This window comes from Lissotriton helveticus, chromosome 12, assembly GCF_964261635.1.
Source record: "Lissotriton helveticus chromosome 12, aLisHel1.1, whole genome shotgun sequence".
Lineage (NCBI taxonomy): Eukaryota > Metazoa > Chordata > Amphibia > Caudata > Salamandridae > Lissotriton > Lissotriton helveticus.
This window is the reverse complement of record NC_136073.1, coordinates 779,057,855-779,346,212: the sequence shown is the minus strand read 5'-3', so window position 1 is coordinate 779,346,212 and position 288,358 is coordinate 779,057,855. Positions and strand designations below refer to the sequence as shown.

Below are 288,358 nucleotides of genomic sequence, written 5' to 3'. Positions count from 1 at the left end.
AGCCATTTAGGAGTAAGATCTTTGGAAGAGAAGCAGCCCAGCCTTAGAAGGCTTAGTTTCCTTTTGTAGTGGTCCCTGAAGCATCCTTCCAAATATTTCTGAGGTTTTAAGTAGGTATATGATGGCAAAACGATCCAGGCATGGTTTTTGCCAGCCACTGCTGCTTTATCCATGAGTAATGATGCTTGTTTGACTGCTTTCTTGGTTATCAGCTTGAAAGCGGAATAAGTCATGGGCAGGAGCCAGGATTCTTCCAGTTTTAATGCCTCAAGAGCTTGCCTCAAGGTCTTGTATGTTGAGTCTGGTAGCCCAGCCTGTTTTTCAACTTCTGACCAGCAAAGGTGGGCCAGGGATTCGTCTGCTGCGTCCCTCATGCGCCAATAATATTTGGCGAGTGCTCCTTGTCTTGCCGGGAGCTGGTTAGTAAGACCGAACTCAAAACGAATTTGGGCTTGAGAGATGTGGCGCGGAATTGAGAAAAGGTTTTTAAACAGCCTGGATTGGGCGAGGTTTAACACTGCAGAGTCCCGGGTTGCCAGTAATTCAGAGCCGTATGTTAGTGATGGCAGAAATTTAGCGGCTGCAATCTTGAGAATGTGGCCGGTGGAATGTCCGTTTAGTTGCTTTTGAACAGTTTTAAAAGCAAATTGAAGCTGCTTAGCTTTGGATTTCCCCTGTTCCAGGTGCTGTTTAAACTTTAATCGATGGTCCAATAAGATTCCTAGGTATTTGTATTGGTCTATCTGGTTTAGAGAAGTAGAATTTATATTCCAGATGAAATTTTGTTTTTTCTTTCTAGAGCCGCAGAAGCATAGGATGTTTTTTTGTTTTTGATTTATAGTCAGTTGTGCATTCAAGAGGTACTGCGACAGTTTGGAGATCAAGCGTTGTAGACCGCTGGGGGTTTTTGACAGGAGCACAATGTCGTCTGCATATTGAAGACTTATTATAGGGGAGTTGGCCAATTTTGGTGGATCTCTCTGAATGGTACGTAGGTCGCTTTCTAGGTCTGCGGTGTAGATATTGAAGAGGCTGGGGGCCAGTACGCAGCCTTGTTTTAGGCCGTTGGTTGTATGGAATTTCCTTGTCAGGCGTAGACCATCTCCTTTTTTCACTTGGACTCAAGTGTCTGAATAAAGCTCGATGATTGCTCCCAACAACTTTTGCGGCACGCCCCAGGCTTTCATTTTGGCCCAAAGGATGGATCTGGGCACTTTGTCAAAGGCCGCTTTTAGGTCCAGGAAACAGGTGTACAGTGGGGTTGAGTTGTTGATTGCTTTATTAACAAGGAGGGTTAACGCGGATAGGTTGGTCAAGGTGCCCAGTCCTGGCCGAAAGCCTGTTTGTGTCCAGGGAATTATCCCTGTACTGCTCACCCAAGATTCCAATTCTACCAACAAGTTGGAAGCGTAGATCTTAGCCTCCACATGTATTAAGGCTATTAGCCTATAGTTGTTAGGGTCTGAGCGGGACCCAGATTTATGGATTGGATGAAGAATGCTGCCTCTCCATGATTCAGGAATATTCCCGGTTTTTAGACTGTGACCAAATAAGGGTGTAAGTTGGCTGGCCCAAAACGTTGGATCTTTCCTAAATAAGGCATTGGGAAGCCCGTTTGGTCCGGGCGCTCCATCTGTTCTCAATGATTTTATGGTGTTTGAGACCTGCTTTAATGAGAACAATTCCATGTCTCCTGTTTTCTTTGGTGTCAGTAAATTCCCAATGATATTTGGAACTGGCTTTGTACTCAGGCTGGACCGGAGAAGCTCCTCTGGACGCTCGTCGTTATTATCCGTGAGTGAGTTGTGCGAGGAGTTATATAATAAGTCGATGTGACTACACCAGAGCTGTTCGGCCCTAAGGAATGCGTTTATTTGCCTTTTAGTAGGCGCAATTTCGGTGTATACCATTCCCCACCTCCTTTTCTTATGGGTTTGCGTCCTCTGTTGTTGGATTGGTGTTTCTTGTTGATCTCCATTACGAAGTTTTCCCAAGTTTTAACTATGTCTCTTGATGTTTCAGATGGTTGGAGCAATGCGTGGCATGACGCCATTAGGATAGAGAGGTTTCCTTCGTTCCAGTTTAGCCGTTTTAGATTAAATATTTTTGTGTTCAAGGACAGAGGCACAGCCTTTTCCGACTTAGTGGGTTGGATAGTCAGGATGAGGGTCTGTGGGAAATGATCGCTTTCTCCGCGTTCCTGAATCTGGAAGTCACTGATTTGATGGAATAGGTCGGGGTCAGCCAGGGTATAATCTAAGGTAGAGCCTGAGTTCTTGGAGACCCTCGGTAGGGCGGCTGGTCTGTCCAAATGGCCTCTCCCATTTAAGGTGTACAGATGAAGGGCTTCCAGTTCTGAGGCACATTTCCTTCCCAATGCACTTTGTCTGCATTGATTGCCCTGCCGTGGTTCGATGTGGATGGGAAGGATTCCCTCCTGTCCACGAATTAGGTTCAGGTTAAAATCTCCCGTTATAATCATGTTTTCACTTGGGTAGATTGATTTCAGTGACTTGATTGTGGTGACTAGTTGTTTTATCCTTTTCCCTTTATGTTTTCCTCCGGGGTGCATATAGAGATTCACAACAGGAAAACAGGAGAAAGTAATGACCACTATTACAAACAAAATTACCATTTTTCACAACTCTAAGCAGAAAGCAAATCCTAAAATTATCTAGTAACATTTTGTATGGCTCCTATGCATTTCAGTAACTTATTATATGTTCAGGTGAAACAGTGGTGATCCTCATCAATGCTCTGAGGTGAAAAAAGGGGGTACTCTTCCACAGAGAATGGATTTTATTCTGCTTTTACTAAACAGAATACTACTTTAAAACAATGCCAGCAAAACAGCAAAAATCAGTCTCCTAACACCCATTTTATGCAATTGCACGGGAAATACCCAGAGTCCGTCCAAGCCTCTCCGGCAGGCTTCTATTGTTCATCAAATCCTCTTCTGTTGTTTTCTTCCGCATGGGCCTCTTCATTCAGGCCTTTCATGAAAATGGTCCTTCTCAGTTTCCGTTGGAGTGCCCTCCTGGCAAACAGTCGCAGCTTATTTATAAGTCTCAATGTCTCAAGGCAGTGCACCAATATCTCTCCTCTGCGGCAGGCACTACAGATAGTGTGCTCTTCATTGATCAAGGGCACAGATCATCTTATGCAGATCCGGGTCCACATTCTCAGGCTCCAACACTCATTACTCAGTGTCAGAGAACGCTCAGGCTGCTCTTTCATGGGCACCACAATGTAGTGCCTTTTGCCACTCTTGGATCCTCCGGTGCACTGCACTTCCGTTGGAGCAAAGGAAAAGGGGTGTGTGGCCAAAACTCAGGCCAAGGTGCTCAATGGACTGCCTACTGTCAGAGGTTACCAGCACATGACAGGTGAGAAAACTGAAACAACAAGAAATCCTTCTCTTTTGCTCTTTTGCACTGAAACTTGCTCTGTGATGTCCAATGCCGTCTGATGGAGCAAGTACGATTCTTTGGAGATACCATGGATGGTGCTCTGGCGATCACTGTCCAGCCTTGCTGCTTTTCTGGGTGCTGAGACTGTCACTGATGGGAATTAGCTTTTCATCAAAGGTCCGCAGGTTATTATGACTTAATCCCGCAGAACCTAGTGACGTAGGAAATGGGACACATTTGCTATTTTCCTTCAATTTAGTACAAAAACAGTTTGTTTTTTACAAGAGGATTGCAAGCATGTGGCCTGCAATCTGCGAGGGAGTGGCCATACGCCATGAGACAATTCTGGTCTAGAGCACACTGTCATTCTCGTAGAATACAAAAACAAAGGCAATAAGCAAAACAGTGCCTCTAATTTCTTCAATTGGGTTTCCATGTGAGAGCATATCCTCTACCATCTAAGGGTAGATAACTATATGAGAATTTTATCTAAATGGATGTCCTCACACATAGTGACATTGTCTAATGGGGTAAACAAATTTTTTCTCTCAATGATTAAGTCTAGGTGTTCCTAAATTCCTTATCTAGAACATCTCAAAAGAGAAATCGCATAATACAGATTATCAGGGACATAAGGTAGGCCTAAAGAAAATTCTTAAAAACCAGTCTGGTCATACAAAAGGCAATTATACATAATATAGGGGTTTCTGGTACATTACTGCAATCTGGAAGTGTGAACCTAATACAATAATAATAATAAAAGAAGGCTAACTGGTGAAAGGAATATGGAAAAGGGAAAATGGGACTAGGACACAGCTAAAATCCCCAATTACTAGGCACGATGTAACATCAATCAGGGGAGAAGTGACGAAAGAAAAATCTATAGGAGGAACTAGACATTTCTTGGGTGATAGTCAAGCATGTGACAAAACACCAAAAGTGGGGGGGTGATACACAAAAAATAAAAATAGTTCACGAATTTAACTCTACCGCTGGCCTCTACACCATATACGGTAATCTCAGCTAATGTTCCAGTTCCTTTTTCAGGGAAAAAAAAATTAAACCTTGTTTCCTTTATGGTACAAGGCCACACACTATTCAGGAAGCAGAACAAAACTGACTAATGTAATATAAAAATTAGGTCACCATGCACAAAAGTCACAGATCTATAATTTATCCTTACGTCCAATTCAGGATACATAAATTTAGGGCTGCCTGTTCCTTACAGGAAAGGGGGCAGTAACGTGACTGTATGTGAAACCTTGTTTCCTGTATATCTCTTTTATTTTACTTCAAAACTATATAGCCAAAATAGACATGCACTGGTGAAGTGTTGTCGGTCTTGCTCACAGGATGAAAAAATATCATATCTGTGAAATTTAGCGCAAATTCACCCAGCTGTTGTACAGGATACACATCGTCATGTATATCCCTTCACAACACAGGTAAACTTGTAATAGTATCATAAGCAGCAACATAAAACAAAAAACATGCCAAAAAAATGCACAAAACGGACATGTCAAGCCATCAGATATACTTGCTGTATATCAAGCACAAAAAAGCATAGACAAAACAATAGCATATATAAATGAGCGGTGATGCATAACACCGTGTCAGGTTTAAAATCCTTACCCTCCTTTTTGACAGTAGATCACCAATTAGTGGATATCTGCTGTCAAATACAACTTTCAGACACACAGAACCAGCAAGAACAATTCATGATAGAACCAAATACACAAACATGAAAAACGCATGGACATTTCATTCCAAAGGAGTTACGCAAAAACACATCTCATTTCAACCAACCCAACTCACGTGTCTTGTCAGCCTTAAAATCACCCAGAGCAATCCATGGATGATCTGTGAGCAGAAGCAAAAAAAATAAAAAATACACAACACACAAAAGAGAAAACATTTCTCATAACAAACAAATATTCTGTATAACTTGTAATCAGAAGACCAAACATGATACAAATTAACAGACACAAAAATAAATTTCCATTACTTAACTGTTACCATCTTGCCAGTCACCTTGCAACATTAAACTAAAACTAAAATTCTTTCGCTGACACTCCATGTTAGCTTTGTGCCACAATTTCCACTTTGAAAAATAATTCTTAATTGGCAAATCGTTCTCACTTAGGCATGTAGCCTTCAAGATTTGAATAAAGAGCTTCCTCTTATTTTCTGTGTAAAACTTAATGCAATACCTCGTTTTCTGTCAAATAAAAGCAACCGTTCTTATGGAGAAACCAGAAAACCCTCCCTTTTTAGAGGCCTGTTTAGCAAGGTCTTTCTGCATTTCACAGAGACAAGGCCCTAATTTAAAAGGTCACAAATGTCAATATGACAGCCTCCTTCCATTGTTTACAGGGAAACTAAAGATAACACCTCAGCGCGACTTGAGCAAGCATCTGCAGCTCTACTAGCCCCCACCCTCTGCTCATTCTGAGGCTGACAAAGGCAAAAGGCCTTCCTATTCCCCCTAACCTGCAATAATTCACTCTATTTTGAAAAATAATGTCTCCTTTTTAGCCGCTAAAAAATTACCTCTGTTTCCAGATTATTAAACAACATTTACTGTGAATAATTCACAGAACCTAATAACACACATACCAGTTTTAGAACAAGTGCTTGTTGCAATGGTACTTATTTCATCAACCTTAAATGAATCTCACTGGGCCATTTAAAAGCAAACCCCAAATGAGGACAGCCTGCAAATTTGTATTATACCTAAATGTATGCATTCACTGAAGCCTAAAAGCACTTTAAAGCTATTATAAATGGCAAAAATACCCAAATTCGACTTTGATATTTGAGGCACTTAAAAATAAATATCTTATAAGTATGTTACATATTAATCATCCTCAGAATGTTCTTTACACATTATAGATATTAGACATTAGACATATCTCATGCAAATCCTTAGAAAAATGAGTTTTTTACGCCTGCGCTAAGTGAGATGTCATATGCTAATGTCCTCATTATGCAGTGCAACACAACTCAAATTAAATTATAATGCTAGGAGGTCACAGTATGAGCATAAAGCTTCATGAATAGTAAAAAACGAATTTTGTAGCACTTATTTTTAATAATTATTTTTCATAATTTAATAATTATTTTAATAAACCCAATCATTTTTGATAATACCACATATAAAAGCAAGCTGCATCCCTTGCCTATCATTTTTAGACGCATTCATTTATAAGCCTAAGCACAGAAGCCTAACTTAAAACATAACAAAATTTGGCGCCACATTTTTCTTTCTAAAAAGGACAATTTTTATTTAGCAACAGAGCCCAGAACATGCGTACAAAAATGCTTAAAGAGAGGAAACCCTTAATTGAAATATCTTCCTGTAATACAAAATAATTAAGAAATACTATAAGTTGGTTTTTCTACAAAAACACACCATTCGTTTTTGGGGGCCTTTTTATTCCCAGTGAATGTGAATTTTAATTTTATTTTTTTAAGCATTTAGACATTTTGCTTAATAGACTGAAAACATACAAAAGCACAAACACACATTTGAGCTCATTTCAGACATAAACAGAAAGGGGTGAAACACTCAGGACACACAATACGGCGCGCTTTAGCCATGCATTTCATAAATAGCGCCATCGCTATGTACTTACCGAAGTTGCACTAATGGGAAAACCACATAGACATTTAAACACACATTTAACCCACAAATCAATATTCAGAACAAAAATAAAGGACAGCCCACAGACTGTACTTAAACCAAACTATTTGCAAATACTAGTTGTAAGTCATATTTACAAGAAACGCTTCTCAATAGTGTTCCAAAAGACTGCAAAAACAGACTGCTGCATATCCAAGAAGCCAAAACACACTTAATTCACTAGCTTTGGCTGGCAGAACACCAAAGAATCGCTCTGCATATCTTCATTTATAAAATTGCGCAGAACAAAGGATCCTTGTTTTGTATTATGTCATATTTTAATTCCCTGGGGATACAAAATCACCAAGGAAGAAATATGTTTGTATACTTAAACCTAATTAAGTATTCCTTCTAGGAGAGCCAGCTAATTAATTTCACATCACACTATAGTACCTTTCAAATAAAGCCACACAATCTTCTATGTGAGCTTTTAAACAGGCATGCCAAAAATATTGCAAAATATACAATATTATAATCAATGTAGTGCTTAATGTACTTTTCGTACGTGCACCGTTCAACTAAACCAAATAGAAAAAATTCTCCTCATTACCTGTTCTACACAAACTGCAATTCGCATATACAAACCTATACAAATCCAAAGTTGGCCAACACAAATTCCAAAGTTCCAAAGTTACAGTCCAAAATTTGCTAAGACCAGGCATCTAATAGCTCACTAATCTAGCTTCAAACTTCAAGGGGTTATCAAAAACGATATACTCGCAAATATATGAGACCTCGGCTTTGGTAATTGCAATAACCAAATCAAAACCAAGAAACCAACCCCTCGGCTTTGGTAATTGCAATAACCAAATCAAAACCAAGAAACCAAACAAAGTTGTGGGAGCGACCCACTTGTACTTCTTATTCTTACTAATCAAAAGGTTATCCAAATTCTAACTGTCAAGTTCTACATGACCTAACGGTCTTTTTTTAGAATACTCACGCCAAAAAGGTTCTCAGTCAGGAGTGACATCATGTGGAGGATCAAAATCAGGAAGATCAGAAATATACTGGGCTGCAGAAACAAAGAATCTCCAGAATCCCTGTGCACAGAGTACCTCCTTAGTAGAATCCTGTTCTGTCCTCCTCAGTAGATTTCAGTCCTCTGACAAGATCACTCCCACAGATAGTCACTTCTCTGATGAAGCCCACATTGGCCGCGCCATTTGAAGAAACTGTAGTCTTCAATCTCAGGGAATACTTACTAATAGAAAAAAGAACTTGGCACAGAAGCTGAAAATATGAAAAGACATCTTTATTAAATTTAATAAGTGAGGCCACGTCACACAGAAGCCGTAGCAACTGAATGAGGTAGTCTGGGGAGTACAGAGGACAGAGGCCTTATATATGCTCAGGGATACAAAACTCAGCATAAAAGTAAGGGGCAGTCCTTGCTTTTGCAAGCATGCAAAAATGCCTAACATGGACATGCAAGTTGAACAAACCCAACATTCTTCTTTAGACAAGCCGGACAAACCCATAATAAAAAGGACCACAACCCATATCATAAATAGACCATAAAAGTAGAAACCGAAACAGATAGAAGTAGGATAAGGCATGTTTGTGTGCAGTAAAACTTTATGATGTCCTGTGCTCTGATCCTTAATCTTGATCAGCTAAAGGCAGGAACTGGTTTAACAAGGTCAGCTTCAGGCAACAGGGTCAGTTCACTCAGGTCAAACAGGAGTCAGCATGAACTCGAGCTAAGGTGTACATGTCCTTAAAAGACTAGTTCAGCCACAATCATGGCCTATGTGAGGGCAACCACAAAATGGCTGCCATACACAAAATGGAACCCACGGGTTCAGAATTCACAGAACCTCACCACAGGTCTGCATTTTCAGCCTGGGTAAGGTGGTGTAAGCACCCCTTACTTAGATATAGTGTACCTATAACTACCCTTACATATAGACACATATTAACCTATCAGTCACTCCTATGGCAGGCCTTGACAATCCTGAAGGCAGAGTGCTTGGTTTTGTGTGAGAGGGTGCCCTAGCATGAGTTGAGCCCCTCTGCAGCTTTTGGAAATACCTCCTTATAGCTGTTCTATGATATATTATATTAAATTTCTATATTCGGTATTTCATAATAGAAATCCATAAAAGTAGTGTTATCCATATTATTACAGTAATAAGCAAAAGATCATTTATACAGTAAAACTAAAGAGAAATAGTTAAAAAGAATATCACTTCACATTTCATTAAATTCATTGTTCTTTGTTTTGGGCGTATTCCTTACAAATTTTTTCTATGCTTAAAAATACATTTCAAAAAGTTAACAACATGATAACAAATGGTTTCAGACTCTAAAAGCTGAAGGCGCAACATGGCAGGACGGCACTGTCTGAAACCCCACGATTTTAACAATGGTAGCAGCCACAATTTGCGATGATCTTGATAAAACTTGCAAGACAGTACAGTATGTATGGTGGTCTGCACTGATTTATCGTCACAAGGACAAAGACCTAGAATTGGCTCCCAAGTATTCATCATTGGAAAAGCTACTAGCCGATGGAAAAGGTTTAATCTGAATCTGGTTAGTAGTAGTCGATCGACGATACCAATTTCGAGCGTTAGGTAGGGCTGGATAGTGATGGTAGTCTGAACCATAATTGCGTGGTGGACAGAGGCTTTCCCTATTTCGCTGGCGAGCCTTAGTCCATCTAAGTGGCTCAGGGCCTTTGCTTTCAGATCTTTCTTAGGTATCTCACTGATCTTTGCTGGTGTGGTGTAAAATGTCTCTAGGTCTAGGTCTGTGAGGAAATTTCTAATATAGACGAGCCGTCTTATTTTTACCGAATGATCTAGTGCCATTGAGTCTGCCACAATCCCTTTGGTTAACGTGTTTTTATCAGAGGTCCATATACGCCGCCATAATAGCAACGGTTGGATTTTTGCCAGGTCCTCTATATGTGGTATGCCTAGTTCAATGTGGCACGCATATGTAGAAGTTCGTCTTGGTGCTGCAAGGAGAAATCTTAGGAATGAGTTTTCTGCAACCTGTAGAGCACTAACATCCACATGCCCCCAGACGCCAGCCCCGTACAGTGCTGTTGTCTGGCATTTAGCATTGTAGATTTTCAGTAGTTCCACAGGCGACCGTTTGCCCAATTTTTGTGAGAAGGACATCAAGGCTGCTATTGCTCTCTTAAAACAATGCTTCCTAGCCTCGACTGCCGCTTTCCAGGTCAATTTTTCGTCTATTGTAATGCCTAAATAGGGATACTGGGCCGTGACTTCAAGTTTTTGATTATTAAGGAGTATGTCCTTGGGCCGTTTTCTCCCTTTGCCTGCCACCATTACGAAAGTCTTCTTAATATTAATGTGGAGGTCAAGACTGCCCATGAAGTCCGAGTACCTGGAGAGTGCCTTCTGTAATTCGCGCGGGGTACGTGCCAGTACGACGGCATCGTCTGCATAGAGCAGAGCGGGAATCAGGCGTTGTTTTACTTGTGTGAGGTCCTGGGCCCCCCTCAGAAGCTCCACCTCCAAGCTGTTTGTATAGAGGGAGAATAAGAAGGGGGCCAGGACACATCCTTGCCTGACTCCACGCTCTACTCCAAATGGTGCCGACAGCTCGCCCTTCGTACCGAAGCGGACTCTCGCGGAAGCCTTGGAATATAATTCCCTCAGAAAGTCTAAAAGTGGGGGGTCCACTCCCATTTGTGACAGTACAGACCAAAGCTTTGTGTGGGACACGCAGTCAAAAGCTGCGGACAAGTCCACATACACCATGTAGAGTTAGTCCTGTTTTGCGTGAATGTATTTTCCCTAAATCATGGATAGATTTAGGGCCTGTTCTACTGTCCCGAAACCTTCCCGGAATCCAAATTGTAGGTCGGACAGGACACCCCTTTCCTCCGCCCACTGCTGGAGTCACTCAAGGACGACCCTGCCAGCTACCTTGCCCAACGAGTCCAGCAGTGAAATAGGGCGGTAGCAAGTAGGCTCCTGGCGGTCTCCCTTTTTAAAAATAGGGACCATGACGGACTTGGTCCAAGACTCCAAGAGCCCCTTTTTTGCGGCTGCCGTACATACCCTGGTGAGAATGGGGGCCCAGAGGTCCACATTATATTTAAAAATGTCCACCGGGACTCCGTCGGGCCCCGGAGCTTTTCCATTTTTACTTAATTTTAGGGCCAGAAGGACCTCAGAGATGTCAAATTCTATGGAAATGGGGTATACGGCAGCTGAATTGGTTACATCATCACTTTCTATATGTGTTTTCCTTTTCAGGAAGATTTTTGAAAAATGGAATACCCAAACTCCTTCTTCTATAGCCACTTCGATTTTAGGAAGATTATCGTCAACCAGGAATGGTGACCTTACTACTCTCCAAAAGGCCTCGCTATTTTTATCTAGGGCACTTTAGTGTAGTTCGTCCCACAAAGACTGTTTTAGTTCGGCCTTTCTCTGATTGCGGACGAGCAGATATTCTTTTCTGAAAGTGGCGATTAACTGGGGATCTCTAGCATCGTTGTTCAGGGCCACTTTTAATTTAGAGTGTGCCAATGTGCAGCCGTGGTTAAACCAACCTTTCCTATTTGTTGTTTCTGCTTTTGGCTTTGCTGTGAGAAGGCTCTTAATAGTGTCTAGAATTGTGGAAAAATTACTTAGAACTTCCTCCTCTGTCACCGTTAGATCTAGGCATTTTATGATATGGGGATGGACTGATTTAATCAGCTCTTCAGTAATTTGCCTAGGATTTATCTTCCCCCATTTTAAGGTGTACCCATTTAGCTGACCCATGTGTAGTTTATTCTGGCTCAGAGCTTTTGCTATCGTTAAAGTAAGGGATTATTGATGGATTAAATTCAGTTCTAACCTAAGGGCCAAATGGTCACTTAGTGTGTTTGATAGAACCTCGAAGTGCTTGGCCCTATTTAACAATCCATCCGATAGGAGGATATAGTCGACTGTTGAGTGATGATCCCTCCCCACGTATGTTGGCTCTAACTGCTTGTTGTTACGGTTCGAGCTATTGACTATTTGGAGATCCAAGTCTGATAATAGGTCGTTCATCGCAGTACCCAGTTTGGTATGGCAGAAGTGGGTAAGGAGGTTATCCTGCTCAGTTGCCATCCCACCACAATTTTTTTCAAAATGTGGGCAAGGATGTAAATTAAAATCCCCCCCCCCCCCCCCATAGAAAAAAAACAGCACCTATACCTCCTTTGGCCTGTCTAAAATTAGAGAGTTTCTCATTAAGACTTAATACCACCCTCAGAAATTCTCCTTCCTCCAAGTTATAGAAATTAATAAGCAGAACTGTCTCATTTTTGGGTAAGGAAAGGGAGAGAAGCTGAAAATTAACATCCAGTTCAACAGTAGTTATTTTTAATTGCTGGATAGTGTTTGCTATATAAATATTGAATCCCCCCTTAGGCCTGCCCATGCTCCCTATCAATGCTGGAGACAAATACGTCCTGAATCCCAGGAGGTGAAGTTCCGTCAATGACCATGTCTCCTGGAGGCAGATAATTTGTTGTTTACCTAGGAAGCTCATGGCACTCCCATCTTCTATCTTGGAGCGAAGACCGGCGATGTTCCAAGAAACAACGCCTAAGGCTTGGATGTCCTTGTTGGGAACGTCACCTATATGTGGTTCAGAGGTAAGCTCCGGCTCCACTGACTTGTGCCTAAGATGGTCTTCTGCCAGTGATGGTCAATCGACTGACTCAAGACCACTATATCTATTCATCGTTGGGATTCCATTCCAGCCCTCCCAACACGGTGGCTCTCTGTAGGAATCCCTCTGATGTTGTCCTCCCCACTCTTCCCTCTCTCTGCCCCGATATCGAGGGCCCACTGTGTGCCAGGATCCATCGTAATGGTAACCATTACGGTGTCTCGGGGGGTAAAAGAAGGAAAGGCGCTTTGTTCCTATACCGCCAGTTAAGCTCGGATGTTCCCATGAACAGATATGGTCAACCAATCTAGGATCTTCAAAGGTAATGAGGACGCAGACTCCCTGTATTGTTTTCCTGCCATGCCCTACCCAGGGAGCTCTTCAAACCATCAGAATCTTAGTTGAGCAATAGGGCGGAAGTGGCCGGTTCGTACTGAGCCAATGTTGGGTCTTGTTCTTTAATGACCAATTTGGTTCAGAGTTTGATCCACCAGTTCTGGGACGCCAGTCATTACGACAACGAAGGGACTCGCTTCTGGCGGCAAGTTGACGGAAAATCTTCCGTCAGAAGGTCCACTGTCCCACCCTCTGTTCAGTTGTGTTGCTGGTGTTTTTGGACCTGTGTTATTTTGTTCCAGGTTAGTATTAGTGATGATATTTGGAGTATTAGTTAATGACTTCTCTATTATCTTACTTTTGGCCGCTATGGTTTGAATTGGTTTGGCTACTGCTCCTGGTAGAATAGATTTTTTGTTTTGGACAGTGGGAGTAGAGGAGGGAAGCTTGCCTCCCCCGGCTTTTTGTACCCCCTGATTTGGCTTGGCTTTTATAGAGGTTGAGAGTTCGGCTAGTACTTTTTCTATCTTAGACAGCCTAACTTCTAATGGTGTAAATATTTGCTTTAGTAAATCTCCAATTTTTAATAGCATTTGGGTGTTGGAATTATCATCTGCCTCCTTTCTCATTGGTAAATCGGTTACGATTTCTACACTGATAGGGGCCGGGGAATCATGAGGTGTATGATGTATAATCACGGTGTGAGTGTCCTGATCTCCTGTCAAAGGGGTACGGGGGCCCTTCTCTGCTGTCTTAATTGGAGCTTTATTGTTTTTTTTAGTTTTTTGATTAGTTGGGCCTACGTTTTTTTTTTTCCTTATTGCTCCCTCTCTCCTCCCTCTTGACTGCCTTATCTCTTCAGGGGTAGTTTGGATCGCTAAATCTGGGGTCTTTTCTAGATCCAAAGTTAATTGTGTTTCAGAAAGCTGTGAGACCGATAGATCAACTGTGTTTGGTAAGCTATGCCTTTGACCACAGCCTTCACTTCTTCTTAAATCCCTACGGTGATCCGGCGTTCTTGCATCAGCCAGATGACCCATGGAGAATCTTTTTGCGAAAGCTAAATCTTGGGACACTCTACGTTCCATGAGCGAAATACTCTGATCTATAAACGAGTTAGCCCTGGTGATGAAGCTATGTAGCTATCTATAGGACCTATAAGTTGCCCTTCCTTAGCAGCGGTCTTGCTTCTACTTCCTCGTGTAGAAATAATAAAAATTTAAGAAATGCTAGAGTTAAGATAAAAACAATGAGTGATAATTATAAGTATCCCTGATATTGATTTAAGACAAAAGAAAAAGTACATACAATTCGGAAGGTAGTCCTGGGTGATGGTAGTTTTTAGAGGGGGGGCCCGGCCCGGTCTTTAACGGTCTCTAACGGGCTACAACGGGCCCACCCTTGTCCCGGGCTTCTCCCGGGATGCTCCAGCGTAGCGGCTAGTTGTGTTGGATATAAGGATGCGGAAGTGGGGGGGGGGCAAGCAGGGAGAGCAGGTTCCGTTGGCTAGATCGTGCAGGGACTCCTGGGAAATGGAGTCCCTGCGGCACTGCTCGCAGCCCTGCGAAAATCCTGCCCTCGCCTCTAATGCCCTCAGAGATCAGCCCGGTTGGTGTGCAGGTTCCTTGTAACTGCGAAGCCGGACCCGCGCAGCGGGTCCGGCGAGCAGCAGGTAGGTCCCGAGTAGGGAAGAAGAAGGTCAGCGACTCCTCCCGGTAAGGTCGATTCTCAACATAGTGTTCTATGATATAGCCATACCATATGCTCTTGGGTGCTTATGAACCTCGCGGTTAAATGCTAACATTAGTTTGGATTAATCAAAACATGTCGTGTAAGGTGTCAAACGATTTGGAATACTACCTCCCACCAGTTCTGGTGGTGGGGGTAGCATGCCACCCTTCTAGAGGGAAAAGACATGTACACACTGGTATACCCGGTTAAAGTTAAACAGAGCCCCAGCATTACAAAATGGATGCTGCTGCCACAGACGCGAGTATGACATCCTGCTGCTGGATGAAACTCCGGCAGGGGAGGCCTGGACAATAGGTTTCCTGTCCAGGGAGGTGCCAGCACCTCCCCAGACAGGCTTTAGTGTATTGGGGTAGGGTGGGTTGCATTCAGTGAATGCTTTTCAGACACTGCCTGGGGCACACAAGGTGCTACATGCATTTCCCAGTTCAAACCGGTTGCTGGGGCACTCAGCCCAGCTCTGGGGCAAAACTGGACAACCCATAGGTGGGACCTTAGAATTAGCCCAACCCCTAAACTTACTTTAAGTATAGGAACCCAGTCCGTAGGACTTTAGATTACCCTGGACGAAACTCTGAAGAAGAAATCCTGGACCTTTGACATTTCATTTCGACTGAAAGACTGAAGAATCTCCCTTGGGGTCAAGGAGTGACCCCCCCTGTCCAAATAGGTACCAAAAAAGCATCTTTGCCAGTCTGCATTTTCGAGGCTCCCGCCGGATCCTGAAGAATCTGTGACACAGGACATGAACTTCCAGACACCTCTGAAGTTGACACGAGTGCCCAGCAGAGCTGAGACCTGTAGCTGACACGAGAGATGTGGGACCCGAACTCCTGGATATTCCGCATTTTTTGCCACTGCACCTACTTCCCGAAGTTTCCCGAAGTGGTGCATTAGGGTATTTGAAGCCCCTGTACGGAGGCCAGCACTCCACAAGTGACCCGTGAGTCCCCTTTCTTCACCGCAGCTCGAGGCTCCTTCGTGGTTCCTAGTCCATTGGCTAGTGGGCCCCCACAAAGGACAATCCTTTGTTTCTTGAACTTTCCTGGTTTCTCCAGGTGTGCTCTGACTCCCCTCCAAAGGGTGAGTCCCTCAGACCCTGCTGTTCTGCACTGACACCAATCTTGTCATCTTACGTGGGTTGCTGTTGCCAAGGCTTGTTGGTTCCAATCCGGATTCTGACACTGCAGCACTCGACATCCTTTGTGGGACAGCTTGAATCCAGCTCCTGGTCATCGACAACGCCTTCTGGTCCTCGTGGCGGAAGAGTCAAGCTTCACCTACTTTACCGACATCGGCTGGCATCTTCCTATCTCCATCCTGGTCCTTGGCTAGTGACCCAGACTCTGTCCCCTCTGCTTTCAGGTTCTTCACATCTCCGATCCACCCGGACACTTTTCCTCTGGTCACCTGCAGCACTTCTTCGTAGCTCTCAGTTGGAATCGACGACGAAACCCGACATCAAAAGACACCTATGCACCCGGCTTCCGTGGGTTAGGTAACACAAGCACTCCAGTGCTCCAGTGGGTCTTGACTCTCGAAGTGTCTAAGTCTAAAAGGGTACAATCAAGAATCCAAATTGTTGGGTTCATAGACCTAGCTCATGTTGTGGTAACTGACCTAATTGGTCAGTAATACCTGCCAAGAAAGACAAATGTCTTTCTAGTGTCCCCTCACTCACCGTGGTTGCCCCACGGTGACATGCTTCATCATTGGGGCCATCCCAGTTCTCTACGAAAAGGGGCGTGCTGCGACTCACGAACTACACAGGAGCACTTTAATGCGAGAGACTATGTGTAGTGCAAAGTGGTGGAGTGGGTGTGGGTGAGTTAAAAATACCGTGCTTAGTGGGCCTCAATATATTTATTTTGCTCCTAGTCAGGCATGTTAAAAATGGGGTGATTATCACTAATAACCAACCTATAATGGGGATTGGTTCAGTGAAAGGTCGACATGTTTCATGCTACCCCTAGCATTTCTTCAGGACCATGTAGGGACCAGCCCTACATATGCCACTCCAATGTCCCTAATCAGACAGTGATACTAAAAACATTTAGTGTATGAAGCATGCGTTCGTAATAGAATACATACGATTTTTGGATTTCCAAAACTGTAAATAGAAAGCACACAATTAGTAGCATTTTATACCTCCCCAGTGAGGAGGGTCACATAGTGTCTTCTCATGACGCACGCATCATGGACTATGGTGGAAGGTTGCACCACATTGGCGCGTGCAGGCTCTCATGCCAAGCAATAAACAGTTGTTTTTATAAAAATAAGTGGTTGTGAATACACACATAGAAACAAGACAGGACTTGATGTGACCAGGACGATAGACACACAAAACACATATTAAGTGCATAGACAGAATATGAGGAAAAAACTGTTTCACGATATTTACTTGATGCTGTGCTCATTGGCACCTCATGGTCTCTCTAGGGGTTCGTTTTCACCTTCTGAACTTAATGCTGAATGTCCTTTATAGGGTTAAAAAGGCAGAAGGAGAGAGAGATTGATAAGTGTCTACTGCCTCGATCGTTATCTAGATTTCCGTTGCCAAAGAGTCGGGTCATCTGTACAAAAGGTATTACTTACTTCCTTGCTCGGGAAAACGTGAGGAAATACCTAGGATCAGCTCCCCCGGGACCGCATCATACTGAACAACCGCGCTCGTTCTGTTAAGTATCAACAGAACTTCCGGGTTTCCTCTACGGGCCACTAGACCGCGAGAGGTAGGCGGCCATCTGGAGAGGATGCTAAACCGTTGTACAATAAACGGTGTTGAAAGAAGGGGACAGCTGGTTCGCGACTGCTATGTTGCGGTTGCGAAAGCGTCCGTGATAGTTTTAAAAAACGATAACTATATTACAAGGACAGAAAAATAATAATAGAAACATTACCAAGGCATTTTGACAATTAGTTAAAGGTTGTTAATAAAATTATTGAAAAAGTGGTAAGTAACAATTCAAGGTCCTCATAGGGAATCCAGCTGTATTTATAGTAAGGTTAATCAGAATTACTTGTGGCTAAGACTGGTGAATATTTCTTGTCAAAACCTGTTTTGTCTATTTTGAGGCAGGGGAGGTTTTAGGTTGGATTAGAGTACTTGAGGGAAGGTCACCTCGCAGTACTGCCTGACAGGGTGCAGAATAGAACTTAGGTGCTTATAGACATATAGCCTGTTTAATAACCACCTTATTAGATCGATAAATGGAAGGAACAACATACAGGCAATATGTCCTTGCTTCCTAATGTGTAGACAGATTTGACTGTAATATTAGCCTAAATTCTCCTTTGATCCTAGCAGTAGTATATAACTGCTAACGGTGGGGTTGTGTTGTTAAAACCTTACGCCCATCGATCATTACTGTGGCTGAGTACCTGCAAGGAAAGAGTTATTGAAAGGTTCAGTTTGTGAAGGCACCCCACGAATTGTCATCATTTAATCCACAGGTGTCTGTATGTAATTTGAACACCCATCGTTGGTCACGTTCGTGGAGTATTCTTTCTTGGTTTTCCCTAGTTTTTACAATCTCAAGAACGACCCATGTCAGATCGTTGGGTGTATGGTTCTTCTCTATGAAACGATTAGTCATGCGTGTAGTTGCCCGCTTGCACCGGATGTTGCTCCTGTGTTCAACAATACGTGTGCTGATCTTCCGGGTGGTCATACCAATGTAGTGTAAATTACATACACATGTTATCAAGTACACTGCACCACTTATGTTGCAATTAGACATTTGTCTCAAATGCCAAGTAGTATTGTCATTGAAAGTGATCATCTTCGTGGTAGATGTTATATGACACACACTGCAATTGTTGCAAGGGTAGTGCCCCGCCGGTAGTGGTTGGAGTCTGTTGGTGGTTGTTTTTGGTTTGGGACGGGTGTGGACCAAGTGGTCTCTCAGATTTTTCCCTCGGCGGCGGCTGAACATTGGTGTGGGTATAGTCAAGTTCCCACTATTGACAATTGGCCAGTGTTTTTTCACAATTTTAGTAATTTGGTCTGATACTTTATTGAACGTTGTGATGCAAATAGGCCTTCTGTTGTCGACCACATCTCTTTCTCCTTTGAGTTCCAGAAGTGCATCCCTGTGGTTGTTACCAGCTCTCTTCTTGGCATTTTTTATTAGTTTCGTTGGATAATGCCTTTCTTTGAGTTTTATGCTTAGATCTTCAGCTTGCTTAAAATAGTCCTTCTTCTCCGAACAGTTCCTCCTGAGCCTAAGGAACTGTCCAAATGGGAGATTCTGTTTGAGATGTCTCGGGTGGAAACTTTCATAGGTTAATAGACAGTTTCTCGCTGTGGGCTTAAAATGCGTGGTTGTTGTCAGTTTTCCATTGTCTGCCAATATGTTACGGTCCAAGAAAACCAGGGTGGACCTGCTCATGGTGTTGGTAAACTTTAAAAACCTATCCTGTTGGTTCAGCCACTCAAAAAACAGTGTTGCCTCATTTTCATTTCCATTCCTTATGACCAAATCTACAGTCCGCTCGTCGTCGCCTCTGGTGGTCCCTTGCTGCGTGTGTGACGTGTCTCTGTTACCAGAGGTTGAGCCCATTGTAGCTGCTGCCCTGTTTTGTTTTTTGCCCGCTGGTTTGGTTTGCCCCCTCCTAAAAAAGGAAGGTTGTGATTGCCTTGATTACTTCCCCAATTTTGGTAAGGTTGTTGTGGGTACATAGGTGGACCATAGTAAAAAGGAGTTTTAGGTGGAGGGCCAAACGGGGGACCATACAGATGTGGACCTTGATAAGGTGGCCATGGGGGAGTTTGGTTTCCACGATAGCCTCTTGCGTTGCCTCTTCCTCTTCTGGGTCTTCTGTTCATTGATTGAGTGTAGGTGAAAGAGGAGGGACCCGAGCTATCTGAACCTGAGTCAGAGCCATCAGTGTCTGTATTATACCCCGGGTTCCTGTTGCTTACTCTATAGTCATCTCTTATGTAGGGGTAAACTTTGTCGTGTGAGAATGCTTTCTGGTCCTTTAAGAGTTTCGTATACTTAGTATCCTTCAGACTAACCTCAAATTCCGTCATGTTTTTATTCAATTCGTCCAGTCTCTTCTTTAGTTCACTGGGAGTCTGGAATGATTTTAGGCGTACCTCTAAAGTGTGTATCTCCTCTAATAGTGTCTCTGAGAGGCGAGCTGCTGTTTTAACTATGAGCACTAACCAGTCCCTGGTACAGTACCACGAAATGAGCGACCAGTCCTTTTTAAATTGTTTATCATGCTGAAAAATAAAAGGCTCATTTCTGACAATCAGTCCTCTCGGGCAGTACTTATTTTAAGGTACTCTGCCATCATTACACCGTGAATCAATGTTTTAATTTGTGTTCTCTTCAATTCCGTCAGTTCATCCCATGCTTGGGTCGCATCGCTGTTTTCTCTATTAGGGGCCCCTGTGTGTGGTAGAATTGAGGCAATAATTCTATCTACCTCATCATCGGAATAGGACAGACCAGTAATCTCTGCCATTATTCTGTCTGTGTGAAACAGTTCTCGTGTTTAATGTGTGATGAAGAGTCTAAGGGTTGGTCTAACAAAAAGGTGTGTCAAGAGATATACTCCCGCAGCTAAGAAGCTGCTTCGAACATATACAATACTGGGGGAGAAGGAGGAATAAGAGACTAGGTCGCCCTCCAGAAATGTAATGTACAATCAAGAATCCAAATTGTTGGGTTCATAGACCTAGCTCATGTTGTGGTAACTGACCTGATTGGTCAGTAATACCTGCCAAGAAAGAAACATTTCTTTCTAGTGTCCCCTCACTCACCGGGGTTGCCCCACGGTGACATGCTTCATCATTGGGGCCATCTCAGTTCTCTACGAAAAGGGGCGTGCTGCGACTCACGAACTACGCAGAGCACTTTAATGTGAGAGACTATGTGTAGTGCAAAGTGGTGGAGTGGGTGTGGGTGAGTTAAAAATACCGTGCTTAGTGGGCCTCAATATATTTATTTTGCTCCTAGTCAGGTATGTTAAAAATGGGGTGATTATCACTAATAACCAACCTGTAATGGGGATTGGTTCAGTGAAAGGTCGACATGTTTCATGCTACCCCTAGCATTTCTTCAGGACCATGTAGGGACCAGCCCTACATATGCCACTCCAATGTCCCCTAATCAGACAGTGATACTAAAAACATTTAGTGTATGAAGCATGCGTTCGTAATAGAATACATACGATTTTTGGATTTCCATATTTTTATACAATTCCTAAGATTCATAAGCAAATGGTAAAACCACCGGGCAGACCCATAGTCTCTGGTATAGGTTCTATTCTTGAACCTCTTTCAAAATACGCTGATGCCTACCTGAGACCTTTGGTACAAAAAACTGACACCTATCTACGAGATACGAAGGATGTCCTGTGTCTACTTAAAGAACTCAACTTTGACCCCTCATCTAGCATTCTTATCAGTTAAGATGTGGAAAGCCTTTATACGAGTCTGCCACACAAAGACACGCTTGAAATACTGGAGGAGGTCCTTTTTGATTCCCAATGGAATTTCAAAACTCCCAGACATGTGGTGTTAGAATGTTGCCGTTTGGCCCTCACCGAGAATTTCTTTAGGTTTGAGGAGACCCTGTACCGCCAACAACACGGGACCAGTATGGGTAGTACATTCGCGCCGAGCATAGCGGGTTTGTACGTACACCATCTAGAAAAAACTAAGATCTTGAATGACAACAATCCCTACAGACACCAGATCACTCGATGGAAACATTATATTGATAACGTTCTGGTCATATGGAATGGAAATGAAAAGGAGGCAACACTGTTTTTTGAGTGGCTGAACCAACAGGATAGGTTTTTAGGTTTCGGCTACCGTCCCACTGCGTGAGCAGTGGGTGGGCGGAGCCAAAATCTTATGTCTCTACATATGGGCTTTGGTCCCGCCTTGTCTTCCATTGGCTAGCTCCATAAATGGAGGCTAGCCATTGGAAGACACGGTTGTCCATCACTCTTTCCCGGTCAGAACGCGAATCGTGGGCGTTTCTGACTCTTTTTTTAAGTTCCGCCCTCTCCTCTTCCCATTGGCTGGAATTTTACCTTCCAGCCAATGGGAAGGGGAGAGCACGAAAAACACGCCCCCCAGCTCTTCTACCGCCGCCTCGGGTGAGTGCTTGTTTAATCGCTCATCACCTGGGTGGGTTAGCAAAACTCTCCATGTTTATAATTATCCCGAGTTTCTGAGTTAGGATGATAGATGTGCATTCCTTGCCTCGAGGCTGTGGCAATAGAGTGGCTCAAACTCAGATGAGTGATCGAGCTGCGCGTTGCTTGAGTAGCCGAGGGCGCTCCGTAGTGCTGGTGGCCAGAGTACGCCTCGCATTGCCCAAAAAGCGTTAAATCAACTGAGCGCTTTTAGAATTGTACTCCACGTACTGGGCGTTCTGTTTCCTCCCACCTGCAGATTAATTGTAAGGTCCGCTGCGTACTCACCTGAACTGTACACTTCACATTGGGTGGACTGTGCGCCTTGCAAGATACGCTGCGTACCCCTCTGAACAGTACGCTTCGTTCCTTCAGTACGTCGCGTACCCGTACTCACGCGTGATGCGTGGGAGTTGGTAGGGCCGTAGGTACGCGACTCACGCGAGATGCGTGAGATTTGGTAGGGTGCCGCGATTTCTCCCGTTTAGAGCGCACAGAAGCGCTATGAAGCACCCAGAAGGCCTAAGACTGGCCTGAAGTCCTAGAAACCGCCCCAGAAGTATTTTTAGTGGACTTCCAACCTTGCCAACAAAGAACTGGGGCATTATCCTGTCTTTTTAATCCTTGTATTTATTAGGTCCTGGCATACGCTTGCTTTTTAAAGAAAACTATAGCTATAAACTAGCTCCAGATTTTGCATGGCAAAGTTTAAAGCAGCCCTGCACACACTGCCTGACAAATTAATCCTGTTATAAACCGTTTCCGCCAGGGGTGGAAGCGCGTGCGCTGTGCCACCAGCTGCCAAGCGCTCCGCTCCCTGATTCCCAAAGTTCGCCACAACGCTGAGAAAGAGTGAGGTGGGGACGGGGGAGGGGGGCGGAGGGCTGTCTGAAAGGGGTGCCTAATGGTCGCCACTTGCTCACAGTAACAATAAGCAAGGACTTGATCTAAAGTAGGGCACCAATACTGCAAAGTTAGAAGGGCCTGTCGAATGAACACAAAGGTCACCGTTCGTCACTCAGGTGGGCGAGTGTACGGTTGGAGTTCACCAATCTCTGGGTCAGAATCACCCTCTGCCAAAGGCGCGTGGTCGGTCCCACTAAGGCAGGGCAGCACAGTGGACACCCTATGCTGACCTCCGTGACTGCGAGAGACAGAGGGGGCGGAGAGTACCCCAGTGCCTAATCTGTAGGAGGGGTGACGTCCCTTGTGGAACACTGAGCAAAACCCAAGCGACGCCAAGAAAGAGTCCGGACACTAACGCGCACTAACCAGGAAAGGAGCCTCCGAGCCATGGCCAGAGTCGGACCAGTATCTATCTACATGTCACGAAGTGCCACACCGTTCCCCAACAGCAGCTGGCACCAACGCCCACTGCACACCAGGCGCTTCTCTCCCTAATGGCCCGCCTATCTGACACGCATATTGACTCTTGCGCCAAGGCCGGGTTATCAGCGCGCAGGCAGGGTGGGAGCCGAAGGGAAGCAGGCGGAGCCCGTTTAAGAAATAGAGTGAACTCTCCAGCCACCTCAGCTCGAGGAACCGAAGCCGCGGCGGCTGCTCTGCGCCTGGAAGACGCGGGCACCGTCCAACGCCTGCATCAGAGGCAGCTGTGAGGCAACGTCCAATCCTCGCGGTGAGTACCACCGGATTTTCAAACTAGAAATTATATAATATTTGTGCTCAGCTCGTACTGCAGATGAACACCACAGATTTGGGGCATGAATGTCGCGTGTGAAAAAGTCCTTTCACATGGCTTTAGGTGGGCCGGGTCTCACCGGTGCTGAGCACCGGCAGTTTTTTTTAAGGGGGCCTTGAAACGGGTCCTTATCAGGCTCAGTTTTGTGCCCTGGCACAGGCAGTCCGGTTTTTTGCCAGACTGTAGTGGCATCAGGCACATCATATCGCTGCTCACACTGCTCACTTGTGTGTGTGTGTGACTGCTCCTGGGTGTGTGTGTGTGTGTGTATGTGACTGCTCCAGTGTGTGTGTGTGTGTGTGTGTGTGTGTGTGACTGCTCCTGGGTGTGTGTGTGTGTGACTGCTCCAGGGTGTGTTTGTATGTGACTGCTCCAGTGTGTGTGTGACTGCTCCAGTGTGTGTGTGTGACTGCTCCTGGGTGTGTGTGTGTGTGTGTGTGTGACTGCTCCAGTGTGTGTGTGTGTGTGTGTGTGTGACTGCTCCAGAGTGTGTGTGTGTGTGTGTATGTGACTGCTCCAGTGTGTGTGTGTGTGTGACTGCTCCAGTGTGTGTGTGTGTGTGTGTGTGACTGCTCCAGTGTGTGTGTGTGTGTGTGTGTGTGTGTGACTGCTCTGGTTGTGTGTGTGGCTGGCTCTGGGTGTGTGTGGCTGGCTCTGGGTGTGTGTGGCTGGCTCTGGGTGTGTGTGTGGGTGGTAGTAATTGCTGTCTGCTGAGCTCGTCCGTAGGGTACAATAGTTCTCACATTTGCGAGAGATTAAGCTATTGGCAATGTAAAAGACAATGCCATTTATTTATCTGTTTTCAAAACCAACACATACATACAAATTTTGTCATTTACAATGCCAATAGCTCTAACTTCTCCAAAGGCGAAACCGTTGCATTGTAAATGCTTGTTAAAGTTTACCAACACCATGAGCAGGTCCACCCTGGTTTTCTTGGACCTTAACATATTGGCAGACGATGGAAAACTGACAACAAGCACGCATTTTAAGCCCACAGCGAGAAACTGTCTATTAACCTATGAAAGTTTCCACCCGAGACATCTCAAACAGAATCTCCCATTTGGACAGTTCCTTAGGCTCAGGAGGAACTGTTCGGAGAAGAAGGACTATTTTAAGCAAGCTGAAGATCTAAACATAAAACTCAAAGAAAGGCATTATCCAACGAAACTAATAAAAAATGCCAAGAAGAGAGCTGGTAACAACCACAAGGATGCACTTCTGGAACCCAAAAGAGAAAGAGATGTGGTCGACAACAGAAGGCCTATTTGCATCACAACGTTCAATAAAGTATCAGACCAAATTACTAAAATTGTGAAAAAACACTGTCCAATTGTCAATAGTGGGAACTTGACTATACCCACACCAATGTTCAGCCACCGCCGAGGGAAAAATCTGAGAGACCACTTGGTCCACACCCGTCCCAAACCGACAACAATCACCAACAGACTCCAACCACTACCGGCGGGGCACTACCCTTGCAACAATTGCAGTGTGTGTCATATAACATCTACCACGAAGATGATCCCTTTCAATGACAATACTACTTGGCATTTGAGACAAATGTCTAATTGCAACACAAGTGGTGTAGTGTACTTGATAACATGTGTATGTAATTTACACTACATTGGTATGACCACCCGGAAGATCAGCACACGTATTGTTGAACACAGGAGCAACATCCGGTGCAAGCGGGCAACTACACGCATGACTAATCATTTCATAGAGAAGAACCATACACCCAACGATCTGACATGGGTCGTTCTGGAGATTGTAAAAACTAGGGAAAACCAAGAAAGAATACTCCACGAACGTGAACAACGATGGGTGTTCAAATTACATACAGACACCTGTGGATTAAATGATGACATCCCGTGGGGTGCCTTCACAAACTGAACCTTTCAATAACTCTTTCCTTGCAGGTACTCAGCCACAGTAATGATCGATGGGCGTAAGGTTTTAACAACACAACCCCACCGTTAGCAGTTATATACTACTGCTAGGATCAAAGGAGAATTTACGCTAATATTACAGTCAAATCTGTCTACACATTAGGAAGCAAGGACATATTGCCTGTATGTTGTTCCTTCCATTTATCGATCTAATAAGGTGGTTATTCAACAGGCTATATGTCTATAAGCACCTAAGTTCTATTCTGCACCCTGTCAGGCAGTACTGCGAGGTGACCTTCCCTCAAGAACTCCAATCCAACCTAAAACCTCCCCTGCCTCAAAATAGACAAAACAGGTTTTGACAAGAAATATTCACCAGTCTTAGCCACAAGTAATTCTGATTAACCTTACTATAAATACAGCTGGATTCCCTATGAGAACCTTGAATTGTTACTTACCACTTTTTCAATAATTTTATTAACAACCTTTAACTAATTGTCAAAATGCCTTGGTAATGTTTTTATTATTATTTTTATGTCCTTGTAATATAGTTATCGTTTTTTAAAACTATCACGAACGCTTTCGCAACCGCAACATAGCAGTCGCGAACCAGCTGTCCCCTTCTTTCAACACCGTTTATTGTACAACGGTTTAGCATCCTCTCAAGATGGCCGCCTACCTCTCGCGGTCTAGTGGCCCGTAGAGGAAACCCGGAAGTTCTGTTGATACTTAACAGAGCGAGCGCGGTTGTTCAGTAAGATGCGGTCCCGGGGGAGCTGATCCTAGGTATTTCCTCACGTTTTCCCGAGCAAGCAAGTAAGTAATACCTTTTGTACAGATGACCCGACTCTTTGGCAACGGAAATCTAGATAACGATCGAGGCAGTAGACACCTATCGATCTCTCTCTCTTTCTGCCTTTTTAACCCTATAACGGACATTCAGCATTAAGTTCAGAAGGTGAAAACGAACCCCTAGAGAGACCATGAGGTGCCAATGAGCACAGCATCAAGTAAATATCGTGAAACAGTTTTTTCCTCATATTCTGTCTATGCACTTAATATGTGTTTTGTGTGTCTATTGTCCTGGTCACATCAAGTCCTGTCTTGTTTCTATGTGTGAATTCAAAACCACTTATTTTTATAAACACGACTGTTTATTGCTTGGCATGAGAGCCTGCACGCGCCAATATGGTGCAACCTTCCACCATAGATCATGATGCGTGCGTCATGAGAAGACACTATGTGACCCTCCTCACAGGGGAGGTATAAAATGCTACTAATGGTGTGCTTTCTATTTACAGTTTTGGAAATCCAAAAATCGTATGTATTCTATTACGAACGCATGCTTCATACACTAAATGTTTTTAGTATCACTGTCTGACTAGGGACATTGGAGTGGCATATGTAGGGCTGGTCCCTACATGGTCCTGAAGAAATGCTAGGGGTAGCATGAAACATGTCGACCTTTCACTGAACCAATCCCCATTATAGGTTGGTTATTAGTGATAATCACCCCATTTATAACATACCTGACTAGGAGCAAAATAAATATATTGAGGCCCACTAAGCACGGTATTTTTAACTCACCCACACCCACTCCACCACTTTGCACTACACATAGTCTCTCACATTAATGTGCTCCTGCGTAGTTCGTGAGTCACAGCACACCCCTTTTCATAGAGAACTGGGATGGCCCCAATGATGAAGCATGTCACCGTGGGGCAACCCCGGTGAGTGAGGGGACACTAAAAAGAAATTTTTCTTTCTTGGCAGGTATTACCGACCAATCAGGTCAGTTACCACAACATGAGCTAGGTCTATGAACCCAACAATTTGGATTCTTGATTGTACATTAAATTTCTGGAGGGCGACCTAGTCTCTTATTCCTCTTTCTCCCCCAGTATTGTATAAGTCTAAAAGGGTTCCATCGTAGTTCACCCAGAAGTGTCCTTAATCTTTAAAATTGTAACTTGTTCGTTCTCCATGGAAAGTCAATGGGGATTCGCGGCTGTGTTTAGACACTGCACGCGTCCCCCGTGGCTCTCCATTGTCCTTACCTTGGGTGGTTCCTGGGTGCCCCAGTGGATCTAGAGGCCCTAGGCCTGACATCTATCCCTCGCCTGGTTCCAATACCACTATTTTAGTATATGGTTTGTGAAGCCCCTAGGGCATAACGTATACGGTGCAACTTATCGTATGCTAATTAAGTTCCTTGTATTGTACTTTTACTTCTGACCTCATAAAGAGTCCGGAGGGATTGTGTTTAGAATAAATGCATATATATTTGATATCAAACCTTGTGTGGTGTACTTTCATATGATCATTCAAGAGATTATAAACTGGTAAAACAACTTGCTTAACTCACCTCTAAGTCTTAGCCTGAAGGATGATCTCCACAGCTACCACTAGGATAGCTTTCTATAAGGTTGACTTCAAACCTACTGTCAATACGGGTCATTTGGACTGGTGCAAGGTGCCCACTAGAATAGTGGACATCATATGCCAGGCCAACTTCTCACAAATGCTACATGCAAAGGCAGGAGCTATGACATAATATCGACAGACAGAATATAGACATACAAAAATATCGAAGCAAAAATATCGACATCAAAAATATCGAAGTTCTATCTACATAAAGGTAAGTACAAAAATATAGAGAAAAAAATAATCGTAGTACAAAAATATCGAAGTTAAAATATCGTTTTTTTAAAATGTATTAATAATAATGTAAAAATAATTTAAAAATACACAAATTATAGATATAAAAATTAAAATATATTTAACAAATAATAACTAATACATATACATTTAAAATAAATTTAAAACTCTACATGTAAATTAATATATATACTTACTCCACATATTGCATCAGTAGGGAAAGCGTTGGATAGCGTAAGGGTAAAAATTACTATTCGCACTCCAGAGGGTGCAACAGTAGGGAAAGCGTTGGATAGCGTAGGGGGAAAAATTACTATTCCCACTCCAGAGGGTGCAACAGTAGGGAAAGCGCTGGATAGCGTAGGGGTAAAAATTACTATTCGCACTCCAGAGGGTGCAACAGTAGGGAAAGCGTTGGATAGCGTAGGGGGAAAAATTACTATTCCCACTCCAAAGGGTGCAACAGTAGGGAAAGTGTTGGATAGCGTAGGGGTAAACATTACTATTCCCACTCCAAAGGGTGCAACAGTAGGGAAAGCGCTGGATAGCGTAAGGGTAAACATTACTATTCCCACTCCAGAGGGTGCAACAGTAGGGAAAGCGCTGGATAGCGTAGGGGTAAAAATTACTATTCGCACTCCAGAGGGTGCAACAGTAGGGAAAGCGTTGGATGGCGTAGGGGAAAAAATTACTATTCCCACTCCAAAGTGTGCAACAGTAGGGAAAGCGTTGGATAGCGTAGGGGTAAAAATTACTATTCCCACTCCAGAGGGTGCAACAGTAGGGAAAGCGTTGGATAGCGTAGGGGTAATAATTACTATTCCCACTCCAGAGGGTGCAGCATTAGGGAAAGGGCAGGATAGCGTAGGGGTAAAAATTACTATTCCCACTCCAAAGGGTGCAACAGTAGGGAAAGCGTTGGATAGCATGGGGTAAAAATTACTATTCCCACTCCAGAGGGTGCAATAGTAGCAAAAGCGCAGGATAGCGTAGGCGTTATATTAACATATTTATCAATTACATATTTTTTTAAACAAAAAAAGATGTAATATTTTATTTACAAAAATATATTACTAAATACCAAATATTTATAATTAATATTTACTTAAATAACAAAAAATTACTTCCCACACTACTCCCCCTTTAACACACAACACACTACACATACAAAAAAACACAATTAATATAAATATCAATTAGTTAATTAATAACAATTAATATTATTAAATTGATTTAATTATAAATTAACTAATTGACAAATATAAATTACCAATTAATAATTAATGACCAATTAATAATTAATTACAAGAGATTTACAAGAATGAACAATATTTATTAATAAATTATTTATAATTATTATTATAAAATAATTTTAAAAAACGAATTACTAATTAATTAATTAACAATTAATTAATAATAAATACCAATAAATAAATGTAATTATTTCACACCCTATTCCCCTATAAACACACAACCCACTCCACATAAATAAATCACATACAAAATGTAATTATCATTTAATCACTTAATAACAATTATTTACCAATTCAATATTAATTAACAATAACAACAAATAAAAATATTACTACATTAACTCCAATTAATTTAATTAAATAATTAATAATAATTAATTACCAATTAATTATTCATTAACAATTAATTATTAATCAAAAATATTAAAAAACATAATAATGAATTAATTATAATTAAATTACTTCCCACCCTATTCCCCTATAAACCCACAACCCGCTCTGATACTAAAACGCAAAATGTAAACAAAATTACTAATTCTAAACATACATTAAAAAACATGTGTAATATTCATGTAAAATACAAAATAAAATACATAAAACTAAACAAAATTTCGATATTAGTAACATAGATACCTTAAAATCGATATTCTGTCAATCGATATTATTGCACATCGATATTCTATACCATCGAAATTAAAACATTGATAATATTGTATATCGATATTTTAACTTCGATATTTTGGCTACCTACCGCAAAGGCAGCGGTGCAGCATTACCTCAAAACTTTCCACTCAAATACTCATATATAATAGATCCAAACAGCATTCCTTTTGCTCGAATCCCTGGAGTGGGGGACAGAGTAATTCCAAACAGGAAACGCAGGGTAGCTTTGATTCACGAAGCACATCTGGGACAGTATCTGATACATCAGGGGATCTCTAAGACTATATTAGAATTAAAAGAGATGTACTGGTGGCCAAGAATGAATGCACACATTCACACATGTGTAATAAACTACAATACCTGCAATAGAGATCGCAGCACAGAACGCCGCCAGATTCCTGACTATAGCATAGCCAGTCCAGTGCAGACACCATTGTTAGACATCATTGGACTGTCTACAAGCAGACGTCCCTGTGGACAAATGCGGTCACACAAATGTTAAGACAAGGTTCATTTGGATGTGGCCTCAGCTCTCGGCTGACGTTCGAACTGTTATAAAAGATTTGCGAGTCTTTATGGGCACATACGCAGTCGGCACGCTACATTTTTACCAGGGTCCTGCATTTAGCTCTCGAGCTTACAAGGAGGCCATGGCCAAATTGGGCGTTGCATTGCGGTACTCTAGTCTATTCCATCCTGAGGGAAATTCCGCTGTGGAGATAAAAAACTGGGACATAAAGCAATCTATACCAGCTGGGGTATTAAGCTCGGGTGACGGTGGGTCAAACATCTAATAAGTGTCCAAAGTAGTATTACCAATCTGCCAAGAAGTTCTCTAGGGGGAATCACTCCATATGAAGTCCTTTTTGGGACCAGAATGTTAGAAGCAGACCTCGATTGTCAGACTTCAGTGGTAGACCAAAAACCATTTAATATCAAAGACATTTTGGCCGTTTTACATGACTTAAATGAATTAAGAACGAAACAAAGCAACTTGTTCATGAAGCCAACCACCAGTGAAGAAAAAACAACCATCCCAGCAAGGCCTGTCTGGAGTCCTAAGCTTGGGGATCTAGTCAGAGAGAAGATCGCGGACAAGAAGGAATTTGGGCCTTTTTACAGACAACCTGTACCTGTTCTAGCAATCCACGGATCAAGAACAGTATTACTGCCGCACCCTTGCTGGTAAAAAGGAAAACAGGTTTGTGTCAATCAACCTGGTCAAACCACATAATGTGGCTGATACTAAGCAGTAGGCCAAGTGGGCTCCGACCAAGTATCAGAAGCCCTATTCTAGCTACTATCCAAGAGGTTCAAATCGACTCATCACCTTTGAGGAATTTGCAGTGCGAAATGAAGGACTATCCAACAAAGCTATGGAACTTGTACCTCTTGAAACCCAAATAACAGTTCGTCAAGAATCACCTGTCTACAATGAAGTAACAAGTGATCAAGTGGTTCCAGCGATTTTGACAAATCCCGATGCAATCCCCACCATTGACAGAACTGCCTCTGGCTATTTCATTAACTTTGATACGCTTTCTGAGGATCCAAGTGAACCTGAAACAACGCCAGTAAAAAGAACTTTTAAAGAACAAGCAACAGACGTTTTTCATCACCTGGAAAAGACTCATCTGGTTTCAGAATGGATTGAACTTTGGATTGTGTTGGGTGTGCCTTTTCTTCTACTTTATTTGACTCTGTTAATAACACTGGGAATGCTGATAAATGGAAGGTATGTCAAAATGGACACAGCAAGTAAGAACATCAACTTACTACTCAAGCCACACAAATCATCTCATTGTGAACAAAGAGACTTGTCATCAGTGAACATCACAGCCGTCCCTATACCTGGTGGTATAGCTTGGGACAGAACTGATTATGACATTTTTGGCCCATCTGAGCTGATGGAGATTCCACACTTATTCAAGATTTCATTAAGTGACTTCATTTCATCTAGTACCTGTTCAGATGATTGGGACTTCAAGACTGTTAATAATATGATGTCAGACTTAGAAATGTCTGCAGTATTCACAAATCATGAATATTTAGAAGGTTCATCAGACTATGAACAGATATATTGTTATAACCATTATGGTCACCATTTCTTGCACAAATCCACAATGCCTAGAAATGTATTAATGTATAACCAATGGGAACATTGTCCTATGACAACAAAGGGTAGCTCAAAAACATTTGCAAGAACATTTCCATACTTTTCAGGGTCCAATATATCCAATGCTGAATCATTTTACATTAGAAATGGAAACAAAACAGGCATGAAAAGTATGTTGACAAATACCAAACATATTTATTCTGCAGCCTTTTATGCTAAAATGTCTAAACTAGGTTTCGAATTTTGGAAAGACAACATAGAGACAAAAACTATCTGGGGCACAAACGATTGGCAGGTACAGGGGATAGAAACTATGTTTAGAGCCTGTATCATCCCTAAGGAAATTATGTTTTTGAATGACACCGTCCAACAGACTTCTTGTCTAGGGTTAGCCAAGATAAAAGACCTGAACAATCCGTTCATACCTACACCTACACCTGATAGCAGTAACACTTCAGAGGGGGAGGTCGACGTACATACTATTTTGCATCACAACAGAACAAATCCAGATTGGAAAAAATGGTTGATCTGGCCCAAAGACACAAACTGTAACAGGGATTCTGTGCAAACACAGAACTGTGCACAGAGACTTAGGACCTCAGTGAATTAGGGTTTTCCAAAACACACCTTAGTGCCCAAAATCCCCTACCAGGCTAGCAATTAGTGTCACATTAGCTCTTCGTCCTATAGCAAAGAAACCAATGATTAGACAACATAGAACATGCGACTTAGGACCATCTCAGGAATGGTGGGAAGTGAGAACACTCTTTTGTTATACGTTCATAACAGTCCACAACAAAAGTAAAATAGAGACACGGTAAGGTTAAAATGTTTGTTTTAACGATGTGATCTCAAGCGCAGTATTTTAATCAACATAAGCATACATATTATTAAGAATAATACGGTCAGCATGGTTACAATTCCATAAAATACAAAAGGATGAATCATATTGCAATGATAGTGCAAATAGGTGATAAAAGCGCCTATTTAAAGCACCCTCCCTATCTAGGAACTATGTATTATAAAACTATAGAAGGTCTCTTGAGCTTTCTTAGGGGGACCCCATTTATCTGTCCGCTCAGTAAGTGTAAATTACATCATGACCTGTTAGTCTCTCTGCATGCCTGGAATCTTAAAAGTGTGTTCAATTCTGGCGAGTGTGCTATGATAAAGGCGCCAGAATCCTATTCGGCTTGCAGCTGCCAAATTGTTGTGTCTAGAATGTGTTACACGAACACACCGATAAACAGGCTTGCACGTTAAGATAACCTTGTCGGCTCAGCACTCACTGTACAGACTGGGGACACGATGTATGTCTAGAGATGTCGAAAAACAAACCTTTTCTCATGTATAGACGTTCGTGAAAGCGAACTCAGCAAAAACAACCAAGCAGTGTCGTGTGCAAAAAGCAACAAAAAGTAAAAATGGCGTTTAAACTTCTAATAAGCCATGCTAACTTAACATGCATGTAGAAAGAGGCCCATAAACCACACTACACACCCCCCCCCCCCCCACCCCCCCCCCCATGTTCGGGGAACACACAGCACTCAGGGCAAACATTATAGAACGCATAGTTCAAGTTCGAGGGAGACAGAACCAAGGTCAGAAAGTTTGCCAAACTTGAAATTTAGGATTGAAAATTCAAAAAAATCCAAATCAGGAAATACAAACACACGTGGATATGGTGTGTAAAAATACCTCAGACATTTAAAAAAAAGGCAAGACAAAAATTTGAAATATTCACGAGTCCAGCACATGTCTATGAAGCAAAAAATAATTAATACTTCAGTCCAACAACGTGTAAGCACCAAATGTTACAACAGCTTCCAACAAGAAGTCGTTGTTTTCATCCATGAACATTTCAGCCATCCAATTAAGCAAAGGGAAAGAACATACATGTTCCTTGATTGCCGGAGCCTCTAGCATCATCATAGGACAACTTGGGCTTACTTCAAGATAACTGCGATCCAGAAAGTAATTGGCCGCAGTCCAAATGTTCTAATTGCCTGGAACCCCATGTGCCGCTGCGCAGGCCATAATCCCGGGACTAGAACAGTCTACTTCATGAGCAACTAAGGGACTCATTAGTAGATCAAACTCCAGATCAGGAGACACCGTATTGCAGAGACACAAATCCAGGGCCCATTCAAATGGATGTATGACAGTACAACGCGTACCGTTACAACGCGTACCGTTACGACGCAGGTTTTACAACGCAAGTCGTTACAACGCAGTGCCCCCCAAAGCAAGTCGTTACAATGACTTGCGTTGGGGGGCGCTGGATAGTGAATAGTTTAATTTACTATTCCAACTCCAGTCCCCGTGGATAGTAGGGAAGGTGTTGGATAGTACATTTAAATATTCCCTATCCTAGAGTGCCCTCCAGCGAAAGTCGTTGTACCGACTTTCGTTGTAAATCCTGCGTTGTAACGGTACCGCGTTGTAACGGTTCCGTTGTAAAGGATGTTCCCCATTCAAATTCACAATCCAGGCAATGAAAAACAGGCTGCACGCAAGTGAAGAAAGAGAACCGGAAGGATAAACCATACGCCACACTTTGAGTCGCCAAAGGCAGCGCTCCATAGTATTCTAGCATCCAGTCACGCAGGTGGAGCAGCCGGGACTATACGTTGAGGGGCACATACTGTGCATCCATTTTGCAATAAACAAAATAAAAGCAGAATGTCGGGGCCCAAAGCCAGGAGCAAGGGGAAACATCCAAAGACACTCGAAAAATTTTAATGAAAAAATGCAGGGATCACACCGAATATAGTCTAAAACGAGGAAACAAGGCCAGAGCATACTACTTTAAAAAAATGTGCCACGCCAGTAGTCGATGAGGCATTTAAGATTGTGTGGATCAAAGCACCGAAGTGCAAGGGCAGGTCCGTGTTTAATAAGGCATTTACTTCAGGACGAGTATTTGCAATGTGAAGGACGAATGTCTCACGCGCAGATGTAAGGGGACCTTCCTTCTGGGACAAAAGAGCTCTTATTCTTCTCATCTTATTGAACTCTGCTTTCAGGGTTGGAATCGAGGGCTAGATGGAAGCATCAAGCCTGCCATGCAGAGGACGGAACAACACATTCTTGCAACAAGTAATACGCTGGAAAACTGTAACAATGTAAGCAATACCGGTGTGCATCCCACACCACTCTTCATTATTTAATAATAAATAACTACCATTAGCAAGCAGTGTGAATGTAGGTGTAATTGTCGGGACTGGGGTGCCTTTCAAAACACACGCTAAATTTGGTGCAAGCACATTACATGAGCCGTGCAACTGAAGATTTCTTCATGTTAATGAATGATCTTATGTAGATACGCAATCTTCGCCATTCAAAAACACTTCTTTACTATCCCTCAAACATCTGTAAGTGAATGGGAGGTTCCAAACTTCATGAAGATTTGCTCCACCCAGGGGCTCAAATCTGCCTATAGCATAGTGTTTCATGCAATTCTCGAATTTGAAAAGAGGGAACTGTAAGGTTATTAACCCGTGCAAAAGCCAAACAGCCGAATTTGCCTCTGCTACAGAAAAAGGCAATGGTTCTAATTTTTCAACATGCAAAAAGGAAAACATGGCATCTTTTATTGACATAAATTGCTGTTTCAAAGTCAAATTAAAAAGCAGAAATAACAAGCTTGTGTTCATTTAATCCCATGGAACGTGACCATTCTTTAACGTTTGCAAAGTCCAGGCAAACTGCATAACAGAACGCAATTGATTTTGCCCATGATATAACACTGCAACATCTTCTTGTACAATATCAACCACAGACGACACAATATTATCTAAAGCGTAAATCCGGGAAGAAAGGGTGTTAATGCTATTATCTACAACAGCAAGCACTTTTTCTGAATTGGCTTGATCTATACCCCTAAGCCTAGAAGCAGCTTCAATTTTAGATAGTTTCCAAACTTCATTGTAAACAGCATATATCCACCTTTTCGATCTGCCACCCGCAGGACCTTTCACAAAATCATTTTAATTGACAGTTTCAGTGAGTTTGGACAAATACGACTTGACAGACGCTAAGGATGAATGGCTGAGCCAACTCTGGCACAACTTGCCTACAGAATAGGTTGTGACTGAATGGTGAGTCTGAAAACGAGGATCAACTCTAACCGTCGTAAAGCCAGGGGTCAGACCCAGAAAGCGGTGCTGGCAGGAATCTGCACTTTTTTGCCGTAGCAGCCAGCCTTCGGGATTAATGCTGGAAACATTAAAAGAAGAATTACTAAACAGTGCCTGTATTTCACTCAGGGGTGTACTGGTAAAATATTTCCAATGGGGGAATTCACCCAAATCAGGAAATGAAGGAGCAATTGATTTTTTAGAAGTAGCCAATCCAAAGCATGTGGTTTGTGAAATAGTATCATTCAGAAACAACATATGGTTTGGGATGAGACATTCACGATGCAAAGCCTCAGTGCCTTGCACTTGCCAACTTTTAGAACCCCAAACATATTTAAGATCAATAGTATCTCTCAACAGTTCATAGCCCCCAACAGCCAACTGGTCAATAAAGGACTTTGAATAAAGTCATTTGGTGTGGGTAAGTCTAACCTTGGAAAATGACTCTCCAGTCAATTTAAAATAAAAAGCCTTAGGGTTGGATTGATCAAAATCAGTAAAATAGGAAAACTTTTTCAGAAATGTTCTGGAGCTGCCTTCCACTGGTGCGGGACAATGTTCCCACTGTGTGAAATTAACCATGCTTCTAAATGAGATAGTCTTATGCAGAAAATTATTGCCAAATGTTGGTAACAGTACAAATCGCCATAATTTGCAGACTCTAAATATAAATCTTCAGCATCGAAGGCAGCATAATATTTCAAATCAGTAAATAAAGCTTCAACCGCTTTTACATCCCAATCATCAGAGTGAATATTTTGTTTAACCACATCCCCCATAGAAACACAGTGTATATTGGGAACATTAATAACCTCTGTGGGACCATGAATCTGGAACCTTACAGCATCCCATACCATCCCATCTAAAACAGGCCAAGCAGTTATATTGACAAATGTCTGGTCCCTCTTCATGATGTGCGAAGAGGATTGGGGAGCCAAAATTCCATCAATCACTCGTATGGACGTTCTTTCTTAAACATAGTGTCCATTGATAAAACAAAAAAAATATACCACAAATCCTATGGGCTTGAACAAAAAAATTGCAATCAGCACCAGCCAAATGTAAATCCAAGGTGGGATTAAAAAATGTTTTTTAAACCAGGTAACAAAAATTGAAACTTTGGAAGGGGCCTTTGATGTGAATGAGGAAGTGTCAAATGAAAAAAGGGATTGATTAGCCACACGGGTCTCCAAATCAGGCATAGATAAATCAGTTGGGTAAGTATATTCAGTGTCATTAAGAGGATCACCAGCAGGTAGATTCAATATAGGATTCGTAAGTGGACTAATTTCAATAGCAACATCAGGCTCAATGATAAGATCCGGGGCCAAAACAGAGTGTCGGACCATTGCTGGACACGAAACCACAGGCGTCATACTACACAGTATCAGCCACCCTGTGTGGTTTGACATGGTTAATTGAAATGTACCTGTTCCCCTTTCACCCAGGAAGAGGAGGTAAATGACTGTTCTTGTACCCTGCACACCAAGCCGGCAAATGGAGCTCGATAGGAAGGACCAAATTCTTTCTTGTTGTGGATATTCTCTCGGACCACTTCTCCAACCAGGGGTAGCCAGCCGACTACCGGAACCTGCAACGCAGCTTCAGAGTTGGAGGACAAGTGTTCCTTTGCAAGACTGTCTCTGGTCTTTTGTAGATTCGGCAAAACATTAGAATGTTCGTCTAAGTCAAAATATGCGGCTCCTACCACCATGTCTAGACCGTCAAGGTCCGGAACAAACATCTTGATGCCAAAAAGCATTTCGTATGGGGTCCGCCCACCCAGAGACCTTCTAGGGAGATTATTAAGTGCACGTTGTACGTTATTCAAGTGTGTGAGCCATTCTCTGCCAGCACCAAACACCTTCGCTGTCAATGATTGCTTAAAATCATGGTTCATCCGCTCCACAACACTATTGCCCTCAGGCCTGTATGGAGACAAAAATTTAACTTGGACCGCCAATGAACCCATGGCATCCTTGTACGCCTTAGAGGCGAACGCTGGACCCTGGTCTGAATGGAAGGTGCCACATACAAAACTTCCCACAAAGACACACAAATCTCTTATGACAGTTCTGGCATCAGCGTTCCTTTGAGGCCACACCAACACAAAGCGCGTGCAAGAGTCAACTGCTACTAAGATGTACTTATATGCAGTATCAGAGGAGAAAGGACCGCAGTGATCTAAATAAATACACGCAAGTGGCTTATTAGATATGTACAACTGAGTTTGGGGCGGGCATGCAGCAGAAGAAGGCTTAATTTGCTGACAAATGCCACATTGAAGGACAAAATCACGTGTCTGTTTATACAAACCCCGCCACCAGTATCGTTGTTGAAGGAGAGATACAGTAGCTGACACGCCGGCATGCGCCGAAGCCATCCCGGTGTGGGCTGCTGTAATCAGAGCCTGTCTGCGGTCCGCGTTAGGAATCAGCCTGTCACCAACGTCGTTAATTCTCGCATAAGGAACTTTATCGGGTGTTAAGTGATAAGTGTACTTTGAAGGGAAACCCTTAGGATAATTACCTCCTTTCTCAGTCGCGGCAATAGCTGCCAAGATGTCATCATCAATCTTACTTTTGGAACGTGTAACCGCTGCCACTGCAAATGTTGTTATTGCTGTCTTCGCAGCCTCGTCTGCGAGACAGTTGCCAACAGTGTGAACTCCCACGCGCTGATGACCCAGAGTATGAATTACAAAAACGAGCGGGAGACATCGTTTAAGCTCCGCCACTCGAACCCAGATCATTTTATGTTCTATTGTGCAACCTTTGGAGTCACGATAATCATTCTGAGTCCAAAAGGGTAGATTGTCATTGAAAGACTGTACACAGTAGTAAGAATCACTCACAATAAGAGTAGTCACACTGGGGTCTGCGTACTCCAATGCAAGCATCAGAGCACGTAGTTCTGCTAACTGGGTGGTACAGTCACCTAGTGTCTGTGTATGCACGACATCGGACTTGAATTCACCATCCACCATCGTACCAACCACAATTGCACAGGCCGCAGAATACGAGTGTCTAGAAACCGTAGCTGCTTGCGCACTTGCATCAGTGTAAATGATACAATGAAAATCCTCAAGTGGGCGCATAGTCAGAGAAGCAGCATGAACAAACTCATACTACAAAATCTCTTGAGTCTGCAAAGAGGAATCGAAAATGAACGTTACATCCGGGGATGTCAAGGATGTAGCCCATTGTATCCACCGAGGGTGCAAAGCCTTGGAATTTGGTACACTGGCCTTCGTCACTGCCTCCAAGGCAGGATACGGAGTAACAACCACAATGCATTTTCCCTGCGACAGTTCACCTTCCTTAAGAATCGCCATTTGCACTGCTGTCAAAACTTTCTCCACAGTGGAAAACCGCAACTCGGCCGAAGTGAACAGGTGTGACTTGTAAGCAATAGGAACTGTGTCCCCCTCATTAATAGTGAGGTACGTGAAACCAACCACCCCTGGTACGATTCTTATCACAAGGTTTGTGTGGTTATCACGAGTCGACAAGAACTTAGATTCAAGTAGGTCAGCCTGAAAAGATTGCAAGACGGCTGAATATTCTGGCAGCCAGCACGATTTGGAAAAAGTAGGTTGTATCAATGCAGAGAGCGGCTTGATACGCTGGGCATAATCTGGAATGTATGTTTGTCCGAAATTCAAAAAACCCAGTAAGGATTGTAGCTTTTTCAGCGTTGTGGGAGCGCGCAAAAGGGCTCATTTCTCCAAGAGGTGAGGAGCGAAGCCTCTACCTTCATTGTTGAGCTCTTAGCCCAGGAATAACACTGCATTCTGCAATGTCTGATTATGCAAAGTTGAATTTAAGGCCAAAGTCCGCAAAACGGCAAATTATGAGGTCAACATGGCACAGATGCAGCCATAATTCGTCGTCTGTGGGATAAATGTCATCCACATACGAACATGCATCAGCGTCGAGCCTCTCAAGCAGAGAGACTACTCTGGCCAAACGAAGAAATTTGCGTTGTTTGCCGCCACAGGTAAAACTTGTCCACTGACTAAGGGGGGACAAGTTATGAGCAAAAAAGCCATTGGAAATGTCAAGCGAGGTTTTGAACCTTTTACTCACAAGACTATCCATAAGAGCAGAGCTGTGAGTTTTCTGCACCACACACGTACGACAATGTGAGTTTAAGTGGTGGTAATCCAATACCAAACAGTACGAGCCATCTGGCTTGGTCACAGTAAAAAGTGGGTTATTCATCGGAGGTACAGATGTTTCAATTACACCTTGATATTCCAATTGTTCAAGGATTTCGGCCACAGAGTCTTTCGCCTCACGCCGTATGGGGTATTGGGATTGTGGCTGTGGCATTGACCGCAAAGGGATCTCATGTCGAGGGGAAAATTTGTCCCATCCACAGTGAGTACCGTACAACGCCGGCGCAAGCGCCTTAGCCCAATCTTCTGCAAACTGCAGTGCCTGCTCCTTCAGCACAGTGTGCGCGAACGCGGGGAGGATCACCTTCTTCCCTTGTGGAGCGGCCAAGACAAACGGTGGGGGCCAGTCGACCTCCGCCAACAAAATATCATAAGTAGTTGTTAGATTTTCCCCAAAAAAACCTTTTATGGTACGTTCTATGTCACCTTCAATTACAAGGACTATTTCATGAAGTCTTTCAGGGGGAGCCACTCTAGTGTCTGCTGTTTCAACTACAACGAAGGTGTCAGTCGCTGTCACCTTCAGTAGTGGACTCAGCGCCTCTCGAATGATGGTAATCTCCGCCGCGCTGTTCAGCAGGGTCAGAGCCCATGTCAGATTCAGAAGCTGCGTTCTCACTATCTGTGGCATATCTGGCTGTTAAAGCAGCAACTTTCTTCTTCTGAAACTGGGGTCTTTGACATGGCGACTCGTCCTGCTTGCCATTTCTGTAGGCCTTACGAGGCTGCTCACGGCTCTGTTGGGCACCTTGACCTCTGCCGCCGCCTCCTCCACCGGTGGTTGTTACTCATGTTTACTGCAAAGAGCGAGGAGAACTGTTTCTGCTGTTGCTGCTTCCCCTGTTTTTTGTTCTTACTCCAATTTTGTTTCTGAACTTTCGGGCGGTCATCTTTATCAGATGACCCTGGCTGAGTTTGCTATTGCTTTTCTTTCTTCGCGAAAGGCTTAACACCTAAAATCTTACGGCCCACGGTCTTATAAGCTTCCGTAATAATTTTCAGCAACTGACGGGGTTTATCAGCGTCAGGAACCTCGTGAAGAGCATTAGCGACCTGGAAACTTACAGCATCCCCCTTGACATTAGCATGGACGAGATCACGTACCATATCAAACGCTCCCACGAGGCGCATACCCAACTCCACTGCTGCCATTGGTCCCTGTTCATCCGGAACACGCTTGATCACAGTGGGCAAAACAGTCATTGACGGGGTGCCAAAGCACCTAGTATAGACTGCAGCACAAATCACCCCCCAAGTTGTACACTCAGTTACATCAGGCACTAAGTCTTTCTGCAAACTCACGCTGAGAATCCTGTGTTTCTCAACAGGATTAGTATTTGGGAACACTGCTTCCAGTTAGTCAAACTTTTCGACAAGCCAAAAAGGCATTTCTTCCTTATCTAGGCGACGCTTGCCCATGACCGCATTAACCATGACGGGACTAAGTTTGAGTCCGCCACCGCCAACTGGATGCGCTGCACCACCCGGGAGGTTGCGAGTAATGTAGCGAACCAGACCCCTAATAACTGCTATCGAAGAGGCATAGAGGGGTCCCAGTTGTTGTGCTGTCATAGCACCCGCCTGGGGATGCGGGGTGTAAGCAGCCAACACAGGCCAAGTGGCGCCTGGAATAGACAATGGTCCTTGTCTGACCGCTGTAAAAACATGTGGGAGGGCGCCATTAAACCAAACGGCATTCTGCCAAACAGAAATCGGAATTTCTACTGTCCGATATGGAGCGTACACTGCAGGAGCATCAGCGGGGGTTTACGAGTGAAAAATACCAGAATTAGCATCCACCGAGGGGAACGGACCCATGAGTAATACAACTCAAACAGGTATGCCACGTCAGCAGAGAACACAAAAACCACCGCCTGTCCCTCCAGAGAAACGAGTTATTCCTGCAAATGATTACGCACAGCTACACAACTGTGAGCCAGGATATCAACCGCAGCCATTTCGAAACAGTAATAGAGAAGTACAATACTATAACGCACAACTGGGTAGTAATTCAAAGAAGAAACCTTTGAGAATGATCAAGCTTGAAACAACCTATGCAAATATAGGTAGGTTTTTTATCCGTCACTACCGTCAACCGGAAACGATAGTGAGGGGGTCGTAGACTGATATAAGCACTACTCAAGTGTCCCACACTAGTTGGCGGTGCCATGTAACAGGGATAAAGTGCAAACATAGAACTGCGCACAGAGACTTAGGACCTCAGTGAATTAGGGTGTGCCAAAACTCACCTTAGTACCCAAAATCCCCTACCAGACTGGCAATCAGTGTCACATTAGCTCTTCATCCTATAGCAAAGAAACCAATGATTAGACAACCTAGAACATGCGACTTAGGACCATCTCAGGAGAGGTGGGAAGTGAGAACACTCTTTTGTTATATGTTCATACCAGTCAACAACAGGAGTAAAATAGAGGCACGGTAAGGTTAAAATATTTATTTTAACGACGTGATCTCAAGCGCAGTATTTTAATCAACATAAGCATACATATTATTAAGAATAATACGGTCAGCATGGTTACAATACCATGAAATACAAAATGAGGAATCATATTACAATGATAGTGCAAACAGGTGATAAAAGCACCTATTTAAAGCACCCTCCCTATCTAGGAACTATGTATTATAAAACTATAGAAGGTCTCTTGAGCTTTCTTAGGGGGACCCCATTTACCTGTCCGCTCAGTAAGTGTAAATTGCATCAGGACCGGTTAGTCTCCCTGCATGCCTGGAATCTTCCAAGTGTGTTCAATTCTGGCGAGTGTGCTATGATAAAGGCGCCAGAATCCTATTGGGCTTGCAGCTGCCAAATTGTTGTGTCTAAAATGTGTTACACGGACACGCCGATAAACAGGCTCGCACGTTATGATAACCTTGTCAGCTCAGCACTCACTGTACAGACTGGGGACACGATGTATGTCTAGAGATGGCAAAAAACAAACCTTTTCTCATGTATAGACCTTCGTGAAAACTAACTCAGCAAAAGTGCCAAGCAGTGTTGTGTGCAAAAAGCAGCAAAAAGGAAAAATGGCATTTAAACTTCTAATAAGCCATGCTAACTTAACATGCACACAGAAAGAGGCCCATAAACCACACTACAAAACAACTGACAAGATAAATTCCTGAACAAAACACAGGGTTTTACATTCATTAGGCCAGACCCAAGATATGTTCAAAGACAGCATACAGGAATTGTAACAAAATAAAGTGTAGGGAAACTGTGCCTTGAATGGTTACATAGATCTACACTTAAGGATATAAAGCAACACTTATCTTTACTTAAAGATGGCGCTGATCTTAGGGAGTTCTTGCTAGGACCAAGAACACCGCTTCATAAACGTTTTATATATGCCGATATCTATGCTGCTTATAATGAAGCATGGATGATTACGCAAGCAGAGACTGCAGAAAGAATACGAGAAATTGATTGTATTAATTTAGAGAAAACTCTCTCTGTAGTTGACAAAGGGTTAACGACTCTGTCATCCAGGATATATTCATTGGACAGCATAGTATCTTCTGCCATAGACATCATGGAACAGGACTTGGTCATGTTGCAACATGGTCAGTCACAACTACGTTCTATCATGCTATTGGGCTGGACGTTACAAAACCTTCATTCAGGCCATGTGCCTTGGCGTTTAATCAATACTACGTCACTGTTTTCAGAATTCAATATCACTGATAAACAGATCAAACTGGCACAGAGGGGAGCAGACTATACGGTGCAGAGCATTGAAAAACTGGAAAGATTGCCATTTACAGGCGCTGAAAAGCCAGCTACTGAATGGATTATACATGGAACAATCACTCTGCCTGTTACAATTTTCCAATTTTCAGTGTTGCCTAAAACATATACCAGCAGGCACATATGAAAGGTTGGGTAAAGATTCAAGAATACATCAAGACATACTGGAAATAACCGTACATACACAGATGTTGGAGTGGGAGAAGAGAAGTGTTTCATAGTGGTAAAAATTGTGAAAACGCACTAAGCAGTTCTCTCCTTTGTCAGGGTATTAATTTACACGGGGCATGCGATGGTTCCTCTACCAACTTATCCTGCCACCTGCAAGGTTCCCCAGCTGCGGTGATTGATCCAATTTTTTGACAACTTTCTAATGGAAGTTACCTCATGTTGAACGATCACAGCTGCTGTGGCATGTTGCCAGGTATACCATATCTAGTAACTGTGTCAGCCAGGGTCACTTGCTGTATGCAAGTATTGTTTCCTAAAACCAAATCAGACAGGGAGTCGCCTTTATGGCCTTCACTGAACATCTCTTCTATACGAATTGATACTTTAAGCAGAATGAAAGCTATTCTTTTGTAAAAAACTGTGCCACTGACCTCGGCCAAAGAAACCTATGATCTGCAAGTCGCAAGGACTTCTGCCGAGATACATGCCCTCCTACAAACTGCCCTGTACATTTCTCGGAAATGTTAAGTCGTATATTAAACATGTCGGATACGAGCGGTATTGTACATGTACTTAAGGCCGTATTTTCTGGACAGTTAGCACCTTTTGAAGCAGTCCTAGGAATATTTCCAAACTTCGTGTACTCAGTGTTTGGCGGACTGCCTCTAATTTTGGGACTCTATTTTTGCTCCTCCTGCTACCATATGGCAAGCCAATTCACCAGCGACACCCAGTTCTCCATGGAGATAACTCTACTGGCGATGAAGTGTCGTGAGCGCATTGTCCACATTTTGAGACTACCTCATCTCAGAGAATTAAGTACCACATAGTTTCTGTCATTCAGACCAATCTGGCAAGATTGCATCTAACCTGTTCTACGCTGCCTGCTATGCGGAGAAGAATGCATGCTAGACATATGTCTAACACTCCCATCAGTCATGCCAACGGATGTTGATACTTTGCTGGACCCGGTAACAGCCCATGCACAGTGTTGTCGCCATTGGCTACCAATTCTGATGACAGCATTCATTGAGATCTCAAAGAGGCAAAATGCTGATGGTGAGGTACAAGAGGAAACTTCAGGCGCACTGGTACCATCCAATTTGAACATTGCTGATGTGACCAATGCTGCCGGCGATGCTTGACAACTATGTGCGGTTATTCTTCTAAATGAGGTAATCCAACTTTAACCTACAAAGGTAGACTACTTTTTTACAGACTTAGAAGATTTGATGTTATCTTCAAACACTATTTCATAAATGTTTATTTTCATGCTTCATTCATTTAGCATTCGAATGTAATTATATGCTTACAATGAAACATTGCTTTAATGCGTACAGCACCAATGCTCTTTTGTGTACAACCAGTACCATTGCATTTTCATGTGTTTTGGGTGGGTTGACACTTGCGTCCTTGCCTGAAGCAGCACCTGAACTGGGAAATACTGTGTTACCATTCACAGCTCTTAATATGATTCTAAAACTATCACCAAGCCGTCGGATGGGAGAAGTTGTAATTTAAACTTAGAAACGGAAAGCAAAATGGCACCACAAGACTAACAGTTTGTGCCTTATTGCAGTTCTTTACTTAGATGCTGAAAGGTGCAGGTGGAGGCGGTGAGAGAGAGGCGGCGTGCAATGGGGAAAATGGGCCGACAGTGGGAGTGTAAACCACGATTATTCTGACACTGCCTGTTTCATTTCCTGTAAGGAAATCCTGGAGAGGCGGAGTCTCACAAGAAAGGGGAAAGGGTTTCCTTGCTGTCTAGAACTTCAGCATGGTTCAGCTATGTGGGCATCAGATGTGGTTTCTTCTGAAACACTTGACAAGCCTAGAGTACGGCGATGGAGTTTTAATAAAGTTCAGCTTGAGCGGCGAGATGCAGGCAGACACAGAACACCACGTACATGCAAGAGGAGCGGAGGCGCAGGCCAGGGTTGTTCCAGTGGCATAACACAGGCTCCACATTTTTAGACTAGATCTGAGATTGCTTACACAGTGACCTATATAAGTTAGCATTTGCTGCACTATTTTCTATTCAGACGCCATTTTGAATGATGATTGAAACTTATCCTTTGCTGTTTCTGAGAATAAGCCTCTGTTATGTTTTTTCTGAAATGTTGAAGTTTTGCCTCACTAATGAATAGACTGCTTATATTAATGCATACCTTTTATTCACTAGATCGGGGCCCTCTCCCACCTGTCTGGTGGTGGGTGCAGGGTGAAACGACCTTGGACTGTGCTAGGTTCTGTGAGATACGAGAACCGAAACCTATTTTTTCTGTATTTCATTGCCCAGCTTCATCTGTGTGGAAAATTCCACTGTGGGTGTGCTTTTGCCCTACTATGAAACATACATAATGTATCTATCGCTATGCTTGTTGATTTCAATTCCCTCTGTACCACTCTTTGAGACTGTGCAAACGGGGCTCCACTCTGAGTGCATCTGAATAAAACAAGTATTGGTATATTCTCCACTGTTCTTCTGACTCTTCATTTGGTATTGAAGTCTGAGAGGTGGTCTGAGGTGACCCAAGTGGGTCACTTCCTTCAGTTGGTGCCCGAACAGTGGTTCCTTTGGGTGAATGATCCAACCCCTTGCAGCAGATATGGGGGAGGACGAGGACATTGTTGAGTCAGACTGATGGCTCAGGGATCCCTGCATGAAAAGTTTTTGTTACTTGCAGCTGCTCCTTCTGTCCCGCTGGACGGTGCCTCGCCCAGTGGTCATCCCGATTGGAGTCCTGAATGGCAAACCCCTTCATCTGACTGTTTGGTCTGAGAAGTCGGCAGTGGAAAACTGGTTCGTTTGTACTACTGATATCAGGCGAGTTTGTTTTTGTTCTCTGTGGATATGCTACCATTGGGGTTTGAGTTTCTTACGATCTAAGGACTGCCTTGATAAACAGTGTTTGCAAATGCTTTGCCAGGTAAATATAACAATTTAGTTTTTCCGTTTGCAATGCCCGGCTTCAGTAAACTTTGGAGTTTGTGTTGTTGTTGTTCTGCAGGTGCTCGGTTGGAAGATGCTCAATCCTGCGCCTCCTCAAGGCAGACCTAATTTTGATTTGTATGTGAAACATGGTCTTGGCCCTATTATGTATTGTACATTATGGCACAAATATATGAGGGACAATGCCGATATGCAGAGGCCTTTGACAGGCTCTTTTGATGAACAGAACATTGGATTTTTACAGGAACAGCTGTTTGAAAGACGAAGTAGGTAGTCGATGTTTGACTCTCTTCGAACTTGGCAGAAGGAGGCTAAGCAAAATCTATTAAAATGTAGAAAGATAAACGGAAACGGAGGATGCAGACTCTTATACAGAAAGCTGTGGCATATGATTGGAAAAAGCATGAAGAAGGAATAGAATGTGAGGATAGGAGATTTTGGTTGCATAATGACAAGTCTTATGTGGTCAAAGAGGATAATGATGCCTTTGTAGAGGAGTTGTCAGATACTAGACCCACTCTTCCTTATGCCTCTCAGAGAATATACCCTTCTGTTCCTTTGCAGATGCTGCAGCCTGTCTCGTCCTCTGAAACTGCCCCTATATCTATGACTGTTATACCTACAGCGCCTGTTAGTGCGCCTCCTATTCTTTCTCTACCTCCGTCCTCCTTGACGACTGTGGCCTCTATTACATCCACTGCCCCTACTCTTCTGGCCTCTGTTCTTTCTCCTCTGGTGCAATCATTGACTACAATTTTACTGACTATTCCTATCACCCCTCCTCCTGCGATTATTCATCCCCTAAAGTTTTTGGATGCTGATACCCCTGTACGTGGGTTTGAATACAGGGATTTGGCAAGATTTAGGGAACATACAGGTCAGTTTATGTGATCCGAAGTAGGGGAGAAAGAGAAGAGGACAATAGCGAGTCAGGCCATGCGGTGGGCTCGTAATGCAGTTTATAGCGTGGAAGAAATTTGGCAAGTTGTATGTGATTTTGAGCCCTTTTTACAACAGCATGCTCTTCAACATATGTCTGCTACATTGATTGAGCTTTGGCATACACACATTGGCTCGGAGGCTCCCCAAATATTATTTGATATCAGAGACCATGTTTATGTTACTGATTTAGACTCAGGACAGGTGCTTGGTAATGTTTCTACCATAGTTTCTTATAGAGGTGGGTTGAACGATAAGGGCCCTACTCAAATAACTCAGTTCCCTATGCGTGAAGTCCACCCAATTTATCATCCAGAAATACCTGCATTGACGGATCAGCATGGTGTGACCACCAGGCCAGCTGTGGTAGCCTGTTTCTAGGAGCAATAGGTGTATACTCCATGGAACAGAAGGGAGCTTTTAGCACTTATGGCTGCCTCTTCTACTGTAATGACTCTTGCGCATATTGAAATGTTCTTTGGTCTCCTCGTCCTGGTTGATATTTGGCGGCAGGTACATACTCAAGATTATGTTGCTGAGTTGGGTGGTACATGGGATGTGATTACGGGATGGGATCAAGAAAGGATGCCAGGAGATAAGCCATGTGCGGAGATATTCACTTTGCCTGGTCATATTATTACATATATCTATTCCATCTAAGAAAGTAAGTTGGGACAGATTGATGGCCTGTTGACAGAAGAAGGATGAGAGTGTATCTGATTTCTTTACTAGGTTTTAGATTACAGTGGGCAGGATATGTTCACGGAGGGAGGAGTTTGTTTGTTGACAGGTTTGTTATTAATCTTCTTCCTGAAATAATTACTCATTTGCAGGCATCTGAAAGTAATTGGGCTACGTCTTCTCCCTCTGTTATTTTGAATATGCCTCAATATTATGAGCACCGTGACGAGGATGAAAACACAAGGCTTTAAAGACGAAAGTGTTGTTGCAGCAGGCATTTCAGGAAAATAACATGGGTCAGGGGGTACTTTTTGACACCTCCCTTGTACTAGGCAGCCTTTGATGACACCATTGGGACAGAATCAGTGTGGGTATCTAAGGAGGAAGGACATTGGCATAGCCAGTGCCCTGTGCTGTTACAGAAGGTTTCGTACCTTAGAGGATGCGGTTCTGGGTGGTACAGGCTGCGGGACCGACAGAAATCAGAATGTTGCGGCACCTATGGGCCGCTCTGACAATATTTATTTTGATGACCCTAGAGATAGACAGTATTACCATGATGACTATGATATTGATGATGTGACAGGTATATCTTATAGCTAGGGAAGCCAGGGACAGGGTGAGGGACCAGTTCAGACACCTGTAGAACAGCGTGGTCCTTTATGTCACAGCAGATTTGCAAGATTCGATTAAAGAATTTTTGGTGGATACAGGTGGGCCAAAAAGTTCTGTTTCTCGACATATGGTCCCTGGGGCTGTCCTGTCTGAAGTAATGTTTCAGTAGGTTTTTCCGGTGTATCGGTCGTCAGTCCCATTTCATGCCCCCTTGCACTTACTGTTGACCTTTTTACTGTGGAGTCTCCATTTTTGTTAACATCAAATTGTGGTGAAAATGTGATGGGTTTGGACTTTTTAAAGAAGTCGCATGCTACTATCTAGCACAAGACAGTGTTTGTCCCAGGATGTGCCCCTTCCAGATGAATTTGCGCAGGTACCCCCCACACTATGGGCCACAGGTGATACAGATGGGGGTCTATTGAATATCCCACCAGTTTCTATACAAGTTAAAGATAATGCTACTTTCCCTGTATTCCTCAATATAAAATACCGCAGGCAGGGGTACTGGCCCTTCTTCAAATTATTCAGGATTTGATACAAAAGGGAGGAGTTGAAGAAACGTCCACCAACATTTGTAATAGTCCTATTCTTCCTGTCCTTAAGAGGACACCTTTGTGTTCCTCTGATGCTATTGATGATGTCTATCGCTTTGTGATTGATTTGCGAGAGGTTAATAAAATTATAGTTCCGCCTATTTCCATTGGTTCCTGACATCACTACGCTTTTGATGATGATCCCACCTACTGCTAAGTTTTTTTCTGTTAATGATTTGAAAAATGCATTCTTCAGTATTCCTATAAACCAGGACAGTAAGTATTTGTTTGGATTTACACTGGCCGGCAGAAGCTTTAGATTTTGCTGTGCTCCTCACGGCTATACAGAAAGTTCTAGTATTTATAGTCAAGCATTAAAAGGTCAGTTGGATTCGCTATCGTTTTCCCCAGGTAATGTATTGGTGCAGGATGTTGTTGATTTGTTAGGTGCTTCTGATACAGAACAAGGTTGTAAGGACAGTCCAGTGAAAGTGTTGCTGCATTTTGCACATCATGGGCATAAGGCCTCTCTTTCGAAATTTGTATATTGTCTTTAGGAGGTCACCTATTTAGGTCACCTACTTTCGAAGGAGGGTAGGAGGTTGACCCCTGAGCACATCAGTGCCATTAATAAAATGCCCATTCTGCAAACTCCAAAAGATGTACGCGCTTTTATAGGTATTACTTCTTACTTTTGACAGTGGATCCTAAATTACTTTTTACTAATCAAACCTTTGCTTGCATTAACAACAAAAGCATGAGTCTTTGTTTTGGACGCCAGAATGTCATGAGTCTTTTGAGCAATTAAAAACTGTGCTTTATTTGGCTCTGGTGCTTGGCACACCTAACTATAGAAAGCTGTTTGTGCTTTATGTTCATGAGATGGCTGTTTGCGCACTTTCTGTCTAAACACAGAAATTCAGGGATAAATGGAGGACTTGTGCTTATTTCTCTGCTGTGCTTGACCCTGTCACTAGGGCCCTTCCGAGCTGTCTGAGAGCGGTCGCTGCTGTGGCCACTTCAATCAGGCAATTGGCTGTACTCGTACTTCATAGACCTCGCAGTTATGGTACCCCATGCTATGTAAACACTTTTGAATAAGACAAAGACACAGCACCTCACCAGTGCGCGTCTTACTGGTTATGAATTGACATTGTTTGCTAAACAGATTACAATAAAAAGATGTGCCACTCTGAATCCAGCCACGCTACTACCCCTCCCTTCTGGGAATGATGCAGTTGAGAAACATGACTACATTTTCCCTATGGAAGAAGAGACAAAAGGACGAGTAGACCTGACTGATGTTCCCTTATCTGACCCCAAGGAGAACTATATGTTGATGGCTCCTGTTTTAAATTACCAGATGGTGCTATCACTGCAGCTTATGCTATCATTACGTTGTGGACAGTGGTAGAGACATTACAATTTCCCTATCAGTTAGCTCAAGCCCCTGAGCTTGCTGCCCTTATCTGAGCTTGTGAATTGAGTTAAGGGCTGGTTGTCAATATTTACACTGACAGCCAGTACGCATTCAGGGTTGTGCATAATTTTGAGCGTCTGTGGGTGGAGAGAGGTTCTCTTACCTCTCATGGTACCAAAATCCAACATGGGCACCTTATTTTACGGCTTTTCTCTGCTTTAACGCTCCCCAAGAAATAACCAATCATTAAGTGCAGCACTCATATGAAGGTCACTGGTGACATGGGTATAGGAAATGCATTTGCAGATCAGGTAGCAAAAGAGACAGGCCGAAATAAAATGAAAGGCATGTTTGTTGCAGGTCCAGCTCAGTGGGTTCCTGAGGTTGCTATGTTTGAAAATACAGTTGGAAGTGTAAAGGAGATACACAGTGAAGCCCGAATAGATGAATTAGCGAAATGGCAGGAGAGTACAACACAGTTAAATGAGGAAGGTTGTTGGATTGATAAATCTGTTGAACATAAATGGATGTTGCCTGATGTATATGTACTTCCTGTGGTTACAATGGCCTATGGTCTAGCCCATATTAGTGTTAAAGGCGTTTGTGAAATTTTAGCTCCTGTCTTACATAATGACACCATCCCTTAAACATTTGTGCATTTGGTGAAACATTTCATGACCTGTATGAGGCATAACCCAGGGAATGGTACCCCTACACCCATCGGTAATTTTGCACCACCCACATTCCCATTTTAAGTCCTCCAAATTTATTTTTTTCTTGAGCTAGAAAGATGAAATAATCTTAAGTATGTTTTAGTAGTTATATGTGCGTTTACCAAATGGGTTGAGGCTTACCCCACTAAGAACAATACGGCCATCACACCTGTGAAAGTACTCCTTAAAGAGTATTTTCCTCAATTCGGTTTGCCCCAAATTATCTGGAGTGACAACAGGTCTCATTTTAATGGGACATTGATTAAATTGATTTGTGAAGGTTTACACATTAAGGAGAAATGTCATGCTGCCAATCATCCGCAGTCGGCGGGATTGGTTGAGAAGTACAATGGTACTCTCAAATTGAAATTGGCAAAAATCCAAGAGACAACAGGGTTAAAATGGCCAGATGCTCTGCCGCTAGCTTTTTTGTTAACCAGAACTACACCTCTTTTTAGGACAGGCTTGTCACCTTACGTGTTCATGTTTGGTCCCCCGGCAAATGTCTGTGGAGTCCCACATCCTCGTAAATACTCTGATATTGAATATACTGTGCAGCTTGATTAACATGGACAATTGACAGAAAGTTTTTGTTCTATTCACCAACAGGTACGGGAATCCCCCCTCCTAAACCAGAGGGGTTCAGCCACGGTATTCAGCCTGGGGATTATGTTCTGGTCCAAATTTTATGGGGAAGAAAAGTCTGAAGCACCGCTGTCAAGGCCCTGAGGCACGTTCTGCTAGTGACACGAATGCCTGTAAAGGTTGCTGGTCGAAAGAACTGGGTGCACACCATCCACTGCCAGAGGATTCCTTTACCGTTGCCATACAACCAGTGGGTAAAGGATGGTATCAGTGACACTGAATGTGAGCAAGTGCCCAGGTTTTTCTCCTTTAGTGGTGCCAAATTGACCTGGACGCAGACAGATAAGAAGAACAATGATGTTTTGAACAAGGCTGTCAAACCAGAAATACGAGCTATCCAGGAGCCTTTTTCATTGATCATACAGTGCCTGGGGTTGCCAGGTACAATTTGCACCCTCGGCTGGGGGTTTCTGGGTCTAAAGAGAAAAAATATTAGGGATGGACTGTTTAAGATAAGTAGTGCTGTGTAACAGTACCCACGAATAATTTAAATAAGTGAGAATTCTGTACTTGCTTTGCCTTTATTGTTTGAATATTAATTAGTGAAGAAAGTATACTTAAAATTATACCACCTTTATCAACGTGGGATAGATTAGGAGAAGAGCTTGGGACAGAGCAAGCTCTACTACCAGTGCTCAAGAGTGCCAACTTATTGATGCACAATAGGAGCCCGTGCCAGTGAGGCTCTACCGGACACTGGGAACTTTATATTTTCTAGCATTTTCCTTCTTTTGAATTCACTATGCACCCTTTTGGCAGAAAGGTTATAGGAGAAGCAGCCAACGGTTACTGTTGCATAGCATAATATGATGTGGTCAAGAAAAAGCAAAAATAAATGTGTTGTTCTTTTGATTTTGATGATCATAATATTGTGTGGGGTATCATGGGTTTTGGAAGGTGCTCAAAGTGTGCCTTACCCCGAGACTAAATAAAAGAACAGCTCAGAGTAATTAATTTTTGGAAACACATAAGAGGTTTTTTGGTGAAGGGACCGCTTGTTACCCCACCCAATCTGTCACCAGTCTGTGGACTGCGTATGCATTGTCACTAGTAAATTACGCATATACTCGACCACCTCAATGTACAGAAGTGAAAACAGTGTTTGGTTTTGGTTATCTGGGGCCATGTCTATACCATAGAAAGCCATTGGGGGTGGGTTATCTGGGTTGTGATAAAAACACATATTGTGATAATCTTTATACTGAAAAACAGAACGTAACATTAGTGGGATGGCATTACAAGAAATTGACAGTCCCTCGCGAGGCAGGTTTTTACCCTGCTGATGTCCTATTGTGAACATTAGGGATACTTGATTGAATATAAATTGTTCGGGAATAGTGTTGTACAAACATGCGGTCCCCTTAGTGAATAAAGAGGATCCAAGTACGTTTGGAGGAACTCCAGGTATGCTGAGGTAGATTACGAGGGAGCAATCTATGCACACCCAGGGTTTTTCTTCTTGTCTAATGGGACTTATTCCGATGTCTATAATGGTACAAACGATGTAGCTCTTGGAATGGTGCTGCCTTTCGGTGTGCCCTGTAAACATGCCAAGCCTAACATAAGATGGGTTAAGTTGACAATAACAAAAGAATTATGTGAAAGAGTGGCCGATATAGAGGTCAATAATTACAGTAATGGTTTCACCTTTGAATACATCCTGTCTTCTATTTTCACATTGGGTGGTACCTCTGTGGCCAGGGGTGAGAAGGCTAGAGAATACTTTGGATGCAAGCTGCAAATTTTATCTAATACTACAGTGGCAGCTTTGCGCAACATCACCCCTCAGTTGGAGAGTATGCAGATATATTTGGAACAGACTAGATATGCAGTGGATTTTATTCTAGCTAGAGTGGTGGTATATGCGCGGTAGTTGGCAATCGGTGTATAGTCATGGTTAAGAATATGGAAAAGAATATTAGCAAACACATTTTTGATATTCTTGAAAATGAAAAGGGAATGGAGAGTGGGAACTGGAGTTGGTCCCTTTTTGGCGGCTGGGGCTGGATCCTTGGAAAAGTGATTTATCTTATCGTGCTATTGATGCTCTGCTGTATCCTTGTTCAGTGTCTCCCTTTGTGTTGCTCCTATTGAACCACTGTTTTCACACCCAAACAGAAAATATCAATTCACTACACCATGCCGCTATAATTCTTCAGAAATATGTTGATGATTTGATGAACATCGATGAACGAATATTTGAGAATGTATCCCTCCTTGCTGTTTCACTGTCCAATGTTGATGGTATGAAGTGCTCATAATTGAGCCCCAATTTGATATTTTGCTATTGTTTATAATCCTGTTCTTTTTCACTATAGTTGAAAATGTTTAAGCTCATGCTAAAGTGGAGGGTCTGTTAGACTAGATCTGAGATTGCTTACGCAGTGCCCTATATAAGGTAACATTTGCGGCACCATTTTCTGTTCAGACGCCATTTTGAATGATGATTGAAACTAATCATTTGCCATTTCCGAGAAGACGCCTCTGTTAAGCTTTATTTCTGAAATGTTGAAGTTTTGCCTCAGTAATTAATAGCCTGCTTATATGAATGCAAACCTTTCTCACTAGATAGAGGCCCTCTCCCACTTGTCTGTTGGCAGGTGCAGGGTGAAACGACCTTGGACTGTGCTAGGTTATGTGAGATACGAGAACCGAAACCTATTTTTTCTGTATTTCATTGTCCAGCTGCATCTGCCTGGAAAATTCCATTGTGGGCGTGCCTTTGCCCTACTATGAAACGTACATAATTTATCTCTATGCTTGTTGATTTCAGTTCCCTCTGTCCCACTTTTCGAGACGGTGTAGATGGGGCTCCACTCTGAGTGCATCTGAATAAAACAATTATTGGTATTTTCTCCACTTTTCTTCTGACTCTTCATTTGGTATGGAAGGCTGAGAGGTGATCCAAGGTTACCTGGGTGACCCCAAGTGGCTCACTTCCTTCAGCAGCCCCCGTGGTGCGGGTTGGGCCCCTAACCTCCAGAGGGCCCCCTCGGCACAGTACTCTGGCGGGAGAGCTCCTAATTGATTCCAGAGGTGCCCCTCCATGTACCTTGCAGAGGGGCCCCCTCAAGTTTTGTTACGCCAGTGGGCTGTACCCGGCTAATGAATACCCCTCTGAACTCCCCGCATTATACACATGCACACATATCTTCATAGCGCGAGGGTGGCAGTGTATTTTTTTTTTTCCGCTGCGCTGTGGCTGGCAGTGGAGTGTTAAAGGCTTAGCATGCCAGAAGCATGTTGGTGGAAAGAGAGTGGCGCAGGAACTGGAAGGTGAGCTGGCATGCACACATGGGCAATGCATAGCGGGCATGAATTCATATCACACCAACCGGTACATCAAACTTTCCCATCTTGCCCCTTTATCAGCCAAAGCCTGCATGTGCTCGCTCCCTAGTAAAACCCTACAAATTTAGCAGAACACTAAACTCAGCTGGATAAGTGAAAGAACAAACAACTGCTCAGCAAGCAAGTATCATGGGAGTTGAGAGGATGTGGCAAAATGGCCAAAGCTGTTGACTCACAAGCTAGGGACACCAGTTTGGATCTCGACAGAGCAACATCCTGTGATTCTGGGCAAACCATGTAATTTATCCTGATGAGACATTGCTATATAAAGCTGAAGCAAGACGAAAAAGAACTAAGAGGCAAAACTTTATGGAAAAATTGTTTCTCCTGCGCAAATGTTAACGGTATTTCGGCGACGGTAAACTGATAGGAGAAGCAGATGAGGAACAAGCATTTGTAAATGCAAAAAAAATGCTATAACCAATAGAAATGGAGTAAAAGAAAGTGGCAAGCACAGGGAACTAATGAAAAGCCAGGAAAGCGAGGTGGCGGGATGTGTATTTATATTAAAAACAATAGATTTCTCAAGCGCAGTGCAAACCTTAAAAGGGGTGAATACAACATTAGACAAATATGACTACTTACCTTGTTCTTGTATGTTCTACCGATGAGCAAAATCAGTCCTGAAGGTCGGTGGAAACCATTGAACAACATCCAGCCTTAGTTACCACAGGAACTACCAAACGAAAAAACAGACTTTTGAGAACTGAGAGAGAATTTTGGAAAGCTTTTTTGTACTGAAAACAAGAGAAGGATAAACCTGACCATAAAAGTAACTTATAAGACAGTTTCTAACCTCAAGGTATATTCTAAAACCTCACAGATAAACTCTGGCTGATTGAACTTGTGATTCACAGATTACTCATTTCTATTTTTCTCAATAAACCCATTAAGACTCCTGCTGACGTCTAAGATTAGAATTTTACACTGGCATTTAAAGAAAAGTCTGGCTGCTACAAGAGATGATGGCTTCCTTGGTCATCCAGAGGCATCGCCCTGATTATCAGCTAATGCCTCAAATGGGCTTCATGCTTGGACAGTGGGGCCTCTTTTTGGCAACTGACAGCTCATCTGACACCTGACGTGCCACCATCTCGGACCTCTGACAAAACAATTGATTCAAAACTTCCACCCCTGCAGCCATCTCAGCGGAGAGGTCAAATACTGAATGGGCATGGAAGGCTGGACTCCAGCACTTCTGCAGACCTCGGTGGTCTGTGTTGGGCAGAGTGAGAAGGTCTTTATTTCAAGGACTTCCGGATCCGGTGCTGCCTTTACACAGAATCCAAATATACAAACACACAATGTTCTCTCAAGTGCCTGGAAGCGTTTAAGTCCAGAGTATGTGCTTCATAAAATGTATCCGTACTTGCATTACAGAGGGTTTAGTTACTCCCACAGCGAAATAAGGTAATGCATTTCTTTAGCAAGCATCCATGAGATGTATTTGGTAGAAAAACAATAGAACGCCCCCAAGGACAACCAATTCTCTAATTTGCATTTTAAGGCATGGGCAAAAAATGCCGGAGCTCCCGAGTTTCCAGGTCCATAGTTTGTGACTCATCCAGTCCAGGACTATTCTCTGAACTCTGAGATTTGTAGTCTCTCTATTCTAATGGGATAAAACGGGACTACAAATCCCACAATGCACAGTACCAACAGGAACTAGGCCTCCAAGGCTGTAGTTTCTGTATATGTCTCAATATCTAGAGGGAAAAATATTATTAATTATGGACTTTAGTGAACTAAAAGGCCTTTCCCGGAAAAAAAACTAAATCTGAGAGTCTGGAGTTTGCTCTGAGTAGCCCTCAACCAGGCCTTGGGAGGCCGAAGAATCAGCTTCGTGTTTTTTTTATATATTTTTTTAATGGGTCGTTTCAAACCAGTTCAAGTGAAACTGGATCTGACTGAGATATAAAATTGGCCCGGGCACCAAAATAAAACTGCCCTCATTTACGAATTAAGTAGATAAAAAAAGTGGCCCATATTATTTGCAAACTTGGGCAGTTTTCAGGGTATAAAAAGACACGCTGTGTTGGCATTTTGCAATGTAGGGCGGCTGCATGGATTTGATGTGGCTGCAGACAATGCGAGTTTTAAAATTAGAGCCAATAGATCATTCTATAGGGCGGCCCATAACCCGCCCTTTAAGTGAGGCCGACCCTGTGTGAAGCAGCCTGATGGCGGCCTCACCTGGAGTAAAGGGGCGGGGCCGGGGCCGGGGCCTTTAAAGAGGCCGGTGAGAGGGGCGTCTGCTCGCTTCTCTCGTCCAGGATCCTGTGTTCACCGCCTGAGGCTCGCGGTAAGGGGCTCGGAGACGGGGCTGTGGCTTGGTCTGGGTAATGACAGCGGGATTCACTGCGGTCTGTTGATTAGCTGCGCGGTGTGTGGCGTGTTGTAAGTGACACACCTGAGGGTTGTGTGGTCTGATCGGGGTTACACAGGCGTGATTCTCCGCGGTATGCGTGGTTTGTGGCTTGTTCTGGGTGACACCCCTGAGGTGTGTGTGTGGTCTGATCGAGGTGACACAGGCGTGATTCTCCGCGGTATGCGTGGTTTGTGGTCTGTTCTGCGGAACTACAAGGCTCTGCTCCGAGGCTCAACGAGTGTTTTAAGGATCACGTTTCAGACGGCACCCCTCATTGTCAGCCGCTTAGATTCCAAGGCCCAGGGGTGATCAGCTGCTCCGGTCCAGGCCTCGTCTCTCTGCCCTTTTGGGGTTGGGCCCTGGTTGTATTATGGGGTACACGTGGCTGTCGCCCTCCAGCCTGGAGTGGGAGACCCTGTCCTCCCCTGGATAATAATAATATAACAATCCACATTTGTAAAGCGCATTTAGGGTCTCTAGGCGCCGTCGGGAAGATTAAGCGAGCTATTGCCCAGAGTCACATGGTGCTGGGCTAACCTGCCGCCGGAGCCAGGGATCGAACCCAGATTCCAGCGTCAGTCGCCCTGGCCGCGGCGCCACACCTCTCCCCATATTATACTGCCAGCTGGCAACTTTCATTGATGGGCCTAGGGCGGTCTCAAGATGGGCAGGTCAAAGTTTGTCTTCAAATTAAATGACCAGCAACAAGTCAATTCCATAAGTAAAGCCCGAGCACTTGATTGCCTCCTGTGAGGGTGGGGCCATTCTTGGCAAGTTCCACCTTGTGCCCAGTGCATCAGCCCGTTGTGGTGTTGTGTAGAGCATTCTGGGTCTTGTAGTTTTTACTTAATATGCCGGAGTATAACTAATCATGGACCGAATGGAGAGCATTTTAATTTCCTACGTCCAAGCTGTATCGTATGCTGTCCCGTCCACATACTTATAAGACATTTTGATACTTTGGGTTACATATTTTATGGGCTGTGACACACTTAACAAGTCCCAGAATACAATTCTCCAGATTTGGGACAGGTGATTATGCGTCCATCAGAAGCCTGGCCGCTATGAAATGACTGAGTGTAGCTTACAATATAATTAAAATTGACCACTTGGCAACTTTGCATGGGTGCAATGTACGGCCTCATCGGTCCAGAACTTGATAGAATTAATATATTCATCCGTCCGATTTAGCATATAATTGCTATATTCCAGAGGTGTCTGCATGACTGGCTGCTCCAGTGCAGGAGTCTTTTAAAAAAAAAAAAAAATTGTTTTGCGTTTTTGTACTGTAAGCAGGTTTTAATGACTGAATCAACGAGGACTAGTCTCACAATGAAAATAAAAAACCTGGACTGTTGCATGGACCACTTGGAAGGTCACTTGGTGTAACTCGCTCCGGTGGTATTTGGAACGGAACAGCAGAACGTCTTCAACCCACATGTTCTCCTGTGGTATCTGCATCTCGGAGAGCTTGAGGGTGACGCTGCTCCACTCTGAAAAGAATAAGACCTGAGGCAAAAAGCTTCTCTCAGAACCTCCCTGTCTAATGGAAGGGTTGCTAAATACCAAGGCTGTCTTGATTCCCCCTCGTGCCTCTTGTATCCACAATCATGCACTGCTTGCCTCTTAAGCTCTCTTGATTGATCTTTTTAAACCCTTCTTTCTCACTTTCAGTTTTTACCCCTATTTTTACCGTCCTTTTCTCCTTTTTAGGGTCGCGCATGCATCTCACTTGACAGACACTATAGCTTATATTATAATAAGGCTTGGAGCCCGCCCAGTACTTATCATTTGTTGTCTTCAGTGTCACTACTTGTTTGCTGCCTCCTAATTGGACAGGCAAGCACCGCTTCCTGTGTTCTTCTATTGAGAAGTGTGTGCTTAGTCTCGCTCTACTGCTCAAGCTGTGATTCAGGTCCTCTCCTTTTTATTGTGTTCTTTCTTCCCCTCCCACTCAGCACTTCTGTGAACATCTTCTCCTCTTCTCTCTCTCTCCCCCCCCCCCCCCCCCCCCCCACATAGTCTGTGCTGGCTTGAGGTATTCGCCTCTCGTTGGTTATCGTATCCCGTCTTTTTGATGGCTTCCCATAGAGGCAAGATCTATTTACAAAACGGCTTGCATCCCCCACAGAGCCTTGCACACTTCCTCCCCTCGTTACCTGGCGAATAAACTGAATGTCTGGAGGCTCGAGTCCTTCTCAGAATGTGGAAAAGGTTCTGCTTGAGCCCACCCCTCCTTCAAAAGGGAAAGATCGATGGCTCAATCGTTCTCAGGTAATGCAGTGAGAATCTGGAACTCGCTTCCTCCATTGCTCTGTGCCACCACCTCTATCCGGATCTTCAAAGCTGACCTCAAATCTCTTCTCTTCCAAAGACACTTTCAGAACTAATATCTTCATTCTCAGACCCCTCTAGGAAGTTTCTTCATTGTCCATTTTTAATATTTCCCTGTACATTCCTCACCCTTGCTTGATGTGTTTGATATTGTGTTCATGCCTTCTATGGTTTTACCCTACCTCTTCTAGTCTCCTGTTTATTTTTGTAACGTTCTATTGTACAGCGCTCTGACACCTTCGGATAAAGTCAGCGCTATATAAATGCAATAAATAAATAAAATAAAACACGTTTTCAGAGTTCACAACGTCCATCTCTGTGGCAGGGAGACAAAAGCAAGTCCCTTCTGTGAAACCATGCATAGCAAGTAAGCCTGACCACTACCACGTGAGATTGGGGAGGTGGGGCTGTACTTTTAAACCATTTTCCTCCGTTGTGCCGCTTTTATTCCCTTCCCCGACTCTTTATGATCCTTTGGAACCTGCTATTTCTAATCACACTCCAGGCGGAGGTCTCCTCCCATCTAAAGTTAAACAATCTGTCGCGTATGTAGATGTGAGCTCATTTCTGTCACGAAGAACGATTTCTGCTGTTGAGTAAATGAGATTTTAGCTATTCGTTTGTGTGTTCCATGATACTGCAGACATCCTGTCTTCTCAAAATGTGGCTTGTGAGTAGTCTCAGATTTACACATTTCTCCAAATAGATCTGTAGCGTGCTTAAAACCACTGACCAAGCCCAGAGGCGAGACATTTGCTTTGGCAATGCTTTTTTCTCTCTTGCTCTGGGTCATAGTCTGATAGTAAACATAAGTCCAATTCTTCTCCCCCCCCCCCCCCCCAAATAAAAGGTGCTGGTGGGTAGGGTCGGACTGGAAACCTAGAGCAGACCTGGCCCATTTTGTCGGACCAGTCCAAATCAGTGGCGTAACTTAGGCACCCTTGGTGGGGATGTGGGGGGGGCAAGCTTCATGGGGTCCCCTCAGCAAAAGAGGAGGGACAGGTGGGAGGGGCCCATCTGTGCTCTTTGCAGGGGCCCCCCATACGTTTCGTTACACACTGGCCCAAACCATGCATAGAGTAAGCCTGACCACTACCAGGTGAGATTGGGGGGGGTTCCCCCAAGAAAATGTGTGAAAATGGTGCATTTACAACACTTTTCATAATAGTCTCTTGCATTGGCTTTTAAAGCACAATAAATGATGACCTTGCAGTGCACCAGGATACCCAGTCGTACCCACAGACCTTCTTATTGTGAACACAAAAAATAAAATGTCTTCCATGAAACATGAATTTAAATGCAACTTAAGTGCACACACTCTTAAGCACAGCCAAGAAGCTAGAGTGAGCGGCTGTCATTTTAAAGCTGGTAATGTTTTGGAACAAGACTGAGGGTTTGTGTACTTGCTTTACAGATCGAAACTGTCAAGATGCATCTGGAAGAGCTGTGTGGGGCTATGATCCAGACATTCAAGAAATACTCTGGAGTTGATGGTAAGGATGGAGAGCTGAACCAGGAGGAGCTGTCCACGCTTCTGAAGGAAGAGTTCCCAAGTCTATCTGTGAGTACAACCTAAAACCTATATAGATCTTTAAATATATACCTAATGAATGTTTGCCAGTTTCAAAGAGTGTAATTTACAGAAAATGTCTTGCTGAGAATTACTTAACATGCTTCAGTGCTGAATTCATTTGCAGGATATTTAACTTCACAAAACAAATGTTAAATGCAGTTATCATGCTTTCACAGTCTTAGTGCTATTTTTAGAACAATCATTACCGTACCGGACAGGCCTCCACATGCAGGCCCATCCCCGATGAAAACATTTACCAATTGTAGGAGAGTAGGGTCTGCTTTCCTATGGTCCACTCAATTTTTGCATTTTGCTTCACTGGTTTTTGACTTAATGTGGCTGTGGGCCTGCTAATCAGACCCACAGCCTGCTGTTCTCTCTCTAACTTATTATCCATGTACTTTAGGTACATCACCAATTTGGTACTGGACACCTTATCAGCCCCTGTACAGTGCACTATAGGTGCATCCAAGGCCTACCAGGGGCTGCAGCATATCTTTTGCCACCCCTGGCTGGCCATTTAAATCGACACAACTGGCTGATCACTCAGCTGGGGCAAGGTGGTGTAATCACCCCCTTGCTTAGATATCTTATACCTATGTCTAAACCTATATCTGGACACATATGCACCTATAAGTCACTCCTATGGCAGGCCTTAACAATCCTGGAGGCAGAATGCTTGGTTTTATGTGAGATGGTGCTCTAGCATGAGCTGAGCCTGTCTGCAGAGTTCAGAACGATTTCCTTACTGCTGTTCCAGGGTATTGCCATACCATATACTCTTAAGTGCATTATAATCCTCGCGGTTATTGCTAACTTTGGTTTGGCTTTATCAAAACTTATCGTGTAAAGTGTCATACACTTTGGAATACTACCCCCTCGCCAGTTCTGGCGACGGGGGTAGCATTCCACCCTTCTAGAGGGAAAACACATGTTACTTTACTTAAAACGCGGTTAATCCTAACCTGAGCATCCGCATCACAAAATGGATGCTGCTGCCCCGACACAAATCTGGCCTCCTGCTGCTGACCGAAACCTGGCAGGGGAGGCTTGGACAAAGTTTCCTGTCACAGGGAGGTGTTACACCACCCCAGACAGGATGTATGACGTTACAACGCATACCTTTACAACGCGGTTTTTACCACGCATAGCGCTTAGAGGTGCTGGATAGTGGTAAGTATAATTTTCTATTCGAACTCCAGTCCCCGTGGACACTAGGGAAGGTGTTGGATGGAAAATTAAACTTATTCCCTATCCTAGAGCGCCCCCAGCGCAATGCGTTGTAATGGTTTGCGTTGTAATGCCAGCGTTGTAATGGTATTGCGTGGTAAAAAATGCGAGGTAAAGGTTGTATACCCCCCAGACAGGAGATAGTGGATTGGAGCAGGGAGGGTTGAAAGAAACTAGACACTGCCGGGGGCACACAAGGTGTCCCATGCAAAATCCAGTCAAACTGGTTCTGGGGCACTCCAGCCCCAACTCTGGTGCGAACTCGAGCGACAGCGATCAACAAGACCAGCTTCCCTTGACTTCTAACAGCCCGATCCACAGTCCCAGCGAATCTGAGACCCGTGGAGGCATCGTGAAGCGTGGAGCCGGCCATCTTGGAAAAACTACAAAGTGCTGACCATGCAGCTCCAGAGGCTCCTTTGAAGCTGTGCATTTGGGTTTGAGAAGCCCCAGCCCCGAGCAGCTTTTGCACCAAAGATCTCCCCTCCACACTCACCAAGTGCTGCGTGGGGCCCTTTTGCATTTTTCTGCTTGACGCATTGGTCTGGTCACTTGCCTGTTGGCTAGTGGCCCCAGTACCGACGAAACCTTGAATTTACACTGTTAGTCTGGTTGCTCCAGACTGGTCCTCGCTCCCCTAAAAAGGAGCAATCTATCTGACCTTGCTGGTACGAACGAGAAGCAATCTTCCAATCCTGCGTGGGTTGCACTTGCCAAGGCTTAACTACGATCTGAAAGCCGACACCGCTGACAGCGAGAGCCTTTGTGGGACAGCTTGTGATTTACTCCAGGTCATCCTCGGTGCCCCAGAGTCCACGTGGCAGCGGAGACTAACTTCGCAACAAGCACCTAATTGCGCCCAACATTGCCTGGTTCCTTCCTGGTCACTGGCTAGTGACCCAGACTCTGTCCCCTCTGCTTTCAGGTACTCTACATCTTCGATCCACCCTTGGATCCAACCGGACTCTTCTCTCCTGGCCGCCTGCAGCATCTTCATCTCCAGGCTCCATAGAACTCCACGACGAAACCCGACACGCTTTGGCACCTATGCACCCGCTTCCTGTGGGTGAGGTAACTCGTGAACGCCGGTGCTCCTGTAGTGGTTTACACCTCTAGTGTCTAAGTTTTAAGTGGCTAGGTTCTAGTCTAGTCGAAAGACTTCTAAAACAGTAACTTTGTAACTTTTACGCACCATTGACTTTGCATTGGTGCATGCGTGTGCTTTTAGCGCTGCACCCGATTCACGCGGGCTACTCCCGTTCTAACTGCTGTTAGTCCAGTGTAGTCCCAGCGATTCCCAAGTCCCCAGGCCTTACCACTGTTCGTAAAGTGATACTTGTACCACTTTTTTGATATATGGTTTGAGTGGCCACCGGCCTCATCCATAATTGTGCAAATTTCATGTTAAACTGTGCTTTTGTTTAAACGCTTGTGCTTCTATACTCATAAAGAGTACAGAGGAATATTCTAGTAATAAATACATATATTTTTATAATATATAACTTGTGTGGTGTCCTTTCCTTTGATATTACAGGATTGCATATGGTAAAACAGCTGGCTTCACATGCCCTCTTGAGTTTAGCCTAAGACTGTGGATAGCTTGTCTTTTAAGGTTGACTTACAACCACCTCCATAAGGGATTGTTTGGACTGATACAAGGTGCCCCCAGAATTGGGAGACATCATACATCAGGTCAACTTCTCACATTGGTGTGCAGCGGTTGGGATTTGAGCTTGCTGTTTTACCAGTGCAATCTTTTTATCAAATTGAAAGATCCCATTAAGTACCATAGGTACATATAAACAAAGCTTACATATTTAAGTTCTACTGAACTTAGTAGTTGTAGATAGAAGGGCTTAGCACACCCTGACTACAACTCACTAGCAAGGTTCCAGTAGGAAAACACTTAGTGTAGGTAAGTGCTTCAGGAATTCAAACGCTGAGGAGACACCGGTGGAAGCGGTAGACGCCAAGTCGCACGACCCCTGCAAGAAGGACAATTGATGGAAGTCTATTTCGGAGCAGAAGAAACACGGGTTTTTCACATTAAGACATTAAACCAGACAACAAAGAATTGGAATCAGCAAAGTCAGTAAATAAAAACAGCAAACTGAGAGGAACATAAGAATAAGTAGAAAAAATAAAGGCACTATGACAACGATACCAAAGAGTACACCGGTGAAAATATCGGTTTACCTGAATTAAGGCAGAATTGAACATAACTGCTAGAAATGAGAACTGAATAACTACTACGAGCAAAATTATGGATCTTGCCTAAAAAACAACAGAGCGAGACTTCAATAAGCCGCCATAGAAGGTTCACTTCAGTTAGATGTCCTGAATAGAAAGGGATATTTTTATGAGATACTTGTGTACATCAGAATTGTCCTGAGGAAGGTGGGGCTGATTGCCACAACCACCGAAACGCGTCGACTACCCCGTTGGGGGATGTATTAATTGTGTATATTTTATAAATACTGTTCATTTGTAATTTGATGCTTTGCAAAGTGTGTTAATGTGTATATCTTGGGCTTATGTATTCGATCATAACACACAAAAAACCGAGGCATTTTTTAATTGATTGGATTGTTTTTATTATCTGTGGTGAATTCATGTTTTATAATGTACTGAATATATTTTTTTAAAACATTTTTTTAAAAAGATTCTGAAGTTTTTGTACACACATTCTATGTTTTTGTGGTTCTACTATAGCACAAGGTGTATGAACAAATAGAGTGATAATATAAGGAGATGTATGAATGATTGGGTTCCCCATTTGAATCAACAACCCAGGGAACACTAAAGTTTTTTTTCCGCATTATTACCCTGTTCCTGTGGGTGTTATTATAAGGGTACTCTCTTTCTTTTTAATCATCGGTAAGTGCATCACTTACACCTCACTAGAGTCTGGCACAGGTGAGCAACCCATTGCTCTGCCTGTGGTAGGTGACCTTACCAAGGCACCTTCCAGCTATGACAAACTCAGCTTCAAGGACTTGAGTGCCTTGTGTACTACAAGGAAGCTCAAAAAGGGTCCCAACCCTACCATTCCTGTCCTGATAGCCAGCCTAGAGAAGGATGATCTTGAGAAAGCTAGTGCAGTTCCCTCAGGTAATTCCGCAGAAGGAGTGAACGCCCCAGATACGGAGAACACCACCCCAGAAGCAGAAGATGAGGAGTTAAACCCAGAACAAAATGATTCAGATGAGGGTCAAGGGGATATCCAGGTACCAATTGGGAGGCTTAACCAAACCAACTTGGACCTACATGGAAATGGAGAGGGCCAGCACCTCCTCAGATTCTATAGAAGAATACTCCCAGGCAATAGAAGAGATCTCCTTCCAGGGAATCTCACCTTTCTAGTGCCTCAAGGGAATCTCAAAGGGGAATGACTCTTTCTCCCCCCCCCCCCCCCCCCCCTAGAAAAGAGCATAAGGCCAGGATGAGATCTGTCAAGCTCCAGATAGAGAGGGAAGAGATCGCCCTGGCCCAAAAGCTAAACTTGCTTTAGCAGGGGGAAAAAGACTGTGTGGGGAGATACCCACTGGTGGCAGCATTATTCCTAAAGAGACAGGACCTATGAACCTAGAAACCTGACCAAGATTGTGCCCCCCTACAAGGAAGGGGATGACCTCCACAAATGGATGACTGCTCTGGAGAGAGCCTGCATGGTACAGCAGGTTCCTCAAGAACAGTGGGCAGCAATCTTATGGTACTCCTTTTCTGAGAAAGGGAGAGACCAGCTCCTCACTGTTAGACCCGAGGATGCTAAAACTACTCTGTCCTGAAGAGTGTCTTATTGATGGGTTTGGCCTAACCACTGAGCAATACAGGTTGTTCAGAGATACCCAAAAAGCTCACTCAGGACTGGACTGATTTTGTTGATTGTGCCACTAAGGCTCTGGAGGGTAGGTTGCAGGGAAGTAAAGTCTCAGACTATACAGGATTGTACAATCTAATAATGAGAACCGATCCTAAATAACTGTCAGAACCAGCTATTACATCAACACCTTTGTTAGAAAGGCGGTCCTTGGGGAGGCAGAAGATGTCTGACTGACCACCCCGAGACCCACCTCTCCTTATGGAATTGGCCGAGCGCCGTCGAGGCCTCCTGGATGGGGGTCCTCTCCTAGAATCGTCACAGCAGATCAATCACACCACTACAAAGGGACACCACACAAGAGGGTAACTTCTTAGAATCTTTATCAGCAATAACGATTGGTCCTTTCGGCAATATGTACAAACGGATCGAGGGATCCTTAGGGTCTCGGTAACTGGGGGAAAAGGGTAGCGGGACAGTCTTGGTACCAGTCTGGCACAGGGATACCCTACGCTCAGCATCCTTGAGCTGGGGGGGGGGGGGGGGGGTCCGCGAGGTCAGGCCGCGGCAGCAGGCTCCGAAGATGGTTTCAGCGAGGTGGGGCCGCGGCAGCGCCAGCAGGCTTCAGAGGTTCAGGGTTCAAAGTAGCGAGTTCTTCTCAGGGTCAGCCGCGCCAGCGTCAGCAGGGCTCTCGACTCCAGGATACAACTGCCGACCCAGTCCAGAGCTGCCCCAGATATAGGTCTGGAGTCCTTTGATGTCCGGACCCTCGTGCCTGGGGGTCAGAGGGGCTGGGATGAGAGCGCCCAGACACCCAGCAGGGGGGTGGAGCCAGCGCCCCGGGAGGCCCGAGGGCGATCGAAACCATGCGTCCGGGGACAGCTGGGGGCCCAGTGAAACCCCCCCTCCTTGATCCGTCAAGTGGCCGCTTTACCACCTGGTTGGATCTTGGTGCCTCTGTCGGGGCTTCGCGGGGGCTGTGGTCGGGGGCTTGGAGCACGGGGTCGGTACACAGCTGTTTTCAGAGTCTCAAAGGCGGCCTGACACTCGGGGGTCCAGTGCACCTTCTGGGGCTGCCTCTTGGAAGTGAGTTCGGTGAGGGGGCCAACAATGCTCCCATAGTCCTTCAAGAAGCGCCGGTAATACCCAGTGAGCCCCAGGAAGGCTCTGACTGCTGTCTGGGTGACCGGGGGCTCCCAGGCCCTGATGGCGTCGATCTTGGGTTGGAGGGGAGCCACATGGCCGCTCCCCACTTGGTGTCCCAGATAGGTCACGGAAACTTGGCATATCTGGCATTTGCTTGCTTTGATTGTCAGTCCGGCCCGTCGGAGGGCCGTCAGGACCTCCCAGAGGTGCTTGAGGTGCTCGGCCCAGTGGAGGCTGTATACCGCAATATAGTCCAGCTATGCGGCGCTGAACCCTTCTAGCCCTGCCAATACCTTATTCACCAGCCTCTGGAAGGTTGCGGGGGCGTTCTTCATCCCGAAGGGCATCACCCTGAAGTGGTAGTGGCCATCTGGGGTCGAGAAAGCGGAGCGCTCTTGGGCGCCCGGAGAGAGTCCGATCTGCCAGTAGCCGGAGGTTAGGTCAAAGGTGCTCAGGTAGCGGGCCGCCCCCAGGAGGTCGATTAGTTCATCGGCCCGGGGCATGGGGTGTGCATCGGTCCGGATGACGGCGTTCAATCCCTGATAGTTGAGACAAAATCGCAGTTCGGGAGTGGCGCCCGGGGCGGCGGCTTTTGGGACCAGGACGACTGGACTGGCCCACGGACTTTCGGAGGGTTCGACTACCCCCAGGGCCAGCATCTTGGAGACCTCCGATTGGATGCAGGTCCAAACTCGGTCGGGAACTCTGTAGGCCCGGTGTCGCACAGGCGGGCTGTCCCCGGTGTCGACATCGTGGACGCACCACTGGGTGACTCCGGGGGTGAGGGAAAACAAGTCTGCGAATTGACCCAACAATTTCCGGCAATCCTGGCGCTGTTCTGGGGTCAGGGCGGAGGAGAGGGTGACCCCGTCGACTGAGCCGTCTTTTTCAGAGGTGCTCAGGAGGTCCGGTAGGGGCTCAGAGTCGTCTTCGGGGCCCCCCCATTGGTAGCCATCAGCAGGCTAAGCTCCGTTTGGACAAAGTGCGGTTTGAGCCGGTTGGAGTTGAGGACCCGGATGGGGTTCCTGGGGGACTCCATGTCCACCAGGTAAGTGACAGGGCTCGTGCACTCCACCACCTTGAAGGGCCCCGTCCACTTGTCCTGGAGGGCACAGGGTTCGACCGGAGATGCTGCCGGAGTTCGATAAAACAGTTGTTGGAGAGGTGCTCCCATACAATGAGGTTGAACAGTTGCTCGTAGGTGGTGACCTGGCTGCCCTTGATCCACCCCTCTAGGGCTCTACTATAGAAGTTCACGTACTCCACCCATGTAGTACCGGGGAGTTTTTTACAGTCTCGGAATCGCTGCCGGTACATCTCGGGGGTGAGTCCGTAGCGAGTAAGGAGGGCGGCTTTCATGTGTTCATAAGAGGTCATCTCTGCGTCGGGGAGCTCTAGCAGGGCGTCTCTCCCTTCGTTGATTAACTTCCCCCCACAAGCCGGCACCCCAGTCTTTCTGGGGTACTCGATGAGAGGCCATGGCTACCTTGTAGGCCTTAAACCATTGTTGGATGTCGTCGTTTTTATAATATTCCTTGACGACATCTTTGGGGATGTGGACCTTCGTGTCCGCAGGAGGAGGTGGGCTCCGGTTCCCGGAGGCGCTGGCCTCCCCTGTTTTGGCCTTGATCTCAAGTTCTTTTAAGCCACGCTCATGCTCTAACGGGAGCTTCTTCTCCTCCAAGTCTCTCTGCCTTTGCTTCTCCTCTAGGTCTCCTTGCAGCCGTAGTTGCTCAAGGGCTATCTTTTTCTCGGCCAGCTGTAGTTCTCCGTCCAGACTGAGTCGGGTGAGCTCCAATTCGTGGAGCCGGCTCCTTTCTCGCTCTCGGGCGTCTTCGTGGGAGAGGCCCGTGTCTGTTTGTAGGTCTTTCCCCCGCTGGGGTTGCGTCGGTCTCCGGGTGCATGTTCGGAACAATGTTGTCTTCGCTCTGAGGTGGCGTTGCTCCTGCCTCCACCCACGTTTGTAGGGCCTCCTTGAAATCCTCATTGGTGCTTAGTCCAGTGGTAGCGATGCCCAGGTCCTTGCAGAATTGTCAATTCTTTGTGGTTATATTCTTCCAACCATTCCTTCTGGAACCCTGCGGTCGGTCTGGTTTCTTTGGTCGTCATGGTTGCAGTGTGTTTCTGTCGGTAGTGGGTGAGTCACTGTACGAATTGCGTCGGCTCGGATCCCACCGCCTGCCACCAATGTTAGAAAGGCGGTCCCTGGGGAGGCAGAAGATGTCTGACTGACCACCCGAGACCCACCTCTCCTTATGGAATTGGCCGAGCGCCGTCGAGAGGCCTCCTGGATGGGGGTCCTCTCCTAGAATCGTCACAGCAGAGCAATCGCACCACTACAAAGGGACACCACACAAGAGGGTAACGTCTTAGAATCTTTATCAGCAATAGCGATTGGTCCTTTCGGCAATATGTACAAACGGATCGAGGGATCCTTAGGGTCTCGGTAACTGGGGGTAAAGGGTAGCGGGACAGTCTTGGTACCAGTCTGGCACAGGGTTACCCTACGCTCAGCTCTCAATCCTTGAGCTGGGGGGGGGGGGGTCCGCGAGGTTGGGCCGTGGCAGCGCCAGCAGGCTCCGAAGATGGTTTCAGCGAGGTTGGGCCACGGCAGCGCCAGCAGGACTCCAAAGGTGGTTTCAGCAAGGTTGGGCCGCGGCAGCGCCAGCAGGCTCCAGAGGTTCAGGGTTCAAAGTAGCGTTCTTCTCAGGGTCAGCCGCGACAGCAGGGCTCTCGACTCCAGGATACAACTGCCGACCCAGTCCAGAGCTGCCCCAGATATAGGTCTGGAGTCCTTTGATGTCCGGACCCTCGCGCCTGGGGGTCAGAGGGGCAGGGATGAGAGTACCCAGACACCCAGCAGGGGGGTGGAGCCAGCGCCCCGGGAGGCCGGAGGGCAATCGAAACCAGGTGTCCGGGGACGGCTGGGGGCCCAGCAAAACCCCCCTCCTCCTTGATCCGTCAAGTGGCCGCTTTACCATCTGGTTGGATCTTGGTGCCTCGATGTCGGGGCTTCGCGGGGGCTGTGGCCGGGGTCGGGCCGCAGTCACGTGGTCCGGACGTGGAGGGTCCAAGATGGAGTCGCCACCTGAAATGGTGGCCCGGGATTGGGGTCGGATCCGCAGAGTGGGGCGAGTAGGGGTCGCCGGGATCCTAAGGGGGAGAGCCGGGGGTCGCCAGGGGTGGCGGCTCTCGTGAAGGTTGGAGGGGATAGCTTTAGGCCGGGGGACAGGGGTCGATGCTGTCCAGGGCCCGCCATGCGGGAGGAGTGGGACCATGCCACGAGGCCGGGTCCAACAACCTTATTGACTCAGATCTGACCTCTCCCCAATAATTGGAAAAGAAGGCAGACATGTGGGTCAGAACAAGGGTTAAGCAGAAACCCCAGAACCATGGAGGTGATCAAAAGAAGGCAGACCAGAAGAGTGGAGATAAGAAAAAGACCAGAAGTCTTCTTCAGGCCCCCAAAATAAATCTAATAAGGAGGGTGGATCCCAAAATGGAAACGAGAAGGATGGCCAAAAGAAACCTTGGTGCAATAACTGTAAATCAGTTTCTCACTGAGGTAGTGAGTGCACTAAGAAAAATCCAGTACCTATCACTGCAGCCCCTAAGGCACCTGCACCCCCTAGTACAGTTAGCAGTGATGGTGCACAACCCAAGGGATTAGTGGGGTTAACCATGGGTACTGAGATGGAGGCTGGCCTAGTCAGAATCCCTACTCGGGCAGTTCTGCTATATGATGTGGACATATCTGTGACCACTCCTATGAGTCCCAATACTTTGGGCAAGTATAGGCAGACGCCTTTGATGAATGAGAAACTGGCTCAGGCCTACAGGGACACATGTGCCAGTGTCACTATGGTGACACCTAACTTTGTGGTCCCTGGACAAATCTCACTAGGTGAGAACTACCTAGTGACCAATGCTAGCAATGCCACTACTACACATAGTATGGCTGTTAAATTCTCCTGGGGAGGGGTAACTGGCCTCAAAGTTGTTGTGAGTGCAGACCTCCCAGTTGACTGTCTTTTGGGCAATGATCTAGAGCAGTGTTTCCCAAACTGTGGTCCGCGGACCCCCAGGGGTCCGTGACACATTCCCAGGGGGTCCGTAGGCAACAGTTTTAAAAGCTCAGAAATATTTCTTGTATAATTAGCAGCTTTCCAGCAACAATAAAAGTGTCAAGAGAATGCCAGTGATTAATGTACCTGTTGAAGAGCGAGGAGAGTTTTGTTCAGTGGCAGCTTTGATTTAACTAATGTAGCACAGAGGGTTAATGTGCCTACTGTAAAGAACGTGTAACATGCATCTTACAAAGCAGCATTTTATGTGCCTAGGTTCGTGGTTACTGCTTTTGTCAGATTCTTTTGTTACTGTGCACTTCATAAGTTACAATCATAATCTAGCAGAGGGACCTATAAACTGTCATCAAAGAGCTGCTTGCAAACTGCATGGTACCAGTTATTCATTATCCTGATGCTGCTAAAAAGATATATTTGGGTGGAAATACATTTTTAATGTTAAAGTCAATGCTAGCCACTGTGTTATGCTCTGAATCATGGGTTTGTGCTTTTCCAGACCAAGCACTCAAACCAAACATTTTATATACACACTGTTTTGCAGTATGATTCAATGTCTCTATATGTGTGTGATGTAAAGTGCTCTGACATCCTACAATGGTATGAGAGATGCTACAAAACAAATTAAATACATGTGACAGAGGGGCTATTAGTTCAATATAAAATACTAAGGGCCAGATCTGTTTTTATATGCACGAATGGTTTCGCGAACCCGTTTGCGCATGCAAAAACCTATTGGGCCATGTACATAGCCTATTTCCTGAGACGCAATTTGTTTGCGGCTCTCTAAATAGGTTTTGCAACTTGCTATTTGGAAGGGGCATTCCCTTCCAAATAGCGAATCTCAGAACAATGTACAAAGGTTTGCGCAAAACAGTCACAATTACCACCTACTTTAAGTAGATGGTAATGCATTCGCAAATGTGAAGGGGTCCCCAGGGACCCCTTCCCCTTTGCAAATGCATGCAAAATTATTTTTTTTAGGTCAGGCAGTGGTCCCAGGGACCTCTGCCTACCCTTAGAAAATGAAACGAAAACATTTCATTTTCTTTTTTTTAAAATGCATGGTAAACGGGCTGCATTTTTTTTTTTTTTTTTTTTTTTTTTAAACTGCTTTATTTAAAAGCAGTCCGAGACATGGTGGCCTGCAGAGCCCAGCAGGCCACCATCACTGGGAGGGCTGACATTCCCAATGGGCTCGCAAATTGCGAGTGGCTCATTAATATTAATGAACCTCGCAATTTGTGACACCATTGGGAATCCCAAACAGTGTTAAACACACTGTTGTAAATTTCATTTAGCGACTCACAATTTGCCACTCGCAATGTGTCGCCCATTGCGAGGCGCTAAATGAAATGGTCTTACATCTGGCCCCAAAATCCTTAGTACTGTGTTTGTTTTCTGTGCACACGTGTTTTTTTCAAATTAATGTTTTAATGTTTGAAATGTAACTCCTACAAATTGCTTGGGGGTCCCCGGCTTCCAGTGGTGACTCAATGGGGATCCTCAGGAGTCAAAAGTTTGGGAACCACTGATCTAGAGGAATCCTTATGGTCAGAAGTGGAGTATAGGACTCATGCAGAAATGCTAGGGATTTCAGCAGATGTCCTTGCTGTAACCAGGTCCCAGGCCAAGAAGTGCCTACCTGAACCTGTGGTGGATCTTGAAACAATAGACCAACCACAACCCAAGAGGAAAAGCAAGAGGATTAGGGCAGTGCCTTCCCACTTGCCCCAGGTTGAGGAAAAGACCTCACAGGAGGATGATTCTGTGATCCAAGAGGAGACTGTCCTGGAAGAGCTTGAACCTGATCAGGTTGAGTTTCTGGGGACAGGGGGACCCTCAAGGGCAGATCTGGGGCAGGCTCAGTTGACTTGCCCTTCCCTTGAACCCCTCAGACACCAAGCTGCTGCTGCTGGGAATGCTCAAAGTACCCATAGTGTATTGGGATGATGGGCTCCTTTTATTCAGAGGCTAGAGACCCCAAGCCTGGTTATACCTCTGCAATTTAGGGGCTTCCTTCTCACCTTGGCCCATGAAATTCCCCTTGCAGGACACTTAGGCCAGAATAAGACTTGGGAGAGACTAGTCCCTAACTTTCACTGGCCTCACATGTCAGGACACCAAGGAGTTTTGTCGCTCCTGTGACACCTGCCAAGCCAGTGGCAAATCAGGTGGTACCACAAAGGCCCCCCTTAGTTCTCTACCTGTGGTGGGGGTGCCCTTTGAGAGAGTTGGGATAGACATTATTGGACCAATAGATCCCCCAACAGCATCTGGGCATAGATTTATCCTGGTGGTAGTGGATCATGCCACCAGGTACCCAGAGGCAATTCCCCTGAGGACCTCAACAGCTCCTGTTGTGGCAAGAGCCCTACTTGAGTCTTCTCCAGAGTGGGCTTTCCAAAGGAGGTCCTTTCAGACGGAGGTACCAACTTTGTCTGGATATTTGAAAGCAATGTGGAAAGAGTGTAGAGTGAACTATAAGTTCGGGAAACAACCATTACAACGCAACTTTTACAACGCACTACCATTACAACGAAACTTTTACAACGCAAAAACCATTACAACGCATGTATTTACAACGCATGTTTTTACATTTTATGTTTGGGTTTTTTAAGGGGTATTTTTAGGGTTCAGGGTCAGTTTTTGGGTAAAGGGGTATTTTTAGGGTTCAGGGTCAGTTTTCAGTTTTTGGGTAAAGGGGTATTTTTAGGGTTCAGGGTCAGTTTTCAGTTTTTGGGTAAAGGGTTATTTTTAGGGTTCAGGGTCAGTTTTCAGTTTTTGGGTAAAGGGGTATTTTTAGGGTTCAGGGTCAGTTTTCAGTTTTTGGGTAAAGGGGTATTTTTAGGGTTCAGGGTCAGTTTGGGGTTTTTGGGGTACAGGGGTATTTTTAGGGTTCAGGGTCAGTTTTGGGTTTTTGGGGTATAAGGTAAAAATAAAATAAAATTATATTATTTTCAATTATTTTAAATTAAAAATATATATATACTTACCAATACTTACGTTGTAATGGTATGCGTTGTAAAGGTACCTGCGTTGTAAAAACATGCGTTGTAATGGCATGCGTTGTAAAAGTATGAGTTGTAACGTCATCCATAAGTTCACCACACCCCCTATCATCCACAGTGCAATGGGCTTGTTGAAAGGTTCAACAAGACCCTAAAGGGAATGATAAAAGGGTTACCTGAAAAGCTCAGGCGTAGATGGGACATCCTTTTACCCTGCTTACTATTTGCTTACAGAGAGGTCCCACAGAAGGGTGTTGGCTACAGCCCTTTTGAACTTTTGTTTGGCCACCCTGTGAGGGGTCCATTGTGTCTTGTGAAGGAAGGATGGGAGTTACCTCTCAAAAAGCCTAAGCTTGCTATTGTGGACTATGTACTTGGTCTCCGCTCCAGGATGGCTGAGTACATGGAGGAAGCAACCAAAAACCTGGAGGCCAGCCACGAATTACAGAAAGCTTGGCATGACCAAAAAGCTGTTCTGACTGAGTACCAGCCAGGGCAGAAGGTGTGGGTGTTGGAGCCAGTGTCCCCAGCAGCTCTCCAAGACAAATGGTCTGGACTCCACACCATACTTGAGAAAAAGGGAGAGGTCACCTACTTGGTGGACCATGGCACCCCTAGGAGCCCCCACAGGGTGCTCCATGTAAACAGATTGAAGGCATATGTGGACAGGGCAGACATGGGCTTGCTAATGGCAACAGATGGGGAACAGGAGGAAGAGAGTGACCCTCTCCCAGACTTGTTATCCCAAAACCCTGATGATGGTTCAGTGGATGGAGTAGCCTTGGCAGGCAGCCTCTCTGACCAGCAGCAATGGGACTGCAAACAAGTGTTGCAGGCTCATAGACCTGGTTTCTCTTACACCCAGCCAAACTAACTGGTGCACCCATGAGGTGGACACTGGTGACAGCCTGCCTGTGAAGAATAAAAGCTACAGGCAACCTGACCATGTCAGGGATTGTATAAAGGCTGAGGTGCAGAAAATGCTTGAACTTGAGTTATTGAGCCATCAGAGAGCCCCTGGGCCAGCCCAGTAGTCCTTGTGCCAAAACCTCATACCAAAGATGGAAAGAGAGAAATGAGATTTTGTGTGGACTAGAGGTCTCAATGCTGTCACTAGGACAGATGCTCATCCCATTCCAAGGGCAGATGAGCTCATAGATAAATTGGCTTCTGCCAAATTTCTGAGCAACTTTGATCTCGCAGCAGGCTATTGGCAAATCAGGTTAGCTGAGTCTAAGGCCAAAACAGCATTCTCTACCCCCAGTGGACATTATCAGTTTGTGGTGATGCCCTTTGGTTTGAAGAATGCACCTGCCACCTTCCTAAGGCTAGTGAATAAAGTCCTTGCTGGGTTGGATGACTTTTGTGCAGCATATCTAGATGTTATTGCTGTCTTCAGCTCCACCTGGGAGGATCACCTGATCCACCTGAAGAAGGTTCTGAAGCCCCTGCAAAAGGCAGGCCTGACTATCAAGGCTACCAAGTGCCAGATAGGGCAGAGCAAGGTTGTGTACCTGGGCCACCTAGTAGGTGGCGGTCCGGTTCAACCATTGGAGAGCAAGATCCAGGCCATACAGGACTGGGCTCCTCCAACTACCCAGACACAAGTCAGAGCCTTCTTGGGCCTGACTGGGTATTACAGGAAATTTGTAAAGAACTATGGGTCCATTGTGACACCATTGAATGATCTGACATCCAAGAAGATGCCCAAAAAGGTTCAGTGGACAGTTAGCTGTCAGAAAGCATTTGATGACCTGAAGGCCATGTGCTCCGCACCTATCCTGAAGAGTCCTGACTACTCCAAACAGTTCATTGTCCAAACAGATGCTTCTGAGTTGGGGGTGGGAGCTGTGATTTTACAACTTAATGTAGATGGTCAAGACCAGCCCATTGCTTTTGTAAGCAGAAGGCTGACCCCTAGAGAGAAACGTTGGTCAGCCATTGAGAGGGAGGCCTTTGCTGTGTTTTGGGCCCTGAAGAAGTTGAGACCATACTTGTTTGGCACTCTCTTCCTAATTCAGACAGACCATAAGCCCCTTGTGGCTTAATCAGATGAAGGGTGAGAATCCCAAACTGCTCAGGTGCTCCATTTCCCTACAGGGGATGGACTTTACAGTGGAGCACAGACAAGGGACTGACCATGGCAATGCAGATGGTCTCTCCAGGTACTTCCACTTAACCTTGACCAGATATGTCTTCATGTTCTAAGTTTAATGTCCCTGCGTTTGGGGGGGGGGGGTGTTTATGTAGGAGAGTAGGGTCTGATTTCCTATGGTCACCCCAATTTTTGCTTTTTGCTTCACTGGTTTTCGACTTAATGTGGCTGTGGGTCTGCTAATCAGACCCACAGCCTGCTGTTCTCTCTAAATTAATATCCATGTACTTTAGGTACATCACCAATTTGGTACTGGACACCTTATCAGCCCCTATACAGTGCATTATAGGTGCCCAGGGCATAGTTGCATCCAAGGCCTACCAGGGGCTGCAGCATATCTTTTGCCACCCCTGGCTGGCCATTTAAATTGACACAACTGGCTGATCACTCAGTTGGGGCAAGGTGGTGTAATAACCCCTTGCTTAGATATAGTATACCTATGTCTCCACCTATATGTGGACACATATGCATCTAGAAGTCACTCCTATGGCAGGCCTTAACAATCCTGGAGGCAGAGTGCTTGGTTTTGTGAGATGCTGCTCTAGCATGAGCTGAGCCTGTCTGCAGTGTTTGGAACCATTTCCTTACTGCTTTTCCAGTGATACTGCCATACCATATACTCTTAAGTGCATTATAATCCTTGCGGTTATTGCTTACTTTGGTTTGGCTTTATCACAACATGTCGTGTAAGGTGTCATACATTTTGGAATACTACCCCCTCTCCAGTTCTGGCGACGGGGGTAGCATTCCACCCTTCTAGAGGGAAAACACATGTTACTTTACACGCGGTTAATCCTAACCTGAGCATCCGCATCACAAAATGGATGCTGCTGCCCCGACACAAGTCTGGCCTCCTGCTGCTGACCGAAACCTGGCAGGGGAGGCTTGGACAAAGAGTTTCCTGTCACAGGGAGGTGCTACACCACCCCAGACAGGACATAGTGGATTGGAGCAGGGAGGGTTGAAAGAAACTAGACATTGCCTGGGGCACACAAGGTGTCCCATGCAAAATCCAGTCAAACCAGTTCTGGGGCACTCAAGCCCCAGCTCTGGCGTGAAACTGGACAAAGGGAAGGGTGTAACCACCCCCTTCCCGGGTCCCACCCATAGGAGGGACCTAGCAGGTAATCCAGCCCCTTGTTTTGGAATAAAGGTAGGAGCTGTGCCAATGCACATCAGATTATCCTGACCACCTATGAAACGAAACTCTGGACCCTTCGACATCCTACTCGACGTAGAAGACTGAAGAATCTCCCTTGTGGTCTAGGAGTGACCACCCTGTGCAAACAGGCACCATCCAGCGCCCATCAGTTTGCTTTCTTGCAGTTCCTGCCAGAACTCGAGCAACAGATCAACAAGACCAGTTTCCCTCGACTTTGAACAGCCCGATCTACAGTCCCAGCGAATCTGAGACCCGTGGAGCCAGCCATCTTGAAAAGACTGCGAAGTGCTGACCGTGCAGCTCCCTATGGTCCCTCGAAGCTGTGCATTGATGTTTAAGAAGCCACAGCCCCGAGCAGCTCTTGCACTGAAGATCTCCCCTCCACACTCACCGAGTGCTGCGTGGGGCCCTTTTGCATTTTTCTGCTTGACGCATTGGTCTGGTCACTTGCCCGTTGGCTAGTGGCCCCAGTACCGATGAAACCTTGAATTTACACTGCTAGTCTGGTTGCTCCAGACAGGCCCTCGCTCCCCTAAAAAGGAGCAATCTATCTGGCCTTGCTGGTTTGAACGAGAAGCAATCTTCCAATCCTGCATGAGTTGACCTTGCCAAGGCTTGTTAACTCCGATCTGAAAGCCAACACCGCCGACAGCGAGAACCTTTTGTGGGACAGCTCGTGATTCACTCCGGGTCATTCTCTGTGCCCCAGAGTCCACGTGGCAGCAGAGACCAGCTTTGTGACAAGCACCTGATTGCGCCCGACATTGCCTGGTTCCTTCCTGGTCACTGGCTAGTGACCCAGACTCTGTCCCCTCTGCTTTCAGGTACTCTACATCTTCGATCCACCCTTGGATCCAACCGAATTCTTCTCTCCTGGCCGCCTGCAGCATCTTCATCTCCAGGCTCCATAGAACCCCACGACGAAACCCGACACGCTTTGGCACCTATGCACCCGCTTCCTGTGGGTGAGGTAACCTCATGAACGCCGGTGCTCCTGTAGTGGTTTACACCTCGTGTCTAAGTTTTAAAGTGGCTAGGTTCTAGTCCAGTCGGAAGACTTCTAAAACTAACTCGATAACTTTTACGCACCATTGACTTTGCATTGGTGCATGCGTGTGCTTTTAGCGCTGCACCAGATTCCTGCAGGCTACTCCCGTCCTAACTGCTGTTAGTCCAGTGTAGTCCCAGCGATTCCCAAGGCCTTACCACTGTTCGTAAAGTGATACTTATACCACTTTTTTGATATATGGTTTGAGTGGCCACAGGCCTCATCCATAATTGTGCAACTTTCATATGTTAAACTGTGCTTTTGTTTAAACGCTTGTTTCTATACTCCTAAAGAGTACAGGGGATTATTCTAGTAATAAATACATATATTTTTATAATATAACTTGTGTGGTGTCCTTTCATTTGATATTACAGGATTGCATATGGTAAAACAGCTGGCTTCACATGCCCTCTTGAGTTTAGCCTAAGACTGCTTAGTCCAAGCTACCATTAGGTTAGCTTGTCTTGTAAGGTTGACTTACAACCACCACCATAAGGGATTGTTTGGACTGATACAAGGTGCCCCCAGAATTGGAGACATCATACATCAGGCCAACTTCTCACACCAATGAATCCTCCCTTGTGTGTATAACCATTTTAATCAAAAAAGTCCGTCGGCAAAAATGCACTGTCCCACATTGCTCTTTATTTTCTTTTTTCATGTCTTGTTAAACATGTGACTGTACTAAAACACATTTTAAATTGCTTGTTGAATTTCCTTACAATGATCTTTGCATTTTAAAATCTGATTTATAAAAAGTAGTTAATATTTATAATATAATTCCCAAACAAAAGACACCACAGTGGTGTATCAAACATGAATAAAAAACAGAGGCTTTAAACTTTTCTGTTAGTAATGGGTCTCTAGTTGGCAGAGGTGGGTACCTTTGTCCAAATAGGGGCCCTTCTTCCCAATCAAGCTAAGGGAGTTATACTCCTAAAATAACCCCTGCTCACCCCCTTGGTAGCTTGGCACGAGCAGTCCGACTTATCTTTGAGGCAGTGTGTAAAGCATTTGCACATAACCAACAGTAATACAGTGTAAGCACTACAAAAGGACACCATGCCAGTTTAGAAACATATCCAATATTTTTATATACTTAAGACCAGACCAAAAAAATAGAAATCCACAATACAGTACTTGGAAATCTTCAGTTTTCAAAATAACCCTGAAATACAGTTCATTGAAGGTGATAGACCGGTCTATCACAGCATCGTGAACAAACCAATCCTACTGTTCTTGCTGACTGCGGCGTCACAGGCCAACTACTGTGTTGGAAAGGCCCGCAAAACAGTACCTTTAGAAATGCCGGGTGTCGGAGGCCTCTCGTTGAGCTCCAAAAGCACTGCATCTGCAGGCATCGGTGCGTGAGTAGTCTGGTCCTTGAAGTCACACACGTTGCATATCGAACTCCTCGCGGTTGAAGTCCAGAGCGCTGGCAGGCATCGGGAGTGCAAAGTGCAGAGGTGCGGCATGCGATGCCCTCAGATCATGGTGCGAGCAGCGGCTTTGTGGGCGGCATCAGATGGCGTTGTCGGTGAGACCAAGGTCTCAGTTCCTGACATGGAGTCAGCAGCGGTGTCGTAGACTGTCTGGTTGCTTTTTCTTCTGTTGCAGCACAAAACACAGTCCCCAGTGCTGATATCGGAAGAACTTGAAGTCTTTGCTGTTCCTGAAACTTCCTGAACAGGGGGCAAGCTCTACTTCAAGCCCTTGGAGATACTCCGAGAAATAAGTTGCAGAACGTTCAGTCCTTTTACTGCCCAAGACCAAAGCGGCCACTGCAGGCACACAGCAAAGCACTTAGCAAAGTGATAGATCCTCCTCACAGCTTCTCCAGCTCTTCTTTGCTATTTTCTTGGTCTAAAACAGTTCTCCAAATTAGGGGTTTGGGACCCACTTTTTATAGCCCAAAATCCTTTGTCCTCTCAGCAGAGAGTCTGTGCCCAACCAGAATTAGTTCTGTTCTCTGGTGCAGCTTCCTGGCAGGAGGTGCAGACAGCATTGTCAGAGGCAGGCGGAGCCTATTCATGTGCTAGTAAACTCCTACTACTACTCTGAATCCAGCCCAGGTCTATTCAGCCCAGCCCGGACTCCTTCAGGAAAGGCAGGACACACAATAACCCCCTGGTGGCCATTTGAGAGTGCACCTCCCCAACCCTTGTCACTCTAAAGCCAGACAGTCCATACACATCCTAGCAGAGGCACACAGGATGGCTAAGCAAGAAAGGCCTACTTTCTAAAAGTGGTCTTAAACACAGAATGTAAAAATCACCTTTACTAAAAGATGCATCTTTAGATAAATTTCTCAGGTCCCAATGGGAAGTTATACTTGTAACGTTATAAATTAACTCCCATGCTTTCCTATGGGCCAGATAGCCTTTCCATAGTGAAATACTGCCAATTTTGTGTTTCACTATCGGGACATGCCACACACATCAGGGCATGTCCTCCCTTTCACATACCCAGCCCACAGGTGTACCTTGGACCTACCTTCGTTGCGACTTACATGTCATGGAAGGGTAGGGCCTGGAAAGTGGGTGCACTTGCCAAGTCGACATGGCAGTTACAAACTGCGCGCAGACTCTGCAGTGGGAGGTCTGAGTTACCTTTCCAGGGCTACTCATGTGGGTGGCACAATCAATGCTGCAGCCCACTAGTAGAATTTATTATTATTATTATTATTATTATTATTATTATTTAGACATTTATTAAGCGCACAGCTACCCCCAACGGGGGTGTCCCGGCGCTGACACAGGCCCTGGCACACTCAGTGCACTTTACTAGGCGCTGACATGTAAATCAAACATGGCCATCTTGGAAATACCTATCCATAACACAATTTGCAACAGGAGCACTTTAACACTGATCCACAGTGAGAGTGCGCAGAGACCCTAAGTCAGCAAAAACTGATTCAAAATCTGTAGGGCAAAGCAAGAACTCGGGAATCGCACCAAAGGATGCCAATTCTCACTTCCTAAAGTGACACTCCGTCAACTCTAATGTAAAACATGTGCACAGAGTAACACGTAAAATGTCCCAATATAGCTGTAAGTAGAATCTGCTTCTCGGTACCATCACTTTTTGCTAAATGTGATACTGTTTTTGACTAGTCTTGACTGTGATCCAACTAATCTGGTCCCCAGTTTATCTGCTTTCTACCTAACCTGTAATGTTAGACACTTTGGTACCCTCCAGAGTGGATACTGGGGTACCCTTGTCAATCCCTAGTATATTGTACACATGCACCCAAGGCATTGGTACCCCAGAGGCCTCCCATGGGCTGAAACATGTATTATGCCACCCATGAGAGGCCATGCAATATGGAACCCATAGGCCTGCCATTGCAGCCTGTGTAGTTGGTGCTTGATTTAGGTTTACTATATCTAAGGGCCACTGCACTTAAAACCTAGAAGTCGCCCCTTAAGCAGGCCATAACAATCCTGAAGGCAGGGTATTTTAAGTGAGAGGGTGCCACTGCATGAGCTGGACACCCCTGAAGCCTACGGTGTGTATTCTCCCCAGTTGTCAGTGCCTCCGCCATTTACAGCATTATGCAACCGTGTGATGAACTCTAAAACAGCTGCATGTAACCCTACCGTGTTTGGTAGACATTGTGGAATCCTATCCCCACACCAGTTATCGGTGTAAGAGGTATGATTCCACCCCTCCAAGAGATTTGTGAGGTCCCAGGTGTTACCAGTACCAGCCGTCTAGTCCCGGGCTACATAATAGTTGCTGACGACCAGAGGCACACTTCTGCCTTCCCCTGCTCAAGCTTGGCTCAGCAGCAGAACAATAGACATTCTGTCACAGGGAGGTATGACAATCTCCCAGACAGGATTTAGTGTATAAGGGCTGGGTGGGGGCGCTTGCCAGCGACAGTCTGGGGGGCACATTTGGTGTCCCTGTGCATAGTCTGTTCAAGCCAGTCCCCCCACCCCCTTCCGTCTGAAGCATTGTTCGTGCCTGTGCACCAAACAGGCTCCGTGCAGGACCCATGGAGCATTCAGGACAAATGAAGAGATCTCCCTTGGAATGAAGGAGTCACTCCCCTGCAACCACTGGCACCACATCATGATGGATTGGTCCGGAGCTCCTACGGACTCCAGCTGCAGCTCTCCTTCGAAGTCCTCCATTGGATTCACCAGCGGTTTCCGACGCCACTGCATATCTATGCACCCGGCTTCCCTGGGATAGGTAACTGGGGTACCTCTGTATCCACGGGTGGCGTTGCTCTCCAACATCCTAACTTCCCTGGGTTTCTTTGAAGTCCATTAGGATGGGTCCTTAAACTCTAAAACTCCAACCAGGACTCTCCCATAGAATTGTATGGAGCACGCAGTCGTGTTCACACACTGCACCCTGTTCTCAGTGGGGTCCCTACTTGCTCACCTTGGGTGGTTACTTGGGGTCCCAGTGATTATACATCCACTAGATGATTAGAGTTGTGGTTCTTATACTACTGTTTTAGTATGTGGTTTGGTCTCCCCTTGGAGCTCAGTGTATTAGTGCTACTTACTATTGTTTCTGTGCTACAGTATTGTGTGCTTTGTGATATCTTCATGTAGAAGATACTTTATAGATACTTTATAGTACTAGAATATTATATTAATATTTACCTATTTTTATAACTACTGTGTGGTTCGCCTTTCATTTAACCAATACTATAAGGTTGCATTCTAGTAAATTAGATGCTTCACATTCCTTCACGATTAAGCCAAAAGGCTGGTCTCCACAGCTACCACTCGAATCGCTTTCAAAGGTTATCTTTGACCTCTTAAATCACCGTAAGGGTTGTTTGGCCTGGTACTGGATGCCCACTTTAATTAGTTGACTGCATATACCAGGGTCACAACAGCCATTGGGGAAAGGGGGGCTGGGGCAAGGGTTCAGGTTACATTGATAAAACTCTACCTTCAGCCTTGTGTTTTGTAAATGTCACCAGAACTGCTTGATGTGCGATATGGGCCTATATTGCCAGTTAGTCACTGTGTATTCTCTCCTTGTAGGGCTTATTAGCCCAATGTATACCTGGACCTTCACAATGCTACTTGCAATTTGCAGCTTAGCAGGTGCTTTCTGAGTTCCTATTCATGTCTCTGGTTGGGTGCTGGCTTGACAATATCATGCCAGTTCAGTCATCTCTCAGTACTTTTTAGTCTCGCGAGATGTATTGTCTATGTAAACTTAAAGCTTTAAGGGCTGATGGATTTAGAACCAAGTACAGGATAATTATAGAGACATTAGCACTGAAGTCCTCTCTTCCACCACTAACTTAGCTGTGCAGAATGAGTGTTGTCTCCTCTAGATGTGATAGTTATTGTTTAGCTCTTACAGAAGGGTTGCACGGCTGCTTAAACGGCAATCTTCAAGATGACCTCAGTAGGAGTGTTTGGAAAGCACTCGTGCTCTCTTCCCTTAATAGAAAGCCTGAAGCTTGGGGTGAGATGATGTTTAGAATACAGTCCCAGAGTTCTAGCACTTGAGCCTTGAAGGCAGAGCACTTCTTCTGCCATGGTATTTGGACACCATCCAGTGTACCATACTTGTTTCAGAAAAGCAACCCTTTGGTATAGTTTGAATGTTTGTCTAGAGTTGTGTGTACTTTAACCACGTTTTAGGATAAACAATGCATTTGCCAAGGAGAGCTTGTGACCACAAAGATCTTCTGGGAGGAAGTCGGGAAGGGTCTTGCTTAGGTTTATTAAATTTAAAATTCTACAGATCCTGTAAGCTAGTCACCCAAATGACACCTTTCCAGTAGCCTTGCTGGAAACAATGGGCAGGATTGGGCCTTCAGCCCGCATGTATGAAAGAACTTTTGTATCCCAAATTAAGGGGAAAATATGGGTTAATTTGAGCTATTTGCAAGAACCCACCTACTATGACTGCTGATGGGTAAAGGGGTTCAACGCACAAACTACCATGACTGAGGTATAGGAACTGGTCTAGTACTTGACCAACTTTTCGCTACGCTCGTAAAATGACTAATGGCTGAGCCAATGTTTAGCCCTTTGTGGTGGTTGCTAGTAGACTGTTGTATCTGAAGTACCAAAGTCATTTTATTCGTTTGTCCTCCAAACCTCTGCATTTTCTTTTTCTTCTCCTAGTTAATGTCTGGAGGAGGGCAGGGGTGGTCTGGTTGTTCTGATGAAATATTCGAAGGCTGGATGAGAGAACACATTTCCCTAGTGTTGGTTTCAAAGTCTGAAATTCAAACACAACCCCCCCCCCCCCCGGTTCTTTTTAGCTCTTGGATTACGTGCAACATCCACAACACCACCAATTCCCTGGGTTCATATTTAGTCTCCGTCTATGAAGGGAGGAATGACTTTCTAACCCGAATTTAACTTTTGGTTCAAACCTCATGTTGACAAATTGAGGGCAGAAGGACTAATGTTTGCTGTGGCGGTTCAAGGTAGGTGTAGTTGCCCTGGTCTTTTATCTGACACTGTTCTTGTTTAATTTCTGCAAACAAAGGTTCAGATATGTACAACAAACATTAACAATTCATAACAGTATTAACAGTGACAAAATAACAAACAAAAATATTCTGGCCCATGAAAGAAAAATAAAGAAAAAAGTGCGTGTAATTTATAGAAAAATACAAAATTTATTGAAATTTAGAAGATCATATAAAGCTCAGATTTGTGGTCCGTATAACAAACATTAAGAAACATATATAAAACCAGACAAGTGGCAAACACATAGAGGTTACATAAACAAGAGTTCTAAAAACCATATAAGAACTCCTATACACAGAACAATGTGTCCTCCTTAATTTGTGGCCACAGTGGCGTCGACGGCGTTTCGACCGTTGTCATAAATACATGGTCATCCTCAGGATATGTTAACTGAGCTTTTGAATAGCCAATTTCAGCGTTTAAAAAATTGCTGTAAGTCAAAGCCAAAAAGTGCTAGCAGCATACAGTTTAAAAATAGCCAACCGCTATATACTCTGCTTCAAAATTCGATTAATTGCCAGAGTATGTATCAGGAACTGAATTCCCACATGGTATTTAAAAGAACTCGAGCCGAAAATAGTAACCACAGTTCAGTCAATGTAGTGGTGCCCAAACAGTTTTAACTAGAGTTCGGGCTCTGCATGTAGAAGCAGCAATTTCCAACTGTTAATGTTTGTTGTACATATCTGAACCTTTGTTTGCAGAAATTAATACAGCCCCTGGTTCAGGTGGTTAGGGCTGCCCCTGTGGTGGTAAATACTGTTCTTCTTTAAGGCAGTAGGTGACAGATTCAGCAACCCCAAGGATGGAGCTTTAGGCTTCACTGCATTGTAGGAAACCAGGAACTGGACTTTCCTGGGAAGAGTGTTAAAATCCATAGAACTTTCACTCGAAGGCTGTGTCTCACTTGCCACCGTCTGCCATGGTATAGGGTTTGAGCAACCAGTACTACTGGATGTCTCTTGTTGGCTGGCCCATCCGGTCAAAAGTAATGTCTAGGAAACACTGGTTTCTGGAGAATGGTCTTATGAACAGTTTAACAAATGATTAATCTATGTATAGAATAATTCAAATATTGAGGATGGAGGGGGGAGGGGGGAGGGGAGGGAGTGTTTGAAGGGAAGCTTCTTTAAACTTCCTTTCTAACAAAGTAGAATGTTGTGAACATTTACTTCATTTTATAAAACCTTCTCGTTTATTCCCTCTTCTTTCTACAGGCCTCTGGGAAAGACGAGGACCTGTCAAAAGAGGTGATGAAGACGATGGACTTGGATGGCGACCAGAAGGTTTCCTTCAGAGAGTTTGCCGTATTTTTAGCACGTATGAGTACACTAATGGAGGAATGTGAATCCTGATCTCAACTCATTTTTCTCCGTTTCATAAAAAAATGAAGTATGGCATTTTGTTCCTCCCTTCAGTGAAGTCTGTCTTGGCAAGTGAGTGTCACGTGGTTGATCGTTCAGGGGCGATATCCAGAAGAGTTTCCTGCTTTCCTCGTCTGCATGAGTGTGGGAAATGGAGCAATACAAGGCTACATATTTGGGGTCCTTGAATTTACTATGTACTCTCTCGTTTTTGAATTAATGTTTGCAAAGGACTGCCAAGTGAGAACTGCATACATTTTGACTTGGAAATAAAGTATTCACTTAAATATCCATGTGTGAAGCACTCTACCTGGTCCCATTATTACCCCGCCCACACACAAATTCCAGACTGCAATGGGGTCAAGTAGGAAATGGGTCTTGGGCTTTTTTGTAATATCCTGTAATGCAGTTACATTTAAGTTATACACTGGCACTCTGGATCATGCTTCGCTGAGGCTTTCAAACCAGGTATCCCTACTGGAACTTGTGGATCCTTTACTGGCTCTTAATGATACGCAGCTCTAATTCAGGATACCATCCTTAATGCATGTTTGAAGGAGCTCTTTGAATCACATGTACCTTACCCAACACCTGCCCATGCAGGACATGCTACATCCTTCCACCCTGACACTCTGAAGGAGCAAGGGATGTGAATCTAAGAACCTCAGTGGGGCTTCAGATGCTGTATGCACCCTGCAATACTTCAAGTAAATCTGCTGTTGCATTTGATTCTGAAGAATCCATAGTGAACTGGTAATTGATTCTACTGCACTAGTGAATCCCTAAAACCATTCCAAACTGGTCTCCAGATTCTCAGTTGAATGAACCATCCCTGTTTCCAGATGTGGTCCAATTTCTCGTGCACATTACGGTTATTAGTAGCAAGTTTTGAGCCGTTATATTAGTCCTATTTCTTAATCTTATAAGGCTGTGTAAACCAGTTACGCCACATAGTGCCATATGTTTAAGGAACTTTGACATGTGGTTCCTTTCAGCTACATTTTGGGCCCACTGGAGCTTCTGGCATAGACTCCAGTTTATGTGTCATGCTAATCCTATCAAACCAGGTGATGGAGCAGAGCTGCCTAGTCAGCAGACTGAACATGTTTGTGATTTAGGTGAAATGTCTTGTAAAAATGTAACCTCTTACAAACCCAGTAGTTTATATCTGAAAATTTGGTCTGCCTCCATGCGTTTGGTGATTTGTCAGGAGTTGTACAGTATTTATTGGGAGGGGGGGGGGGGGGCGGGGGTTCAATATACAACAGAAATCCTTAAACCTTTGTAATATTTTCAAGTCCGTACATTTGCAAGCACCTTCGATTTAGTTACAACTAGATCCAATATATAAATAACTTCCTAATAAGTTTAAGGAATAATCCTTAACTGATTAAATGAAATTCTACTTTTACATCCAATTCGAATTCTGCTGTATCAACTGGCATTTAATCTCTACCTAGGTCCTAGATGCTTACTTTTAGATGGTTAATTCTTTTTCGTTGGTTTCTTAACATGGCTATTTTATCACAGGCACTTGTCATTTTAAATATTCGCCTTAAGCTTTTTTCTTATTTTAATTGGTCATTTGGCCCCAGCACTTGTAGACTCCTGAACTGTGCGTCTACAATAAAAAGTATGTGTAAGAAATTGGGTTACTGGTTGAGGGGTGATATCCTTCCCAATCGGGATAAAGGCAGGGGAAACCCAATAAACCCTTGTAGGCTTGGGCACAGGATATTTAAAGTCAAAGTGAGCTACAAGGGATTTGTTTCAAACAGTATGTCTCAGTTGAGTTGTGCAAACGTATCAAACTCTAGTGTATCCTAAGGATATCCCACTTAAATATTAACTAGAGTCAATCAAAAAGGCAGAGGAAGGAAAGACACACGAAATAGATTGATTATATTTAAAGTATATTTGTATTTAGTAGGAAAAGCATCAAATGCAAGTCTGGGGGGTATACAAAGCAAAATAGATTCAAGCAAAAAATGGTCATGAACAGAGGTATATAACATCTACTTATCGGTTCACAACTAAGCATCAACTCCTAATTATTTAACAGACAACCAAATTAATCAATAAACAATGGTCGTATGTTGGAGACAATGCAACGCTCCTGGAGATGATGGGCGTGTCGACGTTTCGGTCTAATGTGCAGTCATGTAGACCATCATCAGGACAAAACAATTTGTTGCTGGAGAAAAACCCCTATATTAAAACAATAAATCCATATTACTGAAAGTACATATTACAAAAAATACTATATTTACACATACTCAATTATTCACAAAAAATTAAAAGTGTCAGGCGCCCATCTGGTGCCAACTTTTCACTAAGCACATAACCCCTTCCTGGTAGTGCCTAGTGGAGACATTACTAAAAAAGATAGATTATAAACTATGCTTTGTAGTTTTAGCTATACATTGTAATTTCATAGCTAGCAAATGCATCACTTGAAATATAAATCGACGTTGTCGTATCATACAAAGTAACAAAAACAGAACAAATGTGCATAGTTGTATCTCTAAGAACGAAATAAGAACATAGCACAGTATTAAAATGTATGCAACAGCATTTAAAGCAGAACATATAAAATTCAATCACAAGAGATTTTCTGCCTACTTCTCACTGTATATACAGTAAGGTAGCCACAACAGAGTCCACATTTGTCACCTGAAATGTCTGAAGAGGCTTGCTTCGAATATCAACAAAGAAATGTAGAAAAAGGAACCTCCACAAGGATGGGAATCTAAAAAGACAGTCTTAATTAGTTGGGTCTATTGATCTATATGTTGGCAGATTTATAACGAACACGTAGTCCAAAGCCTACCTGTGGTGCAGTATATAGCCGCTAAATGATGAAGGGTACTTAAAACAGCTGGTAGTTAGGAACTCTGTATAACTCTGACCTGTGAGTATAAATAATACAACTAAGTATGAGAGTCGCTCTAGCTTATATACGATATATAGCATTCAAACGGTCTTGTTTGACATTCTGCGAACTGTTACAGTAAAGATTACTAGCTTATAGTGATAGTCCTTATCAATTAGAAGAATGGATCATACCACATATACAATGTTCAGATAGTATGATATAAGATGTTTAAGCAAACCACTGGCAAAGCACAGCGGACATGCTAACTACTAGACAGCTAGACTTGCTTGCTCGCGGATATCCTAATAGACTATTGAAACGTTCATTAAAGCGGGCATGGTACAATGACAGAGAATCACTTCTTCAGGTCAAGGCTAAAACCTCTGAACCAAAACTTGTATGTGTGACCACTTTTGGTACATCTAGCAACTCTATCAAAAAATTAATTACAAAACACTGGTCCCTACTATCAGACTTACCTGAACTTGTTGACAAACCAATGTTTGCGTTCAAAAGAGGCAGGAACCTAAGGGACAGGTTGGTCCATGCCTACAGGAACAAAGAAACCAGTCTAGTGGATAACATGAGACAACTTAGTCCACTTCAGGGTCACTTTAAATGCAATCATTGTATAGCCTGTGCCACCACGAAAAACACTAAACAATTCACTTTGAATAATAAAATCTTTGTCTTAAGAAGTTTCTCCAATTGCAATACAACCAATGTTTATTGCATCGAATGCCCATGTGGCTTGAGATACTTTGGCAAGACAACACAACCTATTAAACGAATCCTGCAGCACCAATCCAGAATTCGCTGTCATACAGAGAACGCTCCACTTGTGGATCACTATTCTGCCAAAAAACATAGCGAATATGACTTACAATGGTGGGTAGTTGAAGTTGTCAAACCAACAATTAGGCAACCTAATGTTGACATCTACTGACACTTAGGAACAACGTTGGATTTGCATGGCAGACTCAGTGAAACTTGGTTTAAACTCCAGTATGGAGTGGCATGCCTAACTTGAACCTACTCTAATAGGCATTCTTTACATCTATTGAATCGCTGTTTAGTATTCACAAATTAATGACTGTGTGTGTATGTGTGTATATATATATATATATATATATATATATCCAATATGATTGATGTAATACTGTGTGTTATACATTTTTTGGCATGAAGTTCACATTTGTCATCGAAAATTATCTGACTGAGTGTCCTTTCATTCTAGTAATTCTATGCATTCATACCTTTTCTAAGTACCATTATAACTTGCTTTACTAGTATTGACACCGTTCCAAGATGTCTGCCAAAACCACCCCCCTCTCCCCTTCAGCCACCGTTTGATATTCATATCGACATTTCATTAAGGTTGTAGTCAATAAACACAAACATTCATTTGCTTGATTGTCAAGCCCTGATGTCTGTGTAGTAATCTAGTGAATTTGGTCATTTTTAATCCATAGCTCCCTTTTTTAAGATGGCGTCTGATCTTTACACTGCTTTACCAAACACGGTAGTTTGAATGGCCTAGTCCTTCTTCAACTCGCCACTGTGATCAACACTTCTGGTTCGGCCAGTTTAAATGTCGGGGATTCATGGCAGCCTTGACAATTTGTCATTCCATGAGCCTGCATGCCGACGGAAGACACTGCAAATACATCGCTTCAATTCGACTAATACGAGTAGGTCATCCCCGTTTGTCTGGCTTGATAATGGCGGCCACCACTTCGGATAAACGTTATTCTTTCGATTGGTTAAGTAACTACCGTTTTACTTGTATTAACATGACTTAATATACCTGGCCAATATACATTGTTAAACCCCATGTCACATTTCGTTTTTTCATAGACTTCAAGATATTTTGATTACGTAATAGCTGTCTAGTAGTTAGCATGTCCGCTGTGCTTTGCCAGTGGTTTGCTTAAACATCTTATATCATACTATCTGAACATTGTATATGTGGTATGATCCATTCTTCTAATTGATAAGGACTATCACTATAAGCTAGTAATCTTTACTGTAACAGTTCGCAGAATGTCGAACAAGACCGTTTGAATGCTATATATCGTATATAAGCTAGAGCGACACTCTCATACTTAGTTGTATTTATACTCGCAGGTCATCAGAGGTATACCGAGTTCCTAACTACCAGCTGTTTTAAGTACCCTTCATCATTTAGCGGCTATATACTGCACCACAGGTAGGCTTTGGACCACGTGTTTGTTATAAATCTGCCAACATATAGATCAATAGACCCAACTAATTAAGACTCTATGTCTTTTTAGATTCCCATCCTTGTGGAGGTTCCTTTTCTACATTTCTTTGTTGATATTCGAAGCAAGCCTCTTCAGACATTTCCGGTGACAAATGTGGACTCTGTTGTGGCTACCTTACTGTACATACAGTGAGAAGTAGGCAGAAAATCTCTTGTGATTGAATTTTATATGTTCTGCTTTAAATGCTGTTGCATACATTTTAATACTGTGCTATGTTCTTATTTCGTTCTTAGAGATACAACTATGCACATTTGTTCTGTTTGTTACTTTGTATGATACGACAACGTCGATTTATATTTCAAGTGATGCATTTGCTAGCTATGAAATTACAATGTATAGCTAAAACTACAAAGCATAGTTTATAATCTATCTTTTTTAGTAATGTCTCCACTAGGCACTACCAGGAAGGGGTTATGTGCTTAGTGAAAAGTTGGCACCAGATGGGCGCCTGACACACGTTTTAAAATTTTTTGTGAATTATTGAGTATGTGTAAATAGTGTTTTTTAATATGTACTTTCAGTAATATGGATTTATTGTTTTAATATAGGTTTTTCTCCAGCAACAAATTGTTTTGTCCTGATGGTCTACATGACCTGCACATTAGACCGAAACGTCGACACTCCCATCATCTCCAGGAGCGTTGCATTGTCACCAACATACGACCATTGTTTATTGATTAATTTGGTTGTCTTTTAAATAATTAGGAGTTGATGCTTCGTTGTGAACCGATTAGTAGATGTTACATATACCTCTGTTCATGACCATTTTTTGCTTGAATCTATTTTGCTTTGTATACCCCCCTGACTTGCATTTGATGATTTTCTTACTAAATACAAACATACTTTAAATATAATCAATCTTTTTCGTGTCTCTTTCCTTCCTCTGCCTTTTTGATTGACTCTAGTTAATATTTAAGTGTGATATCCTTAGGATACACTAGAGTTTGATACTTTTGTACGACTCTCAAATGAGACCTACTGTTTGAAACAAATCCCTTGTAGCTCACTTTGACTTTAAATATCCTTCCCAAGCAGCAACCATTCTTCTCCGGGGTGAAATCTCAAGCTAGCCCTGAATTATCCTGTGCTCGGCCCTCTGGTAGGTTGGCACAGAGCAGCCAGGTTTAACTCGAAGGCAATGTGTAAAGTATTTGTTCAACACTTCAAACAGTAACCCATTGAAAACTGATCACAAAAAATCCCATTCCAGATTAGAAAATTAGTTGTTTTTAATACATACAACAACATCAATCAGTTCAAATGGAGATTTTAAAGATTTCTGTAAAAAAAATAGCACCACAGAGCCAAATTGTGGATATCTGGTTGTGCCGGAATACAGCAAAGTCGCACGTTTAGGCTGACCATGATGGAGCTTGGGCTGGATACAGGGACCCAGTTAGGGCATTGTACAAAGTACAATAAAGCCTGCTTTCCGAGTATTGCGAGGCTCTGGGTCAAAAATGTCTCTATTTGAGAGGCTGAGGTCATCAAGAATCCCATCGATGAGGGCTTGTGATTCTAGTCTAGGATGCATCATGCAGTTGAGGGTGGGGGCATGCCTGGGTTCAGAGGAGCTGCTATGCAGGTTTGGGTGTCGTCGAGGCTGCCTGCACTGAGGGTGTCACGAAGTGGTGGTTCTGATGCTGTGACAGGCTCTGATGTGCACCTCTGTGGGGGAAAGGATCCAAACCGCAGTGATGTTGCATTGGTTCTCATCGGGGTGGTAATGCAGCAGAGATGTTGGTTCCGCTGAGGCCAGTGGAGCTGACCATGGACTCCCTGTGTACTAGGCCTGGTCCTGCGCTTACTTTAAGATGTGAATACGCATAATATTATTGTAGAATCATATTGTGGACTAGAGTTTGGATTCCACCGCATATATTTTTCTCAATCTTTGGAAAAAAGTAATGTGACGAAACAGGTGTTGGCTGTTCATCTGTGAAGAAGAAGTCTGGCAAATCATTTGTAACCGAAGGCCATACTTTGGATATGCATCAGAATGAATTACAAATTGTGGGTTTTTTTAAATTTTATTTTATATCTAGTTTTTATTCTAAAAAATCCGTACTGTTAAGATATTTTTCTTTTTGTCTAAATACAGTTTAGAGGGTTTTTTTTTTTACCACTTCCGTATGTGTTAAGTTAAACACACTGGGTTTTCGCCATTGTCTATATGCACCTTTGGTAATAGGGTGCTTTAAACATTATAGCACCACCAGTATATCTTCATTTCTTTTTAGAAATGACTTAGAACAAAGTACACTGTGGCTTATCTATACGAGGTGTGATAATTGTAACCACTAAAAAGAAACAGATTTCCTCTCATTCTAGGATTGGAGTTAGAATTGTTTAATTTGACTTTCCTGCATTCACAAAACCATTTGCTGATCTGAGGGTGCAACTGAAGACTAACTCAAATGGCATCCGTGTGATTCACAGCACCATAACAAGTGAAACACTGTCTGTAGTAGGCTTTGTACAATCAATTACATCCTGCAATGGCCATGCAAGTGGTTCATTCTTCCCCCACCTTAGTGAGACCAGACACGGGCCATACCCTGCTACACAGATGTTGATGTTTTGCCTTCTTTTCAATTGCTTTTTTTTCTTACAAAATCTTGCAACAGTTTGACAATATTCTTCTATCCCAGATACCACTGTCTACTGGATTGTATGCATTAAAATGTATTTTTAAAATGCCAGCTACATTAAAGTTCAGTTGAAATTGAGGTATTGTCTTTATTACCTATAAAATTGCAATGTCATTTTTGTCATGCGTTTTTTAATGCAGGGGTCTCCAACCTTTTCTGTAATAAGAGCTACTTATGTTCAGTAAATATAATCCTGAGCTACTCTTATAGTAGTGAGAATATCAGACAAGATTACATTAGTGGTGACCCCCTGTAAGATTACCAGCAGTGATCAATTCAGTGCCTTAGAGTTGCCACCAGTAGTGCACAAAGGATTTATCAATTTAGAATGCCTGTAAATAGGTCATAAATAGCCATTGCTGTAATGTTCCTGGTACCAAGGTAAAAATGAGTCATAAGTCTCGCCAGCACCATGTGATTATCACTCAAATATAGGCCGTAAGTATATTTTACAAAGTCAACCATTCTTCCCCCCCCTCCTCCAAATGGACTATGAGTTCTTGAAATACAAACTATTTTTACCTCTAAAACACATTTTTCAAATGTGGTCTGCTTGTATGAATTCAACCAAGCAAAAGCTTAGAATTTAGTAGACTGGGCTGCTTATAAGAGATCTACTTGCAGGTAGCTGTAGAGCTATTGGTAGCTCATGCGCTACTAGTTGGAGAAGCCTGCTTTATTGTAATCAAACAGCATCCTAATAGTACACCTTAACACTTCCCATCTCTAAACCATACACACTTGTGATGTACACACCCTACAATGTTAAGGGTGGAAGAACTAATGAAGCTGCACACCCTCCTCTATAAGGCCCATATGTACACATTCAGGTTGATTTCATTCTGACACCCCAACGCTGTTCCTATGTTTATGTACTAGTGCTACTTTGTAAAATTCCCTAATATGGATTAAAGATTACCCATGTGTCCTGCTTCAATTTGGCACTTACAAAGGAACTTTGTGTTTACTGTTCATCCAGAACAATGCAAAGCTCTATGGATTGAAAAATATTTCCAATGTGCCTAACACACTGAGTGGTATTGTAAAGTTGAGGGGTTCCAAGGACTTAGAAAAATACAATTTCTAAAATATGAAGTGAGAGATTGTTTATAGTCTTGACACTCTGTTCAACTTGAGCCCCCTTAGCCAAAACACTAGGTGGGGTCCTTGTGAAATCCTAATGAGTAGAAAGCAAAATCTTCTTGCTATCCTTAAAGTGTCTCCAGCTTTCTTTGATTTGCACCAGAATTATGATGTGGCTTTATGAATACAACAAACTGGTTCACTGTGTTTAGGAGCTTCCTTTCTCGGGTACAAGCGGCACTGCCCACCAGTCTGACAACCTGCCACTACCGCCAGCATGGCAACTGGGCACATTCTAAAGGCCACAATTCCAAGCCAGTACTTCAGCCCTTGCGGCACAACCATACCAGATCTTGGTTTCCATGAACAATCCTGTGAAATGTTGCAGATTGATGCATGGTTCTAGGCAGTCATATTGCAAGAAAACACTGAACTTTGAGATTCTGGACCAGTGGTTCCAGCTGCTCCTGCAGCAGACTGCAGAGACGTCCTCAACCTGAATCTCCTTACAATGTCCAAGGCTAAGTGTGAGACCCTGGTAGTTGTAACCCTCCCAGGTACTGGAACACTCTTTGGGTCTGTCTGGGTGCGAGTGGGGAGCTGCGAGATATTGGTGAGTCAGGAGTGGGGTTGGAGCGGGTTATTTCTCCCAGGTTGCAAGTAAATCTAGGGAAAGAGGATAAACTCACGTGCAGCCTACTTAATGTCAGATCCCTACATAAACATGGCGTGGAGGTCCAACTATTATTAGATAACCATAATATGGATGTCCTTTCCATGACTGAGACATGGACACACCCTGGGTCAGACATTGAGCTGGGGTTAAGTTGCGCACTGCGCTACAAGGCACTACACAAACCCTGGCAGATTGGGACAGGAGGAGGGGTTGGAATTATTTTTAAAGAACAATGGGATTTTATCTCAGTAGACATTGACAAGGTGAGCGGTGCTGATCTACTGGGGTTTGCGTCACAGGACCCCAAAGGACCTACTGACTGGCATAGTCCGTTACAGACCACTTGGAGTAGCCAGCTCTCAACAATTGGGGGTGTTGGCAGACGTCCTCCGTAATATGGCGTTGCCTCATTCAAGATTACTCATTTTAGGGGCTTTTAATTTGTGGTCTAATGGGAGCTTGGATTCAGGATATAAAAATCGTCTCCAGACATGTGAAGACGTGAATCTGACACAGTGAGTCTTAGAGCCCACGCATAGGGTTGGGCACGTATTGGACCTAATACCTGATTGAGATGGAGATAGTCTTGCCAGTGGGCTGGTCCGACAACTATTTAGTCCAATTCGGGATTGATAGCCCGAGATGGAAAAAAGTTCACCCTAAGGGGGGAAAAAAGAATCTCAAAGGCAGAGATTGGAGAGGACTCGTAAGAAAGGCATCACCAGAGAAGAGGATAAAAATGCTTGGGGAAAAACAAGTAGTTACAAAAAAGAAATGGCGAAAGCTGAGTACTTTGCGGACTCTATTCTGAAATCCCCTAGGAGTCATTTTAAAATAGTGAATTATATCACTAACCCTTTTTGCACAAAGGAGATTTCCCCCACACAAGACCTCTTTGATGGTTTGGCCACATTTTTGAGGATAAAATCAGCAAAATCATTCAGGGGCTACAAGTGGGAATTATGCCCATGAAGGAGAATCAAAATGGAATGTCTCAGGGATATCTAGCCACCCAGAAACAAGAGCAGGAAATGGCAGAGACTTCTGGCAACCTTGATAATTGACATTCCATCAGAGGAAGACTTTATCAAAATAGCCCATAGTGTCTCCTCGGGATCCCTGTTGGATCTGCTACCTCACAAAATATGGGACGCTGTTGGATCTGCTACCTCACAAAATATGGAAAGCCTTAGGAACAGAGCACTTCTCGGTGCTCAGGCTGATCTGTAAGCAATCTCTGGAGAGTGGAATAGTGCCAACATACTTGAAGAAAAAGCGATAATTGCACACCTTTTGAAAAAAAGCTTTGCTAGATCCAGCAGGTCCAAAGAACTATAGACACATCTCCCTGCTACCCTACCCAGTGAAGGTCACAGAGCGACTGGTCAGTAGAGCACTGCCAGTTTCTTGAAGCCAACGAAAAACTGGAGGATGTGCAATTTGGCTTTTGCCAAGGACACGGGACAGAGACTGCTTTAGTGACTGTGCTGGACGATCTTAGAATGCGGGAGTACAGGGGACAATCAGCAATTCTGATTTTGCTGGACCTGTCTGCCGCATTTGATACGGTCAATCACAAGATACTATGGGCCAGGCTCGCAGGAGTAGGAGGGCTGGCTCTGGAGTGGCTTCAATCCTACCTTGCTGATAGACAACAGGAAGTTGCTCTTCCCCCTTATCAATCACAGTTCATCAATGTCCAGCTTGGTGTGCCACAGGGGTCTGCCATCAGTCCAATCCTATATTATTTCTATGAGGCCTCTGGCTGATGTCATCAAATCACATAACATTAGTCTTGTTAATTATGCCGATGACACTCAGTTGATTTTGTCACTAGAAGGCCACCATTCACTTTTGCTGGGAAACCTTCATGACTGTCTGCAAGATACTGCATTATGGTTACGAAATAACGATTTACAATTTAATGGGAAAGAAACTGAGATCCTGTGTTCGGTAGGGAAGGTTCCCCTCCCACTACATACTGGATTTTGGCCACTCCCGGTGACCGCTCCACTGATTCCCGCTAAGGCAGTATGCAATTTAGGAGTCCGTTTTTATTGTAATTTGTTGTAATTTGAATCTAGAGTCACAAGTAAATAAAACAGCTGGAAGCTGTTTTGCTCTGATTAGAGAGCTCCGAAGGATCCTCCCACTGCTCCCCAAACAGACCAGATCATTGGTAGTAAGGAGTATCATTCTGAGTCGACTGGATTACTGCAACGCATTGTTGCTGGAGTCTCCTAAATATCTGATTGGATGACTCCAGAGAATCCAGTCGATGGCGGCCAAGCAAGCTCTAATGAGACCACGTCAATCATTGGCATCTCGGGCCCTCTCTGAGCTCCCAGTTATGCAGAGGGTACAGTTCAAATCGCTATGCATAGTTTTTAAGGCTCTGTTTAGAGAACAAGGGGACCCCAATAGTGAGACCAGGGGTAATATTAGGCGTTGTGTAGAACAAAGGTCTAGTGGAGGCAAAAACGGTACTCTGGTAGCCAGGGCTACTAGTAAATTAAGGGCAGTATTAATCTGAAGAAATAATGCGAAAAAGTCACTATTGGACATGGAAACTAAATATATGTAAGGACACAAGGTTATGTGGAATGACAACACATTTATTATCAGCATAAATGGAATATCATATACTTTGGTAATAGCGCTAGTATAGGAAGTGAAAGTGCGTGAAGTGCTGGTGAGATTAAACATTACATCGCATTGAAAAACAACAAAAACAGTAATTATCAAAACTCAAATAAATCGAATGCAGGAATGGAGTTTCGGTTGGAGAGGTCGACGGCGTTTCGATCTCATAAGTGTGAGATCTTCATCAGGACGAGAGAATGTGAGCGATAGAATCTACGGGAAGGAGAGAAGAATTTCAGAACCTTGATCCTAGGAGCAATTTACATACAGTGGACGTGCACAAGTGGATGGCTCTATTGATTGGCCAGTGTCTGAGATGTGGCATTCTACATACAGCAGTCGTACATAATTGGATAGCTCTATTGTTTGGCCAGTATCTAAGATGTGGCCAGGTGCCGATCAATAGCAATTGAATTATATGGATTGCAGGTAAAATGTATGAGAAAAAAATGTGAAAAGTGGTGAGCAGTGGGGGGAGGTTAAACGGTTGAGCGCTGGATAGCCTGCTAGGGATTAGCCATAGGCATACAGCTGAGACAGGATGGGATAGACCAATGAGGGAGTGCTAAGCAGGGAGGAGGAAGCATAGGTACTGTGCTTACTAGTCAGTAGAATGGGGCTCCGTTGGCCCAGTGGATGGGCGTGGCAGAAGTCCATGTGTGGGAGCGTCTAGTGTGCGGGCCTAGCTTGCCAAAAGATCTGAGAAAGGAGATTTGCAAGGTTAGTAACGCGGCACTGACCAAGGGCCTTGGGCATTCAGATATAATGGAGTAGACTTACTGATTGAGCAGCAAAAGTCTATGAGGGGCCCGTGGTTAGTTGAGCGGTGTAAGTAGCTCCGAGACCTAGGCATCTGGAGAAGGCAGAACCACTGTCTTGGAGCGGCAGTCTAAAAATGAAGAAGGGTGTAGCATTACTGAGGTTTCATAAAGCACTGCGGGGATGATTGCGTTAAAATTTGTGGGAAAGTTACTGTGGAGACCGCAGGGGGCCATCAAGGACGTGCTAATGACCCCACGGAGACATAAATCACTCGGGATGGGATGCTCTTGACTGGCGTGCGCTTTCCTTGCAATTACTTTATGTTGCGCAGGAGTAGTCAGCGGGATGCACCATACACATTCTGTGTCAGCTGGGGAATTAATCCACTCAATCGCGGGTAGGCTGCTCACGCCTGAGTCGGGACACTCGCTGGTGGGCTGCGCATGCCCAAGTCACGGTGACTAGCATGGTGTGCACCCTGAACGAGCAGCAGTGGCGCAATGGAGTCGCCATATTGAGGAATTGGGTTGGGAAGATTCAGGGGACCCTCCCAGGGGGGAGATTACTCCCATGTCCTTTCTCTAGTTTTGTGCCAGAGTGGGAGCCACCGGCTCCCAGGACTGGTTTGAACTGGACTATCCACAGGGACACCAAATGTGCCCCTCATGCAGACTTTCTGGTGCTGGTAAGCACACCCACCCAGCTCCAATACATGAAATCCTGTCTGGGGGTTGTCACACCTCCCTGTAAAAGGATACCTATTGTTCTGCCTTTCCCTGCTCGAGCTCGGCTCAGCAGCAGGAGGGCAGAAATGTGTCTCTGGTTGACAGCAACAATTTTGTGCTGTCTGAGGGGGGCGTGGCCAGCTAACCAACATGGTGGACGTGCTTGAGTAGAGCTCCGTCCTTCGACCCCACAATTATCCTCCACTTACCCTACAGAGGTGCTGCTTTGTGACGGTATTGCCCGGAGCTGGTGAGGGGGCATAGCGGGGAGCCCGTGAATCCTGGCAGACCTCGGCTCGGAGCTGCGGTGCGTGCAGGCGAGCAAAGGAAGCTAAACTTGCGCTGGAAGAGGCGCAAAAACTGCCCTGGGGCCAGGCGGTGGTTGAGGGAGCTAGACGCCGCTGTGTTCGGGGCCCTGACGCCCTCAGAGTCCCGCCGAGAGCCTGGTGCTGCTGGAGGGTATGAGCGGAGAGGCGGTGGGCAGTGGCGACCGGAGGAGCAAATAGCCAGGGGGTGAGCCGGCGCGAGTAGAAGACGCGGCGGCCCCCCGCGGCCTGTGGAGCCTGGGGCCTGGTGCCCTCCCCTGAAACCCGGAGCCTGTGAGGCCTTGCGGACACATCGGCTGCGGAGCAGCTGGCGTGTGGAGGATCCCAAGTTCAACAGGCACTGCCGGGTGGCCCACACAGTGAAGCGCGGGGCCCGGGGTGGACGGGAGGAGCCCCGTGGAGGAGATGCCGCATGGTGGAGGGTGTCGCCCTGAGACGCTCCAGCAGTGATTGCGGGGCCCAGAGGCCCTGGATGGTGGACTGGGAACCCAGGCGCTACACGCTACAATGTGGGACTGCTTCACCGCTCCTGCACCATTAGTATGATCTAAATCTGGGGCCCGGCGCCTGGCCTGATACACGTCAGAGGAGCTGTGCTCGGGCCGCATCGGGAGAGACTGTGAGGAGAGGCCGCCCGGACGACGGAGGTGGTCAGTGGTGTGCGCCCCTGGGCTGGCCGTCGCTTGGCGTCACTCTAGCCGACATAGTGGAGGAGCAAGGTGGTGTGTGGGTTATGGAGGCAATGGCGACAGCCCGTCGCTGAAAGTGTTCGTGGCTGACTGTGTGGCCGCGCTTGGAGCCCCCCTGGTCGCGACCCCCTGGAACGTGCCATGCACCAGTGATCTGGCATACTGAGGCCTGGGAGTCATCTTGATTCTGGTGTGGGCACCATCTTAGCTGCTGCTGATCCTGGAGGGACGCGCACTTGGTGAGTGAGCAGTGCAGTGCAAGGGGAAGGAGCCGGGCATTTGGGCCTGGGCTGGATAACCTGAACCCCTGCACTGCGACGTCGTGAGGCCCTTCTGCCTGAGGACATCTGAGCGACGCTGGTACACTTGGCTGAGGAGGGGGCACTGGTAAGGAGATCTCTAGTGAAAACAGAGGTGCTGCATTGCTGATTGGCGTGGCAGAAGTGGAACGATTACGGAAGACACCCTCAGGGTCGGCATCGGATAGCTGGTGCCGTGGTCCCGACGGAGCTGGAGCCTAGCACACAGGGGCAGCGCAGCTCGCCGCGGCTGTTGCCACCGGACTGGTGAAGTGGCCCCTCTTCTGCAGCCCAGGCCATCGCGGTCAGCGGACCCTGCTCTCGCGGCGGCCTCGGCGCCCTGCGCGGGCGTCAGGTGTTCGGGGCTGACCTGGGTGAAATGAGTCTGTAAATACACGCTACTGAGGCCCCTAGAACCTGGGGTGCAAGTTAGAAGCAAGAGTTGCTTATTGCTGAGGGAGCACGCTCGCTCACAGGAATCCCCGGAGTCGGGCGGACGGCGCACTCCCTCTGGGGCAGACGACACGGCGCCTGGCGGAGAAAGCACGTTTCTTTGCACAGCTCCCTCCCGACGCTGCCGGCTTTACAACAGATTCGGACATTGCGATTCTCTCTCTGCTCTCTGGCAGTGTGACACCCCGAGTGGATGCCTACGGCGCAGCAGCTGGTGATGGGCAGACTCAGTGATAAATCCCAATCCAAGCAGCAGCCGGCGAGCGATCTGGGCTCCACGCGGGAACATAGGCGAGACAGCATGGTCCGGCGGCAGTCCTGGCAGCCAAATTGGACTCTGTACTAGTGGCGGTGGAGCGCATTTGAACCACTTTGGAGTAAACTAAAGTGTTCATAGAAGCCTGGATAGATAGTCACCTCCGACTTCAACCTACTACATGCGGATTACCGTAAGCTGTCGGAATCTGTTGCCGCACAACGTTAGTCGGTCCAAGAACTGCAACTTGTGGTACAGAATCACGCTTCCGCGCTACAGGATTTGACTGACAGGATTCACATGCTGGAGGACCGCATTGAAGACGTAGAAGGGCGTTCTTGGCGCAGTAACGTCCGGGTGGGTGGACGGCCGGAGGGGAAAGAAGGGGAAGACCCGGAGTTGTACACCGAGAACTTGCTGCGGGAACTCTTGCCTCGGGGGACGCTCTCCCCGCACTTTGTGGTAGAGAGAGCACACAGAGTGATGACGCAATTATGGAGACTGTGAGGTGGTGCTCCGCGAAACCATGAAGTTGGGTGATCTCAAAGTGGGGATGTAAGACCTGGCACCTTGGCGTGAGTCTCCCACCCACTTTTTGCTGATGTGCCTCATGTGTTTTGCTGGTGTTAGCTGCTCAGGGCACTGTGCCACTGCCAATCAGTGCCACAGTGCAAGTGCTCCCTATGAAAAATGTATACCTTGATTCATTTCCATGATTTTATTTGGTTTACTGTCAGACCCCAGTAAAGTGCACCAGGAGTGCCAGGGCTGGTAAATGCAAATGCTGGTGGTGGGCTTGCAGCACTGGTTGTGCCTCCCACAGAAGCGGCCTAGTAAAATGTGTCTAAGGTCTGCCATTGCAGAACCTGCGTGCAGTCTGGTACTGTCATGTGGGCTGGGCAAGTGCACCCACTTGCCAGCCCCTAAACCTTCCCTTTACTTCATGTGAGTCACCCCTATGGTAGGCCGAAGGGCAGGGTGCATTGTAAGTATAAGGTAGGACAAGCCCTGATGTGTGTGGCATGTCCTAATAGTGAAATACAGCCATTTTCGTTGTTCACTATTGTAAGGCTACCTGCTCTCCATAGGACAGAATGGGCTGCTGGAATTATTACACCATATAATCCTAACAGACTCAGAGAGCATGGTAGAAAGTCAAGTTTAGTATGCCTGAACTCAAAATAATAAAATACTTATTTTAGTAAAGTTTATTTTAATATCCTGTGTTTGCAAATGCTACTTTTAGAAAGCTAGCCTTTACTTGCCTAACTATTTCAACCCGCCTCTGCATAGATGTGTATCTGCTGTCTGGTTTCTGTGAGTGACATGGCTGGGGAATTCCGGGAGACATTCTGGGCTGCCAGGTGGTGAATAGAGAGATTACACCAGGATGGGTGGGGGGAGTGCCCTTGACTCTGAATAGGGCTGTGCTCTGCCACCACAATGCTGGCTTCACCTCCTGCGGAGCGTCTGATGTCTCTGCCCTGCACCTTGAAAGAAGCAGCAAGAGTCTACAAAACAAAGTGCTCCAAAACTGGGTTGAACCAGGCTCAGGCCCCCTGGCCTGCAAGAACAAAGGATTTTGCCTACAAAAGTAGGAACCCTGCTCCTAAACAGAAGATCCTGCTTGTGAGCCAAGAAGAACCCTCTGCCCGAGAAGAAGGAACCAGGAGAGCTGAAGGAAGAAACCTACAAGGACATGCTGCTTTTCACAGACTTTCTTTCACTTTCTACAAAGAACTTGGGCTAAAAACGATCTCCAAGGGTCTGAAAGCGGGCTGACCCCCGGACCTGAGTCCCAGGAACATTGGACTCTGCCTGCCTGCATCTGAGCCATGAGAAATCGCTAAACTCTTCCCCGGCTGCTGGAGCCACCAGCCAAGTGCGTCCCGTACCCTTGGACCGCCGTGAAGCTGTCCTGTGACCGCCCGCCCCGTGTGAACCGCTCTGCCTGGGAGCCGTATTCACACCGTCCCGGTGGGCCGCCCACACCCGCTTCACCCTCCACTGAGGGACGCACTGCCCTGTTCGCCGCATACCCACTGTGGGGAGAAACCTTGGAAAGAAGCGCATCGACAAAGGAGATGCCTCGTACGCTGAACCGTACCAACTCCTGGACGTCGCGCTGAAAAAGCATTTCCCCGCACAGAGAGGCATCACCGAAGCAATGCCGCGTACGCCTGACGCGTACCACTTCGCACCGCCTGTGGAATCCCTTGGAGCCTTACCGCCTTCATTGCCGGCCAGGTACGCCTCACACTACGTGCCTGCCAAAGTGAACCGAGGTGCGGTCCGTATGCTTAAAGCGTGCTGAAACGCACCGCACCTTGCCTTGTCCCCGAGGCTGCGTCGCACAAGGGTAGCCGTGCTGTACGTTGCGTACAGGCCGCTCCGTGCCGCATTGCCGCCTCTGGGGGGATTGATCACCACACAAGTACGCCTACGCTCCGGACCTTGCATAGCGGCCTCGGACTATCCGCAGCGTCCCTCTGAGGTCCCGCTCCAGCTGTCCATCACGACGCCTGCGCCGAGCCAGACCAGCATTAGTAGCGCTGCCGATTCCCGTCCGGAGTACGCCGCTCACCTCCGCATTGTCCGCAGTTGATTTGCCAAGGCACTGTACACGTCGGACTAGAAAGTCCGGTTTTGGTTGTTAAAGGCTCTTATCTTTACGTATCCTCAAGGGAGAGTCCTAGGAGTGCGAACCGTGCAACCTGGAATTAAGCGCATTGTTTTTACTAGAGACACTTTTAAAAAAGCATATCCTCGCATAAAACGATCTGTGTGCATTTTTATGGTCTAGAGACACTTTTAAAAGAAAGCACATATTCCAGCATAAAGAAAGTATTGTGTGCATCCGAAGCCAAACGTTATTTATGGTCTTGTAATTAAGCCTGCATAAGAATTTATATTTTACATAAAGCCTACGTATTTTTTTTATAAAACCTAGACTGGTGTCCATTTGTGGTGCATTTTTATATTACTGTATGTGGTCATAAATGCTTAACTAACTAAGCGCCCTGAAGATTAGACTTGTCTGCTCGCGCCACACTACCTAGAGGGTGAGCAGGGGTTATTTTTAAGGAGTAAGTCCCTTGCCCTGACTAGAAGAAATGGTCCCTGTTTGTCACAAGTGCATACCTGTGCCAACCAGAGACCCCCAAATCTAACATTGGAGGCATCGGAAAGGATTTCGAATTTGCATTTATGATTCAGGTACAATAATTATTGATCACCACATAGTGAGTTCAGACCAATAACACAGCCACATACTGGTAATTTTTGTTTTTGCTAAGAAGATCTCCAATTTTGAAAAATCATTCCTGGCCCAAATCTGTAGAGAAGGCAACATCCATAGTCTCTAATGGAAGTGAAAAAGAAGAAGTAGAGTGGGAAGAAGAGAGGCTGGATTGCTACAACAGAAAACAGCTGAGGGCCTTCTGCAAAAAATGTTAAGTTCCTATCTCCGGATGTAGAAGCAAACACGAATACCACAGGGCCCTGAAGGCCTGGCTTGAATCAAGGGCACCTGAGAATGGGGGGGAAATTGTACCCCCAGAAAGCATCGTATGATATTGGCAGAGTTCTGTCACCAGAGGAGTTGGCAGACAGGGCAGCAATCAGGGCACATGAAGTGGAGATGGCAAAACTTAATGGACAGCTGGAAACACAAAGATTGGCAATGGAAGAGAGAAACATCCTATTGGAACATGAAGTGAAATTGAGGGAGTTGGAGCTGAAAGCCAAAAGTTTGGAAAATACTCCCTCTGGTGGCAGCACAACGCCAGTGCAGGTAGAGTCAAGGGTGTACATGCCAAAAGATGTGGTGAAGGAGTATTTTAAAAATGATGACTTAGGGCAGTGGTTCAAGGCCTAAGAGGTAGCCATGTCCTCCCACCGGGTCCCTGAGAGATATTGGGGAGCGGGGTTGTGGGGACGGTTCCTTAGTGAGGGGCGGGACACACAGCTAGATTTGCCCTCTGACGTTTATAACTCCTATCCCCACATGAAGGAAGCTTTGATGACCAGGTATGGGTTAACTCCTGAATTATATAGATAGAGGCTCAGGGGGTGGCCAAAGATTCCTGGGGGTACCTATGTTGAATATGTAACCTTTTTCTGCAGAGCACTGGATGGTTTGGTGAAGGGTAGCAAAGTGAATGATTTTCAAGGTCTCTTTGATTTAATTGCATGGGAGCACTTGTCTAGTAATTGTTTTCCTGAGCTACGCCAGCACCTGATTGATAGCAAGCAGACTAACCCTAGGAAGCTTGCTGAGGAGGCAGACCGCTGGCTCAGCACCAGGGTCCACAAGGGTCCAGTGGGAGACTCAGCCAAGGGTGGGCAGGGTCCCCAGCAGAAGAGTGAAGGGGACAAGGGTAAACAGAGGGAGTTTCAGAAGAGGCCCCAAAGTAGTCCCCAAGGGAACAAAGGGAAAGGTTCTCAGCCTCCCCCTCCCCCTCCCCCGAAGCAGACCAGGGCCCCGACAGGTAACCCTGTTCAAAGAGGGCCCATAAAGTATTTTAAATGTGATGAGATGGGTCATTTTGCCAATGATCCTAAGTGTCGCCTGTTTGGCAAACCAGCACCCACTGGTGCTCCGCCCTGGCAGATGGCTAGTGTAACCTTTGGGGGAGGAGGAAGAAGACCAAGGTGGGTGGGACCCTGTTCAGATTACCCTAGTCTCTGTAGGGGACAGTGAGATGGTCCCTGAGAACTACATCCCCTCCAACACTAAGAAATATATAGCAGGTGGTGACCATCAATGGAAAGAAGGCGGAGGCTCTTAGAGACACAGGAGCCAGCGTGACTGCAGTCCGGCAGCACCTGGTGTCTCAAGAGCAGGTTATACCCCATGCCTACTGCCGGTTTGACAATGCTAACAACTCTGAGAGCCAGTGTCCAATGGCTCAGGTTCCCTTTGAGTGGGAAGGGGGTCTCTAGTACTCTGCAGGTTGCTGTGAGAACGTCCATGCCTGTAGACTGTTTGCTAGGAAATGATTTGGGGAGCTCACCTTGGGAAAAAGTGGAGAAGACAACTCACCTGAGGATGGTGGGTTTACCCGACTGGGCGTGCGTGACCACCCGGTCAATGGCAGCCAGTATGGGTGTTCAAGAGGTCCTGGAGCCTGAGGGAGAGGCCCAGGAACCTGCCTTAAAGGGAGAGCGCAGGAGGCGCGGTAAACCGGCCCCTGAAGTTCCCACGGCCAAGGAGGAAGCAGACCTTGAGGGGGATGCCCTGGAGCCTACCGGGGAACAGATAGCCGAACTGGGGGACCTGCCGGAGCGGACCCATTGGCAGCAGGAAGGCGGCCCCTCCAGGGAGGAATTCAGCAGGGAGCAGAAAGAATGCCCTTCTCTCGTGGGTGTTCGCCAACAGGCTGCAGACCAGGCCAATGGTGATCAGTCCGGTACACATTTCATTTATTGGGAGAATGACCTCCTGTATTCAGAGCCTAAGGTTGCTGAACCTGGGTCAGCCCGTGCGCTGGTGGTACCCCAGAAGTTCAGAGCCTTCCTACTGGGGCTGGCTCACGATGTGCCATTAGCAGGGCATTTGGGGCAGGACAAGACCTATGAAAGGCTTGTCACCCACTTGTATTGGCCTCAAATGCACAAGAACTCAGATGCTCACTGTAGGTCCTGCCAGACTTGCCAGGCAAGTGGTAAAAGTGGGAGGAAGCAAAAGTCTCCTCTCCAGCCCTTTCCCGTAGTCAGTACCCCATTCCAGAGAGTGGCAATTGACATTGTGGGGCCTCTGGACCCCAGGACAGCCATGGGCAGCCGGTTTATCCCGGTCCTGGTGGAACATGCCACCTGGTACCCTGAAGCCATCCCTCTGAGGACAGTGAATGCCCCCGTGGTGGGACGGGCACTGATGGGAATTTTCTCCAGAGTGGGATTCCCTCTAGTGGTGGAGTCTGACAGGGGCACCAATTTCATATCCAAATATATGAAATCTCTTTGGCAAGCGTGTGGTGTAACCTACAAATTCACCACACCTTACCACCCCCAAGGCAATGGGTTGGTTGAGCGATGCAACCGAACCCCAAAGGGCATGATTATGGGTCTTGAGGAACCCATGAGGCATAAGTGGGACGTCCTCTTACCATGCCTTCTATTTGCATACCGTGAGGTGCCACAAAAGTCTCTAGTTTTCAGTCCCTTTGAGCTCCTGTAAGGCCACCCAGTCAGAGGACCTCTAAGTCTGGTCAAAGAAGGCTGGGAGCAATCTCCCAGGAAACCTCCCCAGAATGTATACAGTTACATGCTGGCCTTTAGGAACCAGACTAGGCGTTTCAGGAAACTTGCTGAGGCAAACCTGGAAGCCAGCCAGGAAGAAATGAAGCGGTGGTACGACCAAAATGCCACTCTGGTTGAGCTTCAGCCTGGACAGAAGGTGTGGGTCTTGGTCCCAGTGGAGCCATGTGCACTTCAGGATAAGTGGACAGGCCCCTTTGAGGTTGTGGAGCGCTAGAGTCCTGTCACCTACTTGGTGTACTTGCAGTCTCCCAGGAACCCCTTGAAGGTCCTACATGTCAACCGCCTTAAGCCCCACTTGGAGAGGTCCGAAGTGGCCATGCTCTTTGCAACAGATGATGGGATGGAGGAGGAGACATAGCCTCTTCCTGACCTCCTGGTAGCATCAGAGCGAGATGGGTCAGTGGATGGAGTTAACCTCTAACCCACCCTGACTCCTGAACAACAGCATGACTGCTGCCAATTACTGGGGCAGTTTCCTGATCTGTTATCCCTGGTTCCTGGTGTCACAGATTGGTGCATCCAGGATGTGGACACAGGAGACAGCTTGCCTGTAAAGCACAAGGCTTACAGAGTGACTGACAGGGTCAGAGCCTGCATCAAGGAGGAGGTCTCAAAGATGCTTGCTCTTGGGGTGGTTGAGTCCTCCAGCAGTCCTTGGGCCAGCCCAGTGGTCTTGGTCCCAAAGGCTGCAGCGCCGGGAGCCACACCTGAACTCCGGTTCTGTGTGGACTACAGAGGACTCAATTCAGTCACCAAGACTGACGCGCACCCCATCCCCAGAGCTGATGAGCTCATAGATCGGTTAGGGGCTGCCTGGTACCTCAGCACGTTTTATTTAACGTCTGGGTACTGGCAGATCTCCTTGACTGATGGGGCCAAAGAGAGGTCAGCATTTTCCACACCAAATGGGCATTTCCAGTTCCAGGTTATGCCCTTTGGGATGAAGAATGCCCCTGCCACCTTTCAATGGTTGGCCAACCAGGTGTTGGCTGGGCTGGTGGAGTTCAGCGCCGCCTACCTGGATGACATCGTAGTGTTCAGTGGTACCTGGAAAGAACACCTGCACCACCTCTGGGAAGTGTTGATGGCACTGCGCAAGGCAGGCCTCACAATCAAGGTAAGCAAGTGTCAGATCGGGCAGGGTTCAGTGGTGTACTTGGGACACCAAGTTGGGAGTGGCCAGGTGGCACCTCTGCAACCCAAGATTGAGACCATCCTGGCTTGGGAACCCCCCAAAACCCAAACTGAGGTGAGAGCCTTTTTAGGACTCACAGGGTACTACAGGAGGTTTGTCAAGGGATATGGCAGCATTGTTGCACCCTTGACAGAGCTGACTTCCAAGAATGAGCCCAGGAAAGTTATTTGGACTGACACCTGTCAAAAAGCTTTTGACACCCTGAAGACTGCCATGTGCACGGCGCCCATGCTCCTGGCTCCTGACTTCTCCGAACAATTCCTAGTGCAAACAGACGCTTCAGAGCATGGTGTAGGGGCTGTTCTCTCACAGATGACTGAGGAGGGCTGGGACCAACCTGTAGCCTTCATCAGCAGGATGTTACTTCCACGGGAACAGAGGTGGAGTGCAATTGAGCGAGAAGCATTTGCTGTGGTCTGGGCATTGAAGAAGCTAAAACCCTACTTGTTTGGGTCTCACTTCCGGGTTTAGACAGACTACCGGCCCCTCAGATGGTTGATGCAAATGAGGGGTGAGAACCCAAAACTGTTGACGTGGTCCATTTCCCTACAGGGGATGGACCTCACGGTGGAACATCGCCCTGGCAAGATCACGCCAATCCTGACGGTCTGCCCAGATTTTTCCACCTTAGTGATGAGGAACTACCTGGGATGGGGTAGTTCTCCCCACATTTCAGCTGGAGGGGACACGTGTTAGACCTGGCACCTTGGCATGAGTCTCCCTCCCACTTTTTGCAGATGTGCATCATGTGTTTTGCTGATGTTAGCTGCTCAGGGCACTGTGCCACTGCCAATCAGTGCCACAGTGCAAGTGTTCCCTATGAAACGTGTATACCTTGATTGATTTCCATGATTGGCTAATTTGGTTTACTGTCAGACCCCAATAAAGTGCACCAGGAGTGCCAGGGCTGGTAAATACAAATGCTGCTGGTGGGCTTGCAGCACTGGTTGTGCCTCCCACAGAAGCGGCCTAGTAAAATGTGTCTAAGGTCTGCCATTGCAGAACCTGCGTGCAGTCTGGTACTGTCATGTGGGCTGGGCAAGTGCACCCACTTGCCAGCCCCTAAACCTTCCCTTTACTTCATGTGAGTCACCCCTATGGTAGGCCCAAGGGCAGGGTGCATTGTAAGAATAAGGTACGACAAACCCTGATGTGTGTGGCATGTCCTAATAGTGAAATACAGCCATTTTCGTTTTTCACTATTGTAAGGCTACCTGCTCTCCATAGGACAGAATGGGCTGCTGGAATTATTACACCAGATAATCCTAATAGACTCAGAGAGCATGGTAGAAAGTCAAGTTTAGTATGCCTGAACTCAGAATAAGAAAATACTTCTTTTAGTAAAGTTTATTTTAATATCCTGTGTTTGCAAATGCTACTTTTAGAAAGTTAGCCTTTGCTTGCCTAACTATTTCAGCCCGCCTCTGCTAGGATGTGTATCTGCTGTCTGGTTTCTGTGAGTGACAGGGCTGGGGAATTCCAGGAAACAGTCTGGGCTGCCAGGTGGTGTATAGAGAGATTACACCAGGATGGGTGGGGGGAGTGCCTCTTGACTCTGAATAGGGCTGTGCTCTGCCACCACAATGCTGGCTCCACCTCCTGCAGAGCGTCTGATGTCTCCGCCCTGCACCTTGAAAGAAGCAGCAAGAGTGTCCAAAACAAAGTGCTCCAAAACTGGGTTGAACTAGGCTCAGGCTCCCTGGCCTGCATGAGCAAAGGATTTTGCCTATAAAGTAGGAGCCCTGCTCCTAAACAAAAGATCCTGCTTGTGAGCCAAGAAGAACCCTCTGCCAGAGAAGAAGGAACCAGGAGAACTGAAGGAAGAAACCTACAAGGACTTGCTGCTTTTCACAGACTTTCTTTCACTTTCTACAAAGAACTTGGGCTAAAAACGATCTCCAAGGGCCTGGAAGCGGGCTATCTAGAGGGTGCGCAGGGGTTATTTTTAAGGAGCAAGTCCCTTGCCCTGACTAGAGGAGAGGGTCCCTGTTTGTCACAAGTGCATACCTGTGCTACCAGAGACCCCCAAAGCTAACAGGGGAACAGCCGAGTAATGTTTTTCCAAGACTATACGGCAGCAGTGCAGAGGAGGAGAAGCACATACATGGCCGTGAAGAGACAGCTGAGAGAAATGGAACTGCCCTATTCCCTTCTGTTCCCCTCCTGTCTCCGTGTGGTCTCTAAGGAAGGTGCCCGCTTCTTCGATACTCCATCGGATGTCTGGGACTGGCTGGAAGAGACGGGACAATGGTCAGGAACGAGACCCACGGACCCGGAGGAAGGCGGATGGCAAGTGGAACGATCAAAGAGGCGCAGAAGGAGAGGGGCTCATCGAGGTGCCGGCCTCGGTCAAGTCGCACCCAGCCCGGAGAAGATGCGGCTAGAACGGCAGGAAGCGCTCGAAACGGTTGTGACTCTGGGAGTCTCCTGCCCGCCCGGACGCCCCGCCACGCAGGGACCTGGACACGAGCGGTTCGTCCTCCCCATCCACTGTGCTTTCGGAAGACAAGGGCCTACCCGATGTGACACCCCAGACGGCTGACCAGATTGTGTGACTGTACAATGGAATACGGTGGCCAGGCAGGAACTCCTGTCTCTGAATGTGCTATTGTCTATATCCTTCTACTGCTGTTGTTTTGCGCATTGCTGCAATGTTCCTTTAGCCAATTGTGCGTGTGCTGCCCTGTGAGGATGTACAGCTTAGTGTATGCAGGCGGGTTCCTAGGCTCGTGATTCAGCGGCGCTGAGCGAACAGTCCAAGTGGGGCTCCTCGCTGGGGGCTCGCACCGGCTATGCGCGCTTCCCACCTTAGCATTCCTCGAGTGCCTCTTGGACACCTAGGGGTTTGAGATAGGGGTGCAGCAAGGTTTGATTGTTGGCTGCGCGCTCACCCACATAGCCACTGTGCTGGGTTCACACAACACCAAGCGGTAGATTAATTTTCGGTTTGGACGAATGCCCCGTTGGGAACTCGTTACACTATTTGTCACAGTTCACAAGTTTCAGATGCGACACATGGACTCCCCCCTCCCTGATGGCGCCCATAGCCCCCCCGAGGAGTTCCCCTGGCCCTGAGCGGGAGCGCTACATCCCGGCACATGACGCACACTAACATCACGTCGATACTCTGTCTTCTCCTATCTGCAGCGGCATGCGGTGGGGATTGCTCTCTTCCAGGAGACGCACATGACCCAGGTGGAACTGGATAGGCTCCGCAGGCGCTGGAGGGGGCAAATCTATGGCACGATCTTTTCTGCACATGCGCGTGGTACACTGATTTGGGTGAGGGCAGGTGTCCCCTTTATTTGCGCAGAGGCTCAGGTGGACCCAGAGGGGAGGTACTCCTTAGTGCGGGGGCAACTGAATGGTCAGGAAGTCCTTCTGGCTTCTATATATGCGCCTAACACAGACCAACTCTCTTTCCTAGCGAGCTTAAATCACATCCACCATCCGCATGCTGGCCTCCTCTGGCTGCTTGGCGGGGACTTTGACCTGATACTAGATGTAACCCTGGACAGATCCTTCCCCCCCCCCCCCGGGCCACAGAGGTAATGAATGTGCAGGCGTTCGTGGACTGGCTCTCACACTGGGGGGTATATGATTTATGGCGCGTGCTACACCCTGTAGATAAAATATACTCCTACTATTCACCAGTTCATGACCTACATGTCCGGCTAGACCGAATAATTGGCTCCCAATCACTGCTCCCGCTCCTGGCCAAGTCAGAATATCTGGGTAGGACACACTCAGATCATAACCCCCTATGGTTCCAAATTAGCTGGGGGGCGGATTGGCCGCCTGTACCCACGTGGAGGCTGCAGCCTACCGCACTCGAAGACGCTGAGTTCTGCTCTTCGCTGGGCACAGCCCTTCTGGCCTACTTTGAGGAAAATACAGGGACGGCGAGGAACCCCATGGTGGAATGGGATGCACACAAAGCAACCATTCGTGGGCACTGCATGGGAGCCACTTGGAACATCCGTAAAACATTTTTGCTTCCCTGGGGCGCCTAGAGTCCGAACTCCTGCGGTACAGAGGGAGGGTGAGGGGGCTGGTGGGCATTCACGCACGCTAAGCGATCTCCGTGGCAAACATGCAGCTCTCATGGAGCAGCTAAGATGCCACAACTACGCGGCGCACGCGGCCAGAACACACGCCAAGGCAGACTGAGTGGGTCGGCTGCTGGCCTGGTTGGTGCAAAAGGCGGGCCGCGGTGTCCCGATAGGAGCCCTGTGCGCAGGGGGAGGGGAGATGGTCTACATGCAGCGTGAAATACATTGAGCCCTGACAGACCACTACAAGAAGTTATACGCGGCTCGCGGTACTGGCCCCAGACAAGTGCTGGACGAATTCCTGGATGCTGTTACCCTGCCCACGGCCTCTGAGGAGCACAGAGAAGCACTTAATGCCCCTCTCACGCTGGAGGAAGTGGGAGACGCGTTTCAAGCCTTAGCGACCCTGGAAAACCCCTGGCCCGGATGGCCTGCCAGCCAAATATTACAAGGCAAATAGGGAAATTCTAGCGCCCGACTCCTTGAGTTGTATAGCACAGCGATTGACGCAGGCTCGTTTCCCCCATCCATGCGAGAAGCATTCCTGGTATCCCTGCCTAAACCGGATAGAGACCCCACAGCTTGGGTTCCTATCGGCCATTGGCCATGCTTACCGTTGACTATAAAATCTTTGCAAAAATACTTGCAGAACGACTGGCGCCAGTGGTCCCCCACTTAATCCACCCAGATCAAAACGGGTTTGTGCCAGTGAGATCCACGTCTCTGAACCTTCAGAGGTACTTCAGGGTAGCGGCAGAGGCAACTAGGGAATGGCCAAGGGCAGGGTGCCTGGTGTTAGATCTGGAAAAGGCCTTTGACTGCCTGAAGTGGGGCTACCTGTCGGTAGTGCTGCAGAGATTCGAACTCGATGTGGACTTCTTGCAGAAGGTTGACCTCCTATATCGTAACCCGGTTGTCCGTGTACGATTGGGGCCTTATGTCTCAGAGGCGGTAGTAGTGGGCAGGGGAACTCGGCAGGGGTGTCCTCTGTCCCCGCTGCTGTTTGCACTGGCCATAGTTCCCCTGGCTGCAGCCATGAGGCAGACCCTGGGAGACAGAATTCCCCTGGGAGATGCTACCCATCAGGTATCACTATATGCCGACGAACTGTTGGTGTTCGTGAGAGATGTGGGATGCATACCGGAACAACTGGTCCGGTTGCTGCGTCGATTCGCAGCTGTCTCGGGGCTGCGGGTGAATGCAGGCAACTCCTGCCTCTACGCATTCGGCAGAGGGGTGGATGATCCGGGGTACTGCCTAGATGGCACGGGAGTCCAATGGAAGGCTGACACCTTTAAGTATTTGGGATTCAGATCTACCGTCAGCCGGCTGATCTATTCGATGGGGCGGGCGGTGGCAGCGCTCAGATCTCAGATATGCTTCTGGTCCATGCTCCCGCTGACACCCACGGGCAGAGTGGCTCTTGCTAAAATGGTCATGCTCCCCCACCTCCTGTACTATTTTGTTAATCTTCCCCTATTTATACAGGCCTCTTTTTTCTCCACGCTCAACAAGGTCCTGCGAAACTTTATCTGGGGATCGTCCTGACATCGACTGGCGCTGGGGAAATTGTTCCTACCTACGAGCAGGAGTGGACTGGCCGCTCCCTGCTTTGAGCACTAATACTTGGCCGCGCAGCTCCAATGGATTGCCCGCTGGCTGGCAGATAAGGGGAGAGATGACACAGCCACTGGTGAGCCGCCATACACTCTGGAACGTGTCAATAAACTCTTTCATCCGCTGGCTGAGACTGAGCGACCTGCCCGCTGCTGCTGGCGGTAGCGTACAAATGCTTCCTCACACGAAAAGAGCTCCCATACGCACCAGGGATACCCTTGGAGGGTTCACCAGGTGGCGAAGGGGTTCTCACACGCCCTATGTTAGAGCAGTGGCCGTAGGCAGATGTCCAAACATTGGGGGACCTCTATAGGGATGGCGCACTGGTGCCTTATGAGACGCTGGTCTCTGACGTGGGGTTTCCTCCAGGGGGGTTCCTGCTACATAGCTCCCTAATGGTGAGACTGGCGGCCAGATGGGGAGACGTCACGGCGGAACCTGACCAACATCTAACCATGCAAAATCTTCACGTTATGGGCAGGGGTAGACACCTGGTCCGGTGGTTCGCCGCGTCCATACGGACACACACGGAGTTCAGTCTGCCCGCACTTCGAGGCAAATGGGAACGGGATTTGAGACGTGCGCTCGCTGATAAAGAATGGGAGAAAATCCTTAAAGTCCGGTGCGCATCCCCAGAAACATGCGCCTTCGTCAAATTCAGCTCTATGTTGTTCACAGGGCCTATCTCACACCTGAACTAATCAACAAGTATTTCCATAGGTCTGACGCGTCCTGCCCCAGGTGCGGGGAGGTGGAAGCAGATTTTCTTCATCGCTTGTGGAACTGTCCTGGGCTGGGCACTTACTGGAGCGACATCAGCGAGCTGCTAAGGAACTGCACTGGGCGCACTATTCCCTTTAACTGGCCTGAATACTTCCTACACCACTTCCCGAGACCACCCAAAGACAAGATGTCGTCCCGTTTCTTAGACCTGGGGATGGTAGTGGCAACTCGCCTCCTCACGAGGAGATGGAAGGCGCACGATCCGCCCGGCGTGCAGGCGTGGACCTCCATCTTCCGGGCATGGGCCCGCGCGGAATGGACTGCCATACGCAGGGAGGAAACGGTGGGACTTCACAGGGAACCTATGGCAGAGCGCTGGAAGCATATGCTGAACACCCTGCGGCCACTAGATAGTAGCGTGAATGCGGGGGCTACGAGGGATTAGATAGACACATGGGGGGTTGGGGTAAACCGCAAGATGTTCCCATGTCTGGGCACTACACACGCTGTCATGCTGGGATGTACAGACTTATTATATAGCAACAGTTGTGGTTGGGGGTGCGCGCGCGTGAGAGGGCGGGGGGCTGCGGGGGAGGGGGATAGGAAAGGGATAAGCATGAAAATATGTCTGTACCTCTGTCGCTGTTTGTTTTGCATTTTCTTTCTCTTTACAGTTGGTACAAAACATCATCTCTGTAAGCAGGTCTGGGATACACAGATTCCCCACGTTGCAGCCAGCTTCAGGCGCTTACTCTTAAAGGGCTGCGCTACTTATATGTAATGTTGTGGTACCCAATTGACATGTTATCTTGCAGATGGCGGAATACTTGACATTACTAAGTGAACGAGTTGTATAGAATGCCGCACATGCTGTACTGTTAAACCAAAATACTAAATGCTAATAAACAGATTTGACAAAAAAAAATTAAAAATGTACTGCCCGTATCAAGCAGGCTGGTACCAGGAGCACCGAGAACTTAACGGAGGGCTCTTCCAGTGCTTGGAGTCATACCTCCAACACCGTCTACAGTGTGGGGGTATGTTTCCAACATGTTTGATACCAAACATGATAGGATTTGTTTCAGATGTTTTCGAGATGGTCATCGTGTAATTACGCGGTGCCCTTCTATATGGTATATGGCTGATTCACTGACAACCCAGGAGAATGGACTCCATGGCCTGCAGGGGTGTCCTGCTCATGCAGGCTCACCGCCTCACTTGGAACCAAGCACCCTGCCTTCAGGATTAAGGTCTGCTATAGGGGTGACTTATAGGTTTTAAGTGCAATGACCCTTAGATATAGCAAACCTATATCTTTTGTAAGTGGTGAAAACACTAACTTACATAGGCTGCAATGGCAGGCCTGTGGTTCCATTTTGAATGGTCCCTCATGGGTGGCATAATACATGCTTCAGCCAATAGGGGAATTCTGGGATACCTTTGCCATGGGTACATGGGTACCATATACTAGGGACTGACAAGGGTGCTCCAGTATCCAATCTGGGGTGTACCTAAGGACATGTCATAACAGTGTAGGGAGAAAGCAGATAGACTGGGGTCATGATTAGCAGGATCCCAGTCAGACTAGTCAAAAACGGCATTACAACAAGCAAAAAGTGGGGGTGACCATAACAAACAGATCCTACTTTCCTACACCGGCACTCTATACTATAAGCATGTTTGGTTGGATGGAAGTGCACTAATGTGCATGCTGACTCCAGCGGCAGAGTTCCCATGATCCCCATCACGTATGATGGAAAAAACAATGGGATGACTTGCATGTCCATGGGCTTTTCATGAATGAATGAAACAACTGCCTTACATGTCTCTCTTGTGAATCAAACAATGCCTTTACCTGCCTAATAGATTTAGCAGTCTGACGTTCATTTAGCAGCTACTGCCCAGGGAATGGTTAGTGAAGTTGGAAATGGCAGTAGCGTCATGGGGCATAAGGAATGCAATGTGTCTATTGCAAAATGCACTCATCCTACTTCTCAAGTTGATTTCCCACAGACCATCTAACCTTCCCATGCACAGCATCACAGCTGGAACTTTTTTATGCATGTGGAAACAGAGCTTATGTTTAGGTGTTTAAAAATGGTCTGCATTATTACCCAACTTACATTTTACTTCTAATCAGATATTTCCCATCACAATCAACCTTTTTTCTGTATGAGACCGCCCAGAGACATTTCTGAGATCATCCAATCACTTACCATCTTGTTCCCTATCTAATGGATGGGACTGTAAACCAATTAAATCAGTTAAGTTGACTGAAGGAGGTAGAGAACTCAACTTCAATAGCCCTACAGGTAATTTCTAAAGAATTGGTTGTCCAATGAACTATTATTTTGTCAAATAGAATGGCTCCTGTATTTGGCCTGAATGACAGGAGGTGTCTGTGCCATGATTGGTAATAAATGCTGTACCTTTATTCTGAAAATATCTGTCAGTATGCTTGAACAGATAGATGAAATACATGATGTGTCAGCAATTTAGAGACCACTGATGATGACATGGCTATGGAAGGATGAAACTTCTGGTAAGGATTAAGAGAGTTTATTTGGAAGATGGGGAATTAAAGTTCTCAAAGCAATCTTGATGATTTTTAAATTATACTGATTTAAATCCTTGTCCAAGTTTATATTACCTCAATCTCAAACCTCACTTGAGGTCATGCTGTATCTTCATCATATCAGGCCACCATTCAAAATTATTACAATGATGGGAAATTTGATTATGAAACCTCAGAATGTTGCGAAAGTGATGTAGAATATGAAGCAAATATCCTGAAGAATCTAAGGGCATATTCACAAGGAGCTATCGCCAAATTAACAGCACTTTAACACAGCAAAAGTTGTGATAATTTTACCTCTCCATTCACAAGCCGGTGTTAACAGCCCACAGCACCAGTTTACCCGCAACAGCAGCCACAAAAACATTGCCACAGAGGACCACTGCATTTATCGCTAATGAGATGCAGAGTAGGCATTCCCGTGAAAAAAGCAGCGGCAACACGACACCTCAACATTCTCAACGACCAACCAGATCAGCGATAAGAACACGAAACGCAATATGGTGCGTTAGCAGCAGGAAATTAACACCTGCTCTGACCTGGTGTAAAGTTGGACCACAGTCTGCACCACAAAAGGGAGCAAAGCACAGACCCACACCTAAAGACAAACAGATGCCATGGATCAACTGAACATGCAGAACGGACACCCAAGAAGGCCACAACACTCACCAACACCACACCCAGGACCACCCCTACCTGGCACCCCCCAACGAAAGACATGCCACATCAGCTACACCTAAACATGTACGAAATAATCAGCCTGATGTCGCACAGTCACAACTGGTGACATGCATGTGTCATCACAGAAATGAGCATCACACATTCGCTTTCGAAGCAACCAATGAAACTTTATTGAAATGAACACTGAAATGAAATGAAGACACATGGCGGCTCCCCTCGGGACAATCCGTAGGTCACAGCCTGGAAGACAAAAAACATGATGAGAAGGTGTGTTGTGCGCACATCAAAGGACAAAGAGAGAGCGAAGGAGAGAGAGAGAAGAAGAGAGGGGGAGGGAGAGAGAGAAGAAGAGAAGGAGAGCGAGAAGAAGAGAGGAGGAGAGAGAGATGAATTGAGGGGGAAGAGAGAGAGTACCGCCCCTGCGCACCCGGGCCACACTGCTGTCCTGCTGCCACGGGTGTGTCTCCAACCACTTGCCGTTATGTATAGCGTACACCAGGTCACACATCAGAGTCAGAGCCGTCATCTGAAACAGAGTCCAGATACATGACTGGCCCAGTACACACACTTGCACAAGACAACATCGCCCGCCTGCCCATGCACATCCAGGCAGAGGCACCCCAGCCCATCGGATCATTTCTGCCCATGCACACCCGGGCCTCACTGCTCACCTTCCACCACCGGCGTGTAGACAGGAGGTCTCACCACGTGCCGCTGCAAGCCACAAGCCCGTGCTCCGCGGACATGTCACCCTCCACACCAAGCAGCCACGCTGCGCAGGCCACCAGGTCTCACATCTGATGCTTGGTCTTGATTACTCCATGGCATAGGACATACTAAGGCACCCGGCACCATCGCAGGCTGCACACCAGCTCAGCCCAATGGGCGCCACTAACTCTATGATCCCGGAAGCAAGGCCACGTGGCGGGAGGCTCGTGATGCCCGCTGGCTCAGCCTACACTGCGGTCCAGCAGGGCACACAAATCCTGAGCAGTCCGGACCGCCGGGACGGGGCATCATTGCAAGCTGCACACCCGCACAGCAGCTTCAGTTGGCAATGACTCAGTGCACCCAAAGTCACCGTCCCATGGTGGGGTGTCTGTGCCGGCTGCAATGCACTGTGTGCCACAAACCCTGTTCAACCCTAGTCAGCACCACATGGTGGTAGGCCCTTGCCGGTCTCAAGGTCTCGGGTCCATCATCCATGTGTTTCTTGCACATCCAGTGCAGTTCTGCAGCTGGAGCGGTACACGGCAATGCCGAGCACACTAAACAATATGGGCCCTTGGAGGGCCAGGCAGAGTCTATCCGGGGATGACAAGTAAACGGGAGAGGAAGGGAACAGACCGATGTCTGGTCGCCTTGCCATTGGTAATCAAACAGGATGTGGCAGTCCATGTCGTTGTCCAAGGTGAGTGCATCGGAGTGTATCGGGGTCAGTGAAAGGTCATGAGGCCATGTGCGGGACCAAGCAGAAACAGGCCAGGTGGTGGAAATGAATGCGACTGAGTCCCTCTGATCACAGGTCCATCCAAGTCCTCGTCCCCGGATGAGTGCTCTGCCCCACCTGTGGGTGTTGCTGTACGAGCTCAGGCACTGTGTGCCACTGACACATCAGGGGCCGGAGGAGGGTTGTCAGCCGCACTGTGTCCCACTGACACATTAGGTGCCGGAGTGGATAGGCCTTCCGCACTGGGAGGAACTACCACACCAAGGGCGGAGACGTGGATGGTGTGGGGCCAGCAGCATTCATCATCGCCACGCCTGTGGCAGCAATGCCATGATGAGGATCTGCAGGGCATGGTAGATCCCAGCTACATTCCGCTGATGTGCAGCGGTGGCTGCCATCCTTTCCACCTCCACCATGTCCTCCATGAGCCTCCGCATATGTGCCAGCTCATGGCTGTTATTGCTGGAGCCACTCTGAGCGGACAGGTGTTCTTCTTTCCGCGTCATGACTCCAGCAATGTCAGTCAGGGATCATTGGAGACCATGGAGCAGGCCTACACACCCAAGAATGGCATCATGTTTGGTTGCCATGAAGCCGAAGCCCAACTGCTCCTGCTCAGCCGTCTCCCTCTTGCACTCCAGCACATGGCGTTGGAAGGCCATGTGTTGTTCCTGGGGGTCTTGGGAGAGTGCCGGGGCTGTGGGTGCCTCCTGCTGGGTGGTTTGGGTAGTGGGTGAGGTCTACTCGATGCAGCTGGGCTGCCCTGATCCTTGAGGTGAGTGGCGGATGAGGTCAATGATGTCTTGGATGGTTTGGGTGTCTGTCGATGCTGATGTTGTCCTCCTCGTCATCAGTGAAGAGTGCCTGAGACTGCTCTGCAGGAGGTGTTGATGGTGCCCCTGCAATTTGAAGGGGAGATGGTGTATTACAATGTGTCCACATATGTGTAGCTGCATGGTACATGTTGACATTCAGACAGCATGGCATTGTACATTGTGACAGACTGTAGATCTGGGCGAGGACCCAGAGTCATTGTGGGTGTGCACTGTGCTCTGCTTGATTGTGCATGTGTGCCATTGTGCCCATCTCCACCTGTCCCCCAAAACCTAATGGTCACTCACGCTGTTGCGGTTGTGTTGTGTCCTGTCGAGCAGTGTCCGATCCCCCGACTCCGGCCACAGTCTCCACACTGATTACTGTCGACACCTGCTCCTCCATGTCATTCAGCACGAGCTGTGGCGCTGGGCCCCGACCTTCAGTCTGCGTTGCTGCCTTCCGGTTAGAAGAGAGTTTCTCCTTGGTCCTCCGCTTGATGTCATTCCATCACCTCTCGACCTCACTATTGTCATCTTGTGCTCCACGACGGCATTCACCTTGTCCATGATGTCCCACCATATTCCATTTTTGGTGCCCAATGACACGTTGGAGGTGACGAACAATTGTTGATGGTGTTCCATCACCTCCGTGACTATGATCCTATTCACCTGCAGACTGAACTTCGTCTTCTTCTTGTCCTTGCCCTTACCTGTCCCCGAGATACCGGACTGGTCGTCTGGGGTGCTTGTGGGGTTGCGATCATCCTCTGCACCTGCTCCGGCTGCCTCCATGGTGCTTGGGTGTTGGTCAGTTTGTGTTTGGGTGTTTTTTCTACTTTTATGGTGATTTTTCCCACCTGCCAGGTGTGTGTGGCAGGCCTGGCGCTGCTTATCGCTTATTTCCTTATCGCGCTTTGGCCCATCGCAGGTTTTTTGGTGTTGTAGTTTGTGCTTTTGTCTCGATCGAGGTGGTTGTATCGCGGCAGACTATCGCATGCTACTGCCTTGTTGTGAATTCCAATTTGTTACTGGGTTATTTTCCCGCGATAGGCTGCGATGGTGAAAGTTGTGTTACTATACTCTTGCCGTAGTTATCACAGGTTCTTGTGAATATACCCCTTAGTTTATTAAGTTGACTGATGAAATAGTACATGATGGAGGGAATTTGAAAGCGTAGAACTCTAATCTTCTTAGGCATTATTATAACCGTAAGATGCATCAGCCATGTTTTCTTACTCATGCTCCAAAGTGTATTCTGAGATGGGGAACTCCCTCTAACTTCTTTAGGTAAATTAAGTAAAGAATCTTAAATGGTATGATGTCTAATATGTGAATATCATTGGAACTGGTCATACATCCTTGGATGAATACCCATGTATCACGAATAATGGTTAAAAGAGAACAACATCATGCCATTGAAGAATCTTTATTTAATTTACTTAAAGGAGTTCGAGGGAGTTCCCTGTAGAGGAGTGCACTTTGGGGACTCTGTTCCCAGAGTGGGAGGGCACAACAGATAGATAATACACCCAGAATCAGAGGACGATAGCCTGGAACAGCAAATAAAGTTAAACAAACAAGAATACAACACTTTCGAGTGCCATCTCGGAGTGCATTGCCAAGAGCTTTTCTTACTCATGCGAACATTGCCCACTGGAAGTGCTCATCTCTGACATGGAACTGCTTTTTGTACCTTTAAAACCATGCCCTCTCACTCCAATGACCTCAGACTAGGCATCTGATAAAGTTTATTGTAAGAAACAGATATGTGACCAAAATCAAAATTTTGAGTATCCTAGAAGAATTTGCTTCACTCCCACTGTTCACTAGCGTGTCTCACTAACTCCATTTATAGAGTAATGTAAGGGGGATTACTCACCTTAAACAGGAAACATTATCCCCACCATCAGAACTGATCCCGCCAGACAGCATGAACCTGGAATAGAGGGTGTTGCCTTCCTGGAACAGAAAGAAAGAAAGACGCAAGGTGTGAGGAGCAGAAGCAAGATGGAAATATGTAGAAATCCACACAGGAAACTTCTTATAAATTCTTGAAGTATCTTTAATGGAGTATAAGTTAAATGCAGCAACCTTCGGCAAACCCATCAAGTACTGGTTTACATTAGAACATTCAGTGTGATGCAATTCCACTGCATCATGACTGCATCATTTAATTCTAAACAGTACCACAAAGTGGGTCTCACAAATGAAAAGAAGGTGCAAAGGAGAATCCCAAGCTTATGCCGAGAGGAGATAATGCCTGGAGGTCAGAAAGATATCGGGGAACAGCCACAGAGAACAGCCCGACCCAATGCAGTGGAATCCGGGATAGGAGTGAAAACCAGGATAGCAGAGAAGCCTGGAGACACAGAGCCAGACAGCACATGGTTGTGGCTTGTGGATTCCTGGGGTCTCTGAGGAGTTAGGAGGATGCTATTGTGCCACTGCACAGTCTGAGGGCAGGCTGCACAAGGGAATTGAATGAAGAGAAATTTGATGTGGGGGAGAGGATGAATCAAAAGAAATTGTTTGAATTGCATTGTGAGGGCTCAAGAGACAAGTTCTTATAAATCATGGAACCCCCCCCTGAAAAAAGTCCATAACTACATAGTAACCTGACAAGCGGAAAAGAGGAAAGATAGAAAGAGACAGAATCATTTTTCTTTTTTCAGAACCTTAGGATCAAGAGTAAAGGAAGGCCCATAAGGAAAAGGCAGTCCTATTTCTTTCAGAGAAGTATTAGGAATAAGGAGAAAGAAAAGAAATAAAACAAGCATTGGTAAACGCATTAAGTTGCGCCTTAAACTCTCCACTGGGCTCTGCATGCCCAAGATCACACATAGTGCGCTAAATTGATGAGTAGTGTGGTGGGTTCCTAAGTAACATATGGGACCATGAAGAAAAAAAACAGTATTCTCACCAAGTTGACACTTGCTTCCTTGCCTGAAGCAACATCTGCACTGGGAAATACTGTGTTACCATTCACAGCTCTTGATCTGATTCTAAAACTATCAGCAAGCCGTTGGATGGGAGAAGTTGTACTTTAAACTTGGAAACGGAGAGCAAAATGGCACCACAAGACCCACAGTTATTGCCTTATTGCAGTTCTTTCTTTAGACGCTGACCGGTGCGGGCGGAGGCGGTGAGAGAGAGGCGGCGTGCAATGGGGAAAATGGGCCGACAGTGGGAGTGTAAACCACGGCTATTCTGACACTGCCTGTTTCATTTCCTGTTAGGAAATCCTGGAGAGGCGGAGTCTCACAAGAAAGAGGAAAGGGTTTCCTTGCTGCCTAGAACTTCAGCGTGGTTCAGCTATGTGGGCATCAGATGTGGTTGCTTCGGAAACACTCGACAGGCCTAGAGTACGGAGATAGAGTTTTAATAAAGTTCAGCATGAGCGGCGAGACGCAGGCAGACACAGAGCACCACGAACATGCAAGAGGAGCAGCGGCACAGGCCAGGGCTGTTCCAGTGGTGTAGCACAGGCCCCGTAGTTTTAGACTAGATCTGAGATTGCTTACACAGTGACCTACATACCTTACCATTTGCGGCTCCATTTCTGTTCTGACGACATTTTGAATGATGATTGAAACTAATCCTTTGCTGTTTCCGAGAAGAAGCCTCTGTTAAGTTTTGTTTCTGAAATGTTGAAGTTTTGCCTCAGTAATGAATAGACTACTTATATTAATGCATACCTTTCTCACTAGATAAGGGCCCTCTCCCACTTGTCTGGTGGTGGGTGCAGGGTGAAACGACCTTGGACTGTGCTAGGTTATGTGAGATACGAGAACCAAAACCTATTTTTTCTGTATTTCATTGTCCAGCTGCATCTGCCTGGAAAATTCAATTGTAGGAATGCCTTTGCCCTACTATGAAACGTACATAATGTATCTCTATGCTTGTTGATTTCAGTTACCTCTGTATCACTTTTCGAGACTGTGCAGACGGGCCACCACTCTGAGTGCATCTGAATTAAACAATTATTGGTATTTTCTCTACTTTCTTCCTACTCTTTTTTTGGTATGGTAGGCTGAGAGGTGGTCCAAGGTTACCCGGGTGGCCCCAAGTGGGTCACTTCCTTCAGCACCCCCCTTGGTGCGGGTTGGGCCCCTAAGCTCCAGGTGGCCCCCTCAGCACAGTACTCTGCTGGAGAGCTCCTAATTGAGTCCAGAGGGGCCCCTTCATGTGCCTTGCAGGGGGGCCCCCGTCACGTTTTGTTACGCCAGAGGGCGGTTCCCGTCTAATGAATACCCCTCTGAACTGGCTGCATTATACACATGCACACATATCTTCATAGCACGAGGCTGGCAGTGTATTTTTTTTTGTTTTCGGCTGCGCTGTGGCTGGCAGTGGAGTGTTAAAGGCTTAGCGTGCCAGAAGCATGTTGGTGGAAAGAGTGGCACAGGAAGTGGAAGGTGAGTTGGCATGCACACATGGGCTGTGGAAAAGTAAATTTTGCCATGTTCTGTGTCCCTACGCCTCATCCATCATATGTTATGTGTGCATGATTAAATATGCATATGTACTCCCCACGTCCGATTAATGACGCAATTACAGTTGTGTCCACCTCTAGTATGCCAGTTTCCAGTCCTCGTGAATACTACGAATATCAGGCCTATGTAAAGTTATGTTGCCACGTTTCTCAGTGTGCACGTTATTCCATTATAAAGTCCCCGTTTCCAGGCCTCAAAAGGGCCCGGACACTAGATTCCGCTCCTGTCTCCTGAAGCCTCGCTAAGGAGCGATACAGCCCCCACCTGTATCCTCGACCTTTCACTTACTTCCTGCCTCGCTCTGCCTCTGAGTCTGCCGAAAGTATGTTATAGTTCCAGTTATCAGTTCAGTCCTCCTTCTCTGCATTCCTAAGCTACTGAACTGCATCAATAGTTTCCGTCATTGTCTAGCCTTCTCGTCTCCACGTAAGAGAAATACTGTATTTAATGGTCATTTAGTATTCTTCATCACGCACTACATGTAGAATAATGCATGGTCCAGTCTTAAAGTCAAGTTAGCTTTTCCCCTCATGACTTCTAGTTTATATCAACATGTTCCCTAAACATCAGATACTAGATAGAGTTTAGGTACATGTCGCTCCGACCCTCCAGACTTTAGTCTCTGCTCCTAGCACAGAGTTCATAGCCCCCAGCTTCTCCTCGTAACACGTCATTGCCAGTTTACGCGCACCATTAGGTTAGAGGTCCCGGCTCCTTAGGTAGCCCCCTCCTATGTTTCCGCCCTATTCATGACATATTCTGTTACGTTTGCATCACATGTCTATGTAAACGCCCAGTAACACCTACTTTTACTGTTATCTTTCGCGACTGCTACGCGTCACGCCTTCTGCTCCACCTACTGCTACGCCTACTGCAATGTAATGCTATGTGTTTGCGTTATGTATATAAGTTCATGTATTGTTATTAAAAGTTAGCGCGCTCATCCCAGACCCAGCCCCGGCAGCTGCCGGGCCACTCTAGCCCTGCCATTCTGTTCCTATGCAGGTTGTCCTGATCCTGTCCTTATGCTGTAATAAACCTGCAGAAACTCCTACTACCTCGAATCTTGACTCTTATTTATTGAGCTATCTGTTATGCTATATGCCTAGTCAAAAATAGGGTATTATTTATTTATTTACCACATAATGGCGCCCGAACAGGGACTTGCCCTTTCCCCACGCGTCGGTGAAGCCACGCCGACCCCCTGACCCTCTGCAGCCGTGACGGAACCATACCGGCCACGTGCAGATATTTCTGCTTCAAGTATCCCTCAGGCCCACGGAGGAGACGGAGGAGGCGGTCCAGCATCCAAACGAGACGGTGGAGGAACGCGGCGAGTCCCGACCAGAGCCCAAGCCGAGAGTCCAAGGTCCGAGGTATCCGGAGGCCCACCCGTAACTGAAGTCCGAAGTCCGAAGTTCGTCGCCATCAGTCCAGTCCAGTCCGAGGCCTTCCGTTCCGTGCTGCCCGGTGAGTACCATTGCTGGGGTAGTATCTAGACAGGACCAATCTAAATTGACTCCTGGTCCGTGGGTTGGTGGTACCCAGACTCACAAACGAAGTGTTCACCTAGGTGGATACGGGTCTTGATGCGTCCCTTTATGGGACCGGTATGTTCCGTACTGTTACAGCAGTGCATCCAGTAATTCTAGTCTGTTCCGTTCTCGAGAAAATTCTTGTATTTCTGTTCTCAGTATTCCAGGTAATATTCTGTTCGAACTGTTATGTTATGATATTGTTTAATGTATTTTCAATGTCGTGGTATGCCTGAATTGTTTTCCCAATTGTTATTGTTCTTTGTGTATTGTATTGTGTTCCGATTCAAGTTTACAATGCCGCTCTTTTCCAAGTTACGTCAGTTAAAAACTAGAAAGGGTTTATTAGAAGAAGCAGTTCCTGTCCCGCCGAGGGACAGTCCAGGTCATTTTATGTATCAGAAACATGGCATAAGCGCCATATTGTATCTAGATTTATGGGTAGAGTATACCAAACAGTTAGAAGAAAAGTATAGATGGCCCGTATCGGGTACATGGGATGCCGAATGTATCATGCGAGTAGAAGAAGCATTATGGAAAAAGAAAGCCAGACAGTCACAGAAAGATGCCATCGAGTTATGGCGTAAAGAAGCGCATAGAAGAACCGAAAAGGAAGTCAGAAGGTCAGAGTTAAGTAGAGAATCCCAAGAACGAGCCCAAGAAAGAGAATTAATCGAGATAGGTGAACAAGTCAAAGCCGAACAGTCAGACAGACAGAGGCATGCCCTTATTAAGGGTATGTATCCTCTTCTTGCCGAGGGCTTGCCAAAAGCGACCCCAGAGACATCCAGTAATTTCCCGCCACCATTAGTTCCGACCAAGCTACGTCACAAACAGACCGCAGCTGATATTTTTATTTCGTCCTATTTGGACGACATAGTCCCAGAATATGCAAATCCTGTTCGCGCTCCGCCAGTCCCTGTAAATCAGGCACTTCCCGCTCTTCCAGACACCGGAGTACCTGCTACGGTACCCCCGGTCCAGCCAGCATTTCAACTTCCCGCTCCGCCACGAAGAATGTCCGTCGATGATTCTAGTTTAGGGGCCGCAGGAGGAGGTCCTCCTCAAACCCCGCCGCCACACAAGCATTTAACGTTAGCCGAATTACATGCACAAGCGTCACAGCGTACGCCTAGACATCAGACTGTAGCAGAAATAAGAAAATCCCTTGCCGAATGTTGCTATGATCCAGTCCCAGGCGAGGATAATATGGTTTTATATTCATTTCGCGTAAGAAAGGTGGCCGAGTATCTAGTCACCTTACCGAATATGAAAGAAGATCTAGACAGAATATATCGTTTCATCCGTACAGGGGATGATCCAGAAAGTATTAGCGAGGCCATGTCTCAAAGGAAAGCCGAGATCCAGCTCATGATATTAAAGTTTCTGATCAATTGTCTAATAAGAGAACAAGATTACCCGTCTAAAGATTCCGCCGAAATGAGAATCCTGACAAGGTGGAGTGATAATATAGCCGAGGGTAAGCACAAGACCGTCGGTGCTATGGAGAGTATGTACAAGAAAATCCGTAAAGAAATAATAAAGATACACGAACAGCGTAAAGCAGCACAAGTAAGCGAGAAAGAAAGTATCTCCGATCCTGAAGAGGGAGACGACGAGAATACCGCCAGAATAGCGTACGTAGGAAAATCTAGATTTCCAGATCGCCATTTACGTCTAGAACCCAAGTCTATTTTCCATCATTCAGTACCAGAACAAGGTTCCCTAGAACAAGTATTTCAAGCTACCGATCACATTCTGAGATCACGAATCGGTTACAGTGAATTAAGTACTATGCATGAACAGGAATTAGTTCGATCAGCAGTCCGATGGATTACTGATTCTACCACTTTTCCAGACGAAATAGTGGCACAAATGTTCCTGAAACTGCCCCCAGCTGAACAACGACTGGTGGGTATGTATATGATCCAGCACCTCATTACTCTGTATGAGGGTCAGCACTCTGATCCAGGTCCGTTACATGATATCCTGAACGAGTTACTCCAGTACAGATGGAGAGGTCTAGGTACCGATTTAATTAGTGTCATTCTAGAACAGCGTCACAAATATAGAACGTTCTTGAATCCGCATTTTGTTCATGTCTCACCCCCAGAAAGTAAATCATTCTACATAGACAGACAGAATCCGCTACGAGAAGTCCACCCAGTTAAAGGAACGGGTGGCGAAATGCAACGAGTGTTTGTATACACTCCGATTACAAAGATGGAACTTCTCGAGATGAAGAAATTAATTCCTTGTCATGACAAAGATCCAGCAGGGTTCCATAGAGAATTAAAAGACATGCTCCGAATGGGAGAATACACTTACCCAGATATCATTAAAATGTTAAAGGTCCTGTTACCCGCAGGGGTGTATGAAAAGTTAAAGGAAAAAGAATGGGAGGTGGGAGAGAAAAAGATCGATTGGGCAGCTCTAGAAGCTGAAGACAAGGCACGAGTACCAGGTACCGGTCTTGGAGATAAATGTAAAGAATTACCAGAATTATTAATTCAAATTTTACCCAGATTATTGACAACGAGAAAAGAAGACTGGGATGCAATCTCAGCCTGTAAACAGAAACAAGATGAAGATATTAGTGATTTTTATTCTAGGTTTGAAAAATGTTTTAGTATTAACAGTGGTCTCAAGACAAGTAGTGAGTCATACCCTCACCTTTTCGTTACTAAATTAGTCGAGAATTCAAGTTCACCAATTAAAAACCGAGTTTTGAAAGTCGAAAGCACCTGGCAAGCAAATACTCCGTCCCAGATGCTCCAGATGCTTCAGTACCACCAGAATAGAATCAGAGAAGAGCAAGAACACGAAAGAAAACGTATGAAAGACACAAAAATGAAAGTGCTAGTTGCACAATCTGTTCCTCAAGACAGTCAGAAGAGGGGTCCGAATCAAGCCAGTCATCCTGCAGCTCCCGTTAAAGGGAACTGCAATTATTGTAAACAGCCAGGTCATTTTATAAACGAGTGTGCAGTTCTGAAACATAACATAGCTACTGGTAAGACTAAAGAAAGACCACGTCCGCCTAGACAAGAACAAGTTTCACAGACTCCTCAGTCACAGAATGCACAACAGACAGCTACAGTACCGCAGCCTATTGCTGCAACACAGCATGTCACATCACAGATGTACCAGTATGCGCAGTCTGAGTATCCAGAGTACCAGCCATATTCATGAAACAGCCTAGAGAGGGAGGTAGGCTTGCCTCTCATCGAGATTCCTGTAGATCAAGAAGGTCCCTATGTTCACAGTCAAGTATTAGGGAAAGACAGAAAGTTTTTGATCGATACAGGGGCAAGTAGGACCACAATTAGTCATGCCGAAGTTCCAGGGGCTCCGCTCTCAGGCTCTAGAAATGTTTCCCTTGGATTTTCAGGAAAGCCTATCGTTAACGAGATTTCAAAGCCAGTTACTCTAGAAGTAGGTCCATTGTCCCGTACTACTGATCTGTTACTTACTAAGTCATGTCCAGAAAACCTATTAGGCATTAAGACACTGAAAGAGTTAGGTGCAGTTATTTGCTGTTCCCCAGAGGGAATACGTCTGTTCCTACGTGACTTTAAGGGTCACTATGTATTACGAGATTTTGATTCAAGACTGTCTAATGTTCCGCAGCATCTATGGGCACAGGGTCCAACTGATGTAGGTTATATGCAAATCACACCCTATCGTGTGACTCTCAAGCCAGGTGTAGTGTTACCACGAACCAGACAGTACAGATTGCCACCTGAGGCTGTAGCAGCCTTATCCAAAATTATTGACGAGCTCATGGCTCAAGGAGTAGTTGTAGAAACTGACTCCAATGTATGTAATTCTCCGATCATTCCAGTCATGAAACGTACTGATCCAAATGCACCTCCAGTATATCGATTAGTGATTGATTTACGAGAGCTTAACAAATGTATTATTCCGCAGTATCCAGTTGTCCCAGACATCTCTTCCCTATTGACAGCTATTGATTCCGAAGCCACGTTCTTCACTGTCATAGACCTTAAGAATGCATTTTTTAGTGTTCCCATTCATCCAGACAGCCAGTTTCTTTTTGGATTTTGTTTAAATGGAAGGAGCTATATGTTCACACGCGCTCCTCAAGGTTTCACAGAAAGCCCTAGTATTTACAGTCAAGCACTCAAGAGACAACTAGACAATATTCACATGCCAACTGACACTGCCCTGCTCCAGTATGTCGATGATCTACTGATCACAGCCCGTTCTGAACGTGATTGCGAGCGAGCATCCCTTACAGTTTTGTATTTTCTAGCCGAGATGGGGCACAAGGTGTCCCCTTCGAAGCTTCAATTCTGTGTCCAGCAAGTGGTATACTTAGGACACTTGCTGTCCAAGAGGGGTAGGCAGTTGACACCCGACCGTATCCAGTTAATAGCGAGTCTTCCCCAGCCCAGAACCCAGAAGGAGGTACGTGCCTTTATCGGCCTTACTTCTTATTGTAGACAATGGATTCCCCAGTATGCATTTTTAGCCAAGCCACTGATACAGTTAACGACACAGGAGGCAGCCGTATCGACTGTTCTCCCTTGGACATCTGAACATACACTTAGTTTCAACGAGTTAAAGAAAGCTTTATGCCAAGCTCCAGTTCTAGCTACACCGAACTACAGTAAGCCTTTTACACTTTTCGTTACTGAACGTGAAGGTACAGCATTATCTGTTCTCACACAAGATCAAGCAGGACAATCCAAGCCCTGTGCTTACTTTTCTAGCACATTAGATCCAGTCGCCCAGGCGTTGCCTGCGTGCCTTAAGTCAGTTGCAGCCACCGCACTAGCTATCAGACAAAGTGATTCCATAGTTTTAGGACACTCCTTGACAGTACAAGTCCCACATTCCGTGGAAGTTCTTTTAAACCGAACACAAACTCAGCACTTGACAATTGCACGTTTAACAGGTTATGAATTGACACTGTTTCAGCCACACATAGAAATTAGACGCTGCAACATCCTGAATCCTGCTACACTGTTACCATCAGTTAATTCAAACCCTGACACACATGACTGCGTGGAAGTAGTTAACATTACGACAAAGCCAAGACAAGACCTGACAGACATTCCATTACCAGATCCCGACCTGACACTTTATGTGGATGGTTCATGTATGAGAACTAGTACAGGAGAACTAGTCGCCGCATATGCAGTGACTACTGACACTGAAGTTATTGAAACACACCGCATTGACCCTCTGTCCGCTCAAGCAGCAGAGCTAGTTGCTCTGACACAAGCCTGCATACACGCCAAGAACCTGAAAGTTAATGTTTACACAGATTCACGTTACGCATTCGGAGTTGTACACGACTTCGGAGTGCTCTGGCAGGAGAGAGGTTTTATGACTTCTCATGGAACCAAGATTCAGCATGGTCTCCTTATTCAAGCTCTGTTAGATGCCATACATTTACCGACATCCATTGCTATTATGAAGTGCAAAGCACATACGAAAGTCACTGACATTATTTCCCAAGGTAACGATCTAGCAGATCGCACAGCCAAGCTTACAGCACAAACTCCAGACATTCCAGTTAACCTGACACATACTCCAGATCCGGCTACATGTATGACAGTTAAGGACCCTACACAGGATGTCATAGATATCCAGTTACATGCTACTCCCGAAGAAATCAAGAAATGGTCCGAACAAGGAGGGGTCCAGACAGATCAAGGATGGTTAACAAAGGGTAGAGCCACATGGTTTCTCCCCGACTCTATGGTTCAAGTCATCATTAATACCGCACATAGTCCAGCACATTTAGGAGAAAAAGCTATGTTAGACAGTATCCAGAACATTTGGTTCAACAAGCATTTACGAGCTGCAGCTAAGCAGAAAGTCCGTACCTGTATGATATGTTGTCAGTTTAATCCAGGTAAAAGTGTCCCGGTGGAACAAGGTGGTTTCCAGCCTCCTGACCACCCTTTTGAAGTCCTCCAGATGGATTATATTCAGATGGAGCGATGTCGAGGTTTCAAGTATGTCCTTGTAGTTGTATGCGCTTTGTCCAGGTGGACAGAAGCATATCCAGTCCCAGATTACACAGCCGCGACCACTGCCAAGCAGTTGGTTCGTGAATTCTTCCCTAGATATGGACTCCCTAGAGTCGTATATTCTGATAACGGTCAGCCATTCTCATCTGAACTCATGAAGCACGTTTCCCTGTTGTTAGGGTACCAGTGGAAGTTCCATTGTGTACGCCATCCTGAAGCAGCCGGTCTCGTTGAGAGACATAATCAGACTCTGAAAATTCGAATCGCCAAAGTATGTAAAGATAAGGGTGTGGACTGGCTAGTAGCTCTGCCAGTTGCTTTATTTTATATGCGCATGGTCGCACATTCCAGATCAGGTCTGTCCCCGTATGAGGTCGTATTCGGCCGCCCCCCTAATATGTGGGGTACTCCTAGACCCCGAAGTATTACCGATGTTTCATGTAATATGTTGACAGATTACCTAGCTTCCTTGATGTCTGCCCTCAACTCATGTCGTTCACAGGTTGCCGCCGCATTTCCAGACAATACCGAGGTGGCACCGCATGAAATCGTTCCAGGTTCCCTTGTGATGGTCCGGAATTTTGACAGATCAAGTCCGCTGGAACCTCGTTGGAAGGAGCCACGTCAGGTCCTCTTGACCACCCGTACTGCCGTCAAGCTGGAAGGCAGGAAGGGGTGGGTCCACCTTTCTCATGTAAAACTTTTCAATGGATTGAAACCCGTTTCTAAAAACATTTCCAAGGAGTCCCAGGATTTTAAAGACTGCCGAAATATTGTTCCTAAGGACTGTCCCGCAAAAGACATTGTTACAACCCCTTCCCTGTTAGAGAAAACTCCGCAACAGGAGTATAAGCAAAAACTACGGTCTAGTAAGTCAGTCAGTTTGATTGTATAAGTCCTCCCCTAGGTGAAACGGTTAGATTGTTTCTGACATGTATAAAATAGACCCCCATAGTGAGAGAGTTAGTAAAAACTCAATTCAATGTATCGTTTTTCTAAGTTTCATATTATTCATCAGCATAATGATTTCCTGCACCAGTTACGCATTTTTCCTGTATCTTTCAGTTCCTCATGTAAATAAGTCTGCTAATGCTACAGTAGAGCACACGTTTAGTGATCTACCTCCTCACGAATATTCTTACCGCCTCGCTATGCGTAACAATTCATTTATCCGTATGTTACATTACTCACACCAGACCAGCAATGCCACTAATTGTTGGGTGTGTGGTCGACTCCCCCCTTTCCAGACCCCGAAGGGAGTTCTGCCACTCTTTCCTTATCCATTCACACATAATGGTTCGTGTGGAGCATGGTCCACGTTAACGTCATCCGCAACAGATATGTCTTTTCTTAACAGTACATGTTTCCCAGACAAGCAAGGTTTCCCCCACAGAACAGGTTTAGATCTAGAAAATGAAGTGTATAATTTAGGTACTTATTCGTCGAATTTCATGGTCCTGAATGTTCAGTCTGATCCCACTCCAGACTCACCCGCTATTTCAGTACTACCAGTCAAAGGCGAATTATGTGTCCGAAATAAGGGTTCCGTACACGTAGGACATAGTGATTGTACTACTATTATCCAGTATAGTGACAGTGGGAAATCTAATTTTAAAGCTTCACGTCATTCTTATTTTGTTTGTGGTCAAACTGCATATGTTCATCTGCCCCTCGATTGGGAGGGAACCTGTTACATTGCCTTCCTACTGCCACCTGTTTTTCTAGCCCCACCTGACTATCATAGAAACACACATCTAGTGCATACTAGACACAAGAGAAACCTCCCGATTGTCGATTATACTGAAACTGCCGCAGAGCAATTCATTGATATAGATAAAGGTGTGTTCCCTTATTTAGGTACAGTTGTAAACAGTAAGCTAATCCGTAGATTAACAAGAACCCTTGAAGCAGTAGTAGATGAGACTGCCTCCGCACTAGGTAACTTAACCGAAGAGCAATCCTTTATGAGAATTGTCGTTTTACAGAATCGTCTCGTCCTTGACGTCATACTGGCCGATAGGGGCGGGGCCTGTAGAGTTCTCGGATCTAGTTGCTGCATTTTCATTCCTAATAACGCGCCGTCTGTTTATTCAGCTATAACCAGACTCCATAAAATTGCCCATCTGTTACACCAAGATCCAGGCACCTGGACATGGTCCGGTTGGTTCTGGAATATAATTTCCGCATGGGGATGGAAAGTCCTGTCCTTTCTAGGTATTGCAGTAGCGATCATATTAAGCTGCTGCCTCTGTATACAATGTGGCCCTGCGATTTGCGGCATGTGTGCTACCTCTTGTATTCCTAGTCCCAAGCCCCGTTCTAAAACCCGTTCCAAGATAATTCGAGACGAGCAAATGATACTATATGAAATGATAGATGGTATCATGAATATTGATGTTTCCTGATGGAAACGTAGTGACAAGGAGGGAATGTGGAAAAGTAAATTTTGCCATGTTCTGTGTCCCTACGCCTCATCCATCATATGTTATGTGTGCATGATTAAATATGCATATGTACTCCCCACGTCCGATTAATGACGCAATTACAGTTGTGTCCACCTCTAGTATGCCAGTTTCCAGTCCTCGTGAATACTACGAATATCAGGCCTATGTAAAGTTATGTTGCCACGTTTCTCAGTGTGCACGTTATTCCATTATAAAGTCCCCGTTTCCAGGCCTCAAAAGGGCCCGGACACTAGATTCTGCTCCTGTCTCCTGAAGCCTCGCTAAGGAGCGATACAGCCCCCACCTGTATCCTCGACCTTTCACTTACTTCCTGCCTCGCTCTGCCTCTGAGTCTGCCGAAAGTATGTTATAGTTCCAGTTATCAGTTCAGTCCTCCTTCTCTGCATTCCTAAGCTACTGAACTGCATCAATAGTTTCCGTCATTGTCTAGCCTTCTCGTCTCCACGTAAGAGAAATACTGTATTTAATGGTCATTTAGTATTCTTCATCACGCACTACATGTAGAATAATGCATGGTCCAGTCTTAAAGTCAAGTTAGCTTTTCCCCTCATGACTTCTAGTTTATATCAACATGTTCCCTAAACATCAGATACTAGATAGAGTTTAGGTACATGTCGCTCCGACCCTCTAGACTTTAGTCTCTGCTCCTAGCACAGAGTTCATAGCCCCCAGCTTCTCCTCGTAACACGTCATTGCCAGTTTACGCGCACCATTAGGTTAGAGGTCCCGGCTCCTTAGGTAGCCCCCTCCTATGTTTCCGCCCTATTCATGACATATTCTGTTACGTTTGCATCACATGTCTATGTAAACGCCCAGTAACACCTACTTTTACTGTTATCTTTCGCGACTGCTACGCGTCACGCCTTCTGCTCCACCTACTGCTACGCCTACTGCAATGTAATGCTATGTGTTTGCGTTATGTATATAAGTTCATGTATTGTTATTAAAAGTTAGCGCGCTCATCCCAGACCCAGCCCCGGCAGCTGCCGGGCCACTCTAGCCCTGCCATTCTGTTCCTATGCAGGTTGTCCTGATCCTGTCCTTATGCTGTAATAAACCTGCAGAAACTCCTACTACCTCGAATCTTGACTCTTATTTATTGAGCTATCTGTTATGCTATATGCCTAGTCAAAAATAGGGTATTATTTATTTATTTACCACAGGGCAGTGCATAGCGGGCACGAATCCAGCTCACACCAACCGGTACATCAAACTTTCCCATCTTGCCCCTTTATCAGCCAAAGCGCGCATGTGCTCGCTCCCTAGTAAAACCCTACAAATTTAGCGGAACACTAAACTCAGCTGGATAAGTAAAAGAACAAACAACCGCTCAGCAAGCAAGGATCATGGCAGTTGAGAGGATGTGGCAAAATGGCCAAAGCTGCTGACTCGCGAGCTGGGGATCCTAGTTCGCGTCTCGACAGCACAACATCCTGTTATTCTGGGCAAACCATTTTATTTATCCTGGTGAGACATTGCTATATAAATCTGCAGCAAGACGCAAAAGCATTAAGAGGCAATACTTTATGGAAAAATAGTTTCACCTGTGCAAATGTTAACGGTATTTCGGCACCGGGAAACTGATAGAAGAAGCAGATGAGGAACAAAGATTGGTAAATGCAGGAAACTATGTGACAGCCAAAAGAAATGGAGTAAAAGAAAGTGGGAAGCACAGGAACTAATGAAAGCCAGGAAAGCGAGGTGGTGGATGTGAGTCCCTTTTAAGAGTTATAATAAAAACAATGGGCCTCATTTATGAGGCCTTGCGTCAGTTTTGCGCTTCCGATGCGTCACTTTTTGTGATGCATCGGTGGCGTACAACATGCCTCCTGTTGCGCACTATTTACAAAGTGACGCATCTAAGCAGATGCGTCACTTTGTAAACCCCTGCGCTACATTATACCTGCTTCAGGTATAATGTATGCAGAGGGGGCGTTACCCCGCAAAAAGCCTTGTAATAGTGACACAGTGAAATCTATGAGATTTCACTGCGTCACTTTTAGGACGCTGTTGCATCAAAATCTTGCACCTGCCTCACAGCAGGCGTAAGACTGACGCAAGCCCTTTCACGTGGGTCTTTCCCCATGTGAAAGGACTCATTGCTTGAGTTGCGACACTTTTGTGACACACTCCAGCAATGCGTCACTTTTATGCTTACAGATACGTCAGAAATACTGATGTATCTGTAACTCCTTGCGACATGATGCGTCATACATTAAATATGACGCATCAGGTATGTCGCAAGGAGTGCGCACTGAGAAGTGAGGCATCGCTGCTTTCACGCAGCGATGCGTCAATTCTCATAAATGAGGCCCAATAGATTTCTAAAGGGCAGCGCAAACGCTGACAGGCGAAACCTTAAAAGGGGTGAATACGACATTAGACAAATATGACTACTTACCTTGTTCTTGTATGTTCTACCGATGAGCAAAATCATTCCTGAAGGCCAGTGGAAACCATTGAACCACATCCAGCCTTAGTTACCAAAGGAACTACCAAACCAAAAAAAAGGTTTTTGAGAACAGAGAGAATTCTGAAAAGCCTTTTTGTACTTAAAACAAGAGAACGATAAACCTGAGAATAAAAGTAACTTATCAGACTGTTTATAACTTCAAGGTATATTCTAAAACCTTCCAGATAAACTCTGGCTGATTGAACTTGTGATACACATATTACTAATTTTTATTTGTATTCAATAAACACATTAAGACTCCTGCTGAGGTCTAAGGTTAGAATTTTACACTGGCATTTAAAGAAAAGGCTGACTGCTACAAGAGATGATGGCTTCCTTGGTCGTCCAGAGGCATCGCCCTGATTATCACCTAATGCCTCAAATGGGCTTCCTGCCTGGACAGTGGGGCCTCTTTTTGGCAACTGACAGTTCATCGTTCACCTGACGTGCCACCATCTCGGATCTCTGACAAAGCAATTGATTCAAAACTTCTACCCCTGCAGCCATCTCAGCGGAGAGGTCAAATAATGAATGGGCGTGAAAGGCTGGACTCGATCACCTACTGCAGACCTCGGTGGTCTGTGTTGGGCAGAGTGAGAAGCTGGTCTTTGTGTCGATGACATCAGGATCCGGTGCTGCCTTTACACGGAATCCAAATATACAAACACACAATGTTCTCTCAAGTGCCTGGAAGCCCTTCAGTGCAGAGTATGTGCTTCATCAAATGTGTCCGTACGCGCATTACAGAGGGTTTAGTTACTCCCACAGCGAAATAAGGTAATGCATTTCTTTAGGAAGCATCTATGAGATATAGATATATAGAAAAACAATAAAAGGTCCCGAAGGACAACCAATTCTCCTGTTTGTGTATTAAGGCGTAGACAGGAAATCCCGGAGCTCCCGAGTTTCCAGGTCCATAGTCTGTGACTCACCCAGTCCAGGACTATTCTCTGCACTCTGAGATTTGTAGTCTCTCTATTCTAATGGGATAAACGGGACTACAAGTCCCACAATGCACAGTACAAACAGGAACGAGGTGAGTAAAGCAGGTAAACGGGAACTGGGGAGCCCTGGAAATACCCCTACTTGTGTCAAGGTGGTGAGTGATGACAAAGTGAACAGGCCACTGACGAGCGCGGACTGACGGCCCTTTAAGTGAGTCCGACCCTGTGTGAAGCAGCCCGAGTGCGGCCTCCCCTGGAGTAAAGGGGCGGGGCCTTTAAAGAGGATGGTGAGAGGGGCGTCTGCTCGCTTCTCTCGTCCAGGAGCCTGTGTTCACTGCCTGTACCCTGAGGCTCGCGGTAAGGGGCTCGGAGACGGGGGTTGTCGCTTGGTCTGGGTGACACCCCTGAGGTGTGTGGTCTGGTCGGGGTGACACAGGCGTGATTCTCCGCGGTATGCGGGGTTTGTGGTCTGTTCTGGGTGACACCCCTGAGGTGTGCGTGGTCTGATCTGGGTGACACAGGCGTGATTCTCCGCGGTATGCGTGGTTTGTTGTCTGTTCTGCGGGACTACAAGGCGCTGCTCCGAGGCTCAACGAGTGTTTTAAGGATCCCGTTTCAGACGCACCCCATATACATTGTCATAGCCGCTTAGATTCCGAGGCCCAGGGGTGATCAGCTGCTCCGGTCCAGGCCTCGTCTCTCTGCCCTTTTGGGGTTGGGCCCTGGTTGTATTATGGGATACACGTGGCTGTCGTCCTCCAGCCTGGAGTGGGAGACCCTGTCCTCCCCTGGATACCGGCAGCTTTCCTTGAGAGGCCTAGGGCGGTCTCAAGATGGGCAGGTCAAAGTTTGTCTTCAAATTAAATGACCAGTAATGAGAAGTCGATTCTATAAGTAAACACCAAGCAACACCATAAATAACTACATCCCACCCAGACACACTCTCCCTGCTGTAATTACACCTAACAGTCCACCTTTTATCACTAACAAATATATAATGATTCTTCCATCAGTTGTCCAACAAACACCCTCCTCTCCCTTCTACCATAATAACACTAACACACAACACACACACTGCACACCACCTCACTTTGTAACTCTTGAAACAAACCAGGCTAAGATAAACACTCTCGCCTCTACTTCATTCACTCCTACACACAACATACACTTTACACATAAACACATCACCACCCCCTCTACGTCACACCCTCCTCTCACAAACAATACTACACAACCAAATCAGGTGCATGAAACATATACATCAGCACCCCTTTTCACCACACCTCAAAAGCGAAACATATCACACACACCAGCACAACAAGATCTTCAGAGCGCAACACCTCATAATACTTACCATCACAAAATACTTACATATACCCACCTTTCAAACCACACAAAGGAACACACTCCAATGCCAAGCTTTCACTCTTCCACCACACCTAACACAGATACAGCAATACAGCACCTCTCTTCTAACCGCCTCTCATCCATTGGACAATTTAAAACATTACGACATGACCCACATGCTGCACCACCTCCCCTGACTCATACACCTTCCACCTTCAACAAACGCAAAAAATATAAGCAACATGCCACACCTCACAACTTTGCTTCCCCAAGTCTACCGCACAACAATGTTACACCACAAAAGCAACAGAGCACTCCAACTCATTCTCAAACACCATCTCCAACACATACACATGCAGACCCATCAAAATGCCTTCTTAGCATTCTGGATGAGGAACACGATACAGAACAGCTACACGATTGCTATCCTATTACAGCTAATACCAGCACTAAAAACACACCTGCTACACACCCACACAATACTGATCACTCTCCTACAAAACAAAGTCCCACTATCACAAAAGGCCACTATCTACACTGTCTACTAATAAATGCTCGATCCCTCTCTAAAAACAAGCATCACATCTACGACCTTCTCACCGATGCAAAACCAGACATACTATTCATAACCGAATCATGGTTGGGAGAGGATATGGCTCCAGTCCTGCATGAAGCCATTCCTCTAGGCTATCAAATAATCACCCAAAATCGTATAGCCAAAAAAGGAGGTGGTCTAGCTGTTGTATTCAGGCAAACAATAAATATCACTAAAATTGACAACATCTCCATAAAGAATTGTGAGGCTCTTCTAACAAGATGCAATCCTACACCGTCTTCCACCTGTAACTTCCTGCTCCTTTACAGACCTCCACCTAGCAAGGCAACATTCCCAGACGCACTTCTAGACACAGTTTCAAATCTGATAACAATACACTCCAACCTGTGCATTCTGGGTGACCTTAACATTTGGTTTGATAAAACCAATATGACCCATCCGAAAACAATAATCACTGGCCTAGACGCATTGAACCTGCATCAGATTGTCCCCAATCCGACACACATCGCTGGACATATCCTAGATGTCATTTTTGCTAATACTGAACTAGTTACCTTTCAAACTATAACTCCAGTCACATGGTCAGACCACCACTTGCTTGCTTTCCAACATAAAACAACACTAAGCAACTCACCTAAAACTACCTTACATCCATCCACCTATCGGCCGTGGAACAAACTCAATTTGGAACACTTGGAAACACAACTAACATCCAGTATAAATCTGGAAACCATAAATTCTGTTCAGAATCTATACGAGTGGCTACAGGAAGCTTTTGACATCCTGATACCACTCAAAACCACACAACAGAACAAAAGGAAAAAAGCGCCTTGGAGAAACATAGAAATAAAAAACATAAAACAACAAATTAGAAAGCTGCAACGTACCTGGCTCAAAACAAACGCCAAACAAGACAAACTTCACCTACAAAAAATTAACAGATTATATAAGTCTGCTATCAAAAAAGCTAAAAAAAGGTACTATTCAGACAGAATTCAAAACGCTAAATGTGCAAATAAAGAATTCTATAAAATACTCAATGAATTTCGAAAACCAAATTGCCTAGAAGGAACTCATCCTGTTACTCAAGATTTCACAGACAAACTGGCAAATCATTACAAGGACAAAGCAGACACGTTGGACTCGTACTTACAACAGAAACAAAGCACCAGCACTAACCCTTGTTCAAAACAACTATCCAAGAATGCTCTAATCAAGCCTCTCCGTTCCTTCCAACACATCTCACACGATGAATTTATGGACCTGGTCAAAGCAAGCAGGCCTGCCGGCAGCCCTTCTGACCCCTGTCCGCCACAAACTTTCAAGACAATTCTTTTATCAACGTCTGCTGCCATTCCAGTAAGAAGAATCATCAACGATTCCTTAACTACTGGAATATTTCCAGAAGAACTCAAAAAGTCATACATACGCCCTTTACTGAAGAAAACAAACTTGGACCCGCTGAACACCGAAAACTACAGACCCATTACAAATGGACCTTTCCTGGGCAAACTGATAGAAAGAGCAGCGTTCGCCCAGATGTCCCAATTCATTGAAGAGAATGACATACTTTCAGATTTCCAAACAGGATTCCGTCCGGGAAGAGGCACTGAATCTTCCCTCCTTGCCATCTGGGATGACCTAAAGAATACAGTTGACCGCAACGGGGTTGCTGCGCTACTCCTCTTGGACCTCTCAGCAGCCTTTGACACGGTTGACCATGACACTCTGAAACAAAGACTTTATGAAGCCGGCATAGAGGGAACTGCTCTAGACTGGATCGCGTCCTACCTTCGAAACAGAACTAATGTCATCCACACCCCACCTTTCTCGTCCAAACCGTACTCCACAAAAGCAGGGGTCCCTCAAGGTTCTATCATCTCGCCCATGCTTTTCAACATCTACATGAAGTATTTACCAGTACTGATCAATAAATTTCACCTCACGTGCTACAACTATGCAGATGACACGCAAATACTCCTTCAACTGGAATGCCCCAAAGACATTGGAAAATCACCAGTTTTCAGCTGTCTCAGAGCCGTGGATCAGTGGATGACTTGGAGCCATCTCAAATTGAATGCTTCAAAAACTGAAATACTCACGTGTGGCGATTGGAAAAATTACAACCCGCTTGCCGCATGGCCTGATGAACTGGGATCACTGCCTAAAGTATCGAAGGAAGTAAGAAACCTCGGAATGACCATGGACTCCAAGCTGTCGATGAATGTCCAAGTAAATAAACTAGCAAGATCAAGCTTTGCTACTATAAAAACGCTGCGACGAATTTTCCCTCATTTGGGATTTCCACACAAGGTCCAAGCTACCATCTCCCTTGTTCTATCCAAACTCGATTACGCCAATAGCCTCTACCACGGATCACCTTTAACGACCATGAAAAGACTACAACGGATTCAGAACTCGGCTGCCAGACTACTCCTGCATATCAAACCACGAGACCACATCTCCCCTGCCTTGAAAGCCCTGCATTGGTTACCGGTTGCCAGAAGATCCACGTTCAAGCTGCTTTGTATTACCCACAAAGCAATACATGGAGTAGGACCACTCTTCATCAGGAATAAAATCACCAAACACATTCAACAAAGGAACCTACGCTCTAAAGGAGCATCTCGCCTCAAAATCCCACCATACAAGAAAAAAACAATGGGTGGCACATCCTTCTCTGTTCAAGCAGCCAAACTATGGAACTCTTTACCCCCCAACATAAGATCCACCGACAACCACCTTATCTTCAGAAAACTACTCAAGATCTGGCTCTTCCCCACATAGGTACCATACGGAAATAGAAATTTACAGCATATCCCTCTGTATATAAGCATTTGTTTTCACTATAGATATGTATCTATCTTTGTGTATTACTTTATAAAACATGTAAAACAATTATGTTGTTAAGAGAAGAAAAAAAATAATAATAATAATCATCTATAAATAAAAATCATTTTTGGTCTACATGTACATACTTCCATTGTACATCTATGTACCATCCATGTACTTGGATCTGTGTGTCTGTTACTTTTCTCCTGAAAAAAAGCATATCCAATGCACTACCCTATCTCTCATCCTGTGCCTCTATCAATATATTTAATCTAAATATACTTACTTTTTTATGTATCTATATATTTTTAATGTACTTATGGATCTATATACTTATCTCTTTCTTCTAATTTAGCATTTCCAATGCACTAGCCTATTTCTCAGCCTATACTTCACTCAATATATCTTCTAGCCCAACCTTCAGACTCCTCTCAAACTTCTTTCTACTACTCCTTCTAATGCACTACCCTATCTCGCATCCTATAGATCTATCAATATATCCTCTACATCCACTCTCTCATTTATCCCAAACCCCATACCACTACTATGATCGCCAAAATAACCTTTTCTAGACTCTCTCCTGCTCTACCCCTCCATGCATCATCTGACACCTTTTTACTACACCGATCCCCTAAAACAAACATTTCTAAACTCTCCCCTCTGACTCCTTCCCTCCAAAACTCCTTTTTACTCATCCAAAAGCCTCTTCCTACTACTAATATATATATTAAAAAAAAATCTTTTACTCTTTTATCCCTCCACTATCCTTTTTTCAATAAAAATTAACAGACTAACATGTTTCACTTCTCAAATTCCATATTCAACTATACTAATATACTGCCTAAATAACTGAATAACATATCTACTACTCAAATTACTTCATATTTATACTATACTAATTTTCAACACTAATCCTTTATGGGTTCCGGAGTGGCGTGCTACTCGCCAGAAAAGCGCTTCAACGCCCATCAGGGGTAACAAGTGCTATATGAATGCAAATCTTTCTTCCCCTTTTATCCATCCGCTATCCTTCTCACTCCAAGTAACAGACTAATATCCACCACTGAAATTACCTCATATTTCACCATATTAATTCACCACTAATCCTCTATAGGCTCCCTGAATAGCATGCGTCAACAAGCGAGCGATAGATAAATACGAACCTTTGTCCTACTCTATCCTTCTGCTATCATTCCAAATCCAAATAACTGATTAACTTATCCACCACTTAAAATGTACTTGCATGTTTCACTATACTAATTCAACACTAATCCTCTGTGGGTCCCGGAGTAGCGTGCTACCCGCCGAAAAAGCGCTTCGACGCCTCGTCAGGGGTAGTAAGCGCTATATAAATGCAATTACAATACAATACAATACAATTGATTGGCTCCAGTGAGGGTGGGGCCATTCTTGGCAAGTTCCACCTTGTGTCCTGTGCCTCAGCCCGTTGTGGTGTTGTGTAGAGCATTCTGGGTCTTGTAGTTTTTACTTACTATACCGCAGTATAACTAATTATGGACCGAATGGAGAGCTTTTGAATTTCCCACGTCCAAGCTGTGTCGTATGCTGTCCCGTCCACATACTTATTACACATTTTGATACATTGGGTACATATTTTATGGGCTGTGGCACACTTAACAAGTCCCAGAACGCAAACCACCGGAGTGGGGACAGCTGATTAAGCGTGATCAGAAAGCCTGGCCGCTATGAAATGACCATGACTGAGTGTAGCTTACAATATAATTAAAGTTGACCATTTGGCAGCTTTGCATGGGTGCAATTTAAGGCCCCATCGGTCCAGGACTTGATAGAATTAATATATTCATCCGTCCAATTTAGCATATAATTGCTATATTCCACAGGTGCATGCTTGACTAGCTGCTCCAGTGCAGGAGTTTTTTGCATTTCCGTTCTGTAAGCTGGGTTGAATGACTGAATCAACAAGAGGACTAGTCTCAGAATGAACAAAAAACCTGGACTGTCGCATGGACCGCTTGGAAGGTCACTTGGTGTAACTCGCTCCGGTGGTATTTGGCTAGAACGGAACAGCAGGACGTCTTCAACCCACAACTTCTCTTGTGGTATCTGCATCTCGGAGAGCTTGAGGGTGACGCTGCTCCACTCTGAAAAGAATAAGACCTGAGGCAAAAAGCTTCTCTCAGGACCTCCCTGTCTAATGGAAGGGTTGCTAAATACCAAGGCTGTCTTGATTTCCCCCCTCATGCCTCTTGTATCCACAATCATGCTCTGCTTGCCTCTTTAGCTCTCTTGATCTTTTTAAACCCTTCTTTCTCACTTTCAGTTTTACCCCTATATTCACAGTCTTCTCCTTTTTAGGTTCTCGCATGTATCTCACTTGAAAGACACTATAGCTTATATTATAATAAGAGCTTGGAGCCCGCCCAGTACTTGTCATTTGTTGTCTTCAGTGTCACTTCTTGTTTGCTGCCTCCTAATTGGACAGCCCAGGCAAGCACCACTTCCTGTTTTCTTCTAGTGAGAAGTGTGTGCTTAGTCTCGCTCTACTGCTCAAGCTGTGATTCAGGTCCTCCCCATTTTGTGTTCTTCTTCTCCTCCCACTCAGCACTTCTGTTAACATCTTCTCCTCTTCTCCCCCCCCCCCCCCCACATAGTCTGTGCTGGCTTGAGGTATTCGCCTCTCGTTGGTTATCGTATCCCGTCTTTTTGATGGCTTCCCATAGAGGCAAGATCTATTTACAAAACGGCTTGCATCCCCCACAGAGCCTTGCACACTTCCTCCCCTCATTACCTGGCGAATAAACTGAATGTCTGGAGGCTCGAGTCCTTCTCAGAGTGCGGAAAAGGTTCTGCTTGAGCCCACCCCTCCTTCAAAAGGGAAAGATCGATGGCTCAATCGTTCTCAGGTAATGCAGTGAGAATCTGGAACTCGCTTCCTCCATTGCTCCGCGACACCACCTCCTATCCGGATCTTCAAAGCGGACCTCAAATCTCTTCTCTTCCAAAGACACTTTCAGAACTAATATCTTCATTCTCAGACCCCTCTAGGAAGTTTGTTCATTGTACATTTTTAATATTTCCTAGTACATTCCTCACCCTTGCTTGATGTGTTTGATATTGTGTTCATGCCTTCTATGGTTTTACCCTACCTCTTCTAGTCTCCTGTTTATTTTTGTAACGTTCTATTGTACAGCGCTCTGACACCTCCGGATAAAGTCAGCGCTATATAAATGCATTAAATAAATAAAATAAAACACGTTTTCAGAGTTCACAACGTCCATCTCTGTGGCAGGGAGACAAAAGCAAGTCCCTTCTGTGAAACAATGCATAGCGAGTAAGCCTGACCACTACCACGTGAGATTGGGGAGGTGGGGCTGTACTTTTAACCATTTTCCTCCGTTGTGCCGCTTTTATTCCCTTCCCCGACTCTTTATGATCCTTTGGAACCTGCTATTTCTAATCACACTCCAGGCGGAGGTCTCCTCCCATCTAAAGTTAAACAATCTGTCGTGTATGTAGATGTGAGAGCTCATTTCTGTCACGAAGAACGATTTCTGCTGTTGAGTAAATGAGATTTTAGCTATCCGTTTGTGTGTTCCATGATACTGCAGACATCCTGTCTTCTCAAAATGTGGCTTTTGAGTAGTCTCAGATTTACACATTTCTCCAAATAGATCTGTAGCGTGCTTAAAACCATTGACCAAGCCCAGAGGCGAGACATTTGCTTTGGCAATGCTTTTTTCTCTCTTGCTCTGGGTAATAGTCTGATAATAAACATAAGTCCTAGTCCCCATAAAAGGTGCTGGTGGGTAGGGTCGGACTGTAAACCTAAAGCAGACTTGGCCCATTTTGTCAGACCAGTCCAAATCAGTGGCGTAACTTAAGCCCCCATGGTGGGGGTGATGGGTGGAGGGGGGGCAAGCTTCATGGGGTCCCCTCAGCAAAAGAGGAGGGACAGGTGGGAGGGGCCCATCTGTGCTTTTTGCAGGGGCCCCCCTTAAGTTTCGTTACACACTGGCCCAAACCATGCATAGAGTAAGCCTGACCACTACCAGGTGAGATTGGGGGGGGGGGGGGTTCCCCCAAGAAAATGTGTGTGAAAATGGTGCATTTACAACACTTTTCATAATAGTCTCTTGCATTGGCTTTTAAAGCACAATAAATGATGACCTTGCAGTGCACCAGGATACCCAGTCGTACCCACAGACATTCTTATTGTGAACACAAAAAATAAAATGTCTTCCATGAAACATGAATTTAAATGCAACTTAAGTGCACACACTCTTAAGCACAGCCAAGAAGCTAGAGTGATCTTCTGTCATTTTAAAGCTGGTAATGTTTTGGAACAAGACTGAGGGTTTGTGTACTTGCTTTACAGATCGAAACAGTAAAGATGCATCTGGAAGAGCTGTGTGGGGCTATGATCCAGACATTCAAGAAATACTCTGGAGCTGATGGTAAGGATGGAGAGCTGAACCAGGACGAGCTGTCCAAGCTTCTGAAGGTAGAGTTCCCAAGTCTGTCTGTGAGTACAACCTAAAACCTATATAGATCTTTAAATATATACCTAATGAATGTTTGCCAGTTTCAAAGAGTGTAATTTACAGAAAATGTCTTGCTGAGAATTACGTACCATGATTCAGTGCTGAATTCATTTGCAGGATATTTAACTTCACAAAACAAATGTTAAATGCAGTTATCATGCTTTCACAGTCTTAGTGCTATTTTTAGAACAATCATTACCGTACCGGACAGGCCTCCACATGCAGGCCCATCCCCGATGAAAACATTTACCAATTGTAGGAGAGTAGGGTCTGCTTTCCTATGGTCCACTCAATTTTTGCATTTTGCTTCACTGGTTTTTGACTTAATGTGGCTGTGGGCCTGCTAATCAGACCCACAGCCTGCTGTTCTCTCTCTAACTTAATATCCATGTACTTTAGGTACATCACCAATTTGGTACTGGACACCTTATCAGCCCCTGTACAGTGCACTATAGGTGCATCCAAGGCCTACCAGGGGCTGCAGCATATCTTTTGCCACCCCTGGCTGGCCATTTAAATCGACACAACTGGCTGATCACTCAGCTGGGGCAAGGTGGTGTAATCACCCCCTTGCTTAGATATCTTATACCTATGTCTAAACCTATATCTGGACACATATGCACCTATAAGTCACTCCTATGGCAGGCCTTAACAATCCTGGAGGCAGAATGCTTGGTTTTATGTGAGATGGTGCTCTAGCATGAGCTGAGCCTGTCTGCAGAGTTCAGAACGATTTCCTTACTGCTGTTCCAGGGTATTGCCATACCATATACTCTTAAGTGCATTATAATCCTCGCGGTTATTGCTAACTTTGGTTTGGCTTTATCAAAACTTATCGTGTAAAGTGTCATACACTTTGGAATACTACCCCCTCGCCAGTTCTGGCGACGGGGGTAGCATTCCACCCTTCTAGAGGGAAAACACATGTTACTTTACTTAAAACGCGGTTAATCCTAACCTGAGCATCCGCATCACAAAATGGATGCTGCTGCCCCGACACAAATCTGGCCTCCTGCTGCTGACCGAAACCTGGCAGGGGAGGCTTGGACAAAGTTTCCTGTCACAGGGAGGTGTTACACCACCCCAGACAGGATGTATGACTTTACCACGCATACCTTTACAACGCATAGCGCTTAGAGGTGCTGGATAGTGGTAAGTATAATTTTCTATTCCAACTCCAGTCCCCGTGGACACTAGGGAAGGTGTTGGATAGAAAATTAAACTTATTCCCTATCCTAGAGCGCCCCCAGCGCAATGCGTTGTAATGGTTTGCGTTGTAATGCCAGGGTTGTAATGGTATTGCGTGGTAAAAAATGCGAGGTAAAGGTTGTATACCCCCCAGACAGGAGATAGTGGATTGGAGCAGGGAGGGTTGAAAGAAACTAGACACTGCCGGGGGCACACAAGGTGTCCCATGCAAAATCCAGTCAAACTGGTTCTGGGGCACTCCAGCCCCAACTCTGGTGCGACTGGACAAAGAGAAAGGGGTGTAACTACCCATAGGAGGGACCTAGCAGGTAATCCAGCCCCTTGATTTGGAATAAAGGTAGGAGCTGTGCCAATGCACATCAGATTATCCTGACTGAAACTTATGAAATGAAACTCTGGACCCTTCGACATCCTACTCGACGTAGAAGACTGAAGAATCTCCCTTGTGGTCAAGGAGTGACCACCCTGTGCAAGCAGGCACCATCCAGCGCCCAACGGTTTGCTTTGTTGCAGTTCCCACCGGAACTCGAGCGACAGCGATCAACAAGACCAGCTTCCCTTGACTTCTAACAGCCCGATCCACAGTCCCAGCGAATCTGAGACCCGTGGAGGCATTGTGAAGCGTGGAGCCGGCCATCTTGGAAAAACTACAAAGTGCTGACCATGCAGCTCCAGAGGCTCCCTTGAAGCTGTGCATTTGGGTTTGAGAAGCCCCAGCCCCGAGCAGCTTTTGCTCCGAAGATCTCCCCTCCACACTCGCCAAGTGCTGCGTGGGGCCCTTTTGCATTTTTCTGCTTGACGCATTGGTCTGGTCACTTGCCTGTTGGCTAGTGGCCCCAGTACCGACGAAACCTTGAATTTACACTGCTAGTCTGGTTGCTCCAGACTGGTCCTCGCTCCCCTAAAAAGGAGCAATCTATCAGACCTTGCTGGTACGAACGAGAAGCAATCTTCCAATCCTGCGTGGGTTGCACTTGCCAAGGCTTAACTACGATCTGAAAGCCGACACCGCTGACAGCGAGAGCCTTTGTGGGACAGCTCGTGATTCACTCCAGGTCCTCCTCGGTGCCCCAGAGTCCACGTGGCAGCGGAGACTAACTTCGCAACAAGCACCTAATTGCGCCCAACATTGCCTGGTTCCTTCCTGGTCACTGGCTAGTGACCCAGACTCTGTCCCCTCTGCTTTCAGGTACTCTACATCTTCGATCCACCCTTTGATCCAACCGGACTCTTCTCTCCTGGCCGCCTGCAGCATCTTCATCTCCAGGCTCCATAGAACTCCACGACGAAACCCGACACGCTTTGGCACCTATGCACCCGCTTCCTGTGGGTGAGGTAACTCGTGAACGCCGGTGCTCCTGTAGTGGTTTACACCTCTAGTGTCTAAGTTTTAAGTGGCTAGGTTCTAGTCTAGTCGAAAGACTTCTAAAACAGTAACTTTGTAACTTTTACGCACCATTGACTTTGCATTGGTGCATGCGTGTGCTTTTAGCGCTGCACCCGATTCACGCGGGCTACTCCCGTCCTAACTGCTGTTAGTCCAGTGTAGTCCCAGCGATTCCCAAGTCCCCAGGTCTTACCACTGTTCGTAAAGTGATACTTGTACCACTTTTTTGATATATGGTTTGAGTGGCCACCGGCCTCATCCATAATTGTGCAAATTTCATGTTAAACTGTGCTTTTGTTTAAACGCTTGTGCTTCTATACTCATAAAGAGTACAGAGGAATATTCTAGTAATAAATACATATATTTTTATAATATATAACTTGTGTGGTGTCCTTTCATTTGATATTACAGGATTGCATATGGTAAAACAGATGGCTTCACATGCCCTCTTGAGTTTAGCCTAAGACTGTGGATAGCTTGTCTTTTAAGGTTGACTTACAACCACCTCCATAAGGGATTGTTTGGACTGATACAAGGTGCCCCCAGAATTGGGAGACATCATACATCAGGTCAACTTCTCACATTGGTGTGCAGCGGTTGGGATTTGAACTTGCTGTTTTACCATTGCAATCTTTTTATCAAATTGAAAGATCCCATTAAGTACCATAGGTACATATAAACAAAGCTTACATATTTAAGTTCTACTGAACTTAGTAGTTGTAGATAGAAGGGCTTAGCACACCCTGACTACAACTCACTAGCAAGGTTCCAGTAGGAAAACACTTAGTGTAGGTAAATGCTTCAGGAATTCAAACGCTGAGGAGACACCGGTGGAAGCGGTAGACGCCAAGTCGCACGACCCCTGCAAGAAGGAGAATTGATGGAAGTCTATTTCGGAGCAGAAGAAACACGGGTTTTCCACATTAAGACATTAAACCAGACAACAAAGAATTGGAATCAGTAAATAAAAACAGCAAACTGAGAGGAACATAAGAATAAGTAGAAAAAATAAAGGCACTATGACAACGATACCAAAGAGTACACCGGTGAAAATATCGGTTTACCTGAATTAAGGCAGAATTGAACATAACTGCTAGAAATGAGAACTGAATAACTACTACGAGCAAAATGATGGATCTTGCCTAAAAAACAACAGAGCGAGACTTCAATAAGCCGCCATAGAAGGTTCACTTCAGTTAGATGTCCTGAATAGAAAGGGATATTTTTATGAGATACTTGTGTACATCAGAATTGTCCTGAGGAAGGTGGGGCTGATTGCCACAACCACCGAAACGCGTCGACTACCCCGTTGGGGGATGTATTAATTGTGTATATTTTATAAATACTGTTCATTTGTAATTTGATGCTTTGCAAAGTGTGTTAATGTGTATATCTTGGGCTTATGTATTCGATCATAACACACAAAAAACCGAGGCATTTTTTAATTGATTGGATTGTTTTTATTATCTGTGGTGAATTCATGTTTTATAATGTACTGAATATATCATTTTTTTAAAAAGATTCTGAAGTTTTTGTACACACATTCTATGTTTTTGTGGTTCTACTATAGCACAAGGTGTATGAACAAATAGAGTGATAATATAAGGAGATGTATGAATGATTGGGTTCCCCATTTGAATCAACAAGCCAGGGAACACTAAAGTTTTTTTCCGCATTACCCTGTTCCTGTGGGTGTTATTATAAGGGTACTCTCTTTCTTTTTAATCATCGGTAAGTGCATCACTTACACCTCACTAGAGTCTGGCACAGGTGAGCAACCCATTGCTCTGCCTGTGGTAGGTGCCCTTACCAAGGCACCTTCCAGCTATGACAAACTCAGCTTCAAGGACTTGAGTGCCTTGTGTACTACAAGGAAGCTCAAAAAGGGTCCCAACCCTACCATTCCTGTCCTGATAGCCATCCTAGAGAAGGATGATCTTGAGAAAGCTAGTGCAGTTCCCTCAGGTAATTCCGCAGAAGGAGTGAACGCCCCAGATACTGAGAACACCACCCCAGAAGCAGAAGATGAGGAGTTGAACCCAGAACAAAATGATTCAGATGAGGGTCAAGGGGATATCCAGGTACCAATTGGGAGGCTTAACACAATATTAAGATTTGGGCTCCATTTTTGTTGTATTTAGAGCAGTTGTTATCAGCCGTATTCCAACTTCATGGAAGGAGGCAGTAGTGGTGCCGATTTTCAAGAAAGGCAACAGATCTGATCCCCGATGCTATCGTCCAATTTCCCTAATTGATGCATCATGCAAGATACTGGGTAGGGTCATTTTAGCCAGACTAGAAACATGGGCAGACTCGGTGGGCCTTATCGTAGATTCCCAATATGGGTTCCGAAAAGGCAAAGGCACCGTCGAACAGTGCCTGAACCTGGCTCTGATTATAGGGAAATACATGAAGGCAATGAACTCTTCCATCCACCTTGCCTTCATGGACCTCTCTAGTGCATTCGACACTGTGTCGAAGCAAGCTGTGGGAAATGATGGATACTATGGGTTTCGAGGAACCATTGATCCACTTGCTACGTAGACTCCATGAAGCAACCACAGTAGCCATAAGGTTTGACCCAGGCGGAGAGAAAACTAAATCCATCCCCTCGACTGAGGGTGTCCGTCAAGGATGTATTTTAGCCCCCTTTTTGTTTCTAGTTTATACTAATGGGTTGGAAAAATATCTGTTGGACCACTGCCACGATTTCCCTAAGGTTAATGGTAGGAGCATACCGATGCTTTCTTATGCCGACGATACGGTATTGATGACACTCACAGGAAATAGCATGCAGCAATGTCTTGATGCTTTTCATAGCTTTATGTTGGACTTGGACCTGAAGGTAAACTTTTCTAAATCCTTTGTCATGGTCTGTGGCCCAAAGGGCACAAAAACCAGAAAGTTTGTAGTAGATAGTGCCATTATTGAAAAGGTGGAAAATTTTAACTATTTGGGAAACCTTTTCAATACCAAATTAAGCTGGGCCCGTTAATGAAGACCCGAGTACAGAGTGCTAGTCGCTCTATTGAAGGTCTGTTTCGTTTCTGTGGGAAGCTGGGTCAAAAACCCGTTGATCATCTAAAATCTTTGTATAATGCGAAATGTGTGTCGGTAGCTACCTATGGGGCAGGGGTTTGGGGAACTGAAAGCCCTGACATAATACAAACCATTGAGAACAAATTTTTGAAGCGTCTACTGGCTATCCCATTAAGTTCTTCAAATAGATTTGCCCATGAGGAGATAGGTCTGAGTTATGTGAGTGACATTATACATCTTTCCCCCCTATTATTATGGGGCAAAATATGGCTATCGGAGGATCTACAATTATCTAGAGACATCCTTCGGGATTGTTTAAAATTGTCAAACACGAATAAGATCCCGTGGCTATCCTACGTTAATACAACACTCCACAAAATAGGCCTTGGTGACATTTTTGATAACCCTGAAAATATTCGGGGAGATATTAAATCTGTTATCAAATTAAGTTATTGGAAATCCTCACTTGTGCATTCTTTGGTTAGGCCTCACGCTCTTAAGGTTACTTTTCAGCATCAGTTTTATTTAACCTTTACACATCATGTACAATGGCGATTCTATTTGACAAGGTTTAGGTTACACATTTTGCATTTTCTTTTTGCGTTTCCAAAACAGGGGAGTTGGTGTGAGAGACTGCCCCCCTGTCCCTGTAACAATAGGGTTAGCCAAAGTACCATGCATTTTGTTCTCTTTTGCCCCTTATATAAGGATCCGAGAATCAGGTTTATTAAGCCGATCCTTAAGGAAAAGCAACCATGCCATTATAAAGAGGGTTATGACCATTTGTTAACCTTGTCCACATCTGATGTTTGCTGTGCAATGCTAAATTTTATACGTGTGTCATTTATGATTAGAAAACGGTATGGTTAACCTTGGCTCTATGAATTTGTTTTGTAGCCCATCCATATTGTTGTTTATGATCTTTTCTGCCATTGATTTTTTCATAGGCATTAGGAACTTATGATTAACTTAGCCTAAATGGATTGAAAAGCTATGGGCTACAATTTTGATTTTTGATTATATAACCAAATGTTTAAACAAGTGTTATAGTTCAAAATTGTTTTCAAATGATTTTCAAACTATGTTTTAAATGTATTGTTTTGACTTTTATGATTCTTTGCTGGAATCGAATAAAGTTTTTTTTAATCGAAATCGAATCGGGAGGCTTAACCTAACCAACTTGGACCTACATGGAAATGGAGAGGGCCAGCACCTCCTCAGATTCTATAGCAGAATACTCCCAGGCAATAGAAGAGATCTCCTTCCAGGGAATCTCACCTTTCTAGTGCCTCAAGGGAATCTCAAAGGGGAATGACTCTTTTCCCCCCCCCCCCCCAGAAAAGAGCATAAGGCCAGGATGAGAGCTGTCAAGCTCCAGATAGAGAGGGAAGAGATCGCCCTGGCCCAAAAGCTAAACTTGCTTTAGCAGGGGGAAAAAGACTGTGTGGGGAGATACCCACTGGTGGCAGCATTATTCCTAAAGAGACAGGACCTATGAACCTAGAAACCTGACCAAGATTGTGCCCCCCTACAAGGAAGGGGATGACCTCCACAAATGGATGACTGCTCTGGAGAGAGCCTGCATGGTACAGCAGGTTCCTCAAGAACAGTGGGCAGCAATCTTATGGTACTCATTTTCTGAGAAAGGGAGAGACCAGCTCCTCACTGTTAGACCCGAGGATGCTAAAACTACTCTGTCCTGAAGAGTGTCTTATTGATGGGTTTGGCCTAACCACTGAGCAATACAGGTTGTTCAGAGATACCCAAAAAGCTCAGACTCAGGACTGGACTGATTTTGTTGATTGTGCCACTAAGGCTCTGGAGGGTTGGTTGCAGGGAAGTAAAGTCTCAGACTATACAGGATTGTACAATCTAATAATGAGAACCGATCCTAAATAACTGTCAGAACCAGCTATTACATCAACACCTTTGTTAGAAAGGCGGTCCCTGGGGAGGCAGAAGATGTCTGACTGACCACCCCGAGACCCACCTCTCCTTATGGAATTGGCCGAGCGCCGTCGAGGCCTCCTGGATGGGGGTCCTCTCCTAGAATCGTCACAGCAGATCAATCACACCACTACAAAGGGACACCACACAAGAGGGTAACGTCTTAGAATCTTTATCAGCAATAGCGATTGGTCCTTTCGGCAATATGTACAAACGGATCGAGGGATCCTTAGGGTCTCGGTAACTGGGGGTAAAGGGTAGCGGGACAGTCTTGGTACCAGTCTGGCACAGGGTTACCCTACGCTCAGTTCTCAATCCTTGACCTGGGGGGGGGGGGGTTCCACGAGGTCGGGCCGTGGTAGCGCCAGCAGGCTCCGAAGATGGTTTCAGCGAGGTTTGGCCACGGCAGCGCCAGCAGGACTCCAAAGGTGGTTTCAGCAAGGTTGGGCCACGGCAGCGCCAGCAGGACTCCAAAGGTGGTTTCAGCAAGGTTGGGCCGCGGCAGCGCCAGCAGGCTCCAGAGGTTCAGGGTTCAAAGTAGCGAGTTCTTCTCAGGGTCAGCCGCGACAGCAGGGCTCTCGACTCCAGGATACAACTGCCGACCCAGTCCAGAGCTGCCCCAGATATAGGTCTGGAGTCCTTTGATGTCCGGACCCTCGCGCCTGGGGGTCAGAGGGGCAGGGATGAGAGTACCCAGACACCCAGCAGGGGGGTGGAGCCAGCGCCCCGGGAGGCCGGAGGGCGATCGAAACCATGCGTCCGGGGACGGCTGGGGGCCCAGCGAAACCCCCCCCCCTCCTTGATCCGTCAAGTGGCCGCTTTACCATCTGGTTGGATCTTGGTGCCTCGATGTCGGGGCTTCGCGGGGGCTGTGGCAGGGGTCGGCCGCAGTCACGTGGTCCAGACGTGGAGGGTCCAAGATGGAGTCGCCACCTGAAATGGTGGCCCGGGATTGGGGTCGGATCCGCAGAGTGGGGCGAGTAGGGGTCGCCGGGATCCTAAGGGGGAGAGCCGGGGGTTGCCAGGGGTGGCGGCTCTTGTGAAGGTTGGAGGGGATAGCTTTAGGCCGGGGGACAGGGGTCGATGCTGTCCAGGGCCCGCCATGCGGGAGGAGTGGGACCATGCCACGAGGCCAGGTCCAACAACCTTATTGACTCAGATCTGACCTCTCCCCAATAATTGGAAAAGAAGGCAGACATGTGGGTCAGAACAAGGGTTAAGCAGAAACCCCAGAACCATGGAGGTGATCAAAAGAAGGCAGACCAGAAGGGTGGAGATAAGAAAAAGACCAGAAGTCTTCTTCAGGCCCCCAAAATAAATCTAATAAGGAGGGTGGATCCCAAAATGGAAACGAGAAGGATGGCCAAAAGAAACCTTGGTGCAATAACTGTAAATCAGTTTCTCACTGAGGTAGTGAGTGCACTAAGAAAAATCCAGTACCTATCACTGCAGCCCCTAAGGCACCTGCACCCCCTAGTACAGTTAGCAGTGATAGTGCACAACCCAAGGGATTAGTGGGGTTAACCATGGGTACTGAGATGGAGGCTGGCCTAGTCAGAATCCCTACTCGGGCAGTTCTGCTATATGATGTGGACATATCTGTGACCACTCCTATGAGTCCCAATACTTTGGGCAAGTATAGGCAGACGCCTTTGATGAATGAGAAACTGGCTCAGGTCTACAGGGACACATGTGCCAGTGTCACTATGGTGACACCTAACTTTGTGGTCCCTGGACAAATCCTACTAGGTGAGAACTACCTAGTGACCAATGCTAGCAATGCCACTACTACACATAGTGTGGCTGTTAAATTCTCCTGGGGAGGGGTAACTGGCCTCAAAGTTGAGTGCAGACCTCCCAGTTGACTGTCTTTTGGGCAATGATCTAGAGCAGTGTTTCCCAAACTGTGGTCCGCGGACCCCCAGGGGTCCGTGACACATTCCCAGGGGGTCCGTAGGCAACAGTTTTAAAAGCTCAAATATTTCTTGTATAATTAGCAGCTTTCCAGCAACAATAAAAGTGTCAAGAGAATGCCAGTGATTAATGTACCTGTTGAAGAGCGAGGAGAGTTTTGTTCAGTGGCAGCTTTGATTTAACTAATGTAGCACAGAGGGTTAATGTGCCTACTGTAAAGAACGTGTAACATGCATCTTACAAAGCAGCATTTTATGTGCCTAGGTTCGTGGTTACTGCTTTTGTCAGATTCTTTCGTTACTGTGCACTTCATAAGTTACAATCATAATCTAGCAGAGGGACCTATAAACTGTCATCAAAGAGCTGCTTGCAAACTGCATGGTACCAGTTAGTAACTTGTATTTTGTCCCAGTTATTCATTATCCTGATGCTGCTAAAAAGATATATTTGGGTGGAAATACATTTTTAATGTTAAAGTCAATGCTAGCCACTGTGTTATGCTCTGAATCATGGGTTTGTGCTTTTCCAGACCAAGCACTCAAACCAAACATTTTATATACACACTGTTTTGCAGTATGATTCAATGTCTCTATATGTGTGTGATGTAAAGTGCTCTGACATCCTACAATGGTATGAGAGATGCTACAAAACAAATGAAATACATGTGACAGAGGGGCTATTAGTTCAATATAAAATACTAAGGGCCAGATCTGTTTTTATATCCACGAATGGTTTCGCGAACCCGTTTGCGCATGCAAAAACCTATTGGGCCATGTACATAGCCTATTTCCTGAGACGCAATTTGTTTGCGACTCTCTAAATAGGTTTTGCAACTTGCTATTTGGAAGGGGCATTCCCTTCCAAATAGCGAATCTCAGAACAATGTACAAAGGTTTGCGCAAAACAGTCGCAATTACCACCTACTTTAAGTAGATGGTAATGCATTCGCAAATGTGAAGGGGTCCCCAGGGACCCCTTCCCCTTTGCAAATGCATGCAAAATTATTTTTTTAGGTCAGGCAGTGGTCCCAGGGACCTCTGCCTACCCTTAGAAAATGAAACGAAAACATTTCATTTTCTTTTTTTTTAAATGCATGGTAAACAGGCTGCATTTTTTTTTTTAAACTGCTTTATTTAAAAGCAGTCCGAGACATGGTGGCCTGCAGAGCCCAGCAGGCCACCATCACTGGGAGGGCTGACATCCCCAATGGGCTCGCAAATTGCGAGTGGCTCATTAATATTAATGAACCTCGCAATTTGTGACCCCATTGGGAATCCCAAACAGTGTTAAACACACTGTTGTAAATTTCATTTAGCGACTCGCAATTTGCCACTCGCAATGTGTCGCCCATTGCGAGGCGCTAAATGAAATGGTCTTACATCTGGCTCCAAAATCCTTAGTACTGTGAGTATTTGTTTTCTGTGCACGTGTTTTTTTTTTTTTTTTTTCAAATTACTGTTTTAATGTTTGAAATGTAACTCCTACAAATTGCTTGGGGGTCCCCGGCTTCCAGTGGTGACTCAATGGGGGTCCTCAGGAGTCAAAAGTTTGGGAACCACTGATCTAGAGGAATCCTTATGGTCAGAAGTGGAGTATAGGACTCATGCAGAAATGCTAGGGATTTCAGCAGATGTCCTTGCTGTAACCAGGTCCCAGGCCAAGAAGTGCCTACCTGAACCTGTGGTGGATCTTGAAACAATAGACCAACCACAACCCAAGAGGAAGAGCAAGAGGATTAGGGCAGTGCCTTCCCACTTGCCCCAGGTTGAGGAAAAGACCTCACAGGAGGATGATTCTGTGATCCAAGAGGAGACTGTCCTGGAAGAGCTTGAACCTGATCAGGTTGAGTTTCTGGGGACAGGGGGACCCTCAAGGGCAGATCTGGGGCAGGCTCAGTTGACTTGCCCTTCCCTTGAACCCCTCAGACACCAAGCTGCTGCTGCTGGGAATGCTCAAAGTACCCATAGTGTATTGGGATGATGGGCTCCTTTTATTCAGAGGCTAGAGACCCCAAGCCTGCTTATACCTCTGCAATTTAGGGGCTTCCTTCTCACCTTGGCCCATGAAATTCCCCTTGCAGGACACTTAGGCCAGAATAAGACTTGGGAGAGACTAGTCCCTAACTTTCAATGGCCTCACGTCAGGACACCAAGGAGTTTTGTCGCTCCTGTGACACCTGCCAAGCCAGTGGCAAATCAGGTGGTACCACAAAGGCCCCCCTTATTTCTCTACCTGTGGTGGGGGTGCCCTTTGAGAGAGTTGGGATAGACATTATTGGACCAATAGATCCCCCAACAGCATCTGGGCACAGATTTATCCTGGTGGTAGTGGGTCATGCCACCAGGTACCCAGAGGCAATTCCCCTGAGGACCTCAACAGCTCCTGTTGTGGCAAGAGCCCTACTTGAGTTTTCTCCAGAGTGGGCTTTCCAAAGGAGGTCCTTTCAGACGGAGGTACCAACTTTGTCTGGATATTTGAAAGCAATGTGGAAAGAGTGTAGAGTGAACTATAAGTTCACCTCACCACACCCCCTATCATCCACAGTGCAATGGGCTTGTTGAAAGGTTCAACAAGACCCTAAAGGGAATGATAAAAGGGTTACCTGAAAAGCTCAGGCGTAGATGGGACATCCTTTTACCCTGCTTACTATTTGCTTACAGAGCGGTCCCACAGAAGGGTGTTGGCTACAGCCCTTTTGAACTTTTGTTTGGCCACCCTGTGAGGGGTCCATTGTGTCTTGTGAAGGAAGGATGGGAGTTACCTCTCAAAAAGCCTAAGCTTGCTATTGTGGACTATGTACTTGGTCTCCGCTCCAGGATGGCTGAGTACATGGAGGAAGCAACCAAAAACCTGGAGGCCAGCCAAGAATTACAGAAAGCTTGGCAAGACCAAAAAGCTGTTCTGACTGAGTACCAGCCAGGGCAGAAGGTGTGGGTGTTGGAGCCAGTGTCCCCAGCAGCTCTCCAAGACAAATGGTCTGGACTCCACACCATACTTGAGAAAAAGGGAGAGGTCACCTACTTGGTGGACCATGGCACCCCTAGGAGCCCCCACAGGGTGCTCCATGTAAACAGATTGAAGGCATATGTGGACAGGGCAAACATGGGCTTGCTAATGGCAACAGATGGGGAACAGGAGGAAGAGAGTGACCCTCTCCCAGACTTGTTATCCCAAAACCCTGATGATGGTTCAGTGGATGGAGTAGCCTTGGCAGGCAGCCTCTCTGACCAGCAGCAATGGGACTGCAAACAAGTGTTGCAGGCTCATAGACCTGGTTTCTCTTACACCCAGCCAAACTAACTGGTGCACCCATGAGGTGGACACTGGTGACAACCTGCCTGTGAAGAATAAAAGCTACAGGCAACCTGACCATGTCAGGGATTGTATAAAGGCTGAGGTGCAGAAAATGCTTGAACTTGAGTTATTGAGCCATCAGAGAGCCCCTGGGCCAGCCCAGTAGTCCTTGTGCCAAAACCTCATACCAAAGATGGAAAGAGAAATGAGATTTTGTGTGGACTAGAGGTCTCAATGCTGTCACTAGGACAGATGCTCATCCCATTCCAAGGGCAGATGAGCTCATAGATAAATTGGCTTCTGCCAAATTTCTGAGCAACTTTGATCTCACAGCAGGCTATTGGCAAATCAGGTTAGCTGAGGAGTCTAAAGCCAAAACGGCATTCTCTACCCCCAGTGGACATTATCAGTTTGTGGTGATGCCCTTTGGTTTGAAGAATGCACCTGCCACCTTCCAACGGCTAGTGAATAAAGTCCTTGCTTGGTTGGATGACTTTTGTGCAGCATATCTAGATGATATTGCTGTCTTCAGCTCCACCTGGGAGGATCACATGATCCACCTGAAGGTTCTGGAGGCCCTGCAAAAGGCAGGCCTGACTATCAAGGCTACCAAGTGCCAGATAGGGCAGAGCAAGGTTGTGTACCTGGGCCACCTAGTAGGTGGGGGTCCGGTTCAACCATTGGAGAGCAAGATCCAGGCCATACAGGACTGGGCTCCTCCAACTACCCAGACACAAGTCAGAGCCTTCTTGGGCCTGACTGGGTATTACAGGAAATTTGTAAAGAACTATGGGTCCATTGTGACACCATTGAATGATCTGACATCCAAGAAGATGGCCAAAAAGGTTCAGTGGACAGTTAGCTGTCAGAAAGCATTTGATGACCTGAAGGCCATGTGCTCCGCACCTATCCTGAAGAGTCCTGACTACTCCAAACAGTTCATTGTCCAAACAGATGCTTCTGAGTTGGGGGTGGGAGCTGTGATTTTACAACTTAATATAGATGGTCAAGACCAGCCCATTGCTTTCGTAAGCAGAAGGCTGACCCCTAGAGAAACGTTGGTCAGCCATTGAGAGGGAGGCCTTTGCTGTGTTTTAGGCCCTGAAGAAGTTGAGACCATACTTGTTTGGCACTCACTTCCTAATTCAGACAGACCATAAGCCCCTTGTGGCTTAATCAGATGAAGGGTGAGAATCCCAAACTGCTCAGGTGCTCCATTTCCCTACAGGGGATGGACTTTACAGTGGAGCACAGACAAGGGACTGACCATGGCAATGCAGATGGTCTCTCCAGGTACTTCCACTTAGAACATGAAGACTTATCTGGTCAAGGTTAGTTTAATGTCCCTGCGTTGGGGGGGGGGGGGGGGTTATGTAGGAGTAGGGTCTGATTTCCTATGGTCACCCCAATTTTTGCTTTTTGCTTCACTGGTTTTCGACTTAATGTGGCTGTGGGCCTGCTAATCAGACCCACAGCCTGCTGTTCTCTCTAAATTAATATCCATGTACTTTAGGTACATCACCAATTTGGTACTGGACACCTTATCAGCCCCTGTACAGTGCATTATAGGTGCCCAGGGCATAGGTGCATCCAAGGCCTACCAGGGGCTACAGCATATCTTTTGCCACCCCTGGCTGGCCATTTAAATGGACCCAACTGGCTGATCATTCAGTTGGGGCAAGGTGGTGTAATAACCCCTTGCTTAGATATAGTATACCTATGTCTCCACCTATATGTGGACACATATGCATCTAGAAGTCACTCCTATGGCAGGCCTTAACAATCCTGGAGGCAGAGTGCTTGGTTTTGTGAGATGCTGCTCTAGCATGAGCTGAGCCTGTCTGCAGTGTTCGGAACCATTTCCTTACTGCTTTTCCAGTGATACTGCCATACCATATACTCTTAAGTGCATTATAATCCTTGCGGTTATTGCTTACTTTGGTTTGGTTTTATCAAAACATGTCGTGTAAGGTGGGTGGTAGGTAATAATGGGGTAAACCCTTACCTCATCGACCTGGGTCAGTACAATGTTATAAAAAGAGGGATGGTCGATTACAAAACAGTTAAACAAAACATTACTTAAACAAAAAGGTACACCCACCAAGTACGTGTCATTTAGATTGCATTTAATCCAACTATTCGCAATGATTTGCTGCAGTTACACATATACTATATTTCATATTCATACAATACATGGTAAATGTGCTCGGTGATTGTCAGATAAGAAAGGGATTTTAAAGGAGGGTGGGGTGTGATTGGAAAAGAATGAGGGCGTGTATGTGTAGATAATGTAGCTGAGTTACACCACCTGCGTGACTGCTGACGATTGATTCACTGTGAATCAATCGTCAGCAGTCACGCAGGTGGTGTAACTCAGCTACACTTTGAACTTCACCGCCCGTTGGATGTAGGACGCTTGCCTCACCCACGGACAGACCGGCCCCATTACCGTCGTCCACGATTTTTGTTTGAGACCTATTGCTCTGCAAAGAACGGGCGTACTTAAACAACGCTACTGGCGCGAGTCCCAACTCAGAAAGGATACTACTCGAACGCCAGGACATGTGCTCAATGTCACTGTTTTTAATTGTCCTGAGGAAGACCCCAAACTGAGGACCCACCCGCCCTTAACTTGGGGGTCGAAACGTCGACAACATTATCTACACATACACGCCCTACCGAATTTGCTAAACTCAGCTGATGTGTATAGTGTATTTCTTGGGAACAACTGTGATCTGTAACATGACTGGAAATGTTCTGTGAATAGAACAGAATTGTTTATAGGACACAATTCCTTTTCTTTGTCCCTCATTCTTTTCCAATCACACCCCACCCTCCTTTAAAATCCCTTTCTTATCTGACAATCACCGAGCACTAATTGAAGAATTATACACAATTTACCATGTATTGTATGAATATGAAATATAGTATATGTGTAACTGCAGCAAATCATTGCGAATAGTTGGATTAAATGCAATCTAAATGACACGTACTTGGTGGGTGTACCTTTTTGTTTAAGTAATGTTTTGTTTAACTGTTTTGTAATCGACCATCCCTCTTTTTATAACAATGTCGTGTAAGGTGTCATACATTTTGGAATACTACCCCCTCTCCAGTTCTGGCGACGGGGGTAGCATTCCACCCTTCTAGAGGGGAAAACACATGTTACTTTATACGCGGTTAATCCTAACCTGAGCATCCGCATCACAAAATGGATGCTGCTGCCCCGACACAAGTCTGGCCTCCTGCTGGTGACCGAAACCTGGCAGGGGAGGCTTGGACAAAGAGTTTCCTGTCACAGGGAGGTGCTACACCACCCCAGACAGGAGATAGTGGATTGGAGCAGGGAGGGTTGAAAGAAACTAGACACTGCCTGGGGCACACAAGGTGTCCCATGCAAAATCCAGTCAAACCAGTTCTGGGGCACTCAAGCCCCAGCTCTGGCGTGAAACTGGACAAAGGGAAGGGTGTAACCACCCCCTTCCCGGGTCCCACCCATAGGAGGGACCTAGCAGGTAATCCAGCCCCTTGTTTTGGAATAAAGGTAGGAGCTGTGCCAATGCACATCAGATTATCCTGACTGAAACCTATGAAACGAAACTCTGGACCCTTCGACATCCTACTCGACGTAGAAGACTGAAGAATCTCCCTTGTGGTCTAGGAGTGACCACCCTGTGCAAACAGGCACCATCCAGCGCCCATCAGTTTGCTTTCTTGCAGTTCCTGCCAGAACTCGAGCAACAGATCAACAAGACCAGTTTCCCTCGACTTTGAACAGCCCGATCCACAGTCCCAGCGAATCTGAGACCCGTGGAGCCAGCCATCTTGAAAAGACTGCGAAGTGCTGACCGTGCAGCTCCCTATGGTCCCTCGAAGCTGTGCATTGATGTTTAAGAAGCCACAGCCCCGAGCAGCTCTTGCACCGAAGATCTCCCCTCCACACTCAACGAGTGCTGCGTGGGGCCCTTTTGCATTTTTCTGCTTGACGCATTGGTCTGGTCACTTGCCCGTTGGCTAGTGGCCCCAGTACCGATGAAACCTTGAATTTACACTGCTAGTCTGGTTGCTCCAGACAGGCCCTCGCTCCCCTAAAAAGGAGCAATCTATCTGGCCTTGCTGGTTTGAACGAGAAGCAATCTTCCAATCCTGCATGGGTTGACCTTGCCAAGGCTTGTTAACTCCGATCTGAAAGCCAACACCGCCGACAGCGAGAACCTTTTTGTGGGACAGCTCGTGATTCACTCCGGGTCATTCTCTGTGCCCCAGAGTCCACGTGGCAGCAGAGACCAGCTTTGTGACAAGCACCTGATTGCGCCCGACATTGCCTGGTTCCTTCCTGGTCACTGGCTAGTGACCCAGACTCTGTCCCCTCTGCTTTCAGGTACTCTACATCTTCGATCCACCCTTGGATCCAACCGGAGTCTTCTCTCCTGGCCGCCTGCAGCATCTTCATCTCCAGGCTCCATAGAACCCCACGACGAAACCCGACACGCTTTGGCACCTATGCACCCGCTTCCTGTGGGTGAGGTAACCTCATGAACGCCGGTGCTCCTGTAGTGGTTTACACCTCGTGTCTAAGTTTTAAAGTGGCTAGGTTCTAGTCCAGTCGGAAGACTTCTAAAACGAACTCGCTAACTTTTACGCACCTTTGACTTTGCATTGGTGCATGCGTGTGCTTTTAGCGCTGCACCAGATTCCAGCAGGCTACTCCCGTCCTAACTGCTGTTAGTCCAGTGTAGTCCCAGCGATTCCCAAGGCCTTACCACTGTTCGTAAAGTGATAATTATACCACTTTTTTGATATATGGTTTGAGTGGCCACAGGCCTCATCCATAATTGTGCAACTTTCATATGTTAAACTGTGCTTTTGTTTAAACGCTTGTTTCTATACTCCTAAAGAGTACAGGGGATTATTCTAGTAATAAATACATATATTTTTATAATATAACTTGTGCGGTGTCCTTTCATTTGATATTACAGGATTGCATATGGTAAAACAGCTGGCTTCACATGCCCTCTTGAGTTTAGCCTAAGACTGCTTAGTCCAAGCTACCATTAGGTTAGCTTGTCTTTTAAGGTTGACTTACAACCACCACCATAAGGGATTGTTTGGACTGATACAAGGTGCCCCCAGAATTGGAGACCTCATACATCAGGCCAACTTCTCACACCAATGAATCCTCCCTTGTGTGTATAACCATTTTAATCAAAAAAGTCCGTCTGCAAAAATGCACTGTCCCACATTGCTCTTTATTTTCTTTTTTCATGTCTTGTTACACTTGTGACTGTACTAAAACACATTTTAAATTGCTTGTTGAATTTCTTACAATGATCTTTGCATTTTAAAATCTGATTTATAAAAAGTAGTTAATATTTATAATATAATTCCCAAACAAAAGACACCACAGTGGTGTATCAAACATGAATAAAAAAACGGAGGCTTTAAACTTTTCTGTTAGTAATGGGTCTCTAGTTGGCAGAGGTGGGTACCTTTGTCCAAATAGGGGCCCTTCTTCTTAGTCAAGCTAAGGGAGTTATACTCCTAAAATAACCCCTGCTCACCCCCTTGGTAGCTTGGCACGAGCAGTCCGACTTATCTTTGAGGCAGTGTGTAAAGCATTTGCACATAACCAACAGTAATACAGTGTAAGCACTACAAAAGGACACCATGCCAGTTTAGAAACATATCCAATATTTTTATATACTTAAGACCAGACCAAAAAATAGAAATCCACAATACAGTACTTGGAAATCTTCAGTTTTCAAAATAACCCTGAAATACAGTTCATTGAAGGTGATAGACCGGTCTATCACAGCATCGTGAACAAACCAATCCTACTGTTCTTGCTGACTGCGGCGTCACAGGCCAACTGCTGTGTTGGAAAGGCCCGCAAAACAGTACCTTTAGAAATGCCGGGTGTCGGAGGCCTCTCGTTGAGCTCCAAAAGCACTGCATCTGCAGGCATCGGTGCGTGAGTAGTCGGGTCCTTGAAGTCACACACGTTGCATATCGAACTCCTCGCGGTTGAAGTCCAGAGCGCTGGCAGGCATCGGGGAGTGCAAAGTGCAGAGGTGCGGCATGCGATGCCCTCAGATCATGGTGCGAGCAGCGGCTTTGTGGGCGGCATCAGATGGCGTTGTCGGTGAGACCAAGGTCTCAGTTCCTGACATGGAGTCAGCAGCTGTGTCGTAGACTGTCTGGTTGCTGTTTCTTCTGTTGCAGCACAAAACACAGTCCCCAGTGCTGATATCAGAAGAACTTGAAGTCTTTGCTGTTCCTGAAACTTCCTGAACAGGGGGCAAGCTCTACTTCAAGCCCTTGGAGATACTCCAAGAAATAAGTTGCAGAACGTTCAGTCCTTTCACTGCCCAAGACCAAAGCGGCCACTGCAGGCACACAGCAAAGCACTTAGCAAAGTAATAGATCCTCCTCACAGCTTCTCCAGCTCTTCTTTGCTATTTTCTTGGTCTAAAACAGTTCTCCAAATTAGGGGTTTGGGACCCACTTTTTATAGCCCAAAATCCTTTGTCCTCTCAGCAGAGAGTCTGTGCCCAACCAGAATTAGTTCTGTCCTCTGGTGCAGCTTCCTGGCAGGAGGTGCAGACCGCATTGTCAGAGGCAGGCGGAGCCTATTCACGTGCTAGTAAACTCCTACTACTACTCTGAATCCAGCCCAGGTCTATTCAGCCCAGCCCTGACTCCTTCAGGAAAGGCAGGACACACAATAACCCCCTGGTGGCCATTTGAGAGTGCACCTCCCCAACCCTTGTCACTCCAAAGCCAGACAGTCCATACACATCCTAGCAGAGGCACACAGGATGGCTAAGCAAGAAAGGCCTACTTTCTAAAAGTGGTCTTAAACACAGAATGTAAAAATCACCTTTACTAAAAGATGCGTCTTTAGATTCTGAGTTCAGGCATACTAAAGTATAAATTTCTCAGGTCCCAATGGGAAGTTATACTTGTAACGTTATAAATTAACTCCCATGCTTTCCTATGGGCCAGATAGCCTTTCCATAGTGAAACACAAAATTGGCAGTATTTCACTATCGGGACATGCCACACACATCAGGGCATGTCCTCCCTTTCACATACCCAGCCCACAGGTGTACCTTGGACCTACCTTCGTTGCGACTTACATGTCATGGAAGGGTAGGGCCTGGAAAGTGGGTGCACTTGCCAAGTCGACATGGCAGTTACAAACTGCGCGCAGACTCTGCAGTGGGAGGTCTGAGTTACCTTTCCAGGGCTACTCATGTGGGTGGCACAATCAATGCTGCAGCCCACTAGTAGAATTTACAGGCCCTGGCACACTCGGTGCACTTTTACTAGGCGCTAACATGTAAATCAAACATGGCCATCCTGGAAATACCTATCCATAACACAATTTGCAACAGGAGCACTTTAACACTGATCCACAGTGAGAGTGCGCAGAGACCCTAAGTCAGCAAAAACGGATTCAAAATCTGTTGGGCAAAGCAAGAACTCGGGAATCGCACCAAAGGATGCCAATTCTCACTTTCTAAAGTGACACTCCGTCAACTCTAATGTAAAACATGTGCACAGAGTAACAAGTAAAATGTCCCAATATAGCTGCAAGTAGAATCTGCTTCTTATGGGTACCATCACTTTTTGCTAAATGTGATACTGTTTTTGACTAGTCTTGACTGTGATCCAACTAATCGGTACCCCAGTTTATCTGCTTTCTACCTAACCTGTAATGTTAGACACTTTGGTACCCTCCAGATTGGATACTGGGGTACCCTTGTCAATCCCTAGTATATTGTACACATGCACCCAAGGCATTGGTACCCCAGAGGCCTCCCATGGGCTGAAACATGTATTATGCCACCCATGAGAGGCCATGCAAAATGGAACCTACAGGCCTGCCATTGCAGCCTGTGTAGTTGGTGCTTGATTTAGGTTTACTATATCTAAGGGCCACTGCACTTAAAACCTAGAAGTCACCCCTTAAGCAGGCCATAACAATCCTGAAGGCAGGGTATTTTAAGTGAGAGGGTGCCACTGCATGAGCTGGACACCCCTGAAGCCTACGGTGTGTATTCTCCCCAGTTGTCAGTGCCTCCGCCATTTACAGCATTATGCAACCGTGTGATGAACTCTAAAACAGCTGCATGTAACCCTACCGTGTTTGGTAGACATTGTGGAATCATATCCCCACACCAGTTATCGGTGTAAGAGGTATGATTCCACCCCTCAAAGATTTGTGAGGTCCCAGGTGTTACCAGTACCAGCCGTCTAGTTCCGGGCTACTTAATAGTTGCTGACGACCAGAGGCACACTTCTGCCTTCCCCTGCTCAAGCTTGGCTCAGCAGCAGAACAATAGGCATTCTGTCACAGGGAGGTATGACAGGATTTAGTGTATAAGGGCTGGGTGGGTGCGCTTGCCAGCGACAGTCTGCGGGGCACATTTGGTGTCCCTGTGCATAGTCTGTTCAAACCAGTCCCCCCACCCCCTTCCGTCTGAAGCATTGTTCGTGCCTGTGCACCAAACAGGCTCCGTGCAGGACCCGTGGAGCATTCAGGAGAAATGAAGAGATCTCCCTTGGAATGAATGAGTCACTCCCCTGCAACCACTGGCACCACATCATGATGGATTGGTCCGGAGCTCCTACGGGCTGCAGCTCTCCTTCGAAGTCCTCCATTGGATTCACCAGCGGTTTCCGACGCCACTGCATAGCTATGCACCCGGCTTCCCTGGGATAGGTAACTGGGGTACCTCTGTATCCACGGGTGGCGTTGCTCTCCAACATCCTAACTTCCCTGGGTTTCTTTGAAGTCCATTAGGATGGGTCCTTAAACTCTAAAACTCCAACCAGGACTCTCCCATAGAATTGTATGGAGCACGCAGTCGTGTTCACACACTGCACCCTGTTCTCAGTGGGGTCCCTACTTGCTCACCTTGGGTGGTTACTTGGGGTCCCAGTGATTATACATCCACTAGATGATTAGAGTTGTGGTTCTTATACTACTGTTTTAGTATGTGGTTTGGTCTCCCCTTGGAGCTCAGTGTATTAGTGCTACTTACTATTGTTTCTGTGCTACAGTATTGTGTGCTTTGTGATTATCTTCATGTAGAAGATACTTTATAGATACTTTATAGTACTAGAATATTATATTAATATTTACCTATTTTTATAACTACTGTGTGGTTTGCCTTTCATTTAACCAATACTATAAGGTTGCATTCTAGTAAATTAGATGCATCACATTCCTTCATGATTAAGCCAAAAGGCTGGTCTCCACAGCTACCACTTGAATCGCTTTCAAAGGGAATCTTTGACCTCTTAAATCACCGTAAGGGTTGGTTGGACTGGTACTGGATGCCCACTTTAATTAGTTGACTGCATATACCAGGGTCACAACAGCCATTGGGGAAAGGGGGGCAGGGGAGGAGGGTTCAGGTTACATTGATAAAACTCTACCTTCAGCCTTGTGTTTTGTAAATGTCACCAGAACTGCTTGATGTGCGATATGGGCCTATATTGCTGTATTCTCTCATCTTGTAGGGCTTATTAGCCCAATGTATACCTGGACCTTCACAATGCTACTTGCAATTTGCAGCTTAGCAGGTGCTTTCTGAGTTCCTATTCATGTCTCTGGTTGGGTGCTGGCTTGACAATATCATGCCAGTTCAGTCATCTCTCAGTACTTTTTAGTCTCGCGAGATGTATTGTCTATGTAAACTTAAAGCTTTAAGGGCTGATGGATGTAGAATCAAGTACAGGATAATTATAGAGACATTAGCACTGAAGTCCTCTCTTCCACCACTAACTTAGCTGTGCAGAATGAGTGTTGTCTCCTCTAGATGTGATAGTTATTGTTTAGCTCTTACAGAAGGGTTGCACGGCTGCTTAAACGGCAATCTTCAAGATGACCTCAGTAGGAGTGTTTGGAAAGCACTCGTGCTCTCTTCCCTTAATAGAAAGCCTGAAGCTTGGGGTGAGATGATGTTTAGAATACAGTCCCAGAGTTCTAGCACTTGAGCCTTGAAGGCAGAGCACTTCTTCTGCCATGGTATTTGGACACCATCCAGTGTACCATACTTGTTTCAGAAAAGCAACCCTTTGGTATAGTTTGAATGTTTGTCTAGAGTTGTGTGTACTTTAACCACGTTTTAGGATAAACAATGCATTTGCCAAGGAGAGCTTGTGACCACAAAGATCTTCTGGGAGGAAGTCGGGAACGGTCTTGCTTAGGTTTATTAAATTTAAAATTCTACAGATCCTGTAAGCTAGTCACCCAAATGACACCTTTCCAGTAGCCTTGCTGGAAACAATGGGCAGGATTGGGCCTTCAGCCCGCATGTATGAAAGAACTTTTGTATCCCAAATTAAGGGGGAAAATATGGGTTAATTTGAGCTATTTAAAAGAACCCACCTTCTATGACTGCTGATGGGTAAAGGGGTTCAACGCACAAAACTACCATGACTGAGGTATAGGAACTGGTCTAGTACTTGCCCAACTTTCCGCTACGCTCGTAAAATGACTAATGGCTGAGCCAATGTTTAGCCCTTTGTGGTAGTTGCTAGTAGACTGTTGTATCTGAAGTACCAAAGTCATTTTATTCGTTTGTCCTCCAAACCTCTGCATTTTCTTTTTCTTCTCCTAGTTAATGTCTGGAGGAGGGCAGGGGTGGTCTGGTTGTTCTGATGAAATATTCGAAGGCTGGATGAGAGAACACATTTCCCTAGTGTTGGTTTCAAAGTCTGAAATTCAAACACAACCCCCCCCCCCTGGTTCTTTTTAGCTCTAGGCTTACGTGCAACATCCACAACACCACCAATTCCCTGGGTTCATATTTAGTCTCCGTCTATGAAGGGAGGAATGACTTTCTAACCCGAATTTAACTTTTGGTTCAAACCTCATGTTGACAAATTGAGGGCAGAAGGACTAATGTTTGCTGTGGCGGTTCAAGGTAGGTGTAGTTGCCCTGGTCTTTTATCTGACACTGTTCTTGTTTAATTTCTGCAAACAAAGGTTCAGATATGTACAACAAACACTAACAATTCATAACAGTATTAACAGTGACAAAATAACAAAAAAAAATATTCTGGCCCATGAAAGAAAAATAAAGAAAAAAGTGCGTGTAATTTATAGAAAAATACAAAATTTATTGAAATTTAGAAGATCATATAAAGCTCAGATTTGTGGTCGGTATAACAAACATTAAGAAACATATATAAAACCAGACAAGTGGCAAACACATAGAGGTTACATAAACAAGAGTTCTAAAAACCATATAAGAACTCCTATACACAGAACAATGTGTCCTCCTTAATTTGTGGCCACAGTGGCGTCGACGGCGTTTCGACCGTTGTCATAAATACATGGTCATCCTCAGGACAATGTTAACTGAGCTTTTGAATAGCCAATTTCAGCGTTTAAAAAATTGCTGTAAGTCAAAGCCAAAAAGTGCTAGCAGCATACAGTTTAAAAATAGCCAACCGCTATATACTCTGCTTCAAAATTCGATTAATTGCCAGAGTATGTATCAGGAACTGAATTCCCACATGGTATTTAAAAGAACTCGAGCCGAAAATAGTAACCACAGTTCAGTCAATGTAGTGGTGCCCAAACAGTTTTAACTAGAGTTCGGGCTCTGCATGTAGAAGCAGCAATTTCCAACTGTTAATGTTTGTTGTACATATCTGAACCTTTGTTTGCAGAAATTAATACAGCCCCTGGTTCAGGTGGTTAGGGCTGCCCCTGTGGTGGTAAATACTGTTCTTCTTTAAGGCAGTAGGTGACAGATTCAGCAACCCCAAGGATGGAGCTTTAGGCTTCACTGCATTGTAGGAAACCAGGAACTGGACTTTCCTGGGAAGAGTGTTAAAATCCATAGAACTTTCACTCGAAGGCTGTGTCTCACTTGCCACCGTCTGCCATGGTATAGGGTTTGAGCAACCAGTACTACTGGATGTCTCTTGTTGGCTGGCCCATCCGGTCAAAAGTAATGTCTAGGAAACACTGGTTTCTGGAGAATGGTCTTATGAACAGTTTAACAAATGATTAATCTATGTATAGAATAAATCAAATATTGAGGATGGAGGGGGGGGGAGTGTTTGAAGGGAAGCTTCTTTAAATTTCCTTTCTAACAAAGTAGAATGTTGTGAACATTTACTTCATTTTATAAAACCTTCTCTTGTTTATTCCCTCTTCTTTCTACAGGCCTCTGGGAAAGACGAGGACCTGTCAAAAGAGGTGATGAAGGCGATGGACTTGGATGGCGACCAGAAGGTTTCCTTCAGAGAGTTTGCCGTATTTTTAGCACGTATGAGTACACTAATGGAGGAATGTGAATCCTGATCTAAACTCATTTTTCTCAGTTTCATAAAAAAATGAAGTATGGCATTTTGTTCCTCCCTTCAGTGAAGTCTGTCTTGGCAAGTGAGTCACGTGGTTGATCGTTCAGGGGCGATATCCAGAAGAGTTTCCGGCTTTCCTCGTCTGCATGAGTGTGGGAAATGGAGCAATACAAGGCTACATATTTGGGGTCCTTGAATTTACTATGTACTCTCTCGTTTTTGAATTAATGTTTGCAAAGGACTGCCAAGTGAGAACTGCATACATTTTGACTTGGAAATAAAGTATTCACTTAAATATCCATGTGTGAAGCACTCTACCTGGTCCCATTACTACCCCGCCCACACACAAATTCCAGACTGCTATGGGGTCAACTAGGAAATGGGTCTTGGGCTTTTTTGTAATATCCTGTAATGCAGTTACATTTAAGTTCTACACTGGCACTCTGGATCATGCTTCGCTGAGGCTTTCAAACCAGGTATCCCTACCGGAACTTGTGGATCCTTTACTGGCTCTTAATGATACGCAGCTCTAATTCAGGATACTGTCCTTAATGCATGTTTGAAGGAGCTCTTTGAATCACATGTACCTTACCCAACACCTGCCCATGCAGGACATGCTACATCCTTCCACCCTGACACTCTGAAGGAGCAATGGATGTGAATCTAAGAACCTCAGTGGGGCTTCAGATGCTGTATGCACCCTGCAATACTTCAAGTAAATCTGCTGTTGCATTTGATTCTGAAGAATCCATAGTTAACTGGTAATTGATTCAACTGCACTAGTGCATCCCTAAAACAATTCCAAACTGGTCTCCAGATTCTCAGTTGAATGAACCATCCCTGTTTCCAGATGTGGTCCAATTTCTCGTGCACATTACGGTTATTAGTAGCAAGTTTTGAGCCGTTATATTAGTCCTATTTCTTAATCTTATAAGGCTGTGTAAACCAGTTACGCCACATAGTGCCATATGTTTAAGGAACTTTGACATGTGGTTCCTTTCAGCTACATTTTGGGCCCACTGGAGCTTCTGGCATAGACTCCAGTTTGTGTCATGCTAATCCTATCAAACCAGGTGATGGAGCAGAGCTGCCTAGTCAGCAGACTGAACATGTTTGTGATTTAGGTGAAATGTCTTGTAAAAATGTAACCTCTTACAAACCCAGTAGTTTATATCTGAAAATTTGGTCTGCCTCCATGCGTTTGGTGATTTGTCAGGAGTTGTACAGTATTTATTGGGAGGGGGGGGGGGGCGGGGGTTCAATATACAACAGAAATCCTTAAACCTTTGTAATATTTTCAAGTCCGTACATTTGCAAGCACCTTCGATTTAGTTACAACTAGATCCAATATATAAATAACTTCCTAATAAGTTTAAGGAATAATCCTTAACTGATTAAATGAAATTCTGCTTTTACATCCAATTCGAATTCTGCTGTATCAACTGGCATTTAATCTCTACCTAGGTCCTAGATGCTTACTTTTAGATGGGTAATTCTTTTTCGTTGGTTTCGTAACATGGCTATTTTATCACAGGCACTTGTCATTTTAAATATTCACCTAAAGCTTTTTTCTTATTTTAATTGGTCATTTGGCCCCAGCACTTGTAGACTCCTGAAGAACTGTGCGTCTACAATAAAAAGTATGTGTAAGAAATTGGGTTACTGGTTGAGGGGTGATATCCTTCCCAATCGTGATAAAGGCAGGGGAAACCCAATAAACCCTTGTAGGCTTGGGCACAGGATATTAAAAGTCAAAGTGAGCTACAAGGGATTTGTTTCCAAGAGTATGTCTCAGTTGAGTCGTGCAAACGTATCAAACTCTAGTGTATCCTAAGGATATCCCACTTAAATATTAACTAGAGTCAATCAAAAAGGCAGAGGAAGGAAAGACACACGAAATAGATTGATTATATTTAAAGTATATTTGTATTTAGTAAGAAAAGCATCAAATGCAAGTCTGGGGGGGTATACAAAGCAAAATAGATTCAAGCAAAAAATGGTCATGAACAGAGGTATATAACATCTACTTATCGGTTCACAACTAAGCATCAACTCCTAATTATCTAACAGACAACCAAATTAATCAATAAACAATGGTCGTATGTTGGAGACAATGCAACGCTCCTGGAGATGATGGGCGTGTCGACGTTTCGGTCTAATGTGCAGTCATGTAGACCATCATCAGGACAAAACAATTTGTTGCTTGAGAAAAACCCCTATATTAAAACAATAAATCCATATTACTGAAAGTACATATTACAAAAAATACTATATTTACACATACTCAATTATTCACAAAAAATTAAAACGTGTCAGGCGCCCATCTGGTGCCAACTTTTCACTAAGCACATAACCCCTTCCTGGTAGTGCCTAGTGGAGACATTACTAAAAAAGATAGATTATAAACTTTGCTTTGTAGTTTTAGCTATACATTGTAATTTCATAGCTAGCAAATGCATCACTTGAAATCGACGTTGTCGTATCATACAAAGTAACAAAAACAGAACAAATGTGCATAGTTGTGTCTCTAAGAACGAAATAAGAACATAGCACAGTATTAAAATGTATGCAACAGCATTTAAAGCAGAACATATAAAATTCAATCACAAGAGATTTTCTGCCTACTTCTCACTGTATATACAGTAAGGTAGCCACAACAGAGTCCACATTTGTCACCTGAAATGTCTGAAGAGGCTTGTTTCGAATATCAACAAAGAAATGTAGAAAAAGGAACCTCCTCAAGGATGGGAATCTAAAAAGACAGTCTTAATTAGTTGGGTCTATTGATCTATATGTTGGCAGATTTATAACGAACACGTAGTCCAAAGCCTACCTGTGGTGCAGTATATAGCTGCTAAATGATGAAGGGTACTTAAAACAGCTGGTAGTTAGGAACTCTGTATAACTCTGACCTGTGAGTATAAATAATACAACTAAGTATGAGAGTCGCTCTAGCTTATATACACGATATATAGCATTCAAACTGTCTTGTTTGACATTCTGCGAACTGTTACAGTAAAGATTACTAGCTTATAGTGATAGTCCTTATCAATTAGAAGAATGGATCATACCACATATACAATGTTCAGATAGTATGATATAAGATGTTTAAGCAAACCACTGGCAAAGCACAGCGGACATGCTAACTACTAGACAGCTAGACTTGCTTGCTTGCTCGCGGATATCCTAATAGACTATTGAAACGTTCATTAAAGCGGGCATGGTACAATGACAGAGAATCACTTCTTCAGGTCAAGGCTAAAACCTCTGAACCAAAACTTGTATGTGTGACCACTTTTGGTACATCTAGCAACTCTATCAAAAAATTAATTACAAAACACTGGTCCCTACTATCAGACTTACCCGAACTTGTTGACAAACCAATGTTTGCGTTCAAAAGAGGCAGGAACCTAAGGGACAGGTTGGTCCATGCCTACAGGAACAAAGAAACCAGTCTAGTGGATAACATGAGACAACTTAGTCCACGTCAGGGTCACTTTAAATGCAATCATTGTATAGCCTGTGCCACCACGAAAAACACTAAACAATTTACTTTGAATAATAAAATCTTTGTCTTAAGAAGTTTCTCCAATTGCAATACAACCAATGTTTATTGCATCGAATGCCCATGTGGCTTGAGATACTTTGGCAAGACAACACAACCTATTAAACGAATCCTGCAGCACCAATCCAGAATTCGCTGTCATACAGAGAACGCTCCACTTTTGGATAACTATTCTGCCAAAAAACATAGCGAATATGACTTACAATGGTGGGTAGTTGAAGTTGTCAAACCAACAATTAGGCAACCTAATGTTGACCATCTACTGACACTTAAGGAACAACGTTGGATTTGCATGGCAGACTCAGTGAAACTTGGTTTAAACTCCAGTATGGAGTGGCATGCCTAACTTGAACCTACTCTAATAGGCATTCTTTACATCTATTGAATCGCTGTTTAGTATTCACAAATTAATGACTATATATATATATATATATATATATATATATATATATATATATCCAATATGATTGATGTAATACTGTGTTATAAGTTTTTGGGCATGAAGTTCACATTTGTCATCGCAAATTATCTGACTGAGTGTCCTTTCATTCTAGTAATTCTATGCATTCATACCTTTTCTAAGTACCATTATAACTTGCTTTACTAGTATTGACACCGTTCCAAGAAGTCTGCCAAAACCACCCCCCTCTCCCCTTCAGCCACCGTTTGATATTCATATCGACATTTCATTAAGGTTGTAGTCAATAAACAAACATTCATTTGCTTGATTGTCAAGCCCTGATGTCTGTGTAGTAATCTAGTGAATTTGGTCATTTTTAATCCATAGCTCCCTTTTTTAAGATGGCGTCTGATCTTTACACTGCTTTACCAAACACGGTAGTTTGAATGGCCTAGTCCTTCTTCAACTCGCCACTGTGATCAACACTTCTGGTTCGGCCAGTTTAAATGTCGGGGATTCATGGCAGCCTTGACAATTTTTCATTCCATGAGCCTGCATGCCGACGGAAGACACTGCAAATACATCGCTTCAATTCGACTAATACGAGTAGGTCATCCCCGTTTGTCTGGCTTGATAATGGCGGCCACCACTTCGGATAAACGTTATTCTTTCGATTGCTGAAGTAACTACCATTTTACTTGTATTAACATGACTATTAATATACCTGGCCAATAGACATTGTTAAACCCCATGTCACATTTCGTTTTTTCATAGACTTCAAGATATTTTGATTACGTAATAGCTGTCTAGTAGTTAGCATGTCCGCTGTGCTTTGCCAGTGGTTTGCTTAAACAGTTTATATCATACTATCTTAACGTTGTATATGTGGTATGATCCATTCTTCTAATTGATAAGGACTATCACTATAAGCTAGTAATCTTTACTGTAACAGTTCGCAGAATGTCGAACAAGACCGTTTGAATGCTATATATCGTATATAAGCTAGAGCGACACTCTCATACTTGTATTATTTATACTCGCAGGTCATCAGAGGTATACCGAGCAGCTGTTTTAAGTACCCTTCATCATTTAGCGGCTATATACTGCACCACAGGTAGGCTTTGGACCACGTGTTTGTTATAAATCTGCCAACATATAGATCAATAGACCCAACTAATTAAGACTGTCTTTTTAGATTCCCATCCTTGTGGAGGTTCCTTTTTCTACATTTCTTTGTTGATATTCGAAGCAAGCCTCTTCAGACATTTCCGGTGACAAATGTGGACTCTGTTGTGGCTACCTTACTGTACATACAGTGAGAAGTAGGCAGAAAATCTCTTGTGATTGAATTTTATATGTTCTGCTTTAAATGCTGTTGCATACATTTTAATACTGTGCTATGTTCTTATTTCGTTCTTAGAGATACAACTATGCACATTTGTTCTGTTTGTTACTTTGTATGATACGACAACGTCTATTTGTATTTCAAATGATGCATTTGCTATCTATGAAATTACAATGTATAGCTAAAACTACAAAGCATAGTTTATAATCTATCTTTTTTAGTAATGTCTCCACTAGGCACTACCAGGAAGGGGTTATGTGCTTAGTGAAAAGTTGGCACCAGATGGGCGCCTGACACACGTTTTAAAAAAATTTGTGAATTATTGAGTATGTGTAAATAGTGTTTTTTAATATGTACTTTCAGTAATATGGATTTATTGTTTTAATATAGGTTTTTCTCCAGCAACAAATTGTTTTGTCCTGATGGTCTACATGACCTGCACATTAGACCGAAACGTCGACACTCCCATCATCTCCAGGAGCGTTGCATTGTCACCAACATACGACCATTGTTTATTGATTAATTTGGTTGTCTGTTAAATAATTAGGAGTTGATGCTTAGTTGTGAACCGGTGAGTAGATGTTACATATACCTCTGTTCATGACCATTTTTTGCTTGAATCTATTTTGCTTTGTATACCCCCCAGACTTGCATTTGATGATTTTCTTACTAAATACAAACATACTTTAAATATAATCAATCTTTTTCGTGTGTCTCTTTCCTTCCTCTGCCTTTTTGATTGACTCTAGTTAATATTTAAGTGTGATATCCTTAGGATACACTAGAGTTTGATACTTTTGTACGACTCTCAAATGAGACCTACTGTTTGAAACAAATCCCTTGTAGCTCACTTTGACTTTAAATATCCTTCCCAAGCAGCAACCATTCTTCTCCGGGGTGAAATCTCAAGCTAGCCCTGAATTATCCTGTGCTCGGCCCTCTGGTAGGTTGGCACAGAGCAGCCAGGTTTAACTCGAAGGCAATGTGTAAAGTATTTGTTCAACACTTCAAACAGTAACCCATTGAAAACCGATCACAAAAAATCCCATTCCAGATTAGAAAATTAGTTGTTTTTAATACATACAACATCAATCAGTTCAAATGGAGATTTTAAAGATTTCTGTAAAAAAAATAGCACCACAGAGCCAAATTGTGGATATCTGGTTGTGCCGGAATACAGCAAAGTCGCACGTTTAGGCTGACCATGATGGAGCTTGGGCTGGATACAGGGACCCAGTTAGGGCATTGTACAAAGTACAATAAAGCCTGCTTTCCGAGTATTGCGAGGCTCTGGGTCAAAAATGTCTCTATTTGAGAGGCTGAGGTGCGAGGTCATCAAGAATCCCATCGATGAGGGCTTGTGATTCTAGTCTAGGATGCATCATGCAGTTGAGGGTGGGGGCATGCCTGGGTTCAGAGGAGCTGCTATGCAGGTTTGGGTGTCGTCGAGGCTGCCTGCACTGAGGGTGTCACGAAGTGGTGGTTCTGATGCTGCGACAGGCTCTGATGTGCACCTCTGTGGGGGAAAGGATCCAAACCGCAGTGATGTTGCATTGGTTCTCATCGGGGTGGTAATGCAGCAGAGATGTTGGCTCCGCTGTGGCCAGTGGAGCTGACCATGGACTCCCTGTGTACTGGGCCTGGTCCTGCGCTTACTTTAAGATGTGAATACGCATAATATTATTGTAGAATCATATTGTGGACTAGAGTTTGGATTCCACCGCATATATTTTTCTCAATCTTTGGAAAAAAGTAATGTGACGAAACAGGTGTTGGCTGTTCATCTGTGAAGAAGAAGTCTGGCAAATCATTTGTAACCGAAGGCCATACTTTGGATATGCATCAGAATGAATTACAAATTGTGGGTTTTTTTTAAATTTTATTTTATATCTAGTTTTTATTCTAAAAAATCCGTACTGTTAAGATATTTTTCTTTTTGTCTAAATACAGTTTAGAGGGTTTTTTTTTTTTTTTTTTTTTTTTACCACTTCCGTATGTGTTAAGTTAAACACACTGGGTTTTCGCCATTGTCTATATGCACCTTTGGTAATAGGGTGCTTTAAACATTATAGCACCACCAGTATATCTTCATTTCTTTTTAGAAATGACTTAGAACAAAGTACACTGTGGCTTATCTATACGAGGTGTGATAATTGTAACCACTAAAAAGAAACAGATTTCCTCTCATTCTAGGATTGGAGTTAGAATTGTTTAATTTGACTTTCCTGCATTCACAAAACCATTTGCTGATCTGAGGGTGCAACTGAAGACTAACTCAAATGGCATCCGTGTGGTTCACAGCACCATAATAAGTGAAACGCTGTCTGTAGTAGGCTTTGTACAATCACATCCTGCAATGGCCATGCAAGTGGTTCATTCTTCCCCCACCTTAGTGAGACCAGACACGGGCCATACCCTGCTACACAGATGATGTTGATGTTTTGCCTTCTTTTCAATTGCTTTTTTTTCTTTCAAAATCTTGCAACAGTTTGACAATATTCTTCTATCCCAGATACCACTGTCTACTGGATTGTATGCATTAAAATGTATTTTTAAAATGCCAGCTACATTAAAGTTCAGTTGAAATTGAGGTATTGTCTTTATTACCTATAAAATTGCAATGTCATTTTTGTCATGTGTTTTTTAATGCAGGGGTCTCCAACCTTTTCTGTAATAAGAGCTACTTATGTTCAGTAAATATAATCCTGACCTACTCTTACAGTAGTGAGAATATCAGACAAGATTACATTAGTGGTGACCCCCTGTAAGATTACCAGCAGTGATCAATTCAGTGCCTTAGAGTTGCCACCAGTAGTGCACAAAGGATTTATCAATTTAGAATGCCTGTAAATAGGTCATAAACAGCCATTGCTGTAATATTCCTGGTACCAAGGTAAAAATGAGTCATAAGTCTCGCCAGCACCATGTGATTATCACTCAAATATAGGCCGTAAGTATATTTTACAAAGTCAACCATTCTTCTCCCCCCCCTCTTCCCCCCCCCCCAATGGACTATGAGTTCTTGAAATACAAACTATTTTTACCTCAAAACACATTTTTCAAATGTGGTCTGCTTGTATGAATTCAACCAAGCAAAAGCTTAGAATTTAGTAGACTGGGCTGCTTATAAGAGATCTACTTGCAGGTAGCTGTAGAGCTATCGGTAGCTCATGCGCTACTAGCTGGAGAAGCCTGCTTTATTGTATCAAACAGCATCCTAATAGTACACCTTAACACTTCCCATGTCTAAACCATACACACTTGTGATGTACACACCCTACAATGTTAAGGGTGGAAGAACTAATGAAGCTGCACACCCTCCTCTATAAGGCCCATACGTACACATTCAGGTTGATTTCATTCTGACACCCCAACGCTGTTCCTATGTTTATGTACTAGTGCTACTTTGTAAAATTCCCTAATATGGATTAAAGATTACCCATGTGTCCTGCTTCAATTTGGCACTTACAAAGGAACTTTGTGTTCATTGTTCATCCAGAACAATGCAAAGCTCTATGTATTGAAAAATATTTCCAATGTGCCTAACACACTGAGTGGTATTGTAAAGTTGAGGGGTTCCAAGGACTTAGAAAAATACAATTTCTAAAATATGAAGTGAGAGATTGTTTATAGTCTTGACACTCTGTTCAACTTGAGCCCCCTTAGCCAAAACACTAGGTGGGGTCCTTGTGAAATCCTAATGAGTAGAAAGCAAAATCTTCTTGCTATCCTTAAAGTGTCTCCAGCTTTCTTTGATTTGCACCAGAATTATGATGTGGCTTTATGAATACAACAAACTGGTTCACTGTGTTTAGGAGCTTCCTTTCTCGGGTACAAGCGGCACTGCCCACCAGTCTGACAACCTGCCACTACCGCCAGCATGGCAACTGGGCACATTCTAAAGGCCACAACTCCAAGCCAGTACTTCAGCCCTTGCGGCACAACCATACCAGATCTTGGTTTCCATGAACAATCATGTGAAATGTTGCAGATTGATGCATGGTTCTAGGCAGTCATATTGCAAGGAAACACTGAACTTTGAGATTCTGGACCAGTGGTTCCAGCTGCTCCTGCAGCAGACTGCAGAGACGTCCTCAACCTGAATCTCCTTACAATGTCCAAGGCTAAGTGTGAGACCCTGGTAGTTGTAACCCTCCCAGGTCCCGGAACACTCTTTGGGTCTGTCTGCGAGTGGGGAGCTGCGAGATATTGGTGAGTCAGGAGTGGGGTTGGAGCGGGTTATTTCTCCCAGGTTGCAAGTAAATCTAGGGAAAGAGGATAAACTCACGTGCAGCCTACTTAATGTCAGATCCCTACATAAACATGGCGTGGAGGTCCAACTATTATTAGATAACCATAATATGGATGTCCTTTCCATGACTGAGACATGGACACACCCTGGGTCAGACATTGAGCTGGGGTTAAGTTGCCCACTGCGCTACAAGGCACTACACAAACCCTGGCAGATTGGGACAGGAGGAGGGGTTGGAATTATTTTTAAAGAACAATGGGATTTTATCTCAGTAGACATTGACAAGGTGAGCGGCGCTGATCTACTGGGGTTTGCGTCACAGGACCCCAAAGGACATACTGACTGGCATAGTCTGTTACAGACCACTTGGAGTAGCCAGCTCTCAACAATTGGGGGTGTTGGCAGACATCCTCCGTAATATGGCGTTGCCTCATTCAAGATTACTCATTTTAGGGGCTTTTAATTTGTGGTCTAATGGGAGCTTGGATTCAGGATATAAAAATCGTCTCCAGACATGTGAAGACGTGAATCTGACACAGTGGGTCTTAGAGCCCACGCATAGGGTTGGGCACGTATTGGACCTAATACCTGATTGAGATGGAGATAGTCTTGCCAGTGGGCTGGTCCGACAACTATTTAGTCCAATTCGGGATTGATAGCCCGAGATGGAAAAAAGTTCACCCTAAGGGGGGGGAAAAAGAATCTCAAAGGCAGAGATTGGAGAGGACTCGTAAGAAAGGCATCACCAGAGAAGAGGATAAAAATGCTTGGGGGAAAAACAAGTAGTTACAAAAAAGAAATGGCGAAAGCTGAGTACTTTGTGGACTCTATTCTGAAATCCCCTAGGAGTCATTTTAAAATAGTGAATTATATCACTAACCCTGTTTGCACAAAGGAGATTTCCCCCACACAAGACCTCTTTGATGGTTTGGCCACATTTTTGAGGATAAAATCAGCAAAATCATTCAGGGGCTACAAGTGGGAATTATGCCCACGAAGGAGAATCAAAATGGAATGTCTCAGGGATATCTAGCCACCCAGAAACAAGAGCAGGAAATGGCAGAGACTTCTGGCAACCTTGATAATTGACATTCCGACAGAGGAAGACTTTATCAAAATAGCCCATAGTGTCTCCTCGGGATCCCTGTTGGATCTGCTACCTCACAAAATATGGGACGCTGTTGGATCTGCTACCTCACAAAATATGGAAAGCCTTAGGAACAGAGCTCTTCTCGGTGCTCAGGCTGATCTGTAAGCAATCTCTGGAGAGTGGAATAGTGCCAACATACTTGAAGAAAAAGCGATAATTGCACACCTTTTGAAAAAAAGCTTTGCTAGATCCAGCAGGTCCAAAGAACTATAGACCCATCTCCCTGCTACCCTACCCAGTGAAGATCACAGAGCGACTGGTCAGTAGAGCACTGCCAGTGTCTTGAAGCCAACGAAAAACTGGAGGATGTGCAATTTGGCTTTTGCCAAGGACACGGGACAGAGACTGCTTTAGTGACTATGCAGGACGATCTTAGAATGCGGGAGTACAGGGGACAATCAGCAATTCTGATTTTGCTGGACCTGTCTGCCGCATTTGATACGGTCAATCACGAGTTACTATGGGCCAGGCTCGCAGGAGTAGGAGGGCTGGCTCTGGAGTGGCTTCAATCCTACCTTGCTGATAGACAGCAGGAAGTTGCTCTTCCCCCTTATCAATCACAGTTCATGAATGTCCAGCTTGGTGTGCCACAGGGGTCTGTCATCAGTCCAATCCTATATTATATCTATGAGGCCTCTGGCTGATGTCATCAAATCACATAACATCAGTCTTGTTAATTATGCCGATGACACTCAGTTGATTTTGTCACTAGAAGGCCACCATTCACTTTTGCTGGAAAACCTTCATGACTGTCTGCAAGATACTGCATTATGGTTACGAAATAACGATCCTGAAAGAAACTGAGATCCTGTGTTCGGTAGGGAAGGTTCCCCTCCCACTACATACTGGATTTTGGCCACTCCCGGTGACCGCTCCACTGATTCCTGCTAAGGCAGTATGCAATTTAGGAGTCCGTTTTTATTGTAATTTGTTGTAATTTGAATCTAGAGTCACAAGTAAATAAAACAGCTGGAAGCTGTTTTGCTCTGATTAGAGAGCTCCGAAGGATCCTCCCACTGCTCCCCAAACAGACCAGATCATTGGTAGTAAGGAGTATCATTCGGAGTCGACTGGATTACTGCAACGCATTGTTGCTGGAGTCTCCTAAATATCTGATTGGATGACTCCAGAGAATCCAGTCGATGGCGGCCAAGCAAGCTCTAATGAGACCACGTCAATCATCGGCATCTCGGGCCCTCTCTGAGCTCCCAGTTATGCAGAGGGTACAGTTCAAATCGCTATGCATAGTTTTTAAGGCTCTGTTTAGAGAACAAGGGGACCCCAGTAGTGAGACCAGGGGTAATATTAGGCGTTGTGTAGAACAAAGGTCTAGTGGAGGCCAAAACGGTACTCTGGTAGCCAGGGCTACTAGTAAATTAAGGGCAGTATTAATCTGAAGAAATAACGCAAAAAAGTCACTATTGGACATGGAAACTAAATATATGTAAGGACACAAGGTTATGTGGAATGACACATTTATTATCAGCATAAATGGAATATCATATACTTTGGTAATAGCGCTAGTATAGGAAGTGAAAGTGCGTGAAGTGCTGGTGAGATTAAACATTACATCGCATTGAAAAACAACAAAAACAGTAATTATCAAAACTCAAATAAATCGAATGCAGGAATGGAGTTTCGGTTGGTGAGGTCGACGGCGTTTCGATCTCATAAGTGTGAGATCTTCATCAGGACGAGAGAATGTGAGCGATAGAATCTACGGGAAGGAGAGAAGAATTTCAGAACCTTGATCCTAGGAGCAATTTACATACAGTGGACGTGCACAAGTGGATGGCTCTATTGATTGGCCAGTGTCTGAGATGTGGCATTCTACATACAGCAGTCGTACATAATTGGATAGCTCTATTGTTTGGCCAGTATCTAAGATGTGGCCAGGTGCCGATCAATAGCAATTGAATTATATGGATTGCAGGTAAAATTTGAGAAAAAAATGTGAAAAGTGGTGAGCAGTGGGGGGAGGTTAAACGGTTGAGCGCTGGATAGCCTGCTAGGGATTAGCCATAGGCATACAGCTGAGACAGGATGGGATAGACCAATGAGGGAGTGCTAAGCAGGGAGGAGGAAGCATAGGTACTGTGCTTACTGGTCAGTAGAATGGGGCTCCGTTGGCCCAGTGGATGGGCGTGGCAGAAGTCCATGTGTGGGAGCGTCTAGTGTGCGGGCCTAGCCTGCCAAAAGATCTGAGAAAGGAGATTTGCAAGGTTAGTAACGCGGCACTGACCAAGGGCCTTGGGCATTCAGATATAATAGAGTAGACTTACTGATTGAGCAGCAAAAGTCTATGAGGGGCCCGTGGTTAGTTGAGCGGTGTAAGTAGCTCCGAGACCTAGGCATCTGGAGAAGGCAGAACCACTGTCTTGGAGCGGCAGTCTAAAAATGAAGAAGGGTGTAGCATTACTGAGGTTTCATAAAGCACTGCGGGGGTGATTGCGTTAAAATTTGTGGGAAAGTTACTGTGGAGACCGCAGGGGGCCGTCAAGGACGTGCTAATGACCCCACGGAGACATAAATCACTCGGGATGGGATGCTCTTGACTGGCGTGCGCTTTCCTTGCAATTACTTTATGTTGCGCAGGAGTAGTCAGCGGGATGCACCATACACATTCTGTGTCAGCTGGGGAATTAATCCACTCAATCGCGGGTAGGCTGCTCACGCCTGAGTCGGGACACTCGCTGGTGGGCTGCGCATGCCCAAGTCACGGTGACTAGCATGGTGTGCACCCTGAACGAGCAGCAGTGACGCAATGGAGTCGCCATATTGAGGAATTGGGTTGGGAAGATTCAGGGGACCCTCCCAGGGGGGAGATTACTCCCATGTCCTTTCTCTAGTTTTGTGCCAGAGTGGGAGCCACCGGCTCCCAGGACTGGTTTGAACTGGACTATCCACAGGGACACCAAATGTGCCCCTCATGCAGACTTTCTGGTGCTGGTAAGCACACCCACCCAGCTCCAATACATGAAATCCTGTCTGGGGGTTGTCACACCTCCCTGTAAAAGGATACCTATTGTTCTGCCTTTCCCTGCTCGAGCTCGGCTCAGCAGCAGGAGGGCAGAAATGTGTCTCTGGTTGACAGCAACAATTTTGTGCTGTCTGAGGGGGGCGTGGCCAGCTAACCAACATGGTGGACGTGCTTGAGTAGAGCTCCGTCCTTCGACCCCACAATTATCCTCCACTTACCCTACAGAGGTGCTGCTTTGTGACGGTATTGCCCGGAGCTGGTGAGGGGGCATAGCGGGGAGCCTGTGAATCCTGGCAGACCTCGGCTCAGAGCTGCGGTGCGTGCAGGCGAGCAAAGGAAGCTAAACTTGCGCTGGAAGAGGCGCAAAAACTGCCCTGGGGCCAGGCGGTGGTTGAGGGAGCTAGACGCCGCTGTGTTCGGGGCCCTGACGCCCTGAGAGTCCCGCCGAGAGCCTGGTGCTGCTGGAGGGTATGAGCGGAGAGGCGGTGGGCAGTGGCGACCGGAGGAGCAAATAGCCAGGGGGTGAGCCGGCGTGAGTAGAAGACGCGGCGGCCCCCCGCGGCCTGTGGAGCCTGGGGCCTGGTTCCCTCCCCTGAAACCCGGAGCCTGTGAGGCCTTGCGGACACATCGGCTGTGGAGCAGCTGGCGTGTGGAGGATCCCAAGTTCAACAGGCACTGCCGGGTGGCCCACACAGTGAAGCGCGGGGCCCGGGGTGGACGGGAGGAGCCCCGTTGAGGAGATGCCGCATGGTGGAGGGTGTCGCCCTGAGACGCTCCAGCAGTGATTGCGGGGCCCAGAGGCCCTGGATGGTGGACTGGGAACCCGGGCGCTACACGCTACAATGTGGGACTGCTTCACCGCTCCTGCACCATTAGTATGATCTAAATCTGGGGCCCGGCGCCTGGCCTGATACACGTCAGAGGAGCTGTGCTCGGGGCCGCATCGGGAGAGACTGTGAGGAGAGGCCGCCCGGACGACGGAGGTGGTCAGTGGTGTGCGCCCCTGGGCTGGCCGTCGCTTGGCGTCACTCTAGCCGACATAGTGGAGGAGCAAGGTGGTGTGTGGGTTATGGAGGCAATGGCGACAGCCCGTCGCTGAAAGTGTTCGTGGCTGACTGTGCGGCCGCGCTTGGAGCCCCCCTGGTCGCGACCCCCTGGAACGTGCCATGCACCAGTGATCTGGCATACGGAGGCCTGGGCGTCATCTTGATTCTGGTGTGGGCACCATCTTAGCTGCTGCTGATCCTGGAGGGACGCGCACTTGGTGAGTGAGCAGTGCAGTGCAAGGGGAAGGAGCCGGGCATTTGGGCCTGGGCTGGATAACCTGAACCCCTGCACTGCGACGTCGTGAGGCCCTTCTGCCTGAGGACATCTGAGCGACGCTGGTACACTTGGCTGAGGAGGGGGCACTGGTAAGGAGATCTCTAGTGAAAACAGAGGTGCTGCATTGCTGATTGGCGTGGCAGAAGTGGAACGATTACGGAAGACACCCTCAGGGTCGGCATCGGATAGCTGGTGCCGTGGTCCCGACGGAGCTGGAGCCTAGCACACGGGGGCAGCGCAGCTCGCCGCGGCTGGTGCCACCGGACTGGTGAAGTGGCCCCTCTTCTGCAGCCCAGGCCATCGCGGTCAGCGGACCCTGCTCTCGCGGCGGCCTCGGCGCCCTGCGCGGGCGTCAGGTGTTCGGGGCTGACCTGGGTGAAATGAGTCTGTAAATACACGCTACTGAGGCCCCTAGAACCTGGGGTGCAAGTTAGAAGCAAGAGTTGCTTATTGCTGAGGGAGCACGCTCACAGGAATCCCCGGAGTCGGGCGGACGGCGCACTCCCTCTGGGGCAAACGACACGGCGCCTGGCGGAGAAAGCACGTTTCTTTGCACAGCTCCCTCCCGACGCTGCCGGCTTTACAACAGATTCGGACATTGCGATTCTCTCTCTGCTCTCTGGCAGTGCGACACCCCGAGTGGATGCCTACGGCGCAGCAGCTGGTGATGGGCAGACTCAGTGATAAATCCCAATCCAAGCAGCAGCCGGCGAGCGATCTGGGCTCCACGCGGGAACATAGGCGAGACAGCATGGAGCCGGCGGCAGTCCTGGCAGCCAAATTGGACTCTGTACTAGTGGCGGTGGAGCGCATTTGAACCACTTTGGAGTAAACTAAAGTGTTCATAGAAGCCTGGATAGATAGTCACCTCCGACTTCAACCTACTACATGCGGATTACCGTAAGCTGTCGGAATCTGTTGCCGCACAACGTTAGTCGGTCCAAGAACTGCAACTTGTGGTACAGAATCACGCTTTCGCGCTACAGGATTTGACTGACAGGATTCACATGCTGGAGGACCGCATTGAAGACGTAGAAGGGCGTTCTTGGCGCAGTAACGTCCGGGTGGGTGGACGGCCGGAGGGGAAAGAAGGGGAAGACCCGGAGTTGTACACCGAGAACTTGCTGCGGGAACTCTTGCCTCGGGGGACGCTCTCCCCGCACTTTGTGGTAGAGAGAGCACACAGAGTGATGACGCAATTATGGAGACTGTGAGGTGGTGCTCCACGAAACCATGAAGTTGGGTGATCTCAAAGTGGGGATGTAAGACCTGGCACCTTGGCGTGAGTCTCCCACCCACTTTTTGCTGATGTGCCTCATGTGTTTTGCTGGTGTTAGCTGCTCAGGGCACTGTGCCACTGCCAATCAGTGCCACAGTGCAAGTGCTCCCTATGAAAAATGTATACCTTGATTCATTTCCATGATTTTATTTGGTTTACTGTCAGACCCCAGTAAAGTGCACCAGGAGTGCCATGGCTGGTAAATACAAATGCTGGTGGTGGGCTTGCAGCACTGGTTGTGCCTCCCACAGAAGCGGCCTAGTAAAATGTGTCTAAGGTCTGCCATTGCAGAACCTGCGCGCAATCTTGTACTGTCATGCGGGCTGGGGAAGTGCACCAACTTGCCAGCCCCTAAACCTTCCCTTTACTTCATGTGAGTCACCCCTATGGTAGGCCGAAGGGCAGGGTGCATTGTAAGTATAAGGTAGGACAAGCCCTGATGTGTGTGGCATGTCCTAATAGTGAAATACAGCCATTTTCGTTGTTCACTATTGTAAGGCTACCTGCTCTCCATAGGACAGAATGGGCTGCTGGAATTATTACACCATATAATCCTAACAGACTCAGAGAGCATGGTAGAAAGTCAAGTTTAGTATGCCTGAACTCAAAATAATAAAATACTTATTTTAGTAAAGTTTATTTTAATATCCTGTGTTTGCAAATTCTACTTTTAGAAAGCTAGCCTTTACTTGCCTAACTATTTCAACCCGCCTCTGCATAGATGTGTATCTGCTGTCTGGTTTCTGTGAGTGACATGGCTGGGGAATTCCGGGAGACATTCTGGGCTGCCAGGTGGTGAATAGAGAGATTACACCAGGATGGGTGGGGGGAGTGCCCTTGACTCTGAATAGGGCTGTGCTCTGCCACCACAATGCTGGCTTCACCTCCTGCGGAGCGTCTGATGTCTCTGCCCTGCACCTTGAAAGAAGCAGCAAGAGTCTACAAAACAAAGTGCTCCAAAACTGGGTTGAACCAGGCTCAGGCCCCCTGGCCTGCAAGAACAAAGGATTTTGCCTACAAAAGTAGGAACCCTGCTCCTAAACAGAAGATCCTGCTTGTGAGCCAAGAAGAACCCTCTGCCCGAGAAGAAGGAACCAGGAGAGCTGAAGGAAGAAACCTACAAGGACATGCTGCTTTTCACAGACTTTCTTTCACTTTCTACAAAGAACTTGGGCTAAAAACGATCTCCAAGGGTCTGAATGCGGGCTGACCCCCGGACCTGAGTCCCAGGAACATTGGACTCTGCCTGCCTGCATCTGAGCCATGAGAAATCGCTAAACTCTTCCCCGGCTGCTGGAGCCACCAGCCAAGTGCGTCCCGTACCCTTGGACCGCCGTGAAGCTGTCCTGTGACCGCCCGCCCCGTGTGAACCGCTCTGCCTGGGAGCCGTATTCACACCGTCCCGGTGGGCCGCCCACACCCGCTTCACCCTCCACTGAGGGACGCACTGCCCTGTTCGCCGCATCCCCACTGTGGGGAGAAACCTTGGAAAGAAGCGCATCGACAAAGGAGATGCCTCGTACGCTGAACCGTACCAACTCCTGGACGTCGCGCTGAAAAAGCATTTCCCCACACAGAGAGGCACCACCGAAGCAATGCCGCGTACGCCTGACGCGTACCACTTCGCACCGCCTGTGGAATCCCTTGGAGCCTTACCGCCTTCATTGCCGGCCAGGTACGCCTCACACTACGTGCCTGCCAAAGTGAACCGAGGTGCGGTCCGTATGCTTAAAGCGTGCTGAAACGCACCGCACCTTGCCTTGTCCCCGAGGCTGCGTCGCACAAGGGTAGCCGTGCTGTACTTTGCGTACAGGCCGCTCCGTGCCGCATTGCCGCCTCTGGGGGGATTGATCACCACACAAGTACGCCTACGCTCCGGACCTTGCATAGCGGCCTCGGACTATCCGCAGCGTCCCTCTGAGGTCCCGCTCCAGCTGTCCATCACGACGCCTGCGCCGAGCCAGACCAGCATTAGTAGCGCTGCCGATTCCCGTCCGGAGTACGCCGCTCACCTCCGCATTGTCCGCAGTTGATTTGCCAAGGCACTGTACACGTCGGACTAGAAAGTCCGGTTTTGGTTGTTAAAGGCTCTTATCTTTACGTATCCTCAAGGGAGAGTCCTAGGAGTGCGAACCGTGCAACCTGGAATTAAGCTCATTGTTTTTACTAGAGACACTTTTAAAAAAGCATATCCTCGCATAAAACGATCTGTGTGCATTTTTATGGTCTAGAGACACTTTTAAAAGAAAGCACATATTCCAGCATAAAGAAAGTATTGTGTGCATCCGAAGCCAAACGTTATTTATGGTCTTGTAATTAAGCCTGCATAAGAATTTATATTTTACATAAAGCCTACGTATTTTTTTTTATAAAACCTAGACTGGTGTCCATTTGTGGTGCATTTTTATATTACTGTATGTGGTCATAAATGCTTAACTAACTAATTGCCCTGAAGATTAGCCTTGTCTGCTCGCGCCACACTACCTAGAGGGTGAGCAGGGGTTATTTTTAAGGAGTAAGTCCCTTGCCCTGACTAGAAGAAATGGTCCCTGTTTGTCACAAGTGCATACCTGTGCCAACCAGAGACCCCCAAATCTAACATTGGAGGCATCGGAAAGGATTTCGAATTTGCATTTATGATTCAGGTACAATAATTATTGATCACCACATAGTGAGTTCAGACCAATAACGCAGCCACATACTGGTGATTTTTGTTTTTGCTAAGAAGATCTCCAATTTTGAAAAATCATTCCTGGCCCAAAGTCTGTAGAGAAGGCAACATCCATAGTCTCTAATGGAAGTGAAAAAGAAGAAGTAGAGTGGGAAGAAGAGAGGCTGGATTGCTACAACAGAAAACAGCTGAGGGCCTTCTGCAAAAAATGTTACGTTCCTATCTCCGGATGTAGAAGCAAACACAAATACCACAGGGCCCTGAAGGCCTGGCTTGAATCAAGGGCACCTGAGAATGGGGGGGAAATTGTACCCCCAGAAAGCATTGTATGATATTGGCAGAGTCCTGTCACCAGAGGAGTTGGCAGACAGGGCAGCAATCAGGGCACATGAAGTAGAGATGGCAAAACTTAATGGACAGCTGGAAACACAAAGATTGGCAATGGAAGAGAGAAACATCCTATTGGAACATGAAGTGAAATTGAGGGAGTTGGAGCTGAAAGCCAAAAGTTTGGAAAATACTCCCTCTGGTGGCAGCACAACGCCAGTGCAGGTAGAGTCAAGGGTGTACATGCCAAAAGATGTGGTGAAGGAGTATTTTAAAAATGATGACTTAGGGCAGTGGTTCAAGGCCTAAGAGGTAGCCATGTCCTCCCACCGGGTCCCTGAGAGATATTGGGGAGCGGGGTTGTGGGGACGGTTCCTTAGTGAGGGGCGGGACACACAGCTAGATTTGCCCTCTGACGTTTATAACTCCTATCCCCACATGAAGGAAGCTTTGATGATCAGGTATGGGTTAACTCCTGAATTATATAGATAGAGGCTCAGGGGGTGGCCAAAAATTCCTGGGGGTACCTATGTTGAATATGTAACCTTTTTCTGCAGAGCACTGGATGGTTTGGTGAAGGGTAGCAAAGTGAATGATTTTCAAGGTCTCTTTGATTTAATTGCATGGGAGCACTTGTCTAGTAATTGTTTTCCTGAGCTACGCCAGCACCTGATTGATAGCAAGCAGACTAACCCTAGGAAGCTTGCTGAGGAGGCAGACCGCTGGCTCAGCACCAGGGTCCACAAGGGTCCAGTGGGAGACTCAGCCAAGGGTGGGCAGGGTCCCCAGCAGAAGAGTGAGGGGGACAAGGGTAAACAGAGGGAGTTTCAGAAGAGGCCCCAAAGTAGTCCCCAAGGGAACAAAGGGAAAGGTTCTCAGCCTCCCCCTCCCCCGAAGCAGACCAGGGCCCCAACAGGTAACCCTGTTCAAAGAGGGCCCATAAAGTATTTTAAATGTGATGAGATGGGTCATTTTGCCAATGATCCTAAGTGTCGCCTGTTTGGCAAACCAGCACCCACTGGTGCTCCGCCCTGGCAGATGGCTAGTGTAACCTTTGGAGGAGGAGGAAGAAGACCAAGGTGGGTGGGACCCTGTTCAGATTACCCTAGTCTCTGTAGGGGACAGTGAGATGGTCCCTGAGAACTACATCCCCTCCAACACTAAGAAATATATAGCAGGTGGTGACCATCAATGGAAAGAAGGCGGAGGCTCTTAGAGACACAGGAGCCAGCGTGACTGCAGTCCGGCAGCACCTGGTGTCTCAAGAGCAGGTTATACCCCATGCCTACTGCCGGTTTGTCAATGCTAACAACTCTGAGAGCCAGTGTCCAATGGCTCAGGTTCCCTTTGAGTGGGAAGGGGGTCTCTAGTACTCTGCAGGTTGCTGTGAGAACGTCCATGCCTGTAGACTGTTTGCTAGGGAATGATTTGGGGAGCTCACCTTGGGAAAAAGTGGAGAAGACAACTCACCTGAGGATGGTGGGTTTACCCGACTGGGTGTGCGTGACCACCCGGTCAATGGCAGCCAGTATGGGTGTTCAAGAGGTCCTGGAGCCTGAGGGAGAGGCCCAGGAACCTGCCTTAAAGGGAGAGCGCAAGAGGCGCGGTAAACCGGCCCCTGAAGTTCCCACGGCCAAGGAGGAAGCAGACCTTGAGGGGGATGCCCTGGAGCCCACCGGGGAACAGATAGCCGAACTGGGGGACCTGCCGGAGCGGACCCATTGGCAGCAGGAAGGCGGCCCCTCCAGGGAGGAATTCAGCAGGGAGCAGAAAGAATGCCCTTCTCTCGTGGGTGTTCGCCAACAGGCTGCAGACCAGGCCAATGGTGATCAGTCCGGTACACATTTCATTTATTGGGAGAATGACCTCCTGTATTCAGAGCCTAAGGTTGCTGAACCTGGGTCAGCCCGTGCGCTGGTGGTACCCCAGAAGTTCAGAGCCTTCCTACTGGGGCTGGCTCACGATGTGCCATTAGCAGGGCATTTGGGGCAGGACAAGACCTATGAAAGGCTTGTCACCCACTTGTATTGGCCTCAAATGCACAAGAACTCAGATGCTCACTGTAGGTCCTGCCAGACTTGCCAGGCAAGTGGTAAAAGTGGGAGGAAGCAAAAGTCTCCTCTCCAGCCCTTTCCCGTAGTCAGTACCCCATTCCAGAGAGTGGCAATTGACATTGTGGGGCCTCTGGACCCCAGGACAGCCATGGGCAGCCGGTTTATCCCGGTCCTGGTGGAACATGCCACCTGGTACCCTGAAGCCATCCCTCTGAGGACAGTGAATGCCCCCGTGGTGGGACGGGCACTGATGGGAATTTTCTCCAGAGTGGGATTCCCTCTAGTGGTGGAGTCTGACAGGGGCACCAATTTCATATCCAAATATATGAAATCTCTTTGGTAAGCGTGTGGTGTAACCTACAAATTCACCACACCTTACCACCCCCAAGGCAATGGGTTGGTTGAGCGATGCAACCGAACCCCAAAGGGCATGATTATGGGTCTTGAGGAACCCATGAGGCATAAGTGGGACGTCCTCTTACCATGCCTTCTATTTGCATACCGTGAGGTGCCACAAAAGTCTCTAGTTGTCAGTCCCTTTGAGCTCCTGTATGGCCACCCAGTCAGAGGACCTCTAAGTCTGGTCAAAGAAGGCTGGGAGCAATCTCCCAGGAAACCTCCCCAGAATGTATACAGTTACATGCTGGCCTTTAGGAACCAGACTAGGCGTTTCAGGAAACTTGCTGAGGCAAACCTGGAAGCCAGCCAGGAAGAAATGAAGCGGTGGTACGACCAAAATGCCACTCTGGTTGAGCTTCAGCCTGGACAGAAGGTGTGGGTCTTGGTCCCAGTGGAGCCTTGTGCACTTCAGGATAAGTGGACAGGCCCCTTTGAGGTTGTGGAGCGCTAGAGTCCTGTCACCTACTTGGTGTACTTGCAGTCTCCCAGGAACCCCTTGAAGGTCCTACATGTCAACCGCCTTAAGCCCCACTTGGAGAGGTCCGAAGTGGCCATGCTCTTTGCAACAGATGATGGGATGGAGGAGGAGACATAGCCTCTTCCTGACCTCCTGGTAGCATCAGAGCGAGATGGGTCAGTGGATGGAGTTAACCTCTAACCCACCCTGACTCCTGAACAACAGCATGACTGCTGCCAATTACTGGGGCAGTTTCCTGATCTGTTATCCATGGTTCCTGGTGTCACAGATTGGTGCATCCAGGATGTGGACACAGGAGACAGCTTGCCTGTAAAGCACAAGGCTTACAGAGTGACTGACAGGGTCAGAGCCTGCATCAAGGAGGAGGTCTCAAAGATGCTTGCTCTTGGGGTGGTTGAGTCCTCCAGCAGTCCTTGGGCCAGCCCAGTGGTCTTGGTCCCAAAGGCTGCAGCGCCGGGAGCCACACCTGAACTCCGGTTCTGTGTGGACTACAGAGGACTCAATTCAGTCACCAAGACTGACGCGCACCCCATCCCCAGAGCTGATGAGCTCATAGATCGGTTAGGGGCTGCCTGGTACCTCAGCACGTTTTATTTAACGTCTGGGTACTGGCAGATCTCCTTGACTGATGGGGCCAAAGAGAGGTCAGCATTTTCCACACCAAATGGGCATTTCCAGTTCCAGGTTATGCCCTTTGGGATGAAGAATGCCCCTGCCACCTTTCAATGGTTGGTCAACCAGGTGTTGGCTGGGCTGGTGGAGTTCAGCGCCGCCTACCTGGATGACATCGTAGTGTTCAGTGGTACCTGGAAAGAACATCTGCACCACCTCTGGGAAGTGTTGATGGCACTGCGCAAGGCAGGCCTCACAATCAAGGTAAGCAAGTGTCAGATCGGGCAGGGTTCAGTGGTGTACTTGGGACACCAAGTTGGGAGTGGCCAGGTGGCACCTCTGCAACCCAAGCTTGAGACCATCCTGGCTTGGGAACCCCCCAAAACCCAAACTGAGGTGAGAGCCTTTTTAGGACTCACAGGGTACTACAGGAGGTTTGTCAAGGGATATGGCAGCATTGTTGCACCCTTGACAGAGCTGACTTCCAAGAATGAGCCCAGGAAAGTTATTTGGACTGACACCTGTCAAAAAGCTTTTGACACCCTGAAGACTGCCATGTGCACGGCGCCCATGCTCCTGGCTCCTGACTTCTCCGAACAATTCCTAGTGCAAACAGACGCTTCAGAGCATGGTGTAGGGGCTGTTCTCTCACAGATGACTGAGGAGGGCTGGGACCAACCTGTAGCCTTCATCAGCAGGATGTTACTTCCACGGGAACAGAGGTGGAGTGCAATTGAGCGAGAAGCATTTGCTGTGGTCTGGGCATTGAAGAAGCTAAAACCCTACTTGTTTGGGTCTCACTTCCGGGTTTAGACAGACCACCGGCCCCTCAGATGGTTGATGCAAATGAGGGGTGAGAACCCAAAACTGTTGACGTGGTCCATTTCCCTACAGGGGATGGACCTCACGGTGGAACATCGCCCTGGCAAGATCACGCCAATCCTGACGGTCTGCCCAGATTTTTCCACCTTAGTGATGAGGAACTACCTGGGATGGGGTAGTTCTCCCCACATTTCAGCTGGAGGGGACACGTGTTAGACCTGGCACCTTGGCATGAGTCTCCCTCCCACTTTTTGCAGATGTGCATCATGTGTTTTGCTGGTGTTAGCTGCTCAGGGCACTGTGCCACTGCCAATCAGTGCCACAGTGCAAGTGTTCCCTATGAAAAGTGTATACCTTGATTGATTTCCATGATTGGCTTATTTGGTTTACTGTCAGACCCCAATAAAGTGCACCAGGAGTGCCAGGGCTGGTAAATACAAATGCTGCTGGTGGGCTTGCAGCACTGGTTGTGCCTCCCACAGAAGCGGCCTAGTAAAATGTGTCTAAGGTCTGCCATTGCAGAACCTGCGTGCAGTCTGGTACTGTCATGTGGGCTGGGCAAGTGCACCCACTTGCCAGCCCCTAAACCTTCCCTTTACTTCATGTGAGTCACCCCTATGGTAGGCCCAAGGGCAGGGTGCATTGTAAGAATAAGGTAGGACAAACCCTGATGTGTGTGGCATGTCCTAATAGTGAAATACAGCCATTTTCGTTTTTCACTATTGTAAGGCTACCTGCTCTCCATAGGAGAGAATGGGCTGCTGGAATTATTACACCAGATAATCCTAATAGACTCAGAGAGCATGGTAGAAAGTCAAGTTTAGTATGCCTGAACTCAGAATAAGAAAATACTTCTTTTAGTAAAGTTTATTTTAATATCCTGTGTTTGCAAATGCTACTTTTAGAAAGTTAGCCTCTGCTTGCCTAACTATTTCAGCCCGCCTCTGCTAGGATGTGTATCTGCTGTCTGGTTTCTGTGAGTGACAGGGCTGGGGAATTCCAGGAAACAGTCTGGGCTGCCAGGTGGTGTATAGAGAGATTACACCAGGATGGGTGGGGGGAGTGCCCCTTGACTCTGAATAGGGCTGTGCTCTGCCACCACAATGCTGGCTCCACCTCCTGCGGAGCGTCTGATGTCTCCGCCCTGCACCTTGAAAGAAGCAGCAAGAGTGTCCAAAACAAAGTGCTCCAAAACTGGGTTGAACTAGGCTCAGGCTCCCTGGCCTGCATGAGCAAAGGATTTTGCCTATAAAGTAGGAGCCCTGCTCCTAAACAAAAGATCCTGCTTGTGAGCCAAGAAGAACCCTCTGCCAGAGAAGAAGGAACCAGGAGAACTGAAGGAAGAAACCTGCAAGGACTTGCTGCTTTTCACAGACTTTCTTTCACTTTCTACAAAGAACTTGGGCTAAAAACGATCTCCAAGGGCCTGGAAGCGGGCTATCTAGAGGGTGCGCAGGGGTTATTTTTAAGGAGTAAGTCCCTTGCCCTGACTAGAGGAGAGGGTCCCTGTTTGTCACAAGTGCATACCTGTGCTACCAGAGACCCCCAAAGCTAACAGGGGAACAGCCGAGTAATGTTTTTCCAAGACTATACGGCAGCAGTGCAGAGGAGGAGAAGCACATACATGGCCGTGAAGAGACAGCTGAGAGAAATGGAACTGCCCTATTCCCTTCTGTTCCCCTCCTGTCTCCGTGTGGTCTCTAAGGAAGGTGCCCGCTTCTTCGATACTCCTTTCGGATGTCTGGGACTGGCTGGAAGAGACGGGACAATGGTCAGGAGCGAGACCCACGGACCCGGAGGAAGGCGGATGGCAAGTGGAACGATCAAAGAGGCGCAGAAGGAGAGGGGCTCATCGAGGTGCCGGCCTCGGTCAAGTCGCACCCAGCCCGGAGAAGATGCGGCTAGAACGGCAGGAAGCGCTCGAAACGGTTGTGACTCTGGAAGTCTCCTGCCCGCCCGGACGCGCCGCCACGCAGGGACCTGGACACGAGCGGTTCGTCCTCCCCATCCACTGTGCTTTCAGAAGACAAGGGCCTACCCGATGTGACACCCCAGACGGCTGACCAGATTGTGTGACTGTACAATGGAATACGGTGGCCAGGCAGGAACTCCTGTCTCTGAATGTGCTATTGTCTATATCCTTCTACTGCTGTTGTTTAGCGCATTGCTGCAATGTACCTTTAGCCAATTGTGCGTGTGCTGCCCTGTGAGGATGTACAGCTTAGTGTATGCAGGCGGGTTCCTAGGCTCGTGATTCAGCGGCGCTGAGCGAACAGTCCAAGTGGGGCTCCTCGCTGGGGGCTCGCACCGGCTATGCGCGCTTCCCACCTTAGCATTCCTCGAGTGCCTCTTGGACACCTAGGGGTTTGAGATAGGGGTGCAGCAAGGTTTGATTGTTGGCTGCGCGCTCACCCACATAGCCACTGTGCTGGGTTCACACAACACCAAGCGGTAGATTCATTTTCGGTTTGGACGAATGCCCCGTTGGGAACTCGTTACACTATTTGTCACAGTTCACAAGTTTCAGATGCGACACATGGACTCCCCCCTCCCTGATGGCGCCCATAGCCCCCCCGAGGAGTTCCCCTGGCCCTGAGCGGGAGCGCTACATCCCGGCACATGACGCACACTAACATCACGTCGATACTCTGTCTTCTCCTATCTGCAGCGGCATGCGGTGGGGATTGCTCTCTTCCAGGAGACGCACATGACCCAGGTGGAACTGGATAGGCTCCGCAGGCGCTGGAGGGGGCAAATCTATGGCACGATCTTTTCTGCACATGCGCGTGGTACACTGATTTGGGTGAGGGCAGGTGTCCCCTTTATTTGCGCAGAGGCTCAGGTGGACCCAGAGGGGAGGTACTCCTTAGTGCGGGGGCAACTGAATGGTCAGGAAGTCCTTCTGGCTTCTATATATGCGCCTAACACAAACCAACTCTCTTTCCTAGCGAGCTTAAATCACATCCACCATCCGCATGCTGGCCTCCCCTGGCTGCTTGGCGGGGACTTTGACCTGATACTAGATGTAACCCTGGACAGATCCTTCCCCCCCCCCCGGGCCACAGAGGTAATGTCGAATGTGCAGGCGTTCGGGGACTGGCTCTCACACTGGGGGGTATATGATTTATGGCGCGTGCTACACCCTGTAGATAAAATATACTCCTACTATTCACCAGTTCATGACCTACATGTCCGGCTAGACCGAATAATTGGCTCCCAATCACTGCTCCCGCTCCTGGCCAAGTCAGAATATCTGGGTAGGACACACTCAGATCATAACCCCCTATGGTTCCAAATTAGCTGGGGGGCGGATTGGCCGCATGTACCCACGTGGAGGCTACAGCCTACCGCACTCGAAGACGCTGAGTTCCGCTCTTCGCTGGGCACAGCCCTTCTGGCCTACTTTGAGGAAAATACAGGGACGGCGAGCAACCCCATGGTGGAATGGGATGCACACAAAGCAACCATTCGTGGGCACTGCATGGGAGCCACTTGGAACATCCGTAAAACATTTTTGCTTCCCTGGGGCGCCTAGAGTCCGAACTCCTGCGGTACAGAGGGAGGGTGAGGGGGCTGGTGGGCATTCACGCACGCTAAGCGATCTCCGTGGCAAACATGCAGCTCTCATGGAGCAGCTAAGATGCCACAACTACGCGGCGCACGCGGCCAGAACACACGCCAAGGTGGACTGAGTGGGTCGGCTGCTGGCCTGGTTGGTGCAAAAGGCGGGCCGCGGTGTCCCGATAGGAGCCCTGTGCGCAGGGGGAGGGGAGATGGTCTACATGCAGCGTGAAATACATTGAGCCCTGACAGACCACTACAAGAAGTTATACGCGGCTCGCGGTACTGGCCCCAGACAAGTGCTGGACGAATTCCTGGATGCTGTTACCCTGCCCACGGCCTCTGAGGAGCACAGAGAAGCACTTAATGCCCCTCTCACGCTGGAGGAAGTGGGAGACGCGTCTCAAGCCTTAGCGACCGGGAAAACCCCAGGCCCGGATGGCCTGCCAGCCAAATATTACAAGGCAAATAGGGAAATTCTAGCGCCCGACTCCTTGAGTTGTATAGCACAGCGATTGACGCAGGCTCGTTTCCCCCATCCATGCGAGAAGCATTCCTGGTATCCCTGCCTAAACCGGATAGAGACCCCACAGCTTGGGTTCCTATCGGCCATTGGCCATGCTTAACGTTGACTATAAAATCTTTGCAAAAATACTTGCAGAACGACTGGCGCCAGTGGTCCCCCACTTAATCCACCCAGATCAAAACGGGTTTGTGCCAGTGAGATCCACGTCTCTGAACCTTCGGAGGTACTTCAGGGTAGCGGCAGAGGCAACTAGGGAATGGCCAAGGGCAGGGTGCCTGGTGTTAGATCTGGAAAAGGCCTTTGACTGCCTGAAGTGGGGCTACCTGTCGGTAGTGCTGCAGAGATTCGAACTCGATGTGGACTTCTTGCAGAAGGTTGACCTCCTATATCGTAACCCGGTTGTCCGTGTACGATTGGGGCCTTATGTCTCAGAGGCGGTAGTAGTGGGCAGGGGAACTCGGCAGGGGTGTCCTCTGTCCCCGCTGCTGTTTGCACTGGCCATAGTTCCCCTGGCTGCAGCCATGAGGCAGACCCTGGGAGACGGAATTCTCCTGGGAGATGCTACCCATCAGGTATCACTATATGCCGACGAACTGTTGGTGTTCGTGAGAGATGTGGGATGCATACCGGAACAACTGGTCCGGTTGCTGCGTCGATTCGCAGCTGTCTCGGGGCTGCGGGTGAATGCAGGCAACTCCTGCCTCTACGCATTCGGCAGAGGGGTGGATGATCCGGGGTACTGCCTAGATGGCACGGGAGTCCAATGGAAGGCTGACACCTTTAAGTATTTGGGATTCAGATCTACCGTCAGCCGGCTGATCTATTCGATGGGGCGGGCGGTGGCAGCGCTCAGATCTCAGATATGCTTCTGGTCCATGCTCCCGCTGACACCCACGGGCAGAGTGGCTCTTGCTAAAATGGTCATGCTCCCCCACCTCCTGTACTATTTTGTTAATCTTCCCCTATTTATACAGGCCTCTTTTTTCTCCACGCTCAACAAGGTCCTGCGAAACTTTATCTGGGGCACGTCCTGACATCGACTGGCGCTGGGGAAATTGTTCCTACCTACGAGCAGGAGTGGACTGGCCGCTCCCTGCTTTGAGCACTAATACTTGGCCGCGCAGCTCCAATGGATTGCCCGCTGGCTGGCAGATAAGGGGAGAGATGACACAGCCACTGGTGAGCCGCCATACACTCTGGAACGTGTCAATAAACTCTTTCATCCGCTGGCTGAGACTGAGCGACCTGCCCGCTGCTGCTGGCGGTAGCGTACAAATGCTTCCTCACACGAAAAGAGCTCCCATACGCACCAGGGATACCCTTGGAGGGTTCACCAGGTGGCGAAGGGGTTCTCACACGCCCTATGTTAGAGCAGTGGCCGGAGGCAGATGTCCAAACATTGGGGGACCTCTATAGGGATGGCGCACTGGTGCCTTATGAGACGCTGGTCTCTGACGTGGGGTTTCCTCCAGGGGGGTTCCTGCTACATAGCTCCCTAATGGTGAGACTGGCGGCCAGATGGGGAGACGTCACGGCGGAACCTGACCAACATCTAACCATGCAAAATCTTCACGTTATGGGCAGGGGTAGACACCTGGTCCGGTGGTTCGCCGCGTCCATACGGACACACACGGAGTTCAGTCTGCCCGCACTTCGAGGCAAATGGGAATGGGATTTGAGACGTGCGCTCGCTGATAAAGAATGGGAGAAAATCCTTAAAGTCCTGTGCGCATCCCCAGAAACATGCGCCTTCGTCAAATTCAGCTCTATGTTGTTCACAGGGCCTATCTCACACCTGAACTAATCAACAAGTATTTCCATAGGTCTGACGCGTCCTGCCCCAGGTGCGGGGAGGTGGAAGCAGATTTTCTTCATCTCTTGTGGAACTGTCCTGGGCTGGGCACTTACTGGAGAGACATCAGCGAGCTGCTAAGGAACTGCACTGGGCGCACTATTCCCTTTAACTGGCCTGAATACTTCCTACACCACTTCCCGAGACCACCCAAAGACAAGATGTCGTCCCGTTTCTTAGACCTGGGGATGGTAGTGGCAACTCGCCTCCTCACGAGGAGATGGAAGGCGCACGATCCGCCCGGCGTGCAGGCGTGGACCTCCATCTTCTGGGCATGGGCCCGCGCGGAATGGACTGCCATACGCAGGGAGGAAACAGTGGGACTTCACAGGGAACCTATGGCAGAGCGCTGGAAGCATATGCTGAACACCCTGCGGCCACTAGATAGTAGCGTGAATGCGGGGGCTACGAGGGATTAGATAGACACATGGGGGGTTGGGGTAAACCGCAAGATGTTCCCATGTCTGGGCACTACACACGCTGTCATGCTGGGATGTACAGACTTATTATATAGCAACAGTTGTGGTTGGGGGTGCGCGCGCGTGGAGTTCTGGACTTTTTGGTTCCGTCCAGAGGTGTCAGGGATAACACCCGAAGACCCCGGAGTTCCACCTGTCTCGGTGCACAAACAAACAGAAACACGGGCTTCTCGATGGTGGCGTCAAAGACCAAAGGTTTATTACTGCAGGGACACAGAAGTCACAGAAACTACACATGGGCAGTATCTAGGAGCCTGTTCAATTTGTACAAAGAGGGTTGCTCCTTATATACTAAATATTGGGCTTCAGGCAAATTCTTTACATGTTACCACAGTTCTAAACATTCGTGTCTTAAACAATAAATATTTGGCGTTGCACAGGAATCGTCAACAGTATCTGATGTCAAAACATTACGAATGAGGGGTTCCCACTAGTCCATCATAATCCCATGTCAATTCTTCATTCAAGACCCAGACCGCCTCATCGTAAATTTCGTTACCTCCCCCCTAATAAAGGCCCAGAAGGAAAAGAGCAGAGCCAGGTGTGGAAGATAGAAAGACAGGATAAGAAATGTTTGTGGGTCGTAAATGGGCACGGTTACCAGCTTCGGCCGCCTAATCATGATCAGGCCAACGAACACAAGAACCAGTATAGCAGGACTGGCCTCAGGCTGGGGAGGCAGTTCTTGCCGAGTCATGCTGCTACAGCGTTGCTGGCCTAAGGTGCACGTGTCACTCGCAAGGTGAATCGCCGGTTAAGGCCTACGTGTCCTTAAATAAAAAGAGGTCATTGCGTGTCCATTGACTATGTGAGGGCAAGGAATACAAAATGGCTTCCGTGTTCTAAGATGGATGTCATGGGTAAATCACAAATGTGTTGGTAACAGGAGTGCTCTTGCTCGTAGCATAGCGAAAACACCAGGATATACTAAATGGATCATTTGCGGTTCACTGATACCGAAATTATGTATTTACGACAATGTTTACAAACACGAGTAAAATCGTCACGGAACCTCAGACCCTCCTTTTGCCCTTACATAGGCAATTACTCAGTCTATATCAGAGTCAGAGTCTAATTCTATGCTCATTAAGTCAGTGACATGTTGTTGTATCATCATCCTGTCTCGTGCCTTTTCTCCTAATGCAGGTGGTTTTCTGAAACAGGTTGCAGCACAGAGACTACACAGAGCGGGACCACATTGGATAATAAGACAGCACGAGAACAGAAATACTAGGATGACACCAATGACCATCAGAACCTTCCATCCCCACGCTGATACCAGAGTCCAAAACCACTCCATGAAGGACCAGTTTCCCTTATCTACGTGTATAGAGTCGGAAATCTTATGTAGCTTAGAGATTGCTTCATAGACTGTTGGAGCATTATTTGGAATAAAGACACAGCAGCTCGATTGGATCATTCTGCATACCCCACCTCGATCTGCAAGTATTACGTCTAGAACCATACGGTTCTGCAACGTCATGAGACGATCCGCCTGAAGCTCAGCTGTTAAGTTACTAAGGGCACCAGCAGTTTCTGTAATAGTAGATTCAACTACCCGTGTTAGTTGACGTAGATTTCTACTGTTGGCCATAGGCCCCCAAAACGGAAGGAAACCTTTGAAGAAGTCTCCAGCTTCTTGACCAGCGGTATCTTCCTTGCTGAAGACACCTCTTGCTACTCTGGTTTTGTGATAATCTGAAGAAGCAGTGTATGTCGGGGGTAACAATCGAGCAATATAACATGAACCTGAAAAGTCAGCAGGCAGCCATGTATATGCTCTGTCCTGACAGATGAAGTAGGTACCCCTAGCAGTCAGAAAGGCAGGGGAGGAGTTAGACGGAAATACGTAAGTCTCAACGCACTCACTCCTCCCTAGCTGAGCTCTCAGATTTCTCCCATTTCCTTGCAAACAGACCTGACCTCGGTGAGGCACGACCCAAACTGAAGTGGAGCTTTTACGCTTGCTTTCTCCCAAACTAAGGCGATACTCTGTAGAGTTCCAACTCAAATACACCCGTAATTCATCTCTAGGATAAGATGGAGTATTATTGACGTCTTTAATCATGTCAATAATTCCCTGGACTAAAGCTTTGTTGGCTGAGTTGTATTTAGTGGACCGTGGTGGACGCGGAGGATAGGTCTCAAGGGCATATGAAAAAATGGTCTGAAAGGCCTGAAATGATCCATTGTAGCTAAAAGGCAAGACTAGATAGGGAATGCCTTTATCCATAGTGTGAGGTATCAAGCCACACACCCAGCAGTCTGTAGTATTAACTACCAGTTGGTGTTGATGCAAGAGCTGTACAAATGTATTGTTAATAAATTCTGAGCGTCGAGCTTGTTCGTGTTCAGGAAATGAGTGAAAAGAATGCATAGAAGAAACCGTAGAAGTAGTAGGATCAAGGGAAGGTACTGTAGTTACTGGCATAAAAATCAAATGTACACCAAAGACGATTCCACCCACCAACGTTATCAAAACAATTAAAAATGTAACTGCACATTGCATTAGAAAGCATTTGCTGTGTAGTATTCTGTACAGTCTATTTCTGCGAACATAAATTACATTTTCTCGTTGTAGCTCAGGAAGCTCCATCTTCTACGACCGTTCGCGACCACTGATGATGTGTACGTAGATGAAAATGCCTCTATCAGCCCTGGGAGTTCCCAGAACTAACAGAAAGATCGACCTTGTGTCTGACCCCCGCAGATTCAACTAGGCACACAGCCACGACCCTACGGCTACCCAGACGGCAAGGCAATTTTAAAACAAAAGGAAAGTATTAGCCAACTTCCTGGCTGGAGGCAATGTATAGCAAATTCAAATCTGAAAATAGGCAGTTTCCTGCTTTATTTGTCCATATTGCGAGAACGTAAGTTGTATCTCAGTTTTGCAGGAGCTGTCTGATCTGGAAACAATGTATTTTCAGTTGACGTTGCAATGTTCACGTTCGCAGATGACAAATGTTCTTTTGGTGCAGATGGCAAATGTTCGTTGGGAGTGGATGACAAATGTTCAGGGTTCAAAAGAGCAGTTTCAGGAGGAGAGTCAGAATTTGGTGAATCCGTGATCAGTTCTGCATCGCTGAAAGGTATGAACCTGGGGATTTGTTCCGTTTCAGAGGCACCGATTCCTTTCTTTACCCAGTTGTCGTAAGGAAGTGGCAGAGGCACACGTTTGACGTGTGTCGTATGGATCCAGTTTTTCCTTCCGGCCACACGAATAGCAGTTCTCGTTGCTAGTAGGACTTGGAAAGGGCCAATGAATCTGGGCTGAAGATTTTTTGTTCTTGCAAAATTTCGGATGACCACCTGATCACCCGGTTTCAGCTGATGGCCTGGACTCTCCGGTGGCTTTGGCAATGCATCGAAAACCTGTTGGTGAATAAGACTCAATTTAGCAGTCAAGTCGAAAAGGTAATCAATTAACATTGGGTATTCCAGCTGCTTAAATTCTTTCGGTCTAGGTACCCCCCAAACATTTGCAGGACGGCCAAAAACTATTTCATAAGGACTAAGCCCTACTCTAGAATGTACGGTTGCTCTTGTTGATAGCAAAGCCAAAGGCAATGCGTCTGGCCAGGACAAACCCGTGGATGCTTGTATCTTAGCAAGTTTCAGTTTAAGGGTGCCATTGTAACCCTCGACTAAACCCGCGGACTGGGGATGATTCGCACTATGAAACTTCTGTCTAATCCCTAGGCCGGCACACACACTCTGCATAACTTTCCCTACGAACTCACTTCCGTTATCTGACCATACAATCCGTGGCATTCCGTATCTGGGGAAGTATTCTTTAAGAAGAATTTTGGCAGTGGATAAGGCAGTATTGTCCTTCAGTGGGTATGCTTCGATCCATCTGGAGAAAGCACAAACTACCACTAGGACGTATTTCAGATTATTGCAACGATCCATGTGAATGAAGTCTAGCTGGATCACTTCAAAGGGGCAGGAAGGAGGAGCGAAGTGACCTGCAGGTGTGGGGATTCCCTTGCCAGGATTATGCATCAAGCATACCATACAATTTCTCACCACTCTCTCTGCACACTTACTAATCCCATCATTCTTCCAGACCGGAGCCAACATCTTACAAATCCCTTTTGAACTGATGTGCGCTGTTCCATGTGCCATCGTTACTACTGCAAGCACATACGCATCAGGCAACATCCAACGCTGTTGTTCCGACAAGTCAATCCAACACCCACTCGAGTCCAATTTACCCGTGCTCTCTCTCCATGCAAGCTTTTCCTCCTCAGTCGCCTCTTTCTGAATTTCCTTCACGCTTTCCACTGTGTCCTCACACATTCCAGACTCAGAAATCCATCTTGCAGACGTTGCAACATACATTCTACTCATCATATTTCTAGCTGTCTGTTTTGCAGTCTCATCAGCAAAAGCATTCCCACGACCAACATCATCCGTGATTGCTTTATGAGCACTGCATTTCACAATCGCAACTTCAGTCGGTAAGGTTAGAGATTCCAACAAGTCATTAACTAGCTGACCATGTTGAATCTTAGTCCCATGGGACGTAATGAAACCTCTCTCTTTCCACAAACGGCCAAAACTATGGGCCACGCCGAACGCGTACTGACTATCTGTGAACACATTCACTCTCTTTCCCTTAGCTAAAACGCACGCTCTTGTTAGCGCGATCAATTCTGCAGCCTGGGCAGAATTCTGACTCACTCTTGCAGTCTCCACAATCGTACTCAAAGTCGTTACTGCATAAGCAGCAGTCACATCACCATTCTCCAATTTGAAGCAAGACCCATCAACATACAACGTGCCATCTGGATCTGACAACGGAGTGTTTTTTAGATCAATTCGTCCTTTTGTTTCTTCCTCAGTTTTGAAACAACAGTCGTGTGGTTCGGAATCACTCGACTCTTGGCTAGTCGGCAACAATGTTGCTGGATTCAATACATTGCATCTTTTGATCTGAATATGACTAGCTAATAGTGTCAGTTCATAACCTGATAATCTAGCACTGGTAAGGTGTTGCGTCTTGGTTCGGTTCATGAGTGTATCCACAGCATGAGGAACCATAACTACTAGCATGTTGTTCATTACTAAACCAGCAGATTGTCGAATGGAAGCTGCAGCTGCGGCTGTAGCTCTCAAGCAACTAGGCAATGCTCTAGCTACTGGATCTAATGTTGATGAAAAATACGCACAAGGGCGTTGTTTATCACCAAATTTCTGCGTCAAAACACTCAATGCACAACCTTCTCTCTCGTGGACATAGAGCGTGAATGGCTTACTGTAGTCGGGTGTACCCAATACAGGTGCTGAACACAGTGCATTTCGTAACTCAGAAAAACTCTGCTGACATTCAGCAGACCATGGTACCGGACTCGGAACACCTTTCCCAGTCAAGGCTACCAATGGTTTTGCTAAAAGAGAAAAATTTGGGATCCATTGCCTACAATATGAGGTAATACCTAAAAAGGCACGTACTTCTCTCTGCGTGCTAGGAACATTCATCTGTGTAATTGCTTTTATTCTCTCTGGGGTCAACTTCCTTCCCTCCTTTGACAAGAGATGACCTAGGTAGGTCACTTCTTGGCAGCAGTATTGCATTTTTGAAGGTGACACCTTGTGATTCCAATCTGACAAGTGATGCAATAAAGAAATCGTAGCTGTTTTGCAAGTTTCCTTGTCATCGGCAGCCACTAGAAGATCATCAACATACTGTATTAAAGCAGAACCAAGAGGAAGTACGAAGGAATCTAACTGGCTTTTTAATGCTTGACTGTAAATGGATGGGCTTTCACAATAGCCTTGTGGAGCGCGTTTAAACCTAAAGCTTCGTCCTCCTAGAGAGAAACCGAAGATATCTCTGCTTTCCTCGGCTATCGGAATGCTGAAAAAGGCATTTTTCAAGTCGACAACTGAAAACCATGCTGCTGTAGCAGGAATCAACGTTAACAATGCAGTAATGTCTGGAACCACAGGAAACTGTGGGATCACAATTTTATTAACCTCTCTAAGATCAATTACGAACCTATATACTGGAGGTTTTGTTGGGTCAGTTCGTTTCAAAATAGGCAGTACAGGACTATTACAGACATTTCCTCTAGTCTCTTCTACAACATCTTTCTTGATCAGGTCTTGTACTATCAGTAGGAGCGCACGCTCACCTTCACTAGAGATTCTATATTGTGGAATTCGTGGAAGTTTGACATTTGCTTTCAAAGTTACTACATAGGGTGGAATTTCCAATAGACCTACATCATTAGGACCAGTCGCCCAAAGAGTATCAGGGAGTGAACGCAGCTCTGGTGGGAGCGCATCCATCGACAAGTACATCGGAGAGATTATTCTTTTACCCAACGTAAGTTGTACTCCTGCTGGAGAACAGTACAATGTCGCGTACAGGCGTTTTAACAAGTCTAAACCAAGCAGATTTTCGTTACAACCTGTCGTCAAAATCAGGGGTGCTTTCAATTGACAGGGTCCAACAGAAATAGACAAAGGACCAGAAACAGGGTTGTGAACAGGGGCGCCCGAAAAACCTACTGAAACGTTTGTTGAGCCAGACAAAGGTGCGCCAGGGAGTTTCGCATGTATGATAGAGCTTTTTGCTGCACCAGTATCCAACAGAAACGGTTCGACTATACCTGATGTTGCTACTGCGACATAAGGCCCACTCTGATCTACTGGTACTGATACTACTCCCTCTCTTTGTCCATGGCTGTCCTAGTACTCACTTTGCTGAACTTCCTCACTAGCTTCATAATAGTCTTCAACATGATATTGTGGAGACTTATTCTGTTGGGCAGATTGCCCATTTCGCTGGTCGAAATAATTAGAGGGGCGATCACTTGTCTGTGGAGGCATAGCACCTCGTCCTCGACCTCTAGAGTTTTGTATAGAACTACCACGACCTCTCTGAGCTGCCGCAGCATTATTTTGTGCCCGAACTGGACACTCATTTTTGTAATGACCTTCCACTTTGCAATAAGCACATTGATTCCATTGGTATTGTGGTCTTTGAAAATTATATTCCGTTCTTTGATATGACCCTTGCTGCATATTCGTCTGATTCGTGCGAGGCGGATAAGCTTGCTGTAAAAGTACTTTAGTTTTTAAATCTTTCGTCTTTTTATCTGATTTTTCCTTTTCTTCTTTATCCCTATTTTCATAGTACTGGGCAGTCGCAAGTATTTGCGCAGTCGTAGAGACAGCCCACGCACTTTCAGAATTCTTTAATTTACTACTAAGTTCTGGCAACAGATTGTGCACGAATTTATCAACAAATAATCTCTGGCCTCCTTCTGTGCTCATATCCTGACCACTATGATCCACGAAAGTCTCCTCGAATCTTGTGAAAAAGTCGGAGACGCTTTCGTCTTTCTTTTGTTTGCACGCGGACAATTTGTCCCAGTTAACGCGCAATGCTGGCATCAAGGTTTTCATTAAATCGATTATTCTACCAGGCAAATTAGCAATTAAAGGTTCAGGTTTGGAACCACCTATTTGTTGACCATCCGCTGCAATTATAGCTGCCCAGTCACCACCTAGGGCAACTGGATGATTCTCTTTACGAATTTTAGCCCAAATTGGTTGCGGTACTACATTACCAAATAGCAGATCTATGTCAGCAAGATTCAATACACAAGCGTCAACTGTTTGAGCCAACTCTTTGTAGTACCCTGCAGGATTTTTACGCGGATCTGGCAAGGCCTGTTTCACTGCTAATACTTCAGCTCGCTTCCATGGAATATGTATCCATACTCTCTGGAATTGTGCCGGAGCGGCTGCAATACCAAGGTTTACATTAGCTTGCACAGCTTCACGCCAAATTGGTGGAACCTCTCTCATTGGATATTGACGATTTTGTTTCGTACTGCGTTTCTCTAACTCTCTTGGTGAACGAAGGGATGGGTCATTCCTATAACTTAAAATCAGTTCCATCGCTTCTTTTACATTTTGACCAACTATCATACCTGCAGCAAACTCTTTCTGAACATTAATTAATTCTCCTAGATTTGATTCAGGGTCATCCTCTTCCAATTCCTCACGTAGAAGGAAACACATTTCATCGAACACATATCGTTGTGTCGGTTCGTTCCATTGCATAAATGTATCTAATACATCTTGTACATTATATCTTCCAACTTTCGAAACCCATCTAAGAGCAGTGGAATCTAGTATTCCTCTTTCTTCAGTACTGGGAAGCTGACTACGCCTCTGCACAGAGTCAGAGGTAGGAGTCTTAATCAGAGTTTTATAGAAGGGAGATAGAATATTAGAGACAGAATCAGTGATTCTTCGACGAACAGAAAGCGGAGTCATAATATTAGCAGAGGCAGTAAATAGAGTAGCAGTTGGAACAGATAGATTAGGAACAGTAGGAGTAGCAGGAAAAATAGCTTGTGAAGTAGCAGGTGTGAGCGACACAGGCATAGGTAAAGAAGCCGGCAACCCTAGAAGAGAGGTTGTCGAAGGAACATTAATATTGACCACAGGAGGTACAGGAACTTGATTCAGGGGAGCGGGAACAGGGACACCAGGTTGTCCAGCAACCGGTAATTGAACATTCGGTATAGGTGGAGCCGTAGCACCCTGTGCATACGGTGGGGGTGATCGTAACAAGTAAGACAACAGGGGATCCTTTTCAGGGTCCTCTACTATCTTAGCCGTACTCGATGGCAAAGCAGGATAGCACTTGTCTATCGCTAAATTACGCTCTCTATCGGCCACCTCCATCGCTTTTTCAGATTCGTTGAGTTGCAGCTGCCTAGCAGACTGTTCTAAAGTCAACTCTTGCTCTTTCTGTTCTTTCTTCAACTTTTTAATTTCTCTCTGTTTAGATTCTTTTCGCCAATAACGGAAAGAATCAAACATTGCCGGCCGGGCTTTCTTCTTAAACAACCTTCTTTCTAGATTATCGAGAACTTCAGGTTCAAAACTACCATGTAGTGGCCAACTAAGGACACCATCTTTCTCTGTGAAGCGGATCCATACCTCATTATAAGAGATAGGGCCCACACCAAATTTGCAATATAGATCATAAAGGGGAGTTCCAATCGGAGGAACCAAACACGAGTCCTCCAACTGGGAATCACTGTTGCAACTAAAACAAGACAACATACAATTTTTCCGACTTACCATTTTATAATCCGGAACACAAAACAAACAAGACACAAACAGAAAAGATGCGCACTCGAACCAAGAACTTAGGCCTACCAGAACTGACAAATGTATCGATACCTGAACTGAACAGAATGATTATCGTAACCAGAATAACCAGTGATAATCTTACAGAACTGAACTGAACTGAGAACTAAAAGGATTATCCAAACAGGAGCAACCCTCACAAAATACTTAACTGAGGTACTGAAGACGTCACCAAGGAGAAACCCGTCACGTCTCGCCGTACTAAGGACTGCACCTCGGGTCCAAGACAGGGCGACGGTCAAGGCAACGGACCACTGCAGCCGTCTGAACGGGAACCCTCGTGGAAGAGAACGTCGGGGCCACTTTTGCGATATGCCGGGATCGATGAAGTGGGGCGCCTCCCTCTGAAATCTTCACACGAAGCTCCTTGAACTCTTCAGGCTTTTGGACCGGTACCGAATGACGTCGCCCCACGTTGGGCGCCAATTGGAGTTCTGGACTTTTTGGTTCCGTCCAGAGGTGTCAGGGATAACACCCGAAGACCCCGGAGTTCCACCTGTCTCGGTGCACAAACAAACAGAAACACGGGCTTCTCGATGGTGGCGTCAAAGACCAAAGGTTTATTACTGCAGGGACACAGAAGTCACAGAAACTACACATGGGCAGTATCTAGGAGCCTGTTCAATTTGTACAAAGAGGGTTGCTCCTTATATACTAAATATTGGGCTTCAGGCAAATTCTTTACATGTTACCACAGTTCTAAACATTCGTGTCTTAAACAATAAATATTTGGCGTTGCACAGGAATCGTCAACAGTATCTGATGTCAAAACATTACGAATGAGGGGTTCCCACTAGTCCATCATAATCCCATGTCAATTCTTCATTCAAGACCCAGACCGCCTCATCGTAAATTTCGTTACCTCCCCCTAATAAAGGCCCAGAAGGAAAAGAGCAGAGCCAGGTGTGGAAGATAGAAAGACAGGATAAGAAATGTTTGTGGGTCGTAAATGGGCACGGTTACCAGCTTCGGCCGCCTAATCATGATCAGGCCAACGAACACAAGAACCAGTATAGCAGGACTGGCCTCAGGCTGGGGAGGCAGTTCTTGCCGAGTCATGCTGCTACAGCGTTGCTGGCCTAAGGTGCACGTGTCACTCGCAAGGTGAATCGCCGGTTAAGGCCTACGTGTCCTTAAATAAAAAGAGGTCATTGCGTGTCCATTGACTATGTGAGGGCAAGGAATACAAAATGGCTTCCGTGTTCTAAGATGGATGTCATGGGTAAATCACAAATGTGTTGGTAACAGGAGTGCTCTTGCTCGTAGCATAGCGAAAACACCAGGATATACTAAATGGATCATTTGCGGTTCACTGATACCGAAATTATGTATTTACGACAATGTTTACAAACACGAGTAAAATCGTCACGGAACCTCACGCGTGAGAGGGCGGGGGGCTGCGGGGGAGGGGGATAGGAAAGGCATAAGCATGAAAATATGTCTGTACCTCTGTCGCTGTTTGTTTTGCATTTTCTTTCTCTTTACAGTTGGTACAAAACATCATCTCTGTAAGCAGGTCTGGGATACACAGATTCCCCACGTTGCAGCCAGCTTCAGGCGCTTACTCTTAAATGGCTGCGCTACTTATATGTAATGTTGTGGTACCCAATTGACATGTTATCTTGCAGATGGCGGAATACTTGACATTACTAAGTGAACGAGTTGTATAGAATGCCGCACATGCTGTACTGTTAAACCAAAATACTAAATGCTAATAAACCGATTTGACAAAAAAAATAAAAAATGTGCTGCCCGTATCAAGCAGGCTGGTACCAGGAGCACGGAGAACTTAACGGAGGGCTCTTCCAGTGCTTGGAGTCATACCTCCAACACCGTCTACAGTGTGGGGGTATGTTTCCAACATGTTTGATACCAAACATGATAGGATTTGTTTCAGATGTTTTCGAGATGGTCATCGTGTAATTACGCGGTGCCCTTCTATATGGTATATGGCTGATTCACTGACAACCCAGGAGAATGGACTCCATGGGCTGCAGGGGTGTCCTGCTCATGCAGGCTCACCGCCTCACTTGAAACCAAGCACCCTGCCTTCAGGATTAAGGTCTGCTATAGGGGTGACTTATAGGTTTTAAGTGCAATGACCCTTAGATATAGCAAACCTATATCTTTTGTAAGTGGTGAAAACACTAACTTACATAGGCTGCAATGGCAGGCCTGTGGTTCCATTTTGAATGGTCCCTCATGGGTGGCATAATACATGCTTCAGCCAATAGGGGACTTCTGGGATACCTTTGCCCTGGGTACATGGGTACCATATACTAGGGACTGACAAGGGTGCTCCAGTATCCAATCTGGGGTGTACCTAAGGACATGTCATAACAGTGTAGGGAGAAAGCAGATAGACTGGGGTCTTGATTAGCAGGATCCCAGTCAGACTAGTCAAAAACGGCATTACAACAAGCAAAAAGTGGGGGTGACCATAACAAACAGATCCTACTTTCCTACACCGGCACTCTATACTATAAGCATGTTTGGTTGGATGGAAGTGCACTAATGTGCATGCTGACTCCAGCGGCAGAGTTCCCATGATCCCCATCACGTATGATGGAAAAAACAATGGGATGACTTGCATGTCCATGGGCTTTTCATGAATGAATGAAACAACTGCCTTACATGTCTCTCTTGTGAATCAAACAATGCCTTTACCTGCCTAATAGATTTAGCAGTCTGACGTTCATTTAGCAGCTACTGCCCAGGGAATGGTTAGTGAAGTTGGAAATGGCAGTAGCGTCATGGGGCATAAGGAATGCAATGTGTCTATTGCAAAATGCACTCATCCTACTTCTCAAGTTGATTTCCCACAGACCATCTAACCTTCCCATGCACAGCATCACAGCTGGAACTTTTTTATGCATGTGGAAACAGAGCTTATGTTTAGGTGTTTAAAAATGGTCTGCATTATTACCCAACTTACATTTTACTTCTAATCAGATATTTCCCATCACAATCAACCTTTTTTCTGTATGAGACCGCCCAGAGACATTTCTGAGATCATCCAATCACTTACCATCTTGTTCCCTATCTAATGGATGGGATTGTAAACAAATTAAATCGGTTAAGTTGACTGAAGGAGGTAGAGAACTCAACTTCAATAGCCCTACAGGTAATTTCTAAAGAATTGGTTGTCCAATGAACTATTATTTTGTCAAATAGAATGGCTCCTGTATTTGGCCTGAATGACAGGAGGTGTCTGTGCCATGATTGGTAATAAATGCTGTACCTTTATTCTGAAAATATCTGTCAGTATGCTTGAACAGATAGATGAAATACATGATGTGTCAGCAATTTAGAGACCACTGATGATGACATGGCTATGGAAGGATGAAACTTCTGGTAAGGATTAAGAGAGTTTATTTGGAAGATGGGGAATTAAAGTTCTCAAAGCAATCTTGATGATTTTTAAATTATACTGATTTACATCCTTGTCCAAGTTTATATTACCTCAATCTCAAACCTCACTTGAGGTCATGCTGTATCTTCATCATATCAGGCCACCATTCAAAATTATTACAATGATGGGAAATTTGATTATGAAACCTCAGAATGTTGCGAAAGTGATGTAGAATATGAAGCAAATATCCTGAAGAATCTAAGGGCATATTCACAAGGAGCTATCGCCAAATTAACAGCACTTTAACACAGCAAAAGTTGTGATAATTTTACCTCTCCATTCACAAGCTGGTGTTAACAGCCCACAGCACCAGTTTACCCGCAACAGCAGCCACAAAAACATTGCCACAGAGGACCACTGCATTTATCGCTAATGAGATGCAGAGTAGGCATTCCCGTGAAAAAAGCAGCGGCAACACGACACCTCAACATTCTCAACGACCAACCAGATCAGCGATAAGAACACGAAACGCAATATGGTGCGTTAGCAGCAGGAAATTAACACCTGCTCTGACCTGGTGTAAAGTTGGACCACAGTCTGCACCACAAAAGGGAGCAAAGCACAGACCCACACCTAAAGACAAACAGATGCCATGGATCAACTGAACATGCAGAACGGACACCCAAGAAGGCCACAACACTCACCAACACCACACCCAGGACCACCCCTACCTGGCACCCCCCAACGAAAGACATGCCACATCAGCTACACCTAAACATGTACGAAATAATCAGCCTGATGTCGCACAGTCACAACTGGTGACATGCATGTGTCATCACAGAAATGAGCATCACACATTCGCTTTCGAAGCAACCAATGAAACTTTATTGAAATGAACACTGAAATGAAATGAAGACACATGGCGGCTCCCCTCGGGACAATCCGTAGGTCACAGCCTGGAAGACAAAAAACATGATGAGAAGGTGTGTTGTGCGCACATCAAAGGACAAAGAGAGAGCGAAGGAGAGAGAGAGAAGAAGAGAGGGGGAGGGAGAGAGAGAAGAAGAGAAGGAGAGCGAGAAGAAGAGAGGAGGAGAGAGAGATGAATTGAGGGGGAAGAGAGAGAGTACCGCCCCTGCGCACCCGGGCCACACTGCTGTCCTGCTGCCACGGGTGTGTCTCCAACCACTTGCCGTTATGTATAGCGTACACCAGGTCACACATCAGAGTCAGAGCCGTCATCTGAAACAGAGTCCAGATACATGACTGGCACAGTACACACACTTGCACAAGACAACATCGCCCGCCTGCCCATGCACATCCAGGCAGAGGCACCCCAGCCCATCGGATCATTTCTGCCCATGCACACCCGGGCCTCACTGCTCACCTTCCACCACCGGCGTGTAGACAGGAGGTCTCACCACGTGCCGCTGCAAGCCACAAGCCCGTGCTCCGCGGACATGTCACCCTCCACACCATGCAGCCACGCTGCGCAGGCCACCAGGTCTCACATCTGATGCTTGGTCTTGATTACTCCATGGCATAGGACATACTAAGGCACCCGGCACCATCGCAGGCTGCACACCAGCTCAGCCCAATAGGCGCCACTAACTCTATGATCCCGGAAGCAAGGCCACATGGCGGGAGGCTCGTGATGCCCGCTGGCTCAGCCTACACTGCGGTCCAGCAGGGCACACAAATCCTGAGCAGTCCGGACCGCCGGGACGGGGCATCATTGCAAGCTGCACACCCGCACAGCAGCTTCAGTTGGCAATGACTCAGTGCACCCAAAGTCACCGTCCCATGGTGGGGTGTCTGTGCCGGCTGCAATGCACTGTGTGCCACAAACCCTGTTCAACCCTAGTCAGCACCACATGGTGGTAGGCCCTTGCCGGTCTCAAGGTCTCGGGTCCATCATCCAGTCACCACCGGCAGAGTGGTAGGTGACATCGTCAGCCCATTATATTTGCGGGGTCACATGGCCTGTGACGCGTATGCCGGATGGGTGTGATGTGCGTGCAAACCTGACCTCAGGGAGTGGCTGTGACATGCTCACAACTAGACCAGTGACCTGAACAGCACCAGCGAGTACGCCTGCGACAGGTAGCAATGAGGCCCCCCTCGGAGCATTAGCGGAGTGGTCTGGCTTGCCATACGCTGGAACAGCACATGGCTTGCAAAAATGACTCATGGGCACTGGGTGTGATTCAGTCCATGTCCGGACAAGGAAGTGGCTGATGCGTGTGTCCCTGTTGTGGTGTCCATGGGACCCGTTACACAAATTGCTATGTAGCACCCTCTGACTGGTATCCCACAGGATGAGCAGCATTGACGCAAGGGAAATCACTGTCCCTACATTCATCCACACATACATACATGAATGATGAAAGACATGACACAGCAGTGCATTACTGGATGTTTCTTGCACATCCAGTGCAGTTCTGCAGCTGGAGCGGTACACGGCAATGCCGAGCACACTAAACAATATGGGCCCTTGGAGGGCCAGGCAGAGTCTATCCGGGGATGACAAGTAAACGGGAGAGGAAGGGAACAGACCGATGTCTGGTCGCCTTGCCATTGGTCATCAAACAGGATGTGGCAGTCCATGTCGTTGTCCAAGGTGAGTGCATCGGAGTGTATCGGGGTCAGTGAAAGGTCATGAGGCCATGTGCGGGACCAAGCAGAAACAGGCCAGGTGGTGGAAATGAATGCGACTGAGTCCTTCTGATCACAGGTCCATCCAAGTCCTCGTCCCCGGATGAGTGCTCTGCCCCACCTGTGGGTGTTGCTGTACGAGCTCAGGCACTGTGTGCCACTGACACATCAGGTGCCGGAGGAGGGTTGTCAGCCGCACTGTGTCCCACTGACACATTAGGTGCCGGAGTGGATAGGCCTTCCGCACTGGGAGGAACTACCACACCAAGGGCGGAGACGTGGATGGTGTGGGGCCAGCAGCATTCATCATCGCCACGCCTGTAGCAGCAATGCCATGTTGAGGATCTGCAGGGCATGGTAGATCCCAGCTACATTCCGCTGATGTGCAGCGGTGGCTGCCATCCTTTCCACCTCCATCTGCACCATGTCCTCCATGAGCCTCCGCATATGTGCCAGCTCATGGCTGTTATCGCTGGAGCCACTCTGAGCGGACAGGTGTTCTTCTCTCCGCGTCATGACTCCAGCGATGTCAGTCAGGGATCATTGGAGACCATGGAGCAGGCCTACACACCCAAGAATGGCATCATGTTTGGTTGCCATGAAGCCGAAGCCCAACTGCTCCTGCTCAGCCGTCTCCCTCTTGCACTCCAGCACATGGCGTTGGAAGGCCATGTGTTGTTCCTGGGGGTCTTGGGAGAGTGCCGGGGCTGTGGGTGCCTCCTGCTGGGTGGTTTGGGTAGTGGGTGGGGTCTACTCGATGCAGCTGGGCTGCCCTGATCCTTGAGGTGAGTGGCGGATGAGGTCAATGATGTTTTGGATGGGTTGGGTGTCTGTCGATGCTGATGTTGTCCTCCTCGTCATCAGTGAAGAGTGCCTGAGACTGCTCTGCAGGAGGTGTTGATGGTGCCCCTGCAATTTGAAGGGGAGATGGTGTATTACAATGTGTCCACATATGTGTAGCTGCATGGTACATGTTGACATTCAGACAGCATGGCATTGTACATTGTGACAGACTGTAGATCTGGGCGAGGACCAAGAGTCATTGTGGGTGTGCACTGTGCTCTGCTTGATTGTGCATGTGTGCCATTGTGCCCATCTCCACCTGTCCCCCAAAACCTAATGGTCACTCACGCTGTTGCGGTTGTGTTGTGTCCTGTCGAGCAGTGTCCGATCCCCCGACTCCGGCCACAGTCTCCACACTGATTACTGTCGACACCTGCTCCTCCATGTCATTCAGCACGAGCTGTGGCGCTGGGCCCCGACCTTCAGTCTGCGTTGCTGCCTTCCGGTTGGAAGAGAGTTTCTCCTTGGTCCTCCGCTTGATGTCATTCCATCACCTCTCGACCTCACTATTGTCATCTTGTGCTCCACGACGACATTCACCTTGTCCATGATGTCCCACCATATTCCATTTTTGGTGCCCAATGACACGTTGGAGGTGACGTACAATTGTTGATGGTGTTCCATCACCTCCGTGACTATGATCCTATTCACCTGCAGACTGAACTTCGTCTTCTTCTTGTCCTTGCCCTTACCTGTCCCCGAGATACCGGACTGGTCGTCTGGGGTGCTTGTGGGGTTGCGATCATCCTCTGCACCTGCTCCGGCTGCCTCCATGGTGCTTGGGTGTTGGTCAGTTTGTGTTTGGGTGTTTTTTCTACTTTTATGGTGATTTTTCCCACCTGCCAGGTGTGTGTGGCAGGCCTGGCGCTGCTTATCGCTTATTTCCTTATCGCGCTTTGGCCCATCGCAGGTTTTTTGGTGTTGTAGTTTGTGTTTTTGTCTCGATCGAGGTGGTTGTATCGCGGCAGACTATCGCATGCTACTGCCTTGTTGTGAATTCCAATTTGTTACTGGGTTATTTTCCCGCGATAGGCTGCGATGGTGAAAGTTGTGTTACTATACTCTTGCCGTAGTTATCACAGGTTCTTGTGAATATACCCCTTAGTTTATTAAGTTGACTGATGAAATAGTACATGATGGAGGGAATTTGAAAGCGTAGAACTCTAATCTTCTTAGGCATTATTATAACCGTAAGATGCATCAGCCATGTTTTCTTACTCATGCTCCAAAGTGTATTCTGAGATGGGGAACTCCCTCTAACTTCTTTAGGTAAATTAAATAAAGAATCTTAAATGGTATGATGTCTAATATGTGAATGTCATTGTTACTGATCATACATCCTTGGATGAATACCCATGTATCACGAATAATGGTTAAAAGAGAACAACATCATGCCATTGAAGAATCTTTATTTAATTTACTTAAAGGAGTTCGAGGGAGTTCCCTGTAGAGGAGTGCACTTTGGGGACTCTGTTCCCAGAGTGGGAGGGCACAACAGATAGATAATACACCCAGAATCAGAGGACGATAGCCTGGAACAGCAAATAAAGTTAAACAAACAAGAATACAACACTTTCGAGTGCCATCTCGGAGTGCATTGCCAAGAGCTTTTCTTACTCATGCGAACATTGCCCACTGGAAGTGCTCATCTCTGACATGGAACTGCTTTTTGTACCTTTAAAACCATGCCCTCTCACTCCAATGACCTCAGACTAGGCATCTGATAAAGTTTATTGTAAGAAACAGATATGTGACCAAAATCAAAATTTTGAGTATCCTAGAAGAATTTGCTTCACTCCCACTGTTCACTAGCATGTCTCACTAACTCCATTTATAGAGTAATGTAAGGGGGATTACTCACCTTAAACAGGAAACATTATCCCCACCATCAGAACTGATCCCGCCAGACAGCATGAACCTGGAATAGAGGGTGTTGCCTTCCTGGAACAGAAAGAAAGAAAGACGCAAGGTGTGAGGAGCAGAAGCAAGATGGAAATATGTAGAAATCCACACAGGAAACTTCTTATAAATTCTTGAAGTATCTTTAATGGAGTATAAGTTAAATGCAGCAACCTTCGGCAAACCCATCAAGTACTGGTTTACATTAGAACATTCAGTGTGATGCAATTCCACTGCATCATGACTGCATCATTTAATTCTAAACAGTACCACAAAGTGGGTCTCACAAATGAAAAGAAGGTGCAAAGGAGAATCCCAAGCTCATGCCGAGAGGAGATAATGCCTGGAGGTCAGAAAGATATCGGGGAACAGCCACAGAGAACAGCCCGACCCAATGCAGTGGAATCCGGGATAGGAGTGAAAACCAGGATAGCAGAGGAGACTGGAGACACAGAGCCAGACAGCACATGGTTGTGGCTTGTGGATTCCTGGGGTCTCTGAGGAGTTAGGAGGATGCTATTGTGCCACTGCACAGTCTGAGGAAAGGCTGCACAAGGGAATTGAATGAAGAGAAATTTGATGTGGGGGAGAGGATGAATCAAAAGAAATTGTTTGAATTGCATTGTGAGGGCTCAAGAGACAAGTTCTTATAAATCATGGAACCCCCCTCTGAAAAAAGTCCATAACTACATAGTAACCTGACAAGCGGAAAAGAGGAAAGATAGAAAGAGACAGAATCATTTTTCTTTTTTCAGAACCTTAGGATCAAGAGTAAAGGAAGGCCCATAAGGAAAAGGCAGTCCTATTTCTTTCAGAGAAGTATTAGGAATAAGGAGAAAGAAAAGAAATAAAACAAGCATTGGTAAACGCATTAAGTTGCGCCTTAAACTCTCCACTGGGCTCTGCATGCCCAAGATCACACATAGTGCGCTAAATTGATGAGTAGTGTGGTGGGTTCCTAAGTAACATATGGGACCATGAAGAAAAAAAACAGTATTCTCACCAAGTTGACACTTGCTTCCTTGCCTGAAGCAACATCTGCACTGGGAAATACTGTGTTACCATTCACAGCTTTTGATATGATTCTAAAACTATCACTAAGCCATTGGACGGGAGAAGTTGTACTTTAAACTTGGAAACGGAGAGCAAAATGGCACCACAAGACCCACAGTTATTGCCTTATTGCAGTTCTTTCTTTAGACGCTGACAGGTGCGGGAGGAGGCGGTGAGAGAGAGGCGGCTTGCAATGGGGAAAATGGGCGACAGTGGGAGTGTAAACCACGGCTATTCTGACACTGCCTTTCATTTCCTGTTAGGAAATCCTGGAGAGGCGGAGTCTCACAAGAAAGGGGAAAGGGTTTCCTTGCTGTCTAGAACTTCAGCATGGTTCAACTATGTGGCCATCAGATGTGGTTGCTTCGGAAACTCTCAACAGGCCTAGAGTACGGAGATAGAGTTTTAATAAAGTTCAGCATGAGCGGCGAGACGCAGGCAGACCCAGAGCACCGCGTACGTACAAGAGGAGCGGCGGCACAGGCCATGGCTGTTCCAGTGGTGTAGCACAGGCCCCGTAGTTTTAGACTAGATCTGAGATTGCTTACACAGTGACCTACATACCTTACCATTTGCGGCACCATTTCTGTTCAGACGACATTTTGAATGATGATTGAAACTAACCCTTTGCTATTTCCGAGAAGAAGCCTCTGTTAAGTTTTGTTTCTGAAATGTTGAAGTTTTGCCTCAGTAATGAATAGACTGCTTATATTAATGCATACCTTTCTCACTAGATAGGGGCCCTCTCCCACTTGTCTGTTGGCAGGTGCAGGGTGAAACGACCTTGGACTGTGCTAGGTTATGTGAGATACGAGAACCAAAACCTATTTTTTCTGTATTTCATTGTCCAGCTGCATCTGCCTGGAAAATTCAATTGTAGGAATGCCTTTGCCCTACTATGAAACGTACATAATGTATCTCTATGCTTGTTGATTTCAGTTACCTCTGTATCACTTTTCGAGACTGTGCAGACGGGCCACCACTCTGAGTGCATCTGAATTAAACAATTATTGGTATTTTCTCTACTTTCTTCCTACTCTTTTTTTGGTATGGTAGGCTGAGAGGTGGTCCAAGGTTACCCGGGTGGCCCCAAGTGGGTCACTTCCTTCAGCACCCCCCTTGGTGCGGGTTGGGCCCCTAAGCTCCAGGTGGCCCCCTCAGCACAGTACTCTGCTGGAGAGCTCCTAATTGAGTCCAGAGGGGCCCCTCCATGTGCCTTGCAGGGGGGCCCCTCACGGTTTGTTACGCCAGTGGGCTGTTCCCGGCTAATAATTGATACCCCTCTGAACTCCCCGCATTATACACATGCACACATATCTTCATAGCACGAGGCTGGCAGTATATTTGTTTTGTTTTCGGCTGCGCTGTGGCTGGCAGTGGAGTGTTAAAGGCTTAGCGTGCCAGAAGCATGTTGGTGGAAAGAGTGGCACAGGAAGTGGAAGGTGAGTTGGCATGCACACATGGGCAGTGCATAGCGGGCATGAATCCAGCTCACACCAACCGGTACATCAAACTTTCCCATGTTGCCCCTTTATCAGCCAAAGCGCGCATGTGCTCGCTCCCTAGTAAAACCCTACAAATTTAGCGGAACACTAAACTCAGCTGGATAAGTAAAAGAACAAACAACCGCTCAGCAAGCAAGGATCATGGCAGTTGAGAGGATGTGGCAAAATGGCCAAAGCTGCTGACTCGCGAGCTGGGGATCCTAGTTCGCGTCTCGACAGCACAACATCCTGTTATTCTGGGCAAACCATTTTATTTATCCTGGTGAGACATTGCTATATAAATCTGCAGCAAGACGCAAAAGCATTAAGAGGCAATACTTTATGGAAAAATAGTTTCACCTGTGCAAATGTTAACGGTATTTCGGCACCGGGAAACTGATAGAAGAAGCAGATGAGGAACAAAGATTGGTAAATGCAGGAAACTATGTGACAGCCAAAAGAAATGGAGTAAAAGAAAGTGGGAAGCACAGGAACTAATGAAAGCCAGGAAAGCGAGGTGGTGGATGTGAGTCCCTTTTAAGAGTTATAATAAAAACAATGGGCCTCATTTATGAGGCCTTGCGTCAGTTTTGCGCTTCCGATGCGTCACTTTTTGTGATGCATCGGTGGCGTACAACATGCCTCCTGTTGCGCACTATTTACAAAGTGACGCATCTAAGCAGATGCGTCACTTTGTAAACCCCTGCGCTACATTATACCTGCTTCAGGTATAATGTATGCAGAGGGGGCGTTACCCCGCAAAAAGCCTTGTAATAGTGACACAGTGAAATCTATGAGATTTCACTGCGTCACTTTTAGGACGCTGTTGCATCAAAATCTTGCACCTGCCTCACAGCAGGCGTAGACTGACGCAAGCCCTTTCACATGGGGCTTTCCCCATGTGAAAGGACGCATTGCTGGAGTTGCGACACTTTTGTGACACACTCCAGCAATGCGTCACTTTTATGCTTACAGATACGTCAGAAATACTGATGTATCTGTAACTCCTTGCGACATGATGCGTCATACATTAAATATGACGCATCAGGTATGTCGCAAGGAGTGCGCACTGAGAAGTGAGGCATCGCTGCTTTCACGCAGCAATGCGTCAATTCTCATAAATGAGGCCCAATAGATTTCTCAAGTGCAGCGCAAACGCTGGCAGGCGAAACCTTAAAAGGGGTGAATACGACATTAGACAAATATGACTACTTACCTTGTTCTTGTATGTCCTACTGATGAGAAAAATCATTCCTGAAGGCCAGTGGAAACCATTGAACCACATCCAGCCTTAGTTACCAAAGGAACTACCAAACCAAAAAAAAGGTTTTTGAGAACAGAGAGAATTCTGAAAAGCCTTTTTGTACTTAAAACAAGAGAACGATAAACCTGAGAATAAAAGTAACTTATCAGACTGTTTATAACTTCAAGGTATATTCTAAAACCTTCCAGATAAACTCTGGCTGATTGAACTTGTGATACACATATTACTAATTTTTATTTGTATTCAATAAACCCATTAAGACTCCTGCTGAGGTCTAAGGTTAGAATTTTACACTGGCATTTAAAGAAAAGGCTGACTGCTACAAGAGATGATGGCTTCCTTGGTCGTCCAGAGCCATCGCCCTGATTATCACCTAATGCCTCAAATGGGCTTCCTGCCTGGACAGTGGGGCCTCTTTTTGGCAACTGACAGTTCATCGTTCACCTGACGTGCCACCATCTCGGATCTCTGACAAAGCAATTGATTCAAAACTACTACCCCTGCAGCCATCTCAGCGGAGAGGTCAAATAATGAATGGGCGTGGAAGGCTGGACTCGATCACCTACTGCAGACCTCGGTGGTCTGTGTTGGGCAGAGTGAGAAGCTGGTCTTTGTGTCGATGACATCAGGATCCGGTGCTGCCTTTACACGGAATCCAAATATACAAACACACAATGTTCTCTCAAGTGCCTGGAAGCCCTTCAGTGCAGAGTATGTGCTTCATAAAATGTATCCGTAAGTGCATTACAGAGGGTTTAGTTACTCCCACAGCGAAATAAGGTAATGCATTTCTTTAGGAAGCATCTATGAGATATAGATATATAGAAAAACAATAAAAGGTCCCGAAGGACAACCAATTCTCCTGTTTGTGTATTAAGGCGTAGACAGGAAATCCCGGAGCTCCCGAGTTTCCAGGTCCATAGTCTGTGACTCACCCAGTCCAGGACTATTCTCTGCACTCTGAGATTTGTAGTCTCTCTATTCTAATGGGATAAACGGGACTACAAGTCCCACAATGCACAGTACAAACAGGAACGAGGTGAGTAAAGCAGGGAAACGGGAACTGGGGAGCCCTGGAAATACCCCTACTTGTGTCAAGGTGGTGAGTGATGACAAAGTGAACAGGCCACTGACGAGCGCGGACTGACGGCCCTTTAAGTGAGTCCGACCCTGTGTGAAGCAGCCCGAGTGCGGCCTCCCCTGGAGTAAAGGGGCGGGGCCGGGGCCTTTAAAGAGGCCGGTGATAGGGGCGTCTGCTCGCTTCTCTCGTCCAGGAGCCTGTGTTCACTGCCTGTACCCTGAGGCTCGCGGTAAGGGGCTCGGAGACGGGGGTTGTCGCTTGGTCTGGGTGATACCCCTGAGGTGTGTGGTCTGATCGGGGTGACACAGGCGTGATTCTCCGCGGTATGCGGGGTTTGTGGTCTGTTCTGGGTGACACCCCTGAGGTGTGCGTGGTCTGATCTGGGTGACACAGGCGTGATTCTCCGCGGTATGCGTGGTTTGTTGTCTGTTCTGCGGGACTACAAGGCGCTGCTCCGAGGCTCAACGAGTGTTTTAAGGATCCCGTTTCAGACGCACCCCATATACATTGTCATAGCCACTTAGATTCCGAGGCCCAGGGGTGATTCAGCTGCTCCGGTCCAGGCCTCGTCTCTCTACCCTTTTGGGGTTGGGCCCTGGTTGTATTATGGGATACACGTGGCTGTCGCCCTCCAGCCTGGAGTGGGAGACCCTGTCCTCCCCTGGATACCGGCAGCTTTCCTTGAGAGGCCTAGGGCGGTCTCAAGATGGGCAGGTCAAAGTTTGTCTTCAAATTAAATGACCAGTAATGAGAAGTCAATTCTATAAGTAAACACCAAGCACTTGATTGGCTCCAGTGAGGGTGGGGCCATTCTTGGCAAGTTCCACCTTGTGTCCTGTGCCTCAGCCCGTTGTGGTGTTGTGTAGAGCATTCTGGGTCTTGTAGTTTTTACTTGCTATACCGCAGTATAACTAATTATGGACCGAATGGAGAGCTTTTGAATTTCCCACGTCCAAGCTGTGTCGTATGCTGTCCCGTCCACATACTTATTACACATTTTGATACATTGGGTACATATTTTATGGGCTGTGGCACACTTAACAAGTCCCAGAACGCAAACCACCGGAGTGGGGACAGCTGCAAATGCGTGCATCAGAAAGCCTGGCCGCTATGAAATGACCATGACTGAGTGTAGCTTACAATATAATTAAAGTTGACCATTTGGCAGCTTTGCATGGGTGCAATTTAAGGCCCCATCGGTCCAGGACTTGATATAATTAATATATTCATCCGTCCAATTTAGCATATAATTGCTATATTCCACAGGTGCATGCATGACTAGCTGCTCCAGTTCAGGAGTTTTTTGCATTTCCGTTCTGTAAGCTGGGTTGAATGACTGAATCAACAAGAGGACTAGTCTCAGAATGAAAATAAAAACCCTGGACTGTCGCATGGACCGCTTGGAAGGTCACTTGGTGTAACTCGCTCCGGTGGTATTTGGCTAGAACGGAACAGCAGGACGTCTTCAACCCACAACTTCTCTTGTGGTATCTGCATCTCGTAGAGCTTGAGGGTGACGCTGCTCAACTCTGAAAAGAATAAGACCTGAGGCAAAAAGCTTCTCTCAGGACCTCCCTGTCTAATGGAAGGGTTGCTAAATACCAAGGCTGTCTTGATTTCCCCCCTCATGCCTCTTGTATCCACAATCATGCTCTGCTTGCCTCTTTAGCTCTCTTGATGGATCTTTTAAACCCTTCTTTCTCACTTTCAGTTTTACCCCTATAGTTAGTCTTCTCCTTTTTAGGGTCTCGCATGTATCTCACTTGAAAGACACTATAGCTTATATTATAATAAGGGCTTGGAGCCCGCCCAGTACTTGTCATTTGTTGTCTTCAGTGTCACTTCTTGATTGCTGCCTCCTAATTGGACAGCCCAGGCAAGCACCGCTTCCTGTTTTCTTCTATTGAGAAGCGTGTGCTTAGTCTCGCTCTACTGCTCAAGCTGTGATTCAGGTCCTCCCCATTTTGTGTTCTACTCCTCCCACTCAGCACTTCTGTTAACATCTACTCCCCTCCCCCCTACATAGTCCATGCTTGGTATTCGCCTTTCATTGGTTATCGTATCCTGTCTTCTCTTTGATGGCTTCCCATCGAGGCAAGATCTATTTACAAAACAGCTTACAGAGCCTTGCACACTTCCTCCTTTCGTTACCTGGCGAATAAACTGAATGTCTGGACGCTCGCGCCCTTCTCACAATGTGGAAAAGTTTCTGCTTGAGCCCACCCCTCCTTCAAAAGGGAAAGATCGATGGCTCAATCGTTCTCAGATAATGCAGTGAGAATCTGGAACTCGCTTCCTCCATTGCTCGGTGCCACCACCTCTATCCGGATCTTCAAAGCTGACCTCAAATCTCTTCTCTTCCAAAGACACTTTCAGAACTAATACCTTCATTCTCAGACCCCTCTAGGAAGTTTGTTCATTGTCCATTTTTAATATTTCCCTGTACATTCCTCACCCTTGCTTGATGTGTTTGATATTGTGTTCTTGCCTTCTATGGTTGTACCCTACCTCTTCTAGTCTTCTGTTTGCTTTTGTAACGTTATATTTTGTAACGTTTCGCTCATGTAACGTAACTGGTTCTATTGTACAGCGCTCTGACACCTTCGGATCAAGTCAGCGCTAAATAAAAATCATTTTCAGAGTTCACAACGTCCATCTCTGTGGCAGGGAGACAAAAGCAAGTCCCTTCTGTGAAACAATGCATAGCGAGTAAGCCTGACCACTACCACGTGAGATTGGGGAGGTGGGGCTGTACTTTTAACCATTTTCCTCCGTTGTGCCGCTTTTATTCCCTTCCCCGACTCTTTATGATCCTTTGGAACCTGCTATTTCTAATCACACTCCAGGCGGAGGTCTCCTCCCATCTAAAGTTAAACAATCTGTCGTGTATGTAGATGTGAGAGCTCATTTCTGTCACGAAGAACGATTTCTGCTGTTGAGTAAATGAGATTTTAGCTATCCGTTTGTGTGTTCCATGATACTGCAGACATCCTGTCTTCTCAAAATGTGGCTTTTGAGTAGTCTCAGATTTACACATTTCTCCAAATAGATCTGTAGCGTGCTTAAAACCATTGACCAAGCCCAGAGGCGAGACATTTGCTTTGGCAATGCTTTTTTCTCTCTTGCTCTGGGTAATAGTCTGATAATAAACATAAGTCCTAGTCCCCATAAAAGGTGCTGGTGGGTAGGGTCGGACTGGAAACCTAGAGCAGACCTGGCCCATTTTGTCGGACCAGGCCAAATCAGTGGCGTAACTTAGGCCCCCATGGTGGGGGTGTGGGGGGGGGGGGGGGCAAGCTTCATGGGGTCCCCTCAGCAAAAGAGGAGGGACAGGTGGGAGGGGCCCATCTGTGCTCTTTGCAGGGGCCCCCCTTAAGTTTCGTTACACACTGGCCCAAACCATGCATAGAGTAAGCCTGACCACTACCAGGTGAGATTGGGCGGGGTAAACCCAAAAAAATGTGTGGGGAAAATGGTGCATTTACAACACTTTTCATAATAGTCTCTTGCATTGGCTTTTAAAGCACAATAAATGATGACCTTGCAGTGCACCAGGATACCCAGTCGTACCCACAGACATTCTTATTGTGAACACAAAAAATAAAATGTCTTCCATGAAACATGAATTTAAATGCAACGTAAGTGCACACAGACTCTTAAGCACAGCCAAGAAGCTAGAGTGATCTTCTGTCATTTTAAAGCTGTTAATATTTTGGAACCAGACTGAGGGTTTGTGTACTTGCTTTACAGATCGAAACGGTCAAGATGACTCTGGAAGAGCTGTGTGGGACTATGATCCAGACATTCAAGAAATACTCTGGAGCTGATGGTGAGCTGAACCAGGAGGAGCTGTCCAAGCTTCTGAAGGTAGAGTTCCCAAGTCTGTCTGTGAGTACAACCTAAAACCTATATCTATCTTTAAATATACACCTAATGAATGTTTGCCAGTTGTTTCAAAGAGTGTAATTTACAGAAAATGTCTTGCTGAGAATTACTTACCATGATTCAGTGCTGAATTCATTTGCAGGATATTTAACTTCACAAAACAAATGTTCAATGCAGTTATCATGCTTTCAGTCTTAGTGCTATTTTTAGAACCATCATTACCATACCGGACAGGCCTCCACATGCAGGCCCATCCCCGATGAAAACATTTACCAATTGTAGGAGAGTAGGGTCTGCTTTCCTATGGTCACCCCAATTTTTGCTTTTTGCTTCACTGGTTTTAGACTTAATGTGGCTGTGGGCCTGCTAATCAGACCCACAGCCTGCTGCTCTCTCTAAATTAATATCCATGTACTTTAGGTACATCACCAATTTGGTACTGGACACCTTATCAACCCCTGTACAGTGCACTATAGGTGCATCCAAGGCCTACCAGGGGCTGCAGCATATCTTTTGCCACCCCTGGCTGGCCATTTAAATCGACACAACTGGCTGATCACTCAGCTGGGGCAAGGTGGTGTAATCACCCCTTGCTTAGATAGCGTATACCTATGTCTAAACCTATATCTGGGCACCTAGAAGTCACTCCTATGGCAGGCCTTAACAATCCTGGAGGCAGAGTGCTTGGTTTTATGAGATGGTGCTCTAGCATGAGCTGAGCCTGTCTGCAGAGTTCGGAACCATTTCCTTACTGCTGTTCCAGGGTATTGCCCATACCATATACTGTTAAGTGCATTATAATCCTCGCGGTTATTGCTAACTTTGGTTTGGCTTTATCAAAACATATTGTGTACGGTGTCATACACTTTGGAATACTACCCCCTTGCCAGTTCTGGCAACGGGGGTAGCATTCCACCCTTCTAGAGGGAAAACACATGTTACTTTACTTAAAACACGGTTAATCCTAACCATAGCCTCAGCATCACAAAATGGATGCTGCTGCCCCGACACGTCTGGCCTCCTGCTGCTGACCGAAACCTGGCAGGGGAGGCTTGGACAAAGAGTTTCCTGTCACAGGGAGGTGCTACACCACCCCAGACAGGAGATAGTGGATTGGAGCAGGGAGGGTTGAAAGAAACTAGAGACAGCCTGGGGCACACAAGGTGTCCCATGCAAAATCCAGTCAAACTGGTTCTGGGGCACTCCAGCCCCAGCTCTGGTGTGAAACTGGACAAAGGGAAAGGGGTGTAACCACCCATAGGAGGGACCTAGCAGGTAATCCAGCCCCTTGATTTGGAATAAAGGTAGGACCTTCGACATCCTACTCGACGTAGAAGACTGAAGAATCTCCCTTGTGGTCAAGGAGTGACCACCCTGTGCAAACAGGGACCATCCAGCGCCCAACAGTTTGCTTTGTTGCAGTTCCCACCGGAACTCGAGCGACAGAGATAAACAAGACCAGCTTCCCTTGACTTCTAACAGCACGTTCCACAGTCCCAGTGAATCTGAGACCTGTGGAGGCAACGTGAAGCGTGGAGCCGGCCATCTTGGAAAAACTACAAAGTGCTGACCGTGCAGCTCCCGAGGCTCCCTTGAAGCTGTGCATTGGGGTTTGAGAATCCCCAGCCCCGAGTAGCTTTTGCACCGAAGATCTCCCCTCAACACTCGGAGTGCTGCGTGGGGCCCTTTTGCATTTTTCTGCTTGACGCATTGGTCTGGTCACTTGCCCGTTGGCTAGTGGCCCCAGTACCGACAACCTTGAATTTACACTGCTAGTCTGGTTGCTCCAGACTGGCCCTCGCTCCCCTAAAAAGGAGCAATCTATCTGACCTTGTTGGTACGAACGAGAAGCAATCTTCCAATCCTGCGTGGGTTGCACTTGCCAAGGCTTAACTCCGATCTGAAAGCCGACAGCGAGAGCCTTTGTGGGACAGCTCGTGATTCACTCCAGGTCATCCTCGGCGCCCCAGATTCCACGTGGCAGCGGAGACTAACTTCGCAACAAGCACCTAATTGCGCCCAACATTGCCTGGTTCCTTCCTGGTCACTGGCTAGTGACCCAGACTCTGTCCCCTCTGCTTTCAGATACTCTACATCTTCGATCCAACCGGACTCTTCTCTCCTGGCCTCCTGAAGCATCTTCATCTCCAGGCTCCATAGAACTCCACAACAAAACCGACACTCTTTGGCACCTATGCACCCGCTTCCTGTGGGTGAGGTAACTCATGAACGCCGGTGCTCCTGTAGTGCTTTACACCTCTAGTGTCCTAGTTATAAGTGGCTAGGTTCTAGTCCAGTCGAAAGTCTTCTAAAACAGTAACTTTGTAACTTTTACGCACCATTGACTTTGCATTGGTGCATGCGTGTGCTGTTAGCGCTGCACCCGATTCCCGTGGGCTACTCCCGTCCTAACTGCTGTTAGTCCAGTGTAGTCCCAGCGATGCCCTAGGCCTTACCACTGATCGAATAGTGATACTTATACCACTTTTTTTATATATGGTTTGAGTGGCCACCGGCCTCATCCATAAACGTGCAACTTTCATATGTTAAACTGTGCTTTTGTTTAAACTCTTGTGCTTCTATACTCATAAAGAGTACAGGGGATTATTCTAGTAATAAATACATATATTTTTATAATATATAACTTGTGTGGTGTCCTTTCATTTGATATTACAGGATTGCATATAGTAAAACAGCTGGCTTCACATGCCCTCTTGAGTTTAGCCTAAGACTGCTTAGTCCATGCTACCATTAGGATAGCTTGTCTTTTAAGGTTAACTTACAACCACCACCATAAGGGATTGTTTGGACTGATACAAGGTGCCCCCAGAATTGGGAGACATCATACGTCAGGCCAACTTTTCACATTGGTGTGCAGCGGTTGGGATTTGAGCTTGCTGTTTTACCATTGCAATCTTTTTATCAAATTTAAAGATCACATTAAGTACCATAGGTACATATAAACAAAGCTTACATATTTAAGTTCTACTGAACTTAGTAGTTGTAGATAAAAGGGCTTAGCACACCCTGCCTACAACTCACTAGCAAGGTTCCAGTAGGAAAACACTTAGTGTAGGTAAGTGCATCACTTACACCTCACTAGAGTCATGTCTGGCACAGGTGAGCAACCCATTGCTCTGCCTGTGGTAGGTGACCTTACCAAGGCACCTTCCAGCTATGACAAACTCAGCTTCAAGGACTTGAGTGCCTTGTGTACTACAAGGAAGCTCAAAAAGGGTCACAACCCTACCATTCCTGTCCTGATAGCCATCCTAGAGAAGGATGATTTTGAGAAAGCTAGTGCAGTTCCCTCTGGTAATTCCGCAGAAGGAGTGAACCCCCAGATACTGAGAACACCACCCCAGAAGATGAGTAGGTGAACCCAGAACAAAATGATTCAGATGACTCAGATCAGGGTCCAGGGGATATCCAGGTACCAATTGGGAGGCTTAACCAAACCAACTTGGACCTAAATGGAGAGGGCCAGCACCTCCTCAGATTCCATAGCAGAATACTCCCAGGCAATAGAAGAGATCTCCTTCCAGGGAATTTCACCTTTCTAGTGCCTCAAGGGAATCTCAAAAGGGGAATGACTCCTCCTCCCCCCCTCCCCCCCCCCAAATAAGGCCAGGATGAGAGCTGTCAAGCTCGAGATAGAGGGAAGAGATAGCCCTGGCCCAAGCTAAACTTGCTTTAGCAGGGGAACAAAGACTGTGTGGGGAGATACCCACTGGTGGCAGCATTATTTCTAAAGAGAAAGACAGGACCTATGATAATAGAAAACCTGACCAAGATTGTGCCCCCCTACAAGGAAGGGGATGACATCCAAAAATGGATGACTGCTCTGGAGAGAGCCTGCATGGTACAGCAGGTTCCTCAAGAACAGTGGGCAGCAATCTTATGGTACTCCTTTTCTGAGAAAGGGAGAGACAAGCTCCTCACTGTTAGACCCGAGGATGCTAAAACTACTCTGTCCTGAAGAGTGCTCTTATTGATGGGTTTGGCCTAACCACTGAGCAATACAGGTTGTTGTTCAGAGATACCCAAAAAGCTCAGACTCAGGACTGGACTGATTTTGTTGATTGTGCCACTAAGGCTCTGGAGGGTTGGTTGCAGGGAAGTAAAGTCTCAGACTATACAGGATTGTACAATCTAATTATGAGAGAACAGATCCTAAATAACTATCAGAACCAGCTATTGATCAACACCTTATTGACTCAGATCTGACCTCTCCCCAATAATTGGAAAAGAAGGCAGACATGTGGGTCAGAACAAGGGTTAAGCAGAAACCCCAGAACCATGGAGGTGATCAAAAGAAGGAAGGCCAGAAGGGTGGAGATAAGAAAGAAAGACCAGAAGTCTTCTTCAGGCCCCCAAAATAAATCTAATAAGGAGGGTGGATCCCAAAATGGAAACAAGAAAAAGAATGATGGCCCAAAGAAACCTTGGTGCAATAACTGTAAATCAGTTTCTCACTGAGTTAGTGAGTGCACTAAGAAAAATCCAGTACCTATCACTGCAGCCCCTAAGGCACCTGCACCCCCTAGTACAGTTAGCAGTGGTAGTGCACAACCCAAGGGATTAGTGGGGTTAACCATGGGTACTGAGATGGAGTCTGGCCTAGTCAGAATCCCTACTCAGGCAGTTCTGCTATATGATGTGGACATATCTGTGACCACTCCTATGAGTCCCAATACTTAGGGCAAGTATAGGCAGATGCCTTTGATCAATGAGAAACTGGCTCAGGCCTACAGGGATACATGTGCCAGTGTCGCTATGGTGACACCTAACTTTGTGGACCCTGGACAAATCATACTAGGTGAGAACTACCTAGTGACCAATGCTAGCAATGCCACTACTACACATAGTGTGGCTGTTAAATTCTCCTGGGGAGGAGTAACTGGCCACAAGAAAGTTGTTGTAAGTGCAGACCTCCCAGTAGACAGTCTTTTGGGCAATGATATAGAGGAATCATTATGGTCAGAAGTGGAGTACAGGACTCATGCAGAAATGCTAGGGATTTCAGCCCATGTCTTGCTGTAACCAGGTCCCAGGCCAAGAAGTGCCTACCTGAACCTGTGGTGGATCTTGAAACAATAGACCAACCACAACCCAAGAGGAAGAGCAAGAGGGTTAAGGCAGTGCCTTCCCACTTGCCCCAGGTTGAGGATCAGACCTCACAGGAGGATGATTCTGTGATCCAAGAGGAGACTGTCCTGGAAGAGCTTGAACCTGATCAGGTTGAGTTTCTGGGGTCAGGGGGACCCTCCAGGGCAGATCTGGGGCAGTCTCAGTTAACTTGTCCTTCTCTTGAACCCCTCAGACAGCAAGCTGCTGCTGAGGCTGCTGGGAATGCTCAAAGTACCCATAGTGTATTGGGATGATGGGCTCCTTTTATTCAGAGGCTAGAGACCCCAAGCCTGGTGCTACCAGGAGGTTGGTTATACCTCTGCAATTTAGGGGCTTCCTTCTCGCCTTGGCCCATGAAATTCCCCTTGCAGGACACTTAGGCCAGAATAAGACTTGGGAGAGACTAGTCCCTTACTTTCACGGGCCTCACATGTCAGAACACGAAGGAGTTGTTGCTCCTGTGACACCTGCCAAGCCAGTGGCAAATCAGGTGGCACCACAAAGGCCCCCTTATACCTCTACCTCTGGTGGGGGTGCCCTTTGAGAGAGTTGGGATAGACATTGTTGGACCAATGGATCCCCCAACAGCATCTGGGCACAGATTTATCCTAGTGGTAGTGGATCATGCCACCAGGTACCAGGAGGCAATTCCCCTGAGGACCACAACCGCTCCTGTTGTGACAAGAGCCCTACTTGGAGGTTTCTCCAGAGTGGGCTTTCCAAAGGAGGTCCTTTCAGACGGAGGTACCAACTTCATGTCTGGATATTTGAAAGCAATGTGGAAAGAGTGTAGAGTGAACTATAAGTTCACCACACCCCCCCATCATCCACAGTGCAATGGGCTTGTTGAGAAAGGTTCAACAAGACCCTAAAGGGAATGATAAAAGGGTTACCTGAAAAGCTCAGTGTAGATGGGACATCCTTTTACCCTGCTTACTCTTTGCTTACAGAGAGGTCTCACAGAAGGGGGTTGGCTACAGCCCTTTTGAACTTTTGTTTGGCCACCCTGTAAGGGGTCCATTGTGTCTTGTGAAGGAAGGATGGGAGTTACCTCTCAAAAAGCCTAAGCTTGATGTTGTGGACTATGTACCAGGATGGCTGAGTACACGGAGAAACAACCAAAAACCTGGAGGCCAGCCAAGAATTACAGAAAGCTTGGCATGACCAAAAAGCTGTTCTGACTGAGTACCAGCCAGGGCAGAAGGTGTGGGTGTTGGAGCCAGTGGCCCCAGCAGCTCTCCAAGACAAATGGTCTGGACCCCACACCATACTTGAGAAAAAGGGAGAGGTCACCTACTTGGTGGACCTTGGCACCCCTAGGAGCCCCCACAGGGTGCTCCATGTAAACAGATTGAAGGCATATGTGGACAGGACAGACATGGGTTTGCTCATGGCAACAGATGGGGAACAGGAGGAAGAGAGTGACCCTCTCCCAGACTTGTTAACCCTGATGATGGCTCAGTGGATGGAGTGGCCTTGGCAGGCAGCCTCTCTGACCAGCAGCAATGGGACTGCAAACAAGTGTTGCAGGCTCATAGACCTGTTTTCTCTTACACCCAGTCAAACTAACTGGTGCACCCATGAGGTGGACACTGGGGACAGTCTGCCTGTGAAGAATAAAATCTACAGGCAACCTGACCATGTCAGGGATTGTATAAAGGCTGAGGTGCTGAAAATGCTTGAACTTGGAGGTATTGAGCCATCAGAGAGCCCCTGGGCCAGCCCAGTAGTACTTTTGCCAAAACCTCATACCAAAGATGGAAAGAGAGAAATTAGGTTTTGTGTGGACTAGAGGTCTCAATGCTGTCACTAGGACAGATGCTCATCCCATTCCAAGGGCAGATGAGCTCCTAGATAAATTGGCTTCTGCCAAATTTCTGAGCAACTTTGATCTCACAGCAGGCTATTGGCAAATCAGGTTAGCCGAGTCCAAGGCCAAAACAGCATTCTCTACCCCCAGAGGACATTATCAGTTTGTGGTGATGCCCTTTGGTTTGAGGAATGCACCTGCCACCTTCCAAAGGTTGGTGAATAAAGTCCTTGCTGGGTTGGATGACTTTTGTGCAGCATATCTAGATGATATTGCTGTCTTCAGCTCCACCTGGGAGGATCACCTGATCCACCTGAAGAAGGTTCTGAAGCCCCTGCAAAAGGCAGGCCTGACTATCAAGGCTACCAAGTGCCAGATAGGGCAGAGCAAGGTTGTGTACCTGGGCCACCTAGTAGGTGGGGGTCAGGTTCAACCATTGGAGAGCAAGATCCCGGCCATACAGGACTGGGCTCCTCCAACTACCCAGACACAAGTCAGAGCCTTATTGGGCCTGACTGGGTATTACAGGAAATTTGTAAGGAACTATGGGTCCATTGTGACACCATTGAATGATCTGACATCCAAGAAGATGCCCAAAAAGGTTCAGTGGACAGTTAGCTGTCAAGCATTTGACCTGAAGAAGGCCATGTGCTCTGCACCTATCCTGAAGAGTCCTGATTACTCCAAACAGTTCATTGTCCAAACAGATGCTTCTGAGTTGGGGGTGGGAGTTGTGCTTTCACAACTTAATGTAGATAGTCAAGACCAGCCCATTGCTTTAATAAGCAGGCTGACCCCTAGAGAGAAACGTTGGTCAGCCATTGAGAGGTTTGCTGTGTTTTGGGCCCTGAAGAAGTTGAGACCATACTTGTTTGGCACTCGCTTCCTAATTCAGACAGACCATAAACCCCTCTAGTGGCTTAATCAGATTAAGGGGCAGAATCCCAAACTGCTCAGGTGGTCCATTTCCCTACAGGGGATGGACTTTACAGTGGAGCACAGACCAGGGACTGACCATGGCAATGCCGATGGTCTCTCCAGGTACTTCCACTTAGAACATGAAGACTTATCTGGTCAAGGTTAATGTCCCTGCGTTTGGGGGGGGGGGGGGGTTTATGAAGGAGTAGGGTCTGCTTTCCTATGGTCACCCCAATTTTTGCTTTTTGCTTCACTGGTTTTCGACTTAATGTGGCTGTGGGCCTGCTAATCAGACCCACAGCCTGCTGTTCTCTCTAAATTAATATCCATGTACTTTAGGTACATCACCAATTTGGTACTGGACACCTTATCAGCCCCTGTACAGTGCACTATAGGTGCCCAGGGCATAGGTGCATCAAAGGCCTACCAGGGGCTGCAGCATATCTTTTGGCCATTTAAATCGACACAACTGGCTGATCACTCAGTTGAGGCAAGGTGGTGTAGTAACCCCTTGCTTAGATATAGTATACCTATATCTGGACACATATGCACCTATAAGTCACTCCTATGGCAGGACTTACTGGAGGCAGAGTGCTTGGTTTTATGTGAGATGGCGCTCTAGCATGAGCTGAGCCTGTCTGCAATGTTCGGAACCATGTCCTTACTGCTGTTCCAGTGATACTGCCATACCATATACTGTTAAGTGCATTATAATCCTCGCGGTTATTGCTAACTTTGGTTTGGCTTTATCAAAAAATGTCGTGTAAGGTGTCATACACTTTGGAATACTACCCCCTCACCAGTTTTGGCAACGGGATAGCATTCCACCCTTCTAGAGGGAAAACACATGTTACTTTACTTAAAACGCGGTTAATCATAACCAGAGCCTCAGCATCACAAAATGGATGCTGCTGCCCCGACACAAGTCTGGCCTCCTGCTGCTGACCGTAACCTGGCAGGGGAGGCTTGGACAGAGTTTCCTGTCACAGGGAGGTGCTACACCACCCCAGACAGGAGATAGTGGATTGGAGCAGGGAGGGTTGAAAGAAACTAGACACTGCCTGGGGCGCACAAGGTGTCCCATGCAAAATCCAGTCAAACCGGTTCTGGGGCACTCCAGCCCAAGCTCTGGCGCGAAACTGGACAAAGGGAAAGGGGCGTAACCACCCCCTTCCCGGGTCCCACCCATAAGAGGGACCTAGCAGGTAATCCAGCCCCTTGTTTTGGAATAAAGGTAGGAGCTGTGCCAATGCACATCAGATTATCCTGACTTATGAAACGAAACTCTGGACCCTTCGACATCCTACTCGACGTAGAAGACTGAAGAATCTCCCTTGTGGTCAAGGAGTGACCACCCTGTGCAAACAGGCACCATCCAGCGCCCAACGGTTTGCTTTCTTGCAGTTCCCGCCGGAACTCGAGCGACAGATCGACAAGACCAGCTTCCCTCGACTTTGAACAGCCCGATGCACAGTCCCAGCGAATCTGAGACCCGTGGAGGCGACGTGAAGCGTGGAGCCGGCCATCTTGAAAAGACTGCGAAGTGCTGACCATGCAGCTACCTAGGGTCCCTCGAAGCTGTGCAATGATGTAGAAGCCGCAGCTCTTGCACCGAAGATCTCCCCTCCACACTCACCGAGTGCTGCGTGGGGTCCTTTTGCATTTTTCTGCTCTGTGTTGGTCCGGTCACTTGCCCGTTGGCTAGTGGCCCCAGTACCAACGAAACCTTGAATTTACACTGCTAGTCTGGTTGCTCCCCACTGGCCCTCGCTCCCCTAAAAAGGAGCAATCTGACCTTGCTGGTCCGAACGAGAAGCAATCTTCCAATCCTGCGTGGGTTGCACTTGCCAAGGCTTGTTAACTCCGATCTGAAAGCCAACACCAGCGAGAACCTTTGTGGGACAGCTCGTGATTCACTCCAGGTCAATCTCTGTGCCCCAGAGTCCACGTGGCAGCGGAGACAAGCTTCGTGACCAGCACCTGATTGCGCCCGACATTGCCTGCTTCCTTCCTGGTCACTGGCTAGTGACCCAGACTCTGTCCCCTCTTCTTTCAGGTTCTCTACATCTTCGATCCACCCTTGGATCCAATCGGACTCTTCTCTCCTGGCCGCCAGCTGTATCTTCATCTCCAGGTTCCATAGAACTCCACGACGAAAGCTGACACGCTTTGGCACCTACCCACCCGCTTCCTGTGGGTGAGGTAACTCATGAACGCCGGTGCTCCTGTAGTGGTTTACACCTCTAGTGTCTAAGTTTTAAGTGGCTAGGTTCTAGTCAAGTCGGAAGAGTTCTAAAACTGTATCTCGATAAATTTTACGCACCATTGACTTTGCATTGGTGCATGCGTGTGCTTTTAGCTCTGCACCAGATTCCCGCAGGCTACTCCCGTCTTAACTGCTGTTAGTCCAGTGTAGTACCAGCGATTCCCAAGGCCCCAGGCCTTACCACTGTTCGTAAAGTGATACATGTACCACTTTTTTGATATATGGTTTGAGTGGCCACCGGCCTCATCCATAAACGTGCAACTTTCATATGTTAAACTGTGCTTTTGTTTAAACGCTTGTGCTTCTATACTCATAAAGAGTACAGGGGATTATTCTAGTAATAAATACATATATTTATACTTTTTCTATTTTTTTTTTTTTATTAAAGACTTTTATTGCACAGAGTACAAGAACACAGCCAATGGCCTACAACCCATAAATGGGCCAGCCGCAAAATTACATCATTCATACATCTCATCCAAAGTACAATCACTGTATCCAAGATGAGTATTAATGTATTCGCAGATAACAATCCAGAACCTGAGTCTTGTAATGATTCTTATGCATAGTGTAAGCAGTCTCATTTTATAAGCATCCTAACACTAAGTAACCTTGTAACAACCCCCCACCCAACACCCCAGGTCTCAGTTCTAAACAGCAATGAGTTTTGTAGACAAGTATGCATCCCGAGAGGTACATAGGACAGATCATAGAGCATGTCTTGAACGCCATAGAAACTGCAGAACTATGAGCTATCTGCATGTCACCATTATCAATCCGTGCAGGGAGAATCTCACCCATGCCTCAACCACTCACCAGATTCCAACATCCATACATGAAACAAACTAGGGACTCCCATCCGCCGCAAGCCTCGACATGTATACTGTGTACGGGCCCCATATATCCCGAGGTCTTGAGGCTTCCGGCAATTCCTCATAGTAACAGGTCAATTGGTCACGACAATACGCCATGCCTTGCAGCCAAAGTTTGACATCAGGTGCTCGCTTCCCTCCCCATGACACAGCCAATCTGCGCTTAGCAATTTGCAGTGCCAGCACTATCAAACGTCGCACTTCGACAGGCACTCCTGAGACCATTCCCAACAAACATAAACGCGGTTCGGGAGGTACATCTATGGACGTCATCTCAGACAACGCCGCAGTCACCGCTGTCCAGAACTTCTATACCCGATCACATCCCCACGCCAAGTGTATACAGTCAGCATCTTCTGCACCACATCTCACACATCTGGATTGGTCTCGCAGTCCGTACCTCATCAATTGTACAGGCGTATAATACCACTGCTGTAGATATTTATAGTGAATGAGACGGAAATTCCCATTGGCTGCAAATCCGCCCGTCATAGAACAGCACTCAGCCCATTCATCAGTCAGCGGATCCGGCAAGCATGCGTCCCACCTCGCTTTGGCCACCGCCCCACCCCCTCCCTCATATCTTCCTGTGAGGCTCGATATGAGCGCGAGATCAATTTCGCTCGGTCCGTTGAAGAGTATAGCAACTGTAAGGCACCTAACACCGGAGGTTCCTCCGGGAAGGAGGGATACAAGTCGCGTATCGCGGCACGAAGCCGAACGTAAAGGAATGTGGCCATAGTAGGATTAGTCGTGTGATCCAACAGTCTGCAAAGGAAGGAACGCAGCAGCAGGGAATACATTTCCCATGTTGTGTATACCTGCACCCTACAAAAGCTGCAGTGCTCCCACTTCACTTGAGACCGAAATCTCATCATGATAAAGTAGAGGCATAGCAGGGGCATATAATGGCAATCTATTAGATAGTTTGCCCAATTCTTGCCATGCGTGGTACGTACTGCGTACCGTATCCACCTCCCCTTTCTCAAACACAGAATACATATTGACTATCATTGCCTTCAGTGGTCGTGGGGTGACCGCACTAGCCTCAAGCGCGACATGTGGTGTATATGGCGGCGCCGACAACCAGTAGGTAGCAAAATGGGCCTGAGCGCAAAGATAGTACAGCTTCATATCCGGTACCGCAAAACCCCCCAAACCGTATGGTTTCGTCAACACATCCCATCTCACCCGCGACTTCTTACTGGCCCAGGCCAGCGTGATAAGTAACGATTGCAGTTGTGCAAAAAAATGTGACAGGGTGAGGGGTACATTAACAGAATAGCACAAACTTAGGGAGTACCACCATTTTGATGAGAGAGATCCTGTCCGCAAACTACAGCGGCAGTCTAATCCATCTCTTTACCTGGTCTTCTAATTTCGAGATGGCTACACTGTAATTAGCCCGCAGAGTCTCATTGCAATCCCTGTGCACCCAGATCCCCACGCACCGGTTCCAGCGCCCATTCTAACGGGAATTCTAGTGGGAAGGGTACCGTGGCATCCGTAAGGGGAAGCAATATGGATTTATTCCAATTGATGGACAGCCCAGAAAAGAGCCCAAACCTAATGAATTCCCTAAGTACTCTTTCCAGATGTTGAGCCGGATCTCTTATGTACAGGACCATGTCATCCGCGTACATGGACACTGCCAGTGACCTGAGCGGGAACCTCAACGCTGCGTCAGCATATCTTTGCCGTAGAATGCAAGCCAGAGGCTCCAGCATAAGAGCAAATAGCAGGGGTGAAAGAAGGCACCCCTGTCTAGTCCCCCTTTGAATACAGAATGCTGCCGACACATGTCCATTAATCCTCTCCCATGCCATTGATCGTGTGTACAACAGAGTAATCAAGGACGTGAAAAAGTACGGCACACCCATACGATGCAGCACTGCTATCACGTATCTCCAAGCCACAGAGTCGAATGCTTTGGCTGCATCCAAGAGCACCGCCACTGCAGCAAGATCCGGCTTGAGAAGGTGCAGAACCGCGAACAAGGCCCTTAAATTGTGAGTAGTGGAACGAAGGGGAACGAAACCAGACTGGTCAGGCAAGACCATAACCGGCAGGATAAGTCTCAATCGCGTCGCTAGCACCTTGGCAATGATCTTAACGTCTCTGTTCATCAGAGACAGAGGTCGATATGACTCGCACAGATTCAGGGGCTTGCCCGGCTTCAGCAGCGCCACCAACAGCGCTTCTCTCATTGTAGCCGGAAGCTGTCCCTGTTCCATCGATTCTTCCAGGACATTCGCCAAACGCGGCAACAACAGATCCGCGTATTCTTTATAAAATTCTGATGGCAAGCCGTCTGTGCCGGCTGCCTTGCCATTAGGCAGAGCGGAAATTGCATCCGGGAGCTCCCCATCCGTCATATGATGCATTAAGAAGTCTTGCTGCCCCTTGGATAGCCAAACCAACGCAATGTCGTCCAAATATTGTGCTAATTCTTCCTCACCTGCCGTGTCCCTGAAACCATACATCCGCTCATAGTACTGTACAAAACAGTCCAGGACACCCGCAGCGCTGGTTATGGTAGCACCCTCAGGTGACCGTCCTGACGCTCTCAGTAGCGGTCGCTCCCCAAGCTCCCTGCTCTAATCCTGGCATCGTTTAGCTCCATGCTTTACTCCTGGTATCGTTAGGCTGCGCGCATTGCCCTCATTAGATAAGTATTCTTGTGCTGGCTGCTGTGTACAATCGCGCTATTCTGCAATAAGCACTGCTGAATTGCATTAATATTTATACTCTCAGCGCTCGCTGTGTTGCTCTTATTCAGAAGTTAGTGCTTTGAATTTTTCTCGCGCTTTACTGAATTGTGCTTTGTATATCTGTAGCGCTTTATTGAATAATCGCAGAAGCTGCTTGATTTTGGCCCAGCCTCTCGTTTCGTTTTTGCTGCTGCTCCGGCCATTTTGTTGTTGTTTTGCCTTGGAGACCGTCCCCTACACCTTGCACCCACCTCCCAGCTGACCCTCCCTCGCTCCTCCCCCCTCCCCCCCTCCACTTCTCCACTTATGACAGATGCATTTACGCGCAGCGGTCGCGCCCCATGCGCGCCGAAGGTGCGCCAAAGGTAAGCCCGTCTGTGCCCGACCGCGCCAAGCGCCAGACCCCCTGGCCCCCGCAAACCGCACTCCTCCCGCATTACGTATGACGCCGCCACCCTCTTAGCCCTTAACCCCGGACGCACTCCTCGATGCTACGAAGCTGCCCCTGGAGGTACCCATGGTCCCTTCGCCTGCCACTCCTGCAAGTTCGCCTGCGTCAAGACCTACACCAAACCCTCTTCCTCCACACACACAGCTCCGACTCTAAGCACCTGAAGTGCATCTTGCTGAACACCCACTCGGTCCACAGACACGCCACTGAACTCTGGGACCTACTAGACACTGCGTTACCAGACATCGCCTTCCTCACAGAAACCTGGATGAACGCATCATCAGCACCCGACATAGCCATTGCTATCCCGGACGCATACAAGATCATCCAAAAAGACCGCACCAACCAAACAGGAGGAGGCTTAGCCATCGTCCATAAAAACACCATCAGAATCACGACCAGCCTCGACGACAACCTTGCAACCGCCGAACATCTCCACTTCCAGATCCACACCGACCCCAGGACCACACTTAGAGGCACCCTCATCTACAGACCACCAGGAACCCGCAAACAATTCAGCGAATACATCACTGACTTCATCAGCCCACATGCCCTCCCCTCCAAGAACTACATTCTACTTGGAGATTTCAACTTCCACCTGGAAAAGAAAAACGACAGCAACACCACCACCCTCCTGGACAACCTGGCTAACCTCGGACTCATGTAGCCGGACTCATGTAGCCGGACATACGCTCGACTCTGTCTTCACCTCCTGCAAACACATCTCCTTCGACCACACCACAGCTCTCCACTGGACAGACCACAGATGTGTTCACTTCAGCTACTAAACCACCACGATCCACAACACCCCACATCCTATTCCTCGAAGAAACTGGAACAAAATCACCACCGACCAATTCCGCACATCGCTCAACCGGAACCCTCCGGCCCTCCCATTGGACCCAAATGAAGCTGCCACCAAACTCAAAAAATGGATCACTCACAGCGTTGAAGAATTAGCACCCTTGAAAAACCACCAGATCAAACAAGGTAACAAAGGCCCCCTGGTTCAACGATGACCTTAAGAAATCCAAGAAACTATGCCGCACTCTCGAAAAAACATGGAGAAAAAACCCAACCACTGACAACCTGACCACCTTCAAGGCAGCCACCCGCAAACACCACCAATTGATCCGAGCCACCAAGAAATCAGCATTCAAGTATCGACTCGACGACAACGCCCATAACAGCAAGGAACTCTTCAACATCGTCAAAGAATTTACCGACCCCACCGCTGCCTCAAACATCACTCCCAAAACCTTTGCGACTCGTTATCCTCTTTCTTCTACAACAAAATCGCCGACATACATAACAGCTTTAAGAACATCTCCATAGAACACTCCACCCCGCCCACCTCCAAACCTGAACCGATCCCTAACAACCTTAGCGCCTGGAACCCAATCACCACTGAAGACACCATCCGCCTAATGAACTCATCCATTCAGGTTCGCCTACCGACCCCTGTCCCCACCACATCTTTAACAAAGCAGACTCCATCATCGCACCCCATCTCCGTGATATCAACTGCTCCTTCAACTCCGCTACCTTCCCAGAAAGCTGGAAACACGCAGAACTCACCGCCCTCCTGAAGAAACCAACAGCAGACCCCTCTGAACTTAAGAACTACCGCCCCATCTCCCTCCTCCCATTCCCTGCCAAAGTCATTGAGAAGGCCGTCAATAACCAGCTCGCCGCCTTCCTAAAATCCAACAACTCCCTCGACTCTTCACAGTCTGGCTTCCGAGCCAAACACAGCACCGAAACCGCCCTCATTGCAGCGACAGACGACATCCGAACGCTACTGGACAACGGAGAAACAGTTGCCCTCATCCTACTCGACCTCTCCGCCGCATTTGACAGTCTGCCATAGCACCCTCATACAACGCCTCAGCGACGTCGGAATACACGGAAAAGCCTTGGACTGGATCATCTCGTTCCTCGCCGGAAGAACCCAGAGTCCGCCTCCCCCCTTTCAAATTAGAGGCCACCAAAGCCATCTACGGAGTACCACAAGGATCATCACTCAGTCCCACCCTCTTCAACGTCTACATGAGTCCCCTCGCATCCATCGCTCGACAACACAACCTCAACATCTCCTACGCTGACGACACCCAGCTGATCCTTTCCCTCACCAAAGACCCTAACATCGCCAAAACCAATCTTCATGAAGGCATGAAAGAAGTAGCCGAATGGATGAAAAACAGCCGCCTAAAACAACTCAGACTAAACAGAAGTCCTCATCCTAGGATCTTCCCTCTCTGCCTGGGACGACTCATGGTGGCCACCGGCCCTAGGCACAGCTCCCATACCCACGGACCACGCACGCAACCTAGGCTTCATCCTGGACTCCTCCCTCTCGATGACCAGACAAGTTAACGCCGTCTCATCTTCCTGCTTCAACGTACTTCGTATGCTAAAAAAAATCTTCCGCTGGATCCCCACAGAAACAAGAAAGACGGTCACCCACGCACTGGTCCCTAGCCGACTGGACTATGGGAACACCCTCTACGCCGGAACCACAGCCAAATTACAGAATAAACTCCAACGCATCCAAAATGCATCAGCCAGACTCATACTGGACATCCCTCGCCAAGCACACATTACCGGCCACCTGAAAGACCTCCACTGGCTTCCCGTCAACAAGAGAATAACACCCACCAGACAACTAAGATCTTCCAACCAAGCGCTCGCCACAGTTCCGCGCATCCACAGATCCACCATAGGAGGAAGATCTTTCTCCTACCTGGCAGCCAAGACCTGAAACTCTCTCCCCACTCACCTCCGCCTCACACAGAACCACTTCTCTTTCAGAAAGGAACTTAAAACCTGGCTATTCGATAAATAACGCTCCCCCTCCCAAAAGCGCCTTGAGACCCTCTGGGTGAGTAGTGCGCTATACAAATTCATGAACTTGAACTATGTACTATCTCCTGAACCCACAGTGCCTAGCCCATGGCTCTCTAATTCTATCAGCCAGCCCTTGTCCCGCACGCCCCCCCCCCCTCACTGTAGTACCGCGCTCTAGTGCGTTTGGCCAAGAATTTAATCTCCTGATCAGCAAGTTCGTTATATTCAGTTACTTTCTTCCGGATCTCCGCCAACCTAGCATCGTTTGGTAGCTGCTCCTGCTGCCGTTCTAATAGTTCATCCTCCAGTTTGCTCATAGAGTTCCTTAATGATTTAAGAACCCCGGATTGCATGCCTATGCACGTACTGCGAATCGTTACTTTAAAGGCTTCCCACACTGTTCCCATGCTCTCCATGGACCCCACATTTTTATCAAAAAATTCTTCAATACTTGTTCTCAGTTCTTCTCGCAGTACCTGATCCGTTAGCATACCAGGGGTTAGGCGCCATGAAAATTGAGCCGGCGTGTGCGATGGCCAGCCTACCTCCAGAAGCACAGGAGCATGATCTGAAAGTGTCATAGGTAAATGGCTGTTCTTCCTGGCCCACCCACTAACATCCCGCGTCACCAGCCAATAATCCAGCCTCGACCACGTGTCATGCGCAGATGTGTAGCAAGTGCCCTCTCTCGCGCCCGGATGCCCCAGCTGCCACACATCCACCAGTCCAAGTCCACACATACCATCACGCACCGCATCAGCCGCTTTCTTATGCTCATAGGGCCTTGCATCCTTCCTATCCAGCATCTTATCCAACGTCACGTTCCAATCCCCTCCACAAACGACTGCTGAGGGCGGTAAGGCATACACCTTGTTCCACAGATTGACATAAGTCAGGATCGTCCATATTTGGACCATAGACATTCACCATCGTTATCAATGTGCCATATAGTTTCCCCTGCAATATAATGTACCTGCCTTTATCAATGTCTTCATGCATCAAAACAAATTGCACATTTTTTGTTTATCAAAATCATGACCCCACGAGCATAGGAGGAGTAGTCCGTCGCAACCCGAACGCCCGCCCACTGCTTAGCCACTGCCTCGATCGCCTTCCCCTGAAGGTGTCTCCTGAAGGAAGACCACCTGAGCCCCATGTTTAGTAAGAAAGGTCATCATTTGTCTAGTCTTCTGAGGTCTGTTCAGACCTCGCACATTCCACGTTATCCAACACATCCTCCCACTCTCAGCCATAAGGTCTACCCATCCCAGAATCCAATAGCATGCAGACAAAGCAATTCCCCCAATTCCAACTGCCAATCCCATAGTCATCCATCAAATAATCATCCATAGATGTCATGCTAAGAGCAATGCAATGTATCAGCCCCTAGTTCTGAATCACAGCTCCTACAACGCCCAACCCCTCGTGCGCACACTCTGATAGCAATGTACTCATCTGAAACCCTTGAACTCCCCATCCGCCCCCACCCACTTCAGCACCCCCAACCTGCCAAAGCCTATCCCAACCCCCCATCCTCCCAACCTTGATCCTTACATCAAACAAATCGTGGGGAACTCCCATAAGCGGGGGCGTAGAGGTGCCCAACTCCCACTAGCAGGTGTAGCAGGAGAGGATCGGAATAGTTATTCAAACATCCGCCCCAGCATCCTGGCCCATATCTCAAAGTGTAAGTATACCACATCGGAGTCGGCAACGTTACCAGTATCCACTTGTAGCAACCCTCCGGTAATCTGAATGTCAAAGTGTAACCCCCTCCCACATCCAACCCCCAGACCATGTGAGCAAGAATGACTCCGTTTCCAGTCCGGGGAGCTAGTATCACATAGCTAAACAAGCAAAAAACAGTAAAAGGTTACACAAACGTCATATATCGCTAATCAGTGTTTGGAAGAGCGGTCTCGAGGTTGCCTTCTGGTCAGGCCAGTGCCTGATAACAGCAGCCATGCAGGACCAGATCTTCGGTCACAAGAACAGATGGTCAATGAGCAACAACGCCCCAACAGAGCATAGGAAGAGCAATGTCCGTGCCGACAAGGAGTGCATGCTCACGCAGCCTCGTCAAGCACTTCATCCTCCCTGTTCTGCGCTGCATTTGCGTCTCGCTTTCTTTTTTCTGCTTCTTCACATAGTCCATAGCTGCCTTAGACGAGGTAAAGATTTTATTATCGGATGACGGTCCAATCCGGAGACGTGCCGGATATAGCATTGCATATGGAACGTCCTCAGCCCTAAGAAGTTGCTTCACCGCATTGAATTCTTTTCTCGCCGTTTGCACCGCAGTCAGGGTAGAACTCTAGTTTATTGCCTTGCCAGTCTATAGTGCCCTTTTCTCGTGCTAGGCGCAGGATCACATCCCTGTCTTTATAATTCAGTATGCGAGCAATAACAGGTTGTGGCGGTGCTCCAGCCACCGGTCGCTTAGCTAAAGAGCGGTGCGCCCGTTCCACAATGAACACTCGTGACAACTGATCTGCCCCAAAAACTTCGGTGATCAGTCGCTCCATGAAGTCTTCCATGCGGCCAACATTTGTGGATTCGGGCAGGCCCGTGACGCGGATTTTGTTGCGTCTGGACCTCCCTTCCAACTCATTCTTGGCCTGGATGACCGCCAAGACGCGCTCCATGTTGAACACTTTTGTAGTCACGGTGGTCAAACCGTCCTCCGTAGCTGATACCCTTTGCTCCACCTCGCCCATCCGTTCATTCTGTCTATCAAACTGTGTGGCCATGTGATCCAGTCTGATTCACTGATTCCATGGTACCTTCAATGGATTGCAATGTCTTTTGCATAGCCACAAGCACCCCTTCCAAATTCGGTGTGCCGCCTGATGCACCAGCAGATTCAGTGTCCGGCGGAGCCTGCAGGGTAGACATGGTGGCCTTCTTCGATTCAAACGTCAACTTAGGCTGATTTCTTTCAATTCTACCCATGTTTCAGCTGCTCAGCACTCAGCCACACCCACCAGTGTTGGAATAGTACCAAAAGTAAATCACAGGCCACCCCAGGACACTCCGGAGGCAAGGCGAGCAACGTTCGCTTCCAAAAAAAAGGGCGCGCTCTAGAAGCCACACAGGTCGCTCCTCGCGCCGAAATTCGCAGGCAGTGGAGGCCCAGCCCACGCTCTCAGGGTGCCAAGCGTATCCCTCAGAGCGGTAATTGCAAACACAACAATGATGGACAGAATGTGGATCAATGTCACACATTCACCCCAGTCCAAAGATCTGGGCCCAAATCCATCGTTTTTCCACTCCACACCACCCTGGGTTAGACAATGGCGATATGCAAATCAGCGCTGACCCTGTGCCCCATGGGAACAGTCCAGTCCGAACTACAAAAGCCATGTCCTTCCCAGAACGGAAACAAGCAGTTACCGCTCGTACTGGGGATGCTCAGACGTGAGTCCCAGGCACTCCACACCACTGGAATCAAGCTAGCCGGGCTGAAGAGAGGTGTTACCTCGAAACCGGGCCGGTCTTCGGATGCTTGTTTCCGTTCTGGGAAGGACATGGCTTTTGTAGTTCGGACTGGACTGTTCCCATGGGGCACAGGGTCAGCGCTGATTTGCATATCGCCATTGTCTAACCCAGGGTGGTGTGGAGTGGAAAAACGATGGATTTGGGCCCAGATCTTTGGACTGGGGTGAATGTGTGACATTGATCCACATTCTGTCCATCATTGTTGTGTTTGCAGTTAAGCGTATCACTCAGGGCAGAGGCGTGTGTCCCTCAGGGCAGAGGCGTGTGTGAACTTGGGCCCCACCAAACCGCAAAACGTCCACACTTCGCAATAGTTGTGCCAATCGCCGGTCAGCGCAGGTACATCTCACTCCACACATGGCCACAGTTATCCAGGAGATAGAGCCACAAGCACCACAACTCCGCAGTGAACAGCAATCAGGGCGGCCAGTTGAACCTAACGAGTCCCACAATCAATGCTCTCTGGTGGGCAGTCACGGTCCAGGGACCGATGGGACACTCCCCAGGGATCGATGGGACACTCCCCAGGGATCGATGGGACACTCCCCAGGGACCGATGGGACACTCCCCAACTCAGTCCGTCCCCCGCTGTTGAACCCGAGCCTGCCCCGCCCGCCACAGTTCGCGCAGAGCGGCCCAGTGCGGCCTAGCGCCACCTCCACAGCACCGGGATTTCCCAGGCCGCTACCCCACTCACCACAACCGGCAGAGGCCAGACCCAGCCCAGAAGTCAAGCGGTCTCCTCCGACGTCCTGCAGTACTCCCTCGGCAGTCCGAGACGCTGTGGCGACGTCAGAGCAGTTCCCCGCCGCCGCGAAGCAGTTACCGGGGACCTCCACCGCCGCAAGTCCCCAGTCTCGGCCACAGCTCCGGAGCACCACAATGGCGGGGCACCAGCCGGCAGTTCAATCACCGCGCTCGGCACCAGGGACGATCCGGTCAGTCAGAACAGTGCCAGTCAGGGCGCCTCTCACTCCTCCACAGGTTGCCGCTACTCTGGCACGTCACTGGAGCAGATCACAAAGGATAAATGAAGGATTTTAGTCTGATCTGGCGGAGCCTCACATACGTGCGGCCATCTTGCCTGGTGCCCTCTAGCGCCCCCCCATATTTTTATAATATAACTTGTGTGGTGTCCTTTCATTTGATATTACAGGATTGCATATGGTAAAACAGCTGGCTTCACATGCCCTCTTGAGTTTAGCCTAAGACTTCTTAGTCCATGCTACCATTAGTTTAGCTTGTCTTTTAAGGTTGACTTACAACCACCACCACCACCACCATAAGGGATTGTTTGGACTGATGCAAGGTGCCCCTAGAATTGCAGACCTCCTACATCAGGCCAACTTCTCACACCAATGAATCCTCCCTTGTGTGTGTGTGAAACCATTTTAACCAAAAAAGTCCCTGTCGGCAAAAATGCACTGTCCCACACTGCTCTTTATTTTCTATTTTCATGTCTTGTTAAATATGTGACTGTACTAAAACACATTTTAAATTGCTTGTTGAATTTCCTTTCAATGATCTTTGAATTTTAAAATCTGATTTATAAAAAGTGGTTAATATTTATAATATAAATCCCAAACAAAATCCACATTGACTTGCCTGTGGTGTCTGTCAAACATGAATAAAAAAAAAACTGAGGCTTTAAACTTTTCTGTTAGTAATGGGTCTCTAGTTGGCAGAGGTGGGTACCTTTGTCCAAATAGGGACCCATCTTCCTAGTCAAGCTAAGGGAGTTATACTCCTAAAATAACCCCTGCTCACCCCCTTGGTAACTTGGCACGAGGAGTTCGACTTATCTTTGAGGCAGTGTATAAAGCATTTGCACATAACCAACAGTAACACAGTGTAAGCACTACAAAAGGACACCATACCAGTTTAGAAACATATCCAATATTTTTATATACCTAAGACAAGACCAAAAAAAATAGAAATCCACAATACAGTACTTGGAAATCTTCAGTTATCAAAATAACCCTGAAATACAGTTCATTGAAGGCGATAGTTACGTCCCGGTCTATCACCGCATCATGAACAAACCAATCCTACTGTTCTGGCTGACTGCGGCGTCACAGGCCAACTACTGTGTTGGAAAGGCCCGCAAAACAGTACCTTAAGAAATGTCGGGTGTCAGCGGCCTCTCATTGAGCTCCAAAAGCACTGCATCTGCAGGCATCGGTGCGTGAGTAGTCTGGTCCTTGAAGTCACACACGTTGCATATCGAACTCCTCGCGGTTGAAGTCCAGAGCGCTGGCAGGCATCGGGGAGTGCAGAGGTGCGGCATGCGATGCCCTCAGATCATGGTGCGAGCAGCGGCTTTGTGGCGGCATCAGATGGCGTTGTCGGTGAGACCAAGGTCGCAGTTCCTTCTGAGATGCCGTCAGGACATGGAGTCAGCAGCGGTGTCATAGATGCTGTCTGGTTGCTTTTTAGGTCGAGGGACCGTAGGGCTTGGCCGTAGGCCAAGACCGGAAGTCCGGAGAATTATTGGTTAGTGTGGCAGCTTAAACCCACCTCTGTCCTCGTCTCTCCTCCATTGGCTGGCTTCCTAAACGGAGGCCAGCAATTGGAGGAGAGAGCCGTCCCTCCAAAGAAGCTCCGTCTTTTTTGGATTCGGGGGCGTACATTTTGCTGTTTCGCCAGTGATGTCACCCGTCACTCTAACAACAAAACACACCCCCCCCCCATGCAAAAATTACCATGCTTTCTCCGAGGCATTTCTGCTTTGCCTCGGAGAAAGGCTGTGTTTTCCAGAGCTGCTCTGCTCATCCCCCTCCCTCCGCCCACAGCTCTCCTTCATCCTGCTCTGCCCCCCTTCCCTCCACCCTCAGCTCTCCTTCGTCCTGCTCCCTCCGCCTGCAGCTCTCCTCCGTCCCGCTCCCCCTCCACCCGCAGCTCTCCTCTGTCCCGCTCCCCCCTCCCTCCGCCCGCAGCTCTCCTTCGTCCCGCTCCCCCCCCCCCCCCTCCGCCTGCCAAAGACAGGGTGGCACCAGGGAACTATGAGAGCCCCCCCCCGCCCCAAAGGCACCAGAAAACTCACAAAGGGACCACTCGCTTCCAAAGACTGGCTGGTTCCAGGAGACTCACAAAGAGGCCCTCCCAACTCTCTCCCAAAAACAAGTTGGCACCGGGAAACTTACAAAGGGACCCTGCCACCAAAGACAGATTGGCACCTGGGAATTAACACGGACTCCTCCAGCCGTCCCAAAGATAGGTCCTCACTAGGAGATTCCCCAGGGACCCTCAGCGGCAAAGACATGTTGGCATCGGGGGGGCTCGCACAATGACCTTCGTCCGCCCCCAGGGCGGACTGGTACCCAGTGGATTCACCCAGGTAGCCTCCCCCCTCTATGGCCGGCTGGCCCCAGGGACTCGCGCCGGACCCGTGTTCCCGCAGGCAGGGGGTCACCAGAGCCTCACTCGGGGGCTTACCTCGTCGCCTAGACTCGGGGCTGTCACCGCTCTCGACCTGCTTCCCTCGCCAATTCTCTTCCCTTCTTTTATCTCCTCCATTTCGCTCCCCGTTCTTTCTCGCCAGCCTCCTCCTTTGCTTGCTCTTTTATCTTCTTGCCCTCCTTTCATTCTCCCAGACTTCTTACCTCTGGTAGTTCCCTCGCTCCGGGTTTCTCTACCTATCCTACCTTTCCTCGCCTGTAGTTTCTCTCCTGGCCTCGTACGTTTCTTCTCTCCTTTCTCTGATCACGTTTACCTTTATTCTTTTGGGGGGCATCTTTCTTTTTTAAACCCCTGTATCCCTTCTTCCTCTCTACCCTCAGTCCATTCTGCCCTTCCTTTCTGTGTTCAGCTATTCACATTAGTCTACCTTCTCTCAGACCCCCCTCTTCCCTTTCACTGATCTTTTTCATTCATTTTCCTTTTGTCCTCGACTCCTCCCTTTCAACTCTCCCTTTTTTCTTACTCCTCGCCCTATTTCACATTTCCTCTAACCTAACAGCCCTTTCTCTCTTATCTCATTTCCATCCCCCCAACACTCCATGTCCATCTGTTCTCCCTTCTCCTTTACTTATCTTCTGCCCAAACTTTCTTTTACCCTCTTTACTCGCAATTTTTCCTCATGTTCCTTCGCCAATACTCGTATTTCCTTATTCTTCCTCATTGTCTGTCTGGCTCTTCTTCACCCCCACCTATCCTCTCAGCACCCAACTTATTCTTTTGACAACTCCCTTTCTCTCCTCGTGTGCCTTCCCTCCTTTCCTAGTCTCCATTTTTCTCCGCCTCATTAATTTCCTCACAGACTGTCTTTATCTAGTCTCTCTTCTTAGATCCATCCCTCCCTCCTATTCCTTTCTGTCCTCTCTGCCTCAGATCCCTTTAGTTCCCCTTGCACCCCACTCTTTCCTGTAAATTAATTACACCTTTCCTTTTTCCCTGGTAGACTGTTCTCGCTCTCCTATCCTCCTTCCCCCCCCCCCCCCCCCCCTCCAACTCAACTCTAAAGTTTATGTATCTCTGCTATATCTTTTTTAAGGCGCAGCCATCCAACCACAGCCCCACTACCGCAGGCAGCCAATCAGAAGGCGATCTGTGCCGTATACCTGCCAGAAGGTGAGCCTGGGCAAATATTAAAGCCGGCTGCGCCTGTCAGTGTTCAAAGGGAGTAGGAGAGGAGCTGCCTCGGGACAGTCATCACTGGACTAGACTGCACCGCACTGCACCCGCGTGGACCTCACTGCACTGTGCACCCTCAGAGCGTGCGCCACCCTGCACCATACCGCCTTTGGCACCCCCAAGCCCTCACCACTCTGCCCTCAGTATAGTATATGAAACTCCTGTAACATCAGCTCGCTGAGCCATCCCTCCACCCACCACACTGCATTTCACTCCGGCGCACCGCACTCCACCCGCCCTGCCCTCGCGGCAGCAGCCCTGCTCATCCCAGCCCGCTGCACGGAGCACCATGCTGTTCTGGCACAGCCAACACGAGCACTACTGGCCCGCCCCCGCCGAGCACTACCAGTGCCCCTCCAGCAGCATCTTCAGGTGAGCGCCGGCGTGGGGTGGACGGTTACCGGGCATTGCAGCTAGATGGGTGGCTGGCACGGCGGTGGCTAGGACGCTGTGTATGGTGGTGGGTGGGGCTACAGGGCCACTTTCCACTAAGCATAGTAAGGGAACTAAATCTAGATCATATGTCAGAATATGAGCCAGTGAGTCTTGGGCGTCCATGAGATTATGTCTGCCTGTGATTGCTGAACACTTTTGACATGTCAATGTGGTTGTTGAACCGTCATGAGATTTGATGTCTGACATTGTTAGGCACCTCTGAGACACATCTCTCTACATAACTGTTGAAAGTGTTTGATAAACGTCTCTTTTGCTCTCGAGTGTTTCTGAGTCCTGTTTAATCTAATGAGTCAAAGTGCTTTGTAATGTATAACCTGGCTACGGATATGGTATTATTCTGCGGGTTTGCTCTAAATAAATCGAAAGTAATGTGTCGGATTTTGCAAACGCGTACAACTTTATTCTGCGCGGAGACACGTTACATCTTCTTGACCCATGCTCAATGATCGCAGTCGGTGTTACAGCACAGAATGATATGTGAATCACCTCTGGGCACTTAGAAGAGCTTTCAGTGTGGGTTTGGTCATCCGCCATGACAGGTGTATTCTTTCTTAGCTGGTAAAACAGCTTCTGTGTTAACTCAATTCCTGCAGAGCCCTGGGTAACCAGAGCATTGTGGGTTTGAATTCCTGGAGAGGCCATCTAATTTTTTTTTTTAGGTCGAGGGACCATCGGCTTGGCCGTAGGCCAAGACCGGAAGTCCGGAGAATTATTGTTACTTAAAGTGGCTGCTTTATCCCGCCTCTCTTTTCGTCTCTCCTCCATTGGCTGGCTTCCTAAACGGAGGCCAGCCATTGGAGGAGAGAGCCGTCCCTCCAAAGAAGCTCCGTCTTTTTCGGATTCGGGGGCGTACATTTTACTGTTCTTTCGCCAGTGACGTCACCTGTCACTCTGAACAACAAAACACACGCCCCCGAATGCGAAAATGACCATGCTTTCTCTGAGGCATTTCTGCTTTGCCGCGGAGAAAGACAGTGGTGTTTTCCAGAGCTGCTCTGCTAGTCTCCCTCCGCAGCTCTCCTTCGTCCCGCTCCCTCCACCCGCAGCTCTCCTTCGTCCCGCTCCCGCTCCCTCCACCCGCAGCTCTCCTTCGTCCCGCTCCCTCCACCCGCAGCTCTCCTTCGTCCCGCTCCCTCCACCCGCAGCTCTCCTTCGTCCCGCTCCCTCCGCCCGCAGCTCTCCTTCGTCCCGCTCCCTCCGCCCGCAGCTCTCCTTCGTCCCGCTCCCTCCGCCCGCAGCTCTCCTTCGTCCCGCTCCCTCCGCCCGCAGCTCTCCTTCGTCCCGCTCCCTCCGCCCGCAGCTCTCCTTCGTCCCGCTCCCTCCGCCCGCAGCTCTCCTTCGTCCCGCTCCCTCCGCCCGCAGCTCTCCTTCGTCCCGCTCCCTCCGCCCGCAGCTCTCCTTCGTCCCGCTCCCTCCGCCCGCAGCTCTCCTTCGTCCCGCTCCCTCCGCCCGCAGCTCTCCTTCGTCCCGCTCCCTCCGCCCGCAGCTCTCCTTCGTCCCGCTCCCTCCGCCCGCAGCTCTCCTTCGTCCCGCTCCCTCCGCCCGCAGCTCTCCTTTGTCCCGCTCCCTCCGCCCGCAGCTCTCCTTTGTCCCGCTCCCCCCTCCCTGCGCCCGTAGCTCTCCTTTGTCCCACTCCCCCCTCCCTCTGCCCGTAGCTCTCCTTTGTCCTATTGACCATGCCATTTATTTATGATTTAAAAAAAAAAATTCATGAGCAATGTCAATAGCTCTACCTTTAATAATGCCGAGACCATTGCTTTGTAAATGCTTGTTATGTTGCAGCACAAAACACAGTCCCTAGTGCTGATATCAGAAAAACTTGAAGTCTTTGCTGTTCCTGAAACTTCCTGAACAGGGGGCCTGAAACTTCCTGAACAGGGGGCAAGTAGGCATGGGCATGTTTTGCGGATCCACGATCCGCAGATTTGTGGATCGTGGATCCGCAAAATCGGCGGATTTGCGAATCCGCGGATTTTGGGCGGGGCTTCCATGCGAGTGCACATGCCTCTTGTGTGGGTAAACGGTCTGAGACCGATCAGAGCAGTAGATGAAGAGAGACTCTCCTGGTCACAGGAACAGCGAAGGATTGCGCTCCTGAAAGTCAAGGATGCAAAGGCCTCTGTCCAGCATCACAGCTGATTTTCGACGGTAGATTTAGGAAGAAGGCACACCTGCCTGGCCTGTTGTAACTATTTTACGATGGCACCGGCAAGCTGCCAGCGCAATCCTAAAATAGTTACTAAATTAGCTTCAACAGGAAGCTCTAATAGATAAAATCGAGCACCTGCTTTATTTTATCTATTAGAGCTTCCTTTCGAAGCTAACTTAGTAACTATTTTAGGATGGCGCCGGCAGCTTGCCGGTGCCATCGTAAAATAGTTACAACAGGCCAGGCTTCAACTTTTGCCCCGGGCCCGCCGCTCGCGGATTTGCGAATTCTCGGTAAATTCGCTGGAGTTCGCGGATCGCGAAAATCCGCGAGCAGAACAGATTTTGCGCCCATCCTTGGGGGCAAGCTCTACTTCAAGCCCTTGGAGATACTCCAAGAAAGAAGTTGCAGAAAGTTCAGTCCTTTCACTGCCCAAGACCAAAGCGGCCACTGCAGGCACACAGCAAGGCACTTAGCAAAGTGATAGATCCTCCGCACAGCTTCTCCAGCTCCTATTTGCTATTTTATTGCTCCAAAACAGTTCTCCAAATTATGAGTTTGGGACCCACTTTTTATAGCCCAAAATCCTTTGTCCTCTCAGCAGAGAGTCTGTGCCCAACCAGAACAAGTTCTGTCCTCTGGTGCAGCTTCCTGGCAGGAGATTCAGAGGCAGGCGGAGCCTATTCATGTGCTAGTAAACTCCTACTACTCTGAATGCAGCCCAGGTCTATTCAGCCCAGCCCGACTCCTTTAGGAAAGGCAGGACACACAATAACCCCCTGGTGGCCATTTGAGAGTGCACCTCCCCAACCCTTGTCACTCCAAAGCCAGACAGTCCATACACATCCTAGCAGAGGCACACAGGATGGCTAAGCAAGAAAGGCCTACTTTCTAAAAATGGTCTTAAACACAATGTAAAAATCACCTTTACTAAAAGATGCATCTTTAGATAAATTTCTCAGGTCCCAATGGGAAGTTATACTTGTAATGTTATAAATGAACTCGCATGCATTCCTATGGGCCAGATAGCCTTTCAATAGTGAAACACGAAATTGGCAGTATTTCACAATCTGGACATGCCACACACATCAGGGCATGTCCTCCCTTTCACATACCCAGCCCACAGGTGTACCTTGGAGGCGACTTGCATGTCATGGAAGGGTAGGGCCTGGCAAGTGGGTGCACTTGCCAAGTCGACATGGCAGTTACAAACTGCGCGCAGACTCTGCAGTGGGAGGTCTGAGTTACCTTTCCAGGGCTACTCATGTGGGTGGCACAATCAATGCTGCAGCCCACTAGTAGAATTTGATTTACAGGCCCTGGCACACTCGGTGCACTTTTACTAGGCGCTAACATGTAAATCAAACATGGCCATCCTGGAAATACCTATCCATAACACAATTAGCAACAGGAGCACTTTAACACTGATCCACAGTGAGAGTGCGCAGAGACCCTAAGTCAGCAAAAACTGATTCAAAATCTGTAGGGCAAAGCAAGAACTCTGGAATCGCACCAAAGGATGCCAATTCTCACTTTCTAAAGTGACACTCAGTCAACTCTAATGTAAAACATGTGCAGAGTAAAATGTCTCAATATAGCTGTGAGTAGGATCTGCTTCTTATGGTTACCCTCCACTTTTTGCTAAATGTGATACGGTTTCTGACTAGTCTGACTGGGATCCTTCTAATCTGGTCCCCAGTTTATTTGCTTTCTACCTAACCTGTAATGTTAGACACTTTGGTATCCTCCATATTGGATACTGGGGTACCCTTGTCAGTCCCTAGTATATTGTACACATGCACCCAGGGCGTAGGTACCCCTGAGGCCTCCCATGGGCTGAAACATGTATTATGCCACCCATGAGAGGCCATGCAATATGGAACCCATAGGCCTGCTATTGCAGCCTGTGTAAGTTGGTGCTTGTCTCTTGATTTAGGTTTACTATATCTAAGGGCCACTGCACTTAACCTAGAAGTCACCCCTTAAGCAGGCCATAACAATCCTGAAGGCAGGGTATGTTGTTTTAAGTGAGATGGTGCCACTGCATGAGCAGGACACCCCTGCAGCCTACAGCGTGTATTCTCCCCAGTTGTCAGTGCCTCCGCCATTTACAGCATTATGCAACCATGTGATGAACTCTAAAACAGCTGCATGTAACCCTACCGTGTTTGGTGTCAGACATTGTGGAATCATATCCCCACACCAGTTATCGGTGTAAGAGGTATGATTCCACCACTCAAAGAGATTTGTGAGGTCCCAGGTGTTACCAGTACCAGCAGTCTAGTCCCGGGCTACATAATAGTTGCTGACTACCAGAGGCACACTTCTGCCTTCCCCTGCTCAAGCTTGGCTCAGCAGCAGAACAATAGGCATTCTGTCACAGGGTGGTATAACAATCTCCCAGACGGGATTTAGGGTATAAGGGCTGGGTGGGTGCTCTTGCCAGCGACAGTCTGCAGGGCACATTTGGTGTCCCTGTGCATAGTCAGTTCAAACCAGTTCCCCTCCTCCCCTGCAACCACTGGCACCACATCATGATGGGATTGGTCAGCTGATCCGGAGCTCCTACGGACTCCAGCTCTCCTTCGAAGTCCTCCATTGAATTCACCAGCGGTTTCCGATGCCACTGCATACCTATGCACCCGGCTTCCCTGGGATAGGTAACTTGGGTACCTCTGTATCCACGGGTCTTATCTGAGACTGTTCTTCTTTAAGGCAGCAGGTGACAAATTCAGCAACCCCAAGGATGGAGCTTTAGGCTTCACTGCATTGTAGGGAAACCAGAAACTGGACTTTCCTGGGAAAAGTGTTAAAATCCATAGAACTTCCACTCGAAGGCTGTGTGTCTCACTTGCCACAGTCTGCCATGGTATAGGGTTTGAGCAACCAGTACTACTGGATGTCTCTTGTTGGCTGGGCCATCCGGTCAAAAGTAATGTCTAGGAAACGCTGGTTTCTGGAGAATGGTCTTATGAACAGTTTAACAAATGATTAATCTATGTATTGAGCATTGGGGGGGGGAGTTTTTGGAGGGAAGCTTCTTTAAATTTCCTTCCTAACAAGAAAGTAGAATGTTGTGAACATAATTTACTTCATTTTACAAAACATTCTCTTGTTTGTTCCCTCTTCTTTCTACAGGCCTCTGGGAAAGATGAGGACCTGTCAAAAGAGGTGATGAAGACGATGGACTTGGATGGCGACCAGAAGGTTTCCTTCAGAGAGTTTGCTGTATTTTTAGCACGTATGAGTACGCTAATGGAGGAATGTGAATCCTGAGCTAAACTCATTTTTCTCAGTTTAATAAAAAAATAAATATGGTATTTTGTTACTTTATTCCTCTTTTCAGTAAGAGGTCAGTCTTGGCAAGTGAGTGTCACATGGTTGACCGTTAAGGGGCGATATCCAGAAAGAGTTTCCTGCTTTCCTAGTCTGCATGAGTGTGGAACTGGAGCAATACAAGGCTACATATTTGGGGTCCTTGAATGTACTATGTACTCTCCCGTTTTCAAATTAATGTTTGCAAAGGACTGCCGAGTAAGAACTGCATCCCTTTTGACTTGGAAATAAAGTGTTCACTTAAATATCCATGTGAGAAGCACTCTACCTTGTCCCATTACCCCCCCCCCCCCACACACAAATTCCAGACTGCTATGGGGTCAACTAGGAAATGTGTCTTAGGCTTATTGTAATATCCTGTAATGCAATTACATTAAAGATGTACACTGGCACTCGAACATGTTTCGCAGAAGCATTCAATCCAGGTATCCCTACCGGAACTTGTGGATCCTTTACTGGCTCTTAATGATACGCAGCTCTAATTCAGGATACCATCCTTAATGCATGTTTGAAGGAGCTCTTTGAATCACATATACCTTACCCAGCACCTGCCCATGCAGGACATGCTACATCCTTCCACCCAGACACTCTGAAGGAGCAAGGGATGTGAATCTAAGAACCTCAGTGGGGCTTCAGATGCTGTATGCATCCTGCAATACTTCAAGTAAATCTGCTGGTGCATCTGATTCTGAAGAATCCATAGTGAACTGGTAATTGATTCTACTGCACTAGTGAATCCCTAAAACCATTTCAAACTGGTCTCCAGATTCTCAGTTGAATAAACCATCCCTGTTTCTGGATGTGGTCTAATTTCTCGTGCACATTACGGTTATTAGTAGCAAGTTGTGAGGCGTTATTAGTCCTATTCTAAGTCTTAATCGTATAAGGCTCTGTAAACCAGTTACGCCACATAGTGCCATATGTTTAAGGAACTTAAACATGTGGTTCTTTTCAGCTACATTTGGGCCCTCTAGAGCTTCTGGCATAGACTCCAGTTTATGTGCCATGCTAATCCTATCAAACCAGGTGATGGAGCAGAGCTGCCTAGTCAGCAGACTGAACATGTTTGTGATTTAGGTGAAATGTCTTGTAAAACTTATTCCAAAAATGGAACACCTTGTCTTACAAACCCCGTAGTTTATCTCTGAAAATTTGGTCTGCCTCCGTGTGTTTGGTGATTCGTCGTTGTACAGTATTTATTGGGGTGGGGGGGTTAGTTAAGGAAATCCTAAAACATTTGTAATGTTTTCAGGTCCATACACTGGCAAGAACCTTAGATTCGTTACAACTAGATCCAATATATAAGTAACTTCCTAATCGGTTTAAGGAATAATACTTAACTGATTAAATGAAATTCTGCTTTTAACATCCGATTCGAATACTGCTGTATCAACTGGCATTTAATCTCTAATAGGTCCGAGATGCTTACTTTTAGATAGTTAATTCTTTTTCATTGGCTTCTTAACATGGCTATTTTATCACAGGCACTTGTCTTTTTAAATATTCGCCTAAAGCTTTTTTTTCTTTTATTTTAATTGGTCATTTTGCCCCAGCACTTGTTGACTCCTGAACTGTGCGTCTACAATAAAAAGTATGTGTGAGAAATTGGGTTACTGGTTGAGGGGTGATATCCTACCCAAGCAGCAACCATTCTCCTTGGGGGTGGGGGGTGGTGGTGAAATCACAAGCAAGCCCCAAATTATCCTGTGCTCTGCCCTCTGGTAGGTTGGCACAGAGCAGCCAGGCTTAACCCGAAGGCAATGTGTAAAGTATTTGCAACACTTCAAACAGTAACCCATTGAAAACCGACCACAAAATCCCATACCAGATTAGAAAATTATTCGTTTTTAATACATAAAACAAGGCCAAAACAACATCATCCAATCAGTTCAACTGGAGATGTTAAAGATTTCTGTAAAAAAAAATAGCACCGCAAAGAGCCAAATTGTGGATATCTGGTTGTGCCGGACTAGGACAAAGTCACAAGTTTAGGCTGACCATGGAGCATGGGCGGGATACAGGGACCCAGTTAAGCCAATTGTACAAAGTACCTTAAATCCTGCTTTTCGGAGTGTTGCGAGGCTCTGGGTCAAAAATCTCTGTTTGAGAGGCTGAGGTGCGAGGTCATCAAGAATCCCATCGATGAGGGCTTGTGATTCTAGTTGAGTGTCAAGGATGCATCATGCAGTTGGGGTTCAGAGGAGCTGCTATGCAGGTTTGGGTGTCGTCGAGGATGTCACAAAGTGGTGGTTCTGATGCTGCAACAGGCTCTGATGTGATCCTTTTTGGCAGAAAGGATCCAAACAGCAGTCCTGTTGCCATGTTGCATTGGTTTTGCTCGGGGTGGTCATGCAGCAGAGATGTTGGATCTGCTGGATCCACTGAGGCCAGTGGAGCTTACCATGGACTCCCTGTGTACTAGGCCTGGTCCTTCGCTTACTTTAAGATGTTGTGTCCCGTATTCCCCCCACCGGTGAATGATGTGAATACGCATAATATTATTGTAGAATCATACTGTTGACTAGAGATTGGATTCCACTGCATATATTTTTCTCAATCCTTGGAAAAAAGTAATGTAGTGACGAAACAGGTGTTGGCTTTTCATCCATGAATAAGTCTGGCAAATCATTTGTAACCGAAGACCATACTTTGCATATGCATCAGAATGAATTACAAATTGTGTTTTTTAAATTTTATTTTAAATCTAGTTTTTATTCTAACTGTACTGTTCAGATATTTTACTTTTTGTCTAAATACAGTTTAGAGGGTTTTTTAATCGCTTCCATAGGTTTTAAACACACTGGGTTTTCGCCAGTGTCTATATGCACCTTTGGTAATAGGGTGCTTTAAACATAGCACCACCAGTATATCTTGGTTTCTTTTTGAAATGACTTCACCCACAGTGTACTTTGCTCTATCTATATGAGGTGCGATAATTGTAACCACTAACACCGAACAGATTTCCTCTCATTCTAGGATTGGAGCTCACATTGTTTTATTTGACTTTCCTGCATTCACAAAACCATCTGCTAGGGGCAGGACTGGGAACTGGCCCTGGCAAAGTGCTCGGTTGGCCCCTCCCCCCCCCCCCCCCCCCCCCCCCTGGGGGGTTGGGGGGTGCGACCGCGCTCTTTGCTAGGGCTGGTTTTCGGCCGATTTTGTTACAGTGCCGTTTTTGCAGCTATGCTGCAAAAAAAGACCCTGTAACAAAACCGGCCCCCACCCTCGCGGCCGACCGGGGGATTGCCCAGTGCCTGCAACGGCCAGTCCGGGCCTGCATCTGCTGCCCTGAGGGCGCAACTGAAGACCAACTCAAATGGCATCAGTGTGATCCACAGCCCCATAACAAGTGAAAAACACTGTCTGTAGCAGGCTTTGTACAATCAATTACATCCTGCAATGGCCATGCAAGTGGTTCATTCCTCCATGTCCCACCTTAGTGGGACCAGACACGTGCCATACCCTGCTACACAGCTGATGTTTTGCCTTCTTATCAATTGCTTTTTTGTTTCTTACAAAATCTTGCATTAGTTTGACAATACTATTCTATCCCAGATACCACTGTACTGGATTGTATGTATTAAAATGTATTTTTAAAATGCCAGCTACATTAAAGTTCAGTTGAATTTGAGGTATTAATGTCTTTTTTACCTATGAAAATTGCAATGTCATGCATTCGTTAATGCAGGGGTCTCCAACCTTTTCTGTAATAAGAGCTACTTGTATTCAGTAAATATAATCCTGAGCTACTCTTATTACTGTTGTAGTCGTGAGCATATCAGACAAGATCACATTAGTGGTGACCCCCCCCCCTGTAAGATTACCAGCAGTGATCTATTCAGTGCCTTAGAGTTGCCACTAGTAGTGCATAAAAAGGATTTATCGATTTAGAATGCCTGTAAATAGGTAATAAATATCCATTGCTGCAATGCTCCTGGTACCAAGGTAATCATGAGTAATAAGTCTCCCAGCACCATATGATTTATCACTCAAATATAGGCCGTAAGAATATTTTACAAAGTCAGCCATTTTATTTCGCCTCCAAATATCAGCCTATGAGTTCTTGAAATACAAACATTTTACCTCCAACACACATTTTTCAAATGTGGTCGGTTTATATTAATTCAACCAAACAAAAGATTATAATTTAGTAGGCTGGGCTGCATGTAAAAGATCTACTTGCAGGTAGCTGGAGAGCTATCAGTAGCTCATGCGCTACTAGTTGGAGAAGCCTTCTTTATTGTATCAAACTGCATCCTAATAGTACGCCCTAACACTTTCCATCACTAAACCATACACACTTGTGATGTACACACCCTACAATGTTGGTAAGGGTGGAAGAACTACTGCAGCTGCCCACCCTCCTCTAGAAGGCCCATATGTACACATTCAGGTTGATTTCATTCTGACACCCCAACGCTGTTCCTATGTTTATGTACTACTTTGTAAAATTCCCTATAGTGGATTAAAGATTACCCATGTGTCCTCATTTCCTTTGCCACTTACAAAGGAACTTTGTGTTTACTGTTCATCAAGAACAATGCAAAGCTCTATGGATTTAAACATTTCCAATTTTCCTAACACACCGAGTGGTATTGTAAAGTTGAGGGGTTCCAAGGACTTAGAAAAATAAAATTTCTAAAATATGAAGTGGGAGATTGTTTAAAATATGAAGTGGGAGATTGTTTAAAATATGAAGTGGGAGATTGTTTAAAATATGAAGTGGGAGATTGTTTAAAATATGAAGTGGGAGATTGTTTAAAATATGAAGTGGGAGATTGTTTAAAATATGAAGTGGGAGATTGTTTACAGTCTTGGCACTCTGGTCAACTTGAGCCACCCTAACCAAAACACTAGGTGGAGTCCTTGTGAAATCCTAATGAGTAGAATGCAAAATCTTCTTGCTATCCCTCAATTCTCTCCAGCTTTCCTTGATTTGCACCAGAATTGTGATGTGGCTTTATGAATACAACAAACGGGTTCACTGTGTTTAGGAGCTTCCTTTCTCGGGTACAAGCGGCACTGCCCACTAGTCTGACAACAACCTGCCACTACTGCCAGCATGGCAACTGGGCACATTCTAAGGGCCACAACTCCAAGCCAGTACTTCAGCCCTTGTGGCACAACCATACCAGATCTTGGTTACCACGAACAATCCCGTGAAATGTTGCAGATTGATGCAGGGGCGTAAGACAGGCCCCCGCAGCCCACGCGGTGTGCCCCCCCCCCCTATCCTAATTGAGCCCAGAGAGGGCTCTTCTACATACCATGCAGGGAGGCCCCCTCAATTTTTGTTACGCCAGTGGATTGATGCATGGCTCTACAGTCATATTGCAAGAAAACAATGAACTTAGAGATTCTGGACCAGTGATTCCAGCTGCTCCTGCAGCAGACTTCCTCAACCTGAATTGCCTCACAATGTCCATGGGTAAGCGTGAGACCCGGTAGTTGTAACCCTCCCAGCTACCGGAACACTCTTTGGCTGGCTGTGAGAGGCTGGCCTGGTATATGATGTCCACTGAAGTAAGTGTGCACCTTGCACCAGTCCAGGCAACCCTTATGATGATTTTAGTGGTCTTAGATAACCTTTGAAGCTCTCTAAGTGGTAGCTGTGGAGAGCAGCCTTCAGCCTTAACACGTGGTATCTGCTGACCGCGAGTGTGGGGGGCTGAAAGTGGTTGCTGCTAAAGCCGCATATTGCACTGTTTTTTTTTATAGAAATGTTTTAATATTTAATAATTAAAAAAAGTATTGCTACATATCCTTAACAGCGCTCTTGACCCTGGGGTGTTCGCCTGTTAGAGCTAGCCCGCTGTATTTTGGGTCAGTGCTCTAGTCTCTTTTTCTTCTATCAGGGCATTAAAACACACGCTGGTGCGACAAAGGCAAGCCTGTCTGCGCCCGTCCGCGCACATCGCCAGCCATGCTGCCCAATTTGGCATTTCACACGGACAAAGAGCCTATAATTATACGAGTGGGGAGCATTGAGATATTGGTGAGTGGGGATGGAGGGGGTTACTTCTCCCAGGTTGCAAGTAAAGCTAAGGAAAGAAGATAAACTTGCGTGCGGCCTACTTAATGGCAGATCCCTACATAAACATGGCGTGGTGGTCCAACTATTATTAGATACCCATAATATGGATGTCATTTTTATGACTGAGACATGGACACACACTGGGTCAGACCTGGAGCTGGGGTTAAGTTGCCCACTGCACTACAAGGCACTACACAAACCCCGGCAGATTAGGACAGGAGGAGCGGTTGGAATTATTTTGAAAAAAAATGGGATTTTATCTCCGACATTGACGAGGTGAGCGGCGCTGAACTACTGGGATTTGCGGTACAGGACCCCAAAGGACATACTGACTGGCATAGTCTGTTACGGACCACCTGGAGTAGCCAGCTCTCCACAACCGGGTGTGTGACGTTAACTCATTCAAGAGTACTCATTTTAGGGGTTTTTAATATGTGGTCTAATGGAAGCTTGGATTCAGGATATAAAAGTCTTCTCCAGACATGTGAAGACGTGAATCTGACACAGTGGGCCTTAGAGCCCACACATAGGGGTGGGCACGTAATGGACCTAATTTTTGCAAATAGATACCTGATAGAGATTGGGACGGTCTTGCCAGTGGGCTGGTCTGACCACCATTTAGTCCAATTCAGGATTGTTAGCCCGAGATGGAAAAAAGTTACCCTAAGGAAAAACAAAAAAATGTTGTGAACAGGACTTATGAGGCAAACAGGTGGATGAAAATTACATTAACTTTTGTAATCAAATATTACGGGGCTTGGCCAGTTGGCACCCTTAAAAGACATCAAAAAAAGGGGTAGACCCTCTGCTCTGTGGTATAATGATCATTTTAGACTTTTGAAAAAGAAATGTAAACAGGCAGAGCGGAAATGGAGAAGAGCCTACAAAGTTGAGAATAAAAATGTTTGGAGAGGAAAAAATAACTAGTTACAAATAAGAAATAGCAAAAGCTGAGTACTTTGCTGACTCTATTCTGACATCTCCTAATAGCGCTAGGAGTATTTTTAAAATGGTGAATGATCTCACTAACCTTGTTTGCACAAAAAGGAGATTGCCCCCACACAAGATATCTGTGATGGTTTGGCCACCTTTTTTGAGGATTAAAATCAGCAAAATCATTAAGAGGCTACAAGTGGGAACTATGCCCACGAAGGATTAAAATGGAATGTCTCCGGGGTATCTAGCCAGCCAGAAACAAGAGCAGGAAATGGCAGAGACTTCTGGCAACCTTGATAATTTTGACATACCATCAGAGGAAGACTATCAAGATAGCCCATAGAGCCTTCTCAGGATCCCAGTTGGATCCACAACCTCACAAATATGGAAAGCCGTTGGATCTGCTACCTCACAAAATATGGAAAGCCTTAGGAACAGGGCTCTTCCCGGTGCTCAGGTTGATCTGTAAGCAATCGCTGGAGAGTGGAATAGTGCCAACATACTTGAAAAAAGTGATAATCACACCTCTTTTGAAAAAAGCTTTGCAAGGTTCCAGCATGTTCAAAGAATTATAGAATGTCAAGTATTGAGGGTAGGATCACCTATCCACTAGACTATGCACAAAATCAACTGTGAAACACTGGGGTTTCTTATCCGAATTATGTTTATTTCAATTCCAACATATGAATTCTTCTATTCTTGTGTAAACTACAAGTGGTAAATGAAAGCTTCTTTGCGTGCATAATGTCGGTCTTATGTCACAATATTAGAAGTTCAACATCAATTTTCATCCACCCAATGCATTTCGGGTCAGCAAACAGTAACACTTCGTCAGGGGTCTGAAACAAGGGATAAAACAGGACCATATTAATCCCTCCATATGTATAAGCCAATAATAACCAAAGTAACATGGTTATCAACGAAACGTGCTCACAGTGAAACTGTCGGGTTCCATAAAATATGTCATGTAAATGATTCATCGACGCAATAAAGGTGTAATGGGTGAGGTTAATAAACGACAAACAATAAAAAGAATCAGAGTAGTCCAGACTCATACATTTTCTCAAAGAATTATAGACCCATCTCCCTGCTACCCTACCCAGTGAAGATCACAGAGCGACTGGTCAGTAGAGCACCATCCAAGTTTCTTTAAGTCAACTAAAAAGTGGAAGTCCTAGGCAATTTTGCTTTTGCCTAGGACACGGGACAGAGACTGCTTTAGTGACTGTGCTGGACGATCTTCGAATGCGGGCAGACAAGGGACAATCAGCAATTCTGATTTTGCTGGACCTGTCCGCCTCATTTGATATGGTCAATCACGAGATACTACTGGCCGGGCTCGTAGAAGGGCTGGCACTGGAGTGGCTTAAAAACTACCTTGCTGATAGACTACAGGCGATTGCTTTTCCTCCGTATCAATCACAGTTCATGAATGTCCAGCATGGTGCGCCACAGGGGGGTGCCATCAGTCCAATCCCATTCAATATCTATATGAGGCCTCTGGTTGATCTCATCAAATCACATAACATCAGTCTTGTGAATTATGCCGATGACACTCAATTGAATTTGTCACTAGAAGGCCACCATTCACTTTCGCTGGAAAAATGTCATGACTGTCTGCAAAATACTGCATTATGGTTACGAAATAACTATTTACAATTTAATGGGAAAGAAACCAAGAACCTGTGTTGTTCAGCTGGGAAGGTTCCCCTCCCACTACCTACTGGGTTTTGGCCACTCCCGGTGACCCCTCCACTGATTCCCGCCAAGGCAGTATGCAATTTAGGAGTCAGCTTTGATTGTAATTTGAGTCTAGAGTCCCAAGTAAATAAAACAGCTGGGAGCTGTTTTGCTCTGATTAGAGAGCTCCGAAGGATCCTCCCACTGCTCCCCACACAGACCAGATCATTGGTAGTAAGGAGTATCATTCTGAGTTGACTGGATTACTGCAACGCATTTTTGCTGGAGTCTCCTAAATATCTGATTGGAAGACTGCAAAGAATCCAGTTGATGGCGGCCAAGCTAGCTCTAATGAGACCACGTCAATCATCGGCATCTCAGGCCCTCTCTGAGCTCCACTGGCTCCCAGTTATGCAGAGGGTACAGTTCAAATCGCTATGTATAGTTTTTAAGGCTCTGTTTAGAGAACAAGGGGACCCCAGCAGTGAGACCAGGGGTAATATTAGGGGTTGTGTAGAACAAAGGTCATGTGGACGCCAAAAAGGTACTCTGGTAGCCAGGGCTACTAGTACATTAAGGGCAGTATTAATCTAAAGAAATAATGCGAAAAGTCCCAGTTGGACTTGGAAACTACATATATGTAAGGACACAAGGTTCTGTGGAAGGACAACACATTTAACCTCCCCCCACTGCTCAGCACTTATCACAATTTTTCTCATACATTTGACGTGCAATCCATATTATTCAATTGCTATGATTGGCATCTGGCCATATCTTAGAGACTGGCCGAACAATAGAGCTATCCAATTATGTACGAATGCTGTATGTAGATTGTCACATCTCAGACGCTGGCCAATCAATAGAGCCATCCACTCGTGCATGACTACTGTATGTAAATTGCTCCTAGGTTCAATACTGTATAAAGCTGCTTGTTTTACCAGAACCTAATCTTACAATATAGATTCAATGAAAAGCACACAAAGTATTTATACAAATATGTATTTCTTTTCTAATACTAGTATGTTGAAGGCGAGGCCTGCGGCGTCAAGATGGCAGTCGCACTTTGAGAGTGGTCCAGGACCCCCTCCGTCATCCGCCTGCCATCTGCCCTTTACAGCCTACCTGTCGGCAATCCATTACCCGAGTGTGCATCCTGGTGCTGCCTGCTGTCCCCCGGTATCATCTGGGGCCACCTCTGACCCTTCCGGCGCCTGCTCTTCTCCCTGCTGCTGGAGGCCTGTCCTCCTCAAAATGGCGGCCCCATGTGGCGCGGGCTAGAGGCCGGGCGCCGATCCTCCTGAAGACCGGGATGCTTTCCCCCTACGGTGAGAGGCTGCGGGTCCGGGGGGCCGTTGACCCTCCCTAGGCGCTGCGGTGTGCGGATGAGCCAAGCGCAGGTGGCCGTGGACATCACCTGTGGTCCCCGAGGCCTGGGCCCATCCTGAGGCGGCGAGCTGGGCCCGGAGGGGAGTGGCGGCGGCTGCCGGGTGGAGGTGGCGGAGGCCCCGTGGAGCTGCGACTGGCGCCGACGAGCGGACCAGCACGAGCAGTGCCACTAAGGTGAGGGCTCCCGGGGGGGGCGCCTGGGCCCGCGCTTATCGCTTGGGGCCTCGGGCCTGTGTCAGCTGCCCTGGGGCGTCCCCGCGACCTGCCTGGCTGGACCCTAGGAGCCCCTCGCGGAGGATTGCGGCTCACCGGAGGGCCTGCGGGAGACGGCCCGGTGGCCCACCACTCCCTCTGCACGGTGATACCCTGGCCCCCCTCGCCGCCTGCGCGGGGCTGGCGGCAGCTGGCTCCCCTGCACCGCCTGGGGGATGGCAACGCTCTAGATGTACACCGGGATACACGGAGGTGAAGATCCTCCTCCGGAGTCCACGCCAGTTGACTAGGGACGCCATACTAGCGGGGGCGGCCACGGGGGGGTGAGGCTGGGCATGGAGCTCCTCCCCGGACTTTGCACCCTGTACTGGCAGCGCCGCTTTACTCCTCTGGCCCTGGCCTGGACTGACTGGGCCACCCCCTTGGAGGGCTGCATAACGCCGAGGGGCCGTGAGTGGGGGCCCTGCGACCTGCCCTTCCCTTGAGAGGTGAAATCACACACACACACCCTATCGCCTGGCGAGGACACGTGGGGCCGGAGCGTGGGAGAGCCTCTAGGGAGGATTCCCAGGGACCTTGTCTGGTCTGGTGTCGTGTGCCCGCGGTGGGGCCAGTATCCGTCGTTGACCCTGAGAGGTGTCGTGTGCCCGCGGTGGGGCCAGTATCCGTCGTTGACCCTGAGACGCCCTGGACCTGGGGCCCCCTGGTTTGGGACCCATCTGAGTGCGACATTGCACCTTGAGTGGATAATCGGGGTGCTGTCTGACTCGGGGAGGACTGACCGGCGCCTCCTGTGCTGCTCATCCCCTCCTCAGGGCGCCCCGCCTGGAGGACTCTGTTTTGGACCGGCCAGGAGTGGGGGTGAGGTTCGGCCACCATATCGGGTGGCGGGGGCACAGCCTTGACTTCCACTCGCTCTTCCCCGGCACGTCTTGGTTGGCCATCTACTACTATGGGCAAATCCCGGCCTCCGGCTCCGCGGCCCAAACAACGATGGACCAGTTTGCCAAATCGGATCGGGGGCCTGGCGGCAGGGTAGCGGTCGGCTCGGGCCCAGCTGGAGGAGATCTCTCGACCATCTTGCAAGCGATCAACGCGTCCCAGGAGTAAGATAGGGGAGGTCCAGATTGATATGGCCCTAATCCGTCAAGACCTTCGTAAGGCCACGGAACGTATCACTGAGGCTGAATCCCAGCTCTCCACAGTGGAAGACGACGTCAACACCCTCAAGTCCCAAATGGCCCGTCTTCAGTCACAGACCTCGGAACTCCACCGTCGAGCCGAAGATGCTGAAAACAGGGCGCGCCGCAACAACCTGTGCCTCCTGGGCTTTCCGGATGGGGTGGAGAAGGCCAACACCGCCACCTTTATGGAAACCTGGATCCGATCCTGGATGCCCAAGGATAAACGCTCCCCCTGGTTCGCGGTGGAGCGGGCTCATCGCTCCCTCGCCCCTAGACCACCGCCTGGCGCCCCCGCCCGCCCCATTATCCTTTGTGTCCTTAATTTCCGCAACAGGGATGCCATGCTGGGGGCGGCCAGGGAGCTGGGGCCGTTGCATTATCAGCACTCCAAGATAATGGTGTTTCCGGACTACTCGAGGGAGGTTCAGTCGCAGCGCAGATCATACGAAGAAGTCAAACAAAAACTTAGAGCACTCGGCCTGCGCTACGGACTCCTCTTCCCGGCCTGGCTGAAGGTGATTTTTCAGTCCAAGACTTTCTTCTTTGACTCCCCTCAAGCCCCTTGGACATGGCTCACAGAGGAGAGTCCCCTCCTGCCGAGGGTTGCTCCTCCGCCATCCCAGCGGGTCCCGGAGCGAGTGAACCAGACCACACCGAAGCCCAGGAGACGCCGGACCGGATCCCGGAGGAGGGCCGGCCATCGGGGTGGCGGCTCCCAATCGCCGTGGCACGGCCCCAGCACTCTCCGACCCAGACCCAGGAGCGGGGACCCACTCCTCCGCCATTGGTCTCCTCCCTGGTGGACATGGGCAGCATCCCCAGACCTAGTGCGACTATGAGACGAGCCATGTCGGACTCCGACCTGTCCGGAAGCCCTGTGATCCGCGGATCAGACGTGGACACCGGGCCATGATCAGCATTGCCACCGGAGCCTGCGACTCCAATTTGGAACTTTCCACTGATACACATGCCTCTGACTTCATGCACAGACTCACTCGGAGCATGTCACACTGGTTTGTTGGGGTATCTATAGCGCTGTAATCCTGAGTACAAATACCTTAGTCCGCAGATAATTTTTCTATTTCTTCTTCCCCTAATTTGCTGTTAACATTTTATCCGAACACATGGAGGGGGGTCTGACTCAGCCATGTCCCAATTTAGTGGTTGCTAACTGTTTTAGTTTAGCTGTTTGCCTCCTTGCGAGGTATTAGTGACTTATTTTAGGGCGACCGATGCTTCCCGTTCTGAAGTATAGATGTAAATGTAAATGTATAGTATTTATATAGCGCACTTCTACCTGGAGGCCTCGTAGCGCTGTATTCATACCGCTGTGGAACCCGTCCTGGCTTTCCTGTGAAATGTCCACTCCTGGGCACCCCCAAGGTGAAGCCAGGCATCCAAGCGCTGCTGGGGCCGTTGTGGAGATTAAGCAAGCTATTGCCCAGAGTCACAGAGTGGGACCCATGATTAGACTAGGCACCGAGGTGAGAATTATCAGGTCCGGGAAAATTGAGTCCAAGAGCCGCTGAGGCGGGAATTGAACCCTGGTCCCGGGCCAGACCTCTGCATCAGGGTCTGCCGCTCTTACCATTGAGCCACACTTCTCCACATAGGGTGGGGGGAGTTGGGGGGCGAGGGAGGGGAGTGCGACCGTTGTCTCTCGGGAATTGGTTGTTGTTGGCCGCCTTGGGGCTGCCTTGTTTTGTTCTTATGAGTAGTCACGCGTCCTACTAGCCTCTTTGGCTGTCACACACACCCCTGTCTTCCTTAACTAGGCCCCTGAGCCCAGGATCTAGCCGGATCCTTCCCCCTTACGGGGAGGGCTCCTCTTTGCCCACTTGCTACACACCAGATCCCTTTTCCGAACATGACCCGTGCCTATGACAAACTCCTCCACATTCTCTCCTGGAACGTGAACGGCCTCCTTGATCGCATCAAACGAACCGCGGTGCTGCGGGCAGCCCGCCACAACATGCCCGATGCCCTTCTCCTCCAGGAGACACACCTTCTGCGTTCCCAGTGCCAATTCCTGGCCAGATACGGGTACGACCGGGTCTGGCACTCCGGTTTTACAAGAGTTTCCCGGGGGGGGTGGCCATTCTTCTGAAGCAAGGGCTTCCCTTCACCGTAATTGATGCCGTCACTGACACCCAGGGAACGTATTTGGCCGTGTCAGGACTGATTGACGGTAACCCCTTGAATCTCCTCTGCACCTATGTCCCCCCGGCACTCTTATCAGAAACTCTCCAGCACCTCACGCAGGCAGTTTCCTCCCTTCCCCAGGGCCTCACCGTCGTCGGGGGTGACTTCAACACGGTCCTCCAACCCTCCAGGGATCTGGCGGGCCCTCCCTCTGCACAGCGGCTTGCCTCTGCGAAGAGCTTCATAGGATGGACCTCAGCAATGGGTTTTTGCGATGTATGGAAAGTGTGGAACCCCCGAAGGGAACAATACACTCACACATTAGCAGCCCACCGCACCCATTATCGCATAGGTTTAATACTGATGCCCGCCACAGACTACCAGTTGGTGTCAGGGGCAGAGATTCTTCCCAGGGGAATTTCCGATCACTCCCTCATCTTGATCCACATTGGGTCTCCGTCCACAGGCCCCAAAACAACCTGCCGCCTAAATGCGTGGTTTCTGCAGGACCCCGAATTGGTGGACTCCCTCGGTCAGGAGCTCCGACACTACTTCTCCGCCAATGCAGGGAACACTCTGGGAGGCGGGCAAAGGAGTGCTCTGCAGAGTCGTCAGGGGGCTTGTGCATGCCAAGCGCGCGGCCCAGACCACCCAACTGGCGCAGCTGGAGTCCAGAGCCGTTCGCTTGGAACAAGCTCAACTGGCTAATGACCCGGCCGACTCCTCCAGACGGCTCGCGCTGGTCCGGGACGAGATTCGGCAGCTTTCCCTGGAGTCGGCCAAAATCCTCTGGTGCTCCTCTGTTGCCCGCATCTACGGCTGGTGTGATAAGAACGGTAAACTGCTCCACAAGCTGGTATCCTACCCTAGAGCCCTCCGCATCATCCCTGAGATCCGAACGGTCCATGGGACACGCCATGTGACATCTTCGGCCATTGCGCACACCTTCGCACAGTATTATAAGGGCCTCTATACCGCACGCCCCCCCGGAGCCTCCCTCGCTGACTTGATGGCGGACTCCAAAATACGCCTTCCGTGTCTCCCCAGAGAGACGGCAGATGCCCTAGACGGCCCTCTCACTCCGAAAGAAATTCACAGAGCCATCTCCCTGCTACATTCCGGCAAGATGCCAGGGCCTGATGGATTTCCCCAGGAATACTACCCCGCGTTCCGCCACGATCTGGTCCCCCATCTGACAGAGCTCCTCCGTCAGGTGGTTGACGACGGGTCCTTCCTGTCTGAATCTGATGTGGCGACCATCGTGGTCATCCCGAAGACACAACCAGCTTCCCTGGATTGCTCCTATTACCGTCCTATCTCCATGATGAGCACAAAATTAAAATCTTTGCCACTGCAATAGCCCAAAGACTCTGTCCACACCTGCAGGATCTGGTCCACCCCGACCAATGCGGGTTCATGCCGGCGAGGGGTACCCGTCACTGTATCCGCCGTCTCCACCTCGCACTGGCTCATTGACATCGGCTATCCCCATACCTGGCCCTTCTCCTTGTTGACTTCGAGAACGCCTTTGATACAGTGGATTGGGGATACTTGGGAGACGTTCTGGAGAGGATGGGTTTCGGCCTTCCCTTCCGCCGCCTGGTCCAAGTTCTTTACAACAGCATTAGAGCCCGAACCATTTCCGATTCGGAGAGGCACCCGCCAGGGCTGCTCCCTCTCACCACTCCTATTCGCGCTGGCGATGGAGCCCCTGGCGGCGCTAATACGGCAGGACCCCCTCATCCAGGGCTGGAAGTGGGATCAGAGCCAGGTGGACAAAATAGCTCTATATGCAGACGATGTTCTGCTTTATTTGGCCGACCCGGAGCACTCCGGCCCTAGGTCTCTGAGGGCCCTTTCTGCTTTTGAGCAAGTCTCGGGTCTCCGTCTCAACCCGGCGAAATCCACACTGGTCCCCCTTCACCCCTCACGGGCATGCTTCGATTGGCAGGTGGTGATCCCTTTCCGGAGGCAGTCATTCAAATATCTGGGTGTATGGGTGACCCTCCTGCCTGAGCTAGAGTGGGCCCTCAACGTTGCTCCCCTAGTCGCCCAGATGAAAACCGATCTTAGGAACTGGCAGTCCCTTCCCCTTAACCCATTAGGCCTGAGCGCCCTTTTCAAAATGATGATCCTTCCCCGCTTTCTATACATTTTGCAGAACACATCGAATCACCTCTCGAGTAGCTGGTCCAAGGAACTGGATAGCACGCTTATCCGGTTTCTGTGGGGGAGTGGGCGATCACAACTGTCCCTGTCCCATTGCCGGGTCCCCCCCTTTGATGGTGGCATGGGAGTCACCAACCTCTACTTTGACTACACAGCCACAAAACTCATTTTGATTCACGATTGGTTTGCGGGCGGCTGGTCCGACCCAGCCTACCGGGTGGAGCTCACTGTCCTAGACTTTGCGCAGATACTGGGCTTCCTATACGGCTCCCCGGCGCAACACTCTATGCCCTCAATCACCAGATCGGTCCTTATGGCCTGGCGCACTGCCCTTCGCATGGTACACTGGGATCGGAAACTGACTAGACAAATGCCCCTATGGTGTGGCACCTGGTTGGGGGAGACCTCATCCCTGGAGGGTTTCCGCTGTTGGGACCTGGTGGGGATTTCCCTGCTGGGAGATATGTGGGTAGGGGACCACATACGTTCCTTCTCTGACCTACTACAAAGACATGCCCTCCTACACTCCCAGTTCTATAAATAATTGCAACTCCGCAACGCCCTCCACATACACCTCCCAGCACCCGCCTCTCTTCCAGAATTTAGTCCTCTGGAGGCTCAAGTCATGTTGGGTAACCTGGGGAGAGGGGGGTGTCCCGAATATACCAAGCCCTGATTAATAACTGCCTTAGATCGCCTTAGAGAGCGATGGGAGGGCCCTTTGGACGAAGCGGACTGGCGGGATGCCCTGATGGCTCCAAATCCCTAACCAATTCTTCAAAACTACGCCTGGTCCAGCTTTACTTCCTCCAGATGGCGTATCTCACGCCGGCCTGCCTCTTTCGAGCTGGTGTGAGATCCTCCCCGGCCTGTACCCGGTGTGCTGACACCCCAGCCGACTTCTATCACATGGTGTGGCTCTGTCTGCCCTAGATCCATTCTGGAGAGGGGCGGAATTGGAGCTTACGCAGGCTTTGGGTTGGGTGGTTCCCCATGACACTTGTTACTAGGAGTGTTCGATGGCCGGACGGCTCCCTGGCTGATAAGTGCTTCCTGGGAACGGCAGTGGCACCGACACTATGGAAATGGAGGAGGGGGTGGACTGGTGCGGGGTGCAGGAGGAGGCCCTCTTTGAGACTCGGGGATGCCCGGAGTTGTTTGGCAAGGTATGGGGCAAATGGTGCAGCTTGTTACCATCTTGATTGGACCTAACTTGCTAACTCAATGTGCTACGGGGGTGCTAGTTCTTTATTCTGAAAAGACTGATACAATCTGTGTTGTCATTTGGGAGGGACAGGGGTTTCTAATTGGACTGTGTGACCAACTATCAATGAACTTATTTGTGTTGAAAACTTCAATAAAATTTGATTATCAAAAAAAAAGTACTAGTATGTTACAGTATCTTCTACACAGAGATAAACACAATGCACACAATAATATAGCAAAGCAAAACAGTATGTGGCACCAAATACACAGGGGTGGACCTAACTATATACTAAATAAGTGGTATAAGAACCACGACTCTGATCAAGACAGGGTCGAGAGGATGTAGAAGTGCTGGGACCTGAATGAACCACCAAAGGTGAGCAGATAGGGACCCCACGGAGGACTTGTGCAGTGTGTGTGAACACGACCGCGGGTTCAGTCCAACTCTACGTGTAAGATGCGGTTGAAGTTTTAGAGACTAAGGACCCTTCCCAGTGGACCCTGAAGAAACCCTGTGGAAGACAGAAGGTTGGAGAGCCACCCCACCTGTGGATACCAGGGTACCCACGTTAACTAACCCAGGGAAGCCGGGTGCGTAGTGGTGAAGTGGTGTTGGAAACCGCTGTCAAACCCAATGGAGAACTTCTGGAAAGTGCTGCTGCTCGAAGAGGAGAAAGTGCCCATGGGAATCCAAACGTGGATTCTAGATGAAGAGTACCTGAAAGCAGAGGGGACAGAGTTTGTCACTCAGGAGTGACCAGAAGGCTTGGTAAACGAATGCCCACTGATGTCGGATGCTTCAGAAGAGATGACAATGATCCTAACTCAGCAGCTGTGGGGATCAGGCAATGCTGAGGATGACCAGGAGTCCAGCTGTCCCACGAAGGATCTTGAGTGAGGGGTTGGATTCTGGAAAGAGCACCAACAAGTCTTTGCATGTCCAGAAAGTGCACCATTGGGACCAGCAAGGTCCTGGAGACTCACCACAAGCAGCGGAGTTAGAGCAGACCTAGAGCAATCAGGGGAGCCCAAGTAAGTCTAAGATGACCCTCCACAGAACCCACAAGCCGAAGGCACATGAGTCGCAGGAGGACCTCGGGCAGCTTAACAAAGCAGCAGGCCACTCTGCACACGATGCGGTATGACTGAAGATCTTGGTGGATGAAATTGCCAGAGGTTGGGGCTACTTGAAGCCTGATGCACTTGTTCCAAAGATGCCAACAAGCCTTTGCACTTGCAACAGTTTGTGGTGCATAGGGGTTCGGTTGTTGCAGCCCCCTCATGGGATACTGGCCTCAAACTCTGCGATAGGACAGCTCAGGCCTCAAGAGACATAGAAAACTACCACCTGTGATGTTGAACCATTCGGAGTCCGCAGGAGCTTGGGATCAGCAGTCAAGTCAGAAATGTTATGGTGCGTTTGAATGCAGGAGATGACTCCTTCACTCCAAGCAAGATTACTTCAGTAGTCCTTGATGCTCCACAGGCCTTGGAAGGTTCCTGCATCGTACAAAGGCACATATGATGCAGCAGACTGAAAGGGACCTTGAGGCAGGCCCAAACGTAGTCCAGAGGGCCCAGAAGTGCAGTAGTTTCTGATCTGAACATTATCCCAAGACACATCTAGGGACCTACGCACATGTAAGCCCTTAAGTACCCTAGGGAACGGATTGGGAAGAATCAGGGTACCCTCCCAGGGGGGAGGTTACTTCAATGTCCTTTCTCTAGTTTCATGACAGAGCGGGAGCCACCGGCACCCAGGACTGATTTGAACTGGACTGTGCACAGGGATACCAAATGTGCCCCTAATGTAGACTTTCTGGTGCTGGTAGGCACACCACCCAGCACCAATACATAAAATCCTGTCTGGGAGGTGGTCACACCTCCCTGTAACAGGATACCTATTGTTTTGCCTTTCTCTGCTTGAGCTTGGCTCGGCAGCAGGAGGGCAGAAATGTGTCTCTGGTCGACAGCAACCATTTTGTGCTGTCCGTATCAAGAAGGCTGGTACCAGGAGCACCGAGAAGCTTAACGGAGGGCTCTTCCAGTGCTTGGAGTCATACCTCCTACACCGTTTATGGTGTGGGGGGTATGTTTCCAACATCCTTGGTACCAAACATGGTAGGATTTGTTTCAGCCGTTTTTGAGATGGTCATTGTGTAATTATGCTGTGCCCCTCTATATGGTATATGGCTGATTCACTGACAACCCAGGAGAATGGACTCCATAGCCTGCAGGGGTGTCCTGCTCATGCAGGGTCACCCCCTCACTTGGAACCAAGCACCCTGCCTTCAGGATTAAGGCCTTCTATTGGGGTGACTTATAGGTTTTAAGTGCGATGACCCTTAGATGTAGCCAACATATATCTTTCGTAAGTGGTAAAAACATCAACTTACATAGGCTGCAATGGCAGGCCTGTGGTTCTATTTTGAATGATCCCTCATGGGTGGCATAATAGGTGCTCCAGCATCACAGCTGGAACTTTTTTATGCATATGGAACCATAGCTTATGTTATGTGCCTAAAGAATGGTCTGTATTGTTACCCGACTTACATTGTACCTCTCATCAGATATTTCCCATCACAGTCACCATTTTTGTGTATGAGACTGCCCAGAGACATTTCTGAGATCATCCAATCACTTACCGTCTTGTTCCCTAGCTAATGGGTGGGACTGTAAACCAATTAAATCAGTTAAGTTGCCTGAAGGAGGTAGAGAACTCAACTTCAAACGCCCTACAGGTAATTTTCACAGAATTGGTTGTCCAATGAACTGTTTTATTGTAAAATAGAATGGCTCCTGTTTATGGCCTGGATGACGGGAGGTGTCTGTGCCATGATTGGTAATAAATGCTGTACCTTTATTCTGAAAATGTCTGTCAGTATGCTTGAACAGATAGATGAACTACATGATGTGTCAGCAATTTACAGACCATTGATGATGACATGGATATGGAAGGATGAAACTTCTGGTAAGGAATAAGAGAGCTGTCTTGGAAGATGGGGAATTAAAGTACTCAAAGCAATCTTGATGATTTTTAAATTATACTGATTTGCATCCTTGTCCAAGTTTATAATAGCTCAATCTCAAACCTCACCTGAGGTTTGAGATTCAAACCTCAGGTTGAAAGGTGGCCATATTAGGCCACCATTCAAAATTATTACAATGATGGGAAATTTGATTATGAAACCTCAGAATGCTGCGAAAGTAATGTAGAATATGAAGCAAATATCCTGAAGAATCTAAGGGCATATTCACAAGGAGCTATCACTGAATTAACAGCACTTTAACGCAGCCAAAGTCGTGATAAATTTACCTCCCCATTCACAAGCTGGTGTTAACAACCCACTGCACCAGTTTATGCCCGATAGCACTGCAAAAAACATCGCCACAGAGGACCCCCGCAACTATCTCTAATGAGATGCAGAGTAGGCATTCCCGTGCAAAAAGCCGCGACAACACGACACCTCAACATTCTCAACGACCAGCCAGATCGGCGATAAGTACACAAAGGACAGAGAGAGAGAAGAAGAGAGGGGAGAGAAAGAGAAAGAAAGAGAGAGAGAAGAGAGGGGGAGAGAGAAGAAGAAGAGAGGGCGAGAGAGAGAGTGCCGCCCCTGTGCACCCGGGCCACACTGCTGACATGCTTTCACCGGTGTGTCTCCAACCACTTGCTGTTATGTAAAACAGTACACCAGGTCACACATCAGAGTTAGAGCCGTCATCTGAAACAGAGTCCAGATACATGACTGGCACAGTACACACACTTGCACAAGACAACATCGCCTGCCTGCCCATGCACACCCAGACAGAGGCACTCCAGCCCATCGGAGCATTCCCGCCCATGCACATTCAGGCCTCATTGCTCTTCTTCCGCCACCGGTGTGTAGACAGGAGGTCCCACCACGTGCCGCAGCAAGTCACAAGCCCGGGCACCGTGCACATGGCACCCTCCACACCATGCAGCCATGCTGCGCAGGCCACCAGGTCTCACGTCTGATGCTGGGTCTTGATTACTCCATGGCATAGGACATACCAAGGCACCCGGCACCATCGCAGGCTGCACACCCGCTCATCCCAATGGGTGCCACTAACTCTATGAACCGGAAGCGAGGCCATGTGGCAGTAGGCTCGTGCTGCCCGCTGCCTCAGCCTACACTGCGGTCCAGCAGGGCACAAAAATCCTGAGCAGTCCTGACCGCTGGGACGGGGCATCATCGCAGACTGCAGACCTGCTCAGCAGCTTAAGGTGGCAATGACTCAGTGCACCCAAAGTCACCGTCCCATGGTGTGGTGCCTGTACCGGCCGCAATGCACTGTGTGCCACAAACCCTGTTCAACCCTAGTCAGCGCCACGTGCTGGTACACCCATGCCAGCCTCAAGGCCTCGGGTCCAGTCACCATTGGCAGAGGGGTATGTGACATAGTCAGCCCGTTATATTTGCGGGGTCACATGGCCAGTGACGCCTGTGCCGGATGGTTGTGGTGTGCGGGCAATCCTGCCCTCAGGGAGTGGCTGTGACATGCTGAGAATTAGACCAGTGACCTGCACAGCACCAGCGAGTACGCCTGCGACGGGTAGCATTGAGGCCCTCCTCGGAACATTAGCGGAGTGGTCTGGCCTACCATACGCTGGAACAGCGCAGGCCTTGCAAAAATGACTCATGGGCACTAGGTGTGGTTCAGTCCATGTCCGGACAAAGAAGTGGCTGATGCGTGTGTCCCTGTTGTAGTGTCCACGGGACCCATTACACAAATTGCTATGTGGCTCACTCTGACTGGTATCCCACAGGATGAGCAGCATTGATGCAAGGGAAATCACTGTCCTTACATTCATCCACACATACATGCATGAATGGTGAAAGACATGACACAGCAGTGCGTCACTGGAGGTTTATTGCACATCCAGTGCAGTTCTGCAGCTGGAGCGGTACAGGGCAATGCCGAGCACAATAAACAATATGGTCCCATGAAGGGCCAGCCAGAGCCTAACCGGGGATGACCAGTACTGCAGGAGAGGAAGGGTACAGTCCGCTGTCTGGTCGCCCTGTCATTGGTCATCAAAAAGGATGTGGCAGTCCATGTCGTTGTCCTCGTTACGTGCATTGGAGTGTATTGGGATCAGTGCAAGGTCATGAGGCCATGTGCGGGACCAAGCAGAAACAGGCCAGGTGGCGGAAATGAATGCTACTGAGTCCTTCTGATCACAGGCCCATCCATGTCCTCGTCCCCAGATGAGTGCTCTGCCCCACCCGGGGGATTTTGCTGTAAAGGTTGAGGCACTGTGTGCCACTGACACATCAGGGGCCGGAGGCGGATTGTCAGCCGCACTGTGTCCCACTGACACATCAGGTGCCGGAGTGGATAGCCCTTCCGCACTGGGAGGAACTGACACACCAGGGGGCGGAAATGTGGATGGTGTGGGGCCAGCAGCATTCATCATCGCCACGCCTTGTGGCAGCAATGCCACGATGAGCATCTGCAGGGCATGGTAGATCCCAGCTACATTCCGCTGATGTGCAGCGGTGGCTGCCATCCTTTCCACCTCCATCTGCACCATGTCCTCCATGAGCCTCGGCATGCTTGCCAGCTCTCGGCTGTTATCGCTGGAGCAACTCTGAGCGTACAGGTGTTCTTCTCTCCACGTCATGACTCCAGCAATGTCACTCAGGGCTCATTGGAGACCATGGAGCAGGCCTACACACCCAAGGATGGCGTCAAGTTTGCTTGCCAGGATGCTGAAGCCCAACCGCTCCTGCTCAGCCGTCTCCCTTTGGCACTCCAGCACCTGGTGTTGGAAGGCCATGTGTTGTTCCTGAGGGTCTTGGGAGAGTGCTGGAGGTGTCGGTGCCTCCTGCAGGGTGGTTTGGGTAGTGGGTGGGGTCTCCTCGATGCAGCTGGGCTGCCCTGATCCTGGAGGTGAGTGGCGGATGAGGGCAATAATGTCTTGGATGGTTTGGGTGTTGATGCTGGTGTTGTCCTCCTCGTCATCAGTGAAGAGTGGCTGGGACTGCTCTGCAGGAGTTGTTGACGGTGCCCCTGCGATGTGAAGAGTTGATGGTGTTTAACAATGTGTCCACATGTATGTAGCCGCATGGTAAATGTTGACATTCACACAGCATGGCATTGTACATTGTGGCAGGCTGTAGATCTGGGCGAGGACCCAAATTCATTGTGGGTGTGCACTGTGCTCTGCTTGATTGTGCATGTGTGCCATTGTGCCCAACTCAACCAGTCCCTCCAGTACCTGATGGTCACTCACCCTGTTGCGGTTGTGTTGTGTCCTGTCGAGCAGTGTCCGATCCCCCGACTCTGGCCACAGTCTCCACATTGATGACTGTCAACACCTGCTCCTCCATGTCATCCAGCACGAGCTGTGGCGCTGGGCCCCAACCTCCAAACTGCCTTGCTGCCTTCTGGTTGGCGGAGAGTTTCTCCTTGGTCCTCCACTTGATGTCATTCCATCGACTCTCAACCTCGTCCATTGTCCTCTTGTGCTCTCCGACGCATTCACCTTGTCCACGATGTCCCGCCATATTCCATTTTTGGTGCCCAATGACACGTTGGAGGTGACGACCAGTTGCTGATGGTGTTCCATCACCTCTGTGATTATGATCCTGTTCGCCTACAGAGTGAGCTTCGTCTTCCTTTTCTACTTGTCCTTGCCCTTCCCTGTCCCAAGGTCCCAGGCTGGTCGTCCGGGGTGCTTGTGGGGTTGCGCTCGTCCTCTGCGCCTGCTCTGGCTGCCTCCATGGTGATTGGGTGTTGGTCAGTTTATGTTTGGGCGCTTTTGCCCATCGCAGGTTTTTTGGTGTTGTGGTGTGTGTTTTTGTCTCCATCAAGGTGGTTGTATCGCGGCAGACTATTACATGCTACTGCCTTGTTGTGAATTCCACGTTGTTACGGGGTTATTTTCCAGCAATAGACTGCGATTTTCAAAGTTGCATTACGCTACTCTTGCCGTAGTTATCACACGTTCTTGTGAATATACCCCTTAGTGTATTAAGTTGAATGATGAAATAAAGCATGATGGGGGAATTTGACAGCGTAGAACTCTACTCTTCCTAGGCATTATTATAACCGTAATCTTCATCAGCCATGTTTTCTTACTCATGCTCCAAAGTGTATTCTTAGATGGGGAACTCCCTCTAACTTCTTTAGGTAAATTAAGTAAAGAATCTTAAGTGGTATGATGTCTAATATGTGAATATCATTGGAACTGATCATACATCCTTGGATGAATACTCATGTATCACAAATAATGGTTCAAAGAGAACAACATCGTGCCATTGAAGAATCTTTATTTAATTTACTTGAAGGAGTTCGAGGAAGTTCCCTGTAGAGGAGTGCACTTTGGGGACTCTGTTCCCAGACTGGGAGGGCACAACAGATATATAACACACCCAGAATCAGAGGACGATACCCTGGAGCACAAAATAAAGTTAACCAACCAAGAATACAACCCTTTCGAGTGCCATCTCGGAGTGCATTGCCAAGAGCTTTTCTTACTCATGCGAACATTGCCCACTGGAAGTGCTCATCTCTGACATGGAACTGCTTTTTGTACCTTTAAAACCATGCCCTCTCACTCCAATGACCTCAGACTAGGCATCTGATAAAGTTTATTGTAAAAAACAGATATGTGACCAAAATCAAAATGTGAGTATCCTAGAAGAATTTGCTTCACTCCCTCTGTTCACTAGCGTGTCCCACTAACTCCATTTATAGAGTAATGTAAGGGGGTTACTTACCTTAAACAGGAAATATTGTCCTCACCACCAGAACTGATCCCGCCAGACAGCATGAACCTGGAATAGAGGGTGGTGCCAACCTGGAAACGAAAAAAAGGCACAAGGTGTGAGGAGCAGAAGCAAGATGGAAGTGGGTCTCACAAATGAAAAGATGGGGCAAAGGAGAATCCCAAGCTCTTGCAGATAGGAGATAATGTCTGGAGGTCAGAAAGATATCGGGGAACAGCCACAGAGAACAGCCCGTCCAAATGCAGTGTAACCCGGGATCGGAGTCAAAACCGGGATAACAGAGGAGCCTGGAGACACAGAGCCAGACAGCAC

General features: G+C 46.9%; 2 protein-coding genes across 3 annotated transcripts; both read left to right on the top strand.

Annotated features, from left to right (window-relative positions):
• Positions 1 to 58,576: 58,576 nt before the first annotated feature.
• On the top strand, positions 58,577 to 263,318 carry LOC144798305 (protein S100-P-like). Its single transcript, XM_078669106.1, has 3 exons — positions 58,577 to 58,658; positions 232,126 to 232,242; positions 263,139 to 263,318. Exons 2-3 carry the CDS (start codon positions 232,141 to 232,143, stop codon positions 263,274 to 263,276), a joined length of 240 nt encoding a protein of 79 aa, XP_078525232.1. The 5' UTR covers positions 58,577 to 58,658; positions 232,126 to 232,140; the 3' UTR covers positions 263,277 to 263,318.
• Positions 150,203 to 175,512, top strand: LOC144798602 (protein S100-P-like). Of its 2 annotated transcripts, none has more exons than XM_078669558.1 (2): positions 150,203 to 150,323; positions 175,347 to 175,512. In XM_078669558.1, exons 1-2 carry the CDS (start codon positions 150,213 to 150,215, stop codon positions 175,482 to 175,484), a joined length of 249 nt encoding a protein of 82 aa, XP_078525684.1. In that variant the 5' UTR covers positions 150,203 to 150,212; the 3' UTR covers positions 175,485 to 175,512. The 2 variants fall into 2 exon arrangements, with proteins under 2 accessions (XP_078525684.1, XP_078525683.1); XM_078669557.1 differs by having other exon boundaries at positions 150,203 to 150,344.
• Positions 263,319 to 288,358: the final 25,040 nt, after the last annotated feature.

What these genes read in the sequence shown, in the direction of transcription:
- LOC144798602 (XM_078669557.1), top strand. Translation starts at nt 150,213, where the DNA reads ATGCATCTGGAAGAGCTGTGTGGGGCTATGATCCAGACATTCAAGAAA. An exon ending in TAGAGTTCCCAAGTCTGTCT is followed by an intron (nt 150,345 to 175,346) that starts GTGAGTACAACC and finishes TTCTTTCTACAG; the next exon opens with GCCTCTGGGAAAGACGAGGA.
- LOC144798305 (XM_078669106.1), top strand. Translation starts at nt 232,141, where the DNA reads ATGACTCTGGAAGAGCTGTGTGGGACTATGATCCAGACATTCAAGAAA. An exon ending in AGCTGTCCAAGCTTCTGAAG is followed by an intron (nt 232,243 to 263,138) that starts GTAGAGTTCCCA and finishes TTCTTTCTACAG; the next exon opens with GCCTCTGGGAAAGATGAGGA.